At 39.3% G+C, this 256380-nt stretch overlaps 14 protein-coding genes, 1 long non-coding RNA gene and 1 other non-coding gene across 39 annotated transcripts in view; 7 read left to right on the top strand and 9 right to left on the bottom strand.

Moving 5' to 3' along the window:
* Nucleotides 1-1091: 1091 nt before the first annotated feature.
* On the bottom strand, nt 1092-11848 carry gata4 (GATA binding protein 4). Its single transcript, XM_074615499.1, has 6 exons — nt 11163-11848; nt 3759-3925; nt 3513-3638; nt 3088-3169; nt 2825-2961; nt 1092-1833 (listed from the first exon to the last, which is right to left on the bottom strand). The coding sequence occupies exons 1-6, from the start codon at nt 11701-11703 to the stop codon at nt 1723-1725; spliced, it is 1164 nt and encodes a 387-aa protein (XP_074471600.1). The 5' UTR covers nt 11704-11848; the 3' UTR covers nt 1092-1722.
* Nucleotides 11849-32129: 20281 nt separating this feature from the next.
* Nucleotides 32130-32201, bottom strand: trnae-cuc (transfer RNA glutamic acid (anticodon CUC)). Its single transcript has one exon. It is a non-coding gene; the product is annotated as a tRNA-Glu (tRNA).
* Nucleotides 32202-32360: 159 nt separating this feature from the next.
* Nucleotides 32361-51017, top strand: ncoa7b (nuclear receptor coactivator 7b). Of its 2 annotated transcripts, XM_074615199.1 has the most exons (17): nt 32361-32493; nt 33434-33613; nt 38912-39069; nt 41828-41898; nt 42861-42968; nt 43069-43170; nt 44306-44428; nt 44558-44742; nt 45193-45314; nt 46106-46693; nt 47463-47634; nt 47733-47880; nt 48075-48200; nt 48331-48483; nt 48879-48974; nt 49062-49135; nt 49278-51017. In XM_074615199.1, the coding sequence occupies exons 2-17, from the start codon at nt 33576-33578 to the stop codon at nt 49411-49413; spliced, it is 2400 nt and encodes a 799-aa protein (XP_074471300.1). In that variant the 5' UTR covers nt 32361-32493; nt 33434-33575; the 3' UTR covers nt 49414-51017. The 2 variants fall into 2 exon arrangements, with proteins under 2 accessions (XP_074471300.1, XP_074471299.1); XM_074615198.1 differs by lacking the exon at nt 32361-32493 and having other exon boundaries at nt 45160-45314.
* A 1873-nt stretch (nt 51018-52890) lies between these two features.
* Nucleotides 52891-58649, top strand: LOC141756266 (adenosine 5'-monophosphoramidase HINT3-like). Of its 3 annotated transcripts, XR_012591425.1 has the most exons (6): nt 52891-53049; nt 55204-55321; nt 56245-56314; nt 56584-56791; nt 57127-57253; nt 57420-58649. XR_012591425.1 is itself a non-coding variant. In XM_074615862.1 (5 exons), the coding sequence occupies exons 1-5, from the start codon at nt 52948-52950 to the stop codon at nt 57442-57444; spliced, it is 432 nt and encodes a 143-aa protein (XP_074471963.1). In that variant the 5' UTR covers nt 52891-52947; the 3' UTR covers nt 57445-58649. The 3 variants fall into 3 exon arrangements, 2 of the variants coding, with proteins under 2 accessions (XP_074471963.1, XP_074471962.1); XM_074615862.1 differs by lacking the exon at nt 56584-56791 and having other exon boundaries at nt 57127-57243; XM_074615861.1 differs by lacking the exon at nt 56584-56791.
* Nucleotides 58650-59000: 351 nt separating this feature from the next.
* On the top strand, nt 59001-62721 carry LOC141756268 (adenosine 5'-monophosphoramidase HINT3-like). Its single transcript, XM_074615863.1, has 5 exons — nt 59001-59197; nt 59320-59437; nt 60402-60471; nt 60607-60733; nt 62111-62721. Exons 1-5 carry the CDS (start codon nt 59111-59113, stop codon nt 62156-62158), a joined length of 450 nt encoding a protein of 149 aa, XP_074471964.1. The 5' UTR covers nt 59001-59110; the 3' UTR covers nt 62159-62721.
* Nucleotides 62722-64335: 1614 nt separating this feature from the next.
* ppp1r13bb (protein phosphatase 1, regulatory subunit 13Bb) lies at nt 64336-96494 on the top strand. 7 transcript variants are annotated; one of them, XM_074616204.1, is made up of 19 exons: nt 64336-64721; nt 64919-65079; nt 75389-75536; nt 77625-77744; nt 78525-78595; nt 84837-84938; nt 86584-86758; nt 87025-87224; nt 87356-87496; nt 87709-87901; nt 88394-88522; nt 91599-91732; nt 91923-92376; nt 92690-93453; nt 93547-93699; nt 93787-93920; nt 94024-94190; nt 94383-94582; nt 96075-96494. In XM_074616204.1, exons 2-19 carry the CDS (start codon nt 65071-65073, stop codon nt 96114-96116), a joined length of 3336 nt encoding a protein of 1111 aa, XP_074472305.1. In that variant the 5' UTR covers nt 64336-64721; nt 64919-65070; the 3' UTR covers nt 96117-96494. The 7 variants fall into 7 exon arrangements, with proteins under 7 accessions (XP_074472305.1, XP_074472302.1, XP_074472308.1 ...); XM_074616201.1 differs by having other exon boundaries at nt 64338-64721; nt 87356-87520; XM_074616207.1 differs by lacking the exon at nt 88394-88522 and having other exon boundaries at nt 64338-64721; nt 87356-87520; nt 93547-93684.
* Nucleotides 96495-101886: 5392 nt separating this feature from the next.
* On the top strand, nt 101887-153080 carry LOC141756471 (disheveled-associated activator of morphogenesis 1-like). Of its 7 annotated transcripts, none has more exons than XM_074616191.1 (26): nt 101887-102046; nt 130440-130729; nt 133377-133466; nt 137801-137872; nt 138345-138439; nt 138868-139201; nt 139327-139437; nt 139582-139685; nt 139950-140016; nt 140123-140240; nt 141622-141760; nt 141985-142043; nt 142142-142329; nt 143398-143706; nt 143807-143914; nt 144808-144837; nt 145184-145281; nt 146575-146659; nt 146915-147021; nt 147744-147832; nt 148037-148205; nt 148428-148535; nt 148621-148681; nt 148784-148915; nt 150405-150575; nt 151614-153080. In XM_074616191.1, exons 2-26 carry the CDS (start codon nt 130544-130546, stop codon nt 151824-151826), a joined length of 3243 nt encoding a protein of 1080 aa, XP_074472292.1. In that variant the 5' UTR covers nt 101887-102046; nt 130440-130543; the 3' UTR covers nt 151827-153080. The 7 variants fall into 7 exon arrangements, with proteins under 7 accessions (XP_074472292.1, XP_074472297.1, XP_074472294.1 ...); XM_074616193.1 differs by lacking the exon at nt 101887-102046 and adding an exon at nt 117713-117946; XM_074616192.1 differs by lacking the exon at nt 101887-102046 and adding an exon at nt 117713-118102.
* A 354-nt stretch (nt 153081-153434) lies between these two features.
* Nucleotides 153435-158938, bottom strand: l3hypdh (trans-L-3-hydroxyproline dehydratase). Of its 2 annotated transcripts, none has more exons than XM_074616199.1 (6): nt 158789-158938; nt 156967-157451; nt 156726-156895; nt 154541-154663; nt 154324-154461; nt 153435-153946 (listed from the first exon to the last, which is right to left on the bottom strand). In XM_074616199.1, the coding sequence occupies exons 2-6, from the start codon at nt 157442-157444 to the stop codon at nt 153821-153823; spliced, it is 1035 nt and encodes a 344-aa protein (XP_074472300.1). In that variant the 5' UTR covers nt 157445-157451; nt 158789-158938; the 3' UTR covers nt 153435-153820. The 2 variants fall into 2 exon arrangements, with proteins under 2 accessions (XP_074472300.1, XP_074472301.1); XM_074616200.1 differs by having other exon boundaries at nt 158801-158930.
* Nucleotides 158939-161390: 2452 nt separating this feature from the next.
* On the bottom strand, nt 161391-178536 carry LOC141756434 (voltage-gated delayed rectifier potassium channel KCNH5-like). The gene is made up of 12 exons (XM_074616127.1): nt 178424-178536; nt 176390-176513; nt 175318-175424; nt 175067-175195; nt 174149-174264; nt 173510-173902; nt 173322-173414; nt 172173-172602; nt 167171-167370; nt 165778-166030; nt 165042-165238; nt 161391-162899 (listed from the first exon to the last, which is right to left on the bottom strand). Exons 1-12 carry the CDS (start codon nt 178494-178496, stop codon nt 161733-161735), a joined length of 3282 nt encoding a protein of 1093 aa, XP_074472228.1. The 5' UTR covers nt 178497-178536; the 3' UTR covers nt 161391-161732.
* Nucleotides 178537-181006: 2470 nt separating this feature from the next.
* On the bottom strand, nt 181007-181775 carry LOC141756707 (uncharacterized). The gene is made up of 2 exons (XR_012591514.1): nt 181492-181775; nt 181007-181080 (listed from the first exon to the last, which is right to left on the bottom strand). It is a non-coding gene; the product is annotated as an uncharacterized LOC141756707 (long non-coding RNA).
* Nucleotides 181776-181802: 27 nt separating this feature from the next.
* LOC141756706 (sphingosine-1-phosphate phosphatase 1-like) lies at nt 181803-190614 on the top strand. Its single transcript, XM_074616705.1, has 3 exons — nt 181803-182837; nt 187460-187549; nt 188580-190614. Exons 1-3 carry the CDS (start codon nt 182154-182156, stop codon nt 189129-189131), a joined length of 1326 nt encoding a protein of 441 aa, XP_074472806.1. The 5' UTR covers nt 181803-182153; the 3' UTR covers nt 189132-190614.
* Nucleotides 190615-192715: 2101 nt separating this feature from the next.
* On the top strand, nt 192716-204537 carry abcd4 (ATP-binding cassette, sub-family D (ALD), member 4). Of its 2 annotated transcripts, XM_074615235.1 has the most exons (20): nt 192716-192769; nt 192967-193043; nt 193734-193852; nt 195047-195174; nt 196400-196539; nt 196733-196849; nt 198428-198553; nt 198942-198992; nt 199269-199363; nt 199458-199579; nt 199959-200050; nt 200169-200258; nt 201315-201520; nt 201646-201737; nt 201864-201900; nt 202220-202269; nt 202413-202465; nt 202569-202645; nt 202877-202992; nt 203622-204537. In XM_074615235.1, exons 2-20 carry the CDS (start codon nt 193003-193005, stop codon nt 203709-203711), a joined length of 1842 nt encoding a protein of 613 aa, XP_074471336.1. In that variant the 5' UTR covers nt 192716-192769; nt 192967-193002; the 3' UTR covers nt 203712-204537. The 2 variants fall into 2 exon arrangements, with proteins under 2 accessions (XP_074471336.1, XP_074471335.1); XM_074615234.1 differs by having other exon boundaries at nt 192727-193043.
* Nucleotides 204056-245271, bottom strand: LOC141755907 (acetyl-coenzyme A synthetase 2-like, mitochondrial). 7 transcript variants are annotated; one of them, XM_074615228.1, is made up of 17 exons: nt 244879-245271; nt 244569-244725; nt 239054-239224; nt 215322-215539; nt 214773-214869; nt 214486-214685; nt 213330-213505; nt 212917-213069; nt 212274-212421; nt 211512-211649; nt 209838-209930; nt 206758-206870; nt 206053-206179; nt 205810-205937; nt 205178-205241; nt 204916-205037; nt 204056-204832 (listed from the first exon to the last, which is right to left on the bottom strand). In XM_074615228.1, the coding sequence occupies exons 4-17, from the start codon at nt 215518-215520 to the stop codon at nt 204659-204661; spliced, it is 1932 nt and encodes a 643-aa protein (XP_074471329.1). In that variant the 5' UTR covers nt 215521-215539; nt 239054-239224; nt 244569-244725; nt 244879-245271; the 3' UTR covers nt 204056-204658. The 7 variants fall into 7 exon arrangements, with proteins under 7 accessions (XP_074471329.1, XP_074471332.1, XP_074471334.1 ...); XM_074615231.1 differs by lacking the exon at nt 215322-215539 and having other exon boundaries at nt 239058-239224; nt 244879-245269; XM_074615233.1 differs by lacking the exon at nt 215322-215539 and having other exon boundaries at nt 244879-245267.
* LOC141755909 (visual system homeobox 2-like) lies at nt 216021-225661 on the bottom strand. Its single transcript, XM_074615236.1, has 6 exons — nt 225608-225661; nt 224240-224739; nt 222176-222266; nt 221395-221518; nt 219216-219396; nt 216021-217774 (listed from the first exon to the last, which is right to left on the bottom strand). The coding sequence occupies exons 2-6, from the start codon at nt 224727-224729 to the stop codon at nt 217428-217430; spliced, it is 1233 nt and encodes a 410-aa protein (XP_074471337.1). The 5' UTR covers nt 224730-224739; nt 225608-225661; the 3' UTR covers nt 216021-217427.
* A 1762-nt stretch (nt 245272-247033) lies between the features above and the next one.
* On the bottom strand, nt 247034-252040 carry eif2b2 (eukaryotic translation initiation factor 2B, subunit 2 beta). Its single transcript, XM_074615894.1, has 8 exons — nt 251773-252040; nt 250498-250618; nt 249152-249303; nt 248848-249011; nt 248192-248287; nt 247508-247645; nt 247360-247426; nt 247034-247231 (listed from the first exon to the last, which is right to left on the bottom strand). Exons 1-8 carry the CDS (start codon nt 251942-251944, stop codon nt 247074-247076), a joined length of 1068 nt encoding a protein of 355 aa, XP_074471995.1. The 5' UTR covers nt 251945-252040; the 3' UTR covers nt 247034-247073.
* Nucleotides 252041-255479: 3439 nt separating this feature from the next.
* The window catches only part of tmed10 (transmembrane p24 trafficking protein 10), a 6781-nt gene continuing 5880 nt past the window's right edge, over nt 255480-256380 (bottom strand). The window contains exon 5 of the mRNA XM_074616431.1: nt 255480-256380. This exon is cut by the window's right edge and continues 522 nt beyond it. The gene's annotated coding sequence lies outside the window, so the exon portion shown is untranslated.

The following is a 256380-nucleotide window of genomic DNA, read 5'->3' as shown; positions in this document are numbered from 1 at the left end:
TGGGGCAATCCGGCGTGACTCGCTGCTTCTAGAAACTCCCGAGAAACTTTTAAAGGGACCATTGTCGATCTAAAATAAATACCAATTCAGCAACTGCCTGCCTTATTTCTCGCATAAAATGTTTTCAGAAACACATTTCGGTGAACTGTTAAAGTCATATAAGAGAAAAAGGATTCTAAGCGGGCGCCATGTTGGTTCTGGTTTGAAAGCTGCAGCAGCCCACGAGGGAAAGCGTTCGTCCAATCAGATGCCTAATGCCTAGTGACAGCCCATCAAGTGATCCCTTGCATCAAAAAACACCCCTATAGACACCTGTCATAACTCCGTTTGGCGTGGACTTTGTAACTTCGCAGACTTTTTACATGCACAAAAAAAACACACACTTAAGGAAAGGGAAAAAGTACAAAAGCATAATAGGTCCTCTTTAAGCTTTCTTATGGATGCACATCTGCACTTGTATCAGCAGAGGGAGCTATGTGCCATTACTTCCATCCACATTCATCACGAGCAATTTACTTGCTGCATAGGTAGTTTATCATGTATTTTTCTCATAGAGGTGTCAATACTGACATGTATTTCTTTTACAATTTAAATCAAAAGGCCACCAGGGAGCTGTTCCTATTGCACTGAGTGGGAGGTCATGTTTACTGAAGGTCACATCTCTAGCGTTGAGGAGTGATGGATGTCTTGAGCAATTGTCTCTTAGTTATAGTAAATTTATAAGAAACGATCATTGGTATCACATCTATCAGTGAGTGTCAATTTTGGGAAATGTTTAAAGGGTTAGTTCACCCGAATCATAAATCACATACAGATTCTTTTCCATTTACCCCTACTGGTGTTTTCCTTTGCAGATAGTTTTAATTGCCTAAGTTTTGAGATCTTGCTGCTGAGACTGAGCCACCCTGTTACAGTTCCTTTAAAAAACTTAATAGCAAAGTGCTTTACCAGATACTCTGGGGATCATCCACAGACTCCACCGCCTTTGAACACTTTGAATCATCTACCAAACATACAAAATACTGAAAACTACTGAAGTCTGTAGATTATCAAGTAACCGGCACATGGTTTGTTGTGTAAAGAGACATAGCTTTTGAATTTTATATATAATTTTAATTCAACTCCATTACACCTTGATGTCATATCTGCAAGTGTGAAAATATATAGTTGTTGTTTTTATATTAATGTGAACTGACAACTCCTCCATGATGCTACTTTTGACATGTGCTTTTGTGATTCTTAACATGTTTTGTGTGTCCATCATTTTATGACAAATTGTCCATAATAACGTGAAAATTTAAAAAAATAACTTTAGGAGATAAAGTCTGACCGTTACTGTTATTTGTTACTGGTTTATGTTACAGTATCTGTCACTTAATGCCTCTGCACTGGCATGGTAGAGTGACAAAAGACTTGTTGCAGTTTTTCATATCAAGAGTTGTTGTTGTGTGTATCTGATCACAGTGCTGCTCTTTAACAAACTCCATTCAGTCCACCGATTGCTGTGATTGAACGCACATATATCACAGTTCTGTTTAAGATCTCCATTTCTTTTGTGGCGCCCACATATTTGTCCCAGAGCGTCGCACTGAAGGCACTGTACAGTGTGTAAAGCTGCAGGAACATCTGCATCCAGAGCGGCAGTCTGCTTTCTGCAGACGCTTGTCTCTCAGGAGAGTTTCATCGCAATAGATAGGTTTGAAATGCTGGGTCGTAGGTCTTCTAGGCCAGGATTAGGTTGTTCCAGGGTTCGGCTTTGGAGCCAGAAGACCCGCCGTGGCCCCCAGGGGACATCTTGAGAGGAGCTGCCATGTAGGCTGGCAGGGCTGAAATCTAGAGGGACATAGAAGGAAATGGTGAGAACGCCAGTACAGGAATTTGTTATTTATAGATAGAGACTTTGAGCTTTTCCTTTCCTTCTCCTATCATTTAGCATGTGGGAGGAATATCAATATAATAAGTGCAAAATAAGACTCCATATTGTAGAATCGGGGTTATAATAATTATGCCTAAACCGCTGGTTCACAACCTGGGGGTCCCGACCCCCACTAGGGGGGGTCGTCAGGCCTTCTCGATTATAAGGAGAGTACGATAACTTTTTAAAAATATATACAGTTGGCCTATATCTCAGCATTTCATTTATTTCTGTGAAGAAGAATAAATGAAATTGTTATTTTTAAGTTTGGATTTTTATTCAAGATATAAAGTTAAAAATTAGGAAAGTATGCAGTTAAAATCAAGCTAATTGAACAATGGCCAACGTCAGGGAGAAGAAAACATTAAATTAGTATAAAAAAAAGGAAGCCTGTTAATATAATTGTTAAAAAATTATAATAATTTAAAAAACATAAAACAGACAAAAATTGTATTAAAAGTTCCTAAAAATAACAGGAAAACTCATCTCTAATGCAATATTTCAGGAAATAATCTGCTCAAAATTCATCAAAATTGCTTGTTTTACACAAACTTCCTGCAGTTAATGTGTTCACTATCTAGGTTAATTATCTGTTATTCTGTACTGTTATTGTTATGCATTGAATATGATATGAAATATCCATAAAATATGTCACTTAGTCAGGGGTTATCAGTTTACTCAATGATAGAAAAGGGCTCCCTAAAGGAAAAAGGTTGGGAACCACTGGTCTAATCAATAGTTTTAATGTTGTTCCTTGTCTTAAAGGCCATGATTAGGCCTCACTAGACTGTTCTAGCTGAATGTAATGTGTAAAGAGTGCTTCTAAATTTTTTATAATCATACCCACCAACTCTAAAACTAATTTTGGATGTAAATATTCTTGGAAATTCAACTAAAAAGGTGTCCAACCTGTGCGTGTGCGCTGTGGTGTGTGTACAAGCTGTGAGTGTCCGGCTCCGTCTTTATCTGGCGAGGCTCCTCTGTGGTGGTGGAGGCCCGGGGAGTGCTGCTCGGCGTGATAGGAATCCCCTCACTGCCTGGGGTCCCTGCATGTGGAGCACCAGAACTGAGGTCATTACAGACAGCATGCACATGTGAATGGGCCTATAGTTAGTTGCTTCTATATCTACATATCTACACAAACATAAGCACATGCAGGTTTTGAAGCTCACCAGATTGGGGCTTGTTGAGGTTCTTGGGTTTGCGTTTGCGGGTCTGGATGCCCTCTTTCTTCATAGCCAGGGGTCGTGGTACCTGTCAAGACACAGAGACAAAGGAATAGTCAACAACAACAGACTGAAGTAAGATTAGTCTAGCAAAGACATCATTAATAAGATGAGGCCAAGATTCAGAGGTGCAAAGGACAAAAGGATACGGCCAAAAAAATGTTTCTTGACCTCAAAACTTGACCTTTTTTTCCTACTAATTTCTAAAGATACTTTTTCAAAAACTCTGGGAATGATCACCCTTTTTTATCACCTTTATGACTGATTTCATATTCATTTAAAAATGCCAGTTTTAAGTTCAAGACAATGTGTTTAAACTACAAGATTTCATCAGTATCAGAGATGCTCTTCTCCTCCCTCCTCTCTCTCACCCCATGGAGTTTCATGTAGAGGCCACAGGCGTTGCAGACCGGCTCTCCCTCTGCGTTTCGTCGCCACAGGGTGGTTGTGGTGGTGTGACAGTTGGTGCAGGACAGGCCCACCCTCCTCGAGGCAGACTGCAGCATATAAAATATACAAAAAAACATACATTAATTTTCCCTGAGTTATACTGCAGGTGAATTTAACACACCGTGTTACTTCACTGTATGGTACAAAAGTGCCCTAGTGTCACCCACCAGCCGTCTTTGAGGTTTGATAAGAGGTCTGTTGATGCCGTTCATCTTGTGGTACAGTCCGCAGGCGTTGCACAGGTAGTGTCCGGTACCATCCCGCCTCCACAGTGGGGTCGACATCGCCCCGCAGTTCACACACTCTCGCCCCTCAGCAAAGTCATCAAATAGGTCTGATTGAGGACGACAAGAAACAGATATGATAAGCCAAAAACATCAGTTTCGCTTTTCCCTTTAAGCCTGATCTGGATTAAACAGTAATCTGCTTCTGTCATGTAAAAACTGTGGGTTCTTTTTTTTTTCTACATCAGTTCAAGGATCATACATTTCTATATTTATTTATTCACCCAGAATCCCCATTAGTTACTAACATGGTAGAAACTACTCTTCCTGGGTAAACATCACAATGTAAAAACAAAAATGTAATTAAAATCCAAAGCAAAAAAAAGGAACAAAACAAAAACTTCAACCAAAAAAAACAATAAATCAAAAAAAAAAAAAAACTACTAATAACAATAATAACAACAAATGACAACAAGCCAAAACATTTAACAAAAATAAATAAATGAAAAAACAAGCAAACTCCAAAAAAACATACTAAAATCGACAACAATTAAACTACTAATGAGAATAATAACAAAATGACCACAAGTCAAAAATGGATCAAAAAACAAATGCAACAACAAGCAAACTACGAGAAACAATAAATAAACAACAATAAAACTGCTAATGACAATAATCACAACAAATGACAACAAGTCAAAAGTTAACATAAAACAAAAGAAAAACAAGCAAACAACAAAAAAGCTATAAATGAACAGGTGATGTTTTCCTAATAGTGTTTTGGTTATAAATTTGTAAAGCTGATGATGACAATTCAGTGTGTCCATTGTCATCCGAAATTAAATCGCATTTACATAATTCCCACATGTTACTTAGCACTAGGGTTGAAACTAACAATTATTTTCATTGTCGATTAATCGATTAGTTGTTTGGTTTATAAAATGATATAAAATGGTGAAAAATGTCGATCAGTGTTTCCCAAAGCCCAAAACGACATCCTCAAATGTCTTGTTTTGTCCACAACTCAAAGATATTCAATTTACTGTCATAGAGGAGTAAAGAAACCAGAAGCTGTTCACATTTAAGAAGTTGCAATCAGAGAATTTAGACTTTTTTTTCTTAAAAAAAATACTCAAACCGATTAATCGATTACCAAAATAGTTGTCGATTAATATAATAGTCGACAACTAATCGATTAATTGATTAATTGTTGCAGCTCCACTTAGCACATGTCCAGTTCATATTCAATCAAGCTCATTTCTGTGAGTTTATGCCACACAAATCCTTTCCACCCACTTTCCTGCACTGTCAAACCCTGATTATGAAATGCAGTGGCATCTCTACACCAGCAGGAGGTGCAGACTGCAGTCCTACTACAGGCCCACACAACAGCAGCCTGGAATCTCTCCTTATCTCACAGCTCCTCCTGAGATAAAGACTCGGCTGGAAATAGAGACCGAATAGAGCCCCATCATATTCAAATAGAGACTCTGTGTCTATAACATCTCTCTCTTTCAGTTAGCCTGACATCTCATGAATGTAATCTGTCGCACAAAGAGCGTCTCTAAAGAACCACTTAGCCATTCAGAGGAAGGAAACATCAATCTGTGCTGTGATAGTGACAGCAGCTTACAATATTCATCAGCTATATGAGGTTATGCTGAGAATAGATTGAGGAAGTGTTCAAAACACCAACATATAAACCGTAAAAGCCTCACTTAAATCAGATCATACTGTTGTTTTTAACCGTGCATCATTATTTTAGTGTAAATCTGGCCTCCATCTGCTACATATTCGGGCCTTCGTCAAGGCCGAGAGCACAACAGAGACAGCAGGGCAGGCTAACCTTGAGCCAGGCAGCACTTGTAGCCAACACAACGCAGCAACACAAGACAATACACACAACAGAAACACAAACGCAGCCTCGGCTTCTATCTAAATGGAGGTTTATTTTTTCCGCTGTGTTAATGTCAGTGCGTTTCTTTATCAGGGGGCATTGACGCTTGAAGAGGACAAAGGTGAAAACAACTGTGACACATGAGGAGACTAACTGTCTTTTTAAATTGTGTTTTTCATTTGTCACAGTGGTAGTTAATGAGGGAATACAGTGGCAACATTTAAAGATCACAAAGTTTATTTACTCAGCTTTATCTAGCCGGATATAGGCTACTGTACAATCCTAGGTCTGCAACTAACGATTGTTTTCATTGTCGATTAATCTGGTGATTATTTTCTCGATTAATCGATTAGTTGTTTGGTTTATTAAATGTCAGAAAATGGTGGAAAATGATTATCAGTATTTCCAAAAGCCCAAGATGACATCCTAAAATGTTTTGTTTTGTCCACAACTCAAAGATATTCAGTTTACTGTCATAGAGGAGTAAAGAAACCAGAAAATATTCACATAACAGAAGCTGCAATCAGAGATTTTCTTTTTCTTTTTCTTTAAAAAATTACTCAAACCAATTAATTGATTATCAAAATTGGCGATTAATTTAATAATTAATTTGAATAATCAATTTAATCGTTGAAGCTCTAACAATCTGTGGTACTTTCACTTTCCATGATTATTTCCCTTTTCTGAGACATTACACGTATATGGACCTTTTTGCTGTTGTCACTTACATACATATGATAAATGAAGACTTTGCATGCAAAACATATAATTAAAATATTTTTAAAAAGTGAAACATTAATATGCAGTATATAATATTAATAGAGGGGCCTTTTTCAATACTGGAAAAGTAATTAAGAACATTTATTGAAGTACTGTACTTAAGTACAAATTTAAGGAACTTGTATTTAATTTGAGTATTTCCATTTCCTGCAACTTTATACTTAGAGAAATATTGCACTTTTTACTGCACTACATTTATTTGACAGCTGTAGTTACAAATTGTGTTTTACAAAAATAACATTTATGAGTCTATAAAATATGATGCATTGCTGTAAATTATACTACCAAACAATTAATGAAATAGTTCAAATTAGCTCCATCTGAGATTAAATTCTGCTTACACATTAATGTTGCAGTAATAATATTCTAATTATAATAAATATGTAACACGTACAGGGGGTATTTTTTATGTGAGTACTTTTGAGTACAATTTAATAAATACTTTTATATGAACAACATTTTCAGTACAGGAGTTTTACTTGTAATGGAGTATTTGTTACAGTGTGTTACTTGTACTTAATCTTACTATTGTTATTATATTTTATGCATTTTACGTGAACATAAAATAATGTTCCAGTTTAAGATCGGGTTTAAGAAGGAATGATCATATCAAGGCAGAAAGTGATAAACATCTGATCTAAGGCTGTAACTATCATTTTCATTGTCGATTAATCTGACGATTATTTTCTTGATTAGATATTTAGTTTACTGTCATAGAGAAGTAAAAAAAACAGACATTATTCACATTTAGGAAGCTGGAATCAGAGAATTTTCTCTTTTTTTCCTTCAAAAATGACTCAAACCGATTAATCGATTATCAAAATAGTTGCCGATTAATTTAATAGTTGATAATTAATCAATTAATTGATTAATTGTTGCAGCTCTAACCTGATCCATAACTTATTTTTTATTTAAATAGTTTTAACAAAAATGTTTACACGCCATCTATAATGGCAAAGTAATTGTGATGTTTCTTTGAGAAAATAAGTCATAAAATAAAAACTTAACTTCATCAACTTTTAAATGATTAAAAAAATATTTTCACAAATCTTTCTAAAGAATTTAAGTTTAGGCATTATGCTAATTATCACTTACAATGATCATTAAAATAATTCTCATAGTGATTTATTTCTTTTTTTCATTGACTGAGAATAAAAAATCACTTCACAGCTGAGGTAGTTTCCCTTCTCAACAGAACAAAAGAGACTTTCACTGCACGGCTGAATAACACCTCATCAAACATTGAGATCTGATTTAATTTAATGTGATTGTAAAACAATGAGGTGAAGCCCGTTACTGAAACATCTGTACAGAGAAGCAGTGGTAAACAGGCTCCATTATACTGTGAGTGGGATTGTGATTAGATGAAGAGTTCAGAGTGGATCAATGCTGTTATCTGTCACACTGTCCTCATCAAACAGTTAACAGAGATGAACCATTTTAAAGTGCAGTCAGACAGACAGACAGAAAGAGTTGCTGATATTTATAAATGAGGAAGTAATCAGCTGTTAATCTACTGTTAATATGATAAAACTACTACTAATAAGTGATAATAACTCTAATAATGAGCCGGCCCATCAGATTAGGGTGTGAATTACATGATAATGAAATGGGAACCCTGCAGAAAATGTAGATAATGGAGGAAACACGGGTGAAATAAACACAACGCTGATTATTAATATAGAAAAACTGACAATCTAAGCAGAATCAGTGTGTTACGATATGGTCCAGAGTTCACTGCAATCTGCAGCTATAGTCCAAATTCACATCCAGCACAGGGACACTAAACTACAGCAGGTTATACATGAAAAATGATTCAACCTCACTAAAAGAATCGACTCTTCAGTTGAGTCCTGCTGACCAGGATCTCATTCACACACACTTCAAATCAAATCTGACCTCATCCACCAGTCAAGCACAACTCATAAACTATAATCCCTATTAACTCTGTCATCAATTCAGTTTGTTGTCAATTAATCTGTTGATTATTTTCTCGATTAATCGATTAGTTGTTTGGTCTATAAAATGTTAGAAAATGGTGAAAAATGTCGATCAGTGTTTCCCAAAGCCCAAGATGACAAATGTTTTATTTTGTCCACAACTCAAAGATATTCAGTTTACTGTCATAGAGGAGTAAAGGAACCAGAAAATATTCACATTAAAGAACCTGGAATCAGAGAATTTTGACTTTTTTCTCTTAAAAATGTACTCAAACCGATTAATCAAATTTGACTTTGGGGGATTGTGTGGCTATTAAAAACAGCCTAAAATGAACCACAACGTTAATTAAATGTCATTAATACTCTATCTGGCCTGTTGTTTTATTTTGTTCATAAAGGAAATCATAACATTTTGGTTAAAAAGACTCCTAATATAATAATAATTAAAAAAGTATAATATAGAACCCTTGTCTTTTTTTAAATTAAGTCAAAATGAATGAACGCATTTCACTCAGTGTAATTTTAACGTGTAAAATGTCACTTTTTGGAATAAGTAATGTGTATTTAATAAAAAAAAATAACTAAACAGTGCGATAATTACAAATATAATGCAGTGACTCTCAACTATGATCAAATGATCCTTTCACTCTAAGCAGGTTAAACTAACTGCTATTTTAGGAATAAAAGTAGCAAAACATAACATAATTATTAATTTTAAAAAAAATGTATTTCTATATCATATTAACTGTCGTGAAAATGAATGGCTGAGTTATAAATCATGAAAGAAATAACCAGATATTTTCAGAGGTGACAATGAGTCTTTGACTCGCTGTGTCTGCGTTGAATTTATGATCTTATTATTATGATTATTATTATTATTATCACTGTATAATGATTGATCTCATGTGGCAGCCTGTAACTTTCTAAAATATGTTAATATTTTATATTAGTTGCTGTGTTGTTTAATCCAATATAATGAATAAAAACAAAACATGTACGCTTCATTTAAATTAGAAATTTTGCAGAAAACAACTCATTGTCAAATTAATTCAAGGACGTCTAATTTATTTACTTTTAGTTTGTGTTGTGGTTGTTTGACATATAATCTTGTTATGTTGTATTATTATAATATTGATTTATTTGTAATTGTCAAATCATATTTCAGATAAATGCAATCTGGTGTGTTTAGTGTATCAACTGCCTTTATCTCGATGGGATTAAAATTAAGAGATTATTTCTAATATACATGCAGACGAAACTGTGTTTTAAAGATCTGACTTGTGTATATATATTTTTTTTTCTTTTTCAAGAGAATCCTGTTCTGAAAATAAAAGAAAAAAGAAAACCATTGATTTTTCAGTCAGGCCTTGCAACCTTTCATCTCGTTCATGTTTTTTTATGGCCATAAACTGCAGGCTAAAAATATAAATAAATATTTTTTTCTCAGCCCTTTTTCTCCACGTGGTGACAATGAAGCTGACAGTTTTACATTTATACCTTTCTGACACATTTTATTGGAAATGAATGGAAATATTTTAAATGCTAAAAATAAATGATTTTCCTGTTTGCTCAGCTATGTTTGGATGCCTTGTTGTGCCATGATGATGAAATCATATTTCAGATATGTGTTATCTGGTGTGTTTAGTATATCAACTGCCTTAATCTCGATGGGATTACAATTAAGAGATTTTTTCTAATATACATGCAGACCAAACTGTGTTTTAAAGATCTGACTTGTGTATATATATATATTTCTTTTTCAAGAGAATCCTGTTCTGTAAAAAAAGAAAAGAAAAAAGAAAACCATTGATTTTTCAATCAGGCCTTGCAACCTTTCACCTCGTTCATGGTTTTTTTTATGGCCATAAACTGCAGGCTAAAAATATAAAATAAATACATTTTATCTCAGCACTTTCTCTCCATGTGGTGACAATGAAGCTGACAGACCTTCAAAATAAAGTTACATTATTCTGGTATGTTTTTAAAATGATAAACACGTGGTGGTCGTTTAATGTCAGATCAATTAACTGTGCACACTCTAATCACTATGGAGGACCACAAGAGTCACAAATAGTAATAGAACATTTAATTAAATAATTAATAAATAATTGTACAATAAAAAATAGGCATAAATAAATGTGTTTACAAATTAATTTATTAATCTATGAATAAATGGACAAAATATTTCATTATTTGACATTTTTAAGGGCAATAAAAAAAAGAGTTTATGAAAAGAATTTAAAAATGAAATAATAATCCATCAATAAATAGTTCAAATTAAAAAGGGGATTTACAAAAACACAATAAAACAGATAATAAGTACATAATTTAAAAATCCAGTAATTAATTAATAAATTAATAATGGAATTTAATCTTTATTGTACAATTAGTAATTAATCAATTAAATGCTCTATTGCTATTTAGGTGCTGTAGATAAATAAGTACCTTGTTAACTCGTTATGTCTTGATTTGTTTAAATTAGTCATCACTGGACTGGTTGACTTTCATTGTGCTGAACTGGTATCTACATACATGTCCAAATACGCATCTTTTTTTTTTTCTCTTCATGACACAAATGAAAAATAGTGCTGGATTTTATCAGCACTTTTTCTCCACGTGGTGACAATAAAGCTGACAGTTTTTACATGTATACCTTTCTGACACATTTTATTGGAAATTAATGGCAAAATATTTAAATGAAAAATAAATGATTTTCCTTTTTTTGCTCACCTATGTTTGGATGCCTTGTTGTGCCATGATGATGATGATGATGATGCGCGCCTGTTTGCAGACCGTGGAGAACCGGGCTATCGAAGGGCGACGCCGGCCACGTTCCACCCACGTTCGGGCTCATGTAGGCCGGGTACGGGCTGTGATACGACCCGCTGAGGCTCCGGGCGCCGTAGTGTTCCCTCACGCCGTTGGCAGCGATGTTTAACGGGCTGCTGTAAGAAGAAGCCGTCTCCCGGACCACCGTGGAGGACAGAGGCGGACTTGTGGAGGTGGAGAAGGCGAAACGTGGAGACACCGAGGAGGAGTGGTGGTTGTACGAGTCAGCGACGCACGACGGCTGCTGCGCCCAGGCAGAGTGGCTCGAAACCGGGCTGCTCTGCTGCGACGCACCGGCACCGGGCGGCGTCTGGAGGTAAGGCAGCGCCGGCATCATGGGGGTGACGACCCGGGTGGTGGGCACGTACACCGGAGAGGTGCCCGCAAATCCGGCCTCATAGGAGGGGGGTCCGTGGTTGGTTGTCATTATGCCCTGATACATCTCCTCTCCTTGGAGCTGCACATCCGTGATAATGATGATAGTGTGAATGCAGTTAAGAACAGGACTGATGGGTGTTAATGCAAAAAAATAGATGTTTAGTCTAAGTAGAATCCGTTAAAGCTCTCTCCTTAATGTCCTTGATAAAATCAGATCTGCTGCTAAGAAGAGAAGCAAAGCACCAGCAGCATTCACAAAATTAACAATAAAGTGAGAGAGAATTGAGAGAGAGAAGAGGAGGAGTGAGATACTGTTATCATCTCTCTCTCTCTCTCTCTCTCTCTCTCTCTCTCTCTCTCTCTCTCTCTCTCTCTCTCTCTCTCTCTCTCTCCAAGCCAAAAAAATGTGTTGTGTGAGTTTAAAAAAAATCGACCAACCAAATTATATTTTATTCTAAATGGCTGAAGTTCCTTGGAATTATAATCTTAACTAGAAATTTTTATCCCACTATGTCCTTCCTGTTAAATTCGATAAAAACTATTTTTTGTTGTTGTTTGTGGATTGTGGTGTTCATTTTAATGTTTTAATGTTTAATGAAACTTAATGAGTTTTAAAAAAATCCACCAACCAAATTATATTTTATTCTAAATGGCTTTCTAAAAATTTTTAAAAATATCTTTTTTTTTATCCCATTATGTCCTTCTGTTAAATTCGATAAAAGCGATTTGTTTGTTGTTGTACGTGTTTTTTTTCATGTTTGTGGATTGTGGTGATGATTTAAATAAAAAAAAAAAAACGTTTTTATTTTCATTTGCCAATTGAATGAATGCATAAGAACACTGTAATATATTTCAAACAATGTGTGCTTCTTACTGTATATTTAAAAAGTAAAGAATGAATGGGTTCAACAACATGCAAAAAGACATATTTAGTAACTATGATCTGACATTTGTCACACATTGATAATAATGATCTCTCTGTCTGCACCGCAGATGGCTAACATTAGTATTGGTAGCCTCTACGATGAAACTAGTTGTACTGATCTGCCTCTATGTAATATAATCTTATCACACTAGATTTTTCATTTTTTTTTATTGGCCTCTTCCCTGTTACATACAGATCAGTTTATATTTATGTCATTAATAAGAAACATTTTGAACAGTAAAGCAACTTTTATTAAGTCCTCGAGTTGCTTCCATACAATTCACAGACTAAAGCCTCCATTCGCTTAATACCAACTCTCTTTAACATTTGTCAGGATATGTTTTCTATAATATGCTTTTCGTTAATCTAAAATGATTATTTTGCCCATAATGGTCTTTAATCAGTCTCTCACTAAATGGTGATGGGTGGGTTGTTAATTTCTGAGTAATCTTTTCGAGAAAATCACCTCTGTGGTGCTTATATTTTGTTTTTTTCCCAGCGGTATGCCTATCTAAAGTTATAATATAGTTACACAAATCATAATCATATGCGTATTATTTTTCTGCAAACGTGTAAATGTATAAATATTTCTCCTACGTCGTTGAATCAAAATAAAGCCACAAACGGTGGTGCTATTTGGTATATATATGTTTGCAGCAGTGTCCTGCTACAAGCTCAAAATAAAGTTTGATTATTCTGGTATGTTTTTTGAAATGATAAACACGTTGTGGTCGTTTAACGTCCGATCAATAAACTATGCACACTCTCATCACTATGGAGGACCACGAGAGTAACAAATAGTAATAGAGCATTTAATTAAATAATTAATAACTAATTGTACAATAAAAAAATAGGCATTAATACATGTGTTTAAAAATGTATTTATTAATCTATGAATAAATGGACAAATTATTTCATTATTTTACATTTTAATGGGCAATAAAAACAGAGTTACTCAAAGAATTTACAAATTAAATATTAATCCATCAATAAATAGTTCAAATTAAAAAAGGGAATTTAGAAAAACACAATAAAACAGTCAATAAGTACATCATTTAAAAATCCATTCATTAAATCATAAATGAATAATGGAATTTAATGCCTATCTTTATTGTACAATTAGCTATTAAATCAATAAAAATGCTCTATTACTATTTAGGTGCTATAGATAAATAAGTACCTCGTTAACTCCTTATGTCTTGATTTGTTTCAATTAGTCATCACAGGACTGGTTGACTTCCATTGTGCTGAATCTACATGTCCAATACGCATCTTTTTTTTTATTCTCTTCATGACACAAGTGAAAAATAGTGCTGGATGCTTGACGCGCCTGTAGTCGGAAGTGTCGGCGGCTGTTGTCCTCATGAGGACAGATTTATACCTGTCATCAACACCAGTGGACGTAAACACAGGAGGCCATTTCATTGTGCTGCCACTTCCCACAACAAGACAGCCTCCTGCTCATTGAGTTATGTGGCTCTGCACAGGCTGCCAACACACTCCAGTGTGTGTGTGTGTGTGTGTGTGTGTGTGTGTGTGTGTGTGTGTGTGTGTGTGTGTGTGTGTGTGTGTGTGAGAGAGAGAGAGAGAGAGATAGTGGGTGAGTTCAACTTTATAATTCATAAAAGAAAATTGCATTATCTGATGAGAAGGCAATCAGATGGTGATTATATGACCAGGCCTAAACTTTCAAATTGTCAAAATAACAGCATAACATTCATTCTGACTCCATTTAAAGCTGCAGTTGGCAGAATGTTTTTGTCATCATTGGGCAAAAAGTCCATAACAACCTTTCAGTATATTGTAATTCAAGTGTCAAAACTAGACTTCTGCACCTCCTCATGGCTCTGTTTTCAGGCTTTAGAAAATCTAGCCAGTGATGGGAGACTTTGACCAATCACAGGTCATTTTATTGAGCAAGCGTTCTAGTTGGCTGTGCTCCGGTCATTTGACCGGGACTTGGCGTTCCTTCGCCAGATTTAACAATGGCGGCGGTGTCACAAACTTTCTCATTTTGCAGCTAAACCGTGCACTACAAGATTATTATGAAAACATCTGAGGAGAGAAATAGGCATTAACGTAACATAATATTCATTCATATTTGATCAGTGCTGCCTAGTTTCACTGTTTGGTCAGAGTTCGCAAGTGATTGACAGCAGGCTCTCATAGACAGGAGATGGACAGCAGACCTCAGATCAGCTCTTACTGCTTGTTTTCCTCCGGTAAGTGAAATCTTGCAGATGCCGTTAGGATCACCGGAGGACACAGAGGCACATGATTTTTGTCAGGTTACGTGTTTCATGTACTACTGTCCCGATATAGCGACCGTTTTATACAAATATTTTTTTAATCATATTTGCTCCAATCTCGCCTACTTCAGCTTTTAGTACCTCAGTGAGCCACGATGCAGGTTAACAGGTCCCAAAACTGCCACGCCTAAATGAAGTGCAGCCATCATTAATGTAGCCTCGTTTATTACACCTGTGGTTTTCCTGCTATTACAAATTAAACATCTCTGAAAGAGGCCAAATCGAATGAAAGACTTTAGGAAATGCATCCTTTGTTGAGTTCAGAAAATGTATTAAAAAAAAGTTAAAAGTATGCAGCACTGGATGTAATAATCAATAATAATAATCTTCACAACAGTGCTCTAATCTTGGCTCATTGACTTGCCAAGGGACTGCATTTAAATTTACTTTTGTGAAATACATTAAATGACTTAATTAATTTTTTACACAGTCCCTTATATTACAAATAGATCATTTAAAATTTAAAATGATAAAAGATTCATGTGGATGTATTGTCCCGTTGTAACAGGTGCATAAAACATGTTAATCAAGTAGAGAGGAGCTCTAATCAGGCAACATGCTTGAAATCACCCGTGTGGGTGTGTCATGCACTTCTACAACATTGTTGGACTCAAAAGTGATGCAGAAGAACTTTTTTATTCCACGTTTTCTTCGTTATTGTCAAAATCTGGTGCCTTCAGGTTTCTGACGATTTGGTCAGAGATTTGGGTGTGTTATGCTAGTAGCTAGCAGCCCCCACTACTCTCAAACATACCGGTATATGATGAGGAGCGGTGTTATTGGAGTTCTTTTAACCTAAATCACAATCTTTTCCTAAACCTAACTAAGTTTTTTTTTTCACATAACTTCCGTACAGATTTCCCACAGCTCAAAAGAAAACCAGAACAGAAACTAAAACTTTTCACATATTCACTCCCCAAGACCTGTAAACAGACTTTGACGTGTATAGTTGGTGAAGTTCCCCTTTAATGGGCCAAAGCATCCACTATCTATCCATCTCTTTATCTGTACATGAACCTTATATAATAACCTATAACCATATAAACAGCAGTATTGATTCACTGCACCCACCCTCTCCTGTAGAAGTCAAGGCAAATAGAGCAATATTGCCTCAATGGAAATGGGGAACTGTCATCAATGTGTAACTGCAGGCTGATAACAGAACCACCAATTGGTGGCTAATAATATCAAGGCGTGGGTCCCTGTTGGCCTGCGAAGGTCTTAAAGTAGCACCAGAGTCAGAAATGATTCATGCGTTTATGGTTCCAGTTAATGTATAGAAGTTGAGCCTGTTGGTTTTGCATGTTGTACAAGAAGTTTGTTGGGCCAGATAAGTCCCCATTCAGCAGCAAGGCTTCCTCTATAGTAGCACTAAACCCTACCGCACTGTCTAATCAGACCAAGTACAAGGGTGACAAGTTTACAAAAATACCAAAAAGAAATCAGTTCATCCTCTTTTCTGTTATTGTACAGTACAGTGAGTGTTTTGATTTGTGTGTTTGCACATGCCAGGCTGTATCACTGACAGTGACAGAGGCCAGAGCCCATGAAAACTGTGTGTGTGTGTTTATAACCACCATTCTGTGTGTGTTTTCAGTGTGTATGAATGAGGAGGTGTTGGGTGAGGTACTAGATAGAGATGCTGGTATGTGGTGGTGGACAGCGGCAGACTGTTGCTGAGGAAAGTGTGTGTGCATGTGAGTGTGTGTGTCCAAACCAGGCACCAGGAAAACTGTCCCCGTCTTGGCTGGGGCAGAGATTCAATCAGTTGGGAGTCGGTGACTTACTTTGGCCCTTCGGCCCTTCTTCCTTGCACACACAAATACGCAGAGAGACACACACACACACACACACACACACACACACACACACACACACACACACACACACACACACACACCGAGGCTAGTAGACTCCTGGCTCCAGGAAGAGGACTTCAAATGGAGAAGCAGGAAAACCCAGGATGCAGAATAGCCTGTCGATATGGGAAACACACACACACACATCTCAGTCGTACTCCTCGGTCTTCTTCATCAGCTGTTTTGCAAAGTAAGCAGAAAGTTAGTATTATATTGTCTGCATCTGTTCCTGCTGACGTCACCATGTTTTATCTGATCAGATTGATCAACATGGATCCACTCATGTGGCACTGATAATGATGAAACAGTTCTAATCAATGTTAACTCACTGTCTGTCTAACGGGCTCCTTAAAGACCTCTGATCACGTCTGATAAGTATCAAAGTCCTTTCTGTGTTGTTTATCCATTACATTTTCTTGTTTGACACCTATTTGATAAACCTCAGCTGCCTTTTCTGACTGATGAGCCACACAAGTTTGCAGTAAGCAAAACAGCATGTGCACCAAAAAAGATTTATTCCATCAACTATTTAAATCAAATATAATTTGGGCTTATCAGTTGTGAACGGGACATCCCCTGGCATCTGGCTTCTCTCTGCCTCTCAACATGGTTTTGTTTATTGCTATTTTTATTCATTGCTGTGCTTTTTTTGTATTTACAGTATTATTCGTTTGACTGCTGTATGTAAACCTAATTGTCCCACGGGGAAAAACAAAGCTCTGCTCTCAACTCACGCCACAAAACAGTTTCAGCTGCGTTCATTCTAATGTTGAAATGTCAAAACTTTGAATTTATTCTCTCTGTGGGACTGTGGTCATTTTTTCTATCCACTAACTTCAGTTTATATCATATATCCTACATAAGCAAAACATATTTTGTCTCACATTGTGTCCTATGACAGTGCAAGCACTAGTTTGTTAAGCGTTGGTTCACTTTGGGAGGTTTAAGCTTTAATAATAATATTTTGGTTAAAGGTGCTATATATAATATTGATTACATTCAGCAACTAGATGTCTCACTCTCCCCCCTGCGTTCCATTGCATTCACTTCACAACAAGTGGATGCCGTTCGTTGAAAAACCTGCATATTTTATGGTTGTTGGTTTTGTTTAAATATTCCAAATTGTAATTTTATGGGTTATTGTTGTTCGGACGATTAAGCTAAGACAGCTAATATGTGCTAATGTCAGTTGTCACTTGTTGCCATGGTAAATATTCAGGTATTCTGCAGCCTGATGGAGACACCAGTGTCAGTGCGGCCAGGCAGAGGCAGCCTCCTTTTATCGCTGAGCACTTGGGATTGGAACCGGATTGAAGCCGGACGCTTACCGTCAAACACACTACACTACCACACTAACTTGCAACTTGATCACTGATGACATAAAGACACCACATGATACCAACGTTGTTACACTATTGTCTCACAAGCCTTGTTAGAAGTGGGAACCAAACATCAGATATCTTCCACAGAGATAAACAAGACATTCATTTTGGACCCGCCAACATTTTTAAATGATTACGTCACAATCATAATTTAATTTAATTTTTTCAGTTAAAGCCATGCTTTTATTCGGCACTTTTCTAGAATCTCCGTGGATGTATTATTTTTTTAAACATTATTTGTCTACGTGAAAATATTATCAACAAGATCTTTAAGTTTGAGTAAGTCATTTTAGTTCAATTAAGGATTTTATCATGCGATCTCTGTTGTATCTGTACATTTTCTGCGCATTAAGAATGTATTTTTCTATAAATAGGTACAATATTCTTGTGGGATCATGCTCCTGTGTGTGTGTGTGTGATCGTGTGTCTATGTATGTGAGTGTGTGGATTTGTGTGTTATTCTAAGGTATCTGTATGTTATGCTTGCAGATTAAGTGTGTTGTGTGTTTGACCAGGTAAGGTCAGGGAGTCACACTGGGGAGACACAAGTCTGCTCAGCAAGACACCTGGGCTTCAGCAACACACATCATCTCTCTCTCTTTATTACTAACACACACACACACACACACACACACACACACACACACACACACGCTCACACACACACACACACTATTAACCAGGAGTGTGTTTTTTTTGTTTCTGAATAAATTATTAACTCCTCAGTTGCAGGTTCTCATAAGTGACGGGCTCAAGTGCTGAATTGGACTCTTGGTTCACACTGTTTAAAGAGCAGCGCAAACACATCACACAACACTCAATTACAGATGATAAGAATCCAATTATCAAAACCTCTTTTGTCTATGCTGTTTGTAAAGCTACTCGCACAAACGTTTGAATATTTCTTTGACGCTTGTATGCTAATATTTGAAATTCCACTCCTGGGTGTTGCTTGCTCAAAATGCCGGCTATAAAATTGAGAAAAATCCAAGGGGAGTTCTGTGAGTGACTCGTTTTAATCAGGGCCCCATGTGCAAAATCCACCACTGACCAATCATATTGACTTTATATCTGACTGACAGCCTCATAGCGGGGTGCCCCATGATACCCAGAGTGTGTGCGCATGTTTGTGTGTGTATGTGAGCAGTGTATTTTTAGCAGCAAAGACTCAGGGATCCCAGGCAGGACCTCTCCCTGTGATAAGCAGTGGCCAAAGTCCGCAGGCTATAGCGAAGGCCTGGAGAGCAAATAGGGAGCACACACACACACACACACACACACACACACACAAATGCAAAGACAGTGTTTAATATGCTGATACGTGGGGCTCAGTTGCAAAGAGAAAGCAGCTTGTTTGTACGTGGAGGGGCAAGTTAGGGGTAAGAATCAGGTTAGGTAAAGGTGAGGTGACATCATCAAAACAATGGTGTCTTTGAAGGGTTCATGCAGAGTTCATGCAGAGACAATTAAAGGGATAGTTCAGGGGATTTGAAGTGGGGTTGTATGAGGTACTTATCCATAGTCAGTGTGTTACCTACACTGCAAAAACTTATTTTAGCCACCTAAAAGAAAGGTCCTTTCCGACAGGGAGCTGAAGCCGTTTCCATTTGTGCTCTCACCAAAGCCACCAGACTCCATTGAAAAAAACTGTAATTTTACCTCGCAGAACACAGGAGTTGCTGGTCTACCTCTGCCTCGATCGAACTGTTATCAGGCTATTAAATGGCCGTTATCAGTCGCTATAAGCACCATAGATGTCAGTCATTAGGGGCCTACTACGCCCACTATGTTTAGGGAAAACCATTTTGTTTGGTTTAAATAACTATACATTGTTGGTTTCACACAGGAATGCGAACTCCGGCTTCCTGGGTGAAAACCCTGTGTTTTGTGTCCCATCCCCGACCTCCACCCCTTAAGGAGTTTCATACTGTCTATACTACAGCGCCTGACTTCCACTTCTGCTCCTGTCATAATTACTACGGTCACTAGAGGCCGCTGTTGTGTTCTTTTATACTTTCATTTGGTGATCTACCATGTGAATAGATGATAAAACCTACTAGTTGGTGTAGTAGGCCTCTATTGACCCACATCTATGGGGCTTATAGCGACTGATAACGCCTATTTAATAACCTGACAACTGCGTTTTCTGCGAGGTAAATTAGGTACTGTTTCAGTGGAGTCTGGTTGCTTTGGCGAGAGCATAGATGACGGCTTCAGTTCTCCGTTTGAAACATAGACTGTATAGCTGTGTGACGACAAGGTAAAGTGGTTAAAATAGTCTAAATATAGTGTACACTTAAACTGATATTGATTTTTTTTTAGGTGGGCCTTTCTTTTAGGTGGCTAAAATATGTTTTGCTGCCGGATCCATCCACAACAGTACATTGCTTTGGTTTCATGCGGTAACTCCTATCTGCTTCTCGAAACTGCAGGCGTGCCGACCGTCATCTACTGTAGTTAATACGCTGACCTCATACAACCCAACATCAAAACACCCAAACTCTCCCTTTAAAGTGTGGTCGGTGATGGTGTAAGAAGAGTGTGATGGAGAAAGAATGAAGGAGAAGGATGGAGGATTTGGAAACAAGTGTGAGAACTTTTCATTAGTGTCAAAAACTTTCTTCTGCTGTCAGTCAAAGACAGGCTGCTATCAAAACACTGCAAGAGAAAACAAAAACACAATGAGGAAGCGAGAGGAGAAAAGGTGCCCCAATCCAGGGGCGGTCGTAGCGCACAAGCCCGATAACAACGTGAATATTTCTGTTTGGACAAAGGAGAGGAGGGGTGGTGGAGGAGAAAAGTTTAACAAATTGGTTACGTTAAGTTGAAAGTGGACAGAAAAAGAGGGAATGTCAGAGAGGAGGAGGAGGAGAAGGGAGAAGCCACCAGACAGGAGGAGCAGTGGAAAACAAAAGAGGCTCCACACTCTGCTCTGTCTTATCTGTCTGAGGGTCTTATCCACCACTGGCTCTGTTAGTGTAACCCCATTTGCTCCCTCCCTCCCTGCCGGCCGCTCTCCTTCCACCTCATCCCTCCATCTCCATCCACCCCCCCTCCCGCCCCTCCACTGCTCGCTGCGGACCCCGTTATCAGGCCATGGCTGACGTCAGGGGGCCCGCTGGTGCTGGGGGGCCGGAGACGGAGGCTGATAGCGCAGCAGAGGCTGCCTCCACACAGGCTGTGGGAACTACGGACCCAGCCCACCTCGACCCAGTGGCCCCGCACGTCCACCACGAAAACACACACACAGAGGTGAGGATGTACGGTTGCGTCATGAATGCGCACGTGCTTTTTGCGAATTTGGGGAGAGTTTCTACAATTAGAAACTTACACATGGGTGTTTTTAAGCTGAGGCCAGAATTTTTATACTCAATTAACACTCAAATTGTTACATTTTACTACATTTAGGCAAATAAAAATAATGAATAGATATTAAATAAATCAAGGTTTCAGCATTTTCTCATTCAGAATTTAATTTCTGCTGGTGTGGAGAAAGCTATGAAACATGATTTAGTAAAAAGTACAAAAATCATAAATGAACAGTTCACCGAATAAATGTATGGGGTGATTCATGACCTGAGTATTTCTAAAATCCTGGCTATGGCCCTGGCACTGATCTAGTAGTGTATAGGCCTATACTGTATCTACAGCCACCTGAAGTGCCTTAAACTTGCATTCTTTCTAATAGCCAGCAGGGGGCGACTCCTCTGGTTGCATAAAAGAAGTCTGATTGTATAGATGTCTATGAGAAAATGAGCCTACTTCTCACTTGATTTATTACCTCAGTAAACATTGTAAACATGAGTTTATGGTCTCAATCTCTAGTTTCAAGTCTTCTTCAATACAGCATGATGTTCATTTAGTAGATTATGGTCCCATTTAGAGTCAAATAGACCATAAAGCAGGGTGTGCTTTAGGGCGTGGCTACCTTGTGATCAACAGGTCGCTACCACAGCGTTGTCCAGTCTGGAAGTTGTTTTCGTCATACAATTTAAACTCTTTCAAAGTGTGTTTTCAGTTCATGAAAGTTAATTGTAGCATTTTGGTCGCCCTAAAAATGTCTTGCTCAGCGTTCAGTTGTACTTAACGTCAGTCCACAAACCATCGGGTGACGTCACAGTGACTGCATCCTCTTCTTATTTGCACAGCTGGTAAATCTTGTCCATCTATAAAAAACATACATACCCAAATGCATACAAAACTGCATGCTTGTGTGCATCACATCTTGCTATTATAAGAATCTTCCACTTTCATAGACTCTGCAATCTCTTTGAGCCTAAAATAAACACAACATATCTCATCCACAGCAGACATAAATTGTGCAGTTAATGAGCTGCTTCTTATCAAAACTGCTGAACATCTCCATAGGAGGATCTTCTCATCCACTTCTATAAAAATAGCATGTCTTTTTGTATCTAATATGTCCCAAGGTAGCAATACTTTGTTATCTAACATAATGTATGTTGCATTATCTCAGCAGTGATTGACTTCCACTTAACAAAAATAAAAAGTGCACTACTTCAGGGAATCACAGATTACACCTTTTTCAACCTCACTCCTTAGAAATCAATCCCCCCGGCACACTCTCTGCCTGATAAAACTGTATATGACAGATATTATGTCATTTAGGTTGAAGATAAAGCTGAGGTTACGTTCTTTTTGACATTCGTCAGCCCGTATCTCCATAAAAGAGAGATTATATGATGTCAGGGTTGGTATTAGTCCATGAGACGTGAATTCACTGGAGGGAAAATCAGGGAATTAATTGCCTGAGACTAGGTTAAGGAGGCACTTAGCCCTGAGTGGTGGAATGGCTATTGTCACGCCAAAAAAATCATCTGTAAAAGGTGTATGTGTGTTTGTCAGTGTGTGTGTGTGTGTGTGTGTGATGGTATGGGTCAACAGGTGCAAGTCTGATCTGAGGGGAGTGAGTGGAGCGTGGAGGCCTGCAGCAGATGATTTTGGCAAGTTTCACATCATTAGTTGCAGGTGCAGCACTCCCAACATGTGCAAACACACACACACTCTCTCACACACACAGCTCATGTCATCTAAACCTTGTTAATTATCACCCCCCAACATCAGAGTACCCACCGAAACCACCCAACTCATCTCTATTCAACTCTGGTTTGACTCATTTTACAGTAATGGGAGTGAATTGAAGCATCAATCTGCCAGTTACACAGAAATATATTTTCCACACAGTCCTACGTGTGTCTCAGATGTTTTCGGAGATGGATCTGTCGGATGGGGAGTGGAGACACACTTATCAGTGTGTTGTCCTCGATAAGGCGGAGATGATTTGTAACGGTTGCAGTGTGTGTGTGTGTGTTGCTCTCTCACTTACGCTGACCTCTTCTCGGCCGAGCAAGTAGGAGGAAGAAAAGAGTGGCCTTGACAGAGCGAGAGGAGGGGTGAGATGTAAAATAAGAATCGGCGAAAGAAGGAGGCCGTTGTTTCTCAGTTGCTTATTTCTTCTCCTCCACCTCGCTTGCTGTCATTTTCTCCCACTCTCTTTGTCAGACACGCACTCCCTAAATTTCACCGGTGGCTGCAGTGTCCTTGGGTTTAAATAACTATAAAATAGAAGAGGGGAAAACAAAATGTGAACTTAAGGTGCACTCTAAAAAGATTTGAATGCATGGGAACAAGAATAACATAACTTCATACTGCTACAGATGACTCTGTGGCCACAGTTTACAGCTTGGACTGTGGATGCTATATGAATTTAACAAAGAAACTATTGGTAATAGTGGCATTGTCAACAAGTGCACTGAAAAATATATACAGGACATTTTGATCAAATTGTTTTGGTTGGATCAGAACATTGAAGTCAATGCAGTGACTAAAGATGTAGTGGTTGGTGTAGGACCTGTCAACAAAAAACAAAACAAATCCCAGATTTCTTAAAGGAACAGTGTGTAACTGTTTGGGGGATCTATTAGCAGAAATGGAATATAATATTCATAACTATGTTTTCATTAGTGTATAATTACCTGAAACTAAGAATCGTTATGTTTTTGTTAGCTAAGAATGACCCTTTCATATCTACATAGGGAGCAGGTCCTCTTCACAGAGACCGCCATGTTGCTCCGCCATGTTTCTACAGTAGAACAGACAAACCAAACACTGGCTCTAGAGAGAGCCGTTCACGTTTTTTCGTTACCTCAAGGCCACCATAGTTATCCAACACGTTGTGAAACTGCGGTAAGGTGAGCTGCAGAATGCAAAACCGTGGTACCGCCAGCCGCCGTCTGACTTCCATTGCTCCTAAAGTAGCGTTATTATGGTAATGATGGCCTCTGAGCGAGGCGAACGGCGATACCACGATTTTGCACTCGACGGCTCACGTTATCACAGTCTTGGAAAGGGAGGAGTTAGCGGAGGGGTACTCGGTTGGTTGCAATCTGCAACCACACCACTAGATGCTGCCAAATCCTACACACTGTCCCTTTAAAGAAGAGCTTGACTGACAAATCTCACTCAGCACTCAGACACGATGGTTTTCGTTTTGCTTGCCCCAAACCAGATTCACCCAGACTCCACTGTGTATCCCAAATTTGCATTTTCCATCTAAAGAGAAGTGGCAAAATAGCAGAGGACTGTAAGCCAAATATTTGTTCTTTATACAACAGTCAATGTTTTTATGCATGCTGTATGTGTGTGTGCTTATCGGGAAGTGTGTGTTAGAAGATTGAGTCACTATGAAATGTTTTTTTAAACTTTGCATTTGATTATTAAGTCATCAATCAGAGACAGTAAGCGTCATGTGATCAGCTTCCAACCAACGGTGCATTATCTCCTCCGCTCTCCTCGTAGTCTGCCACGCTGCCCGCCTGTCTCGGTGCCCCCCTCTCTGCCCTCTGGGTGACATGATAAGCGCTGGGCCTCATTAGTCTTTTTAATTGGTCCAGAACAGTTGTAGTGAGCCAGTCTGAGGTCTGGCCACATGCCAGGCTAAAGTAAACCGACCCAATGGAAACACTGCACAGGCCGAGCAACAGATCACAGAGTGCAACATGGAGCAAAGACAGCTTTTGATTTAAACCAAAAACAAACAGGGAATTCATAGTAAATATTGGACGTTTTTATCTTTAACTTCTGAGTTCAACACTAGTTAGTCCAAAGAATAGAAACATTTGAGCTAATAAAATGTTTCTCATGGACCTGTTTTGTTAACACATCTACTCCCCTTACTTGACAGCTTGTTGGCTTTCTCTTGTGCCCATAACACTTTGACCGGTCTCCATAGTGCCAAATCATTTAAAAACACTTTTTCTTCATCAGTTGTTCAAAAGATATTTTTCTTCCCAAGATGAGTGCAAAACAGAACCACTTCTAAATGTGTGACCTTTGGCTTTCCGAGGCATTTGTTTCATCCGTTCATACGTGTGTGTCCTTTGTTAAATATATATAGTAGAATGCATTTTAATTAGCTATATTGCTAATATTTGTTAATTTATCTTTTCTGCATGTGTGACAGTGTGCATGTGAGCGTGTGTGTGTGCGCACCGTGGCGTCTATAGCTTGCGGGGAATCCATCAAAGCTTATCATTATAAGTAAACATGACAGAGTGGACAAAATGTCTTGTGCGCCGCCAGACCTGCTATCTAACCACAAGCCATATCTGTGATGATGGACTGATGTGGCGCTGGCTTGGACTAACCAGAGTCTGAGAGTGGGAGTGTATGTATGAGCACACACACACACAAGAAACACACACATCAAACGGCGTACACATGTAAACACTCAGTAAGCACACACTCAAGTTACCTTTAACATGGCCCTTATAGGAACACAACCTATACCGTACATGAAAAGTTGACTTATCGCACGATCATAAATGAACAGGCGCAGTCATCGTTCATATGGGAATTTATAGCTGTTATTTATTGGCCAGTGTTTTTGCTGGGGCTCGTAGTTTCATCTATGAGTTGAGCTTTTTCTTCTGAAAAGAGATGGTTACCGTACAGGACAAGCCTCTTTTCTTTTATGGCAGATGAGATCAGAGGAGAGTTCAGGAGATTTATTAGTAATGTTAGCTAATAGGTCATGATCTGTACTCATTATTAGGGCTCAACCAAGTGTTAGAATATAAACCTCTGTTAGCATGAACTGTGGTACGTCAGGTAAAGTTATAAAAATGAACATACGTCTCTACACTGGTTTTTGGAGCTTTTTTCTTGCATGTGTGTGCGTCGAGGTCAGCCTGTGTGTTCCTCTACTTGTTACAACACCACTGATAAGCAGGGTAAACAACCATGCACTGTTTGCTCCCCTACTGTGGTCATGTGATCAAAAACACTGATGAGAGAGAGTGTGTGTTTGAGAGGGTGATATATAGTGCTTAATGTCCATCTCTCCGTCAGGTTCACTATACCGTCTGCTCCTTCCTCGAGGTGTGGCTCCTGCACCGTCTGGATGTTTAGCTTTAAGAACAAAAACCACACAAATTGATAACCTTTTACCCCCCCCTGCCGTTCAGTTCCTGGGTCAAAGGTCATGGCTGCAGTGCCTCAGCTGACTTGGCAGATTGACAGTGGGTGTAGTGGCGTTGGATGGTATACAGTATGGAGCCACGTCTCCATCCCTTTCATTCGCCTCTCTGTCTTTGTTAACTGACTGGTGCAAGTGGCCAGTGTGTGTGTATGCCAAGAGTGTGTGTGTGTGTGTGTGTGTGTGTGTGTGTGTGTGTGTGTGTGTGTGTGTAGGGGGGTCATTAACCTCATGGTAACCTAGAAGGTGGTCTTTCACTCACTCTGGACTCTCAAAGACCACCAAGGGAGTGATAAATGTCTCTCCATTGCATCTAAACTGTTCCAGCGTGTGATGCGTCATATTTAAAAGTATTTAAAAATCTGAGTTCTTAGTAACTGCTGCCTAGTTTCAGTCACTTTCTTGCCAAGAGTTAGATGAGAGTACCATTATCATGTCTGTATGGTAGATATGAAGCTGCAATCAGCAGCCAGTTAGCTTAGCTTAGCACAAAGTCTGGAAACAAGGGGGAAACGCTAGCCCGGCTCTGTGAAATGTTAAATAAATATGTCATATACATTGCCTACCAGCACCTACAGTATAACTCACACCAATTTACATGTTATTTCTCGTTTATTCAACAAGACAATGTGTAAAAACTACAATTGTGGTTTGGGTTTTATTTTTACACTGCAGTTTAGTTAGCTGTTCCCCTGTCTTTATGATAAGCTATCCGGTTTCATATTTACCATATTTACAAATATGACAGGTGTATCGTTCTTTTCATCTCGACAAAAAAGTGAAGAAGCGTAGGGGAGACCGGGGTTGGTCTCAGCTATGAATAAATATGTTTTAATTTACACAAATGTTTTCTAAAATTAGGTGATTCGAGATTAAACCAGCCCTGAATTGGTTGGCACACGTTATGGGGTTGGTTGGCACAATGTTAAAATGCCATAGTTACAAAAAAATGAAGCAACCAATAGAAATAATTCAAACATTTAAATCAAACAAGAACCAGAAAACATGAACATTTAATAGAATATCTGCCCATTTATGAAACCGAACAACATTTTTAAGCAATTCATCAGTAGGAATGTCTGGTTACTTTTGCCATTGACCATTCAAAATAATAATAATAAGAATTAACTAACAACATAAACATTATTTTTAATCTTTCAAAATAGTTTTTAATCTCTTAAAATACTCCCAACCAACCCAAAAATTAGTGTGCCAACCAACCCCGCTCACATTTGACCCAACTTTGTGATGAAATGATGTGAACCAGCAACCATCACTCATCACAGACTTTCACATCTTATATCAAAATATAGCTGATTCCTGAGTCCATTAACTAGAAGTAACACCATTATTCTAATATTGTAATATAATCCCAATATCTCTGGCTAACACAGTTTAATAATACATTTAGTCCACAGACCACGTTTTTTGCTTCCAGTAGCCTAAAACTGAAATGTTACCCTCACCTAAAACATTAATGACTTTCAGATGTTTTAACATAGTAGATGTCAAGAAAGCAGACATTTTATACCAACCAACCCTGGTCTCCCCTATTTCCCAAAAGGTCAAACTATAGGGATATAGGTATTAGCTAGTTAATACTTCAGTAGCCCAAAATCAGTTGCTAGAAAACATCTGTTAGCAACTCTGCTATTTGGTCATTCAGTTATTAGAATAAGGTTTTGTAATGTATATTGTGTTGTTTTTATGAAATGTAAATTGAAAATAGTTGTTATTAAACACTCACTTTAATCAAGTATCATGTCAGCTGTGTCAACCGCATCCCATTACCTCTTATACTCCTAAACGGGTAATATATTAGCAAGCTAACTTTGTCAGTTGATTCACTTAGTCGAGTACCTGTCACAGTTGTTGGCTGTTCTTAAGTAGGAACTCTCAATCCTGATGGGAAATAACAACTCTCTCTCAAAGATTTCTCATCCTAATTGGTTTATTGCACAACAACCTGTCAGCGTTCTTAAATCTTCCCATAAACACACAGATAAAAACGCTGCCTGCATGATGGAAGATTTTTCCAAAATATATCTGCATTTTTCTTCACAGGTTTGGTTCATTATAATGAATTACGACCCCCATAAGTCCTATCAATTATCATTTGTGTGACATATCCTTTTTCAGTGTTTAGGTTATGCGGCTTCCTGCTGCCACAGTGTACTTGAAGTTATCAGCGGTTAGTCTAAGCTAGAAGTGTATGACGTCTGAATAAAATGATTTTAAATCTCTCCAAGGCCTGTGCTGGGTCAGACCTTTGTGACCATAACAGTTTAAAAAGATATAAAGCAAGATATTTGCTTTGTTTTGCTAAGTCAGTGCAAATAAAGATGATAAAGGATCTGCTATTCCAACACCAGACACAATTAAAATGTGATAATATGAAGTTAATTTACACTAAATGTGTACTGAAGGTACTATTAGTATAACACACATGCATTCTCAGTGGCACACATATACAAACATGAAGATATACATCCTGAAAATGTGCTTTATCTTTTCTTTTGTTCCTTTCCCCCCCTGTGTAGCAGTAATATTAGTTCTATTATATTAGTTTGTGGGCCCTAACGGGACAGTACCGTAAAAACTGTAATATCAGTGGCTGACATGAGACTACCTGCATACTGTCCAACATCTTATATGACAGAGAAACCAGGGAAGCTATAAGTTTGATGGACTTAGACTATTATTATTATAGCCCTGTCTGAGAGCCACATCTTGAAAACATTACACAGTAAAGAGTCAAAAGTTTACCGGAGCTCATCCTTGGCTTCTTTTAGTGCCTAAAATTCTGTGAAACTGTGCTCTTCTGCCTTAACGTGATTTCCTTTTTTTTATCTTTCGAAGCCATGTGTGTGTTTTCAGGAAGGAAAAGCAGAAAATCACAGAAACCTTTTGTAATACAAATTTGAAGAAAAGAAATGTTAGAAACAAAGAGCAAGAGAGAACATTTAATAGGAGGCGGACGGCGACATTTGGGAGGTGTTCATAGCTTGTCTTGCTGCTTAGTCACATTTTGATGGTCTTGAAGGGTGACGATGATACCCAGAGCTCCGGGGTCCCTGCCAACACAAATCCTGCTCTCAACCAAACAGTCCCCCACAATGCTTTGCTCCAAGCAGGGTAGGGAGAGGAGGGGGTTGGAGAGGGGTTGATGAGAGTCTGAACAGGACGGAGGAGGGACACACCGGCGCCATGGCGATCCCTAAGACAACTTATCTCCTCTCTCACAACGATAGCGCCTGTCAAAATAACTGCCAAGATACATAGCCGGCCAGGAACTGGTTAACTTGTTGCCTCGTCCAATCAGAGGGCCTGCAGCAGCTTTCCCCACCTTAGAGGGCTCTCTGGGACCCAAGCTCCACAAACACACATTATCTCTGCCTCATTGCTCTCAAACAGGTTAAATTCAACTAAGGTTTATCGGAAGGTGTGACAGGAAATCGTCACATTTACATCTAGATTACATTTGAGTTACAAATTTTGTAGTGAATATTGGACTTGAAGTTGTATCTACGTGCAAATTATACAAAACAAATGTTAAAAACACTTAATAGTCTCTCATTCCACTTCCACTGAGTCTTCTCAGTGTGAAATTCTGCAGTGAAAAGGACGCCTTACTCTTTACTCATATACAGCTGAGACAGTTTTTATAGTAGATGCTGTTTTCATATGCAATATATATTATGTAGGCTATGGACTCTTCTACCTATTACAACAGGCTCTCTTTTACATTTTGCAGACCTGTGTTTCTAGTACAGGCTAACATTTGTCGCCACCAAGAGGTAGAAATGATGAATAGCTCAGGATGTGGTCAGGAGGTGGCAAAGTCAAGTGAATGTCTCATACTTGGGGAGTCAAAGAGGTCTCGTGATAATTCTGAGTGGTCTCGAGATGGTTATATATATATATTATATATATATATATAATGTTAACGCATTAACAATATTTTGGAGGTTGAAGCTAGTAGAACTGTTAAAGCTATCAGTATTGATACTGACATTCATTCTGTACATGATACTGACAAGATACTGGCATCATGTGACACTAGAAAACCTCAGGAATCCATTGGTACCAACCATGTCATACTAGCTTGTCATGAAGGAGGTTAAATAACGCTCTAAATTTGTGCTAAATGTTGGCGAGGAAAAACTGTCAGTTCAAAGGGGTCCCTTGACCTCTGACCTCAAGATATGTGAATGAAAATGGGTTCTATGGGTACCCACGAGTCTCCCCTTCACAGACATGCCCACTTTATGATAATAACATGCAGTTTTGGGGCAAGTCATAGTCAAGTCAGCACACTGACACACTGACAGCTGTTGTTGCCTGTTGGGCTGCAGTTTGCCATGTTATGATTTGAGCATATTTTTATGCTAAATGCAGTACCTGTGAGGGTTTCTGGACAATATTTGTCATTGTTTGTGTTGTTATGTAATAATGCACACAGTGCACTTTCATAGACTAAGCTACTGGAGTTACCCTGCACTATACTCACTTTTAACAGTCTCTTCTGCACTATATTCACTTTTTTAATAGTCGTGTATCACAGCTGTTACCCTGCACTATATTCCTTGTATTTTTATATCTGGTATATTTTTTTGTACTTTGTACTTTGTACTTTGCACTACTAACTTTTTTACTGCCTTTTTACTAACATGTTTTGCACTATGAAACTGTGATGCTGGAAACTTTAATTTCCCTCGGGATCAATAAAGTTATTATCTATCTATCTATCTATCTATCTATCGATCTATCTATCTATCTATCTATCTATCTACAGTATATATACACACACATACACATTGCTTCCCACTCCCACACAGAGACAGGTCCAGCCTTCTTCCCACCTCTAGAGGTAAAGTTACAGAAAAAATAACATAAAAATATTTTTTTAAATAATTTAATTAGATAGATAGAATTCAAAGTAATAAGTACCACAATAATATAATTCATGCTAGTAAGATAGAAACCTCGAATAAATTAATTAATACATTAATTAAATAATTGTAGAAAAAAAAGAAGAAAAGAAAACAGCACATAGAAAATAATAATGAAGTAAATACCATAGAAAGGTTCTATATAAATAGAATTGACTTAACTCGAGTATGACTCTTCTGCACTATATTCACTTTTTTAATAGTCGTGTATCACAGCTGTTATTCTGCACTATATTCAGTTTTAACAGTTTTCTTCTTCATCTTGTATTTTTATATCTGGTATATATTATTATTATTATTTTTGTACTTTGTACTTTGCACTACTAACTTTTTTTACTGCCTTTTTATTAACATGTTTTGCACTATGGAACTGTGATGTTGGAAACTTGAGTTTCCCTCGGGATCAATAAAGTTACTATCTATCTATCTATCTATTATTAGCTTTGAGTGGCACGTGTGTGCGCGTATGTTGGTCAAACCATGGCGTATTAATATTTAACCCATTTGTTGTTCGGTCCGTATCAAGGAAGGTGAAGTGATTTCAGTTTGAGGGAAGAAAACAGTAGTTCCCTGACCGGGAATCGAACCCGGGCCGCGGCGGTGAGAGCGCCGAATCCTAACCACTAGACCACCAGGGACTATGTCGAAGCGAGGAATCCAATCTTATTTGAACTTTATGACATATGTTCCATATCTTTATTTTATACATGGTATTGTTTATGGTCGGTTATCAAACACGGTGCAGTGTAATATCAGCCAACAATCCAACCTTCAACCTGAGCTAGCCTTAACCGGAAATTACCTATAGCTATTTAGCCAAAGCTAGTATAGTGGTGAGCTCATGTTTTTACAGTGCACATGACACCAGAGGGCGTCGTGAAGAAGGGAGGCTTCATTTTGATAAAAGCTCTGTTGGAGGATGCACGCAAGGTATGTGGGCAATTTTTAGCCACCTATTTTTCCTGCTTATTTAGCGTCATTATGCATCAGAGTTAGGCCACATTGCATGAACAGGAATAGCTTATTATAAGAAGAATGGACCGAATATAATCTCCTTATACCATCTCCACCAGGTTGCTATTGTCCTGTAAACAAAAGTGGCTAAGCTAGCACAGTTAGCAGCTGCAAATATGGACCTTGTTCACTGTGCATGTGTCTGCTTTGACCAGTCGCATATATTGTTTTAATATTAGCAGAATCCACAGCTTGTAAAATCTAGTCTTTTGTTACTGCTGCACCTTTAGAAAAAAGCTGAAATCTCCTCACAGAGGAGTTCCCATTGATAAACTGAAGAATGTAGCTAGGTGGGGTAATGTTGCTCCACATTTAGCCTTTCCCCTGGTTGCTTAGCCTGTTATATAACACTTTCACATGCATGCACTGCGGTTGATTTATGCTCTTTGGGGTGTGTGATTGTTTGGTTTATTGTCACAGCTAGCTTGCTTTAGTGCAGCCATGATCTGCATGTTTACATTAACTGGATTCTGGATGCTAATAATCGACACACTGTTGTGATTAATGTTTACTGTTGCAGCAATAACTAGTAGCAGATGTGTGTGTGTGTGTGTGTGTGTGTGTGTGTGTGTGTGTGTGTGTGTGTGTGTGTGTGTGTGTGTGTGTGTGTGTGTGTGTCCTCCACAGTAGAGCAGAGTGATGCATTTTTCCATCCTGTTGTTGGTCAGCCATTGTAGAGGCTCTCTGAGTGGCCTGACATTGCATATTATTATAGGATGCTTTCATCACCCTCCACTTTAAAAGCTGATGCACTGTCAGTTATTGTTGTTTTTTTTGGCATTGTAGTGTTGAGTGTTGTGGAGTGAGGAGGCACCCTGTGAGCCTGCTAATCCCCATCACTTTATTTCCTCTGCAGGACAAGTGTGAGAGCTCAGTGTGAGAGGTGATCTTCCTCCAAGTCAGCTGGCTTGGAAAACACTGAGTGGGTGAGGTGTGTGTGAGGGTGGATGTTTGTATGGATGCTGCTTGACTGCATGCAGATTTAGGACCCTGGCCTGATGGAAAAGAGAGACAGGAAGCCGGGATATTTTGCCAGGTAAGGGACTCTATGTGTGTGTGTCATTTGCATTTAAATATTTTTCATGCAGCAAAACTGATGTCAAGATAGGGCTGCATGATTATAGGCAAAATGATAATCACGATTATTTATTGAGATCACGATTATTTATCACGATTATTCATTGATTTTTAGCAACATGTTTTTTTTTTTTTACTGCACTTTCACATTAGAATAAACAGAGCACTGCTTTCACTTCCATGCTTTGCCACATTCCTGCTAATGTACAAACTAGGGCTGCATGTTGTTGGAAAAAAAATGCAATATTTCTTTTTCTGCAATATGAAAAAATACAGGAATATTCACCCTACTGTTTGCTAGCTACATTTTAAAGTTAAATGCATCGATCTGGTGCACTTTGAGAGCAAAATTAGCAACATTAAGAGGCAAGATAAACAATTTTATGCTCTCATTTTAATCATAAACACATTTGTTTGTAAAGATAATATCTATCCCCAAAAGTGAAGCCAGAACATCTCGATCGCCAGCTGGTGGCTGGCTGTCAGTTTAGGGAGCGTTTGATTTGATACTGCAGAGTTTTCTATAAGCAGAACACGCATTTTAAACATCAATATCGCAGGCAATCATGTTCATTTAAATGTGGGAAGCCAAAATTGTGATTAATATTTGATTAATTGTGCAGCCCTATGTCAAGCACCGACATTTATTATGGGGGCACATTGCATGGGTGGAATATGATCTCAAAAAAGTACAAAATGCAACTCTCATCAGGGACCCTGCCTTGGATTATTTTAGTAATCCAGTTAAATCAATGTTGTTTTAAGAATCACAAATTTGCCTCAGAGGGCTTTACAATCTGCATAGCATGTATCCTTAGACCCCTTGATGAGAATAAAAGAAAAATTACCAACAAAATAAACTTTAACAGGAGAAAAAATGTCAATCTGGAGAAACAGAATGATATAATATGATATAAGAATGATATAAATATATATTTGTTATTCTATCTATGTCACTCAGCCCAGGTATCACCTGCTGGAGAGTAAAGTCCAAAGTATTTTCTTTTATAAACAACAAGTTCTACTTAGTACATTGCTTGTTGGAAGTGACATTATGGCTTTTCCATTGTGCTGCACGGTCGTTTGTACCTTGACAATCTGCTGTAAAGGCACATTAACTTATTCATTCTCACCTTTCTCTAAATCATGGATCGGCACCGCTAAGTCACCTGTCTCTGAGCTGCACCCGGCCTCATATAATCCGAGTCATGCGTCAGAGTCTCTTCACCCACAGAGAGGATGTCGACTGTAAAATTGGATTTTAGCAGCATTGTGAAACATGATAGCGGGAAATGTGCAGAGAGAGGTTTGTCACAGTTACGGTGCATAGACGGACAAGGAATCGGCGGGTTATGAACAAAGATCGGCCCTTTCTTTCTGACGTCAACACAGATGATGAGAGACGTAACATAAGAACTGCATGATCGACTGGCAGGTGTTTATTTTAGAGAGCTGAGTGAATAATATAAGTAGTGTGCTACTGTGTAATATGGCTTGAATGTGTCTAAATCAGAATATAGTTCTTGTTGTGCTTGATTTATCCCATCCCTCCTGGTCGGCTCTACATGATCAGTATATCGTAGCGTGGGAAACTAACTTGTTTTTCTTGTTTTATGGCTAAAATGGACAAACAATTGCTCCTATGTAAATTAAGGTCAACATTAGCCGCAAACTGAATAAACAAGTAGATTTATGGATAAGCACAAGTCGTCTGGTTAGTGTGCTGTTGATATCAGAGTTTGTGGGCTTGGGTGAGGTAATGCGGTGTTATTCTTTCTTATTATGTCTCAGCTTACTAGTTCAGGCGATGCTGACCACCTGGTACAAACCTGCAATTTGTCTTGTGTTTTATTGATTCGATTGGCTTAAAGTTGGAAATATTACATTATTATTTTGTGATGGCATCACACTTCAGTTGATCTCTAATTATTAGATAAGCAGTGCATTAAATCTTAATGGGATAGCAGGCTTTGAGCTGAGTCAGTTTCCTGCAGTGTGGGTACCTGTGGGAGGGACAGAGCAGCAAAACAACAGTGGAAAGGTGCAAGCTGATGCAGACCTCTACTACTGTAAAGACTGATAGCCATATTGTGCCTGTGTGGACAGAAAGTGAACATGTCAGGAAGGAAAATCAGCCCGATCTCACCAACACAGCTCCTGCTATAACATGTAGCTTTCCTGCTAGTTGCACCATATGCTGCCTCACTTCCTGACGAATGGAGGAAAGGTCATTGTGGAGCATACACATGATGTCAATAACAAGTACTAACCCGTCGTAGACTTTTTTGTGTTTTATTATTTTACAAAAGTACATGTGATCAGATTTGTTTTGACATTGAACAACAGAAAAAAATACTCTTATGTTAAAGGTAGGGTTGGTAATGCTGAGAAACTAGCAAGAGTACACTAGATTTTAAAAATTATCCAACCAAAAAAGACAGCACAGTGTTTTCAACTCTTTACCAACGAATGTAGCTCGCAGCACTAGATCCAAAAGTCACTAGATCTAGTGCGAAAGTCGCAAAGTCGGCAACACTGACAGTACGTCGCTTCAGGCCTCCCTCCAAAGTCACTCCCCCCACTATTATCATTATGAACATAAACATATCATAATGAACGTGAACAACGAACATGGCTATTGTTTGCACGGCTGTCGAAGTAGCAGCTTGTGGAAGACTCCGGTGATGCACAATGAGTGCACGGGCAGAGTGCACACAGGTAGACAGACAGGCAGACAGATAACCCGTCCAATCATTACGTTTGGACCTCATTAAATGATTGGACGGGGTTATTCCAGTCCTGCGACAGCCACAGAAACTGGATTTTTTTCTTTTTTTGTGAGCACATTTGATTTATTGATTGCTGTCGGGATGTAATGAGAATTTCAACAAATATAACAAAAATGTTTTTGAACAGCACCACCAACCCTACCTTTTAATAAGTGAAAAATCTATCAACCAACTGATTTAAATCAAGTAGGAATACGAAACACAACATAAATGCATGCAAGTATTCACTCCCTTAACATGACATGTGACGATATGTCATATGATATGATATTCCAAACAAATCTGAGTTTACTGAAGAATTAAAGGCACTGAATATACAGTAAAGTACAATAAGCTGTACGTTTTCTGAGAGCAAACTGTGCACACACACTAGTGATTGAGGCTCATGGCAACTCTAAAGGAGCTAAAGTCTAAGATAGAGAGACACCGCACATGAAGTAACGATTATCTTGGTGATTTTACCGGTCACAGCTTAATGACTGTTGAGAAAACTCACAAGACAGATATGTGGGACACTGTGAATTAAAGAGGAAAAAGGCTCTATTGTTTAATGAGACCGTCGTACTAAACTATATTTTTGATGTACACTGCACATACACTTTCCCTCATGAAGCCTGGAGGTGGTAGCGTCATGCTTCGGGGAAGCCTCTTTGCTGCAAGACAGTTGTGGTCAAATGATGCTGCAATATGGAAACATCCTGAAGGCAACTAGTGTCTGCTAGAGCAGTGATTCCCAAACGTTTCCTTGTCAAGGACCCCTTTAGACCAAGGACCCCCACTTGATAAGATTCTGTGCCAATGTCCCCAATCAGATTGGATTTTTGCTTTTAGATGTTTATTACATAAAGTGTATTAAACCCATGACCAAAATAGTCATAGATTCTGTCATTGTGTTACTTATGGATGGAATTGTAGTGAATATAAATTGCTGGGGACCCACTGGAACCCGATAAAGGACCCCTGGGGGTCCCTGGACCCCACTTTGGAAACCAGACCCACCTGCTAGAGAACTGCGATTTATTTTCCAGCAAACATAACGTCAAAGAAACAGGAATTTGCCTAAAAACAAATGAACAGAACAGACAGTGAAGTTACAACATCAAAATTGCATCCAGTAATAAGATTATATATCAAATCTACACATATACAAACAATACAAACAATCTATTGACAGGTACCTTATGTGCCTATTGTCTTGAGGTGTGTGTGATTATCTATGTAATTAGTTATTTTGTATTTTCATTTTCACTTGTTACCTCCAGTGTTGCGCTTTCTCTGTCATTATGGATGCACTGGTTACAAACTGAAGGTTAGAGAGGAGAGAAGAAGGGGGAAATCTTAAAATGAAGGCTTGAGAGATGCCCCAGAGTGAAACCGACTGCAGATTCTTGAGTTCATCACTACCAGATGTGTGCTGCTTGCTCCAGTTAAAGTGGGAGAGAGACCTGAGGCTATGGGAGAGGCCTGAACTGTGTCTGTCTGCAGCTTTATCGACCCACTCTTGCCTTTCCATTAGGGCACTTGAACACTTAAAACGCCTCTCTTTTCTTTTTTTTCTTTTATTATTCTTTTACCCGGGGCTTTGCAGGGCAACCCTACCCCTATCACTCAGAGCTTCTGATAAATCAATTTGTTCTTATCTTTTCTTAACATACTCATAAGCACACTTACGTTTTCAGTGGGGCTCATAGAGCGTGCACTATCCTTAAGTGCACCACTAACCCAGTGTTTCGACTGCACTGCAGTTCCCCTTAATGAACCCCAACAGGGTCTGGAGATGCCATTACATCACTGCCTCACCTATCAATGATTTAACAAAGGGGTAAAGGACAGTCTGAGAGGAAAATACAGCTGACGCAGTAAAGTAAAGAGAGAGAAAAGTTCAATCCAATAACTGAGTAACAATAGCAGCACCTGGACAGAAGGTCTGATCATTAGACAACAAACAATGTGCTGTTTCTGGGAGTCGTTGATGTTTTACAATGAAAAGGTCATCAACTATAGAGTGCTGCAGGGATGACGTATTTTTGTAGGCCAACCAGGAAGTTAGCATCGCCCTGGTTCCCTCGTCAAAAAGCCAATGGGATTTTTCCATTGGGTTTTGGATTGTTGCAGAAAATAAACTCTGTGGCAAACAAACGTTTATGATACTTACACGTTGTGTTCTCTTTAATCTTGTGTTAACCACAGACCTTATTTCAGCCCAAAAACCTGATGAAACTGACTTCCATACAAGGGACCCGGAAGTGCAGAAATGCTCATTTCCGTGTTTTAGGACTCATTCCTGCAGCGCTCTATAATCTTAAAATGGTTCGGTGCCTGTGCACATGTTCATACATACTATATATTCATCTCAACATGAAAAAGTTGTCATGGAATAAGTTATAACAAATGTGATCATCTACGCTCCTGTGCTTTTTTAAATTTACTTCTAATAAATATATCTATGTCCTCTGGCGTCCCATCAGGCTGAAGAGGCGGCGACAGCTCAAGCAGAGCCAATCAGAGAAGAATGTGACTGAGCAGAGTCCGGCGATCATTTCCTGTCCAGACATCCCAAATGACAGCGACCCCAACAAGAAGACTGACCTACAGAGAATAACAGCAAAGCCACCTGCAGGCTCAGGTAAGACATGCATAACAATACACGGACACCTCGAGAACTGGGGACGCTCTGCTTGGGCGCCCAATTCAACTGTTATCAGTTGCTATAAGCACCATAGATGTGGGTCATTAGGGAACTATTACACCTACTGCGTTGTAAAAGTGAAAGCCAAACGTTACGTTTTGAACACAAACAAAGAGGCTTCTTTAGTCTTCATGTTTTGGCTTAAAATAACTACATTTCAAAAGTCATGCGAACACCAGTCTCCTGGGTGAAAGTCCTGTGTTTTGTGTCCCATCCATTGCCCCCGACCTCCACCCCTTATGACGTTTCTCACTACCGCTTCTGCTCCTGTCATAATTACTACAGTGGCTAGAGGTCACTGTCGTCTTCTTTTAGACCTTCTTTCAGTGATCTACCATATGAATAGATGGTAAAACTTACCAGTGGGTGTAGTAGGCCCCTATTGACCCACATCTATGGTGCTTATAGTGACCGATAACGCCTATTTATGGCCTGATAACAATCTAATCGGCTGGCTTGGGGCAGGCTACTTCTGGTACTATCTGTTAGTGGCTTATCTTGCCCTTCTCAGTGTGACAGATTAGCTCGTCATCATCCAGCTAAGCCTTTTACAGAGCAAAACCCTCTGTTCACCACCATTCTTACAACCCTGTAAACTAACTAACTAATCTCCCATCAGTCACTGGGTAAAGACCATGAGAATTATAATTTAGTCACAAATATTCTAGTCATAGTCCTCCATTATGGCAGTTAATTAACCTCGGTGTATTGGCTCCATTCAAAGCAGGTTTACTACCCAATCAGAAAGAAATCTTACTCCCGGCAGACCAAAACTAAATATCGGCTCTTGTTTCTTAGTAAAACTGGGTTTTTTTTGCCCTCTGTAAATACCCATTTTCAGACAAGCAAGATATCAACTAGTGGTATTCCCCTGCTCTGTTATTTGACTGATATGCAATCCTCTGTGTTGGGAGCGACCTCAGCAGTTTTAAACCGGAAGTTGCATAATCTTTTATCCTGTAGTGTTTTACAGTTGGTGATGACATTCACAACGGTTGTGAGTACTGAGAGTGCAAGTATTGCAATATATTGAAACCTAACTCCCGTATAATGATACGTGTCGTATCGCCAGATTCTTGCTAATCCACAGCCCTTATAAATATGACTCTTAAATGTGAAAGAAAATTATTTTTGAGGGTTTTCTTTCAACCATAGGAGAAAATTGCTGAAATAGACCAATCTACTACATTGCATCATTAAGCTATTGAACTCAGTGTGAACACTGGAAATGACAAAAAAGAAATGATTTGTGATGAACCAATGTCAGTGCAAGCTAATTGTCAGAAAACATATCTATCGCTTCATATTTTTCCGACGATAAACCTAATCGAACCTGCATATTTTGTCGTCTAATGCTACATCATGCTATCATGAGCTGCTGAGTTTGTTTGCAGCATAAATCATCACCGTCTCCTTCATGTTGACAGTGATAATGGACTCTAGTCGTGCGTGCAGCGGGTCAGCCAGCTGTGTAAACTCTGCGTTAGGTGTTTTAATAAAACCACATCATTGTTACCTGCAGCCCATCAAATCTAATATGATGCTCTGCAGTGTAACAGACAAACAAAGCTTAACTCTTTATGCGCTTTCAGCTAAAAGTCCATAGCCTGCAGTGCTTCATAGCACATTACCAGTCATAGTATAAATTCAATGAATAAGCGACAGTGTTCACAGACGTGACAGCGGTCTTGTGTTTGATGCTCGGTACAGTAAAGAGAAGCTGGAGTCTGGCTGTCTAATGCTTAGTCATGCCCTCTGTTTCCATGGAGGAGGCAGCAGTGTAATTTAGCATTCAGGGAGTGGTACACTAATAGCTTCTGTGTTCTTGGCAAGAAGAAAATGCTGACTGTGGAGCTTGTCTACTACAAGGGTCAGATTATGTGTGTGTGTGTGTGTTTATGATAACTGCTTCAGCATGTGTAGGGCAGTGTTTTAAGGCTGGATAATGATAGCACTGCTACTGACTCAAAAGGCAATTAAGCACAGGATACTTCGAAGTCATCTCTTCTGGGGTATTTCTTTGCACCGCCCTCATTGGATGGCGTTTTCATTTTTACAGTTTATTTACGGGTTTAAACAGTGTAACATTTCGGGGATCTATTAACAGAAAAGGAATATAAAATTCAACTAACTATGTTTTCATTTGTGTATAACCACCTGAAACTAAGAAACTTTTGTTTTCGTTAGCTTAGAATGAGCCGCTCATGTCTACATAGGGAGCGGGTCCTCTTCACAAAGTGCACCATGTTGCTCCGCCATGTTTCTACTGTAGCCCAGAACGGACAAACGAAACACTGGCTCTAGAGAGAACCTTTCACATTTTAACGTTACCTGAAGGCCACCGTAGTTCTCCGACACGCTTGTGAAACCGCGGTAACGTAAGCCCCAGAGTGCAAAACTGTGGTACCGCCACCCTAAAGTAGTGTTATTATGGTAAGGATGGCCTCTGAGCGAGGCGAACGGCGTTACCACGGTTTTGCGCTCGGTGAGCGGAGAGGTACTCAGTTGGTTGCAATCTGCAACCACATCACTAGATGCCACCAAATCCTACACACTGCACCTTTAAATAGATCTCTTATCAACCCAGAAAGTTTGAGTTGGACAGAATGAGACCATATATTAATCTCTTACAAGATTATTGACTAATTGTCCTCTGTCTACAAAATCCTTTCCTCATTTTCTGTTTACCTTCTAGAAGATGGCTGTAAAAGTAACAATCAGGCAAAGAGGGAGAAGAAGAGGCCACCAGGAACAGTGGACTTCGTTGTGAGTAAAACTATGGTGGAAACACATTCAAATAACATGCTGATATATTCGTAGAAAAGTTTGCATCATGTAGTATTTTGTGGGGGTGTAAGAAAATATAAAAAATATTGAATATCGCGATATTATGTTTTGTGATACTGTATCAATTCTCAAAAACACTATTGATTTTTAATTACATACTATGATTTCACAATATATATCGCCTTGTCTACAGTATTGCAATATATTGAATCGTAACCCCTGCATCACGATACGAATCATATCGCCAGATGTTTGCCAGTACACCAGGGCTGCACGGTTATGGCCAAAATGATAATCACGATTATTTTTGATCAATATTGAGATCATGATTATTTATCATGATTATCCATTGATTTTAGGGACAACAGATATGTTTTACTGCACTTTAACATTTCAATGAACAGACTGCTTTCACTTCCATGTTGTGTTACATTCCTTCTAATGAACAAATCTTTGCATCAGAATAAGACTGATCCTTATTCACAGTGCATCTCCTAGAATCAAAATAAAATTGTACCAAAAACTTTTTATTCAAAATGAAATAAACCGAGCACTGCTTTCCCTTTCACGTTTTGCAAATCTTTGCATCAAAATAAGACTTAAAAATAAGATTCCTCACCTGAGTTTAGTGCATTTTTGTTTAAAACGAGTAATATGCAGTACATTACTCTTCTACTCTGGACTGCAGCCGCAACATTTAGTAAAATCTTTCACTGGATGTAGCTGTAAGGTGCACGCGCCAGCTGGCTGTTAGTGTAGGAATGGTTTATTATGCAGTGGAGCATTTAAAACGTCAATATCACAGTCCATCATGTTCATTTAATTGTTGGAAGCCAAAATTCTGGTTTAATATTTGATTAATTGTGCAGCCATTTAATACGCAGCTCTAGTATTTTGACCTGTGTGCCTTTTTATTAAAATGAGTTCATCTCTTGTTACAGGTGGGACCTGACGATTCCCTCAACAGCATCGCACTCACGTTCAACGTCACCCCAAACAAACTGGTCCAGCTGAACAAGCTTTTCTCTCGCAGCATCTACCCCGGCCAGGTGAGAACCTCGGCAGTAACACAAACCGCTGCTTCATTATTCCTCCAACTGGCTGACCGTCAGCTGTCCATCATTATTATTATTATTATTATTATTACAGAAGCTGTTCGTCCCCGATGTGAGCCTGTCAGAAACTGACCTCAAGTCCCCGAGTTCTTCTGATCCCTCCTTCACAAATGGCTCATCAGAGAAAGCATCACATGTAAGTAAAGAGTCATTCATCATGTTGCTTAGAGTGCATGGCGTTATGCAGTAGTTTACAGCAGCCATTTAGGGACAAATCTTGACTACGAAGCTTTCCAAAAAAGGCAGAAATGCCACAAAAAAAATCATAAATAACATATAAATCCACCTTTGATCTTTATTTGGTGTAATTGTATTGATTATACTTTACTTCAGGGTTTGTTAAAAACAGCAGGTACTGGTAAAGTCATTCACTGATTATCTTGGGAGTTGCAAAATTAGATAATATAACAAGAGTCTTTTTTGTGTCTTTTCAAGCTTTGTCTAAAATTGTCTGTCTACACTGGCTCCCTAACGGTGAGGCAATTATTTTTAAGTGAAATTATGGCTCTGATGCTACACAACTTTGTATTTTTCTCTCGTAATTCAAATTCTGATACCCTCCATGATGGATTACAAATTGAATCCATGGTATGAGTGATCAGTTTTTAATGATAAGTGCATAAACAATGTAGACTGATTATTTTGCAATTACACATACAGGCTACCCAAGCGCCTGTCTAAACAGGTGAGTCTTTAACTGACCTTTAAAAGAATCTGCTGAGTCAGCAGACCCTAAGGGTGCGGGTAGAGCATTCCGTAGTTTAGGTGCTACGGCCTCGAAAGGACGATCACCACGAGTCTTAAGGCGAGTGCTTGGGACAGACTACAGGGTTTTGGCTGTTTGACCTCAGAGAGCGAGCTGATGAGTAAGGGCAAAGTTGTTCAGCCACATACGCAGGAGTCTGACCGTGTAGTGCTCTGTAGGTGAGAGTGAGAATTGTAATGTGGATCCTATATAGGCTGCCAGGAGCCAATTAAATGGAGAGATCTGAGTATCGTGGTGATGTGAGACTGTTTATTTGACCGTGTGAGTAGTCTAGCGGCAGCATTCTGAATTGACTGCAGACGATCAAGAGCAGACATACTGAGTGAGAAGAAGAGTGCATTACAAGAAGAAGAAACCTCAGTAGGTCATGCAGGACTTCTACTTGTAACAAGTATTTTTACACTGTGCCATTACTACTTTCACTTAAAAATATCTGAGTTCTTCTACCACCATTGCACAAGCATAACATTCAGGTGTCTGATCTGTCCTTTTCGCTTCCCTTCAGGACGGCATTGCTAGCATGTCGGCAAAGTCTCTCCGGCGTGAGCTCTCCCCAAACTCGGAGGACGATAGCCCGACAACGGTTAAATTCATCAAGATGAGCTGCAAATATTTCACTGATGGCATGGTAAGAAGCTTGGAAAATTCATGCTGAAACTGAAATTACTGAGATTGGATTTTCTAGTTATTTTATATACTAAACAAGTATGCCCTCCTCAGCACCGCTGTCTCTCTGTGTGTTGTGTCATTGTTGTAGGGGGTGGTAGGAGGCGTGCTGATCGTGACACCCAACAACATCATGTTTGACCCCCACAAGTCCGACCCGCTGGTGATCGAGCACGGCTGCGAGGAGTACGGCCTGATCTGCCCCATGGAGGAGGTCGTCTCCGTGGCGCTCTATGACGACGTGTCACGCATGAAGCTCAAAGACGCTCTGCCATCGTAAGAGCTCCCAACAGTCTATCTTTCTTCATTTCCCCTCTTTTGTAACGGTTCTTCTTCCAGTCCTCAGCTCTGATTCCTCCTTTCTTGTTCCTCCTTCCAGTTTCATTTTGTCTTGTTCATGATTAAAACTGTACAGAGCCCTTTCGGTTCACAAGGGTTTTCATGTTTCCCTCTTTACCACATCCCTTTTTTTAGGAAGTACCTTTGTTTTTGCTGGATCTTGTCTAGTTCTGAGTTTAAGACATGTCATTTTTCATTAAATATTTTGTTTCATTAAATGTTTTACATCACATGTGTTATTTTGTTTTGTATCATTCTGGTCATTTATAATTTCTGTTTGGACCTTTTTTTTGTTTTTTCCCTTTTCATTTCCATCCCGGTTTCCGGTATGTGTGATGCCCCGTGACCCCACAGAGACCTACCCCAGGATTTGTGTCCTGTGTACAGGCCCGGCGAGTGGGAGCAACTGCCGTCAGAGCGAGATCTAAACCCCTTCAGCCGCTATGAAGCCCTCGATCCGAAGCGACCGATCGTCTTGGACGACATCGAATCAACCCTCTCAGAAACGGGTAACATCCTGTCATCCAATGTTGACTGTATTTGGGTGTAGTGAGTCCACGCTCCAAAGTGATCCTCATCTTAATCTTATTAATGAAATCACTCCAAAGTGGTGGTATCTCTGGGTTATGACTTTTTACATTTATCTGTTTTACTCCACAACCAACAACTATTTTGGGGTGTGTTTTATATTTTTTATGAATGAAAGTGGCTTTTGAATTTTCAATATATCAGCTCAGTGACCAAATTTTTGTAAATTTATTTCTGCATGTCGACTCCTGAGCATCCAAATTTGCAATTGGCATATTGCAGGGTGCCGGGGGGTAATATTCTGAGAAAAAACTCTGAATTTATATGAAAAAACTTGAATATTCTCTGAGATTAAAGTCACAAATTTACGAGATAAAAACGTTAATATTCTCTGCGATTAAAGACACAAATTTAAGAGAAAGAAAATTAAATATTCTCAGAGATTAAAGTCACAAAATTACAAGAAAAAACTTGAATATTCTCTGAGATTAAAGTCACAAATTTACGAGAAAATAAATATATTTATATATATTTTTTTACCTACAATGGCCCTATTACGCCGTCATAGGTTCCAGCTTCTCAGATGTGAATATATTTTAATCTTCTTAGTCTTCTATGATAGTAAATTGATTAACTTTGGTAGGGTAATTGTTTTTCACTATTTTCTGCCATTCAAACCAAATTAATCAAAAAAACATCTGCTGATTGATTGTTAATGAAAATGTCTTGATAAACTGTTTTGACAAAAAGTGTATTATCTTCTCAATACCAGCGAGCACAGAGGGCGAGCAGACAGAGAAGTCTCCGTCAGACGAAGGCTTCACAGAGTTGGAGCCAACAGTTAACGGGAGCACTGAGGAGGCAGAGGGAACGTCCTCCAAAACACCCAGCGTTGTCAGCAGGGACCAACAGGAACTAGGACCAAGCTGCCCAGGCCGGGGAGACATTCAGGACAAGTCGATTCTTGGTAAAACTAAAGGGAAGCAGGATGATGAAGAGGATGAGGGCGTAGCTCAGAACAGCTCCATTGAGGATGTAGAGTCAATAAAATCCTCTTCAGAGACTGATAAACAGGGTGATAAACCTACAAACCCAGAGGAAACCAAAGATATAAAACCTAAAGGGACCGAAGAGCTGCTAAATGGTGCACATGATGAAATAATCAGCGCACCAGTGGACCAAAGCAGGGAACTGAGTCTGAAGGAGGCTTCAGAGGTTCGTGGGGAGTCGAGTCAGAAGAGACAAAGCCCAGACGGACCAGCAGGAGGGGCTGAACTCAGTGAGGAGGAGAGACGGAAGAAAAGCTACGAGGCAGAAGTGAAGTCATGGCTGCTGGAGAGGATGCAGGCTCCAATAGAAGGTAGGAATTATCTGTTTGGGTTTAAGGGGTGGGACTAAATCGAAAATATTGTCTCCTGAATAGTTTTGTTGCAACCATTATTTAATTCTTATTTTTTTTGTACTTTATCTAATTTTATCTGTATTACTTATTTATTTTTATATTCTGCCATTTATTTCCTGTACGGGTGATTTAACGTGGTGGCAGGACCACAGGGATATAAGTAGGTGTTGGGAATCTGGTGAATTTATTTATTTTTATTTAGCTATATATTATTTATTTGAATAATAATAATAATTAATAAAAAATGATTTTATGCATTATAATTTTTAATTTATTTTTTGTCATTTTTATTTCTTTATTATTTTATTTCATTTATTTATATTTAATTTGTTATATTTCTTTATTATTTATTTAAATAATAGTAATAATAATTAAAAAATATGTTTATGTATTATAATTTTTACCTTTTTTTTCCTTTTATCATTTTTATTTTTTATTATTATTAACTTTTTTTTCCTCCCTTGATTTTGAATATTTCATTTTACAATTTACAGTTACTGTCTGTTAATATATGTACATATTATTTTATTTGTAATGGTTTAGGTTGTAGTAATTTTTTCTAAGGAAACAATAAAAAGCATGACTAAAAAAAAAGAAAAGAAAGAAAAGATCAGACTTTGGCGACTCCGTGTGGGCGCAAATGGAAGCTACAATAAAATGAAGGAGTATAGCATTAAACTAATCAAACTCTCTTATCTCTATATTTCAATATTCCCGTTCTCTATAGACATGCTTTTCTCATCCGAGGAGAAGAGTAAAATCCCGCCTATGTTCCTGTGCTTCAAAGTGGGAAAGCCAATGAGGAAGTCCTTTGCCACCGGGATGACCTCTAGTCCCGCCCACTCATGTGGGGCCCGGGGTAAACAGCCAGAGTACTGGTTTGCTGTGCCACAAGAAAGGTGAGACGGTGACAGATGATACTCGACCCTATTCTTAAACTACAATTACCAACCAATCAATCCAATATACTGAGTGTTTGTGTGTGTGTGTGTTCCAGGGTGGACCATCTGTATGCGTTTTTCGTCCAGTGGTCTCCAGATGTGTACGGGAAGGAGGCTCGAGAGCAGGGCTTTGTTCTGGTGGAGAAAGACGAGCTGGACATGATAGACAACTTCTTCAGTGACCCCGCGTCTTGCAGCTGGGAGGTAAGCTCAGTGGAGAAGTACGCAGCTAACAGAATAAAGACTATGGTGTGTTCGCCGACATTTCTTAATGCCATGTTTTTGCACTTTGGCTTGAGACCTTCAACGTTTTGAAATGTGCTTCATTTATTACATGTTATGTCTTTGTGTCATTGATTTCTCTTTAATGCTGCTTATATGCTTGTTTCGCTCCCAAGATCATCACCATCGACGAGGCGAAGCGCAGGCAGAGTTTCGGCAGCTGTGACGGTGAATTGTCGTTGGATGCGCTGCCCGCACTCAGTGATACCAGTGATCTGCTTCAGGACACGCACATTGAGAAGGTTATTTTCTAATTCAAACCAGTTATTTGCAGCTGGCTGCGAAACCACATAAAACAATCCAGTTATAGGAAGAAATATGCAACACACTGATCAGTACGCTTCATAATCTGATGATGTGTTGGCCCTCCAGCTTGCCTGTCGCTTGCCAGCCCGTGTGCAGATTTACCCCTGGAGACTGGCCTACAGCACTGTGAAACACGGGACCAGCCTGAAGACTCTGTACAGGAGCCTGGCAGACGTGGACAGTCCTGTGCTGTTGGTCATCAAAGACATGGATAACCAGGTACAGCGGATAACTGTCCAAAGGAAAGTGCTGTATGTAAATGAATGGACCCCATTCATTCGTATGTCGAGTCATGTTTTTTGAACGCTGTCAATGCAGCATTATCATTGCACATCCTCACCACCGTCATGACTGAGCAACACATGGGGTTTTTAGGTTTGGAGTGTTTAACATTTTATGGCCCTGTGCGCATGATTTTTTATTTTTTTAACTTCGGACTTTGACGTCTCCTACACTGCAGTAAAAACGTATACTATCAGGTTGATTTCAAATTTCCTATAATTAAAAACTTCACGAGGGTTTTAAGTCCTAATTGAAACAGTTCAAGCCCGTTTATGATTATTTGTTCCACGTCTTTTCATCCTTAAACTGAATCCGACTGTCGTCACACACAGATATTCGGGGCTTTCTCGACTCATCCCTTCAGAGTGAGCGAACACTGCTACGGCACAGGAGAGACATTCCTCTACAGCTTCTGTCCTGAGGTCAAGGTTCGTATTGAGTTAGTTTAAGAACTCAGTTTGGGTATTTATTTTAAAAAATGGCAATATTGGACATTGTTTGCTCTCGATTTTCAGGTGTACCGCTGGACGGGGGAGAATTCTTACTTTGTGAAGGGCAATACTGATTCTCTGCAGATGGGAGGAGGAGGGTAAGTAGATCTACCAGCTACACGGCAAATTCACCCCTCGCTAAGCCTATGTGTTTTTTGGGACCAAGCACGCGTGTATATCAGCAATCTACACCCTTCTTTGCCATCAAATAACGTCCACCTGTTTTCTAACTCCCTGCAGCGGTCAGCTGGGTCTGTGGTTGGACGCCGAACTGTTCCGAGGCACCACCACCAAATGCGCCACCTTCAACAACCAGCCACTCTCCGTCCAGCAGGACTTCAACATCCACAGCGTGGAGGTCTGGACCTTCGAGTAGCCTCGCCTGCTCCCAGCTGCTCCTACATTCACTCTCCGCTCCAACACCCCCCAAGTCTATTACGCACCGCTTGGAGGCGAACCTAGCTACCCCACAATGACACTAAATGTTCTGTGAGAGAGAAGCCTGTGCCGTTGTTACGTTGACTGGAAACAGAGCGGTCTTCCGTAGCCTGTTTTTGAGGTGACCTGCAGGTAAGTTGGGCCAGTTCACGTCTGGTTCCTCCTTCCTTCATATAGGTGGAAGTGTGAGAAAATGTCGTTGCTCTCAGTTCATTGGCTGCCTTAGACATGTGTCAACGCCTCCAGCTTTCCCAGCATGCAGCCTGCCTGACCACCATGAGCTCATGAGGAGAGGGAAGAGAGGAAGGCTGCTGATGTTACTGTTAAAGTTATCCCGAAAAGATTTTATGTGTGTATGAAAGAACAAGGTATCCCATAATGCTGTAGGTTAATGTGTGCAGAAATAATGATGAATTAGCATATTTGGGAATGTACAGGATTTTTTGTCAATTTAAAGGAAGTGGAAATTACCAGGGAGATTTTTTTTTTTTTAATCCTCCCATCATTAAATGAATTTTCAGAGCGGGAAACGTTGTAAATGTTTACAATGGAAGTGTTACACTTCCTCCGAAGGCTGTCTTGTTCTTGAGTTTTTAGATGAACTGAATGTTCCATTGCATTTCCTCACAACTACGTATAATGTTTTAATTCCTCCGTACAATCCAAAACAAGCGGTAAAAGCCAGGTTTGCAATGACCAAATATGTTTTATTTTAATTTCACATTTTGTTGTGAGCTCATCATATTTTATAAAATATTTTAGATTTTTTTATTTTTTAGATTTTATTTTTATTACATTCTGTTTTTACAAAGAATGCTCCGTTGTGTTTTTTTTTTTTTTAAATGGTTGTACTTTTTATAGAAATGTTGTGTTAAATTCTGATTGGACCCAACAAGCACTAGAAGTGACTGTTTGTCAGTATTGAATTCATATCTCACGTTGACTGATTTTATCTCTATTATTTTCATTTGTGGTCGTCATCGTCGTTCAGAGAGCCGGTAGACGTTTAACATGATGTCACTTTGCACTACAGGATTAATCGATGCTGTGTTGTGGCCCCGTGTAATTAAGCATTGCTTCAATGTAAAAATGTTACTGAATGCTATTTGATCACCACTACAGGAGGGACGCCTCCTGTCCAAACCACAGGGTCAGCCTGTGCTTTACTTAAAAATAGGTGGAAAAGGGACAGTTTGTTTTTTTGCACTCTGGTATGCCACTAACTAAAAATTCAGATCTACTAACACGGAAAAGAAACGTTCATTTATACCCTGTGTATCCGAAACACAGGCTTGTAGTGCATGAACATGCGATACTGCAAATGTCTGACACCACTGTTATGATACCTGCCATACTATCCACTACCGCCAGTGATCGCTTCATGTGAAAATGAGCTTTGTTGTCTTGTGTCGTGACTGTGAATGCTCCCTGAGTATTATTTCTCGTGAATCCAAAACTGCTGTGATATCACTAAGGATCTATTTATTGTGTTGTTATATCAAACACATTTAAACCTAAATAAATGTTAAATATATACATATATACGATAATGGGTTGTGTTGTTTATGTCAAATTTATATCTCCATGTGTTTGCTCTTCTGTGGGATTTAATGTCCAGAACATATTAATATAATTTGATTTTATAGAACATTACCGGTGACCTAATGGTATCTTGTTTTTCTTGTTAGGACTAGAGGAAGAAGATTTTAATTTACTGTAATCAGTTTACAGTAAGAAACCGTCTTAGGTCTTAGAGGTCTCACTCCACTTCTGTTTTCAGGCACCACAGTTTAATTTGTGAGACCTTAAAGTTCAAGTTTATTGGGGTCTCAAGTTCTCTTCAATAATGCTCATTAAATATGTATATTAAAAAGGAAAATCGCAAGTAAAAGCAAAATGACAACCTAAGACATAAAATAGTTAAAATATAGGGCTTAAATATAAACAAATACTAAAAAAAAAGTAATGTAAATTTGTGGTGGACAGTATTTCAAATATATGTGACATACATTATATGTATATCCATATTGTACTTTTTTGGCTGATTATATGTTATCCACATTCCAATCATACATTTATATATCTTTATAGAACATATATAAAACGGTGTACAGTGTATTGTTTATGTCGTACACTTGGAAGGCAATGGTTGGGCTCAAATTACAACAAAACAAAACAGTTTTTCCTCAAAATCTCGCTACATAACATTGAAACTATCTGTATAGCGAGAACTGCTGAGAACGAGGGAAATGTGTGTGAACCGACTCTGAACTGACCCTTTTAAGCCATTTTTAGTTTTTTTTTGAAGGCATGCTGTTATCGCCCTACAGGTCAATATATATCTTGTCTGCTTGCTGTAACAGTTAAGACCACAAATAGATCCCCGGAGGGAAATTGAGGTGTTACAGCAGCAATTGACATAAATCCCCAAAAACGTGCGTCACTCACACAAAAGACACGAGGTGGGTACGAAAAACACTGTATTTACAAATCTCTTAATAAATGTACATACCTATTACTTTACACTAGATCAGGGGTCAGCAACCTGCGGCTCTGGCGCCACATGGGGCTCTTTAGCCCCTCTCCAGTGGCTCCCTGTGGATTTTTAAAAATGGAAATGAATAACTGTTTTTTGTTTATATTTTCATTTTTATTTATCATTGTTGTAGGTCTATGGTACGATGGTACGACAGAGTATTAGGGCCACATTGAGGAAAAAAATTAATCTGAGATTTCGAGAATAAAGTCAAAATATTACGAGAATAGAGTCAGAAGTTTAAGAGAAAAAAAAGTCTTAACATTATGAGAACAAAGTAGTAGTAATTTTACGTGTTATTTTCTTTTTTTCTCATAAAGTTATGACTTTATTCTCGTAATATTACGACTTTTTTTCTCGTAAACCTAGGACTTTATTCTCGTAATATTACGACCTTCTTTTCTCATAAAATTATGACTTTATTCTGGAAATCTCCAATTTTTTTCCCCTCAATGTGGCCCTAATACTCCATAGTACATTTGCTCTTTGCCCTCACTGCATTAGACGTATATACTATATACTCAAACTATAAGCTGTTTTTTTTTGTTGCCTAAAATGGCTCTCTTGATAGTAAAGGTTACTGACCCCTGCACTAGATAGAAGAAATAAAACAAAATACAATAAAATAGAGTTAAAGATATGTCTCTGCAGTGGAAACTGAAGTAGAAATTATTATAAAAGGTAACTAAATGGGTTACATTTCTTCCTCTATAACACCACCAATGTTTTTTAAAACAATGTTTATTTCTGTTTGAAGAGCCAGTAAAAAGATTCCAAAAGTGTTTGGTGTGTTCGGGAAAATAAATTGAGTGATCTCTCTTCGCAAACATAGACGATCTTCGGCACGTTGCAGCCTATGATAAAAGTGTTTACCGGCAGGAGGAGGAGGAAGAGTAGAAGAGGAAACTACAGACATTTCAAGAACATATCGGAAATATGGCGGAAAACAAAACACAATCTAGTACAAGAATTGACAAAAATTGTATTTTCTGTTTGATAGCCAACGATCAAGACAAAGAAACAGAAGTCATCATAAAGGTAAGATCTGTTTAGTAGCTACAGTTGCCCAGATGCAGGTAGAGTTCCAGCTCACCTATAACTTATTCAGCAGGCTATAACACTTTTATATCATCCCTAATGTGGCTTAAATAAGTTTTAATTAGGAAGTCTTGTTTGACTTCTTCTTAAATGCTATCAAACAATAAAATATGAACGTATAATACAGCAGGAACAGCATTCAATAGTGATGGCGAGATGAAGCCTCATGAAGCTTTGAAGCTTTCCAGCAAATTGGTTCGGAAAAGGGTTCATTGCTCGAGGCTTCATGTGCTCACGAAACCACCTGGTGGTCAAAGAGTGTAAAACAGACAAATATGATCTTAACCATGTGATAAGATAAGATATTCCTTTATTAGTCCCGCAGTGGGGACATTTGCAGTGTACAGCAGCAAAGGGGATAGTGCAAGAAACAAGATGCATCAGCTAACACAGTAAAAAAGAGCTAAACAAAGTGTAACAAAATATGAACCAAGTATAAAGATTGGAAGTATAAAAATAGGAGTCTATACAGTATTGGCAATAAACAGACTATTAACAAATTTGCACAAGTGGAAAATGATATTGCACAGTGAGAATTAAATGAAAATCCACCTGAAAATATCAGGTTATTGTCAGTTTGTCAGTTTTTGGTGTGTAAGTGTAAGTGCTCTACTGGGATCAGTGCTGGTTGTGGTCTACTGGGAACACAGATCTGTGATATACTGTATTTTGCGCCAGTAAAGGCTGTTGGGAATGACTATAAACAATGAAAAAAAATCTATTACCATGTAATCAATTTATATATATATATATATATATCATATTTAATAAAATGTCTATTTAGTAAGTATATTATGAGTATATAAGATACATGTATAATAAACTGTAATTGTTTTGTGAGTAATTCATCTTATGTGTGCAAACCAATCCTAAGTTAATAATTGTATTGTAGTGGAGTGTAATATAATATAATAATTGCAGGAGGGTTAATATTAGTGTTCTGTGTCACTTCTGGAAAGCGGCATTGGTTGAACCAGTGAAGATCTGAAACACTTCATGAACCAGTGGGCGGTACGGCCGGGCAGCGAGGCTTCGGATGTCATCAATGACGTCATTGGTCTAAAACGAAACAAGCCTCGATACACGCATCGCGGAAAACTTCCTGGATTACTCGACACACGCTCCGAAGCCTCGGCACAGCACGTAACATCACTAGCATTCAAGTTTGACAAAAAAAAAAATGCTCATCATAGGTGCATTTACTTGATGTTACTGTAGCTTTCAGCCACACTTTGTGACTTTCATTATAGTGGATGCAGCTCAGGTGTTGGATTTTTCTAAAACCTTTGAGCTGCAAAGATAAAATAAGATATTCCTTTATTAGTCCCGCAGTGGGGAAATGTGCAGTGTACAGCAGCAAACGGGATAGTGCAAAAAACAAGATGCATCAGCTAACACAGTAAAAAAGAGCTAAACAAAGTATAACAAAATATGAAACATTCAAATAGAAGGAAGTATAAAAATAGGAGCAGTATATACAGTATTGACAATAAACAGACTATTAACAAAATTGCACAAGTGGAAAATGATATTGCACAGTGAGAATGAATGAATGAATGGATATCAGGTTATTGTCAGGTACAGGCAAAGCCTTTGATATTATTATTAATACGCTACAGAGCTGTTGAAGTCTGATGTAGACACAAAATAATGATGATGGGTCTGCAGAGGGGATGCGTTTAGTAGCAGGTTGAAAATGCAGTCTTGCAGAATGTGTATCATTTTTGCTAGGATAATAAAAAACTACTCCTTATTCACCAAGGTTATCAGGCATGATCTGAAGTATATATAAAATAAATAACTTGATGGTGTGTGCGTTAAAGAGGGAGTCACATATTTTGGCAGACATTATAGCCTAAATGCATTATTATCATGATGATTATTATGAATATTATTATTTGATAATAATTGGATGATAATTGGTGTGGCACACCTTTCACCAGGTGTGCCACACAGTGAAAGAGGAAGTGCCTCTTGACTCTGCTACACACACCTGTTAACAGGTTGAATACATATGAGTTGCAACAAATGCTGCATTCACTGGCCTGTATTATTAACACTTGTGTTTCATCTCTGTATTTCTATCCTCAACAGAACAACGAGCTGGTGTGTTTTAGAGACATCGTCCCTGCTGCTCCTCACCATTACCTGGTTGTACCCATACAGCACATACACAGCTGCTTCTCACTGAACATGGAACACATCGGCCTCGGTCTGTCATAGTGGATCACTACCAACTAGTATAAGTACTGCAAATAACCACTATTTCTACTGAGCTGCTACGGCTATACTGTTGCTACTAACAATATACGGCTTCTAATAACACTTATCGAGCGTAGCGGTAGATCAGGCAGGCCACGGAGTCAATCTCTGCTCATATCACAGCCCTATATCAGCTGATAGCAGCAGATTTTAAGCCAGCCCAATCAGCTGATGGATCAGCTGATTCCCCTCTATGCATTTATTGGCAAATTTCATACAGGGCGTCTTATTTAAGCAGCTTCAACCTGCCTACCTTTGCTGCTTCCTCTACAAGCCGCTCGCAACCCACTTCCACCCCATCACCTTCTTTTAATGATGATGCCAGCTCTGTTTTGCACCCAGGGGGGTCTTTGCTGCTGCTCTCCCTGCTCTGGCTTTCCATGTATGCACATGGAAGGACAAGGAGGTCGGCTCTCCTTGTCTTATGCTTCCATGTATGCACATGGAAGGACAAGGAGGTCGGCTCTCCTTGTCTTATGCTTCCATGTATGCACATGGAAAGGCAAGGAGATTGCCTCTCTCTCTCTCTGTCCCAGAACAGAGCCATACCGCCAAATATATATATTACTGCGAATGGAAATACAGTTTTTCTTTGACTAAAGTGGTCCTGACTGAACTACAGTTTCTACTAACACTCTATTTACTACTTTTATAACTACTTAGGATACTACTAGAACTAGAACTCTGCTGCTGAAACTACTTCTACAACTACTACAACAATGCCGCTGCTGCTTCCACATTTACTAGTACACATCTACATTCACAACTCCTATTTGTTCACTTTAATAAAGGTGATGTTTGAGCTACCTCTGTGAGTTTTATCTTAGTCAGGTCTTTACCAAGAAATAATTGAGTCTGTCTTGTATCCAACAGTTGAAAGGATGGCTGAAATGGGGAAAGCTGTTCTACACGACCAAGGGATCACTGACATGAGGAACATAAGGTAGATGAAGACAGGTACTGTGTGTGTGTGTGTGTGGGGGGGGGGGGGGGGTGTTTAAACTTTAATGAACAAAATGTTTAAAGGAATAGTTAGACATTTTTGGATATTATTGGAAAGTTAAGTGAGAAGATCGATACCACTCTCAAACATGAGAGTGGCATCAATCTTCTCATCTCTGCCAGAAAGCAAGTGTGTGTATTATCTAAAATGTCAAACTTTTGTGTTAAAGAGGACCTATTATGCTTTTGTGCTTTTTCCCTTTCCTTTAGTGTGTTAAATAATTATTGTTGTGCATGTAAAAGGTCTGCAGAGTTACAAAGCCTAAAGTCCACACCAAAGGGAGTTACTCCCCCACAGAAACACTGCTCCTGAACTGCCTGAAACACCTTGTTGAAGTCCTGCCTTTTCTTCCGTAACGTGGTGATGTCACCAAGTAACACATGGTGAAAGGTGAAAAGAGGTGCCGCAGCACAGCCGGTATGAGAAAACATTTGAACATCAAAGCATGTAAACATGTTCAAGTAGAAACCCAAAACACAAGTATGCACCTGAAAATGAGCATAATAGGTCCTCTTTAAGTAGCCTAATGAAAGAAAGTATAGGCCTAATTGAAATGTGCGCTGCACCTTTAAGCTCAAAACTAAAGTAAACTACACAGTTGTAGTTTAAATGGAATGAAAGGTGGGAATACACTGTCAAAAGTCAAAGTTGTAATTTGCTGAAGTGTCATTCCTCTATTGAAATGTCTCAAACTGTACTTTGACTTGCTTGTCAGCGTGCTGATTGTTACATTGATGTGTTTTCCTCCACAGCCTGGGCTTCCACCAACCTCCCTTCATTTCAGTTGATCACCTCCACCTCCATGTGCTCGCCCCCAGCAGCCAAATCTACAGCTACTGGAACTATAAGTTCATTCCAAGCACCGACAGGTTTGTTACTGTGAGTGTCGAGGACTACTGCCACTTTCCTTACTCCTTATTGTATTCATTATCTTATAATATTACAGTCATTGCAGTGTTATCTATGTATGCAATGGCTGTGAAATTACTGTTTATCATGGTGATCTAGAAATGTGCACTTATTTTACTTGTTCTTTTGTTTACAGGAAGAACGTCTCCGGAGGTATCTAAAGGATAAAGCTCCATCAGTCCATGGTGATTTGTGTTGTCCATGTTGAGACACTACAGCGATGGCAACATTATAAACTGTCGTCTGGAAAGAACATTATCTGGAAACTGAGTCAGTAAATGAGATAATGAAGCGGATAAATCAATTAGTTTTGAAAGGAAAGCCGTAGCATTGAGATGTCACTGTAGAGAAACGACTACACACGCTGGACGTCTGTATGTGCAGCAGACAGTATGCTATGCATATACAGTATAATCAGTTGTATTGTACTGTTTGTTGTCGGCTTTGTCTGTATGAATGTATGTAAATTACCAAAGTGTGAAATTATATTTATTATATTTTATGGTCCGTGATAAAAGAAAACAATGGATTGACTCCATTGAACACCATTCTGTGTATATGGGTTTCTTGAGATATCTTAAAATTAAATTATTTTGCATAACTACAGTGTTTTTGGGGGATGGAAGAGAGTTTATTTATTGCTACATCCTGGAAAGTACTCAAACACATTTTCCACCAAGTTTCTTAAATGAGAGACAGTCATGTGCTCCTATGGCCCCTAAAGCGAATACGCTGTTTCCCAAATCGTTTCATTATATTAATTTAATTAACAATTTTAGGTTTTTATATGTACCCTACACAATAGATGGGTTCCCTGATGTAATGTCTGACGAGTCATATTTAGGATTTAAAGGTCCCATATTATAAAAAAGTGAGATTTTCATGTTTTTTTTATTTTAAAGCAGGCATAAGTCCTATATAAATACTGTGAAAGTATCGAAACACTCAATCCACAGGGAAATACACACAGCCTGTATTCAGAAACTCTGCATTTGAAACAAGCTGTCAGGATTTCTGCCTATTTGTGATGTCACAAATATACACTATTTAGACCCTTTTTATACTCACAATTTTAAACGTAAACATTCTGAATGTGTCCCAGTTAACGCATTCTGTCGCAATTGGGGCGGCAGTAGCTCAGTCCATAGGGACTTGGCTTGAGAACCGGAGGGTCACAGGTTCAAGTCCCCGCAGGAACCGAGTGTGAACTGGTCACTGGAGAGATTCCAGGTCAGGGGCAGCCCCCTCGCTCTCGGGGCTAGAAATCCTGACAGCTTGTTTCTGAATACGGGCTGTGTGTATTTACCTGTGGATTGAGTGTTTCGATACTTTCACAGTATAAAGCCTGCTTTATAATAAAAAAACATGAAATCTCACTTTTTTATAATATGGGACCTTTAAATTCTAAATATGACTTGTTAATGCATGTATAGGTCCTGTTTGTGCATGTGTGAATGAAGAAAAAAAAAGAATTTCAATTTTAAAAAAAGTGCCTTTTTCTTCTTCTAAAACGCGCTAAAACAGAGCGTTTCAGACAGAGGGTATATACAGGCTGACAGTATGAGGAAAATAAAGTGTTTTTTTAACATTACAGCATGTAAACATGTTCTAGTAGAAACACAAAATACAAGTATGAACCTGGAAATGAGCATAATATGGGACCTTTAAAGGGAATTTACGCGGTTCCTTGAACGCAGCATGCTCGATTAGCTCTGTCAGCGGCTGGTTGTCCTTACTCCATTTGTCCACAGACACGCCCAGACTTTACTTGTATTCAGAATCAACCCCAATGATGAGTTGTTATTAGACACAACTTTAGAAAACACAATGGAGACTCAGGACGCTTCTGGGAGCGAAGACTGTCCTTTCTGCCAAATAGTGACCAACCAGGCTGACACGGAAATACTACTGAGCGTGAGTACCGACAGTTCATTCATGCTTTTACTGTCAAAAGTTACACAGCTGACTCTTCCTCTGTTTCTCTCTCTCTCTCTCTCTCTGTGTGTCTCTCTGTGTCTCTGTCTCTGTGTGTACAGGACGATGAGCTGCTCTGTTTTCGTGACACGAAGCCTGCAGCCACACATCACTACCTTGTTGTTCCCAGGACGCATATCGACAACTGCAAATGTCTCCAGGGGGAGGACATACCTCTAGGTGAGGGACAGACATTTGTCACAGTTATCAGTGGTAGTTCAATAGAGACAGATGTGAGTCAGCAGCCTTTGATTGATTGATTGATTGATTAGAGGAAAAATGTCGCCCACTCTGAGAGGTCACTTTGTTTGAAATTTTTTTTTCTTTTTTTTTTTCCCAATACTTTATTTACAAAGTTCAATACAGCAGTTACATAAAGTACCTGTTCAGATTTTTCATTACAAAAATTTAAGTAAATAGATTTAACAGTATACAAATAATATAAAAATAAAATCGATTATATAAGAAATAAAATGTAAGGAAAAGAAAATATAAAGAAAAATCAGTCGGGGTCTGTTAAACAATTGGAATAGATCATAAATACGTTTTTTTTTTTTAGTTTTAGGTTTTCAATAGCAAGGCAAGGCATAAGGCAGCTTTATTTGTTTAGCACATTTCAGTAACAGGGGCAATTCAAAGTGATTTTACATAAACATTCAAGAACATTGCGACAAAGTGCAAAAGAACATTAAGACATAATAAAAACATTAAAGATTAGAAAATAAAAACAAGCTAAAAATAAAAGCTAGGATAGAAGCTAAAATAGAGTATAACACACAAGAGTAAAAGCTCTAGTGCAGTATAAGATCATTATCTGGTTTAATAAAAGGCAGCAGCAAACAGGAAAGTTTTAAGCTCTGATTTAAAAGAACTAAGATTTAGAGCGGTCCTGATAGCAGATACTATATCATATGTGACATCAGAAAGCATCCTCTCTGATTTCAGGCGAACAGAAATTACCTGATCTTATGTCTCTTTAATCACAGATATAAACTTTATAAAAACACTGAAACTGTGAATGGGAATATCCACTTATTATTTCATTATTTTACTCCATATTATATAATGCTTATTAGAAAACCAAAGGTGTACCTGAGACACTGTCCCTTATGGACTTAACATGAACTCTATTTGTTGTTGATAGTGGAGCGGATGGTAGAAATGGGAAGGAGTATTCTGGAGAAAAATAAAATCAGCAACCTGGATGACATCAGGTAAGTCAATCTCCTGAGAGTTGTGTCTTGTGATCATAATGTTCTGTGTTGCTTTGATTCACAGTGATGATTTAGTTTTAAATAATTTAATTTGTATTTATGGCCTGTTTTTAAACCCACATTGACTCTGTGCAGGTTGGGATTTCATGTGCCTCCATTCTCATCTGTTCCCCACCTCCACCTGCACATTCTTGCTCCAGCCAGTCAGATGGACTTCAAGTCGCAGCTTCGCTACGGGCCGCAATCTCACTGGTTCATCACAGTGAGTGATATATCTTGGATGGCTGCATTTATCTGTGGAGACTTGAGTGTGCCAACCAGTGATGGAAGAAGTATTAAGACCTTTTACTTAAGTAAAAGTAGCAATACTACAGTGTAAAAATACTTTGTTACAAGTAAAAGTCCAGCATTCAAATTATTGCTTAAGTAAAAGTACCAAAGTATTAGCATCAAAATATACTTAAATCATCAAAATTATAAGTACTCATTAAGCAGAATGGCTCATTTTGGCCTAACATATATTATATTATTGGATTATAATTAGTGATGCATGTGTTCATCACTTTAATGTTGCAGCTGGTAAAGGTGAAGCTAAGTTTAAGCACTTTATATACTGCCGGGTAACTTAACCTGTGATAATATATCATAATGTGTAAGTAGATTATTTTTTTCTTCTATTAATAAGCTGAATATGCAAAGTAACTAGTTACTAAAGTTGTCTAATAAATGGAGAGGAGTAAAAGTATAAGGTGACATAAAATGTAAATACTAAGGTAAAGTATTTTTTTTTAATTTTGCAATTCCAAAAAGCTTTAGTAAAAATACTAAAACTTTGTTGTCTTTAAATTATGAATATATTTAAACTTTTGAATTAAATTTTTAAATGGACATGTTGAATGATTTACTATTCCTTACATTAATTTAAAGTTGCCTTTTTTTTTTAATTAAAAACATGGCCATAGAAATATTTAATTAGCAGCTTTTTATTTTGTCTTAATCAATTAATCAAAGTTGTTATTATCCATTAATTAAAGGTGTTATTGATAACATTGATAACATTCAGCCACTAGATGTCACATTCTCCCTCCCCCGTTCCATTGTATTTACTTCACAACAATTCGTTGCCAGGCACTTACTGTCAATTTCAGCCATTTATCTGTTTTTTCCACACTAACTGACAACCCAGAGATACCACGTGACACCAACGTTGTCTTACTATTGGCTCACAAGCCTTGTTAGAAGTGGGAACCAAACATCAGATATGTTCCACAAAGATAAACAAAACATTCATTTTGAACCCGCCAACATTTTTTAAATGATTAATTCACAACAAAAAAAAATTCAGGAAATGCCATACTTTTATTCAGCTGCTTTCTAAAGGCTCTGTAGATGTTTGTTTTTTTATATTCGTCTACATACAAATTGTATCAATAAGACCTTTATGTGATATTGACCCATGAAAAAATTGAGTAATTATTTTGGTAGCACACTCCAGCCTCCCTATAGCGATGGCTGTCAAAATCAGAAATGAGCCACATTTTCTCTTCTGCGTTAACATCTTGTACGTCTTTTGATCGCTTTTACACTGAATTACAATATTATGAATGCTGTGTAAGTTCCTTGTTCTGTTCTGTTGCAGGTCGACAAAGTGCTTTCTCAGTTGAGGACTCGCGGCAAGGTCAAATGAAGAGATACAACGAGTCTGAAGGTGCAACAGTCTTCTTTTATGTTGACGGGTTATTTATTGTAATCCTGCTTCACTGAGTGCAATTTTAAATCAGTTTTATATCTGACTTTACATTTTTTTTTATTAATGAGTTACAGTATAATGGTGTATATTCCTCCATGCTGCTTGATGATTCAGTTGTGAACAAAAGAGGAAAAAGAGATTGACCAAGATTTTTTTAATAATGCATTCTATCAAATGTCATGTTGGGCAATGAGGAGAGAATTACAGCATTTAGGATATATATTATTTATTTAAATTCAAACTTTGAAGACTAACTTGAAAATGGATAACGCATATCTTGTGACAGTTTTAAAATCACATATAACAAATCATTTAATTGTATTTTTTTTTACCATTAATAATTTTTGGTTTGTATGTTTACTTGTCTGTTTGTGTTTTTGAAGTGGATCAATTGAAACAGCTGCTTATACCTTTGGTATCTTGTGTCATAACTTATCTGATGCACTGGGGTACAATCTGTCTTTTAATATTAATATAATATATATAATTTTAATAAACAATCTCGTCAGTTCTTTCTTTGAGCCACTTGATGTCACTAGTGAACTTGTTTTATGGAGAGGCAGGATAGAGGGGCACCAATGGGTTTCATAAACTAACTCAATCTTATTATTACTTATTTAAAAATGATGAAGCAGGAAACATGAAATATGATCATCTCTTTTTAATTTCTGGCTGACATCATCCTGCTGTTATACTGCACTTCTCCGTATTCATACCGTAGTACACACAGATACATCTGCATTGTCCCTAAAAGGTTCTCTAGAATATCATTTATCATATTATTATGTTGTAATGTGTCAGTAGTGAGATTGAAAAATAACTGATATTCAAAGCCTTGTGTCATCAGGAATTTGCTAAAATGATGAAGAAGGTGCCCAAAACTATAACATCTGTCAACAACAGCACATGTCAAATTCGGGAAGAAGCTGTCACACAGCATTCAGAGCGCATTACATGATCACTCAGACCAAGTGCTTTTCTGTCTTACTTACTTACTCTAAATCTACAACAGCACAACTTGTTGGCATGTTATTATCACCCTTGGGCATGTTAACATCCTGCAAGCTCTGCAGTGACTTCTTCCATAGACTATTAACAGGTGAGCTGACTAGATAAAGATAAGAGGCATATTTTTATTTTCTTCCAGCAAAATTGAGCTCATTTAAAGCCCCTATATATAAATCAGATCTCAGCCAAACTTCCTGCACTTTATTTCTTGGGTGCTGGCTATAATATGTATAAGCTTTGTCACAAGAAGTCTGAGAAAAAATATTGAATTTACAGGTTGATTATTAAATGTCCCACCAACCATTGTTGACAAAAAGAAAAAAACACACACACACATATATATATATATATATATATATATATATATATATATATATATATATATAGAACTGTGTTATTTATAAAGTCGTTTGATTTTGGAGACTGAAACATCCCACCAGCCTAGGGGTCAGCAACCTGCGGCTCCGGAGCCACATGCGGCTCTTTAGCTCCTCTCCAGTGGCTCCCTGTGGATTTATAAAAATGGAAATGAATAACTGTTTTTTGTTACATTTTCATTTTTATTTATCATTGTTGTAGGTCTAATGTATGATGGTACGAGAGAGTAATACGGCCACATTGAGGAAAAATAATAAATCCGAGATTTCGAGAATAAAGTCATAATATTACGAGAAAAGAAGTCGTAATATGAGACTAAAGTCATAATATTATAAAGTAGTAATTTTACGTGTTATTTTCTTTTTTCTTGTAAAGTTATGACTTTATTCTGTAAATCTACGATTTTTTCCCCTCAATGTGGCCCTAATACTCCGTCGCACAATTGCACTTTGGCCCTCACTGCATTAGACTTATATACTATATACTTCGACTATAAACTCTGTTACCTTCATCACAATGCTCAAATGTTTTTGTATTATTATTTTTTAAAATGTCTCTTTTGATAGTAAAGGTAGCTGACCCCTGGACTAGACTAACTAGAATAAATCACAAACATCCCAGCAGCCAGTTGAACTAGTATCCTCTGGCTGGTGACGTTCGACGTTCGACATTCGACTCTTGACGCTCTACGTCGTTTGACGTGACGTGACGTGACGCTCCTCGCTGCTGCGGTGTAGCCCCGCCCCTCGCGCCGTCAACAACTGGATCTCAGCTATTTGTATTTCTCGTCAACTAGCACTGCTGCTGCTAGCCTGCTAAGCTAACGACGAATCATTGCACCCGCAGTTAGCCAACCTGGATGGACATTTATTCACCGTCGTTTTGCTTGAAACACGCTCCATCGATAGCTGGTACCGATGTGCAGTGAATGCGAGCTAAAGGACCGACGAGAGGAGAGACATCACCGTCCTTTAGCCGCCTCTGCTAACAGCTAATACCGTAGTAGAGAGCTCCATAGCTGGCTGGCTGACAGCTGGCTCGGTTAGCTCCGTGCCTTTACACTGTAACGTAGCTAAGATTTACTCCCTGAAACAATGACTTGTCTCTGACATTGGTGAGTATAAATAATGTGTTATGACTTAGTAATATGTCTGGTTAACCAACAGCTTGTTTGCAGCAGCAGCAGCTACACAGAGCCACGCCTGGGCCATTTAAATTGAACGTGTGTGGCTGATGATAACATGAGCTCTGTGTTATTTTACCTTTTACAATGTTCAGCATCATGCTCATCAATTTTCTTGTTGTTTACAGAGAGGACTGAGGCCCAGGTTGGTTGTCACATTGGAGTAACCAGAGCCCAGGACTAGTAAAAGGTGGTCGGTGGTGTCATTGAAACTAAGTGGGTGAGCACCACAGTCAACTTGCAGATGCACACCTGGATTTGACCTGCCAGAGCTGCCAATATGATGCCGGTAAGTGCAGAAACCCCCCCTGCTCTTCTGGCATACAAACATGTGATTTATTCCCATTTATTCTTCCAAGATCGATGCCTTGACAAAATCAGACCTGTGTGGAAATTAAGATAGGATATACTTTTATTGTCCCCGTGGGGAAATTGTTCCTGGACTCTGTCCAACTGAAGTTACAAACACTAAATGAAAACAGCATCAACAACAATAATAAACGATTCCACACAAGACAGGGACACAGTTCCACAGAAACAGATGTTTCAACACATACACAGTCCACGTACATAATGGCACATACTAACACACACACCATGGCAGGTATTGCACCCAGGTAGTGCACTGCACCGTCCACCGTCTTGCCCATATTGCACAGACAATAGCCCAATATTACACAGATTCAACATATTGCACTGTCCCAATTTAACATATTGCACTGTCTAACCATATTGCACTGTCTAACCATATTGCACTGTCCTTATGATAGCTTTATGTAACGAGTTGTTGAGAAGTTTAATAGACATCGGCAAGAATTAATGTTTGTAACGGTTCAACCTGCTCCGTAGGTCTCTATATCTCCTGCCGGAAGGTAAAAGTTGGTACTCCTGGTATAAGATGTGAGTTGGGTCTGACACATTTTTCTGTGCCTGTCTGATGACAGACTGCTCATAAAGCATCTGGAGGGTAGGGTGGTTTTTGACCCCCATAATCTTCATGGTGTCAGGTGTCATGCTCTCTACACGTAGAGTAGTTTTTCATCTTGCTCTGTGGCATTTGGGCCATCTTCATTCACAATGTGATGGTCATGTGGCTAAAAATATATAAAAGGAACCGATTAAGATGAAGAACACAGTTTGACTCTCTTCCATAGCTGCAGGATGTACATTTTCCATGTTGATTGTTGCAATGACATTAGGAAGGGGAAATGTATAACAGGGCTTGTCATAACTTGAAGGACAGGGATTATGGTGTATCTGAAGTCTGTTTGCTTTACGAAGAATAGAATATATTTTCTTGCAAAATTGTGCAGTATTGAAGTATTACTCCTGTATACTAGGGGTGTAACGATACATCAATATGAATTGATGTATCGATACAGCTATCAACGATCCAATATCATCGATTGTAAAAAGGAAAACATCAATACATATCTTCATCTTTAAGATACGCCTTTATTTTGAAATTCCCATGGTACATTGGTGTCACCATTTCCGTCCAAGCACACCTCCTTCCTAAACATTCAAACAGCGCTTAAACATGAGAAATGTGGCACTTTATAGTAAACAACAGTCTATTTTTATTCTTTTTATTATAAACGAATAGATAGTTTTTTTTATTTAAATGTCTGGAAGAGTCCAATAATGAAATTGGCAAATCATATTTTTGTTGCTTTTTGGGAGTTGATATAAATGTAACTGATTATGTTAAATGGGCATACGATATTGTCTCATATTGATCGCAGGCCCCTAAATTGATCGAATCAAAATCGTATCATGGCAGACTTTGTCATATCAGCAAATATCGTATTATTGTCCAAAGAATCGATATAATCACAAGTTTCATCACGATACGATTTTGAATCTTGAATATCGTATCGTGATGAAACTTGTGATTTACACCCCTACTGTATATCAAAATAGGACTGGTTAACTTCACACACTGTACTGTCGTTATAATAATAATAATAATTAATTTGCTTTGAATAAAACAAAATTTGGGCTATATTTAAAACAGTCGATACAGTAGGCTTTGAATCAAACCATGTTCATGCTGTTGTTTTCCCTGGTGTTATTGTTCAAGACGCTCTGTGATGCGAAGAATAGGATACCTGAACGGCAACACTATAGGAGCCATGCTTTTGTTGGGACCTCTTTTGTTATCTATTGTGCTGAGAATGCAGTGATGGATTGTGGGAAAAGTGTGAGCAGCCCTTTTGGCCTTCAGGGATTGGAACATGAACTCAGATGCGGGATAAGTTTACAGTAGGTTCAGTAAGGTGTCGTCATGAATGGAGGTGATTCTTGGCTGGTTATCTTTCTGCACGTTTGTTGAAAATACATTATCCGTAACATTTTCTTTATAGTCAGCACAACTTCAGAGAGCCTCGTGAGCTTTCAGGAGTACAGGAGAGGTAACTCCATATTCGCCGCTGTAGCCGTCATGTTCTCAGGAGTGACTGCGATGGCAGCCTCTATAGACGTTTGTACCCCGTGGCACCAACAGGCTATCAGAGTCAAAGAGCCAGTGGAGCAGAGAGGCAACCCTGCACTCGGTTCTCGCGTGACTCCGCCAGCCAATGAGACCTTGGCAGATCTAGGTCTGTGTGGCTGCGTCGACTAATGCTCTGTTGTTAAGGGGAACTTTTTGAGCGGAGTAGATTGTCGAGTGGCATTAATCTCACACGGTGGAGCTGGGCAGAGCGTGATTTACAGCAAAAGTAAACATTGTCGCTTTTACCATTTTTTTTTTTGGGAGGTATGCTGGTTTAAAATGAGCCAAGTCATCACATTTATATCATAAAATACTCGTTATAAGTTTAATATATGACTATTACTGTTAGACCTTTTTCTTCAAACTCACTGTGAGCAGATAAAAATAGTGAGATATTGGTTTATTTAGCAACTCCCACCTGTTTAAAACAGCTAGATCTCGTTTCTTATTGGTTGAAGAAGTATACATTATTAATTAGACGTTCTTCCTCTCATGCACATTAGTCAGCTTTCAATCAAAGGGACACATGCTTTTTTTATAATTTAGGTTATCCAGCTTAATAACAGAACATGTCCTTAGAACAGCTTTTTTTTAAAGTTTCATTTGGATCTAAAACATCTTGTGTGCACCGGTGTTCAAGCACCCAGCTAAAGGAAAGATGTTTGCATTTTTACATCTTGCTCATCTTACGCATGTATATTACATAACGGCATTATTCTTCAGTTTTCTGTCACCTTTGTTTCAGTATATTTCACATAAGGCTGGGCAATTTGGCCAAAATCTTCTTTCCCGATATAGATAATTTCATATCTCTATAATGATACATATCACGATATAGCATGTTTTCTGGTTAGTCAATTAATAAATAGTCTATATGAAATAACCACACGGTAAAGCCTATTTTTGTATACTTCTATGTAAATTAAATACTATATTTCTCATTTAATTAATAACAGTTTCAAGTGAAATTTATAGAGAAAAAAATATATATATATATCCATATATATATATACCGTCTGTCAATCGCATTAAGCTGAGTGGTAATGTAAAGTGTGATGTAAAAAGAAAACCACAATATTCAAATTATATTCCCTCAATATATGTTGCATCAGATTTTCTGAGAAATTTGAGTTAGTATGTGCCTGTTATTATCAATTCAGATGATATAAATGTGTATCTCGATATATGATTTCATCACGATAAATGAAACGAAAGACGATAAATTATCATATTGAATTATCGCGCAGCCCTAATCATTACCTCATCTTTCCTCCATATGTACCCCCTTCTCTACCAGCTCCACACAAGGGTATTTTTATTTACGAAAAAGCAACAGTACAAACAGTTTTCTGTCAGATGGATGATTATGACATAAATTAATGAGGGAAAAAAAGCTGTTAAAAACATGAATCCTGTTCAAGAAGTGGATTCTGGACAAAATGCAGTCAACATCACTCCTGCTGTGAACTCACCTGAACAATATTATTGTAACTAAAGTATTTGCTGAAAAATATATGTTTTCACATGGATAGATTATCAACTATGATCATTAGTCTCGCTTTAGCGTTTCCTGGCTGTACACACAGTTCGGAGCCGTTGCTGCAACTGGATTTTTGAATTTTTTAAATTGTCACTCCCTGTCATCGCACAGCCAGCTTGGTCCGCATCGCAGGTCATCCCAGGATGTTTTGTGCAGCAAATCAGTCGTTTCCCAATGAATGGGAGCGAATTTTGCCGCCAGTCTGGTCGCGTATAGTGGGGCTGCACCGTAATACTGATTATAGTGTGTTTACCTATTTATTCCGCACATTTGGGCTTGTGTTTGGTTAGAATTATTTTACTGTTTGTATGTTTTTGTCACAATGTGAGTAGATATATATTTGGGAATTGAATTTATCCTGTTTGTGGATGTTTTCAGTTAAAGTTTAGGAAGCGATATTCCGCTGGATATTTCTTCTTCAATGTGGGTACGTCTATGTGAAAAAATGAGTGACAGGATTTGTGAGAGGAAATGACTGTTTGTTTGAATCATCCTGCTGGAGATCAGGCCAGCCAAGCAGCATCCCTCTCTCTCTCTCCCTCTCAGGAGTTAAATGATAAATGCCCCAATCTCCAGATGATGCCCACTGTAGCATTATGCATCAGGCAAAGAGGGACACTGTGTGTTTTTAGTCATGTACAGGCAGCCAGCATACAGTATGAGGATGATCCCTTTCTTTGCCTCTACATAATAGCGCCCTGACCCTCATGCCAGTCACAGCTGGAGCCAAAATATTCTCATTAGCAGGGAGTCGTTGGTGTTGCAGCCACTGGCACAACCAGGGGACGATTTTCACATAGAAGGACTCGTCTGCACCCTCCTCCTCCTCCACCACTCTGTGACTCTCTCTGTCTCTCTCTCTCTCTCTCTTTCTCTTACTGTTTGTTTCTCTCTAGCTATCTCTCCCCCCCCTCCCTCCCTGAATTACACATACAGCAAGTGTTTTTTCCTCCCAAGTCTCCTCTGCAGCACTTTCCAAATGCACGCTCCGCTGTCGATTTCAGAGGTTCGGCTCGGGATGGCATAACAATTAAGTGTCATGCCTGCGAGAGCGGCAGCGCTATGATGAAGAGGTTTGTGACTATAGTGTTACGCGGCCTTGTTAGCCTCTCCAAGGAGAACCCCATTTGGGCAAAGGAGCACCACCGGCCACCAAAGAAGGAGATCAGGAGGAAACGGAGGGCAGCCAAAAGAGCCAAGACCATGGGCAGACGCAACTTAGTGAGGGCGGTTGGTATTTCTCCCGTGGTCGGTCAGCTGGATCACTGGAGTTTCTGTTTTCTACCTGTATTCACATGATTTGGTAGTCTATTTATTTTGAAGGTACATTTTAGAATATTCTGTGGGGTGTTTTTTTGTGACCGATTCAAATCAGGCCCAAATTAGCACCTTAGTTATGCTGTCTGATTGGTTAAATGTGCGTTCTGATTAATTGAAGGTTTGTTTTGACATGCTCTGAAGGATAAAAGTCTGTGTCGTCATATTTAAAAAAAAAAAAAAAAAAAAAAAATAAGTATTTGGTTATCGGAGTGCAGATTAGGATGGTATATTTTCATTTACTTTTTATTTTATTACTACAATATTTCATTGAATTTACCTACTGTATTTCTTACATTGATCTTGGTGCAGCCCTAGATCATTAGGAAATCAAATCTAATTATTAATTATATTAATAATAATAAATCTAAATTGTGTTTTTCATTTGTCACAGTGGCAGAGTTAATGAGGAAATACAGTGGCAACATTTAAAGGAAACAACGTTTATTTACTAAGCTTTATCCAGCCTAAGTACTGTCCAATCCTAGGGCTGCAACTAATGATTATTTACATCCTAGATTAATCTGTTAATCATTTTCTCGTTTTATCGGTTACTTGTTTGGTCTATAAAATATCAGAAAATGGTGAAAAATGTGGATCAGTGTTTCCCAAAGCCCACGATGACGTCCTTAAATGTCTTGTTTTGTCCACAACGCAAATATATTCAGTTTACTGTCATAGAGGAGTAAAGAAACCAGAAAATATTCACATTTAAGAAGCTGGAATCAGAGAATTTTGACTATTTTTCTTAAAAAATAACACTGATTAATCGATTATCAAAATAATTGCCGATTAATTTAATAGTTGACAACTTATAGATTAATCGTTGCAGCTCTACATTGAACACTATTGTAAAACATAAATGTAAATAAGGATGGACACCACCAAAACTAATTAAAATAACTGCATCAGTCTTATCTGTATTCAAACTGATGTTGTTGCTGGCCTCGCTGGGCTGTTTTGTGTTCATTATGTTTCGTCCTGTACTACGTTGTGTCTTATTATGCAGCTGGTAGCACTCCAATATCCCTGGGGGATTAGCAAAGTAATTATCTATCAGTAAAATGTAGACATAACTAGTCTCCAGCTTACTTCCAACCCTTTTTCTCAGTTTCTCCCCCATTTCTTTTTTTTTTTTTTTTCTGTTCATGCTCTTGCAGATCAGGTCCCGAAAAATGACATCCATCACTATTCTGTCTGGACATTGGTCCTAATAACACTCTTAAGAAGCATCATGGAATCGCAGATAGATGGGTGGTATGGATGGACAGCATAATGGCTCCACTTCCGTTTCATCATCCATAGTTTCTGAATTTTGCCAAAATCGGAGCTTTTGGGCTCATAATGAGCCGAGCGAAGTCGCAGAGGCTCCCGAGCACAAGTGATTATATTGCTTCAGTCAGGCTGCTGCAGAAAATGTCAATGAATCACACAGCTGCATTATTAAAGGGTGAGTCACTTTATCTCGGAGAAGCTCCCGGAGTAATAGTCTATAGGTGGCTTACTTAACTTAGATATTATATGATGTACGCTGACAGTTATTGTAGCACTACAAACGCACCCTGAGGCCAAACCGTTACGCATCAATGGAACTTAATTGCACGTTACATCGGAGCACCTACTAAAAGATGCATGTGTAAAATATTACTCACTAAACAAAGTAAACTGCATAGTGGGTGGGATGCGAGGTTATAATAGTTTTGAATTTTCAGTTTTTTATTTTATTTTAGTTTAGTTTTCATAGTCTTCTGTTTTTCCGAAAGGTTTATTTTTTATTTTTTATATATTTAGTTTTATTTATTATTTTTTTTAGGGCCAGCTATAATGTCTCAGAAGTATGTAACTACATATACATACAAAATACGTGATTGGAGAACTGTGTAAGAATGGCCATAATGTTTAATGTTTAATATTTGCGCTACTTTAGTGTCTCGTGAAGCAATTGTGTCACAGCATCATCTCCTGGAATTTAAAGTCCATTCAGTTTCTGAAAAACTGAAATGAATTTACGTTCATTTTTATTTTATATAGTTTCAGTTTAGTTTTTCTTAAAGGATATAGTTTTTATTTCGTTTCAGTTTATTAAAAATATTTGTCACTGCTTATTTTTGTTTAGGTTTACTATAATAACTCTGATGTGATGTAGTCCTAGTTGGAGGTGTCGGTCCGTTGATTTGGTGTGACTTTGTAGACTATGGTTTGACATTGTGAGCCATATGTAAACTAAGATAACGGAGCCCTTTGATAGTAATGTTTCATTCTAAGTCTTGACTTCCTCTGCATTATACTTAAACTGTTCCTTGGCTCAACTCCTCCATGTTAGGTTCAACCAGTGAAGCAAAAACTGTGAAAGGTTGAAGGTTAAGCAAAATGCGGGGAATCTGGATTCTAGCTGAACTCGCATAACTTGCACAAAGGCCACGATAAACACTCTTTTCAAACACAGCCAACATTTTTATTTCATTTTGAACATCCCTCCAAACTCTTGGCTTTGTTATAGATATATTCTATATGTTGGCTTCTCTCTGCACTTTATGTTGTGATCTCTTCACAGTCCTGTTTATCTGTAGTGAGTGACACAAAAAGTGAGGGCCTGTCACATGAAACAGGAAGGCACACCTCGAACCCCTAGAGCGCTTTGTGCCACGGAAAACAATGAAAATCTGGCGGAAAGAAAAACACATCATAGATGTGCTGTAACACTGGATATAGAGGAGTTCATATTCATCTTTTATCTTCCAAAAAACAAATTACAATAGCAAAGAAGTCATTAATATGGGCTGGTCTAAACAGGACACACGGGGAACATCATCACATTAATTAAACTGACTATCCTTCAACATAACATTTGGAGTTTGATGGCATAGCTTTCTCTCTTTTTTTGTGCATAGAGCACTCTAGAGGACATCATCCACTGCTCCTCTCATCCTGTATTTTGGCTTTATTCAACCAAGACGTGGATTAATCTCATCATAGGATCCACATACTAGTTGTTTACCCAGAAAATAGATGAAAATATTTATTTACTCCACATTTTACATTCTAAATTCAAAGTGGATAAGTGTTTTCTTTTATGCCCTGCAGACATATTTAACCCAGGGAGTCAATACTTTGCAAACACTGAATCTTCTTAGATATGTTTTTATCAGCTTGGACCATCTGGATTTGGGGATTTTTTTTTGTTTTTGCTTTCTTCCTTTAGGGGTAACATTAGACATGCATTGGAACTAGTGTGTGTGTGTGTTAGTTTAAGATTTAAGGGTCTGTCTGCTGATTAGTGTAAAAGGAAAATCTTATTACATCCAATATGCCTCAATGTTGTATAACAGTGAAACATGAAAAAGTCCAAGGAGATTGTCATATTACCATAAATGGTCGACGTTTCAGATAGAGAATATGAACATAGAGCAAATATGCTAATGGAGGTAAAATTACATGAGATAAATGACATATTTATTCTATTATTAAGTCTATAAAATGCAAAAGAATGCCGTTACAAGTTACCCAAGAGACATATTGATGTTGCAATATTGCTTATTTTGAACATACAAACATTAAATATTTCAGTTTACAATAGTATCACACTAGTTGGTCAAACTGGGTCTGAAAAGTGAAGCCAATGCGGAAGTGCCTTTAACTTGCATTCTTTCTAACAGCCAGCAGGGGGCGACTCCTCTGGTTGCAAAAAGAAGTCTGATTGTATAGAAGTCTATGAGAAAATGAGCCTACTCCTCACTTGATTTATTACCTCAGTAAACATTGTAAACATGAGTTTATGGTCTCAATCGCTAGTTTCAAGTCTTCTTCAATGCAGCATGATGTTCATTTAGTAAATTATGGTCCCATTTAGAGTCAAATAGACCATAAAGGAGGGGATACTTTAGAGCGTAGCTACCTTGTGATTGACAGGTCGCCTCTACGGCGTTGTCCGTGTTTTCGTCTTAGAACTTTAACCCTTTCACAGTGTGTTTTCAGTTCATGAAAGTTAATTATAACGTTTTTGGTCATCTAAAAATGTCGTTAAGTTGTATTTACCCTCTTGTGTCACATCTAGTTGCAAAAAAAACAACATGGCGATGGCCAAAATTCTGACCTCAAGGCTTCGAAACGGCAGTCCACAAACCAATGGGTGACATCACACTTCTATACAGTCTATGGTCAAACTACTATAAGAAACTGACTGACTGTTTTCTGCTTAATAAGATTTCAACACTGTTTATGCTGGCCAAAAGGTGTTCTAGAAAGAAACACCACCAATCTGTATCATTTCAATGTTTGTGACTATTTGTACAAAAAAATCATGTTCAACACTGTGTGGACCACCAACTATGCCTGAAGTTAATTTATAGAACATTGTAGTTTAAATCAAAATCCTCCAAAAAATCATAAATGGACATTTCCCCAAATCGTTCAGCCCGAGCTGTTTGTTGATTTTCAGCTGGTTGGTTAATCACCCAATCATTTTAGCCTTTGTATTCCAGCTGAAGACACACACTATGCAGGCAGTGCCATATGGATTAGTCCAAAGGCCATGTATACACTGCCATTACCTTGTCACCCTGCGAGTCAGCTGAGGTTTGGACAGGTAGTGTTGTAGTCTGATAGCTGCAGATACAAAGGAGCACTTTGAACACTCAGGTGATTGCTTGAAGATGCTGCATTTGGGATGAAGTTCACTTAAGTCCTTATCATCATCTTCTGTCTTCTGCCTCCATGCAGCCTATAACATTTTAGCCATTTAGTAGCTCACATTTAGGAGGGTATATTTAGGACAGATCTGCAGTTTCCTCAGTCATCCATTGACTCCGTGTGTCCTGAAAGTTAGTTGTTTAGAACTTAGAAAGCAATGTGTGATCTCTGCTTTGACCTCTTTTACTGTTATGTGATTACAGACAGAAGCATGTGCGGGCTTGTATTGCTATGTATGTCTTGCCTCCCAGGCTGAACAGCAGTGTATGTTCAACGCTATGGCAGGCCCTAATCATAGTAAACAGAAATGTGGCAGGCACAGGCATGAGTCCACCAGCCGCTCAAACTAACAGTTGGCGCTGCTGGTGGATGGCAAAATGTCGCATCAGCAGACTGGGCTTTGTACAACGCAAGAGTGGGTTAAGCTTCGTCCTTAAACCACAGCATCAGATAATTACATATTCTCTCATTTCTTGTACCATCTTTAAGTATATTTCTGTCAGTATTATCTGTGTTTTTCTTTCATGATTTTTGTGTTTTTTTTTATTCCTCTTTCAGATGATATTGACGGTGTACCTCAGCGATGGGGAACAGGCTGCCACTGAGGTGCCCATCACCCCCGAGACGACGTGCCGCGACGTCGTCGAGTTCTGCAAAGAGCCCGGCGAGAGCGGCTGCCACCTGGCCGAGGTCTGGAGAGGCAACGGTAAGAGCTGGTTTAAAAGAGTGCTGCTTGTTACGGAGGCGCTTCTTTTCTTGTGGTGAAAGCAGCGCTCAGTGCTCCGCCCCGTTAAAGAAGGTGTCACCAGTAATGCATGAATCTGAAAGTCCATTATCTCTGAGCGTGACACTTCACTTACGAGCACAGGAATGTAATTATATAAAGCAGTAGCCTTTAGCCTTCCTCATTAATGTAAAAACAAGCACTTCATTAAAAGAAAGTTCAGCTGCCAAGCAGGGCCATGCATGACTGCCTGAGTGGAGGATGGAGAAGCCACAGATAAGGCAAAAGTTTCACACCCTCAAATAGAAGAGAAGAATAGATCAGCTATTAATACTATAATATACTTAAAGTACAAACTTGTATGTCAGAACAGGGTTACGTGCTGGTGCAGTCCACAGCACTGTCACAACAGATTCCACTCGGCCCGAACACTTTGCTCCCATCTCCACAGTCGTGCTGACACACCCGGTGTTATCAGCGTTTTTTGCTGAGGGGCCACTCCCCTGTTGAAAACAACATCCCCAGCCGAGGGCTTTATTAACCCACGTTATGCAATCGTGTTCGGCTGGTGCCTCACAATGCAGCCGTCTGCCCCCGAAACCTCCTAAAACCTCTCTGTCTTTGTCTCTGCCTCTTTGTCTCTCTTAGTTTTGCCCACAGAGCGCTCATCCTCTTGAAATGTGAAAAAAAAAAGTTTTAGCAGGCGTACTTATCCATCAATCTCAGCGGTCATAGTTTTTATAGGGATGTCATCACTTGATTTAATTCTGATAAAACACGCACACTGCCAAGACATAGACAGATGTCAGCATAAAGTAATAATAATACATTTTATTTAATGGGCGCCTTTCATGGCACTCAAGGTCACCTTACATCACATAAAATCAGTAATAAAACCTTCAATAAACAACAAGCACCGGTAATAAAACATAAATAAAATCAACAATAACACATACAATAGTTAAAGTGAATACGCTAGTTCAAAATGATGGGTTTTAAAAGCAGTTTTGAATCTGTAATTGAGTCCAGTATGCGGACGTGAGAGGGATAGTGGGTTTCCAAAGTTTGGGTGCAGTATAGGACAATGTCCTGGCACCCATTGTGCTGAGGTTGATGGCTGGTAGTGCCAGTAGACCTGCTGATGAAGACCGCAGGGAAAGATAAAGTTGCTTAGATCATAAGTGTGTCTGTTGTTCTTTGATGATCTTTACTTTATTAGTTCATTTTTTTAATCATCGTAGTTATCAGAACATTAAAGAGGATCTATTATGCTCATTTCTAGGTTCATACATGCATTTTGGGTTTCTACGAGGTTTATTTCACAACAATGACCCGCTACTTAGCTGTACATTATCCCGCTTATTACACGGCTACTTACTTAAGAAGTCAATAATTTGACACAAAAACGGTCCGCCAGAGTCCCAATCAGAACTGCGCACATAGCAACGGTCTGTTATACATAGCAACGGTCTGCTATAAAGAAATAACAGACCGTTGAATGCTGTGATTGACCAATCAGAATCGAGTATTCAACAAAGCTATGTAATAAGCAAATGTGTTACTTGGTGACATCACCACGTTACAAAAAAAAAAGGCGGGACTTCAAACAAGGCTTTTCAGGCAGTTAAGGAGCAGTGTTTCTGTGGGGGAGAGTAACTCCTTTTTGGCGTGGACTTTGGACTTTGTAACTTTGCAGACCTTTTACATGCACAAAGAACGATATAACACAATAAAGGAAAGGGAAAAAGCAGAAAAGCATAATAGGTCCTCTTTAACACGCACACAGTTTCCCCCTCCACTCCCAAGCCAAGTTTGCATTGGCCTGCCCTACGACACCTCTGTTGTGGGTTAGTCATTTCAGATTTATCAGAGACATGAGAGTAATGTTTTCAATCTAACTCTCAGCAAGAAAGCATATTTACCAAAAATATCAAACGTTTTCTTTAAACTGTGCTTTTAACTGGCACACATAATTTTGCATATGACTCATTGGACATGTACTAGAAAACTGAATTAGATCAGCGGTTTCCATGTTTAGTTTAACTAATCTTAACTTTTCTGTCTGTGTAGAGCGAGCGATCCCCTTCGAACACATGATGTATGAACATCTGCAGAAATGGGGGCCTCGGAAACAAGAAGTCAAGTTCTTCCTCCGGCATGAAGATTCACCGACTGAGAGCAGTGATCAAGGTGCGTATTGTCTCCTCTGTCTGGAGGTGTTTCTGCTCTGTGTAGTCTCTCTACCTGGAGGGTGGAGGGTGGGGTCGAGGGTTGTCGGGGAATTCCTGACACCTGTTCTGGCTGAGTGCTCATCTATGGACGCTGTTATCTAGTTTGTCTTCACGGAAGTTTAATTGATGCTTGATGGTGCATGTCAAAGGATGAATCATGCATTGACAGGAATCTTTTTTTGCATTTGTGTTTGGGTGGAGTATAGCCACATAGAAAGCTAGGTGTAAAACAAATTCCTGTGTTGGAATTGAATCAAAGTCAGGTTACATTGTGTAGACCACTAAAGGAAGCACACACAAAGTTAACAGGCGGCAGAGAAACAAACTCATTCTGACGTGATCCTGATCTGATTCATATTTGATATAAGAAAGTGTATTTTTGCAGCAAAGGTACCATCAAGATATCCGGTGATTTTTTTTAGAAGTACAGTACAGCAGAAGTGGCCCTTTTTTTTGTATCTCTTCCTGTGACGTTTTAAATCATTTACTCACATCTTTCCATCAAGCCTTTCTTATCAAAAACAGTTTGAGTTAGGTGGCTTTAGTCAGCAGTGCTTGTCCCAGTTCTTAAATGCCTCTGTCACGAGCAATCAAGTCAATGAATTTTCAAACTATTCCTGACAATGGTTGTTGCCTCTGAATCTGCACTTGTGTGCGACTGTGCACGCCCCGTCTGTGCACGCTGGTGTGTCTCTGCCCTGCCCGTGTTTGTGATGGCGACTGTTTTCTTTTTTTGCAGGGAGTCAGCAGTCTCAGGATCAGACGAGTCGCAGAAGTGGAAACGCTGGAGAGAAGCACAATGAGAATGGGGTGAGTCTTAATTAGCATTGTCTAAAATAAAAGGATGCTAAAATAGAAATGTACTTTTACAGAACAAACCAGGTCTATAGGCAGTTATGAAATCCTTCAGTGCAGTTACACAGGCAGATACGAAGAGACAAAAAAAGACTCTGAAAGTGGAAGCAGGGCTAACTAACTTTCACCTCGTTAGTCTAGCTTGTTAACAGCAGCACTGATTCCTACACGACGTTAATGTTATTTTAACATCTGCTGAGTGCCATTGTCGAAGTCCTGCACACTGTGTTGTTTTCGTCACACATTATAGAAAGGAGGGGGGGTGTTGCTAGCATTTGCTGTCTCTTTTTCATGGGTCCAGTTGTGGCCAGACTGTCAGAACTCTCAGCAATGGGTTGACCCGTCATCACAGATGTTGTACAAAGCAAATGAATCAGATCCGTACACAATCTAGTGTAGTGTACACAAGGGGTGGGAATCACCAGAGGCCCCACGATACGATATTATCACGACTCTTAAGTCACGATATGATGTTATTGTGATATTAAACATTTTGCGATATGCTGAGTATCGCGATAAGATAAGATAGAAAAGAATATATTGCGATTTCTTACCTTTTTTCAACTGCAAAATATGCAGTTTGTCAACATCTGCGTTATCTAATAAGATAAGAGTTTTCACTCCTCATCAGCATCATCTCAGTTTTCATTCACATATCTTGAGGTCAGAGGTCATGGGACCCCTTTTGTAAATGGCCACGCCAGTTTTTCCTCGCCAAAATTTAGAGTAACTTTGGAGCGGTATTTAGCGTTCTTCCCGACAAGCTAACATGACATGATACTAGTATCTTCACTCTAGCTTTAAGACTGAGCCCGCTACAACCTCTGAAAGACAGAATAGCGTCTTGTTAAGAGGTTAATAGTTATAAAATAAAAGATTGATACTTGACGTCTGTGTATCGATACAATAATGCCACGCAAAATATTGCAAAGAGTATACAGTATATACTGATTTCTTGGCAAAAAATAGTCTTAATTTCAGTTTGACTTTAGTGATACACATTGCAAAGTGGAAAAATGCTTTAAATCATAGTGGCTTTCTAATACAAAGACAAAGGCATTTGTTACACTCTATATTAAAGACTGCAAAGCAAATATTGGCAAGGGAGGAGTCATTGTTCTTCAGTGAGTTTAGCTGACATGATTTCTTTACATCGACTCTAAACTGGTCAAGCAGCATTTCTGTGTTATCATAGTACAGCACAATAATGTCACAACTCCAGTCTCTGGTATATGAGGTAAAAGTATCAGTATCTGTGGATACATGATTCTGATATGAAGCCAGTGTTTGAGAGTAACATCCCAGACCCTGCTCTGTTTCCACACAGTGTTTCCCTGTCAGGTGCGCCCGTTGTTGTGCATGTTGAGCTCTAGCTTTAGGATGTGTGTGCTAGGAGATGTGAATGACTCTGATAAGAGCAGCCTCTGGCGTGGCATCCTTTCTCTCTCCGACCATCTGTCCCAGATTTCACAAAAGTAAAGTGTTGCGGTCAAGGAATCGTAACTAATCCAACCTTAAGGGTCCAGTGCAGCAGGAAATGGAATGGTTGTTGTTTTTGTTTTAAAAGAAAAAAAGATTGTAGCACAAGAGCACCCAGAAGCCATTCCTTTCATTATCATCCTGAAAACCATCAACTTCTGACCCTGTTTGTGTTGAGGAAGTATCATGAGGTAATATATATTTTTACGGATCTAGAAATCGATCAACTCCCCAGGCGACCGTCTCTATTTAATCACCTCCAGTATGGTACTACTAACCTATAAAACCATAGCATGGCAACATCTATTTTATCACCACTGCTTGTTCAACATTATCAGTTGCACGGCCGGCTCTGCTTTAACCTCCCGAGTGCCGAGGCTCAGTCAGCTGTGTCCGAGTTTCTTTCCTAATATCTGATTTAGAGGATTATATCAGTCAGCCTGCTGGATGATATAACGGGCCCTAAGAGGATCATTGCGTTGGCTTTTCCACGGGCTGCTGCCCAAACCCCAGGGGCTTTCTCTCCGCCATGCAGAGCTGATCATCCTCTGAGAGGGACGCTGCCTCGTAAAAGAGCAGAGGTGCCTCAAGGGAACGCTACGACGACGATCGCACGCATTTTCAATGTTTTTTAATGTCACAATTTTAGTTTCCGTAATTGATGGTGACATCTTATTGGCAGTGCTGAGACATCGCATTTCATTTACCAAGAGCTGACATGATTTGTTGAAAAAAAAAAATTATCTTTAATCAATCACATCGTTTCAGTGATTTTTCATACGATTCTCTGGCTTCTCAAATGTGAGGATTTTCTGCTTTTCCTTACCATTTTATGATGGTTGATTGAATGTCTTTGGGTATCGGACTTTTGGGCGAACAAAACAAGCACTTAGAAGACATCGCCATGGGCTCAGAAATGTCTTTCTTTTTTTATTCCGACCTACATCAATTGATTAGTCGAGAAAATAATTAAAATCAGTAATGAAGATAATCATAGTCACAGCTCTATATTTGGCCATGTCAATAAGCATTTTCTCTTAATCTGTAGTTTATTTTCTTAATTGATGAATCTTTTGGTCTATCGAACGTCAGAGAATAGTTAAATGTGGATCACAATTTCCTTAAACACAAGATAGCATTTTCAAAATGCTTGTTTTATCCAACCATCAGTCCAAAACCCCAAAGACTTTCAGTTAACTATCTGATAATAAATAGATTAATCTTGTAATTAATTTCTCAAAGTAGTTGCTGATTTTTTTTTTTCTGTTGATCAATTAATCAAATAAACGTTTTAGTTCTTACAAAGTTCTTTGCTCTTCAGAACATTATTACATGAGTAATAGTCATGAATAACTGGGTTCTTTTATTCTGAAACATTATTGATGAATATTTTATTAAGGGGTGACTCTACAGGTGAATAGGGTAAAAAAAACAAAAACTAATAGATGTCATCATGAGACTTCCCCAGTTGATTACTTGCATTAAGACAATTGTTTTTTGTGTTAAGAGTTTTCTGAAATGTTATGTTTAAATATGCAAATGAGGCATTATAAAAAGCTAACTTAGGGTGAATTTAGGAGAAATCTACACACGCAAATAGACAAAATGTAGTAAAATAAACACATAAATGTGTATTTTGGATGTTTTATTTCCACTAGTCTGAAAGAAAACATGTTATGGAAGCAAAATAGCCCAAAATCAAAAAATTGACCAGGGCATGAAAAACGATATTTTAGCCTGGGATGTCGCTCTCTGCTTCAGAAACAGATCTATACAGTTGTTGGAGCGGTTAACGTAGTCTCCCATCAATGAGGCTGTGGCTGCTCTCCTTCTCGTTCTGCTCAGTCGGGTGTTTCTCCGACTCCCTCTTCATCATTGTCTGAGGGCGAGTGTGTCTGTTTCTCCCTCGGGTGAATTGTCACTGATGCAGTGTTGCCTGAGTGCATTTGAGCGTGGCTGTGTGTGCGTGTGCCAGTGGCTTCCCCCGCTCTCCCCATCTCGACCTCGCTTGAGTCAGCTCGTCCCTCCCCCCCCACTCCGAGTCTTCCTAGACACTCTTATATCTAAATGCCTTAACAAATCCCAGGTAGGAAACCGCTGCTTGAGCCACACGGGCAAAGCTGCAAATGCAGTGTCCGTGTTGAGTGTCTTTTTAAGAGATGAGATGATGCATGACATCAAATTATTCCCAAAGAGAAGCATGTTTTATTCAGACAAGATGAGTCACAAAAGTGTCTGCCTCTTCTAATCGAGTAAGAGCAGCGCATGCATACAATATTTTTGTCTTTTGCGTGTCTTGTTTATTTCACCTGGACTTTATTATCTATTTTTCATGTCGTCATCCCTTCCATGCCTCTTACTAATCCCTTCATGTTTTAAAAAGAGAGCTCTTTCCGCACAAATATTCTACATTTCTCAGTCTGTTATTTGAAAAAAAAAATAAACACGGTGACATTTCCTGCATCGTCTCCTCCCTCTTTGAACACACTTCCTAAAGGCAAAGTCTAGGAGCACTTCAGCATTTCAGTACCGCTTGTAGTTTGGAGGACTGTAACTCGCTGCTCACTCAGTATGCTGTTTTATTGAAGAGTAGTGCGCCAGCGTGTTGACGGTAGCGGCTGCTTTTAGGATATTCAGAAGTCTGTAGAGTGATAGTTCGGGGAAAAACAGAATTGAATGTGATCGCCAGTCTTCCTTTATTCTCCCGAACAACACATGGGAGCTGATTTCTGGCTCGAGAGGAGGATTTCATTGAAAACGTTTACGGAGGTGATGAACCATTTTTTCATTTCTAGTAAAGCCAATTTTACTGTTACTTCTACTAGCTTGGTCTACATTATATAAACTCTGTACCCTTTTATAGTTTGTTAGTTGCATAGAGCGTTTTTTCTTGCTACAACTATAGCTGAAGTGATTAGTTGGTCAACAGAAAAGAAGAAAATGGCAATAAATTGTTTAAGTAATTTTGCCAAGTCAACTGCCAAATATTCCCTTGTGTATGGTTGTAAGACTTTGCGGCTTCTCTTTCTCTTTTGTTTTTGTAAACTGAATATCTTTAAAGGGTGATTCTACACATTATATGTGGCATTTTCATATGTGAAAAAGGTTGTATGAATCCTTTTGTTTGCTGCACGAAATGTGATAAATTGCCTCAGTTGTGGCCGATGACTACAAGTTTGAAAATGAAAAGAATCTGGAGGTGTGGAGTTAGAAAGAAGTGAGCTCACCAGTTCCTCATCTCTGCTTGAGGCTAGAAGCTTGATGCTACATTATCCGCTGCTAGCATAAAACACCAGAATCTTAGACCGAACTGTAATGCAGGTGTCAGAAGACAGAAGAAAGCTGTCCATCGTGAGTCTGACGATGTTATAGAGTGCTGCAGGGATGACGTATTTTTGTAGGCCAATCAGGAAGTTAGCATCGCCCTGGTTCCCTCGACAAAAAGCCAACGGGATTTTTCCATTGGGTTTTGGATTATTGTAGAAAATAAGCTCTGTGGCAAACAAACGTTTATGATACTTACACGTTGTGTTCAGCAAGATAATCTCCACAAATGAACACCACTTTTATGAAGAGTGAATGCAATCGCCAGATGTAAAAAGCTAACATTAGGCTATAAACAAACTCCACCGCGGTCACATGATCACATCCTGGGCTTTATAAAACTGCAATGGACATTTTTGTTTCTACTATTTTCTGTCATTTTTAGACCAAAACAGTCAATTGCTTGATTGAGAAAACAATCTGCAGATTAATTTGTAATGAAAATAATCATAAATTGAGGCCCCAAGTTATATCATATGAATCTGACCTCTAAGAAAAAAGTAAATCGTGGAGCTTCTATTGATAATGGCAGTTTTGTTTTTTTAACATCAATAAATTGTAATGCATATATAAACCATACAGGGATCCTCTCATTAAACCACTGCTCTACAGCACCAGTAGTGGCCAAAAACATCTCAGGTCATGTTTAGCCGTGAGTCTCCTGCTCGCTAACTGAGTCTCGTCACAAGTAATGTCCCATCGTAATGACATTTGGAGCCTTGCTGTGGAGAACGGAGAGCTCGACTCTCACTGCTGTTTGAGCCTCTGGCTGCTGAAATCAGACAGCTTTTAAAACCATTTCTGCAAATGGCTTTTTGTGTAACTTGTTTCTTTGCTCTTGTTATGTAACGTTTTTAGCTCATGTAACTTCTTTCTGCACTGATTGACTTGCATATTTGTCTTTTAAAGTGCTATTTTGTCAAACATTTACATTTAAAAGTATTGGCAACATACATGACATAAAGATACACAAAGATATATGACCCTGCATGGGATCTCACGGTTTAGTTCTCCAGATGTTTTACGTATTTCTGATACTGAAATTGGACTGTTCAACTTTTAACAGTTGTTTTGGCTAGAGGAAGAGTCGCGTATCCTCATTAGTGTGTCATCATACTCATAGCAGCTCCTACAGGGCAAAAAAACAAATATTGGGTCATGCCCTGGTTTGATCCAAACATGTGTTAGTTTGAGGAAGACGGGACCAGAATTGTTTTTTGGCTTATTGTACAAAATCGTAATTTAAATTAGTTTGAAATGTTTAAAAAGCCCTGTGTATCATCAGTATACATCAGTGGCTCTTATAACATTTTAGAGGTTGTCAACATCAGGACCACTCTGCTCAGATCTCACTGTGTTGTTGACCGATTCTCGTGTGTTTGTGTGTGTGTAGGTGGGGAATCAGCGTGTGGAGCTCACGCTGTCGGAGCTGCAGGAGATGGCCACACGGCAGCAGCAGCAAATCGAGGCTCAGCAGCAGATGCTCGTCGCAAAGGTAGCGTCTTGTCTTCATTCTTTTATCCTGCTATGGTCTTTCATTCAAAATATGCTTCTTACTGCTCCTACCGGGTAACACCAGAGGGTTCACAGGTCCACTACACAGGAGGCTCACCAAAAGCTGCAATATCTTCCTGCTTTTCTAGTTGAAATTGTTAAATCTGAAGCAGAAATTTGTGGTAATTATATCAGAAAATCAGCCAGTCCTTAAACCTAAATGTTATGTTCTCATGCTGGGATTAGATCATACAAAAATGTTGCCTGTTCAGATGGTTACTGTGTCAGACAAGGCAGTCTTTCTCGCTGTAACTTTGTGAGAGACATAGCAGAGTAGGGTTGGGCAATATGACAGTACACAGTATGCTGTGCGACGGTAGAAATCTGTCCACCTGTAGAGTTTTGGCAAAACCTGTGACACTTGAAATTCTTGTTCTCAGGAATCTTAAAGCTTAAAGAATTTGAGTGTTACTGTTTTGAGTCTTAAGTCTTGTCTTGTCCCAGTTGTTTTTGTTTGTTCCAAATTAAAGAAGAAAATAATCAAATGTGATGAAGAACGGTATGGTTATTTTAAACCATTTATTAATTGAATTAAGAGAACAATTACTGTATCATGATATAAAATTATACCGTGATTGAAGATTTTGGCCATATCGCCCACCCCTATGGCAGAGTATACGTTGAAGCCAGACCAATCATAACTTGCCATCTTTCGCATTTTACAGAGGTGATCAGAAAGGTTCGGGTCAGTTTGATGTTATGTCAGTTAGTCTGAGACTCCGACACAGACTAGGCATTAGTTCGAGGCCCAGCAAGATCAGTACGCAGCCTCGAACCTTCCTGTTGGAGAGGAAACAGACTCCTGTTGCACTACTCTCATCCAAAGAGTCCCATCATGACCTGAAACTGGGGCAAACAGTTGTGTAACAAATGAGATGGGAGGCAGTATGAGTCACTGTGCTGTAGGATTGTCCAGTTTGTCAGAATTCATAGTTCAGTCTTTTAAAGGAACTTGCATAACAGTGTTCACTCAAACATGTACATTATGCATGACTTTGAAGACTAAGGAAACTACCTTTCTCAGACCAATTAAATACAAATATTTCATCTTGTAATGGAAGGAATAAGAACCTCCATATAACCAGTCCACCAGGCTTCTCAGTGCACTAACTGAGTCTGACCTCCGTGCTTGTGGAGTGCTGATCGGTCGAGATCAGTCATGCGAGACGAAGCCCACTGTAGACCCCGCAGATAGACGTATTTTTTGCCTTTGTTTTGGCGTGTGAAAAGTAGGCCCACATGAAGCCCCGCGGTCATTTGGAAACCTGGGCCTGTCATTTCCTATTTTAGGACCTGAACTGGAGCAGTTCTCAGTTGGGTGGAGAGATGAAGTCATCTGACCCTTTCTTCAGCCTCCAGACTTCGGTCTTGACACAGCGCAGCATTTCATTCACGTAGTGCATACAGTAGAAAGAGTTAGCCTAGTTTCAGGGTATGTCTGTCTGCCACGGAGATATCTGTGTGGTGCCTCGCTGGTTTTAGTATTGAGACAGTCCGCACTGTTGGATGCTGTTTGACAGCATTTTTGTACCTTGTGTTTACCTGTTTGCCTATAAAACATCACTCTCTGTCTGGTCCTCCTGAAGGAGCAACGTTTGCGTTACCTGAAGCAGCAGGAGCGGCGTCAGCAGCAAACCGTCTCAGAGAGCGAGAAGCTGCAGAAGCTGAAGGATCGCGTGGAGAGCCAGGAGGCGAAGCTCAAGAAGATTCGGGCAATGAGAGGCCAGGTGGACTACAGCAAGGTCATCAATGGCAACCTGTGTAAGTATACTTTTAATATGTACATCATCTACTAACTCTGTTTTTAAACACTCATGCAGTTGTATATAGCTCCGTTTCCACCAAGAAGTTCCTGGTAATTTTAGTCCCAGGGCTACTCTTGAAGGAACTAAAAGGTTCCAGACAGGAAGGAGGCTACACAATACCACTTTGAGAAGAAAGCTACCTTGCTTATTTTAAAGAAGTCAGCCAACATGTACTGTAGGTTACGAATGAGCTGATGTTGTTTCTTCATGTCTCACATCCAGCGGCAGAGATCGAACAGGTCAGCGGCCTCTTCCAAGAGAAGCAGGCAGAGTTACAGTCTGCAGTGCTGAGGGTGGAGCAGCTGAGCCTGCAGCTGGAGGACCTGCGGAGGGGAAAGCTCAACGGCATACAGACGGCCCTGGGTGGACAAGTAACCGGCGCTGCAGCCCTGGAGCTCCGTAAGCTCTACCAGGAACTTCAGGTACTACCTTGTAGAAATAAGTGCAACATCTGGTGAATTTTTTTATGTTTACTTTCCCCCGGACTACAGTGAGTGACGTGCAGCATCTACCGTTCTAGTGAATCTGTACGTCCGCATTTAATCCCCCGCAGATCCGGAACAAGTTGAACCAGGAGCAAAACAGCAAGCTGAAGCAACAGAAAGATCTTCTCAACAAACGCAACATGGAGGTGACGCTCATGGACAAGCGCATCAGCGAGCTGCGGGAACGCCTTTACAAGAAAAAAGCTGAGGCACGTCAAAAAGAGAACCTTCCTGTAAGACTAAGAGCGCTCAACACATCTCCTCATTAAGACTCTGTTTTGTTGAAATGTCTCCTGTCCCAGTGAGAAGTCAGTCCGGACAGTCCAACTTGTGATATTGTATTATTATCATATCTCCTCTATATGTTGATTGTTTTCCCTGTCAACACTTGTAATATTTGAATCTTTTCTGACTCTTATAGCTGAACAGAGCCAACGGGCCTCCCTCTCCCCAGCCGGCTCCTGGTACTCTGGGCCGCGTCGCTGCCGTTGGGCCGTACATCCAGGTCCCTGTACCGGGCCGACAGGAAGGTGGCTACACAATACCACCTGATCCACTGAAGCCTCAGACTCTGGGCGTTAATAACCAAGCCAACCAAGGCCGCACCAAGTCAGGTTGGTTGAAACACATCAAAATTACAACTGCAGTGCAGATTTTTCCCCAAAAAATGATGCAAACAACAGTGATACACTATCTTTAGGCTGAGTTTTAATTGAAGATTTTAGTCTTTTTCTTTCCTCATTAAAGAAAGCAGGAACATTGTGATGGTCAGTTAGCTAAAGCAGATGAGAAGATAGTTCCTGGATTGGATATGTAGTCGTCTTACTATACATTTAACACATCTTCCATGACTGAAATTCCCTCCCGGGCCCCGACTGTTACTGTTTCCTTCCTACCTGACTTCTCAGTTAATTCTCCGCCTGGACTTGATTTCTGTGATTTTCCTTTTCCTTCCTCTCTAACATCCCTCTCTTCCTGTGTTGTGTATACTGTGATTCCCTTCCTTCTCTCTCCTCCTCCTCTCTCATGTGTCTGTCCTGTGCTGTCTTTTGTAATGTCTCCGTTTCACCGGGTGCGGGGTTGGGGGCAACTCTTCCTTTGGGCAGACGGTGTGCGAAAGCCTCCCGGCCCTTGGAAGGTGTCTGATTTAGACATCGTTGTGGACCCGGTACCCCCGCCCCTTCCAGAATCACACCCGGGCACCGGAGCCTCCACTGGCTCCGACGGCACATCCCGTGAGTGCACAGTGCTGCGTAAGCCGAGGGGTTGGCACCTCCTGAACCTTCTCTCTCTCGATTGTAGCACGGGATCCTCAGCATGCACCGGAGTTATTTCACTCCATACAACATCTTTTTTAAGGGTGTTTTCACATATAGTCCTTTTTAAACGAACCAAACTCAGTCCTAAAGCGGACCAACAGAAAAGGGACTCAGTTCTTTTTGCGTTTGCGTCAGTTCATTTGAAAGAGGACTCATTTCTCATTCTGATCCACTTCAGACCTCTTTCTGTTCACACTATAGTTTCTCTGGAGCTCAGACCCACATAGTTTTTTTTACTTGCCGTGCGGTCCTAATGGAATAAATTCATTAAGACCATAAACGTCTGTGTGGCATATGCGAAAAATGCAGCGCTGTTTTAGGATGTCCCGCCTGTGCAATTAATGCAGTTTTTAATGTGTTTTGTCATCAATTATTACAATCATAACGAGCATTTGGGGGCAAGCCTGATGGAGACAGAAAGGTACTTTCCCTATCCTCAAGCGGAGGCTGGTGGTCGCTAAATTGTACACGCATAGTGACTCTATTTTATATAGTAAAAACTGTAAAAACATCTCCTTCAAACAAATGTATTATTATTTTTATTAAGTTTCTCGCCAAAATCCAAACACATTTTCGTTTGTCCCCGGGACGCCATTAGTCTCGAGCCTCGACAGTACATACGGTACCTGCGGTACTGTAGAAAAACAAGTACCGTCTTCAGAATTTTTGCATCGACTTGGTACCGAAGTATCGGTTCTTTTGACATCCCTAAAGTGAACCTGGAGCAGTTTGTGTTCACAATGCACAGGTTAAGCGAACTGCAACGCGGACTTGAAGCGAACCGTACTCAGACCACATCCCGAGGTATGAGTTTGGTTCGTTTCAGAGGGGTCTGAGTTCTTTTGGAGTGTTCACATTATGCAAAAAAATTGCTGACTAATCTCTCTGAGTTCGTTTGGAGGGCTGAAAAGGACTTAGTGTGAAAACACCCTAAATATCATAGTCAGTTTGATGTTTGGCAAAGAATTTAAGATTATCAAAATTGCGTTCTGCCCCGAGCTGATGTTTTTATACTACTCTACAAAACAGATTCACTTAGACGTCATGATTTTGTCCACCAGACAAATGAAAGCGTACATGCACAGCTGGGGAATCTGAGGAGGAGATGAGCATCTGTGCCTGGTTAACATGAACAATGGCCGACTGATGGAAGCATCCTTGTTTGGCATCATTAAGCTCTCCTGCCAGTGCAGCACTGAGAGCCAGTTTTTCTGAGCACATGTTGACATTTAGTTTTGGAGTGTTTCCTCTGCGGATCGGCTAATGACGTCAAACTAGTGGGGGTGCCATCTTGAAACACTTTGCTGCCATCTGCAGAAATGTGACGCTCTTAATCGCAGTTGACATCATATGAAGAAAAGTGTCACAGACTAAGCACTGCTGATCCCCGTGTGTGATTGTGCACTTCTGAGAAGGTTCAATGAGTTCGAGTGCCTCGTAAATTCACACGCAAGATATTAGGGCTTTGTTCTAATTTCATAGCATCCCCCAGCCTGCCTCACATTAACCTTCACACCACTCTCACAGCAGCCAAACTGTGAGAATCACGTTTAGCTGTCAAACGCTTAACATGCACAAGGAAACTTGTACATGTTAAAATGTCATCGGATTCACTTAGTTTCTGTCACTACTGATCATCCAGATCAAGCTGTTCCCTTTTAGACTGGTTAGTGTTTGAACTGCTTTGTTATTACTGTAGTAAACTCTGGCAATGCAAACAGAGTTCCCAATCAACCACACTAACGTAGATCTACTGTATTGTTTGTTAATTTGAAGTTACCATAAGTACTAAATAGCATTGGAAATCTAGATAGCCATAATTGGATTTTTTGGGTCTCTAACGAGTCGGTTATTGTCATATTATACAACCTAATTCCTTTAACTATTGCTGTTGTTTTGTTGTCTTCCTTTTTTTCCATCCTCTTTCTTTTCAACCTATCCTTGCATCCTTTTTTTATCCCTCACATCTATTTTTTTCAAGCAATCACTTTAGTCTAGGAGACCAACAGTACTGACATACTAAATCACAATTTAGTTACCAAATGTAACTAAATGTAGCTAAATACAAAGTGCACAGTAGCGAAATACTAATGCAGATACATTCATTGCCATCATTGCTGTGAAGTGAAGGCTCAGGATTTTTGTCCTATTGATCAACAGCCCCTCGTGAAACATTTAGTGTGCAGTGTTTTTGATCAATTTTAATTTAAGTAAGAAAGTAAAACAACTTGTAAATTTTGTGATGTGGCAGATGTGTGAAATTTTGAGAAAGAGGAATAACTGACATAAATAGTTAAAGTGCCTTTCTGACAAGTCAGCTAATAGAAGATTTCTGTCTATGGGAATTTGACCTCTGACCTCAAGATATGTGAATGAAAGCTCTGAGATGAACAGAGTGAAAACTGTACCTTAATAGATAAAACAGATGTTGACAAACTGCATAATTTGCAGTTGAAAAAAGGTAATATATCGCAATATATCTTATCGCAATACTCATGCATAGCATATCGCAAAATGTTTAAAATGGCATTAAGATCGTATCGTGACTTAAGTATCGTGATGATGTCGTATCATGGAGCCTCTGGTGGTTCTTCCTTTTTGCAGGAATTTGTTATTTTTAGAGACCTTGTTTGATTTTCCCTTTTATCTTTGCTTATACATGTAAATGAGGTTGAATTGTCTCTTAATGGTGTCTGGTTAATAGGATAGGCTTCTCAAAATCCTGAACCCTTCATTCAACACCAATTCTAGGTCAAAATGGTACATTACGTGACTCATGTTCTTGAAATTCCATCGCTAATATTCCACTTTATATGGTTAATCACAAATATCAAAAACAAGAAAGCGTTACCATTTGGACCTAGCTCTGGTGGACATGCTTCGTCACTACCCTGAGTTGTAAAAGAGGCTTACGCTTCTCACACCACCTCAATCATTGGGTATCTTTTTTTCTCTTTTGCAACCCACTCACTGTGTCCTGTTTGTGCCCTAGCTAATGAAACTGGTTGGCCTACTTTAGGCAAGACCAGCACAACCCTAAAGCCTCCTGAGAGACGAGACTCAGGGGCTGATAACCCGGGCAAGAGCCCTCCCTCAGGCTCCCCCATCGCTTCAAGTGCAGAAAAGGTTCGTCCTCTTTCTTCTAATCCGTCCCATGGTTTACGTCACATGTATAAGAAAAATGTTTTTTGTTTGAGAGAAACTGTCATAGTGTTTTGATTTAATATAATTCAAGATTTAGGTCTAATTTTCTATTTATCTATCATCTATTCATCTATTTATGGATATTCGTGTGTGATTTCATGCTTCTACTCAGGTGCTAGACCCCAAAATGGTGGTGTCCTCCCCTGCCGTATCCAAGCCACAGCCACCTCCCTATGGCTCCCACCTCAGCTCAGCAAACTCAGCCAGCTCCTTGGAGCGGCGCAGGGACGCACCTCCTCCTCTTCGCCCGCTCCCAAACCCGCCAGCTCCCGCTTGGCCCCGCGTCCCCCCCGCCACGGGCTCGTCCTCCCAGCAGATCCAGCAGCGAATCTCGGTGCCGCCGAGTCCCACCTTCCAGCCCAACATACCGCTTTTCCCTCCCGGGCTGAGCGAGCGGCTGGATCCCCCGCCAGCTGTGGCAGTACGACCCTTCATCCCAGACAGAGGTTCACGGCCTCAATCGCCCCGAAAGGGTCCACCCACCATGAACTCCAGCTCCATCTATCACATGTACCTCCAGCAGGCAGGTTCAAAGAGCCAGCCACTCAAGCCTGCTCTCAAAGCAGGTAAGACCCGGGTTTGAGGAGATGGTCCAGTTTTTTTGGTTTTTTTTCTCATAATTTAGTAGTTTGATAGTTAAATCTTGAATCATTTGAATCTTGCCTTGTGTTCTGTAGTGTGATATAATGTCTCTCAGTATTGCTGCCAATTGTTAGATCCAATACACGCCCCTCAGCAATTTTTTATTTTATTTGGTCTGCTTTAATTTGTTCATTCCGATTCAGACAAATGGACTACGGCTTGTGAAAGCGCCCTTAGACTGCAAATGATGATGTCATTACCCACCAATATAACCCCACCCTCTCTGTTTGTCTCTAGTGTACGGGAAGCCTGTTCTCCCCCCGAGCTCGACACCCCCCTCGCCTCTGCCTTTCGTCCAGGCAGGAGGGGCCTTCCCATTGCTCCAAGGCCACCCCGGTGGCGAGGACACTTTGGACGGAGAGTTTGACGATCACGACTTCTTCCAGCACCCGGAGCCCTTAGCGCCTCCTCCCAGCGTGGAGAACATCCCACGACCACTCAGCCCCACTAAGCTAACGCCCATGGTACACTCCCCGCTGCGCTACCAAAGCGACGCCGATCTCGAGGTGCTCCGTAAAAAGCTCGCCAACGCTCCGAGACCGCTCAAGAAGCGCAGCTCCATCACGGAACCGGAAGGCCCCAGCGGACCCAACATCCAGAAACTGCTCTACCAGAGATTCAACACTCTAGCGGGAGGCATAGAGGGAAATGGAGTGAGTGGGTCAGGAGGTGGCAACGGTGCCGGTAACGGAACGCCGTTTTATCAGCCGGCTGATCCTCCTGCGTATATGGGAAGGGACTCTGTGGCCGACACAGACAACGGCAACCTCCCCTCTGAGACGGCGCTACTGCCGCCGCCAGGGGCGGAAGAGGCGGGCTCTGAGGCATCTACTGACGCTAACGACAACGAGCCCTCGTCACCAGAGCTGGATCCTGCTGAGGAAGAGGAAGCAGAGGACGACAACAATAACAACGTGGGAAGCTCGGAGGCGTTGCTGCCCAGCCCCGTGCTGGAGGTGACCACTCCAGAGGAGAGCGGCACAGGGGCCTCACAGGCCTTGGTGAGAGCGTACACATACTTATTATCGCATTTAAAGAGTTACATTTTCAATAAATAAAGCTGTAACTCGTGCCTCCTCTCTGCATCGTCACAGGAGAAGCGCACAAACCTGAAGAAGCCAAACTCCGAGCGCACCGGCCACGGCTTCAGGGTGAAGTTCAACCCTCTGGCTCTCCTGCTGGACGCCTCATTGGAGGGAGAGTTTGACCTCGTCCAGAGGATCATCTATGAGGTATGTCACGACTGTGTGAGTATACTTTTGATTTATCTGCATTTGCACACTTTCGCGGCTAAGCACTCATCTCTTCATCTGGGTCCTTCTCTGTTTTTCCAGGTGGAGAATCCCAGCACCGCCAACGACGAGGGCATCACACCGCTGCACAACGCGGTGTGTGCGGGACATCACCACATAGTCAAGTTCCTGCTGGATTTCGGTGTGAACGTCAATGCTGCGGACAGCGATGGATGGTGAGTGATGACACACACACACATTTTTGAAGAAATATAGTTCAGTTTTGATTTTCCTGTTTTTTAATACATTCTGTTTTTTTCCCCCGTTTGCTCGAAACAGGACTCCGCTTCACTGCGCCGCCTCCTGCAACAGCGTTCACCTCTGCAAGGTGTTGGTCGAGTCGGGGGCCGCCATCTTCGCCAGCACCATCAGTGACGTGGAGACGGCTGCAGATAAATGCGAGGAAATGGAGGAAGGCTTCATCCAGTGCTCTCAGTTTCTATACGGTGAGAAACAACCTACCAATCAGTCTAGCGTGCACAATTGTAATTCTAAAAGGACTTCATTGAGGTTTGTACAAAAACCAAACACGTATTGTAAGGCAGCGTGGTATAAGTTGGAAAAAGTCTTTGGTTTTTAATTTGTCTATAAAGACCTTGATGAAATACTGACAGTCTGTTTTGGACTCTCTTACGCAGGTGTTCAGGAGAAGTTGGGTGTGATGAACAAGGGGACCGTGTACGCTCTGTGGGATTACAAAGTTCAGAACCAGGACGAGCTGCCATTCGGCGAGGGGGACGCCATCACCATCCTGCGACGACAGGACGACAGCGAAACAGAGTGGTGGTGGGCGCGACTCGAGGACAACGAGGGCTACGTGCCCCGCAACCTGCTGGGGGTAATGACAAAATACATTATGTGTCACGTTTGTCCACTTTCCCTCAGCTCACCAGGAGAATTAACTTAAACTGTCGTGGGTAGACAAGTTATCAGTGCATGGCATTTCTTTTACCATGTTCTGATTAATTAATCCTTATTAAGGACTGTAGAGCTGGAATCATAATTGGATTAGTCCGAGTGGAGAAAGTTTTCCCTCTTAATCATAACACAGATTAAGCATAATGCTTACTACCATTTGTACCCTCAGACGCCATGGGAACTATTTGTATTCTAAAACTTTTCAAACTAAATACGTCAGACCTTTTTCATAGTGATAAACAGAAACACATTTCAAATTAAATCATGTTAATACCACTTATATACTTTTAAACAGAGGGTCATTTTATTAATTCAACATAAAGATAATGATCTTATTGCTGTGTGTCGTAATCATATCAGAGTTTCTGTTGGCCCAAAGCTAACGTGGGAGAGAGTAATGGACACAATCTGCTTGTTTTATGGCTGCAAATGGTCCCCATCTGTAGATATGCACTTTTCAATGATACAGCACAATTTTATAATTTATAGCAAATTATTTTGCGGATCCCCTGACAGAGTGCAACGGACCCCACTTTGAGAATCACTGGATTAGTCAATGGACAGAAAACTAATTGTTAACTATTTTGATATTTTGGATATACGGTAATTTGAGTCTCTTTTCAAGCAAGAATGCCAAACATTTGCTTGTACCAGCTTGTTAAAGAGTAACTTAACAGCCAGCTGAAAAGCAGCATTTCATTATTTGGTTAAAGGTTTCAAGCCTGTTTCACCTCTGTGACCTCTGAGGGAAAAAAAACCCTGTAGATAATTGATACTGAAACTAATCGTTGCAGCCCTAAATGACAGTAAGACCTCTTAAAGATATTTGATGTATTGACGGTACCCATGGGCTGGTTGGCTGGTTGAATTTCTGCTTAGATGTCATTGGTTGTTGTTGCTATTCTCTGTTAAATTTGTTAGGATTCTGACACATTATCAATTAATAATATATGAATAGATTTCGGCTGCAAAAAGATAGATAATATTAGTAAGTCAATGAATCCAGTTTACTGTCCAGATCGAGTCTTTGGATACACAGACAGGTCAGTGACAAAGTACATAATAACAAATGTGAACAAGTCAAATCAGTCATGTTAAGGGTCTTATTGATAACATTTTTATGTAGACGAATATTCAAAAAAAAAAAAATACATCCACAGAGCTTTTAGAAAAGTGCTAAATAAAAGTCACTTCTTCTAAAAAAGAATAATTATGATTGTGAATTAATCATTTTAAAAATGTTGTCGGGTCCAAAATGAATGTTTTGTTTATCTCTGTGGAAGATATCTGACGTTTGGTTCCCACTTCTAACAAGGCTTCAATCAAGGTGTGACATCTAGTGGCTGAATGTTATCAACGTTATCAATCGCACATTTAAACACGTCTCCTGTTTCTGTTTGTTTTCTTCGCAGCTCTATCCTAGGATCAAGCCTCGCCAGCGCTCCCTGGCGTAGTGTCTCACTCCACTGACCTCTGGCTTAACAGCTGGACTAGTGACAAAAACCAAGAGCAGAGAACAAAGGAGCCTGGTGCTCCGTCTTCTCCCCGTGGCCATAACCTCCCCGGCCTTGTGCTTCTCACAAAATCCTTTTTTTTCTGAAGCAGTGGGCACCGAACTCTGACACACATATTTACACACACACATAGACACACACACACACACACACACAAGCACTCCAAATGTGAAAATCTCTTAAACCACTCCATCCTGATCTCTCCCCCGCCACCTTTCAACCCATCGCTCTGTCAACTTGATTTTTACCCCGATTCAGTGTCAGCTCTGTACCACAGACATCAACTTGAAGAATAAAACACTAACCCATGTCTCAGTATTTCTTGCAGTGTTCACACTCCTTCAGCTGTGGTGGCACTGGTTTACATGACACTAAGTGGTGACTGGAAAATCATCTCTAATGGTGAGACGTTGCTGATTTTTGTTTGTGAAATGTACTTTGAGTTATAGGACATTTGTTATGCAAATAATTTGATCCCCTAAACACTAAATGTGTTTGATTTTGCTGTAGTCTAATCCACCAAAGATGAATATAGATTTAACAATTTTAATTCTATTACTCTCTAAGACCCTGCAGAGGTTGAGGAGTGAGATAATCAATTGATTTGCTGCTATCAGTAATGATTAATGGTTTAAAGCCCTTCTAAATACTCTCATGATTTAGAAGGGGAAAATAGAAAATGTTGTAAATCCTCAGTATTAACTAAACAGGCCAGGCAGAACAAATCCAGCGTATTACAGTAAAGATGAATATAGATTGTCATGAATCGCATTTCATTATTTTTTCATTCAGTGTCATCTGTTCAGAATCTGGATGCCAGAGGATCCACTTTTTCTGTAATATGAGATTTCAAGTATCAAGCTGGAAACACCGTTTCAATGAACAATCCAAATATATTAAGTTTGTATTTTTGGTGATCTGATGATCCCTGAAATGAACAGATTATATGCTGCAGTTTCCAAAAGATACTGTGATGAAAGTGGGTAACAAAACAGTATTTTGTTTTACCAAAAAAAGGTTGCCAAATTGAGAATCTGTGTCTGCACAACATCTGTAGAGTGTTTAAAAGTTACAAATGTAAAAGATCTGTTACTGAAGGTATTGCAGCAATTACGAATTGGAGTTTGTTTTATAGTTTTAAATTCCACAGTGGTGAAGCGGGCAAGAATCAGCCCCACGGAGACAGACAGATGCTAGTTCTTGATGGTGATATTGGGTTGTTGTTTTTTTACAATTTTCAAGTCATTTTCAGTATGTATAATGTTTTAAGGCATTTATAATGAGTTGGACTTCATTTCAGAGATTCATAGTTTTTGTTTTTGTCACGATTTAACTTGACAACGTAGCAAGAAGACATGCAAGCGTTATCTCTACATGAAAAGGAGACGTATAGAGTAATGAAATCCAGACGATGCACCTAAAAAAAACACTGAAATCATCACCCAAACCATAATACATATTGTTTTCCCCCACTAGACAAACTTAACACTCAATATTAATAACCTATTTATTTTTTTCTACTAGCTGCTGAGTAGGTCTCTGGTCATCTAACGTTTAACGCAGTTATTTTTCTGTGGCTGACAAAACCCCACTTGAAACACTTAATCTCAGGACCAACATGGTGCTGCTGACACTGTTCCACCACTAAACTAGTGATCATATTTCTATTTTCTATCTCAACAAAACATCACCTTCATTTGAGCAGCGAACAAAAACACAGTCCAAAAAAAAAAAAAAAAAACTATCAGCAATGGGCATAATTTATTGATGGATGAAGAGATGGTTTATTGTGTCTGAAATGTAAATGTTCAGATTCACACTTCAAAATTCGCTTCAGACAATCCTGAATTTGCCCAGTTCTCTTCCTCCAGCTGCCCCCTTTCAGGTATACACCATTCCAGCAACACTAATACATGTGTTATATGTCACATTATTGAACATCTAGAGTCCATCGACTTGTTCTGAACCTTGAGTGACTGAGTGTTATGCCAAGTGTGCTAGTGGCCCAGGCTTTATCATGGCTTAATCTGTACATAGTGTGAGGAGATGTGTTATATGTCTGTTTGCTGTATGGACAAGTTGGGCTTTCTGTATAAACACTGTACTCACACATTGAATTCTGTAAATGTGAATAATAAAACAAGCTCTGGCATGACTCATGTCTTCCGGTGTCATATCATCAATCATCATCAGTGTGTAGATATTGTGAATGTTTCTTTTTCTATAATAATATGGTCGTTAATGAATTCGTTATTTACAGAGGCAGTTGTATCTAAGAAATTTGACTTCCCTCAAAAAGTCAAAAGGGAATTCAAAGTTTTTGTTGCTTTTAAAACAGATGAGCTCAATTGAATATTAAGTGTATCATATAATTTATTTTTATTTTTTAAATATAATAAGCAAATGATTTGTTTTTGTAAATGTACATTTATGAATTGAGTGCTACAGGAATAAGTCCTAAAACCAGGAAATGAGTTAGCATTTTATCAGAGAGGGACTCTGATACAAAACGCTACAGTAGGTCTTGTTTTCAAGTCATTAAATGCTGGATGATTTTATGCCTCCACAAATGTAATTGTTGGGGACAATAAAAGATTCAGTAGGTGTTAGGGCTCGAACGATATACGCCTATCTCCCGATTCAACACTATCACGATACTTGGATGTCGGTTCGATAAGTATTGCGATTTTGATATTACGATTTATTGCAATTTTTGTTAACTTTTTTTAACACTAGACCATGGGAAAAAGTTAAATCATACACTTCTAGGGACTTTTAATTTGGAAAATATCTAAATTAATACAGTAAAAATGTTTGATTTTTAGCATGTATGTAGTCAAAGATATCCTGAAGTCAAATATATCAGTCAATGTCAGGAAACATTTATAAAAAACAATTCCCAGTAACTGAAAAATTCAAGAATAAAGCCATTTCCCTCACAAATTAGTGGTATTTATTTTTAATTTATAAAGGACATGTAATGCTTAATACTTCTGGTGAATTTAATCCAAACAATCTTATTTCCATATATGTATTTTTTATATACAGTTTCCCTTGTTAACACCTTATTTTGAAAAGAAAAGTGTCTTGTGAGAAAATAGCATTCAAATTAACAAAAGAAAAACCCACAAAAATGTCAATCATTAAGGAATCTATTTTCTGCTAATGAAACTGATGGAATTTATTGAGTTTTGGGAAGAGCAGCAGTTGGAGGTGAACATGGAGGAGGAGGAGGAGGAATAAGCATCTCTGATGCACAGCTGTTGTAGAATGAATTATCTGCACGGCACAAGTCACAAGTATAGTAAATGCAACAAACAGAACTGCATAATGTGAAATGCATTCAACAGTTTTCTGCAAAAATTCAACTTCCCTCTAGACAATGGCGTTACTGTCAGGGTGTGACCTACAGGGGAGTTTATTGGCTCCCGATTTGTGAAATTTCAGGGCGTCTCATGCATAAAATGATTCTATTATTGATGTATGATTCATGTGATTCATCACTAGTTAATAAAAATCCTTGCCATCACAATCCAAATGTGGGGGCACAATATAAAAAACTTCACTTATTTTAACTCAAAGATCAGAAAAAAAAAAACTTTCTCAGTCCATTATTATTATAAGTATTAATCCATTATTTCTATTATGCATTTCTCTGTTTTGTAGCATACAGATATGTCAAATGTTATGTTGTTCCCTAAAATGTTTCCATAAAACATTCAGATTAACCTTCCAGGGGGCCCAAGGACAAACATTTGCTGCTGGGCCTCTATTAACCTTCGTTCCTCACAGACTCACATACACTTTGTGCTGAAATATTACATAGCCTCCAGATTTAATAACCTTAATAAATCTTTTTAATTTAGGAATTTGCAAAATGACAGCACAAAAATTGAAATAATGAAGGTCTTTCTTTAACACAGCTGGGGCCTTCTTCAGGACAGGTCAGGTAATAAAGCAGGACCCACATTAATATAATGTCACACAACTGCTGGGAATTGCTAAATTCAGGTACTTCAGAGTTGTACTCATGGCTACACTTAAATACATGATAGCACTGTGTGTCCCAGATAATAATATGTGATATAAATTATTTTATTAGATATTTAAAAATATTATATTATTATTATCGGTAGGTTAAGGAAGCTATTTAGATTTTTTCATGTCCATTTTTGTCATTTTTTTAATTAACAGATGCATTAATCCGGTACAGGTTTCCCTACACTGTATTAATAGGCTATTAATATAATAATAATTTATTTCTGCGTTAGTATATTTTGTGTAGGCCTACTATGTGACAGTTGGCAGAGTCTGTTAACAATGTATGATGAGAGCTCTGAGAGCACATGGGAGAAGATTGTTTAAAGGGCTTTCTGCCAGAAATCTCCTTAAGTTTAGGCAACAAACCCAATTAGTTATGTTTTGGAAAAGATCATAGTTTGGATTAAAATGAACCCTTTGTGCCAGAAAGCCGTGAAAGCAAACTTCTCCTATATGAGCCTCGACGGTAAAAGACATAGAAAGTGTTCAAATCTCACATTTTCCATGATGGAAGTTACGTCTCACCTGTGTGATCTAAAGTTTTACAGTCACGTCTCACCTGTGTGATCTAAAGTTTCATCCAATCAGCTGCTATAAAGGCGATCAAGTCCAGATCTAACTACAGGATGAAAAATGTGCACATGATTGCTCTCCTCCTCTTCATTAGTAATTATTAGAGAAGTACTCATTAATCATTAATTATCAAGTCCTCCATGATTCGTTTGTACCTTATTGTAAAAGTGTTACCAATGTATGTAATGGCAAAGTGTCAACAACACATGAATCAATTTACGACTCAAATTATGCAGTTTACTGTTGTACCACCAGAGGGCACCAAATCATTATACATAGAGACTAATACCCTTATCCATTTGAAGTGATATTGTAGTGGTGCAGATAGTTGTGCTTTAAAGTTTACCAGGTATTTCAAGATTCAAGATTCAAGATGTTTTACAGGTACAATCGTGTGAAATTCTCTTTGCTGGGAAGCTCCATTAAAAATAATAAGTTATATTACAATTATAAAAGGAAATACTTTATACAAGGCATATTAAGAACATATACAGGTATATTAAGAACATATACATAACTGTTCTTTGTTTACATTTTCATTTTTATTTATTATTGTTGTAGGTCTCTGGTACGACGGAGTATTAGGGCCATATTGAGGAAAACAAATACATCTGAGATTTCAAGAATAAAGTCATATTACGAGAATAAAGTCGTAGGTTTACGAGAAAAAAGTCGTAATATTATGAGAATAATGTCATAAGTTTACTAGAATAAAGTCATAATATTATAAAGTAGTAATTTTACGTGCTACTTTCTTTTTTTCTCGTAAAGTTATGACTTTATTCTGGAAATCTCAGATTTGTTTTTCCCTCAATGTGGCCCTAATACTCTGTAGTACATTTACACATGGGCCCTCACTGCATTAGACTTATATACTATATACTTAGACTATAAATTGTGTTACCTTCATCACAATACTCAAATGTTTTGCGGCTCCAGACAGATATTTTATTTATTTTTTTGCCTAAAATGGCTCTTTTGATAGTAAAGGTTGCTGACCCCTGTGCTATACAAATAAAGCTGCCTTGCCTTGCCTATACTACAACTACAACACCCATGATGCACTTGGGCTAACAAAAGGATCACACATGCGCACACATTGACTGCTCAGAGTAAACCGATGACATCACGAGCTGCTCGGACCAACCAGTCTGTTGAATTATCTTCGTGCAGTCTGGACTTTTCTCTCTCTTGCTCCACTTTTTCTGCTTTACCTGATGAACTAGTGGGCCAAGAAAAATGTGCAACGTGACGAGGTAAGGACGACGTCGTTATAGGAGAAAACTCTCACTGTGGACGGATGAAACAATACCGGGTTGAAACAATGTAGCCACACCGGCCCGTTGTGTTGGTGGTGACCTCCGTACCGGTGTGGCCGGTCAATACAACAGCTATCATTGACTGTGTGCGACTTTAAGGAAGCTCTTTTGTTGCATTTCCTCGAGCTTCAGTGACCTAAACCTGGTCTAGGTACTGGGACATGTGAGGAGATGATCAACCCTGAATATATCAACAGAAACACAATTTTATTTGTGCACATTTGTTGTTATCTTGCTATCTTACTCACTGTGCAATATCATTTTCCACTTGTGCAGCTTGTTCCAAATATTTGGTGCATAAAAACTGTATAGTGTCAACAATGCTTTTCCTCATAGAAAATGATGCATCAACTAACACAGTAAAAAAAAAAGAGCTAAACAAACTGTAACAAAATATGAACCATTTAAATAGAAGGAAGTATAAAAATAGGAGCAGTATATACATTAATGACAATAAACAGACTATTAATAAAATTGCACAAGTGGAAAATTGTATTGCACAGTGAGAATGAAATGAAATCCCACCTGAAAATATCAGGTTATTTAATGTCATTATAGGATGTCAACAATGCTTTTCCTCATAGAAACCTCAGAAATACTATTTAAAATGCATAAAAGCTGACTTTAAATGCTTACCAGTTGTACATCTTTGAGTGGGGATGGTTTACCTGTGTGTATTTATTTTTCTTGTAGTTTTCCCAAAGTGCTTTGTAGTTCTAATCAACTTTAGTGGAGACTTTATATTATTGTCCTTCCTTCTTTCCTGCAGCTGTCAGACTCCACAACCAGCACTGCTCCCGCTTACACACCAAAAACTGACAACAACTGCACTTTACTTTACACTGACTGTGCAATATCATTACTACTCAGGTGTAATTCATATTGTGCAATATTTTTCAGGTGGAATTTCATTTCATTCTCATTGTGCAATATAATTTTTTCCACTTGTGCAATTTTGTTAGTAGTCTGTTTATTGTCAATACTGTATATACTGCTCCAATTTTTATACTTCCTTCTATGTAAATGGTTCATATTTTGTTACACTTTGTTTAGCTCTTTTTGTTTACTGTGTTAGCTGTTGCATCTTGTTTTTTTGCGCTATCATTTTCTAAACCCGGTCTAGACAGGAGTCAAACAGACAGGAGTCAGGTGACATTTGCATTTCTTTTGCAAATTGTTATTTGTTTCTGCTGTGGGTGTGTGGGGTGGGGGGTGGGGCTGACCTGTCCAACCGCTCTTCCAAAGGCTGCAGCTAAAACATGCACCCAATGACGCTATCAAGAGACGACCTGTCCATCCCTACTGAGGTCCGGGGACCCCCCCAGAGGGTCCTTGAGAGGGGGTCCTCTAGGGGTCTCCCAGCAAAGTGAGGGAAAGTTAAAAAGACATTACATTCACTAGACTAGATGTGTGTATGTATGGACCGCTGTGATCATTAACCTTTCATTGATTTATGTAACACAAAGTTAAGGAGGTCATATCTATCTATCTATCTATCTATCTATCTATCTATCTATCTATCTATCTACCTATCCATCTATCTACATACCCATCTATCTATATACCCATCTATCCATCTATCTATCCATCTATCTATATATTTTTTGTACCTTTTTTGGGATCTTAGTTCTTTATACTGATGCTTGAAGGTTGATGTAGCCTATATGGATGGATATGGGGTTGATGGTAGGGCTGGGCGATATAGCCAAACTATTCTATTCCAACATATTTCATATCTCGATAACGATATACATCACGATATAGCACGTTTTCTAGTTTTGTGTTCAATAAATAGTCTATATGAAATAACCACATGTTAAAGCCCATTTTTTTTTTTATACTTAAGTGTGAATTAAATACTTGACAAATGAAGAGTATTCTCTCATTTCAAGAACATGTGTGCAAATTGAACATAACGGTTCTAAGTGAAATTGTAGAGAACAACATAAATAAATACAGGCCTAGCCTATATCTGCCAGGGCCAATTTATCAGCGAGTCTGTAATCTGTAGGCACACAGGTCCACAAATGCTTGATAACCTCTAACTTGCCTTTACAGATTTTTGTGTGGATTAAGTTTAGATTTGAGCTGTGATAAGATAACAACAAATGTGCCCTTATCCTCAAACAAAACTGCGTTTATGTTGATATTCAGGGTTGATCTTCTCCTCACATGTCTCAGCACCGCTGTCATCCGTGACCGTGATTGATAAATTGAGTTCACAATTTGCTTGGCCCTCATAAAGGGCCCCAACAGCCACATTACCCTTGATGAAAGGACCGGCCTCTGGAGCTTTCAGACAGATGATACTTCACCTGTTCTGAGTTAATATTCACTTTTATCGCTTTGCTGAGAAGTGGAATGACTCGCTTGTGAAAGCCACAAAGTCAGCCAGAGAGCACAACACGGAGATTTTCTCAGCGTAACCATTCTAGTGGCTTATTCCCGGTTAGGCGCTTATCAGAAAAAGCTTGCATTCCCGAGAATTAAAACGCTCTAAATCATTGAGGGGGCCTGTACATGCTTGTAATGGGCCGCTGCCTTGTGAGAGGGCTTACTGCTGCGGTGTGATCTGCAGACATGTTTTCACTGTAAACATGGGAGAAGCCTTACGTGATGTACCATGCTGTTATTTTGTCCACAGTGTTAGTGCTCAGACAGGGAGTCGGCCGGTTACAGATCAGCGTCGACAAGCCCTGACATTTGAATCACGCGTCTTGTTTTTCTGAATAGGTGCACATTGCACATGATTTGTTGTAGCTGCATGTTTTCCCAAGTTGTGTGTGCTTTAAGCCTCTCTATTCGAGCCTGACAAATATTTATCCACAGGCCAGTATTATTGGCTGATATGACAGACTAATCACAGATAATAGGAGTTGGCAGATTCGCAATTGGTTGCCTGTATAGTCCGATTAAAGTATAACCCCGTTTGATGCTGCTCATAATACGCCTGTTCTGACACGTACCAGTATTCAAGCCAATATATTTTATACAGTCCAATATGTAAAATCTCTTCTTTGCCTCAAGGGGATTTACGCTGACATGACTTGTTTGTTGTGCATTAGGTTTTTAATGGTGAGCCGCTCCCATACAACTAAACTGCATAACTAAAAAACAATTTGACGGAAACATATTTTCTCCCAGATAACGGTTGTAGTATTAAACAGGTTTGAACATGTGATTAATGTTACTAATTGAAACAAAAGAAAACGAAAATTCAACAAAACTACTTAGTTAGGTTCAAGCAACAAAACAAAACAAATATGTTGTGTGACTGTTTCACACGAGACACGAACGTCGGTTTCCTGGGGAAACTGGTGTTTTGCATGTTCCTTCAGCTTATTAGTTGCTGTTAGGAGCTATGCCAGTCATCCATAACAATTATAGGCACATTAAGTGATGCCGTTGCTTCCTCTAGACCAACACAGCCTTCGGCTACAGCAACTGCCGCCTTGTTTTGTTGGCACCAGTCATTTATTGATGTTTCTGTCACGTCATCCTCCTGTTGTCACAGACGCCAATATTCACTGTGCTGCCGTTGGAAACGGAGTTTGACAAAAACTGTCCTTGGTGGAACTGAGTGCAGCATTGTGACTCAGTTTCAGTTGGCACCGGTGGAGAACCGGAGCTCACATTGGTCAATTGTTTCTGTTGTGATGTAAGCTGCTCTGTCCTTACATTTCCTCAGTTGGTGACCATTCTGCACTGAAAGCAGGCTGAGCTTTGATGATGTTTAAGAAAGCGAATAAAATCAGCCCAATCAGTCATTCTTGCACCATCCACTGACATCAGAATATGTCAGTGAATGGCAATCGAAAACTGATATAGCTAGAATTGATGGCATTGGCAGGTATTTGATGATAAATAAGATTGTAAGGAGATAGATTGGTCATCCCCATGAAGACTTAAGTTCAGTTCTCACTCCACACATCAAAGCACCAACACCAAAGCTGCCAGTCCATAAACTGTGGCAGTGTATTGTACCTGCTCTTCTGTCTGTCAGCACACACAAGCACTACTGAAGCTCTCTCGGGGAACTGGGTTAATGAACTGAGTGTTACGTTTCACAGGACTGGCAATGCAGCAGGGGGGACCAGCCCTCCCTGGTTGGCTCCCATTAAGCACTACAGAGTGAAAGAGTAAACGACAGCACCAACAACAGGGGGGGAGGTATAGACTAATTATTTTTTCAATGGTGGATGTCATTAAGGAGTGGCTGTAACACAGCTGAGCCCCTAAGACCACCATATGTCAGCATGGTTTCTGTATGTTGTGGTGGCATTAATGCCCAGAGGCAGGTGTTGAAGCACAGCCCGCCCGGTGATTACTGTTTTCAGCGAGGATAATGAAAATATACATCCTTATTTAAGATGTCAGTTGTTGGGTTCTTTTTTTTAGCATCCTGGGTCATATTAGGGATATAAATGATGTTGTCTTGATGTCTCAAGGTCGGCAAGTATGCTGATTCCACGTCAGTACCGTTCCCTTCTGGTGTCAGAGCTTCATGCTCTCAGATCCAGCTCTCTCTGTGGGATGTGTAGTGGATCCTGTGGGATAAACCGTGGACCTGCAGCGCTCTGCTGGTCCGCCACAACAATAGGCCTGTATGACTGTTTGAATGTGCCATTCTTTGCGCGGTGTGCTTCACTTGGGCCAGACAATAGCTTCATTTAGCATCCCTTCTCTATCGAGGCCTGCTGCGTCACCATGGCAGCCCTGCCATGCCACACCCTGCCCCCAGTCTGGCCCGGCTTTGCACTTGCCCTCGCTGTTGGGACAGCTGGGATTAGACAGCCGTTGTTGGCCACACCCAGGACCCAACCTCACATTTTGAGGATTGTTGCTTTGTGGCCCGAGCTGGACTACCTCTCAGCTTTACAATTTTTCATTTGTAAAAAGTTGATTATTATAAACCAAAGGCTCAACTAATCCCTAACATTGAGCTTAATGGAGACCCGCAAAGACAGAAAAGAGTCTGGGGTTTCCTACAGTGTTTTAAAGCAGAGATGGACCGCCTCCTCTCTTCTCTATCATCAAGAAATGAACACACTTTTTGTGAAATAAAACATAAACCTTTAGGGAGAAAGACCACAGTTGCTATTTCACAAAGGGAAAGCCATCATATTTCGTGTAGCTTTTGTTTAGGAAGTCATCTACCAACAAATTTGATCATGAGATGAGATACAATAGGATGTGGATGCCTTACCACCTCAGCTTCTGAGAGAAACCCTCAGTCATAGCTCTTGATGCAGGTTTTTAGCATGCAATAACAACGCCTTCCTTGCGTTCAACCAGGAGGCTGTTGTTAAAGAGCGGTGCTTTGTTTTGTAAGTTAGTGATGTTCGTCACATGTTTTTTAAGTGACGTTTGTGACATGTTTTCTGTAATTACGTTACGTTGTTTCCGTACGTATTTTACTTAGTTCACATACTTATTTTAAGCCCAACCATAACCTTAACCTAGCAAGTGGTTTTGTTGCCTCAACCTAACTGCGGACGTTAACGTAGTTTTTTTGCGTGGCGTACAAATGACACGCGAAAATCCTAAAATGCGTCCACATGAAACGCAGAATGTCCTTGAAATTCTGTGCTATTTATACGCCTTCCCGTGAGACCGGGTTGCTTGATGTGACAATTTTTCTGTTCAAAATTACAGCTTGGAAAGTTTGTTTTGGATTGAAACACAACCCTAACCCCTAATCCTTTGTTTACAGCCTTTAAAATGTTAATGCCAAGAGCTTGACTTTGAGTACATCTTTTACAGTCTGCCATTTGATTCAAATTTTTTTTGTGAGCAGCTTTTTATTAGTCCATGTTGACAGAAAAGAACATGTATACATATAGAGATATAGTTCTAAATCAATGAAATAATCTAGAAACATGCATCCATTTGATTACATTTTTGAAGCAAACAGAAAGAAGTATCTCCCCTTTTCAGTAAAACATACCCTTAACATTTACATTGGCAGTTGAGTTTAGATATCCACCCAACAATTGCACTCTGCTTGTCCCCTCCCAAGACCACTGACTCTTGACCTTCCTGATTGTTTGGAGGTGAAAGGGCAGCTCACCCCGTTTCCAGCTCAGCCACTCAGTGGTGGCAGATTTTTAATTAATGGGCTTGAGCCTGACAGCTCTCAGACCCTTTGGTGAGTAATTGATCCCTCATGGCAAGTCATTCACTATTTCACCAAATTTGCATTAGCAATAAAAAATGCATTTCAGCTACTCGATGATGTGAACTGGGTTTGATGGGAAAACACTCACTAACGTCACTGTTTGAGATAAGTGTGATTCCTTACGCGCTTGCAAAAGCTGGCACATTAGCCTCCATCCACTGAAACTAGTGTAATTATTAGGTGTGTTTTCAAAGTTCACAGTTGTTGCAGCACAGACTCATCTCTTCCGAGCAAGCTCCCTCCTGAGAAACAAGCCTTGATCTGCAGTCTCATGCTTCTATAACTAGAACTGGGTGACCTATGAAATTATATTTTAGGCCAATCTGAACTTGTTGCAGTTTTACCCTCGACAGCACGGTACAATCTGTGCTACTTTGGATGCCGGCAGAGATTTTTTTTAGACTGTTTAAAGAGGTAAAGCAGAGCTGTAATGGGTAAAATGCAGCACCTAGTCTTACAAGTTGATCAATAGGACAATTTTAAAGCATATTATGATATTTCTAATGCATAGTAGGTTACCTAACCCCAGAATTATTAAGATAATACTTTTAAATGTGAGGTTGTGTTTACATATATATTTCAAATTCTGCATTTTACCCTTAAAGTCACTCATCCACACTTCCAGGTTTTTTTTTTAGCTATGATATAAGCAGGATATCACCAGAGTTTTCTTTATTATTACTTATTTTATCCTATAGACAACAGTAAATCTATTCTATGAAAAATGGCTTCCCTTAGGAAATATATAGGCTATATATAAGACCACATTACAGTGATGTGTGATAAGTGAGATCTTTAAACATACATTAATAGAGGACACAGCAGTCGGTGGTTTTGCACATACTGAGCTGTAATTTTCACCCAAAGCTAAAAAGATGAAGTCCTCTAACTGCTCCCATCTCAACACAGTTATAAATGCCCTATACACTCTAATAAACATTTCAGTTTTTCCTGGTTGAATGCCTGTTATTTGGAGTGACATAATTGTCTCAGGCTGTTACAGTTTGTCACATGACAGAAAGGCTATATTTATACTCGCTTGCTTGGTTTTCTTCCCGACTGAACTCTTTTAATCGCTTAACCTTTTTCAGCTTGTGTCGTTTTTTAATTAATAGCCTCGCTTTGCTTTTCCTGCCCACGAGTTGTGTTCAGTTGTAAAGTTAGAAAGCGACTGATCTCTTGCCAGACCGAGAGGCAAAACCTCAGATTATCATGACAATGAGCATCCAAAATTAATCACTTTTGTGTGTCATAGCCACAAGATGTGGAAAGAGTGTAGCCATGCTGCGGTTCAAACAAAGGGAGCATGTGGGTCCTGCTGTACGTGTGTGGGGGAGTCCCGTAACCGAGATGTTGGTTTGGGAGGATGGGAGGGGGGTTTTACGGGCCAAGTGGGATTCATGTTTCAATCCTTGCTCGCCTCCATCCCCTTTGTCTAGGTCACATTATTAATGGTAATTCCCAAAGCAGAGGTGCTGGAAATTTTTTAATGAGTTTGCAGTTTTGGTGTGTCTGTGAGCTCTCTATCTTGTTTTTGCGTTGTTGTTGTTGTTTTTCCAGGAGAGGTTCCAGCTGGTTGCATGCCAGCGTTTTGTCTGACAGCAAATTTTGTGCAGGCATCAGTTCAGGCTGCTACTTGTAGTTATGGTAATAACAGCTCAATCACGGAAAGCTGACGTGTGTTCAACATATCAAAGCAAAACTTATCACGCTCACCAATACAGCTTCGTTACTTAACAGCATTTCAGCTGTTAAATACTAGAGGTCAGACGATTTCCTGTATCTCGTACCCAGTGTGAAGCTGTGGGGTCTGAGAAGTGAAGCCAATGTGGAAGTGCCTTAAACTTGTATTCTCTCTAACAGCCAGCAGGGTTGCGAAAGGAAGTCCGATTGTATAGAAGTCAGTGAGAAAATGAGCCTACTTCTCACTTGATTTATTAACTCAGTAAACATGAGTTTATGGTCTCAATCACTAGTTTCAAGTCTTCTTCAATACAGCATGCTGTTCATTTAGTAAATTATGGTCTCATTTAGGGTCAAATAGACCATAAAGCAGGGTATGCTTTAGGGCGTAGCTACCTTTCATACCTTTCATTACCTCTTTCATAGTGTGTTTACAGTTCATGAAAGTTAATTGTAACATTTTGATGGCCTAAAAAAAAACGCTCGGTTGTAGCGCCACCCTCTTATATCACTTCTGTTTCCAAAAAGCCAAGATGACGACAGCCAAAATGTTGAACCCGAGGCTTCAAAACGGCAGTCCACAAACTAATGGGTGACATCACGGTGATTACGTCAACTTTTTATATACAGCCTATGGTCGTATTTTATAGTACCTTATTGTATCTTATCTCAAAAGATGGTGACTGTGGTAGTATCCAGCAGGTGCAGGCTTCTTCATCTGATTTTGAGCTGTAACACGACCAAATAATAAATCTTGTTTTGAAGTCTATGCCAGACAAAGCTCAACTCCAACATGATGACCTCACATATCACAGTGATCTAATTTCATGCCTTAAGGCTACATGTTAATGTTTCAAAAATACTCATTGGACCATTTTAGAAATTACACGTGTGCTTGGATTGGCAGAATATGCAGTGCATCCTGTTTGATTCATTTCTTCGATTGTCAGATGGCATCATGTTTCTCCCTCGGACCAAAGCATGTCTAACAGGCCTTGAAACAGCAGACAGATTTCAGATTCAGCAGCAGACTGTGCCAGAGCACGGCATGCTTTATCCTGCTCTTAAAATGCCACCCCACCCTCTAGAAAGCACGCTCAAGTTCTGACAAGTTGTCAAGCTAAAAGAGCAAAAGCCCGAAAAATGTGTTTAGGCTTTATCTTTTTTTATCTTTCTTTCATTCATGAGTTGATGCAACTTTTATCAGTTCAAAAGTTCACAACAGCATCGAGGCAAGGATTAAGAGTTGGTTTTAATTCTTTGGACCTGATTGTGGATGGAGTTAACTCGCTCTGCAAAGTGGACTGCCTTGATTTGAGATAATCCTCTGCACAATATTTGGAAATAAATGCAGGCTTTGGTTTATTAGCTTATCTCTTTGTTTCTCTCTGTTGTTTGTATGCCTCCTAAGCTGAGATGCCATTGGTATTTTTACCATGGTAATGTAATTTCCCGTTAACTGGGTTGGCGTCTCTGGAGCCGGTAATGTCAGTCACGCACATTCTTATTGGATTTGTAGAATTTGTGATTGTTTAGAAAAGTACCTTTTGTTTCTTTATCGTTTTTTGTTGTGATGCACATTTGCGACTTCTTACAAATGACATTAATGAAAGTAATGCATCCCAGCCTGGTTATAAACTGAAACTTCTACCTCCATTCTTTCCTGATGCAGTATATCAACAGACAGGTAGGGAAAGTTTTCTGTTTATCTGAAAGATAAGCCACAGTAGCCTCCTTCTTCCCTCCAGGACCAGAATGTGTCCTAGTTTCTTTTAGGCCGCTGCTACGACGAGCAGGTTCCCACAGTATAGCGTATCTGTGAGATAACATTACTGTAGAAAAGCCGTCAAAACAGCCGCGCAGTCAGACGAAACCAGCTGCGTCAACAGCTAAATGTTCCTCAGGAGTGATTGTATTACAGCTTTTCGTGGCGACCATTGTCCACGTCCATATTTCTTTCTTTTCTCACAGTTATGTAACTTATTATACTTTTACCAGTGTTATGATCTAGAGGTGATCCATTAGAACAACTGGTCTTTAACCCTTAAAGTAAAGTATCATTTGGGGATTGTTTTACAATCTTTCAGTCTGTTACAGTGACATTGGCACTGAACACAGTGTTGTTTGTGTCCCAGCAGTTTGCATTGCGCAGTTGATAGCCGAGAGGCCGCAGGGCAGACAAGGCTGTCAGGTCGATCCTGTTAAACAGCAGGTGACCTTGTTAACGTCCCCAAACATCCTTTTTTTGTGTTTTGGTTTCATTTTTCATTGCACTACCGAGCTCTTGGTTTAGGGCTCCCAGCAGATTTTCCTAGCTTTTTAATATTTAGTTTTGGCTTGTCTGGTCTCAGGTTGTTTTTTCTCTGCTGAGATTATGACACACTCTGAGATAAGCAGCTTGTAGCTCAGCCATGCAGCCATGCAAGATGGCCGCGTACTGTCTGTATGGCTTGATTTCACCTTATACTTTGCCTCTGTGTCAGCCAGTCAGTCATGCGTCCGGCTGGATATAAGCCAGTCTTACATCCGTGTTGGCGGTCACAGACGAGGCCGAGACCTCGGACCCTTTTCACATGGATTTAGTCTGGTGAGCTAATTCTCAGAGCATCCATGTGTGACATTAGCTAATAGCCGTACAATGTTTTGAAGCTGTCTTCACCCTCAGAGCAGACTGGATACTGATTGGATTATGTTGGATTATCTCTATTTGATTTGTTTGTTTGTTTATATGATACCTCTACTGTAACACTTTATGCACTCTCCTCTTTCTTATCTCTCTGCTGAAGTTGTTAACCAGTGATTTCTCAGCGGAGCGAGCTTGGCCTACATCTGGAGGGATCAACGAGTTAAGCCACAGCCTTTTAACCCTCACATTCTGTCAATCCGTTACAAGCACGTTCACTGCAGCTGCAGCCATTCGCTTCATAATCTTTTCACAGCAGTCCCTTCCACTAAATCTGAGAAGATCTTTTGTCTTTGTATCCCTAAACTCTCCAGGTTGTCCTGTGAACTTAGAAGTCAATTTAATATTAGGGGGTCAAAGAGGTAATAGAAATTTGCAGCTTAGAAAGTTGATTACTAAAATGCTGAGTAATTTCTTCCCATGTCAATTACTCGTCGGTGCATAGACTGGCGTACTCGCCGACACCCAATCCCGAATTTTGGGCTGATACTGGTATCGGAACAACTCTAGTTTCCATGCTCTCTAAATGTGAGATTAGTGGCTGACAGTCCTCAGTTATATCCTTGTTTTTATTAGATAACAGAGCAAAGAAACTACTTAAAAATAAGTTTGGTAAAGCTCAAATATCTAAAGATAATCATAATATGAAAAATAAAATCTTCCTAGCTTTTTTTCCTCCAGTGCTTACATCAACTCCATCCACTGAGGGAGACCACGAGATGAAATGAAAAAGCTAGTTTGTAGACCTTGAGTTAAGATTTGTTTGTTAAGGACACTTTCACTCTCAATAATCAGACTTATAATATCTGTTTATGAACAGAAATGTGAAGGGAGGCCACTATAGATGTTAAACTTTAGAAAACTCACATGCTTAATGATGGTTTTATTGCTATTTATATGCTTTTATAAATAGAAGCTCACTCTTTGTGATTATGTGCGATAACATCATGTGGGTACTCCAGCCGTGACGTATATATTGAAAACGCCCATCCCTACCATTAGATTAATGTTATTATCTACACCACAAGCTACAGTTTGCCACGTCTATCCTCTTTGAAAAACACTTTCTTCTTTTGCTGTTTTCTTTCAGAAACACTGCTCCTTTTATCTCAATGTCTCTAAACTGTGGAAGTGTTGTGTTCTTACTTGGACAACCTTTTCATGTTTGCAGTTGCTGTTGGTTGCATTCTAGAGATTAGTGGATGCAGAAGGTTGCGTGGCCCCTCCTGGGATGGACCTTTCTATTCCAGGGGGGTAATTACAAGCTCTCCAGAGGGTGGGTAGAGACCAGTAGGACCTTTTTCAACCCTGGCATTTAATTTGTGAATGTTAGGGTCTCCTGCAAGGGAAGGGCTGCATGGGTGGAATTTATGGATATAGCCCCACCCTGGATGAAACATATGTACGGTGTAGCCCTGTTCCCCTCCACCACATGATACGAGCCATAATATAACGTTCCCCCTTCACACATTCCTTGGCAGCAGTCGGAGAAACTGTTTTTTTATTTAAGGTCTGTCAGTCAGTCATGATTCTGCTGAGAATATACGGTACTTATCATTAGCCTGCAGCAGAACTTTACTTTTCCACTATTTCTGTGGCTTCTGACGCCCATGTTTCACCTAAATTATCAGAGAAACTTGGTCAACAGGCTTGTAATCACAGCAAAAAAATTCAGGGTCATCTACAATCTGCTGCTAATTTGATTTCCGTGCTTCCTCGTTTCACTGTTGATGCTTTGCAAACTGATTTCCAAGCTTCAGCAGCTTTCAACTTTTAACTTCATTCTTATCTTGTCTGTCAAATGTGGTGCACCAAAGGCAAGCAATGTTTGGAGAGTATAGTTGCATCTATCATTGGGGTTGATGGCAAGTGATTTTGATTCTGTTTATTTTTTATGCGTTTTTGCTTTGTGCCTTATGAAACAAAATCATAAAAGGCCAAAGCAACAGAAAAATACTTTAGCCTGTTAAAAAAACAGAAAGAAAAGGGTAAAGATTGAGTTTTGTCTGCCCTGACATGCTTAATAATTAACAGAAAAGTGCAGTAAAGGGAGAAAAGGTTCACACAAACACCATTTTTTAGGCTTTAGTTTCTGTTTCAGTAGTTGCATGTTTTGCAGCTTCTTTTTACCTTAAAATGTGAAGATGTAAAAGCCTTAACGTAGCACTGGAATCAAGAGGTTATCATGCATTATATCACAAAACTTGATTGCTCCTGCTGTAAATGTATCCGTGAGTGTCAAATGGGGAACACATATTAAAAGTTTCAGTATTAAAGCCTGTTTTCCAGGGGTGGGAATCACCAGAGGCCCCACGATAAGATATTATCACGATACAATATAATCACGATACTTAAGTCACGATGTGATCATTTTGCGATATGCTAAGTATTGCGATAACATATATTGCGATTTATTATCTTTTTTCAACTGCAAATTATGCAGTTTGTAAACATCTGTTTTAACTAGTAAGATTTTCACTCCGTTCATCTCAGAGTTTTTATTGACATATCTTGAGGTCAGAGGTCAAGGGACCCCTTTGAAAATTGCCATGCCAGTTCCTCACCAAAATTTAGCGTAAGCTTGGAGCGTTATTTAGCGTTCTTTCTGAGGAGCTAAGCTATCGATTCCTTAGGTTTTCTAGTTTCGTATGATAGGATTGTTAAATAAAAGATTGCTAGGTGACGTCTGTGTATTGATACAATATTGCCACGCAAAATATCGCAACACTAAGCTGTATCGATTTTTTTCCCCCACCCCTACTATTTTCTTTTCCCGCTGGTGGTGACATTGTCCTCTTACCTTACAAATGCATCTTAAATTGGCAGATTGCAAACAGAAACAGGGAGGTTAGACATTACAGTATGAGACACAGTAGACAAAACATCTTACTGTAAATCCTCCAACACAACACAGAAAGGCACGACAATGCCACCGTCTGTGAAAATATCATCGTCCACAGTGTCCCATACATATCCTGTTGTATACCTGGTGCCCTTGAGTTCACCAAAACATCAGTCCTGGCTTTTATTGACACGGGTGATCCGTCCCACCAGAACAGAACAGAACAGAAGCCCTCCATGAGAATGGGACCTGTGTGTTATTCCAGCTGCATGACATTCTTTATAGAGGCAGCTACCCAGGACCGTACAGCTTCCACTGTTATCCACTCATGACTGCACCGGCGCGGCTCGCCACTGATGTCTGCAATACCAGAACACAGAGATAAACTGTTTCACACGAGCCCAGTTTCAAAGCAGAAAGTTGCAATGCTTTAGGAGATAGTATTATATCAGCTAGCAAGACATGTGACTTGGAAGTGGTCCAGAAATCTTAAAGCTGCAGGCAACTTTACACGTTGACAGCGAGAGGCAGCTGTTTGAAAACATTGAAGTTTTAATAACCCCAAAATCATGTAAAGTGGCCATAATGGTCCATAATCCTTAATGGAAAGTGGTTGGTTTGGGCTGTTTCATGGTTAAGGGATGAAGCGAGGAAGTATTTGTGACACTGAGGGTTGCTGAGTGCTCATTCACAGCTGTTAAGGAAAAGTTTGAATTCTGCTTTTAGGTTTGATTTGTGACTTCCTTTTGGCAGAGAAGTGCCCGAGTCCAGAATTTTCTCGGCGAGTAGCGTAAATCCAATAGTCTTAGTGACGGTCTCAGTTACAGAACATTTGATACTCGACTGTGTCTCTGCCACATTTCCTGATTATGCCGATTGGACAAAGCTGTGTTGTATAACAAAATACGCAACAAAAGCACTATGACGTCTCGTTACCGTGATACCCTTGACTCACTTCTAGAGAACAGGAAGTCAATGAGGTGACACATACTCTGTCAACACCTGCAGGGAAACCTGTAGGGTGTGAATCAGGTAAACAACTTCTGTTCTCTTATGAGAACATGTCTGATTCACACTTCTACGAAATGTTGATTAAATATGTATCTGACACATTGACATAACAGCTGCTGTAGCCTTCTAAATTCGACCTCATTTTTCACAAACTACTTGATCCAAATAGTACAGAAGATCCTGATTCAGAACTATAAAGTTGATAAGCTCGGATGAAAGTTATACTGGAAGAACGTGACTTCTGAAACTGGCGATTAGCTAGAGAGAAGTTACCACACTGTTAGAGTTGTGGGAACTATAAAAACACTGGTGGTTGTACAGTGGTGTTTCAGAGTGATGCTTCTTTTACCTCATAAACAATCTCTGGTTGAGTACGGAGTAGACACTGGCTTGCACACAAACCCATCAGCAACCAATTTTAATTTTGGCATGCCATCAACTCACAAAATGAAAGGTAAATTAGCGACAGCTGATTTGACATATGGCCAGCGACCTTTGTCATTTTTGAGTTTCACGACAAAATTTAAGAGTAAAGGAAGAATAGAAAAGTCTATTGATGTTGATGTACTTTTGTTTCAAGTGATGGACTAGCTCCACAGGAAATTCCATACACATCTTCATTATTATGTTGTGACATAGGGATGTTTATAGATGCTGGATGCTGTGAGTCGGTAATTAGCTGAGATGCAGGAGTGATGCCTGTGCTGTAAATCATGTGGGAGTGTCTGGCATTGTTTAGATTAAAACCCTCTGGATATTTTGTCAGTTGTCTCATCGTTGCCAGACTGTTTTGGATGGAGTATGTGCAGCGTTTTAAGTTGCTCGGGCTGAATGTGTTTTTATTATACACAGGGAGGTGTTTATGGTAGAGGATGGGAAGAAGCTGAGCTCTGTTTTTCTTTCGCAATTTATGTTTTTGACATTTCTTCAGTAGCCTTCCTTGTCACACTTTCACTGATCTCTCTCCCTCCCACACCCACACATGTTTTACACCTTTAGCTTTGTTTCCCTCCTGCAGCTCTCCAAACAATCCCTCTCCAAACAAACCCTAAACAAGTTGTCCAAAGCCGGTGTAGGGGGGTTTTGGGGGGAGGGTTGTGAGCTGGGCGGCGGCCACGGCTCGGCTGCATCCTATTAGGACTGGGAGTGTTGAAAAGGGGTGTGGCCTGGAGCCAGTAACATCTGTGCCTGTCCCCTCTGCCCCCATGGCATTCTGCAGAGAAAAGGCAGAGAGAAGGAGGTTAGAGAGGGAGTGGATACGCCGAGGAGAAGTTCTCGCCGGCCAGCTGTCTGTTTGCAAGATCTCAAACAGCAGCTCATGCTGTATGGCGAGTTCATCCCCTATTTGCCCCCCCCCCCTCGTGTGCCATCAGAGAAAAACTGCGTCCACCTAACTGGGATTTTCCTCTCGGCCGATTTTGACAGCCTCTGACATTCAAGGTGCTTATTACAGCGACAACTTTGAACCTGCGTGGATTACATACCTTGCGCAGAAAAAATGTGTGTGTTTTCTGTCGACAGTGCAGAAAGCTGGATACCGCAGTGAGTTGAGGATATAAAGGGAATGCAACAGAGGCGAGCTCACTCCTGGACAGGGTAAGACGAGCTCAACGAATCTGCCTATTCTACCCTGTAATCAAATGAGTGCAGGGGGAAAAGAAGAGCCGAAGCCGGCTGCTGATTGGAATGTGTGTGTGAATCGCATGTGACCGGTAGATAGTCCGAGGCTATCAGTGTGCGTATGTGGATGAGGGGAGTCAGGGCTGCTGGTTTGCTTTATCACTCCCCAGGATACAGGCTGGATTCCTCTCACCAAGACGTAGGTGATTGTCATGTCTGTCTTATTAGGGGGTGTTGGTGCGGAAAAACGGTGTTGCCTTAGTAACCGGGGGGGGAGGGGAGGATGACAGTGTGCTCCGATCGGGCCCCCGGGGCTGATTTCGTGGTGAGAGAGTTGTCCTGTGTATGCGGGGAATGCCCCATAATGACAAGGCTGGTCTGGAGACAGGGTGAGGTGGTGGTAGAAATATGTGTTCGTGCACAGAGAGGCTACAGGCTGCTACCTCCCAACAGCTTCCCACTGAGTGCAGCCCGTTATCACTGTCAAGTGAGTGTGAGAGAGGATGGCATACTTTTTTTTTTTTTCCATGATCGGGGGGCGGAGTGCAGATAATCAGGTCAATGAAAAGGAAAGTCACCTTGAGCAAAGAGGGGTCTCCTCGCTCATTTCCTGTCGCTGCCCATCCTTCTCAGGTTCCACTCGCACTTCCTCATCTCCTCCCGAGAGGGCATTGCATGTAAATACTATACAGACTGATGTATTACAAAGGACTAGTAGCTCTGCAGGGCTTTCATGGTGGCGCTGAGTGACTGCGAGCTAGATTTTACCCTGTAATCCTTAATGGTTTTGTTATTTGTTTTTTTGTCCGCTGAATTAGAGAGACAATCCTATTTTCCCCTCTATAAACATCCAGAGCAGATTAAAAAGGAGGGTAATGTGCGGTAGAAGGGGCTTACATTAAATCACCCACCCACCCAGCCTGCACCGGTCACCCACCGCTCCGGTTACCATAGCAACTGAGAGAGAGATTTTTAAAGGACAGGCTGCAGCTCAGGGTATCCTGAAAGAGATTACCACGCTCTCCACGCCCCATTATTGACAGTCTGAGAGGTTATCTGTTTTACTACTTAGAAATAGATTTGTGACTAATATTTGGACTGTGCCCAGCTGTGCTGCACACATCATAATGTTTACTGTGCCTCCTCACACAGACAGAAGGAGGATCATGTTGCTGCTTTATGATGTTTTCAGTCGTTCAAAGTCCACAGCTTATATCTGAACTCACCAAAGGTTTATCCTTTTCTGTTCTTTCTTCATATTCAGCAGTTTCTCTCATTCACTGCTAATTTACAGTGATGCTGATCTTCGAATAGTTGCATCTTTAATGTTGATAGAAGCGCAGACGTAACCAGATAACACTAATTCAGTGATACTGATTGTCTTCCCTGTCTGCTGATAGTCAGGGAGTTATTGATCCTCTGCTTCAGTGTTCTCCAACCTTTTTTGTTTGATGTTCCCCCCACAGTCCTATCAGATGAGCTAAAGCAGACACCACTCGTCATGCTTCAAATGTGTTCAATCTTTTTTAATACAAATTAACCAGCTGATTAGACTGTTTTCAGGCGCTATAGGCCCCATAGACGTGGGTCAATAGGGGCCTACTACACCGACTAGTAGGTTTTATCATCTATTCACATGGTAGATCACCGAAATAAGGTATAAGAGAATACGACAGCGACCTCGAGTGACCGTAGTAATTAAAACACAAGGTTCATTCAAAACGTGACGTTTCATTCAGTTTTACAACATGTTACAACGTGTTGCTTTTAAGTTTCACTTTCACTTTTACAACATAGTAGGCCCCTAATGACCCACATATATGGTGCTTATAGTGACTGATAACACCTATTTAATAGTCTGACAACAGTCGAACTGGGTGAATTAACTCTAGTCGGCCACTTCGAGTGGCAGAAGCTGGAAATTTCCACCATTTATCCAAGACTGGCTGTCTATTTTATTAAACTATTTTAACAGTTATTGCTAATACTAATACTTTTAGCTAATTATTTATACCGTTTATCCATTAGTTTTACTGTTCTCTGCTTGCTTGTAAACTACTTTTCATGTATTCTCAATCCCAACATATGGTGTTCAGGTGTTACCGCTCACTCAATATGTGGATAAAAAAATTCCACAATTAATTTGCAATATTTCTCCACAATATTTCACCTGGCAAGTGAAGAAATACCTTCTGGGTTATAAGTAAGCCTGGTTGAGAATCGCTGCTCTCGTTGAATCTGCATTAACTGCATATACATAAACACACTCAGTAAGACTTTCTCTTACGCTGTCGTGGTTATAACGTGACGGATGTAACGGGAATAACCTGACTGACAATATGGTTACCCTTCTCTCATAATAAATTTGAATAAAAGCTTCTTGATTCTCCAGTCCAAATGATAATACAAAGCATTTTCCAAACATCTGCTTGTTCGCTTTGGTTCATTAGATTCAAGACATTGCAGTACATTTGTTATGAACTGCACATTTTGGATACAAATCAGAATTGCAAATTAATATACCGGAGAAAAACAACCTCGTAATTTATAACCCAAACTTTAACCCGTATGACAAACACAGCTCGTAAAAGTTAAGCTGCTGTTGTGAAATAGGCAATGTCAACATCCATGTTATGTGTTAAACATCGCCTTGTGTGTTCACATTTTTCACAATTATGAAGCATGTTACGGGCTGCTCATGAGCTATTTTGTACACCAAACTGTTCCTTATTCACTGTTTTTGGATCATAGCCAACAAAGTGAACCCACATGACTGAGCTGAAACCCTGGCAAGGATATTGTCGCATGTTTGAGTAGTTTCCTTCTTTGCCCCGAGTCTAACCTCCACTTGAAGGATTGACCCGAGGAAGAATGCTAACACGTTAAGAGTGGGGGGTTGTAGAGTCTGTCTGCAGAACGAGTTTGACAACCTTGCCTGCGGAAAGAGCAGCAGCCTTTAACCTGCTTTTTAATCTCTGTCCTCCCTACATTTCAGCCGCACACTCCCCAATCCGAAATGTACATTTTTGTTGCTTTGTGTTATTATTCATGCATGTAAGAATTAACGGGGAGTATCACTGAATTACTATTTTAAGGCATGGAACAATTCAGTGTGTTTTAGACCACATTCAGTCTTATTTCTTACCAAAAAAGGGAGTTATTTTCCATCTAATTTGTCACCAAAGGCAATTAGATGATCATGAATTCTCCTCACAAATTAATTTTGGCCAAAAGTGCTGCTGTAATAAACCGCCCATTAAAGTGTATAAATTGTAGCGGTCGCTGGCGGTTGGCAGTCAGTCACAGTCTGACAAAATATAATTTTAAGTTTACAGCCAGCAAACCCACATACAAAGGAACCTATACAGGTGCCAACGCATCGATTTACCCGTACACACAAGCCAGTAGTACCACAAGATGCATTAGCAAGTAAGAACCACACAACACAGCAAAATTCACTGTTCCCCACAGCGTATTTTATAGTCCGTGACAGTGCAAAAATCCAACATACAGTGAAAATACAACTTGTACCCGTTCCATCCAACCCTGCAGTCAATAGCTCAGTGTTATTAGTCTGTGTCACGAAGTACAGAAGTTCAAAACAAACATACAGTATGGTGGGTCTGCCAGTAAATGGACCATCTCTGGGCTTTTAGATCATTAGGAAAAAACGAAAGGGTACCACAAATTAAATTCACCAGCGATTGAATCTCTCCCAGGCAACACAACAACTTAACGGACAAACATTTGTTCATCAGCACAGGGTTTGCACAACCCTTTGTTCATGAACTAATGCTGTGGCCTCACTATGAGGAATGAACACAGTAAGTTGGTCAGCTTGCACTGATCACAGCCTTTATCTCCCTTTTCCTGTTTGGTGATCGTTTTTGATCAGATCATTAACCTTGACTGTTGAAAACAGGCGTGTCTAGAGATACAGAGGCCGGTCTAATCTGATCCATTACAGACTGACAATGTCGCTGGATGAAACGTGCGAGGACCACAAGTTTATTTAATGAGGAAGGATGTGGAAAACAATGAGATTACCTCCATGTGACATGGCTAATAGAGTCCTCTGTTTTCAGTTACAACAGATACTGCAGTGTCTGCGTGTTGGTAACAGAGTACAGAATAGTATTTAGCTTTATTGTGAACTATTAAATGTTATGTTGAATATTACAGTTTTGATACTGGCCTTAAACAGTACACATACTTTTTTTAGATTTTAGGTGTTTGTTTTTAGCCACCAACACATATGTAGGGCTGTCCTAAATACCATTTTTTGGGCTTCGAAGCTTCGGTGAGGGCTGACATGTTGTTCTGTTTGTCTGTCTCCATCTCCCCCGTTTCAGTTCTGCTAACCACTACTGTACACGCACACACCTCTACACAACAAACAGCGATATCCGTCTGAGAATAACTAATAATAATTCATATTGAATATGAATAATGAATAATGTTGTGGGATTATTCCTTATTTCATGGGCAAATTTGGGATTTATACCTTATTATTACATACTTGTATATATACTGTATATATATTTATAAAATGTAAAATACAAAACATTCAAATAGTGATTTGTAGGTTGAATACCATGGCAACGGTCAAAGCTTTGAAGCTTCGAAGCATTCGGGTCAGCCCTACACATCTGAAACCCAACGGTATTCAATTTAAAATTATACAAAACAGACAAAATATGCAAATCTTTGAGAAGCTGGAACCAGAATGTTTTACTTTTTTTTTACTTAAAATAGTTGGTTCTGCACTAAAAAAAAGGCTATAAAGTAACTTCAGACTTGATAAAGAAGTTTAGGCAGTTCTCATTTAAGCTTTCTCTTATTATTTATTGTTTGTTTGATTCCACAGCCTATAATAATATTGGTTTAGGAAACATTCAGTAGTGCCCTGTTTTTTTGACACATATATCAATTTGCACACGCACTTATGTTGTCATAAAAACTGGAAAAACTACCACACATTCTGGCATGTTAATGTTTTTCACAGAAGCTCACAGTAACAATGTCACAATCCACTGTCGCTACTTCAAAGTCCTACAATATGTGAACTTTTTGAACTATGTAGACAAGAAATGTTTAGTGTAAAATGTATCAGTTTGTGGAAGAAATGCTTCCTTTGTCTGTCTCTGTGCTGTTTCTCTGCTCTCTCTCTCTGTATGTTAATCCTGTAATCTGAGAGCCACTTCAGCACTACTCCCTCAACCATGTGACATTAATGCTCCAGAGGCAATGCCTTTGTCACATCTAGGCAGTACACACGATCTTGTAAGGTAAATGCACATGAGCACACAGGCATCATTGGAGCTGAACTGCTCTGCTACTGTAACTCTGAGGACAGTTTTGACGGCTCTCTGGTGTCTAACTGATTGATTTTAATCTCCTCTTAACCTGCCAGTCAGCGTTTCCATCACGGCCCAGTTATTTTCTGATGTGTGTCCAAGTCTGTGCGTGTTTACTCATTTTGTACTTGGGGTGCCATTAAGTAATTGGCAGAACGAGCATTATGTATGCTATCCAGCTGTGCAAGACAATTGGGCACCACTTTGTCGTTTGTACCGTAGCTGCACCAGAGAAAATTAGACGATGTGAAACATCAACGTTCAACATGAAAGTAATTGCCAAATAGCTGCCGGTTTTCAGAAATAAAATGGGTCGGTTTACTTTCAGTGAGCAGGGAGATTTGAGTTTTTCTGTATTTGGTAAAAACCTAGCAGTGCATGTTCTGCAGCTGCATTGAGAAATGTAGATTGTTTTATTACTTTTGACTGTTACTATTGAGCATTTTGTGGTTAAGTCCACACAGTTTTGAGTTTCACACAGGTTAAGCAATCACTCTGTGTCCAAACACTGGGTTGCTGATTGATTTTCAGCAGAGCAGCTCCGAGCTGAAAGGACTACCGCTAGCCTTCGCTGTGTGACTCCCGAACCTTTTGTTTGCAGCGGTCCAAATTTGATCCAAAATAAATTACCAAACGTAGCGCACAACAGTCATAGGGGGTTTCCAAAAGTCCAGAAACCTATTGAGTGTTGCACACTGCATGAACTGTGTCTCCAGTGGCTCTTTCTTAATATAAGTACACAGTAGTGGAATAGTATTAAACGGCACTACCTACAATGTTGAGCTGCTTTGCATTGAAAATACTGCGGTGCATCAAATTGCGAGTCTGATCCATCCCAAATCCTAAATCGGAAAAGAAGATTAAACTTCTGTGCACCAAATGCCTTTCTGGCCCGCCTATAACACAGCTGCAGCTATACTCTGTGCAACACAAGCAGTCAGTTAACAGCGTTTACATATTGTTGATTCAAAACAACACATGGAGTTATTTGGGTTTTGTGTAGCTGTTAATGTTAAAAGCATGCATGATTGTGTGCTGTCTTGGGTTAGAGGAATGGCATAATGTAAGGATGACATTAACGGTAACATGACACTTAATTGATTCCATTATCCGTGACAAGTTTCACTTTAATTCGCTTGGTGCACAGAAAGGTCAGAGATCAGGGTCAGACTGAACATTTTGCCTGGAGCATGGAGGGAGTCTAGTGTCTCACTCAAGGACATTTCAAAAAAGTAGATTATTTCTAATTATAGCGCTTGAGCCCAAGAGAGACAGACTATGTCTCTTTTCAAAACAACTCAAGGTGAAGCAACCCTGCTGTATTGCTATTACAGCTCTAATACGCACATTCAAGGTTTCCTCCCTTACCTTTTGCGGTAGAGCTACTTTGCTCAATTAGAAACATGTTCTGCCGTGTCTTCTCGTCCTGACCAACATTAGTGCTGCTGGTGATTCAGGCAGTCATAGCAGCTGTAGATATCAAAAAATTAAAAGTGCCAGAAACTGCTGATTGATGCCAGCTGGTGCAGAAGAAGGTATTTCACACATCTGCTTTCAATACACTACTGTCCACTGTGTTCTCTCTCCAAGGTTGGATTCCTGCTCCCAAGTGAGGCACAGTTTTGCTTATTAGCATCAGCTTTAAGTTGACCTGTTAGTCTTTATAGATTATACACAAATCCAACCAATAATGACCGCAATTGTTTTGTGACAGACTACCTAATTGACAGACTATATATATTTTTTTGCTCAGATTTGGTTTGGTTTAAAAAACGATTTTTTTGTCTTAATGAGTAGTTTGATTGCACACTTTGGCAAATTTCCTTCATGTTTGGCAGTATTCATGTTTGCTGTTATTATCTGTTTCTAAGTCTTTGGATACCAACTATAGACTATATATAAGAAGTGGACATAGTCACCGTGATGCCACCCATTAGTTTGTGGACCGTCATTTTGAAGCCTTGAGTTTGGCCTTTTGGCGGTCGTCATCTGGGTTTTTCGCCGTCAACGTCTTGTTTTTTTGCAACCAGAAGTGATACAAGAGGGTGAAGCAGAGTATAACCGAATGCTGAATAAAACATTTTTAGGCGACCAAAATGTTACAATTATCTTTCATGAACTGAAAACACACTGTGAAAGTTGTAAGAAGAAAATGCGGACAACACCATGGTAGCGACCTGTCAAGCCATGCCCCTAAAGCATACCCTGCTTTATGGTTTATTTGACTCTAAATTAGACCATAATTTACTAAATAAACATCATACTGTATTGAAGAAGACTTGTCACTAGGGATTGAGACCATAAACTCATGTTTACAATGTTTACTGAGGTAATAAATCAAGTGAGAAGTAAGATAATTTTTCCATAGACTTCTATACAATCAGACTTCTTTTTGCAACCAGAGGAATCGCCCCCTGCTGGCTGTTAGAAATAATGCAAGTTTAAGGCACTTCAGCATTGGCTTCACTTTTCAGACCCGAAGGCTGCCCACGGATAACAACACCACAAATTTCACTCAGTAGGGCCACTGTGGCGGTCAATTTTTAGGCACTTAAGATTATTTACCTCATGGGAATACTGTGGTGACTGAAGCAGCACCAGAGCAATCTAACCCACATTATTTACAATGTAATTAATATTGATGACATTCAGCAAATAATATTGATCTTGAAGTAAGCTTGAACAGTGGAGGAGGCTGAAGAGATGAGTAAAATTGACAAAAGCACAAAATCAGAGAGAAGTCAAAGCTGGAAGAAGACAGCTGGATGAGAAGTGTCAGATCATCTCTGAATGTTCTTCATTCCCCTTCGCACATGTTCGGTAACGTGAGCGTCTCTCTGTGTTTAGCATCAGATGCTCCTCTCTGCTTCTGCCTTTTCTCCAGCGGACCTGACACTTCTGCAGGTTTTAGCAGAGAGGTCTTGGGCACATCGAGCACCATGCACGGGCTCACTCTCACTTTACAAACACTGGGGTTCTTTTTACAGTCTGGACTCGCGCCAGGTCACCCGCCAAACCACATGGTCACGAAAACAACAAGGCTATCCAAGGATAGAAATCTCCTATGGACAAAGAGAGAAGTGTTTCTGTGGGTATGGGTGGGCGGGGTTTAATTATTGGATGTGTATGAATGAAGGAGTACAAAACGAATCTGCCCACTTGTGCTGTGAGCAGCGGCCTACAAAAAGTCATGTTTCTCCAGTACAGTCCAAGAGTTGATTTATGTCAGCATAAACAGCATTCTTCTTGATTACATGGAAAGTGCAGCTGTTACATGGCATTATCATCAACTTGCAGACTGTTAACATTTCAAACATGCCTGCTCGAAGGATAATTCTTGAAAATAACCATTAATCGTGTTAGCTTTGACTGCTTGGACAGCTAAGGGTGAGTTTGACTGAGTGAGTTGCTTGTTTTGGGATTTGAAGTGTTTCGTCTCAGTTTGAGTAAGTGACAGTGGAAGGTGTTGTTGTGTGGGTGTTGTTCAGGGTCACAAAGCTCACCTGGCTATGACAGGAATGTCCTCTTGTTCTAACAGGCCTCTGTTATGTTGGGAACCTTGACCGTCTGACAGACAACCTCCGGGGGCTAATGTCAGAGCACTCAGGTCTCACAGGTTAACAATTACAGCCCAAACACACAGTCTTAGTAGTGTCACAGTCTGTTCAAACCTTCAGCACTCCCCCTCTTGCCTCTTTGTGCCCTCCACACATCCGCAGGTTCTAGTAGCTGGATGGGGACCAGCGCTGTCCCACTCTGGCTCACAAGTTTATACAAAGTTTACAGCTCGCTTTAGCTAATGGAAAAGATGGGCAGTTTTGTGGACTAATATGGTCAAAGAGGGCTTTGAATTGCTTCTTCCCTTCATGCTAGAATAGATGGCGAGCGTGAAGCCAGGCAGCTGCTGCCGAGGCCTCTGGTAGTCTATTTGGAAAAGTCAAGGATGTGTCAAAATAAATACACTATTCAATGTGTTAAGGGTGAGCTGCTGTGTACTTTATCCCACGTGTGGCCATTTGACCTCAGGCACCTTGTCTGTAGGACACTATAAGCTTTGTATGGGTATATATATATACTGTGTATTTGCTGTCTTTATTTAGAAAAGTGTGGATATCGTAGTCATGGAATACAGTTGGCTATTGTTAGTTTTGTTTGACGGTTTGCCCAGTTATTACTAGTTTGTTGGCCACCTAGAGACACAAGTGGTAATATGGACTAATGCATTGTGTGTCTGATTAAGTGGTCATTGCAACAAATCATTATCAACACAGTTTACATTGGAACAAAATTGTGAAATGGTATCTTATGTTTTGATTTCCTTTTCAGGGATTTGCTTGTTTTGTTTTTGTTGGAGTCAGCATATTAAAGGAGACATATTTAAAACAAAAAACATTTTTGGGTGAAATATCCGGTGGTTGGAAAAGTCTCCCGACAGCTTTAGCGGCTGTTCCGAATGTGAAAAGTACAGCTGGTGGATAGCAGATGCACCAAAAAAGTGACTAAAATGGGACAGTGATGGCATCAGGCTTTATTTAGGTAGACCACAAAATGGATTTTCTAGTGACTCTTACACAAAGTTGCCACAGGAAATGTCCTCACTTTCCCTTTTGGAAGAGATAACTTTAGCTGTTCTCTGTCCTCTGAGCATAACCCTCGATTACAGTGAAGTACGTGACCTGACCAGGTTAGATTTGGACTGCATCACACTGCATAATGATGCATTCAGTCTGGGCGAAAACTTTGGGAAAGGTCAAGTGAACTCGGTTATGTTCAGCGGGCCGCCGGTCACCAAGAAAAGACATCCAGAAATTCCTGCAAGTCAGCGCAGCCCTTGTGGTTTTGATACTTGGCCTCACACGGCTCGACACAGCAGGCAGAGAGACCGTAGAGCTGTTTTTGTGACATGCTGACGGCGGTGTCCTCGTGGATGTCTGGACACCACGTCTTTATTTGCCAGACAGCAGAGAGGTCTTGTGCACTTTATTCCCATTATTCCTGCTTGGAGTTGAGCCAGCGGGCCTGAGAGCACTCTCTTACCCTTACTGTGTGTTTGTGTGAATTAGTAGTTTGTAACAAATCAAACTTGTTTATGTTTTCAGTAGTGAGAATCGAGGTCTGTCTTGTCTCAAAATTCAGTTTTTAGCTTTAGCAGCAAAGTAAACTGTTATTCTTCATGTTTGAATAGCTGTAATACTTTAGCCCAGCGGTGCTTTGAGCTAAATCCTAAAGCTAGCATGACGACATGCTCACGGTGACAATGTTTACAATGTTCACCATCTTAATTTAGATGTGTTAGCACTAAACACAAGGTACAGCTGTGGCTGATAGGAATGTATTAGTATTGCGATGAGATATATTGCGATATATCACCTTTTTTCAACTGCAAATAATGCAGTTTGCCAACATCTGTTTATATCTAATAAGATACAGTTTTCACTCTGTTCATCTCAAGAGTTTTCATTCACATATCTTAAGGTCAGAGGTCAAGGGACCCCTTTGAAAATGGCTATGCCAGTTTTTCCCTCGCCAAAATTTAGCGTAACTTCGGAGCGTTATTGAGCTTTCTTCCCGACAAGCTAAGATGACATGGTTGGTACCAATGGATTCCTTAAGATTCCATATGATGCCAGTATCTTCAGTACATTTCACTCAAAACTACAAACTCATGGTGTAGCTAGATGGAAGTCATTAGGATCACCAAAGTTATTACGATCTAACCTCTGGGGAACATGAATGTCTGCACAAAATTGCATGGCAATCCATCTAGTCCTTAAGATATTTTAGACTGGACCAAAGTGGTGGAACGGCCGACACACCGACATCGCCATCGCTAGATTCCTGCTGGCTAAAACCAGCCCAAAAATACTCTTCACCTGGCAGGACAAAACTTTCTGTAATGTGCTCAACCCTCCTCATCAATGCTGTTCATTTATGACAGCTGATCACTATGTATTTTTATCTGTGATATATAGGCAGGGCAGATAAGGCAATAGTCCAACAGGATTGCACACATTACTGGTGAAAATGCAGCTGCTGGAGACCAAACCAAATGTGTAATCACGTCTACAAAGTCAGGGAGCCAGGAAGGGAAAGTCTGGTGTTGATGGTTATCAGGATGATCGAAGCAGTGTATGTTTGAGTTTGACGTAGACTCCACATGTTGCAAATCTCACCTGTCATTTGAACAACACGCCGGCCAACTTTACACACCCTGTGACTCGTCTCAGGGTTTACAGGAAGGCCTGTTTTTTGTGCTTTACCCGCGATGACCTAGCCAGTCTTCAAAACCACAAAAGGCCACACACACACCTTTCACCATGGTCATTGTAAAGTAAACACACCCCTCTAATCATTCCTCGTTAGGTCTTTAGAGGAAAGCCGATGCTGAATAGGAAGGAAGGGGAGATGAAAAGGCCTGAATACACTAATCCTGGCAAATTATGGTCTCCATTTCAAACGTCACACTCTCACGGCGCCCTATTGTGTAAACGATATAATGAAATCTTTCAGTGCTTGCCATCACTGATACAGCGCATTGTGCTTTTCCTTCAAAAATTATGACCCAGCATCATTAACTATTACCAGGTGCTGAGGGTTAGGTTGTAACTGTGGAAAACTCGTCATAGCCTTCATAGATTTTGTGTCATCCGGCTGCTAATAAGTAACAGTTCTACTAATGTCAGCATGTCCAAACCAGTTTTTACATTAGAGTTTTGCTGTGGAGCTTTGGATTTCATTTATTAGAACAGAAAGTGTCAATCTTTGTAACTAGTACCATCAAAATGGGTACATCTTAATATTTATGGGCTATATTATCTTCTATTGTTCATCTGTCTCTGAGAAAACTCTGCTTCTGTTATTGATTTTTGTGAATACCGGTTTAAAAAGACTTCCCTCCGCTATGTGAGACCAGATTTGTCTTGAAAACTCATCTTGTCCCTTCTCCCTGTCCACAGTACTCTCTGACGGAGGCCCAGCTCTGAGGTGGAGGAGGCCGTAAAGAGGCCCTGAAGGAGCCTCCCACCCTCCCTACCTGACCAGCCGGACGCAGCGGACAGCCATGGCTCCTCGGAAACGTGGTGGCCACGGCCGCGGTGGCCTTTCCTTCATCTTCTGCTGTTTTAACAGCAACGATCACCCGGAGATCACCTACAGGCTCAGGGAGGACTTTGCCCTGCAGGCCATGGAGCCGTCACTGCCGATGCCCACATACGATGAGCTGGATGGCATGTTCTCCGAGTTGGTGGTAAGACTTTATTCTGCTTTTTTCTTGTTGAAGAAATTCAGACCAAAGGAATTGTAAGACTTAAAAAGAAACATTTAATTAATGTTTTAGTAAAAGAAAAAAAAAATAATTTAATGGATAAGTCTGTTGTTATTATATATTTTTCTTAATATCAGCAAATCCCTTTTGTCTGTGTAGCTAAAGCCTGGTATAGCATATTCCTCTGTGCCTTAGTCCTCCATTGTTGTCCAAAAGCTATTAAAAACACATAAATGAGACACACCATTGCACTTTTTATTACCGTGAGCATGACCACTTTACTTTATTTTGAGTTAATCCCACATTTACTATTGCGCTGCTGTGAATACTCACTAGAGCACCAAATGTTTATTAATCCGCTGCTGAAAATAGTCCCCATCAAATTATGTTTACTCCTGTTTGGGTAACGTTTGCCAAAAACTACAGTGCCCATCTGTTAGGAAATTACTAAGCCTTTTTTTTTTTTTTTGTATATTTGAGACTCGTTTTAAAAGTTTTAGATTTCGATTTGGTTGGAGATAAGCAAGGGACAAAATAATTAAAATATGTGTTTATACAATGCATGTTCAACATCTAGCATAATAGACTCGTCAGCATTTTATTAAACTCTTTAAAAACTAATCTTACCTCATTGTTTACACTGTCAGCTATATTTGGAGACATTCCCAAACAAACGGTCACTTCCTCCCAGTTTACACTATCTAGTGAGTAACGGGGCCAGGCTGCTATTCTTCCTCTGTCTTATTGTCACTTCTAATTTGTCGTGCTCTCCTTTCTCTCTCCTGCCCCATTTTCCTCTCCCGTGGTTGCCACAGTAATCTAAGCATGACATTTTTGCACATCAATAGACCTCATTCAGGACCTCTTAATGTCTCGTCCTCCTCCATCTGCTAATTGCTTGTTTTTGTCTCCCACCCTTTATGAAGACATAATTGAGTAAGTTGAGTGTGACGACAAGGAGGCTTTCAGTTGCTCTGTTTACCAAAAGAAAACAGCCACGTGCTTTTCTCTCGGCCCAGTGTGAGCCACCATGTGCGTGTATAATCTGAACGGGCTTTGCTGGAAAAAAGACTCACGTTGTGGAATATAGTTGGAGCCATCTGCTCTGTTACGATCAATTAAACCCCGACCTTTGAACTTGAGATTCATTGAGAAAAAAGTTTTCCAAACACCTGTCAATAGAGGTGAAGCTTCTTTTTCCATCCTACACCAGAGAGATAATGCCATTCTCAATCAATTTAGGGCTAAACGATTTTGAAAAAAATATCTAATTGTGATTATTTTGACTGATATTGTAAGATATTATATGATATTAGAGGGAATGATTCAAATGGTATTTTGACACACATTTCACCTTCAACAAATACTGAACATCCTGCGATTTGAAAATTGCATTAGGCCATATTGCAATTTCAATAAAATTGATTAATTGTGCAGCCCTAACTCAAACAAAACATTAACAACAAATCTGTTGCAGCTTAAAAACACTTAGATGCAATAAAACATACATTTAAATTAATTACCTTTCCCCATTCAATGCTTGCTAGTATGTGTGCTAATTCTGGAGATCAATCAATAGTCCACACAACCAATTTGGGCACATATTGATTCACAGGGCTTGATGGTTTTAGCAAAGAACATCCCCAAAGACCCCGAAGAGCAGTCGCAATAAAACATTCAGCAATCAATCTGTTGGGTAAACTACATTAACTTAATCTCCATAGAGAATAAACCTGTGTTTAGGCTTGTGTTCACACTAGCCTGGAACTGAATTGCTTAAAAAACCTTCTCACAACCTTTTTCACATGAAGCTCATTAAAGCATAATTGCCCTAGGATTTGATTCATGTGGATTAACACATGAAACAGCGGAGAAAATAAATATCTTTCAGCACAAATCTGCCATTAATTGTGTCCCCATGCTGTGAAGTAAAATGCCAATATCCAAACCCCAACATAAATTTCAGTTTAATGCTCAAATTAAAACTTGCTGATATGTTTTAATTGCATTCTCAGAGTGTTCAAATGCTCTCTGGTATTTAGTCTTCCCAGCAGCACCCTTTGTGTTCCCCCTCTGTGAAATATCTGTTTCGCGTTGTGACGCATGTTGTCTCCAGATGTTTGTTACCACATGTTGAGCAGGCAGGCAGACCACGCCTTATCTTTTTTCCTCCCCATTACTCACACGTCTAAAAGCCTGCGAGACATCTGATTTGATTCAGTCGTATTGAGTCTGACGATGAGAGCACCCGGTGATATCCAAGTGATCATGAAGAGATTTAGCACGAACCCATATCAAACTGAGCCTCCAGGAAGAATAGCTGGGCTTCAGCCACAGCTAATGGAGATCAGAATACAAGATAAAAATAAAGCAGGGCTCTGGTGCAACTACTCCTGGCTGGCACATGTTTTTCTGTTTTGGGTGAAAACAGATTGATTTATGTGGATATTTTCTGTGAGCTACCTTTTGAGAATGATGCTCTTTTTCTAGTCATTGAATATTATCTTCTCCATACAGGCATCAATAAAGGATTGTGAATACATAATACCTCAAATCTGTCCTCTTCCTTTGATCCCTCCTCGCCAACATGTTTTGACCTTTTCTGCTTTTTTTTGTCCCCACTATGCAGGATGAGCTCGACCTTAGCGAGAAACACAGGGAAGCCATGTTCGCTCTGCCTGCGGAGAAGAAATGGCAAATCTACTGCAGCAAAAAGAAGGTAAAAGACTCTCGCTGTGCATCATCAAACTCCACATCGGCCTCCACAAGCTGGCTGCCAACCACTGAATTAATATCTGCAAATATCACTGCCAAGTTTGTGTAACCGCCACGCTCATTGATTTGTTGATATCTGAAGCTGTGAGTTTTCTAAAAACACAGACTACAAAACCTTGTATCGCTGTATTCCTCTGCTCAGCACAGGCTTGAATGTGTTGTCTGCACAGTGTTTAATATCAGGTGTATACAACTGCCTATATAAGAAGAAAATGCACACATTTAGTATAAAAACTGTCAAACTAAACTGCCTTTAATGTACTGTAATAGAAGACATGCTATTATTATACGCAGATAATTACATAAACATTTCAAACGCACCACTCCAGGACCACCAAGAGTACTTTCTAATAACATTATTCCCCAGTCTCTTATGTATCTCTTCAATTACAGTCCTCATAAGTCTGTACTGCCTCTTCAAAGCTCCACCATGAATAACTCACCCAAGTGGATGTTACACAAGGTGCATATAAAATAGGGATGTGTAGAGGGAGTAACACAAATGCTAAATCCAGCTTTTTCCATTAGATAATCGACGAACAGAGAAGGCAGTGTGTCAGGAATTATAAAGTACTGGAATATATTGCAAGTAGTATCTTGTTTCTAGTGTATTTTTCTCCCACACTATAAGGTCCGTTATGCCATTGTTCTCCCTGAGTCAAAGGGAGGATTTTTTAATCATGCGGTTTCTCCTTTTAGATAATACACCTGTCCCATCAAAGCATTCGTGTAGCCATAACATACTCTAGCACTCTGTGACAGTGTCATATTTCATTATGTCTCGTCTTCGTGATAAAAGGACTGTCAGCTGTTCCTCCTCTCCGTGTTTATGAATTCCCAGACGCCTGGTCTAGTTTAGATCACCCTGAATGCGCCTTGCCTTCACATTTTTACAGCAGTGTTCCTCAAGGCCGTAGGTTTGAGTGTGTAGGATATCCTGTCCTGACTAATATGCACGGGGCATACTTTTCCTACATCCGGTTACAAACTAGAGGTGAGGAGTGTTGGGATCTAAGTGTGATGGATGGATAGTTTGCATGCCAGCGTACAGTACAGGTCCTCAGAAAACACAGCTGCAGAAAGGCACACCTTAAGTTCAAACGTGTTGTTAAATTGAGCCCAGAGAGTTTAAATATGAATGAGGAAACCTCCTCCAATGCTGGACTGGTCATGATATATTATTTAATATATATTCTTACTAGGGCTGACCCGACTGCTTCGAAGCTTCGACCGTTGCCATGGTTATCAACCTCCAAATCAGTATTCAAATGCTTCATTATTTCATTTTTTTTAATATGTAATAATACAGCATAAATCCCCAAATGGTCCATGAAATAAGGAATAATCCCACAACTTTTTTCATTATTCATATTCAACATGATTATTAGTTATTCTCAGATGGATATCGCTGTTTGTTGTGTGCAGAGGTGCGTGTGTGTGCAGTAGAGCAAAAAATGGTATTCGGGACAGCCCTAATTTTTACTGATATTAACATTAGATGTAGAGCTGTAACAATGAATCGATTAGTTGTGTCAACTATTGAATTAATTGCCAACTATTTTGATAATCAATTAATCGCTTTGAGTAATTTTTAAAGAAAGATAAGTAAATTCTCTGATTCCAGCTTCTTAAATGTGAATATTTTCTGGTTTCTTTTCTCCTCTATGACAGTAAACTGAATATCTTTGAGTTGTGGATAAAACAAGACATTTGAGGATGTCATCTTGGGCTTTGGGAAACACTGATCGACATTTTTCACCATTTTCTGACATTTTATAGACCAAACAACTAATCGATTAATCAAGAAAATGAATGAAAATGAAAATAATCATTAGTTGCAATCCTAATTAGATGTCTTCAAATATTTTGGACCATCCAAAAAAATTAATGTAGAACATTTTGAGGTGTTGGTAGGTGTATTTGTTTTACTTTTTGAATGGAGCCAGGCTCGCTATTAACCCCTGCTTCCAATCTTTATGCTAAGCTAAGCAAACCGCTGTAGCTCCTTATTTATCATACAGACATAAGAGTGGTGTTGATGTCTTCCTCTAACTCTCAGGAAGAAACATTCCCCAAAATGTTAAACTGTTCCTTTAAACATCCATGTGTACATTGAGAACTCATTTTATTTTCAAGCAGAATTAGTAAGTTTTGAGTATTTTTTGAGTTTATGAATATGATCACAAGCCATGAAGAATTATTCATTTTCGTCTGAAAAATCGCTTTGTTTAATTCACTTGTGACTTAAGCTGCACACGGCGTCCACTAGCCAGCAGCAACAAGGCGAGAGGAGGTAGTGGAAATGGAAACAGCACGGTGTATGCTCCCGTTTCTACTGCGTCCCAATTAGTGGCCTCATTAGCAGTCGTCTCAGGGCCCAAAGTAGCCTCATAAGGCGTTTTCAAAATAACCCCAAAATGTTGCTCTGCCTCTGTTCAATTTCTAGAGATCATGCAGAGGTTGTTGCAGTGTTGGTGTGAAGGTGGAAACAAATCTTTATGTGCAGCATCGACCTGCAGAAAGAGGCGGGGGAGGAAGGAGTGACAGAAAGGCATCAATATTGCTGACTCGGCAGCAGGTTCTGGCCGCGACCCAGACAGATAAAAACTCATCTGAGCTCAGAGAGGAAGGGTAGGGTGTGTGTGGAGAAATGAGGCAAAGGAAGCGGTCGGGTATCCAAAGCAAACAGGAAGGCTTCACTTCCACAGGTGCAGCTTTTGTGTGTCTGGCAGGGGGGATGATGATGAGGAGGAAGGTGGGGTCATTACCAGGGCGCTCTGAGCCCGCGGGTGATAAGGGCGCTCTTTTTCGCCGGTGGTCTCTTGGCTTCATAAGTCGGGCCGGGTAGAGATAAGTCAAGTCAAAGCAGCAAAGCTTTAGCTGTTTGGTTTGGCCGGGCACCTGAGCCGATGAAATCACGCTGCAGAGAATCAATCTTCCTCCTCCTTCTTCGTCAGCTCTTTTCTAGGCTACATCATGTGCCAAGAGGCGGATTTACTGATCTGGTTGTTAGCAGAGATTTTGCAGTTAGGTCTCAAGCAAAAAACCCTTTCATATGTGAGAGGACAAAGCTGTAACTTAACTTCTCTTTCATGCAGACTCTAAATAACTGAGATTGATTCCTGTTTCCTTACGTGTCTTTGATCTTTCTTAAATGTGGAAAAAAATAAACTCCCCGAAATACACTCCCCACTTTCATCATGACCCTAAATAAACGAGACATGTCAGTGTTTGAAGATCGCTGACTTCCGAGTTGAAAGATGAACTCTTTAAGATGCGAAAGGAAGTGGTCCCACCTCTGCGTCTGCTCTGCTAATGGACTGAAGTTCTTCCAGCGCCCGGCTGGTCAAACTGGCACCGGACGTGAGTGGAACAGCAGGATCAGACCTTCCCGTCACTGCACGATCCCTGCAGACCGGCCAAGGCCCGCAGTTTCTGTCAGAGCTGCCAAGTCTCTGCAGGCCGCTTTATTAACTGACGCCCAATTAGTTTCTGATGGTCACAGCTCGCTTGTGCTTAATGGAGTAGGAGTCAAAATGAAAGCCGGGGGCCCTTTTATGTACAAGCCAAGTTCACGGTCAAGCCATTTTCTCCTCAGTGTTTTTCCTTTGAGTTAGAAAACTAAATCATCTCAGAAATGTCTCAAAGTTATTTTATTTTTTTTCCATTTGTAATACAAACGTGCCTGTCAGGAGATTAATCTCAGCATAAATCAGGCCATGTCCTTAATCCACAGTTTTAACATTCATTTGCTAATCTCAAGATGTTCTCAAGCAGCTGTGCTTTCTTTTTTCTGCACTTCTCACTCACCATCTCCTGAAACTCAGCGAAGCGCTGGATGATAAAATGGGCTGAATATCTGTGTCGCCCTACTTTGAGTTCCTGCTCCATTTTTGGCTTTCGGCTATTTATTCCCTGGACCTTCTGTTCCCCGCGTGTTTGTATGTCTCAAGACTTTCAAAGCCAATTGATCTGACAAATAACAAATATAAGTTCTCCATCTGGTTTGCGGTTCTTTGATGCATTCAAACATGTCACACAAACTAAATAACTTGTCCACTGATGAGACTTTTTGAAATATTTCCTTCAAAACCACGTTCTTATGTAACATTTTAAACTCCCAATCACTCCGTTAATATTCATAAACCAAACACATCTTTTTCTAATAATTATCTCATGTTTTCTTTCCCCATATCATTGTGTGACATTCCTTAAAAACGGTGCCTATGTGGATCACTGCACAGCATCATTCATTCTCTGTTATTCTCTGTTTTTCAGGAACAAGAAGAAACCAAAGGTGCAACTAGTTGGCCAGAATACTACATTGATCAGCTCAATTCAATGGCAGCTGTAAGTAATAACATGAACTCTATTTATTCTTTTTTTTTGGGATATAAAAATGGTCACAGAATAGTCCTGGAAGAAGGGCCCGTCCTCATTTTCTGAGGTTTCTTTATCGATTCAAGTTTCCGAGATTGTAAAAAACCCTCTGAGACAAATATGTGATTCTGGGCTATATAAATGAAACTTAAAGGGATAGTTCGGGTGTTTTGAAGTCGGGTTGTATGAGGTACATATCAATAAATAAACTGATTATGGCAAAGTTCCTCATATAACCCCACTTCAAAACACCCGAACTATCACTTTAACAACTTTCAACTAAATGAAGCTTGTAGTGAGCCAACAAAGGACATACTTTTTAATTGAAATATTAAAGGATTTTATTTTAAATTCGCTGGGAATACATTTTCCATGTGACCTGTACATCTCTGGAAATCAATAAGACTCAGATCTTCATGATGTTTAATCTTTTGTCGAACAGAGAACGACGCTCCTCGCTCTGGAGAAAGAAGACGAGGAAGAGCGGAACAAAACCATCGAGAGCTTGAAGACGGCTCTGAGGACACAACCTATGAGGTGGACAAATACTTCCTTTGTCTTTTTTTTTTATCTCCTCCTTGTCCTTTACACATAATGTCATCCATCATCACATCTCCTCTCATTCAACCTCCTCTCACCTTGTCTTTTCACTCTTTTCAGTTTCTCACGGCATTATGTAAATGAGTCCTTTAAGAAGTGAACACCCATAAAGGTCACTGCAGTGTTGGCTAAAGACTTTTCATTGACGTGGATGTGCATTAAAGCCTTTCCATTTCGGGAACCAGAGCTTTTCACTGCACTCTAAAAGCAAATGTTATGGGTTATTTATTACATTTACCGGAGATGATTCAGGTATAGCACAAGGAAACAGAGAGTGGAAGCACATATACAAACATACATTTAGCATTATAGTAATATTTCACATTAAAACTAAGTTGATTTCTCTGTTCCTGCTCTCCTCTCAGGTTCGTGACCCGTTTCATCGACCTGGACGGCCTCACGTGCATCCTGAACTTCCTGAAGAGCATGGACTACGAGACCACAGAATCGCAGATCCACACGTCTCTGATCGGCTGCATCAAAGCCCTGATGAACAACTCGCAGGGCCGCGCCCACGTCCTCTCTCACTCCGAGAGCATCAACATCATCGCTCAGAGCCTGGCCACGGAGAACATCAAGACCAAGGTGGCGGTGCTGGAGATCATGGGCGCCGTGTGCCTGGTGCCCGGCGGACACAAGAAAATCCTGGAGGCCATGCTGCACTACCAACGCTTCGCCTGCGAGAGGACGAGATTCCAGGTGGGTGGGAACAAAGTCAAGTGCACAGTTGTGGTTTTAAATCTTTCATTAGATAGATAAAGTCGTTTAAAAGCAATGTTGTGTGAAGATATTTATCAGACCTGTAATGACCTGTCATCCCGCAGACACTTATAAACGATCTGGACCGGAGTACGGGGCGATACAGAGATGAGGTCAACCTGAAAACAGCCATCATGTCCTTTATAAACGCTGTGCTGAGTCAAGGCGCCGGAGAGGTGAATTATACACATTAGACAGCTTCTATGCTTCCTTTCACACGAGAAGGTCATCATGTCCCCTCAGCCACTCGTTCAAGAGACTCTTTAAAACATTGTTTGCTTCCTTTGTTTTCTGCTGATTTGTAATGTTTTTCAATACAGACAAGTGTGGAATTCCGTATCCACCTACGATATGAGTTCCTCATGTTGGGGATCCAACCTGTGATCGATAAACTACGCTCTCACGAAAACGCCACATTAGACAGGTGAGTTAGAACATAAAAAAAAGGGTGCATGTGTCAAGCTTTGAAAGAACGCACCGGCTCCAGACTGGTGCCAATCAATGTCTATTGATCAGAAGCTGTGCAACATGAAATCAAATAAATAAAGGATTGATTTGGAAGAGTTAGATTAGAGTATTTAATCACTACTTTCCAGAGAGATCTTGCAAAGTAAAACTTTCCGTATATAAATGCATCACTTTTGCATGCTGCCTGTCTAATCAAGTCTTTCCCCACTCACACACTCAGGCATTTAGACTACTTTGAGATGCTGCGGAACGAGGATGAGCTGGCTTTGTCAAAACGTTTTGAGTCGGTAAGGAGACGATCATTTCCTGACATTATTCTCACATTATTTGTGACTGTGAAATATTTAGCAGGAGATATTCACAGGGCTGTTGCTTCACTTCTTCTCCCTCCAGGTACATATAGACACCAAAAGTGCCACCCAAGTTTTTGATCTCATCCGCAAGAAGATGAACCACACTGATGCACACCCGCACTTTATGTCTGTCCTGCATCACTGTCTCCTCATGCCTCGTGAGTGTCTCTTTCAATTATTTATTACCGGGCTGTAAAATGTGATTAAAAGCTGATGAGTTTATGATATCCTGAAATAGGATGAACAGGTGTGTCCAACTCAATTTTAACTAAGGGCCACAGTGGAAAATGAGAATCACATCAAGGGCCAGACATATATAGTTTATTGACATGCTTTTATTTAATTGAAAAAATATAAATACAATGTCTTTGATTATATCGTTGGATGTCCCATTTAGCCCGTAAAGCCCTAAAAAAGTCAACAAAACAGTTGCTTAGCATTTAGTCAAGCAAAATAATACATTCTTAATACATTTTTACAAGTAGGCTGCCATACAGCCTGTTTCACAAGCCTGAATATGACACCTCAATGGTTGTGTGGGACCATTAATAAAAAAATAAAAGTAAAAGATCTTTGATCATGTGGTTTACATGTCCCAAACCGCCTTGCCATCTGGCGTCAGCTGCACATAAACCCTAAAAATTGTGCCATCCTGTGTTAGCTAGCTTGCAGACAGAGGAGGCACGCCTGTGTGTTTGGTGTACGGGGCATGCGTTGCTGCATAGACAACAACTAGGCGGGCCAAAATGTAGTGAGAACCGAAATTGATATGGGAGCCGGATCAAAATTTGGCCCGCAGGTCTTGAGTTAGACACAATTGATAATGAGACTCCAAACAAAGAAGTAGTATCATTCCCACATAATACACAGTCCATCGGTACCTCCTGGTTTCTGGCCAGAACGATAAGGATGTTGACTTTGTGCAGATTAGTCAGCACCAGAAATTGGATAAGCACATTCCCAGCCAAACTGAATACTTACTCAAAGTCGGAGACTGTGTTTGGCTCATAATTAGGTTTTGATACCCTAAATCTGATTACAATTAACCAGCTTTTCCTCATCATTTGACTTCAACAAAGAGCCACCAAACTGTTGAAGTAACCTTTTTCTTTTAACGCTCACCTTCCCCTTTAAGTGGCTTTTTAATGAGACCCCCTCCTCAGTTACTTTCCTGAGCGTGTAATAAACACTTCAACCGCAAGTGTTGCGGTCATACACTAGAGTTAATAAAGTGCTTGTGATGGTACTTAAATAGAAAAGAGGAATTAGAATAATATCACTGAATATGATGTGATGCAGTGAACATTTTATCCTGGTAGAGAGTAATAACAGGATGCCTTCCAACAGTAATGTAGCTATGTGTGTGTGAGTTTAAAAGGTTAACTATAGTGCCTCCCTTTATCCCTTCAGTTATGAGCAGTTATAAACTAATTGTTTCATCATAATCAAACAGCAGCTGTGGATTCAACTGCTTCTGTACTTTCTGAGACACTAATGGAGACAATAATCCTAATCTCTCTTCCTTCCTCTCTTCCTCAGACAAGAGAAGTGGTAACACGGTGCAGTACTGGCTGCTGTTAGACCGTATCGTCCAGCAGATGGTCTTGCAGAACGACAAAGGCCACGACCCCGACGTCACACCACTGGAGAACTTTAACGTGAAGAACGTTGTCCGGATGTGAGTCCTCTGGTTTCCTCTGAAACAGACTGGATGAGTGCATGGAACAGATGACTCGGCTGCCAGAGTGAAGGATGTAGAACAATGTTGTGTTTGATGAGAAATGAAAAAGTCGCGTGCTCAACAGTGTTGGCTCAAAAATAGCTTCCCTTTTTAAGTTCAGAAAAACAATGACTGGAGTTGTTCACTGTAGTTGATTAATGTGTGCCATCCTCTCTCTGCAGGCTGGTAAATGAGAATGAGGTCAAACAGTGGAAAGAGCAGGCGGAGAAAATGAGAAAAGGTTTGTAAGACTATAAATGACTTACCCGAAATAGTTTGTTAATTAAAATCATGTTTTTAGTAATATGATGAATGTATCGCTGTGACTTCCCATCACAGAGCACCACGAGCTGCAGCAGAAGTTTGACAAGAAGGAGCGTGAATGTGATGCAAAGACTCAGGAGAAAGAGGACATGATGCAGACGCTCAACAAGATGAAAGAGAAGCTGGAGAAGGAGAGCACCGAGCACAAGAATGTCAAACAGCAGGCGGCCGAACTCGCTGTCCGACTGCACGAACTCAGCATCGTACGTTGTCCTTCATATTCACTGGGTCACTTCATAATAACCGTGAAATAATGTTGCATAATGACAACCAGTGATGGTCCAGAACAATCAGTGAGTTCACATAGACAGCTGTGTACATTCATCCCATACAATGCCCTAGATAAAAAGCAGAAAACTAAAAATAGAAACCGTTTAACTCTTCTATCTCAGTGCATATTGATTTGTTACTTTATGTTGTTGTTTGCATGAAATAGAAACACTTTTTTAGCTCTTATTATTATTATGTCGCCCGAGTACTAGTTACCAAGTCCCACCACTGAAATAGATAAATGCATCAACAAAACATGTTATACAAAAGGTCATTTAAGTACTCGACCCCCAAACACTGTTTTTTCTAGGACAATGCTTCCCACCTTTTTTGGTTTTTGACCACTCCTCAAAGGTTATGGCCTTTCACTTGAAGGATTTTTAGAAGCCTGAAGAGAGGAAAGTATGCAGCATTTTTATAAGAAAGAAAAAATCAGAAAAAAATCGTTCATATAGGGCCGTAAAATTCATCAAATTTCAATTACAATTTTGTCTTCCAATGATTATGAAAACAAGTTAATCAACATAAACTGATTGTGCTGCATTTCATTTCACAATGACGCTCTTGTTTTGTCTTGTGTTATAAATCCAGCGCACCCCTTTCCTGTACAGCGTTGCACTTTCGCTCGCTCGGCGGGTCAGGAACAGCCGCTCGGTTTGAGAGGATCCCACCCGGATTTAATTCTTTACAATAGAACAGGATCTAGCCTCTTAATTTTGCTCTCAAAGTGCACCAGATTGATGCATTTAACTTTAAAGTGTTAGCCACAAAATGTTCTTTCTAAATACTATTTGCTATAACCAAGCAGCCCTACGTTCATATCCCTTTAATCATCTTCTGACATTCCAGGACATAAAGCATCCTAAGGGATTTGTACAGAAACATGAACAATTTAATTATTTTAAATGATAAGCCTGGTGGTATTTTATATTTATGATCAGTATTCATTTGTCCAGTGTTATCTGTGATATTAGAAACATTGTGTGTTACTCTCCCTGCAGAGACAGGCAGCGGTTGTTCCTGGAGGTCCTCCCTTACCCCCCGGTCCCCCCGGTGGTCCCATGCCTCCTCCACCCCTACCAGCTTTTGCAGGCATGTGCCCACCTCCCCCGCCGCCTCCTGGGGGCATGATGCCTCCTCCACCTCCCCCACCACCTCCTCCTGGTGGACCCCCACCTCCTCCGGGACGCCCACCCATCGGAGGTATCCCTCCCCCGCCAGGAGCACCCATAGGACTATCCCTGAAGATGAAGAACATTCCCCAGCCATCGAATGCACTCAAATCCTTCAACTGGTCCAAGTTAGCTGAGGTGAGACCCCAAAAAGACCTGAATATATAATATATATAATATTATATTGATGCTTTGTGTTAGAATATGAGCTATAAATGTCTTATTGTCCTGTGCTCAGAATAAACTGGAGGGTACTGTGTGGATGGAGGTGGACGATGCCAAGGTTTTCAAAATCCTGGACCTGGAGGACATTGAAAAGACCTTCTCAGCCTATCAGAGACAGCAGGTACTGAGGTTGAAGCAGTTCATCTCTCCAGCTCACCAAATGTCGGCGTCTAGTGTCAGAGAGGGCCGGGGGGTGGAGTGGTTGGGTGGAAGCTTGCTCGCATTTTTGGGATTTTAAACTTGGCTTGTGTTGAGATTTTCAAAAATTTCTCGTGTTTTGCAACTTTTGATTTCTCAAGCAAAGTTGGAGATGAGGAGAGGTCAGATAATTGACCAAAAAAAACAAAAGTCAGCCTGAAGTAAAAAACAAATGTAAAAGGGAGAAATTGCCAGATACATTTCGGGGTTTATTAGATGCCAAACTTTCATGCTTGAATCATCTTAAAACGCCTTCTTACATCTGAACAGAATGCTGTTTTTTTTTTGCTATTTTTGTTTGTGGTTTTGATCATTTTGCCATATTTGTGATTGAAAATGCATGAGTGAGCTGCTCAGAATCGACTATTTTCTTCTTTGTGCTTTAGTTTCTAGCTTTTCATGATCAGTAGTGTCTTTATTAGTTGTGCAGAAGAGAATGAGCATGTCTTTCAAAGTTCAAGAAGCATGTCCAACACACATAATAAGATGGATTGAATATTAATGAATTGGAAGTGTCTCTGTTCACAAACACAAAGACAACCTTCGCTAAATTTAGATCCTCACTGTTGGCCTGATTAGTTTAAACAGAAACATGACCGATTGATTTCCTATGTGCACAGCATGTGAACTGTAAGCACGTATTGATCAACTCACTCACGTCTCACTGCTGCTCACTTCATTACTGACGGATCCGTCGTCGTCTGTCGAATGAGCTTTGATTCATGTGCCGTTTGTTTTTATGGGCTGCAATCACGTAACTGCTTTACTTATTCTAATGAGTGCTTACATCTTCCCTGCTTCTTGCCTGCATTTTAGGACTTCTTTATGATCAATAACAGCAAACAGGTGAGTGCTCTTACAGTACAGTACAATCTGGATTTTGTGTTGTTCCTCGTGGATTCAATCAGACTTTATTTGTATGTCATACGTCATGTGCCTGTTGTACTTTTTCTTCTTACTCAATGTGACACCAACAGAATATACGACCTGCAAGACTTTTGTTCAGTTGTTTGCATGTATTTAATGTGACGACCTCCCTGTGTGTTTCAAAGTCTTTGTGCTGTATCTTACGGTCTTGTGTGGGATTTGAGGGCATGTGTTGTCTCTGTTGTTGTGTGTCTGTGGGTGACTGTAACTAAATTCGTTAAAATAGCTTGTTACGCTCTTAACTTCTTCATCACTTTGCTCACAGAAAGAGGCAGAAGACGACACGCTGAGCTCTAAAAAATCTAAGGAGCTGTCAGTCATCGACGGCCGTCGCGCTCAAAACTGTAACATCCTCCTCTCGCGGTAAGTTTGTATCAGCATCATAACACTTATAAAACAGTACTGACACTGCACAGGTTGTAATGGATTTTTTATATTCTTTCTCATTGTGTCTAAAATGTATTTAATTTTTTTTTTCGAAAGTTAAATTTGAGGTTACACAATCTTGTTTTCAATGAGATCAATAAGAGTCAATAAAAAACAAATAATATATAATAACATAATAGCATAAAGACACACACGTAATAGAGTGACAGCAGACAGAAGCAAGCAGGGCTCTCCCACAACCCCAAACCTCCCCTACTACAGTAACGTTTTTTTTACAAGCATCATCTACAGGAAACTAAAAGGGAGAAAACATAATTAACAAATGCCAGACCAAAAAGTACTGAAGTACTAATAGTACGAAACTACACAAGGTCGAGAAAAACATACAGATAAGAACAAACCTAGTATTCAAAGATGATGATAAATACAGTCAAAGTTATTCCAGTCTGATGGGGCTTTTTATTTAACAACTCATCTCTCATTTTCTTTAGAATAATGTCTAGTATGTCTAAGTGAGTATGATTATTTAAATGTAACTAAAAGCTTTCTTATGGCGCTTTCACATGTCAACACTTTGTCCGTTTTAATTAGTACACTATTTAGTAGTGAACCAAAACACAGGCTGCCTGTGTGGGCATTTGTTGAGATGTACGCAGGTAGACGACAGGTTAACATGAGTGGGAGAGGACTGACCTGGACTTGTGCAGAAGTCCGAGGTTTGCTTGACATCTGGGTCGAAGAGAACATAACAGAATATGCTAAATAAAGTCCACAAAAATAGCAACGTTTGTAGACCTTTCCAAGCTTGACAACAGAGTCATACCAGATGGGCCTCTTTTGTATTTGCTGTTGCAATGTTTGTTCATGCAGTAGCTCACAGGAAGTAAACTTGGACCAAAGTTGTTGCCATAGCAACAGAATGACAATGAAAAGGTCTATAAAATCATTTGAGATAAACTGGAAGAGAAGGGATTCGTGCAGAGTTGATCAGTGCAGAGTCAAAAAAACTTCAACAGCAATACGTCAAAGTCTTCGGCAGCTCTCGGAAAAGATAAACTCGCTCTTTCGTACATGCCCCATAGCAAAAAAATATTTTTTTATTTGTTCCGCTTTAATTTGTGCACTGTGAAACCGAACCAAACTAAATGGAAAACGAACCAAAAGTATAAATTTCACTCTGATTCGGACTAGCCAAACAGACTATGACTTGTGAAAACACCCTTAAATATGAAGGATAGCTAAAGTAATGCATCTGTTTTTTTACTGCAGGCTGAAACTTTCTAATGAGGAGATGAAGAGAGCCATTCTGACCATGGACGAACAGGAGGACCTTCCCAAAGACATGCTGGAGCAGGTACGCCATCAGGTTTAGGATTAACAGATGAATCAAATGTGCTTTCGTTTAGTGACTGCACTTTGACCGCTTACTAAAAATAGCAGCAGAGTGAGTTGATGCCTGTCAGCACCACCTTCAGCTTTTAGCCATTAGCCGTTTTCAGAGCCAAACATCAGCCACTCTGATAACAGTATATTTTATTGATTTTCTTCATTTTGCAGTACAGGTGAATGTTTGAAATGTATATTAAAGAGTTTTTTCTTGTTCCATCAGCTGCTGAAGTTTGTTCCAGAGAAGAGTGACGTTGATCTTCTGGAGGAGCACAAACATGAGCTGGACCGAATGGCGAAACCCGACCGTTTCTTCTACGAGATGAGCAGGTACTTTACAGTTTTTCTTCCTCATGTGCTGCCTTTTTTATTTCTGTATTAAACAGAATCCAACCTCACACCTGACAGCATCAGATCAGTGCAGCACTCTGCAGATTAGATGACAAACAATAGCCATTGTTTCCTCTCAGTCGGGGCAGATAAGTGAAATGACACATGGGTTTTGTATTTACCAGGAACAATAGCTGAATGTGTGAATCACTCTTAATGTGTTGGTTAATAAATCAAGTCTGTAATATAATAACAGTTATGTAATAAGTCCTGTGAGATAAAAAGGAACAAAGGAAACGTGTCACGACTCGTCCACTAAGTGCATAAATACATTAAAACCAGAGAAACGTACGTGTCAGTTAAATGCAGAATTATACCGTTTGTTTTTTTGCTTTGTTTTTAATGATTTACTGTAGTTTGCCAGTTTTTTGTCATTGGAGTTTACTCGGAGTACAGAGTGGACTGGAGGACAGATGTCACTGTGGTATTCATTAGCTGCAGAGTCAGTGGTTTATAAGCTAAAATGCAAAAACACTGCCAAAAATAAGCTTCATTACCACAACTTTATATGTGAGCACACAGGCGGCTTGGTTTATTTTGCTCAAGCACAATGTCCATGTTTGTGGCTTTTGTCTAAATTGGTGGATTTCCCGTGTTTATAATTTATTATTTTTGACTTATTTCTGTTCTCCTCTGACACGCATTTTCCATCCCCTGTCCAGAATAAACCACTACCAGCAGAGGCTGCAGTCTTTATACTTCAAAAAGAAGTTTGCAGAGCGGATAGCTGAGATCAAACCCAAAGTTGAAGGTGGGGAAAGTGACATTAACTCAAACACGATTGTTTTTTGTATAAAGATGAAAATGATATTTGAATTCTATTTATTTTTACCATTGAAGCATCTCTGTTGTCATATTTTTCCCTTTGTATATTTGCCAAGCTACTTAAGTCTAAAAACACATCAGTTAGACACCTTTTAAAAACATGTATTTTCTTTATGTTTTCCTGTCTCAGCTCTGGCAAAGGCATCTAAGGAGATCTTACACAGCAGGAGCCTAAAGCAGCTGCTGGAGGTGGTGCTGGCCTTTGGAAACTTCATGAACAAGGGTCAGAGGGGGAACGCTTACGGCTTCAAGGTGTCTTCGCTCAACAAGATCGGCGATACCAAATCCAGTATCGACAAGTAAGAACCGTTTTTCAATTGTAACATCAAAACCTGCAGGCGGTAACTAAAAGAACGGCGTGCAATATATAAAAGTCACATCTGGAATACAGGGAATGTGATATAGATGAAAGTCCATCTGGTTATTCATATCTGACCGTACATAATAAAAGCGATATATTGCACGTTTGACACGTTCACTGCCTTGAAGGTCGGTCCGCCTCAGTGTGTCTCTATTTGCAGGAACATCACTCTCCTGCACTACCTGATCACCATCCTGGAGAAGAAATACCCCAAAGTGCTGACGTTCCAGGAGGACCTGCAGAGTCTCCCAGAGGCCGCTAAAGTCAAGTAAGTGGAGCTGTGGAGAACTTGACTTACTCTCTTGTTTGCTTTCCATTTTTGTATGACGCTTTCGTTTTTGTTTTTTTTGCAGCATGACTGAGCTGGAAAAAGATATCGGCAACATGCGCAGCGCCTTGAAAAGTGTGGAGAGCGTGAGTCACAATGAACTATGACATAACACTGCTGTTATACAATGTTTAGTTGCATTTTTATTTTTACTTCAATTTCCTCTCCTGGATAACTTTCACTCGTAGGAGCTGGAATACCAGAAGAAGCGACCGCAGGAGATGGGCGACAAGTTTGTGTCGGTGGTGAGTCAGTTCATCACCGTGGCCAGCTTCAGCTTCTCCGACGTGGAGGACTCTCTCACCGAGGCCAAGGAACTGGTACGCACCGCAGCACCACTGTCACTTGAAAGCATGCATCCCATTTCCTCTCGGCACAGCTGTTTCTACACGCCTCATCGACCTCATCAGTCACCTTTGTGGGGAAGCGAACAGCGGGAGTGAAGTGTGTCAGCTTCCTGCTGCAGCACCTCTGATGCTTTATTAGTCAGCCTGCTCGTCGCCATGTGTGCAGGTCAAGAGAGGAAACCAGGAACAGAGGCGGAGGATGTTATTTTACTCCATTGAGCACTTCGTCGTCTCTAAAGCAATCACAGCTAACCTGGATTTTGTTGAGGGAAATAGGCTTTTTTACTACCAGAAACCTGAGCATATTCACCTTTCTAGGGAGAGCTTGACACCCTGAAGTTAAATTTATGTGTCTGCCCACATTTATTGGTGCAGAGTTTTTTTTATCTCTGAGCATGTTTTTCTCCCTATAGTGTGGTGCTACAAGGGCTCAGCTGGTCACATGGCAACCATTAGTCTCTGTGAATCATTTACGGTGTCCAGCAGTTAAATATTTGTTTACAGTGGTCCTCTGTACTCATGACTGGGAACCAGAGAACATGCTGACCCTTTGAACAGAATCTGTACATCTGGTTTGTGTATCACACACAGTGCAATTAATAAAACTGTTTCAGAATACCAAGATGTAAAGAAAAAACAGGACATTTTAGGCACTTTTGTCACAGAAATGATGTCCCAAAACACATCTGAATGCACTGCACATTAGTGAACTATTAATTTGAGTGATTAAAAATAATTAGAGCTGCAGAATTAATCGATTAGTCATCAACTATTAAATTAATTGCCAACTATTTTGATAATCGATTAATCAATTTGAGTATTTTTTTAAGAAAAAAAAAGCCTAGATTCTCTGATTCTTAAAAGTGAATATTTTCTGGTTTCTTTACTCTTCTAGGACAGAAAACTGAATATATTTGAGTTGTGGACAAAACAAGACATTTGAGGATGCCATTTTGGGCTTTGAGAAACAGATCAACATTTTTCACCATTTTCTAGATCAAACAACTAATCAATTAATGGAGAAAAATAATCAACAGATTAATCAACAATGGAAATAATCATTAGTTGCTGCCCTACAAATAATTTGAGTAAGTTAAATGCATCTTTGCTCCAGCTGATAGAGTTTGCATGTCATGGACAGATCTCAGAAGGTGTATGTTCTCAGCATGATCTCACATCTGGATGTTCTCCTTTTTAACTTACTGCGAAAAGCACTCGACAAACACGTTGCCTTAATTTGGGCTCTGGCTCCAGTCTGTGTCCTGAGCTGTAATCAGTAGCCGGTCAGATCTGGGTTAGCATGGGCTTCAAAGCCCGACTACTGGTACCCTGCTCTTATTTCAAAGAGCTGAGACCTAACGAGTCTCCTGTAAAACAGTCAAAGTCGGAGTAAAACATGGTCCTACTGCGTCCTGCTGTAAATCTAATCCCATGTGTGCCCCCTTTCTCTTTGGTCCCACAGTTCCAGAGGGCAGTAAAGCACTTCGGTGAGGACGCCAGCCGGATGCAGCCAGATGAGTTCTTTGGCATCTTTGACCAGTTCCTGCAGTCGTTCTCTGAGGCTCAGCAGGAGAACGAGAACATGCGGAAACGCAAAGAGGAAGAGGAGCGCAGGGCCAAAATGGAAGCTCAGGTGTGTGATCGTTCCCCGTTTCCATATGAGAGTAGATAGAGCATAATCTGAAATATTCTATAAACTCAGAAATTCAGAGTTAAAGCGAGACTACGTAACTCTTAACAGAAGCTAAAATCACAATCTTCCTTTTACAACTCAAAAGTTGAATTTAGGTTTGTTGCTACAGCCTTTACAGTCTTGCTTTAAAGGAACAGTGTGTAATATTTCGGGGGATCTATTAGCAGAAATGGAATATAATATTCATAACAATGTTTTCCTCATCCTCATCCTCATCTGCAACCGCTTATCCCGTTAGGGGTCGCGGGGGGGCTGGAGCCGATCCCAGCCGACATTGGGCGAAGGCGGGGTACACCCTGGACAGGTCGCCAGTCCATCACAGGGCTGACACATAGAGACAGACAACCATTCACACTCACATTCACACCTACGGGCAATTTAGAGTCAACAATTAACCTAACCTGCATGTCTTTGGACTGTGGGAGGAAACCGGAGTACCCGGAGAAAACCCACGCTAACACGGGGAGAACATGCAAACTCCACACAGAAGGGTCCCAAGCCGGATTCGAACCTGCAACCCTCTAGCTGTGAGGCGCCAGTGCTAACCACTGCACCACCGTGCAGCCAACAATGTTTTCATTTGTGTATAATCATCTGAAACTAAGAATCATCATGTTTTCGTTAGCTTAGAATGAGCCCTCCGTAGTTCTTCGACATGCTTGTGAAACTGCGATAACGTGAGCCGCAAGAGCAAAACTGTGGTACCGCCAGCCGCCGTCTGACTTTAGTCGCTCCTAAAGAAGTGTTATTATGGTAAGGATGGCCTCTGAGCGAGGCGAACGGCGTTACCACGGTTTTGCATTCGGTGGCTCACGTTACCGTAATCTTAGAAAGGAAGGAGTGAGGGGAGGGGTACTCAGTTGGTTGCAATCTGCAACCACACCACTAGATGTTGCCAAATCCTACACACTGTACCTTTTGATAAATTCAAAGAGAATCATTTTAAAAATACAATCACTTTCATGTCTGCATCACCAGCTGAAGGAGCAGAGGGAGAAGGAGCGAAAGGCCCGGAAAGCGAAGGCAAACGGGGAGGACGACGGCGGCGAGTTTGACGACTTGGTGTCGGCGCTGCGATCGGGCGAGGTCTTCGACAAGGACTTGTCCAAGATGAAACGCAACCGCAAGCGCATCAACAGCCAGGCCACAGACGCGAGCAGAGAGCGACCGGTCACAAAGCTCAACTTCTAAGCGGAGTCGAGGTCATCGTCCTGGTTTCGCTCGCCCACACCCCCTGCTCATCATTAGTTTCCCTCTGGGGTCGAACTGACATTGCACATTCCTCTGCACCGTTCCCGCCCCTGGCTCGGCCTTGCATCATCGCCGCAGCGCCACACACAGCACAACCTTTCATCCTCTGAGATTTTTGATGTTAAACTTAGCAGAAGCCAAAAGTTGTTATTGACGACCAAATCAGATAATTCCTGGAGAAAGAGGATCGGTTTGGTCTAAAGAAATGTTTTAAGGAGAGCGGGACGTCTTCCCCGCCGGAGAAAAGTTTCCTTCCAGGTGTAAGAGATGCTCTCGCCTGTTTGATAGGAAAACGTTGTGCTGTTTTTGTACGTCTATGCACAGAGTGAAACGTGCAGCGAGCAGAACTCCTTAACTGCTCGATCCAAACAGGAAGATGATTCCATTGAAGACACAAGGGGCCCTTTTTGTACGGACTGATTTCATAGATTGAGCGGGGCTGCTTTTGAGTCGTCCAAGAGATCGTTATTTTGGAGAAAGACTGAATCTGAACTTCCTGTTGACGCTGCTGTCCTCCTGCAGTCGGAACCATCACAGGACTGAGACACCGCGGTGTTTGGACAGACATGGTTTCGACTGCAAGTGACGCAGCTGAGATGTTTCTTTTCTATTCATCATTATTGACGTGCAGCATTTATATATCTGATCACTGTCTTGTTTTATTTTTTTTTCCTGTTAAGAGCTGGCCTTAACTCTGTTGTTTTAATTGTTGAGTAGGTACTCTCAAAAAGGCCTGGGCCTCATCTGCAATTTCTCAACAAGTGTGGACACCCATAGATTACATATATCTATATATATATAAGGTTGCGTGCTTGTTACACATGCACATATAAATCCATAATTACTATGCTAAATGCCATTAAAACAATACCCAGTGATGCAATACACCTGTTTTCCCCCCTCTGAAGGGAGTGCCCTCCTTTATGTTTTTATTGAATATATGAAATATGTTTTCTCTACACTGGCTGGATTTACACTACAAAAAAAATATATTTTAAACTCTGTGAGATCCACATGTGATGTTTTTTCATTCTTGTAGAAAACATCACACGTGGACGTGAAACCTTTTTGATTTCAATTTGTCCCCTCGGCCGTGTGAATCCATCCAGTGTCAAACACCTCCATTGGTCTTTTATAATTTAAATATTGCCTTCCATTGTACAATGACCTGATGATAATAAATGGGAGAACATAGTAAGGAGTTTTTGTATTTAGCTATTAAGCACATGCACTTGAATTAATTCTTACGCAGCATTTACGTTGGGTCAGAAAGTAATTTATTACCGCTACGACTCTGAATAGGAATAAGTGAACAATATAATAGAAAAAAAGGATGGAAGGATCTTTATGTGTTTCTTTAAGTATTTATTGAACTTCAGAGACTCTGACAGCTGCCAGGCTCATTGCTCCATCTAGTGGTCAGTAAATGATACTGAACAGAATACCTGACCTCCATGGTGTCACACATTTAATACAAATCCCCCAAAAAATCTTTGTTAGTCTTCATGAATGGTGGATAGTTTCACCCAAAATGAAATCAAAACAAAATGGTACATATATCATTTATTAATGTATTACTCACGTGTTCTCATCAAAACTCGTCACATACTGACGCTTTGTCAGACCCCCCGGCATGTTTTTTTGGTCACAGTAAACACATGCTGAATGTTGCGAAGTTAACAAAACATGTGCTTAGGTTTTAGGAAAACTACTACTACTACGTTTTGCGATATCAAACGCCGATGGCCATGACAAAGCGTCGGTATTTGACGCCCTGGGAATGAGAACAGGCTGCTAACTCTTACATAGAAAACAGAAAATGTTGATACAATCTCTTTAACACAGTTTATTACAGATCCAATACTCTTCTTGGAGAGCTTTTCTGTTGGGTTTTAAGCTGTTTTTTTTTTAATAACACAACCTGTAATTGAGGCTCACTTCAGTAGAAAACCATGTGTCAGCTCGTCATCTGGCTCCTGCACAAAGCGCGAAACTCCAGTGTAAAAAGCTTTGCCGGCAACTTCCACCACTACGGCCTTGAAGTCTCCACACTTGGTCTCCTGAACAGAAAATCACAAACATAAATCCGTCAACAGAAGTTTGTACGTTGTATTTTTTAGAAATGGAAATGTTGCCATAATAGCAGAACCACAATAACGAAAGTCCTCAAAAAGGTTCTTGTAAGCCTGAACTCATCTTGTAACCAGAGTGACTTGTTGAGGTTTTCTGCTCGCCACATAAATCCAGTTTAAATACTATAAAAACCACCATGAAATTTACATTTCTACAATAGAAAACAAATATTCCGCAAGCCTACAGAGTCGATCCACTCATTTACTTAAGTCTTGATCTGATATTTTAGTTTCATTCTGTATCATAAAATCATTTTGACCATGACAGTCAAACCCAGAAACCTTTATGAAAGAAACCCTGGTACCTCGACAGCTTTCCCTGTGAACTGGGATCCAGTAGCTCCACTCTGAAACGTCCTGGTCTGGTTCAGCTGGATGAGGCCTTTGTGATACTGAAGAGCCACGCGGGCTGTAACACCAGAACCACAGGGGCTCCGATCCACCTGTTTCAAAGGTTTCAGATTAGCTCTCCTCAAAAGTGTCAAATGACAAGGTGGTATTTTCTCCGCACCAGTAAAGTACCTGAGCTTCAGCGAACACACACATGTTGGCGGTGGGATCAGAGGAATAATTATCTTTGCCGTCAGTGAGGATGGTGCCATAGAGGAAGGCCAAATCATCACTGGTTGGGTGGTGCAACTTCACCTAGGAGAGAATAACACAAATAGAAAAATCAACATACGCAATGTGGACAACCCCTTTGCATATACTTGTGTTCCTAATGCTTCTTGTCATGTTTTTTTCCCCAGTTTGATGTGTTGAGAGGTCCGCTCGGAGCCCCAACCTCAATCCCACTGAAAAAAGCTGTAACGCTGACTGCGACCCAGTCCTCATCACCCAACATCAGCGTCAAACCTCACTAGTGGCTGAATGGCAGCAAATCTCTTCAGCCCGGTTCTCAAATCTTGCAGAAATCCTCTCCCAAGAGGGTTGAGGCTATTATAGCAGCATATTGATGTCCAGGGGGTTCTCACGAGACATCAATAACTACATATAAGTGTAGGTTTTGGGTGTCATATTTTTGGCCATGTAGTGGATTTGGGTAACACCAAACTGTGAAGTCATGCGGTGCTCAAATTTACAACTAAAAACGTCTGGATCTACAAACTTGCGCCGTGCGTTACTGATATTACCAGGTTATTTTTTATTTAATGTATTTATTTCTTAAAAAAACAAACTTCAATATATACAGGAGCCTTCTAAATAAATTGTCTTGTATCTTATATTCATGATTAGTAATGACTAAGCCAAATGCAAATTTTATGAATGGGAAAAAGTGCACACTGCTGTCGAATTAAAGCTGCACTACACAAGATTTTCTGTTTCCCTACATTAGTCTAAATTGTAAAGACTAGTGCAGAGCCCGTTCGGAGCGGGCCGATTGCTTGGCTCTGGGTATTACTGGGTCATGTCTAGAAGGTAACCCCCAAGTTCTTGTGGCGTTGTCGGGGCGCTCAGATCATCAGCTCATTGCTTGTTGACTCCAGGGAGGTGAAGAAGAGTTTAGTTGTAACGTTAGTACATCCAGCATCCAGCAGTAAAGCTGAACGGCCCGCTGCAGACGACATGTTCGACTCTGAAGCCCCGCCCCCGCTGCTGCTCAGAGCGCAATCGCTTGTTTATTAAAAGTTTGTTAATATTTATCACGCTGCTTTATTGAATACTCGATTCTGATTGGTAAATTAAAGCATTCTACGGTCTGTTATTTCTTTACAGCAGACCGTTGCTATGTATAACAGACTGTTGCTATGGGTGCAGTACTGATGTTGGCCTCTGGCGGACCGTTTTTGTGTCAAATTATTGATTTTTTAAGTAAGTAGTGTGGTGACACAAACCAACGTAACAACTTGTCTTTCAGTGAATTTAATAAAAAGGCATACATTAATAACTAAAACATCTGCAGATGGACTCACGAGCACAGCCACCTGTTGTGGACTGTGGCAAGAGAGCCCCGAATACAAAGAGTAGTCAGTATTTATACATTTAAAGCATAACACGAAGATAAGTGCAAAGAAGAAAGGAAGAGAAGGATAGAAAGTGTATCAATGCGTCAGCACACAGCAGACAACAGAGCATCACAAGACATAACAAGTATTTCAGCAATCTGTTGTTTGCAGTTACAGAGAACTAAAATGTCAGGTCACTGTCCTATGGTGACGAAGTTGAACATGTGAGGCCCTGAGATTATCTAAAGGTACAGTGTTAAACTGCAGATATGAAAATTGCCATTACAGTAGCCATGTAATAAGCGGGATAATGTACAGCGAGCTGGTCATTGTTGGGAAATAAACCCCTTCAGGGCGATGCAAGACAAGTGCTGCATCGCACTGTTGGGGTTTATTTCACAATAATGACGGGCTCACTGTACATTATCCCTTACTGAACGCATCGCATGTCCGAATTGCACCAGATTCGACAAAGTACTCCATGGGGTCCTCAGCAATACCCCCGCCAAGTATGAAGTCGAATGGACAAACGGTTCTCGAGATACGCGAAGGACACACAGACAGACAGAGATTCCTTGCTTTATAGTTAGATAGGGGTGTCCAGCTCTAAATAAGGCTTTATAAGTAATAAATGAAATCAAAATTCTGAATGTTATTGTGTTTGTTAGATGCACATTAAGTGTCTGCATCTACGTCTACTGTGTAGTAATTTAACACAGGGTTTCTTATTTCCTGTCAGCTGTACAATATGAACTGATCACCTGAGATTTGACGGCGTTGGTCACCGCTGTGGCTGCGTCGACCAGATCTCGAGTGCTGGACTTGGTCACATCGAGGCCAAACCTCTGGGCGTCTACGAAAGCGTAGAAGGCTCCACCATAGCTGATGTCAACCATCACATCACCAAACTTTTCCACCGCCACCGTCACATCTAGTGAAAAGTAATTAAGTGAATCATGTAGAATATAAAAACACCTGAAAACAGTTTGGTGAGTGTCCTACCTGTAGCAAACGCAAACGCTGGCACGCTGAGAAACCTCACTCCTCCTGTTTTACCATCAGAGTACTCGACAAACGCCTTCACCAGACCACAGGGACAGTGTATGTTCACTTGAGTCTCTGGCGCCTGTGGTTCTTTCACCAGTTTGTAGTCCACGGCGAAGCGCGCCAGCGCGATGACGCCGTGCCCACACATGGTGCTGTACCCGTCGTTGTGCATGAACAGAACCCCGAGATCAGCCTCGGTCAGCTCGCTGTCCACGATCAGGGCGCCGTACATGTCGTAGTGTCCCCGCGGCTCGAACATCAGCACCCTCCTGAGGTGATCCAGGTGTTCCCGGACGTAACGGCGTTTGGACAGCACGCTGTCACCTTTGACCTCTGGGTAGCCGCTGCGGATGATCCGTAAAGGCTCTCCACCTGTGTGCATGTCGACCACTGACAGCTCGTCTCCCTCGTGAGGCGGAAGCTGCATCTCCATCTCGGTACTGATTAAAAAAATAATAATAATAATAACAATGCTTTATCAGAAAGCTCATTTTCTAACATCATTTTGGCTCATTATTGTAAATCATCTCTTCTTAGAGGTTTCCAGATTTAGGGACATACACTAAGTAACCAGTTTATTAGGTACACCTGGCTAATAAATCCTACTTTAATGAAGGTTATAAGTGTGATATTGTACTAAAAAAGAATAATAACTTCTCCATTTCAAAACAAAAAGTTTCTACTGTCCGACCCAGGATTTGTCCAGGGATTGAATTTTTTTTACAACTCTATTCAAAGAAACAAGTAATTAACAACGACATTAACCAGGGGAATGTCTTCTAAAGAAAAACATGAAAAATAAAGCAATCATTTTAACAAAGCTTCCCTATTATTTGAAGAGGATATTGTGTCACGGTTCGAAAATCCATTGCATTTGCATTTATCACAGTCCCTGTAACATCCAACATCACAGCACTACTTTGAGAGGGCACATCTCTTTGCAAATGAAATAGAGTATTGACTGAGTTAATCTCTGCATGTAAACTATTAATTCAAAATCAATAGTGTTTCTGAGAAAACATGATTTTCAATATATTTTATATTATCTTACACCCATAATTGAAAATAGAGTTAGTAATGTTAATAGTGTAGTTAAAAGTGTTTAATAGTAAAAAGCCTTGCAAGGTTAAACCTCTGGTGTCCCTCCACCTCCCACAAGTCAACACTCTTCAGGTGGTCTGTTCTCCTCAGGTGTAAGGGGGCGTGGCTTGGGGAACAAACATGAAGTGAATTATTTGGGGAAGATATTTTGGTTTTATTAGTGAGGAGAGATGGAGGAGCTTTTGACTTCGGGTGAGTTTGACTCCTGTTTTTTGTTTTTTTTGCATTGCTTTTTTCCTGTTTTCTATTTTTAAATTTTGAAGGGAAGGTCATCTTAGCTTTTTCTGTTGGATTATTCTGTCTCATTAAGGACGTTTTGTGTTTTTGAGTTGGACAAATCTTCCAGTGGTCATTCCTCCAGTTACTGATCTTTCTTTATATCTTTAATAATGTTTCTTCGCAAAAAAAAGGATTTATAAAAACTTTGCAACACAATCTTTTGCCCAGTCTTTAGTTTTCCTGTCTATATATCTACTATATTGTGGTCACTAAAACCAACATGGATACATTACTGTAAGTCCTCAGAGCAGAGTTAACTGTGTTAGTGCAATGTCCTGTTGACAAAGCTGCAGGTTGAAGCTAAGAAAAACGAGAATGTGAACATACTCTCCAGTAAAATGCTGCAAAAGTCCAGCGATAATTAAACTAGTAAAACTCCAGAAATGATTATATTTACCTGCTTTCTTACTTTGGTCCCAAACTGCTGCAGCCCTCAAGCCTGGTTGTGTCTAGAAGGTAACCCACAATTTGGGAAACTCTCTCGTAATAGTTAAGTTAAGGGTAGGTTGTCAGGCTGCAAGTCTCGCGAGAGTTTTTGCACGTTTTCGCAATTTACGGGCTACCTTCTAGACACAACCCTCAAGCCGTTTTTGTTCTGTGCATGCGTGTTTCCGTTTGCAAAGACACAAATAAGACATTACTGCCACCCTGTGTTCTGATGGACTGCATAAACATTCAACATAGTCCTATACTGTATATGCATTAACTTGAGTGCAAGCCATTGTTTGCAGACTTTTGAGCTTGCTTTAGGAAAGTGAATTGTTTTTTTAATTATGTAGCCTATAAGCTACTATTTCCATATCAGCACTGAGAATAAGAAAGGATTTTTCTTTTTAATTTTGAAAATGTGAAGACGCCCGCTCTCGCCAATACCAAAAGTGACCAAGTTTGGCACCTCCGTTGTTCCCTTTGCCCTTTCCTCATGTTTCCTTTCTGTCTCTACTGTCAACTATTAAATAAAAATAATCCTAAAAAAGAAGAATTAACTAAATGATTAACCTGATTGCAGCAACTCTTCATGTTCACAACTAACTTTGACTCACTTGGATCAACAAAGACATGCAAATACTCTACATACAGTTACCAATGTTTGATTTGATTGATTTGCATAACGGACTTTTGTTGCATAACAGAGGAGAATAAACAACAGATGGTGAGCAGGCATCAGTTTTCATTATTCATTTCATAGTTGACAGGTTCCCAGGATGCATGCAACGTCATTTATACATGTGATATGAAATAGATGAATCAACTAACAGCCACATGCTTCCTCACAGTTCACACTGAGATGATTCACAGTCACACAAAAAAATTGTAAACATCTTGAACTAAAGCTGTAACCATGCTGTCTGTTCATGTACATCATTATCATTATTATCCAAACAGAATAAATAAATGTTTGCATCACCAGTTCAGTTAGATTTGCATAGCGGTGTGTAGTAACCCATCATTTTAAATCTTCTGCAGTCTAAAAAAACATGATTTTCATATCCATTTAATCTTAGAAGAAAGAAAAGATAAAACCATTCGTACTGAAATTCAACATTAGAGCAAATATACCTGAGCAAGTGGCATAGTTACATGAAGGAATATACAGTGAGTCTGCTGCAGTTGTTGAAATATTGTTGAAATATTCCCGTCTTGTTTCAGGAAAATACATCTTTCACCAAAAAATTGTGATAATTAACAATAAAAATCTATCATTAAATGCCATTATTGCATTCCTATTAATATTTCACATCATGCATGGGAATGAAGCTCAAACACAATTTAAATAGTTTTTAAACAGATCATAAAATGAATGCATAGAGAGAAAATCCTCCATTATCCTCTAAAAATGGGTAAAAAGCAAACAGGGTTAACATTTCTATTATAAAAGAAGAGTTGATTATGTCTCATCAAAACAACCCTGAATGAGGCTATAATATTGTAAGGCACATATTATTACCTGACAGTTAATAAAGGGAGACATTTATTTAACATACATGGTGCATGTGGAAACTTTTACTGAGCTCCAGTCTGTTCAGCCTGATAAAAGACATGAGCAAGTTAAAGTTGTTTAAAGAGCACCTATTATGCTCATTTTCATGGGGCATACATGTATTTTGGGTTTCTACTAGAACACGTTTACATGCTTTAATGTTCAACAAACACTTTATTTTTCTCATACCGGCTGTGCTGCAGCACCTCTTCCTTCGTTACTATCTGAAACGCTCTGTTTCAGCTCCTGTCGCCGCCCCGGTATGTTCTGATTGGTCAGCTGGCCCACTATTTTGTGATTGGTCAACCAAACCAAACTCTTTGGACTCTGCTCAAGCGCCGCACTAACTAGGTTTTTTTTAAGGGCGTGCCAACTGCTAGGCAGGTATTATGCAAATGTGTTACTTGGTGACATCACCACGTTACGGAAGAAAAGGCGGGACTTCAAGCAAGGCGTAAGAATAATAGGTCCCTGTATATGTAAGTTATGGCATGTGAACCTTCTTGCTTAACCCTTTGGTCAGGTGTTCTGCCAAAAACTGTAAATTAACATTCAGGAAAAATGTGACTTGACTTCAGCTCCTATCAGTCTCATATGTTTCAACAAAAGCCTTCATCAGTCTCATACATGACATACATAGCTCTACGTTGTTTCATAATGCCTCTAAAATGTACTCATTTCCTAGCAATAACTGTTTTGTTTTTTATTGTTTGTTCAATAATTGTTCCTGTTTCTTTTTGGCATTCTCAAATCTAATATTATATCAGCCCAGTTGCACAGCAGTTCGTGAAATAGTCCCGTTAAAGTTAATGTTTTGATTTGTGTACATAGACACGAATTTCACAAAGCCTAACCAAGTCGATCTTTTCCTAAACCTAAATAAGTAGTTTTGTTGCCTAAATCTAACCAAGTGGATATTTTCTTAAACCTAACTAAGTAGTTTTATTTTTAGAAGAATGGAGCGGAGATTGACACGTGCGTCATGTGTTGCTGGACATTTGTAGGAAAACTCACAAAAAATACGTTGTTGAAAGTCGTGCTGAGCATCACAAAAAAGGTAAATTTGTGTCTATGTACACAAATCAAATAGATAAAATTTCGTGACTATTTCACAAACTGCCGTGAGACTGTGTTGTGTACACAGGACCATAAAAGTGCCTCACAAGTCAAATAATATTAGAAAAGTCCCTGGGTTTTTGTAGTGCTATAAGCGAACATTAAAAAGGGATTTCTGCATGCAGTCTAGTGTTCAATGCAAGACATTTCTTTGGCAGGCCAGAGTCCAGCAGGTCATGCAAACTGGTGCTTATAGAAATCAGTTTTTTAGAGATCCAGGTTGTGGGTTTTAAAATCTGTCAATTCAAAAAGGCCCATCGTCTGGTTTCGGTGTGAGCTTAGAGGCAGCGACTGAGTCTGACTGATTTTTCACTCTGGCCCTTGTCGGTTGCAGTGAGAGTCTTCTTTTTATCGACAGCAGCCTGAGGATCTCGTTCACTTGAGACTCGAGGACCGACAGGCGGCCGCTCAGTTTCTGAATGTCTTCCTTCAGCTCCAGCTTGGCCTCATGCAGGGTGGCCTGAAGGAGCGCTTGTTCAGACACCGGCTGAACAAAAGAGGGTTTGAGAGAGTCGACCCCGAGACTGTGCTCGAACGGGTTTCTCTCCATCGGGCTCCTTTCCATCGGACTCCTTTCCATCGGACTTCTCTCAAAGGAGCTTCTTGAATCTCCGGCTCGGTCGATGCGTAGATCGCTCTTCGTGATGCCGCTGTCACAGGAGTCCGTTTTGTGCAGGGCGCTTATCTCTTCACCTGCTTCTCCAGCACCGTTGCCCCCCTCTGTGCTCCTCGTCTCTCCGCTTTCCTCCAAATCCTGGTTCTTGTTGGCGGCTGCTAACTGCTCTGAGGACTGGGACCCTTTCGTCCACTCTTCTGCTTTCTGCGGCTTCTTTTCTGGCTCGACAGCAGGAGGCGGTGGTGCAGCTGAAGCAGCGTTTTTGAACTTTGCCCAGCCTCGAGCACCTCTGCTGCTGGCGACACCACCTACAGCTCCCTCTCCACCAGCGCCACCGCTCCGTACAGGGCTGTTGACCCTCTGACAAAGCTGACTCGTTGCACCAGGCCTCGCTGTGGACTCCCCAGCCTCTTGTGTGCAGCTTTGCTCTGACGTCTCGGTGTGGACGAACGTTTGTGGAGGTGCGGCCACGCTGCACCCGTTGCTTGCGTTCCCTCCTCCCGTGCAGGGCGCATTGTTCTGCGCCGTGGAGCCGTACTCCGGCTGCTGAGAAGATGCAGACTGACACTGAGTGTAAGAGTTTGATTCGGAGTGATGGCGGTGCTGCGGCGGCTCCACCTGCAAACAGTTATGATCAAAGTAGGTGCGAGACTCTCCCGGCGGTTGAGCGTCTCTCTGCTGCCTGAACCTCTGGAACAGCTTGCGGACTGGGTGGTCGTCAGGAATGGAGAGAGTCACATCGTTCCTCTGGTGCTCCTGCTCCCTCTTCACATCAGCAATCTTTCTGAAGATGACCTGCAAGAGGGAGAATCTGTGCGTGAGGATGTGGGACGTTCACACCGAGGCCACATTTTAAATTACACTAGCAGAGCTTTACTCGGAGGAAGCAGACCGTACATATATAATGCAGCTTTAAAGCAAGGGTTAGACCTGTTGAAATATTAAAGAACTGAAAGCAGCAATGCACTAGGGGAACCGTTAATGGAGCAATAATGAAGTAATGGAGCGATATCTTTCTATCTAGGTCCTGAGAGTTTCTGAATTCCCTCAGAAGACAAAGAAGTGAAGTTGATACAACTTCTAACCTTAAATCTATCTTGTTGAAGAGACTGTGATGGTAACTATAAATGCAATAACCTCTGGTGTTCATGAAAATAATTCAAAATTCAAATCATTTTCAACTCCCCTGAATACAAAGCTCTTCTACAGTCCTTTTGGCAGTTATATTAATGATTCAATCCCCCATGTTGAATGTTTACAAGACTTTAGAAATTCAACATTTAACTCATCCGTGGGTTCATCTGAAACTACCAGTAACACTTCTTATAACTATCATTAATAAATGGTAAATTGATAGTTAATTAAGCTTTAGTTAATAGTAATTTTACAATTAACAAACAATAAAAATGATAATTAATAATGTTTACTAATTATTAGTAATGCTATAATTCATGTTATTGTAACAGTTTGTTGTTGCACACATTATAACATTTTATATATTATATTAAGTATTTGTTAATGATTACTAAATGATTTATAAACCTTTAAGAAATCATTTGCGAAATATCTATAAACATTACATAGACCAGATATTTGTAATGCTTTGTTAATGGTTAATAACTCGTTTGTAAACAGTCTATAAACATTATTTGGATGTCTATTAGAAAATTGCAACAGATGATTATAATATGTTGTTAAATGGTAAATAAATACTTAATAAAGCATGTATAAGCATTATTTAGTTAAAACTTTGCCAATGGTTAATAATTGGTTTCTGGTATATAATAATACCCAACTTAGATTTTATGTTTAAAGCCACGATGTGAGAGAAAACCTCCATTCCTGGAAGTTTCTCAGTCTAATCTTGATCCAATTGCCCAGTTCATCTCCAAGAGCTCTATTATGGTAAAAAAAGAAATGTTTAATCAAATCAGCTTCATAAAACGCAAAAGAAAAAGACACTGAAAACGACAGGAAAAGGTTAAAAATGTTGCTGTATAACACATAACTGATCAAAATAAAGCAAATACATTGATTGTGTGGACTGTAACACCTTTAGCTTGTGTCCGTGTGCAGTTTATATTAACATCAATGCAAGTTCACGGAGTACATGCCAGTAAAGAGGGCAGAGAGTAATTCTTAAACCTATGAAGGCACGAACTGTTTCTAAAGCTGCTCAAATGAATAATAGATGGCTTTGTTTTCACTGAATACATTTTAAGTACAGGACATAAATCTTTCAACATGTAGCCACAATTTGCCTTGAAAATGTTTAGATTTAGAGCTGCTTCACTGACTTTATGATTTCTGTATATATTATTACATAAGACCTCTTATAATGGAGCTTTAACACACTAGAAAAATCAAGAGGACATTTAAAGTATATAGTTACTTAAAACATTATAAAATCATTATAAACCTGCGTGTTTCTGTAAACATGCTGTTATGACTGTTTGCTTTGTTAACTTGAGGCACAATCCTGAACTTTTCTAGATACAGAGATTATATAATATAAGTATAAGTAAATGTGAGTCTGTTTAATTCCTTCATAAAAGTGCATGTTTTAATTTATAACATTAAGAATGAATGTGATGTTCTTCCCACTGGATAATATTACAGCGATATATGAGCAACTCACTTTCAAGACTGCAAAGAAATACATCTCAATGCCTTAATGGGATTAATATATGTGTATCCTAGCGAAGGTTTATCAAATATGAATTAGAGTCTTAGTTGGAACCCAGAGAATAACTTTTCCTTATTCTCACTACATTTTTGTGACTGTTCTTTTGCCAAATAACCTTCTGAAATGTTATCGTTGCATGTGCAGAGTTATTTAAAGGTTGGGGGTTTGCAATTTTCCCCAGAGAACACTTCCACTAAAGGAAATAAAGAATTTCAGTTGCAGGCACAAATGGGTTAGGAGTCATTTTTTACCCGTTTTCGTAGATTGCAGGTGAGAATGAGGTTGCGGGAGAACGTGTTGGCGAACGCCGTGTAGAACTCCAGCACCGTCATCAGAGCTTCTCTCCTGATGACCTGCAGGTCGCAGTAAGTCAAAGCTCGGACATTAGCACACGCCCGGGCCTGCGTGGTCTCTTTCCAGAACACGTCTCCAAACACATCACCTTTACCTGGATGGAGGTGGACATGATCACTGTGTTTATAACAGGCAGAAAGTGTTGAATTCTTTGACATGAACATCTCATGTGATGTTTTGTTTTTAAAGGAGAACACAGGGGCATAGTAGTAAACAGAAATTGTGGATCTATAGCATACAGAGAGCTTTCAGTGAAAGAGAAAACTTATAATAGGAATAAAAGTGTCTATATTCAGATAGCCTGTAAGTATAATGGGCTGAGGAAAAAGTTCAAATGCATCTTTGAACTGAGACAACCTTTGCTCTAGTTTTATCTATACCAATATGCACAGATAAAAGTTGACCCCGGTCTGTGTCATAGTATTGCGTTAGATTACCTAGTATTGCGATGACCTCATCATCCTGGATGACTTTTATACCGACAGGCACAGATAAAACCTGACCCGGTCTGTATCATAATATTGCGTTAGATTACCTAGTATTGCGATGACCTCATCATCCTGGATGACTTTTATACCGACAGGCACAGATAAAACCTGACTTGGTCTGTATCATAATATTGCGTTTGATTACCTAGTATTGTGATGACCTCATCATCCTGGATGACTTCCAGTGAGCCGGAGACTACAAAGCAGAGGGTGTCGACGCTCTCTCCGATATGGAAGATGAGGTCTCCAGGTGCACAGTGCGTGGTCTGAAACTCCACAGCTAGAGAGCGTAGACAGCCGTCGCTCGCCAGACGGAACGCTGGGTGGTCGTTGAACACCTGCCGGTTGAGGTGGACGCAGATGTCGGCCCGCATGTCTTTGGGACAAATTGAGAGAACCTGAGAGAGATGATGAGATATCAGAGCAGTTAATATGTCATCAAAGAAGAGCTATTATGCGCATTTCCAGTTGCATACGTGTATTTTGGGGTTCTACTAGAACATTTAACATGCTTTAATGTTCAAAAAACGCTTTATTTTTCTCGTACCGGCTGTGCTGCAGCACCTCTTTTCACCCTCTGAAACGCTCTGTTTGAGCCCCGCCCTTCCCAAAAAGCCCAGTCTGCTCTGATTGGTCAGCTGGCCCACTTTGTTATGATTGGTCAACCGAACCAAACTCTTTGGACTATGCTCCAGCTCCGCTCAAACTAACTTTGTTTGAGGGCATGCCAAACTAGCCGCCAGGCTAGTATTATGCAAATGTGTTACTTGGTGACATCAGCACGTTACGGGACTTCAAGCAAGGCGTTTCGGGCAGTTCAGGAGCAGTGTCTCTGTGGGAGAGAGTAACTCCCTTTGGCGTAGACTTTGGGCTTTGTAACTTTACAGACCTTTTACATGCACAAAAAACTATATAACACACTAAAGGAATAAGCACAAAAGCATAATAGGGTCCCTTTAAGGGAACATGCATTAGCTATGTATCATATATCATATATATATATACATGTATATGCAGTATATACTGTATACTGTATATATATACTGTATATATACCCATTTGTGGTACTGTAAGCATTTCCAAAGCAGTCCAGCTAAAAGTAATAAGTAAGTAATTTTAAAAAGGTAAAAATGTACCCTTATCCATGTGTAGGATGTGGCATAAAAAAACCAATTCTAGTCACTCAAGATTTGAGTTTCCAGTGGAGGATTATTATAAAAAATGACGTCAGTGTATTATAGAAAATACAGAGACACACTCTTGCCTTCCTCAGGGTGTTTTTCCTTTCCTTCATAAAATGAATTATAGTGATTATTAAACTATCAATCTGCTGTTACTTTGGCGGTAGCTCATCCAAAATATCACTTACTAACATGTTATGATTATGAATAATCTGGCATCCCTTTCCAAAGGTGCACAATATCCAGCAAAGTTTCAGTGAACCCTGAGTGTCAATGAGTGCACTCAGTGATCTGTTGTTACCTTTGTCCATCTGTCAACCCGTATGTTTTTTATGATACTAACAATGATAATTATACCTTATCTGTGTCGATGCCCTTAGACATGGCCCAGGTGGAGACGATGAAGTCCATGACCCTCTCACTCAGACCTCTGGGAACCTGATAAAGCTTCAGGAAGTCGCGCACGTTGTTGAGCATCTCATGGTAGCGGTTTGTGTTGGTGTACATCTGCTGGAAGATGGTGGTGACATTTCCAAAGATGGTTGCATACAGCAGCGCTATAACAAAAGATGAAGAGCAAAGTCAGGTACAAACAGACAACATGAGAAGCACGATATGTTTTATTCTAGGAAACCATTTGGGGTCATTAGGAGTTTGGTTCACATGAAGGTCTGAAATGTTTTTAAGTAATAACAACTATATTTATAGGATTTGTACTCCAAACATTCTTAAGGCATTTCACCTCAAATATGGGTTTCATTGTTGTGTAAATTAATTTTTTTATTACATATTTAAGTATTTTAATGGATTATAAGCATGTTTTAAAGAGGTTTAAGGGTGTAAAAAATGTAATTTACAAAAAAAAGAAAATACATGTACCCTTTAACTTGTATCTTAAAAGAACCATTATGTTTTAGGAGTTCACAAGTTAAATTATTTTAACATATAGAGGTACTTTAATGGATTATATGCACGTTGTAAGGAAACATTACATGGAAGGAGATAGTTATCATGGATAAATAATGAGGGGTGATTTTCATGGTTTGGTCAATTTTAAGGATGTTTTACCCCTTAAAATATGAAAACCCATAAACCTATATGATAAGATTCATTTTCCCCCTTATTGACTATTCCATTACCTTAATACCGTAATATATAACCATTAATTTATCCATTCCTTTTCCCCTTAAGCTTTTCATTTCCTCCTTATTTGGTTACAATTACAATTTTAAGGTTGATACCCATACCACATACCCATATTATCTCTCAAAATACCATTTTATATTACAATCCATTATCTATTCATTTATCCCTCAAAATCCCTTTACAAATACCTTAATTAAAAATTGAATGTTAACCTTATAAAGCCTATCATGTGAAATAATCATCAGAAAATTATAATTTTTTCCAATTGAGTTGATACTAGAACATTTTAACAAAATAAAAGCATATTATGAAATTTTAATTTGCGTATATGATTTTCTGTTTGCGTCATTGAGCGGTGGATTGAGCGTTTATAATGTAATTCGTAATGCACATTTCCTAAGTGAGAGTTCTGTGCTGCAGTGACCTCAAAGAGTCAGTCAGTATCTTTTATCGTGAGGTTTTACCCACTCAAGAGGAAAGAGTCGTCTCCAGTCGCCACAGCAGGATCGCAGAGGTTAGGGTACATATCTAACGTGATGGCTCATTGTCCTTTTACTACACTCCAGCCTGCAGGCAAACTCTCCCTTTTCCTCTTATCCTCTCGCATAATTACTGTATCTGTAGCATGAGATTTATAGGCGGTAATTGAAGCCGACACTTCCGTGTGACTGAGTGATCTTCGTGATCGAAACACCACCAGAATAATGGGTGTTTAGTTTTGGAAGTACAGACCTTGAAGCGTAGCTGTCAGTTTGTGTTTCCCTCAATGTTTTTATTGCATCACTTTACATGCTGTTTTAGAGGAGAGGGTCAAAGGTCGGTGAAGGAAGGCGAGTCGTGACTGTAAGCAAAGGCTGACAGTGGACGCAGTGACGCTGAAAGTGGAGCTATTACTGTAACCGCAGTGGCTGATGGAAATAATACAGACACCTGCATAAAAATAGATTTCTATTTATATGAAGAAGTTCAAAGTAAATTAGGTTGGTTTGTCTTATTGTTTCAGATATAATAACTTCACACAAATCACAGTGACGCTGAAGGTGGAGCTATTACTGTAACTGCAGTGGCTGATGGAAATAATACAGACACCTGCATAAAAATAGATTTCTATTTATATGAAGAAGTTCAAAGTAAATGAGGTTGGTTTGTCTTATTGTTTCAGATATAATAACTTCCCACAAATCACTTTTTAAGGTGAAAAGACTCATTTTTGTGAATGAAACATTTGGGGTAGATGGGATTAGGTGAATTCAATATTCACCACTCCCTAAATTACAAGTAGTTTGAGTATAGGTTAGACACTGAAAGAGACTGATAATAAGCCAGTAGTGTTATACAACATGCTATGGTCTGTAGCAGCGCATCACTTGTGAGTCCCTCTTACACAAGACTCGACATAATAAGCTTGATCTGATTTACAGTCGTGTCCTATTCAAAACCGCTGCTCCACTGGATCTGAATCAAAATCAGAACATATACAGGATGTAAAAAATATAATGTATGTATTGTGCTTGTTGTAGATTTAAAAGGAAAATCTTTCAGATTGCTTTTACTGCAAGAAAATAGTTGTCCCTTGTATTTTTCATTAAGCATCAGCGACCAAGCAGCAAAAACAACAACAAATTAAAGCAGAGAAGGGGCCCAAAAAATGTCAATATGAGTGAATTAACACAAAGACAATAGTGATGACCAACCTTCAGACAGACTTACATAGAGCAGGCTGTCTGAACATGTCACTTTTTATTATCGACAAAGCCGAGTCCTCCCCAGTGCTTCAACCACAGAGGCTGCAGCTAAATGTGAATTACACGACCAGAGTCAAGAGAGCCTGTGAATTACTGAACACTGTTGAGTGTAAAGAATATACCAAATTATCTATTATTAAAATTAAAAATAAAAGATCAAAATAAGATTTAAAATGCCAGTGAAAATATCTGTGATTGCATGCAAACTACATCAAGTCAAGATAACATTATCTAAATGAGCATACAACAATGTTGATCTGTTGCTATACACCACATATTTATCAGTAAGAAGAAGCAGCTAAGAGTTGATGATACTGAGCTTGAATTTGACTTTGCATCTGTGCAGAAAGAAACCTGCACATCTACACCATATGTTGCTTTACTGGCAGCTGGCAGACAATCAGCCGTTTATCGTGATTAGCATGCAACCAGATTGTTTTGGCTCCTGCAAGGTTGTGCTGGCACATTATGAATGGATGAACGCATGAATGAAATGGAATCAAAAGATGTATGTGTCGTCTGCTGTAGAGTGATGGGGAGATCGAAAAGTGACAAATGCTGTACAGCTGTTGTTCTACCGAAATATCACTTCCCACCTGCAGCTGCTGACATAAACTGGTAGCTTGTTTCACTATAACAAGTGGCAGATAACCTCTCTTTATAGGCAGCTGTCACTGTCACACTAATCACTTTGTTCTAGCTGGGCTGGCTAAATATTAGCCCTGTATGACTTGGTTCACACAGAAAGTTTCAATGACAAAACCATAAAATTGTTAAATTCTACTCTAAGTTTATATTGAATTATTTTTCTAAAGTTGATGTTTGGCACTTTACAGATACCGTCTTAAATGTACAACCTTCTCACTGCCTTGAGCATCAACTTAACCAGACAAACTGGTGTATGTCGGTTGGATGTGGCATCTGCCAGTGAAACATGCCATTTTAGACAGTGAGTGGCATATGCCAGTAGAAATTGGTCTGTCACAAACGTAAACATTTTCTAGTGAAGAGAGTGTACACAATCATATTGCCTTCATGCCACTGAAACAACAGTGGAGCTGCTGTTCTTTTGTCCTCTGCTGTAGATTTATTTAGACTGTCAAGGTTGTACTGTACGTCCATTGAAGAAGAAAAACAGCGGCCACTTTGATTTAAGCTGTTCTGAAAAGCTTCACTTGAATTTCACTTGGCAAACTGTCCACCGGCCAATGATATGTTTAGGGTTTGTGCTATTTGTCAGAGGCTTGGAAGAACTGCAGGAACAATTGTAGGCCTTGTGCTGTTTAAATGTGTGTCTGTTCATGTGATAGAAAGAGCTTGAGTGTGTATCTGTACTAGACGGCTGTGTGACTCCATTTACTGCTTCATTAACCTCCTCATCCCACCAACCTATTTAACATACAAGGACTACCAACTGGGGGTCCCAAGAATAAACTACTGTAAGAAACAGTCATCATAGTAAAATGTTAACTTATTTCTTCCCCAACATTATTAGTTATGTAATTTATGTCATCTGAAAAAACAAAACAAAACAGATTAATATTATTTTAGGAAAGTTACAGTTAATTTGCATATTGTGTAAAACGAAAATAGACAGAGCACATGAGTAAATTAGTGTCTGCTGTATCTGTGTCTGTCTCCTTCCCAATGATTGATAGTGTGTGATCAAATTAGGACCCATGGCAAATTAGGACCCATGGCAATCATTTTATCTATCTGTTCTATTTTATCTATTTAAACTGCATAAGCTGCAATTTCGTGCTTTTGACTGGGGTCCCCCGCTCTATCCAGTCGGTCGCTATACTCGACCCAGTCGGTCCTTATACTCGACCCAGTCGATCCTTATACTCGACCCAGTCGATCCTTATACTCGACCCAGTCGGTCTTTATTCTCGACCCAGTCAGTCGCTATACTCGACCCAGTCGGTCCTTATACTCGACCCAGTTGGTCGCTATACTCGACCCAGTCGGTCCTTATACTCGACCCAGTCGATCCTTATACTCGACCCAGTCGGTCCTTATACTCGACCCAGTCGATCCTTATACTCGACCCAGTCGGTCCTTATACTCGACCCAGTCGATCCTTATACTCGACCCAGTCGGTCTTTATTCTCGACCCAGTCAGTCGCTATACTCGACCCAGTCGGTCCTTATACTCGACCCAGTTGGTCGCTATACTCGACCCAGTTGGTCGCTATACTCGACCCAGTCGGTCCTTATACTCGACCCAGTCGGTCCTTATACTCGACCCAGTTGGGTCATATGCCTGAATACAAAAAGCACCATCACCTGTCAAAATGCCACGTTTAACCACCATTCATACCAATAACAGTAATGATAGAATGATATTATTTGTTATGTATTATTAAACTTGTTGTTTTCTAACGTGATTTAGAAAAAAAATCACAATTTCACAATATTTCTTTTGATTTTTATAAAATGTTTGAAACACATAATTGAATACTTACAGCCCACCATCATCATAGCCACTGAGAAAATCTTCTCTCCATCTGTAGCTGGAGCAATGTTGCCAAATCCGATGGTGGTGAGACTCGTCATGGTGAAGTAGAGAGAAGAAATGTACAGTGTGTCCTTGTTGGGACCCCCCTCCCACTGTCCTGTACCACTGGCGTTGTAGCGGTAAGGAGTCCCAATGCTCAGGGCCAACTGGTAGAGCCAGCTGTCTGTCTTAATGGTGTTGGTGGTCTCATCGATGACCTCGTAGTCCCCGATGCTGTACCAGATGCAGGCCAGCCAGTGGGCCACCAGACCGAAGACGCACACTAGCAGAACCAGGACGGCTGCTCCGTACTCCAGGTAGTGGTCTAACTTCCGGGCCACCCGGCCCAACCGGAGCAGGCGGACCACCTTCAGGGAGCTGAACAAACTGCTGAGACCCTACGAGAGACGGGAGGAAGATGTGAGTCAAATGAATCAGCAAATATTTTGATGATCAAATAATTAAAGCCACAAAAATTAACTTTAATTATTTACCTATTACACCTATTTTCTGGGTTTTGTAGTCTTCTATGATTATAAACTGAATATCTTTAGGTTTTAGACTGTTGGCTGGACAAAACAAGCAATTTGTTTATGTCAACTTAGGTTTGGGGAAATTGTGATGTGAAGTTTTACACTGTTTACTGACATTTAATCGAGCAAATGATTAATTAAAGCAACAGTATGTAAAATTTTGGAGGATCTATCAGCCGAAAAGGAATATAATATTGATAACTATGTTTTTATTAGTGTATAATCACCTGAAACTAAGAATCGTTGTGTTTTCCTTATCTTGGATTGGATTGGATTAATTGATGATGAAAATTACTACAAGTTGTAGCCCTGCGGCATTACATTTTATGGTTTAAAAGGTTTCCCTTGGATTCAATAAGTGCTGATATTGTTGTATTAACATGGTTGTACAAAGCCATTTCTCCACTCTTACAGTTAAATTAAAACACTAGTCTCTATACCTGAACAGGACAGGTGATAATTCTTTGCGGATTTGTCACTATAAGTGACTCCTTTAACATTACATGCAGTCATTTGATCCATTATCAATATAAAAAATATGAATCATTGCAGCTTTAAAAAGAAAAAAACATGTATTTCCTTACTGGGAGTAGAGAGTCTTCTGCTCGTGTGGTATTCCTGTGGAAAATTGAAGACTCGCGGAGATGACTTGCTCGAGAAGAAGATGTGATGACCTCCTTCATAGTAATCAGAAATGTTTTGATTTTCATATGCAGTGTTAAGTATCAACGCATGAGACATTTTAGCAATAAAATAAAAAAATTTCACTCACGTCATTTACATGTTCAAAGGCGTTGATGATGTCGTAGGGCAGACAGGACAGCAGGTCGATGACGAACCACGTCTTCAGGTAATTCATCCGTATGAGCTTCGCGTCTGAAATGACCTCCCCGGCAGGACCCACAAAGGTGGTGTGGAAGTTGAGCACAATGTCAATCAGGAAGATGACGTCCACGACGCTGTCCAGCGCCAGCCAAACCAAGTTGTTTTGCTTCGTCTTAAAGGAGACGTTGTAGGGCACCATGATGGCGGTGTAGAAGGTGAAGATGAGGATGACCCAGTCCCAGGTGGTCTTGAAGGTGCAGTAGTGGAGGATGATGTGTGGGGGGGTCATAGGGGCCTCCTGTTTGTACTGAGGGAGGATGTCTGACCCCAGCTGGAGAGCCTTTCAGTGAGAGGGAATATTTAACATTGTGAGTACATCAAGGAACTGTAGTTAAGCACCTTAATCTTTAAAAATGTCTGTGAAATGCTGAACAATTTTGGGGTGGATTTTTCCTTTATGTTGGTAAGTATATTCATTTTAGACTCTTCTGTCTTTAAGGCACTTTCTTGATTTAGCCTGAGGTATTTTAAGTAGATACATAGCATTTGAAACCAAACTCTTCTTTTAGACCTGGACGCTGCTCACCTCAGCCAGTCTGGAGGGCTTGTGGCTGACCTCCGTCGTGCTCAGCGGTGCTAACTGCTGCACCAGGTTGCGATTGTTGGTCAGCGCCCGCGTCAGTCTGGCAAACTTCGTCCATCCTGCTCAGACACAAAAAGACAGACAATTTTATGCAGGCACGCAGCACAAAATATGGATTTTCATACAAAATTTCCCACATTTAAAATTTAAAAACTTTTTTAATATCACCCATAACAATAGTGACTGCATTACTGAAATTGAAATAAAGTGTTTCCCACTTGTTTGAAAATGATTTATTTTCTCCAGCATCAACAACCATACAGGCAGGTTTAAAAGATACCTACAGTTTAGAAAGTCATTTTTCCAGGACTGTTCTTGGAAGAAACTGCATTTCTAGGACTTGATGGTGTTAAAATCTTCACTGTAAAACCAGTCAAATTTTGTCAGCTGGCTGGCGACTGATATTCTTTTATTATCTCTGCGTATAATCAGTGTTTTCATACATTTGCCATCCCCATGTGGCCTGAGTGTCCTTTGTTTCTGCTTGATGTACGTAAAAGTCTTAGTGGCACACTTAATCCCCTGGGACATGGCACCCTCAGAGACCAGTGTTCACTGACCCGCGCACGTAACACCTGGACAGTTGTATGTTACAAACCAGGAAACAAACGTCTGTTAAGTCACAACCACTCATGTGTGCTTGAGACTTTTTCGGCTACACTGCACCCTCCATGGTGTTGTTGAGCTTTGGCTGGACCTTAATGAGACATTTACTTGGATGTAAATGTGTGTTCTAGTGTGTGGAATAAGACATTAAAATGCCAGGATGACCTCAAACAGTTTATCATGATTCCACTGAAATGCTGAATGCAGTCTGGTTGAAACCATGTGGTCTAGATAGAAAAATCTGATCTGTCTCACCTTTAGTTGCTTCATCTTCTATTGGCTGTTTGAAAAGCGTAATGTCCCTGAAGGTACAGAGGAAAAGCACCACCTTGTTGTTCTCATTTCTGATTGGAGCGACCTGCATGTAGAGCCATATCGGTGTTCCTTTAGGAAGCAATTAAAATGAGAGTTTAGAGAAAGCAAACAAACGGGACAAATAGGAGTAAATGTCATCATGCATGTGATGATTTTAGTGAAAACATATATGGCTCAATAGTGATACTTACTATTCTTTGTATAGAGCAGCACCTCATAGAAATGGGACTCATAGTTATCAAAGGCCTGTCTGATGTTGTCTATAGTCTTCTTATCAGTCAGGTCACCATACATGAAACTGCAAAATAAGAGAGGAAGAATACCAAGAGGCAAAAGGGAGCGTGTTGTTTTTAGCTGGTAACCAGGAAAGAAAGGCAAAAGATAAAAGAGGACCCATCATTCTTATTTTCAGGTGCATACTTGTATTTTGAGTTTCTACTAGAACATGTTTACATGCTTTAATGTAAAAAAAAAAAAAAAAAAAAAACGCTTTATTTTTCTCATACCGGCTGTGCTGCAGCACTGCTTTTCACCCCCTGAAACGCTCTGTTTGCGCCCCGCCCTTCCCAAATAGCCCAGTCTGCTCTGATTGGTCAGCTGGCCCACTCTGTTGTGATTGATCAACTGAACCAAACTCTTCAGACTCTGCTCCAGCTCCGCTCTAACTAGCTTTGTTTGAGGGCGTGCCAAACTAGCCACTAGGCAGGTATTATGAAAATGTGTTACTTGATGACATCACCATGTTACAGAAGAAAGGGCGGGACTTCAAGCAAGACGTTTCAGACAGTTCAGCAGCAGTGTTTCTGTGGGGGAGAGTAACTCCCTTTAGCGTGGACTTTGGGCTTTGTAACTTTGCGGACCTTTTACATGGACAAAAAAACTATATAACACACTAAATGAAAGGGGAAAAGCATAATAGATCCCCTTTAAAGACAAACATTACTACTTTTTCTAAATTTCTTTAAATCTGTATTGGAGTTGCTGCAAATCAGTGGTCACACTTTCCAGAGATAACAATAGCAAGATCAAGGATTTTTGGAGGTGCTGGAGCTGTGTTTAAATATAAAAAAGAAAAAGCATCTGCACACTCTGATCTGTGAAATATATTACTTATAGATGCAAGCTTTCAGAGACCTTCTTTATGCATCAACATTAACAAAAACAGTATTAGTCACTTAATGATTCCTGGACCTGCACCACTATGAAGCCAATCAACATATACTGTATGTCATTCAGGCCATTATACAACAAAAACTATCTTACTTGCATGCACTACTTCTGTGCATGACTTCAGCTCTGTGGTATCCAGACAGCTTGCAGAATCCATCGTTGCTGTAAACGACCGGCCACTCCACGATCTGTGCGTTTCCCAACAGGAAACTGGTTTCTGCAACAAAATACAGTAAAGCTAGTCACGACTAATAACACACCTGCAGGCTAAAGTGCACCTGTTGATCAACATTTTGGGGGTTTGTCAGTGAAAGCCGGAGCATCCTTATGATCATCACAACTGGAGTTATGCAACTGCAACCTCATTGAAACTCCACTGATTTGTGCTGTGTTGCCATTGATTGATATTTTTGCCAATTATTTTGTAAATTTCAATAAGAAAATAGTTGGTTGAATCTGATATGTTGATATTTGTTTTACAATTTACAATCTCCCATAAATCCTGCTGACCAGTGTCATGCAATATACAGTACGTAAATCTGTACCTGAAATATTGCAATTATCACTATACAGCAAACTCTCCCACTACTAACATTATTTTAATAATCATATATAATTGAAACAATATCATTCATATAGAAAGCAGCAGTAAACAGTGCTAATCAGACGAGCCACTGTGCAGGAAGAGTTGTTGATAAAATGTTTATCTTCCACCCTTAATGTTAATTAAATATTGATGAGGAGCTGCAAAGTTCTGCAGCTTCACAGCAGTTCGGACAGAGCTGCTGTCTCCTGAGAAAAGACTGAGGACATATTGTCCAATTTATACAGTCAGCAATGAAGCTGTCAAACTCAAAGCATCAACTGCAGGCTTATCTTGAACTTGAGGCTTGGGTTTATGTTGTAATCAATGCTCTGCAGCTGTATGCAGTTTTTCAGCGTCTGTGAGATTCAGACAATATTGACTGAATTTCAGATTATTGTCACAGACTAAATCTTTCTGAAATATACAACAGTAATTTAACTGATGTTGCATTGTCTTTATTCAACTGTTTGTCTGACATTTTGCACACACACTCAGCCTCACTCTCATGGGGAAGCTATTACCTGCCACGCAGACTGGCAATCCAAATATTACATTTTTAATACAAGTATTACCTTTCTGAAATATAAAACAACAAATACTACTGCACAATGATACACTAGTTAATGGAACACTGCAAGAGATAAAATAGCATATACCATAAAGTGCAACTGAGTCACCATAAACACAAATCACATTATACATCTCCTAAAAGAAAATTAAAAAGGAGTTTGTAAGAATCCAGAAGAACTCATCAGAAATAAAGGAGATTTTTATTAGAAAGGTTAGCCATCATAAAATAAGCAATAAAACATAAAATGGACTTCGACAGAGCAGTAAATCGTCCTGTTTCTTAATGATTATAATCATTAAGAAATCATACAATCATAATTTATGATATATTATGGTTAAGTAATATATCATAATTTATGATATATTAATGTGAAAACATGGGTCCCTGAAGTAATACTTCATAAATGCACAAGAAGGCTGAATAAGCATTACTTAACCTTAATTAATAATGTATATGTTAATACCTTAGTTAACATGAACACCGTTTGTAAATGCTTATTAGACACTTTAGTTACTGTTAATAAACTGTTAATTTAGGCTTATTAGTGCATTAACTAATGTTAATTAATGTACCCACTTTAGTTACTGTTAATTAACTGTTAATTATGGCTTATTAGTGCATTAACTAATGTTAATTAATGTACCCTTATTGTAAAGTTTTACCGATATAAGTATAACAGTATATGTCTTTAGGGGTATCTTAAGAATAATCTATTATATTGACTTTAGTTTATTAATCCAGGGAATTTGGACATATTGCAGAACTCATCAGTTTGCATATATTTCATTGTTAGGTAAAACAATTTAGAAATTACAATAAAGTCTTGCTGCTTTCCATTAAAAAAACATGTGAATAACATTAAATGTTTACTTTAGCATCCCGTTGAGGCAGCCCCTGTGTGGTACCTTGATTGACATGCCAAATCAACATTCATTCATTCTTGTTTTCCCTTTTTAGAGTAAAAACTCACCGCTGGAGCGCCGGACAATGTTTTCCAGAAAAGTGTTCTGCGGAGCCACCAGTCCTCTCTTGCCCCCATGCATTATGAGGGATCCGGACAGAGACTCGGAGCTGCTCGGTGGTCGTGCTGATGTTAAATATAATATAATATAATACCCCCCTCAGCTCAGCTGTCTGCAAGACCAGAGCGTGGACCACAAGAGTCAAGTTAACCAGACTTATGACGTACTTCCGGACTGAGGTTCTACAAATAAAAGTCTGTGCCCATGTAAATTATATTACTATATATTTTCTATTAACTTATTTGTTGATTTAATTTATTATTACTCTCGTATATTTGTACTGTTATTTTATTAATTTTTTTGTTATGTGTATTTATTTATTTTTAACTCTATTCTTTCTTTTTATCATTATTATTATTATTGTTTATTTTATTAAAGGGACTGTTTGTAACTTTTTATACGTATAAATCTACTGGGTCGGTGTCCCATGCGCGCTAGCATGTGGCTACGCTGTTCAGACTCAGACTCCAACACAAACTACACGGAAGCACCAAAACCGCAGTTATATCTAGTGAAGCCCGCGTCTCCCCTGTTCCCTCCGACCGCGGTCGGGAGGCTGAAGCAGGAAAAGAAAACACTAGGATCAGCAGTGATTCATGGAGAGACCTTCGTCTGGTCAGCTAACATTCCTGCCAAGCAGGTGAAATATAGAGTGATATTGTGGATTTAGCTGACGTGTGTCGCCTCACTGTTGTGATCGATGCTCGTTCATGTCTATGTAGAGCGAGCACAAGCGCGAACCCGATGCTGACTTTCGTTGACTTAATGGCCACAGGTGTCGCTGTTAACAAGCATTTCTGAAAGTTACAAACAGTCCCTTTAATTTTATTTAAATTTTTAATGTTGAAGTTGTTTTCTCTAGTGGCCTTAATGAGTGTGTCTATAAGCACATCTACTTAAAAATTGGTTTATAAACTATTGTAATTACGAACTGTAAATTGCATGTCTGAAAACAACCTTGAAAAAAAGGGAAAAAATAAAGTATAAAAAAAATAAAAGTAAAAGTCTCACTGCCGAATGTGGCATTTTTCAGTGTAAATACAATTATTTAATGTGGAATCTGACCTAAATGGTACTTGTAACACATGTAAGGCTAGAGCCATGCTGGACTACACGTCAGGTGGATCTTAACCTGTTAAATGTAGATCGGTCTTCAGATACATCATGTTCAAGTATTACATAATAGTCACATAAAAAAACACATTAAATTGGATGCTTTTATTTTGAAAGAAAACCTGCTGATTTCCGGTGTTATTCTGGTCGTATTGTCTCTGGCTTCTCAGAGCTGTATGCACTGACCTGGAAATTAATTTCTATTTTTGTATGAACTTCAATTTTGTTTTTGCTTTTGATATGGATATCGATTCTGAGATTTATTTATTTATTTGACAGTAACAAAATATAGGATTTCTATCAGACCATGTCACTGGATAGGCTTGTATTTGATGTGGGCTTACAGTTCCTGTGTTCACCACTCATAACTAATAATATGTGGCAAAAGGTTTTTAAAAATGTTACTGGAAAATATTTGTAATTATGTCAAGAAATATGTGTTTATTAATATAGCTTCAATCTATGGTATCTGGAATTTCTAAAATATAATTGGACTACTTCAGAAAATGACTAAGAACATTTCCAAGTAGGCCTACTGTACTTAAGGCTACAATTTTGAGGTGTTGGTACTTAACATGATTATTTCCATTTTATGCAACTTTATACTTAGTTACTCCTCTACATTTCAAAATATAAATATTGTACATTTTTATTCCATTACTTTTATGTGACACCTATAGTTACTAGTTACTTTGTGGATTAAGATGTTAACGTACATTCAAAACATGATCAGTTTATAAAATGTAATGCATTGTTATACCCTATGTTCATACGAATCCAATACAATAATACATTTTGAATGCAGGACTTTTTTTTATACTTTATTTTTATTGTTTTTCCATCACAGAAAGACAAATTACACATAGAACATTAAAACAAAACAAAAAAACATGAAAGGATATAGATTGCCCTGTCTCTACAAAGTTTTCTTATTGCTATGACATATTCAATGGTTCATTCCCTCATCTTCAAGATCCGTGGATGACAAGATGCATCTGATTTTTGCAATGTTTCTTAACTGGAGAAAGCAGGTCTGGACAAGTTTAGTAAAAGTCATATTCTGGTCAAAGATGATACCAAGATTTTTAGCTGTAGGACTGATATTGGATTGAAGTGGGCCAATAAACTGATGAACTGCTATAGCAAAATTGTCTGGTCCTATTAAAAGAATGTCTGTTTTATCAGGGTTGAAGTGGAGAAAGTTGAAGAAGAAGAAGAAGAAGAAGATATAAACAACACAATGGAGGTTGTAAAATAGGCGTTGGTGTAATGGATACCAAACTTGTGACCTTAGTGATGCTGAGTGAATGAACCCTTAGATGATGGTTCTATGAATGTCATTTACAATCTCCACAGGTTGTCCGGTAAGAACATGAATATGATGACGATGTATCAATTAGTCCAGGTCACACACACTCTCTTTGAGATACCACTCATTTATTGATTGAAGATGGTTTTTAAATCCTTTTGTGAATAGTGTGGATAGTGGTTACTAAATACAGAAAATAAAATAGAAAACATGAGCAGGTATTAGTAACATGAAGTAATAATAAACAAACAGTATTGTATGAAATACAATGCAAGCTAAACAGTTTAAACAGGAGTAAAAGGAGGAGAACACAGCCTTCTCAACTATAAGGGAGCGTCAACAAATAACAGACTCAGGCTCTCATGCAGTTCAATGAGCAGAGTGCACACAGAGGGTGATATGATGAATTGTGCGACGGTCCCTTAATGACGGCCGCATATGCCCGTTCACTGCATGTTGACACAGAAACACACAACTTATCATTCAAACTCTTATAGACAAACGAGTATGAGTATTATGACATGATACAGGTGACTTTAGAATTATTATAACGATGCAGTTACTAATCAATAGACAACTATAACAAATACTCACTTTCTCATGGACGCACAGGAAAGACCATATCAATAATAAATAGAAAAGAGTCCAGAAAGGAGCAACACTGATACTGAGCTGAGTTGGAGGACAAATGAGGCTTGCGATCTGCGCAGAAGGTGATTTGAATAACAGCACTCTCTGATCATGTGAAGACCATGCGCCAAGCCACAGGCTATTGGTCCGTGCATGTGATCAATGCATGGGCTGGTGAGGGGATGCTTTTGGGTTAAACTGCTGCACCTTCTGAACAGAGGTCTATAGATGACCTGTGGAGGGCAGCAGCGCGCAGTTGTGGCGTTAGTCTGCCGCTAATTCAACTGCTGAAGAAGAGGCAGAAGAAGAAGAAGAAGAAGGAGGAGAGTGAACAGTGACTAACGGCCTGACGCAGTTAGTTGAATTATAGGAAACACCTCGACGTTAGTAATGGTTAACTGTTACGGACTTTGGATGCTGCCGTCCACGCCGGAGGTCTGTGTTTTGAAATCCGATACCAGGTAGTAGTAGTAACGCGGTAACTGCTCCGTTAGCTGCTCAAATCACTGTTGTTTTTATGTGTTATTAAGAGGAATGAGACCACTTCTCCTTTAAAGCTCACTCGATGAACATGAACTCCATGTTTTGAGCGTTTTTAAACAACACACACAGTTATTTTTAAAGTCATGGCGACCGACTTTGTAAAGACTTTTGTCCAGATGTGTAAATATCTGCAGGATCCGCGCCATGTCGCGAGGTTTCAAAACGCATGCGGCGTTAAAGGGACATTTCCGGTTAGGCCGACGACGAAGCCGGAGAAGAGCGGAGGAGAGCCGGAGCCGGAGTATCCCGGACTGAGGAAGAGGGTGCAGCCGAGCTCGGATGTTAGTGTTGGTAATGGAGCAGCCGGGGATGGGAGCGCATCGCAGGTTAACGGGATGCAGGATGACATCGCCGGTGCAGCAGCAGCAGCTGATGTCGCCGCCGACACCGCTAGAGCAAAACCCCTCCGGAGAAACTCCCTGACCGGAGACGTGGGTCAAGAGTTCCTGATCCACAACAAGTTCCTCTTCTACCTGTTCACGTTTGGCACCGAGCTGGGCAACGAGATGTTCTTCATCGTCTTCTTCCCGTTCCTCTTCTGGAACATCGACGCCCTGGTCAGCCGGAGACTCATCGTGGTCTGGGCCTGGAACCTCTTCGTGGGACAGTCCACCAAGGACATGGTCCGCTGGTCCCGGCCAGCCTCCCCTCCCGTGGTGAAGGTGGAGGTCTTCTACAACTCCGAGTACAGCATGCCGTCCACGCACGCCATGACGGGGACAGCCATACCCTTCTGTCTCTTCATGCTGACTTATGGACGGTGGCAGGTGAGCACATTTGTATAAACACAGAGCCCCTGAAAGGCAAGGCAGCTTTATTTGTACAGCACATTTCAGCAACAGGGCAGTTCAAAGTGCTTTACATAAACATTCAAGAACATTGCGACAAAGTGCAAAAGAACATTAAGACATAATTAAAACAGTTATAAAAACATTAAAGATTAGAAATTAAAAACAAGCTAAAAATAAAAGCTAGGATAGAAGCTAAAATAGAAATATAACACACAAGAGTAAAAGCTGTAGTGCAGTATAAGATCATCTGGTTTAATAAAAGGCAGCAGCAAACAGGAAAGCTTTAAGCTTTGATTTAAAATAACTCAGAGTTGGAGCGGTCCTGCATGTTTAGTTCTGACTCTGGGGACACTAAGCAGACCTGATCCAGATGACCTGAGAGGTCTGGATGGTTCATAACATAGCAGAAGATCAGACATGTATTTTGGCCCTAAACCATTTAGTGCTTTGTAAACCAGTAGGAGTATTTTGAAATCAATTCTCTGAGAGACAGGGAGTCAGTGTAGAGACCTCAGAACTGGACTGATATGATCCACTTTCTTGGTCTTAGTGAGGACTCTAGCAGCAGCAGGTTCTGAATCAGCTGCAGCTGTCTGATCCATTTTTTTAGGAAGACCAGTAAAGACGCTGTTACAGTAGTCAAGTCGGCTGAAGATAAATGCATGGACTAGTTTTTCCAAATCCTGCTGAGACATCAGTCCTCTAATTCTTGCTATATTCTTCAGGTGATAGTAGGCTGTCTTTGTAATTGTCAAATACAGATGAAAACAACGCGTTTCAATGCAGTTGCTGCAACCAGAGGCTGTGCAGTGTATAAGTACAACCTCACAGAGCTGATTAGGGCTGCGACTAATGATTATTTTCATTGTCAATTAACCTGTTGATCTTTTTTTCGATTAATCAATCAGTTGTTTGGTCTTTAAAATGTCAGAAAATGTCGATCAGTGTTTCTCAAAGCCCAAGATGACGTCCTCAAATGCCTTATTTTGTCCACAACTCAAAGATATTCAGTTTACTGTGATAGAGGAGTAAAGAAATCAGAAAATGTTCACATTTAAGAAGCTGGAGTCAGAGAATTTTTTCTTTTTTTCTTAAAACATTACTCAAACCTATTAATTGATTATCAAAATAGTTGGCGATTAATTTAATAGTTGAAAACTAATTGATTAATCGATTAATCGTTGCAGCTTTAGAGCCGATAGCATGCAAACAAAGTGTTTCAATGCAGTTGCTGCAACCAGAGGCTGTGCAGTGTGTACGTGGAAATGTGCAGCCTGTGTGCAGAAGTAGTCATGCCCAAGGCTGGTTTGCCAACAAGGGCAAAGGGGACAACTACCTCAGGGGCCCCTAAAGGCAACATGTTCATAGTTTGGCACGTAGTTTGTTATAATTTGATAAATTGTAAAGTGGTTTGCTTTAGAGCTGAAATTATTTAGTTGATTAATTGATTAGTTGATTTACAGAAACTGTTTCTGAATTACAAATTTTTTAATCAAAAACACGCAAGACGCATTGGTTTCTGCTTTTCTTTGTCTACTGTGATATGATACTAAATCAATATCTTTTGGATTTGGACTCCTGCTTGGACAAAACAACAATCCATTTGAATATGTCAACTTGGGATTTGAGAAATTGTGTTGTTGGAAAAATAATCTTATGTTGCTCGGAGTACCGAAACACAACATAAACAACAGGATGTCCTTCAGGAAATTGTTCAGCCGAGTTGGTAAGCCACCCAGACCCTTGTTCATTTCCTATCCTATCAAATTAGACCGCCTAAACAATAATCACACTCGTAAAATACATGGATAGCACCGCTGCTCCTCTTCTCTGAAGATTAGTGTTTTATTTCCTAAAATATTTTATATGTTAGCGCCACCTTGGAAACCATTAGCTGAAATGGTGAGGTGTCTCCTCCATTATTAACCATTATGTCCTGTCTTGTATGGCCTTTTCAGTTTTTATTATGCTTACATGGCGCTTATTCATGTTTAATTACACACAGTAACCAAGACACTGCACACCAGGGGAGTATTCCAGCTCATCTAATGGGTACATTATGTTAAATGCAACAGGATATATACACAATGCACAGACAGTGAGAGGAAATGGGGGGTTGAATAGGGCCCATAACTCATTTGTAGCCCCGCTACAGTGTTAACCCAGCTCTGAGGTAATACACAGTGTGGAACTGGTGTTATTATTACAGACAAGACAACTAGGCTGCAAACTTATTCATCTAAATGAACAAATATCTCAATGCTACACCAGTGTTATTCTCCTTCTTCACGTTACATTAGAATTCAGTGTTCTAGCCCTGATCCACAGGATATGATTATGTTTTGATAACCCGCAGGGATGTTAGGGAAGTCCCAAACATTCAGTGAGCCATAGTTTCAAATGTTGAGAACTTTGCAATCTCTTTTCACATCATACTTCTTTCAGTGTATGTGTTTGTTTCAGGTCAAATCTAAATTAAAGGACCAGAGTTTAAGAAACGCACACGGCACCTGACTTAATAACTTATTAAAAGCTCCACATGACATTTTTCTCCACGGCCCCCCCACTGCAAAGCAGGGCCAGTGGGTCATTCTGGCCAAAAGAACAAACTGCCTTTTAAATAGCTGTTAATCCTTGTTGCACAGACCACAAACATTCCTCTGTTTAAACAGGCGGTTAACAAATGACAGGGCGTGTCACAGGTGTGCCGGTGAGGAGTCAAAAGGTATCTTTTTAGATAAACAAAGACTCGCTGTTCTACATTGTGAGACACTCAGAGAGAGAGAGAAGGAACTGGTGAATGTGATTCAAGGGAAGTGAAAGTATCAAATTTAAGTTTCAATAAACCTTTTGATCTAATGGACAGCAGTGCAAATGAACAGAGTAAGACAGTCAAGGTTGAGAGAACACGTGTCCCTGTGAGAGTCTTTTCTGGTTAAGATGAAGGACAGAGAATTGGGATTGGAGAGGGTTACTTTACTGCTGGGATGTTAAGAGAGAGATTAGATCAGCCGGATCAGAGAGGTCAAAGCAATAGAACTTTTCCACCTAATGATAGGGCTGTTAATTCCATGAGTAAAGCCAAAGAAAAACTTGGCTGATGTTGGGTTTGTGTGCCCTCTGCACTCTCTGCTCTAAGATCATTTGTGAGGCAAGAACCTCCACTCCAGTCTTTTGAGTTGCTGTCATTAATAACCTTAGTTTCTTCAAAAGTTGAACACTAAACCTAAAATGATTCAGTCAGGGATTTGAATTGGATAAAATTCTATCAAATCCCAACCTTAAAATCCCACCAAGAGTTCAGGCAGTTTGCCAAACTGCCTGAACTCTTGGTGTCGTCAAGTTCACTGACAGTTCAGGTTACAAAAGGTTACAAAAGATAAGATGCAGTCCATAAACCGCTTCCAGGGAATGGAGGAAGATTCAACGTGTTAGGTTAGCCCCTTTACTTTCACCTCTAGCGTCACCATGAAGTTGACATTTGTGGTTTTGTAAAAATGTCTCAACAACTATTGGATGGATTGCCATTTAATTTGCTACAGATGTGCATGCCCCCTCAGGATGAACTCATGAACTGTAATCGCCTTGGTGATCCCTTACCGTTTTATCTGGAGCCATCATCAGGTCAAACTTTTGAATTGGTCCAATAAATACTTTGGTTAACTAATAACATTCCCATCAGCTTCAGCTGCACTTTGTGTTTAGTGCTAATTAACAAATGTCAGCATGCTAACATGCTACATTTAGATGGTGCACATGGTAATCATTATACCAGCTTAACAGCAGCATGTTAACATTGTCATTGGGAGCATTTTAGCATGCTGACATTAGCATTTATCTCAAAGCACAACAAGTACAACCTCACAGAGCTGATTAGTGCTGCAACTAATTATTTTCATTGTCAATTAACCTGAAAATTAAAAGATTAATCGATCAGTTGTTTGGTCTGTAGAATGTCAGAAAATGTCGATCAGTGATTCTCAAAGCCCAAGATGACGTCCTCAAATGTCTTGATTTGTCCACAACTCAAAGATATTCAGTTTACTGTCATAGAGGAGTAAAGAAACCAGAAAATATTCACATTTAAGGAGCTGGAATCAGGAAATTTTTACTTTTTTTCTTAAAGAATTACTCAAACCGATTAATTGATTATCAAAATAGTTGGCGATTAATTTAATAGTTGAAAACTAATTGATTAATCGATTAATCGTTGCAGCTTTAGAGCCAATAGCATGGCTTTAGATTCTTGTTTTCCCACCGTGAACTTTTCATAAATTCTTTCATATATATTATCTAAATGGTCTATGCACTGCGGTTTTTGAAAGACTGAAGTCTCCAGGAGTCGTCATGTAAATTGAGCATTTTGCCATTAATACCCTTCTAGGGACAAGGCCAGGTTACTGTAACTTCTTCTAGTGTATATTCTGGTTATCGTCAACAATATTTTGAGAAAAAAGCAGTCCAGCTAACTGGGTCCGTGAGCCCACTGAAGAAGCTCTTTAAACTGTGATCTGTATTTTTTGAAGGTTCATCTTCAGCCACCTTTCTAATATTAATGTTGTTTTTTTTATTCCATGTTTTTATGCTCTCTCTCCTAGTACCCCTTCCTCTTTGGCTTTTCTGTGGCTCTCAGCTGGAGTGTCCTGGTCTGTGTAAGCAGAGTCTACATGGGAATGCATTCTGTTCTGGTAAGTATATTTAATAAATAATATGAAATAAATAATCCCTCACTGAAATATGAATTAACTAGAGAATATAAAGTGATGCTGCTCCACCTGGACACTTTGCCTCCACTGACACCTATAGTCCAGAATGGTAACTCAATGAGGTCGTACTCAGCTTGGTCAAAAATGTTCTCTTTACAAATAACCTGTGCATATTTTACATTTCTGTAGGTGGACAGGTTATTTCTTTTTTTTAATACATATTCTAAAATAAATGCATGCGATGTCTCAGGGACACCTTGAGGGAATTTCTTTAAATTTGGCACAAACGTCCACTTGGACTCAAGGATAAACTGATTAGATTTTGGTGGTCGAAGGTCACTATGACCTCACGTCCGTCCCATTCTTGTGAACACGATATCTCAGGAACACCTGGAGGGAATTGTATTACATCTGGCACACGTCCACTTGGACTCAAGGATGAACTGATTAGAAATTGGTGTTAAAAGTTCAAGGTCACTGTGGCCTCACAAAACATGTTTTTGGCCATACCTCAAGAATTCATATGCTGATTATGACAGTTTCACACAAATGTCTAATAGGATTAAATGATGAAGTGATGAAATTTTTGGAGAGACATGGATGTAAACTGCAACTTGACTAGTTGGCAGAGGCATACAACCAAACGGAAACATTAAGCAGAGCCAATAAACAAATCAAAGCCAGTAGATAAGGTTAGATTAGATTTGGTGGCCGGGTAGATATTGTTTATGTCTGCTGTACAACAGTAACCCCTGTTTATAAGTCAGCAGCTCACCTGATTTCCTTTGTTTATTTGATGATAAATAAACTGATGCTAAAAGAGCTCGGACTCTTTGTGCATTACTGATGTAAAGAATGTCCAAATATATTTAGATTGTAACTTCTCATCTTAAGTCTGCCAATCATAAATGGGCTTTATAAGTATTTTTGTAGAGTGCAAATATGAGTAAAACATATTGGCTTTCATAGGGAATACGCATGGCTTACAATGATTTATGCCCCTGTGTTGCAGGAGGTAATCACTGGCTTCCTGTACACCCTGCTTATTTTAGCCTGTTTCCAGCCAATTTTGGACAAGATCGACAGCTTCTACATGATGGACCGCTTCGCTCCACTCGTGATTATCGTGTCACATGTGAGCCTAGGACTTGTGGCTTTCTCTCTGGATTCCTGGAGCACCTCTCGGGGCGATACAGCTCAGGCTCTGGGCACCGGGGCGGGAGCCGCCATCGCTACCCATGTGAACTATCAGCTGGGGCTGATGCTGGATCCACCACTGTCCTCACTTCCTCTAACTTTACCACCGATCAGCACTAGTTTGGTGGTTCTCTCTCTGCTGCGCTTCGTCATCGGAGTCGGCGTCATCCTCGTCACGAGAATGGTTATGAAAGCAGTGACTATTCCGTTCTTGTGTCGACTGTTCGGGCTGCCGTCAGATGATGTAAGACAGGCGAGGCAGCACATGAAAGTAGAGCTGCCGTACCGTTACATCGTCTACAGCGTCGTTGGTTTTAGTTGTGTCTGTGTGTCGCCTCTCCTCTTTAGGATCTTAAACCTTGCCTGAGTGTTGTGTTTAAACCGTCATTTACTGCTGACATGTTCACCTACACGGTGAAGGCAAAGAGCACTTGGAAACACGCTGCTAAGGCTCTGTTTCTGCACCACAGAAACTGCTTTAAAGAATAAATATGGTGATATTCTGTATTTTTCGTATTGTCGGTATTCCTCTGTGCCATAGAGCTCCATCGTTGTCTAAAAAAATATTACAAACACATCAATGAGCCACACTGTTGCACTGTGTGATATGTTCCTTCATGATGAACATGGGCACTGTAGTTTATACTGAGTTGATCCCACACACACCATTCTCACACTGTAAATACACCAAAAGTGTATCAATCCGCAGCTGAAAATAGTCCACAACAAATACAGTATTTAATCCTGTTTGACTGTCAATTATCTGGGAAATAATTTAGCCTTTAAAAAAAAAGATAGTATTTATTTGTGACCCATTTTAAAAGATTTACATCGTCAGGAGGAACCAACGGGCTTCGGGGCCCAGAGCCACAGACTGGAGGAAGTTGGAAAGTATTAAGAGACGAACCAAAGCAGTGTTGGTTTTGGCCTTTTTTCTTGGGATTTGTTGACAATGACAACAATATAGAACATCACCAGCCTTATTCTTTTAAGATCCACTTGTATCAGATGTACTGTAATGATGCTTGCATTCAATAATGAATAATGGAATCTGTTTTACATTTACATCATTGATCAAAATAAATAATAACATGTTATTGGAGAATCCCATGCTCTTAAGAATAAACCAAACCATGAATCCGTAACGTGTGAAGTCACTTCACTTCTCATTAGTTGCTGTGCTTACATCAAATCAGCCTGGAAGCAGCAAAATACTAGAAGTATTTAAGCTCACAAGGTGTCTGGTTAGTTACACAATATCCATTTAAATCTGAAAGACTGGAAGAGCAGGTCTGTTGTATCAAGAGTTTTCTACATTTATCATAGTCAGCATTATCTCATCTCCTCCTTTTTGTACATGTCTGTGCTTGTTTCAAAAACATTTGTAATTTTGGTCCAAGTGTGAGTTAAGTGCTCTGAATAATCATTTGAAAACATCTAAATAAAATAACAGATATTTTTGATAAAGTATTTTGCCATCGTAACTAACTTGAGCTTAATTGTTGCTCTAGAAAAAAATGAATCAATATAATGTATATTTAATCATACTTGATTTCTAAGAATATATATTTAGGCGACATTTCAAACTACGGTATATAAAAACACTGATCCTAGCACTTGTCTGAATGTTTTAATTGTTTATTTGCTGTTGTAATGTCCCAGTAATGATTTGCTCTAATATTCATGCCTGAGCATTTATACCTTTTAAGTACTCGTGAAATATGTATAGGCCTATTATTAACATCCATTCCCACATCTTTTTTTTCTGTTATGCAAGGACTGTATCCTTTGGAGAAAAAAAATATGGAAACAACAAGGAGAATAAAATATTCCAAAAAAGAAAAGAAAAACATTTTGAATGCATTTTATTTTCAGAATTGCTCCAAATGAATCTTTCTTGCAAGGAACAATCACTCAATCAGTGCATGTGAGATTTTAGACTAGTGTGTATTCTGCTTTTGAGTACTGTGAATATGGATGTTATATATACAGATAATGTCAGTTTCATTAACAGCGGTCAGTTTGCTGACATGAGATTTTCTGTAAAACAACATCAGATCTGAAGAAATCAATAATAACAAAATAAATGTAACAGGAACTTTGAAAGTAGGCATATTAACAAGATGATAATAGAAAATGTCAAGTACTGGTTATGTCATATTTGATAAACATTTGTTCCAACGAGGCAATTCAACACAAAGAACACAAATCCAGAATAACTGCATTTTTGTTTTGTCAGCAGTGAGGGAAGGCATGCAGTGTAAGCAGTGTAGTGTCATGTGTTTAACTTCCTTGAAATAGCTCAGTGGGTTCATGCTTAACCTTTGACCAACATAGATAAAGTATTAGGTCTTTATCTGGTTTGTAACCAAAGCGTACATCCAGCCCAATCAGTGGTCTCCTTTGTGCTGTTCTCATATCATCTCGAACTTTGGGTGATGGCTGTTTTTAGCATCTAAATCAAAAGAATGCAGAGGTCAGCACGTGGCCTCACTCTTGTGCAAGCTTTCATCATTATGCATTTAGCAGCTAATGAAAGACTTAAGCTGTTGATGTCAGTATTTCAAATAATACTCAACAAAAATTTAAGTAAGCATAACTGAAAAACTTTTTCCATAATGGAATTTTTTTACATAGTTGTTTTTAATGAGGTATTATTCAAACTCTATTTTAAAGCCTTTCAAGTATCTTCAAGCTCTCTGGGCTACACCCAGGTACCCACAACCATTAATAGCCTCTTTTTATAGGCCCATGCCCACTTTTTGTTGGTTTTTAACACAGTGGTTGTCCAGATGTGGCTCCTATTACCTTAGAAATAATAGCCACAGGACACAGTAACAGACTAAACATACTTTATTATAATTCCTTAATATCTGGTAACAGTGATTTGGGGGTTTTACAGGAAACAGCATATTATTTGCAGGTTTTCAGGCATATATCTACTGTATGTCACTAATGGTTTTGTAATAAGTTTGTAAAAGTTTTTTTTTTTCGCTATGTAGGGAGTATATGGAGTGTATGAGCAAAAGTGCTATTTTTGTATTCGACCCTTTTATAAAATCAAGTGCAAAGGAAGATTTCTTTTTTATTAGCAAATGGCTTATTTTACAATTCAATTCCAACGTGTATCAACATTTCTTTTGTTATTAAAACAAATATTGAAACCAGAAAAAAATAAATTAAAATAAAATAATTAATAATTAAAGAAAAACATGTGGTAATGATATATTATTGATAATGAACCTATCCTTGTATAAAATATACTTTAACATTATTATTATGAGTAAGTGAAAATATAAAAATATAAGGTATATTCAAAATAATGACTGAAATAATAAAGGAAATGATTAGAAAATAAAAAAAACCATTAAGAAAACATGTATAAAAAAAATACATATTGAATAAAATTCATATAAATAATAAACACAAATGGATTTGATGAATCAGATAAAAATTAAAATAAATAAATACATATAAGTAATACATAATACAAAATAAATAATACATATTGAATAAAATTCATATAAATAATAAACACAAATAGATTTGATGAATCAGATGAATTATTATAATTATAATTATTATAATTATTATTATTATTATTATAATGAGTAAGTGAAAATATAAAAATATAAGATACATTCAAAATAATGATTGAAATAATAAAGAAAATGATTAGAAAATAAAAAAACATTAAGGAAACATGTAAAATAAATAATAATACATATTGAATAAAATTCAATAAAATATATATATAATTAAAAAAAATATTGAATAAATAATAATCACGCATATCAAGTGCATATGTACGTTTATAACTGTGAAAGCGTCAGTGGCGATCATGGTTTGAATGAATAATAATAGTAGAAAACAAAACCTTTTACCTTTTATTTTGAAAAGAAAATCAGAGCCTTTTACACCGGAAGTCTGGACTTTTATTTTGTACCTACCAAAACCCAAACATCCTCCTCTCTTCAGCAGAACTCAGTGAAGTAGCAGCAAGCAACTAGCAGGTAAACTTAAAGATCCATTAGACGATGCTAAAGTTAGAGACATCAAAGCTATTTATTGCAGCCGTGATAAGTAATAAAGCTGGCAACTGTTAGTTAGTTGTTTGTAGGAGTTTGTTATTGTTATTCCCCTCGATAGTTAACAAGCTAACAAAGTGTAGCTTGAACACATGTGAAGTTTTATCTCTCTCAGGTAAACATTAGTTAGTCTCCTGCCTCCCAGTGCAGATGCCTCGTTTGGAAAAGACAAATGGCAGAGGGACAAAAAGGTAAGGTACTCTTCCAAAGCTGTAGGATTTGACATTTGAGACAGGAAATTGAATAGTGAAAAATACATCACTGTATTGTGCAGGCTGGTTTAAATGTTGGTGTAAGGAGAAAATGGTTTTGTTTTTAAGATTTATTTTTTATTAGCAAAAGGCTTATTTTACAATTCAATTCCAACATGTTTCAACATTTCTTTTGTTATTAAAACAAATATTGAAACCAGGAAAATAAATTAAAATAATGTAAGTAATGAATAATTATAGGAAAACATGTGGTAATGATATATTATTGATAATGAACCTATCCTTGTATAAAATATACTTTAACTGCATAACAATAATAATAATTATTGTTATTATTATTATAATGAGTAAGTGAAAATATAAAAATGTAAGATACATTCAAAAATAATGATTGAAATAATAAAGAAAATGATTAGAAAATTATAAAAAATTAAGAAAACATGTCAAAATAAAGAAATAATACATATTGAATAAAATTCAATACAATTCATGAATTATTATTATTATTATTATTTTTATTATTATTATGAGTAATTGAAAATATAAAAATATAAGAAAACATGTCAAAAAAACATTTCATGCATGTGACCACAGGATGCAAGTTCATGACATTCAAGTGTTGCAGTTTTCTAATATGATTTTATTTATCTCTTGCTGTGCATAATTCAGACTGAAATTAGACTGGAAGTTTGTCCAGAGGCTCTGCGGCATCCAGAAGGTCCTGTTCCCATCATGGACCAGTCAAAGTGCTCTGCTGTTTGGGACGCTGCTGGCTGTCACTCTGACAGGTAACTGCTTGACTCACAACATTTTATTTTATTTTTTTCAACACTGTTTTTATTGTGCTTTTAACAATTGAAACTTGCAAAACACAACTCTCCACATGAGAGGTCATACAAAGTATAAGAATAATAATTATACAATTGGTAATAAACAATCTGTTATATAATACAAATGTACAGTTCACAGAAGAGTGTATTGCCTTACCAACAGTCTTACCAACAGAAAAAAAGAAAGTAATAATTAAATGAAATAAATAATCATATTAAAATGATTAAATACGAAAATAAAATAAATAGAAATAAATAATAATATTAAAAATATTAAATACGAAAATAAAATAAATGAAAATAAATAATCATATTAAAAATATTAGATAAGAAAATGGAAACAAAATAAATAAAATAAAAGAAGTGGGGTGAATGCGTATTACTCTTGTCAGCGAACCAATTGGTGTATCTGCAAATTCTGTTTCTACAATCAAGTGTGACTAAAGAGTAAGTGGGGAAACTCATAATGAAGATGGTGGTATTCATATTTGTTAATGTTTCAGTTTCTGATCTGCCTAAAGTAATTTATAAAAGGCGGACCATTTTTTGGAGAACTTACCCTCCTGTCTTTTTAATGAGAATTTTATTTTCTCTAAATCTAAATGCGTCATCCCTTCTTCTCTCATCCAGTTTGCATGAGTAGGGGCTGCTGTTCAAGTAGTATTAATCTGCATGCCAGCAGACTAACAAATGTTATCATATATCATATAATATTGGACTAGTTTTCCAAACTTTAGGATCTATAACACCAAAAACATCCGTTGGAGGGTCCAAATCAACACTTCTATTCAATACCTTAGACAAAGATTGAAAAATACTTCTCCAATAGTTCAACAAACTATGACAAATGTTATTTATTCAAGTGTGATAACCAAAAGGGGAAAAAAATAGTCACAATCAGATCAAGCTATCTATAAACTGTAAATGAAATGTCTCTCACATGAAGCCTCATCATGAGACTTACTCACTGCCTGTTGGACAATGCTTTTTGTGGCGTTGTAAACACACACTTCAGATAACACTAGACTGCATACTATGTTTTTTTCCTGCTGACCTTTTTGCTCAAAGGTTGCCTAATTCCCCTACGTTGTTTTACGAGTCTCTGTTGTCCCAACAATGCGCTAACACATCTTTTTTTTTTTCTGCCATCAGAGCAGCTGATCATTTACCAAGTGGGTGTCCTCCCCAGCCACTTCTACAATGTGCTGGCAGACAAAGATTACTCAGGCTTCAAGAGTCTGGTGGGCACAGCTCTGGTGCTCATCTTGATCAACTCCACAGTAAGTTGAAGGAGCTGTGTGGGATGGCACAAGTTGACCTTCCTACTGATAATAGTTGCCTAAAAGTACATAAAGAGTTGCAATTTTGCTGTGTGGAATTTGGACTTTTGACAGTTTTCTTCATGGCAATGTGTTTTGTTTTATTTGTGTTACATGCAATATGCCTCCAAGCACTAGGTGCTGTTTGGTTCAGGGCCAAAGGAAAATTGAGCAACATGCCAGTTATTGCAGGTGTAACTGATTGGGAAAGAAGCAAGCAGTTTTTGACTGTGTTTTGACTAACATCGTGTGCTGTATTTGTTTAATTTGGAGCTCAAACTTATTGGAAGTGATGGAAACGGATTATGGACACTGTTGGTAAAATAAACGTCATGATAAATTATAAAATATTCGTAACTATGTATATTGTTTTTCTGAGCACACAGCAGCCCGTAGTGGCTTAAGTATAGGACTTATAGTCACTACAGTGTGTTATAATTTTCCTTTGTGCCCAGCTCTGCTTCTGATTGGTCTGCAAACTTAAGGGGTTGTTAAAAGTGTCAGTACTTTTTTTAAAACAACAGTTAATCCATCATCACAGATTTCTACTCCACTCCACATAGTTTATTGATATAAAGTTTTATTCTTTATCAAGCCATCTTCTTGAAAATTCTCAATTTACTGTAGGCACTTGTTTGTGTGTGAACTGTATATTACGAACAGTAACTTATTTCTTAAATATGAGCATGGATTTATTTATCGACGGAATATCACACCACATCCAGGAAGTTAATTTGTCATTGTTACCGTGGCACTGCTATGCACAGTCAGGCAAAGGATTTATTGTTTGTGATTAGAGTACAACATTACTATTTTCATAATTGGGACAAATCCTATGTTCCCAATGGTGTGCATTATCTGCATGGATACACATTTAGATGTGTGCTGAAACTAAATAATCGGGTACATTATTTGTTATTGTATGACATCATGTTTGATTTTGGATTGCTGTTATAATAGACAACTTTACAAGGTCAGGACAGCCTGACATGTTTATTTTACGTCATGATGGATTTTGAACCTGAGAAATTGCAAGCGGTAGCAGGCCTTTTCCTAAATATGAGGAATCATATGACATTTAGTCTCATAGAGATCGTCATATAGTTCCCGTTTATTGTCTCTGTGTTACTTTACTCTCTAACAGACAGTTTCTTTCTCTCTCTGTGTTCCTCTCTCCCTCTCCCAGTTGAAAAGTATCGACCAGTACATTTGCAATCAGATGTACGTTAGCTGGAGGAGGACGCTAACTGAGAGCCTCCATACGTCCTACTTCCAGGGCCGAGTCTATTATACACTCAATGTACTCCGAGAGGATATAGACAACCCGTAAGCTTTAATGGTTTTCCTCTTTGTCGTCTTATCTATTTTTTAAGACTATAGACATAAATGCAATTCAATTCATCAACATTCATCAACAAACAAATCATCTGAATGTTTTTATGTATGAGATCACGTGGCTGTTAGGAAAAGAGGAATCATTTAATTGGTTTGTTTTTGTATCTTTCTGTGTAACTTGCAGAGACCAGCGAATCAGTCAGGATGCAGAGAGGTTGTGCAAGCAGATGAGCACCATGGCTAGTCGTTTGATTGTATCACCGTTCACACTGGCTTACTACACCTACCACTGCTTTTATAGGTGAGTTTGTAGAGCACCGTGGCAACTGTAATACATCACACTCTTTAACACATTTAACTCTTACTCTGAAGTTCCAGTATCATCAGAGACATACATTGTGGCCGGAGCCTCGTCTCCGCTGCCTGCTCTCCTTCACTCAGAGAGCACGCGCGTCCTCGCTGTCTCGCTGTCTCGCTCCACCTCTAGACGTGAATGCGCGCTCACTCCACACTGCAGAATAGTTAGTTTAGCTCTGAGAATATCTAGTGAATGTACAGTGGACCTTTGTGCAGAAATAACTGCTGCAGCTCCTCCAGACCAACAGAGGTTTTCCATGTCTTGTGAAGTGACGGGGCTCCTCAACGAGTTACGTTGTTGTCTCGTTACCGACCGCGTGCCAGTGTCTTCGGCTGCCGGCTGCGGTCGGGAGGCGATAACGTAACTCGTTGAGGAGCCCCGCTGCTGAAGCCTGCGCTGAGCAGGAAAAGCCAACACTAGGATCAGCATTGATTCATGGAGAGACCTTCGTATAGAGTGATATTGTGGTTTTAGCTGACGTCTGTCACCTCACTGTTTTGAGCGATGCTCGTTTATGTCTATGTAGAGCGAGCAAGCGCGAGCTCGACGCTGACTTTCGTTGATTTCAAGGCCACAGGTGTCGCTGTTAAGCAGCATTTCTGAATCTTACAAATAGTCTCTTTAAGAGACGAGAAAGTCCACCTGTTGTCAGTGACTCTTAACAGACGACAGACACAATTCCTATGTGTCTGTTCCAGCTCTAAAGGTCTACTGCAACTCTAAACTTATTTAAATGGAGCCTAAAAAAAGTTTTCTTTTTGTTAAATGTGAGGCTCTATTTTTACTGCCCCTGAAATAAAAGACACTATAACTTTTATTTCTTTGAGTATTATTTTTTGTATGCTTTGAGTGTTTTAATTTTATTTAAATTGGTGTATTTTCCATCTCATTGTCTTTGCCACATTGTTTTAAAGGACCAGTGTGTATCATTTCGGGGGATCTGTTAGCAGAAATGGAATATAATATTCATGACTGTGTTTTCATTAGTGTATAATCACCTGAAACTAAGAATCGTTGTGTTTTTGTTAGCATAGAATGAGCCCTTCATATCTACATAGGGAGCAGGTCCTCTTCACGGAGTCCGCCATGTTTCTACAGTAGCCCAGAACAAACAAACCAAACACAGACTCCAGAGAGAGTCTTTCATGTTTTTACGTTACCTAAAGACCACCGTAGTTCCCCGACACGCTTGTGAAACTGCGGTAAAATGAGCCGCAAAACCGCGGTACCGCCATCCGCCGTCTGACTTCTGTTGCTCCTAAGGTAGTGTTATTATGGTAAGGATGGCCTCTGAGGGAGACGAACGGCATCACCACGGTTTTGCACTCGCCGGCTCACGTTACCGCAGTCTTGGAAAGTGAAGACTCAGCGGAGGGGTACCCAGTAGGTTACAATCTGCAACCACACCCCTAGATGCCACCAAATCCTACACACTGTCCCTTTAATGCCTTATGTTAAGCACTCTGAATTACCTTTGTGTATGGAAAAGAGGTATATAAATAAAGTTGCTTTGCTTTGCAGCACCGGCTGGATCGGTCCCGTGAGCATCTTCGGCTACTTTGTGATTGGGACCATTGCCAATAAAATACTCATGGGGCCGATTGTGTCGACTCTGTATGAGCAAGAAAAACTGGAGGGGGACTTCAGGTAAGTTCAGCGTTATGTCGGTCATGGTGTATCAAGTGACAAACACACAAGTGTCTGTGCCAATATGAATGTGTTTCTGACAGTCAAACAGAGCAGGATTGACCTAAAAGTGGTTGGGTATTTTTGCCAGTGCTTTCAGTGTCCATTTCTATGGTCCTTTGTTAAGAGGAAGTGTCTGTGGACTTTGGCCCAGTGCCTTTTGCCTTTTAGGAAATAACACCGGATAGGCGTCAGCTATGAAAGAGGAATTGTAATTTAATCTGTCACAAGTTAAAACGATGTGATTTTGTGCTCACAGGGTGACAGTTGAATGAAAATTGTGTTATATCTTAACGTTTGTTGAAAGTGAAAACAATTTTTTTTCAGAAATATCTTTTTGTATCTTCAGATTCAAGCACATGCAGATCCGTGTCAATGCAGAGTCTGCTGCTTTTTACAGGTGAGGCACAAACACACGATTTATTTAACAGGGCCAACCTTTTCTCATTTATTTTACGGTGCCTTGTGCATGTGTCATACCTGAAAGAGATTGCTGAAATGGAAATAAAGATGTCACATTTACCGAAAGTACTGACAAACTTACATAGAAAGTATGGCGTACATTTTCTATAATAAAAAAACATTCAGTATCTGACACTATCTGAATTGCTCTGACACACCAAATCACACCGATCGCAGAGATAAAGCAGGTCGCTGCTGTCTGTGTGTTTTTTAGAGCTGGTAAAGTTGAGCACACGAGGACCGACCGCAGATTGCAGGCTCTGTTACAAACTCAGAAGAGTCTAATAAACAAAGAGCTCTGGCTTTATAGTAAGAACACCCTACACACTTCCCACTCACCGACTCATATCTTTCATCGATTGCTTTGATTAAACCCGTTAACCTCTGACCTCTCCTCTCTCAGTCGGGGTAAACACCTTTGACTACCTCGGAGGTTTCCTCAGCTACATTATAATCGCCATTCCCATCTTCACTGGTATCTATGACGGTCTCACTCCCGGCGAGCTCAGTGGACTCATCAGTAAGGTAAGCATGTTTTATGTTAGAGGGTTTGAAAGGTTTGCCATCACACAACAGCTGACTGAATGGGAATGTGTTGCTAATTTAACCACTAGGTGGCAGCAAAGGCTTTCTCCTGATAAAACGTTCATGCTGAGCTTGAATGCCTGTTGCTAGACAGAGTTCTCACATCTAAATACCTAAAGGAGTATTATTGTAGCTTCATAACTGTCTCAACCACATGTAGACAAGCACATTTAGGTATAACCACCAGCCAGTATTGAATTCCTCTTTTCATGCCGTCGTCCAATGGGCCTCGTCGTTACTGCCTTTTGTTCCTCTTTTAATAATCTCGTCTCTTATTTACTCTCTGCTCTGGTTTCTCCCTCTCCTTGTTCATATTCAGAACGCCTTTGTGTGCATCTACTTGATAAATGGCTTCACGCAGCTAATAGACCTGTCAACCACTCTGTCAGACGTGGCTGGATACACCCACAGGTATCACACTGCATACTTACATTCACTTCCTGGAGGACAGATGATGACAGCAGTGTTTGTGCATGCCATCCACCTTCCTATCACTGTATCTGTGTGTGTGTGTGTGTGTTGTGGTCAGGATTGGGGAGCTGAGGGAGGTGATGGATGACATCCTACGCAAGCAGTGCGACTATGACCCTGCGTCAGGGGAAAGCTATGACTTTGACAGGTTTGTGTGAGCACTTTTTACATTAATCTCTGCTGTAATGTAGTAAAGTTAAAGATTTAAGCAACAGACTGCATGTTAAAGGGTTTGAGGGTAAACTAAACTTTGATATTTTTCAACCTATTTTCCCAAGTTTTTGTGTCTTAGTGACTAATGGGGACAACAAGTTTTGAAATTGGTCCAGTATTGTGGGAAAGTTCTGTAACCGGCAGCTACTACATGAGCTGCGAGGGCAAGTTTGCAGCGTCAGTGTTACTTAACATCCACTAAAAGTGCTTGTTTTTTACCACTGACAGGCTCAGATTGTTATTATAAGTGTGGAACACCATTATGGAAAGGACCTTGCAGAGAAATAAAACATTTTTCTAACCTTTCGCTTGATCTGGTTTGTTTCTTATTGTATTCAAGTAACGCTCAGGGACGAGTCTCGTTGTGAAACCTGAATATCCGTATACTGTGGCTCAGATAAATACGGGCAGCCATCGAATTCAAAGACCTCATCCACATTGTCAAAATTATCTAAATACTCAGCCATGACATTGAGCTACACTTTCTGTACTCCAACACAACAAACTCTGCCCGGCTGGCACTCACGTTTCCACCATGGATGTATTCCACTATTCCACCGTTGTCTTCCGGCAACACGTCACCTCGAGAGATTTCAGAACGAGACTTCTCCTTGAGCGAGACTCTTTCCATGATGTCAGACACTTATAATAACAATCAGAGCCTGTCATGGCAAAAACAAGCACTTTTAGGTGACGTAAATGACGGTCTTCCCTGATAGCACCATATTGCAGCCCGTGAAGCTGCCGTCTACAGCGCTCTCCCTCAATACTGGACCAATTTCACAAATTGTTGTCCCTAAAAACATGGGAAAATAGAATTAAAAAAAATACCGGTTACCCTTTAAGAGAGTGCACACGTGGTTAAATTAGATTAAATTAAAAGACAAGTCAAAGAGCAAAGAAGTTGGCAAAAAATGAATTTAAAGTGCTCATAACAAAGGCTTTCATTCTCCATATGTTCTTTGTTTTTTTATTTGATTTCTCCACACAGTGACTTCAACGTCCACGCGGGGCCTGCTGACACTGCCTTCATCCTGGACCATCTTTCATACAAATCCCCATACTCAGACAAGCTGCTGGTGGAGGATCTGAATCTGAAAATCAGCCAGGGAACACATCTACTGGTGGTGGGGAACACAGGCACCGGCAAGACGTCACTACTGAGGGTCCTCAACCGACTCTGGGAGGCGGACAGCGGTGAGAGAGCAGTGAGACTGTGGCTGTTGACTGGAAATATTGCACGAGTCAAAAGGGTTGCAAAAAAGCGTTGTGATATCTGCACACATTAGTAGTGTCATGACAACTGTCTCCCGTCTCCTCAGGTTTTGTCCAGATGACCACGTGTTTCGGGCCCAGAGGAACCCTCTTCCTGCCACAGAAACCTTACCTGACTGATGGCACACTGCGTGAACAGGTCGCTGTCTCGTCTTTTATGTTGTTTCTCTATAGAGCCTCTGTTTTGTTAAAAAATAGATGTGTAGATGCGTGTTTTAGGTTTACCAAAAATAACTAACTTAACTGGAACTCGCTTCTCCAACAGGTGATCTACCCATTGAAGGATATTTACCCTGCATCAGGTATGAAGATGTCACTCTGACTGAACTGTATATTAATCAGTGCAACATTCAACATCAACATTAAATAAATGCACATAAGTAAACGTGTGTCATTTTGACATTTTAATACATTAAAAGTCAAGGAAACGGCTCATTTAATACTACAATAATAATACCATTAAATCCATAGATCAGTGTTGTACAAAGATGTATGTGTGTATGTAAATTTTTATCAATCTGAACTTGGTTTTATTTATTACTTTGTGTTGATGTTGCTTCCTGGAAGGACTGAAATAATTGGTCATCTGAGTTTGTGATATTCATATCGTTATTTTTTCAGGGTCAGTGGACGATGACAGAATTATACAATTCCTGGAACTAGCTGGAGTGGTGAGTGACTTTATCCCACAGTATATTCCTTTTAAAATAAAATCTTTAATTTGTTTTGCTAAATTGCTTATTCATCTTGAATATTTCAATAAATGAGTTTTAACATGCACTGATCCTGAATCAAACTTCTATCTGTGCTCCAGTCCAGTCTCCTGAAGCGTACAGGTGGGCTGGATGAAAAGGTGGACTGGAACTGGTAAGAGAGATACAAGAGGAAAAAACACAATGACAAATGTGTTTATAACTTCTTCAAATGTGCCACAAAATGATGTAGACTCTGAACTAGTTTTTCTCTGCAGGTATGATGTTCTGTCTCCAGGTGAAATGCAGCGTCTCTGCTTTGCTCGTCTCTTCTACCTTCAGCCCAAATATGCAGGTGGGTTGTTCTGGATTTCTGAAATGTATTCATTAAAGCATCCGAGGAATCAAGACTTTTAGTGATTCTGACAGAGCAGTTTCAGGGGAGCCTCGCCCACTGTCTTTGATTTGACACCTACATTTCAGATTTAGCATATGCATGTTTTCATCCTGTCCTCTGTGTTAGAGGTGACCAGAGCTTTCTTAAACTACAGTTTGTTTGTTTTTTTTACATTTCTTTTCTTTGCAGTGTTGGATGAGGCTACCAGTGCTCTGACGGAGGAGGCAGAAGCACAGCTGTACCGAACCTGTAAACAGCTCGGCATGACTTTGGTCAGTCTGGGACACCGCAGCAGCCTGGAGAAGGTAAACTAAACACACATGTATCCTGTGCTACGAAGCAGGATTTGGGGTTAGCGAGGTACCTTCAGGTTTAACCCTGGGTTTTCAGTCCTACAGCGGTGGTTCACTTCTAACACTGGCTCTAGAGAGAGCCTTTTGCGTTTTTACGCCACCTGAAGGCCACCGTAGTTCTCCGACACGCTGATGAAACTGCGGTAACACGAGCCTCAGAGTGCAAAACCATGGTACTGCCAGCCGCCATCTGACTTCCTTTGTTCCTAAAGTAGTTTTATGGTAAGGATGGCCTCTGAACAAGGAGAACAGCTTTACTTACCACGGTTTTGCACTCGGCGGCTCACGTTACCACAGTCTTGGACAGGGAGGAGTGAGCGGAGGGGTACTCAGTTAGTTGCAATCTGAAACCTCACCAGTAGATGCCGCCAAATCATACACACTGTACTTTTATCAATTAGATCATACATTACTCAGTCCTCCTCTAAAATGTTTAAAGTTGGGTTTTTTTTGTCAGTCCATGATTAGATTGGTTTCAATATGTCAATTTTCTTACATTTTAGCACTTACCTCATCTTGCTTTTTCTCAAATCTGTCTAAATGTACGAAGGATATTAACTCCGACTTTCTGTTTGTCATAGTACCATGATGTCCAGTTGAAACTGTGTGGAGGAGGCCTGTGGGAGTTAACCAAGTTAAAAGGAGGCAGCCTCACAGAAGACGACCCGTGACTGCAGGGTCATCTGTTAGAAATCCTGGACATGCAGGAAGCTCCGGTGTGGGAGGCGAGGACAGAAAACCCTCCTGAATTCCTCAGTGAGAAACACTCCAGTGCTCTTAAAATCCCAGTTCCTCCAGTTGAGGTGGACAACTGCACTCATCCAGTTTGTATGTCTTCATGCAACATTGAGGCAGAGCTCAACCAAAATGTTCTGGACCCAAAGACTTTGCCAAGCGAATAGTTTGGATGGCTCTGCAATTGTTAGAGTAAATTCACCTGTCATGACAACAAATCAGGAAAGAAAAGGGACCCTTTTGACCTTTTTTTTTATTCTTGTGTGCCTTTACATTTGTGTATTATGTTTACAATCACTCCATTCATTCTTATTTTGTAACAAACACTATTTTCTCAGGTCTCTGTAAGTCCTATGAAGAGAAAGTACATCTGTAGATTATACATAGGTTTTGGGGCTTTTCACATGACGCGTCTAAAACGCCAGCCGTGCCGCTTTCGTCCTTTTATCCAAGGTGCACGTATACATGTAAAAACGTAGTCACTTTAACTTCTCCTCCATATATTAACTGTAGACCGAGATTTCTGGAAAAGGAGATATCTGCCGGCTGTGTGATTGGTTGTTCCTCGTCACATGACGTGCTGTGTTCCAAAAGTTTAACGATTTTTTATCTCGGACAGGTCGCTCTCGAGCTCACCTTTTGTACGTCTACATTGACAATGAATTTGATGGCGCAAAAAACGCAGCATGTGAACTGCCCCTTAAAGAGTTGTTTACCTGATTTCATAAAAATGTCAATATGTACAATAAAAAAATAAATAAATTGGCCTTTATAATTATTTTTGATACAATTGGACCAGTCTGGTTGAGTGAAATAGAGAGTAACGTGCAAGCATCACTTTTATATTCCTCTTTAGATGAGAATGTTTTCAGAAAACACATCGTCAAGGTTGTTGTTTACTACAGAGCTCACGGTGACCTTGGATGATCTCTTGAACTGCTGCAGGATCATCCAGCGTGCTGAGGTCACCCAACCCGTTCAAGTCTCGCTCCACCACTTTCCGCAGCACCCGCCGCATTATCTTACCTGAGCGCGTCTTTGGCAGCCGCTGGACGAACTGTGAAAATGACATGAAGTGATTAAGTACAAGTTAATCTTAAATGTCTGTTTGTAAATTTAAAGTCAGTGAGACAGAATTACCTGGATGAAGTCTGGACAGGCGTACTTGGCGATCTTTTTAGATACCATGTCGTTTAGCTGCCGAGACAGGTCCGCCTCTTGAACGTCCACATCCTTTTTTAGCACCACAAAGGCATAAACACCTGACAACAAAGAAACGTCTTTACTATGATGGACATTCTTACTGTAGTTAACATTGCTATACATTTTGTAAATCTAGTTTTATATAATGTGGGAAACACATTTTTGACTGAATAACACTGACAAAAGATGTCTTGCTCACCTTGTCCTTTGATGTTATGCGAGTATCCTATGACAGCAGACTCAGCCACTGCAGAGCATTGATTCTGTTACAGAAATCACAATCAGGATCGTCTGTACACTTAATGGGAAAAGATTTAACTGCTAAAATACAACTGTATCTTTAATTGAACATTGAAGAAAGTATTTTAAATCAAACTGAAACTACTTTAACCCTGCTCAAAGATGTCAACCTTTTTCCTTATTACTTTTTAATATAATTTTAATCTCAATTTTATTGCTTTCATATCCAACTTTGGACATATTTGTCATTTTGAGAATTTCAACTTTTGTTCTTTTTTCAGCCACGCTAAAAACATGGTTTTAGGTATGAAAATGTTGGTCATGAATAAAATATCTTGATAAATACTGGATCGATTGTCTTGACCTTTCATGTCGAGCCACCCAAAAAATCAAAATTTCCACTTGTCCAACACTTTGAAGTGAGGACACATGTAGAACTACTGTAAGAATGAGTAAAAGTCAGAAATGAATGCTTCCATAGCATGCTAGTGAGCTAAAGTTAGTATGGTCTTCCAGACAAACATTAGCAGGTTACCATTATATGAATGTAGCAAGCAAAACAATAATTAGTTAATCATTGATTAACCTTACCACCACATCCTCTATCTCTGCCGTCCCAATCCTGTGGCCACTCACATTGATGACATCATCGAGGCGGCCCGTGATTTGGTAATACCCCTCCTTAGAGCGATAGGCGCCATCACCAGTAAAGAAGTAACCTATTGGCACAAAGAGAGACATGTAGAGACTGAGTTTTCACCAAAAAAATCGAAGGAATTGAGAAACATTATAAAAATACAGACAGTTTTTTATCTTGAAAACATCGTACTGTACCTGGATGAGGCTGACAGTAGGTCTCAATGAATCTCTGGTGGTTGTTATGAATGGTTCGGGCCATACCAGGCCACGGCTGAGCTATACACAGAGCTCCAGATGTGTGGTTGGAAGTCAGCACTTTTCCCTGAAGAAAATAATAATAATAAACAGCGCTAAATGTAAACGCAAGAAACAATAACAGAGTTATAAATCAATTTCATAAATGCAAATAAGGATTTTGGTAAACGCACAACACAACGGAAACAAAACCTACAGTTATTCCTCTAAAAATTGCAGAAAACGAACACAATTAGAGTGCCACATTAAACCCTGTGAGAATTGAAGCTCTCAAAATGCTGTGTTTTTGTTGAGGGAGCGGAAGAGAGATGAGCTCAGAGACACCACTCCCAACTGTCTGCACAATCTGTGCATTTCAAAAGCAACTGCATTAGCCACAAAGTAGTACGACAGATTTCTATTAGGGAGTTTGGCATGCACAGACGGGGAATGACGGGTGGGAGCAGGGTGGGTATCAAAAGTGACACAGCTGGTGACTATTTTATAATCCTAATCTGACCCTCCATCCAGGCCGTTCCCAGCTATTCAGGGACAGCACGCTACATACACACGCACACACACACACAGGGATGAGACACACACACACACACACACACACACACACACACACACACACACACACGCACACAGGGATGAGTCCCACACCTCAGTGTCCATGAGCGTGGGCTTAATGCCAAAGAAAGGTCTCATAGCCATTCCTGGGACAATCTCTGCGTCTGGGTCTGATGGCCTTGGGGTAATGCAGATGCCACCTGTCTCTGTGAACACAGAGCAAAACAAGGCAGATTATAAAGATGCTGTTATTCTATATATTTTTTACTGTTAACATATCCTATAAAAAAGACCAAAACCGACAATTTGTCAGGTTGACAGCAAATAATTTTTTTAAAAGAACTGAAGATATGCCGAAGCAAACTGGGAAAAAAGTCAAGTGAAAGGGACAGGAGGGGAATATAAATGACAGAGCCAACTAACAGTTTGTAAATCTAGCATAAACCCTTCTCATTGCTACAGATGTAGATTGTTGAATTATAGCCATACTAAGTAAATTAAATTAAATTAGGTTTGCATGGACCTCAGGGACCCTGGTAATCCGCCTAGTGGTGTTGGTGGCAACAGTGCCGGAAACAGCAGAGGGGACCCGTAATAAAGTAGGACACAACAGATGATCCCACAATAGCATTAGCAACTGGCATCCTGTTCACATCAACTGAAACTGTGAGACTTCTGGACTAAAATCCCCCCCAAAGATCATCAACCCTTTTCAGTTGAATCCCTTCCAAGAGAGCGGTCTTAAACATTTTAAAAATGGTAAAGGAATAGTTCACCATTTGGGAAATACATTTATTCACTCTCTTGCAGAAAGTTAGATGAGGAGATTGATACCACTCTCCAGACATGCCCACTTTATGATAATCACATGCAGTTTGAGGCAAGTCAACACACTGACCGCGATTTAAATATTTGAATCAATTGACAGCCCTAGTTTTTTTTAACTATATTGACTTTTTTATGACAATTTCTTGACACCTTAAATATGTGCTCATGAGACACCCTCAGCATGGTTCATTAGACATGACTTTTTCAACATACTATGGGAAGACTTTTTATAATGTTAACACACTAATTTTTCAACATGCTATACTATGACTTTATGACTTTAACATACAATACTATGACTTTTTTTTTTACATACTATACTGTGACTTTTTTGACGTAGTATACTATTCCTTTTTTCGACATACTATACTATGACTCTTTCAATTTTTTCGACAAACTATACTTTGACTTTTTTTGTGTTTTTCGACATACTATACAATGACTTTTTTCAACGTACTATACGATGACTTTTTTCATGCTATTTTTCCGTGGCTTTTTGACATACTAAACTATGTCTTTTTTCGACATACTATACTATGACTTTTTTCCTGACTTTTTTCGACTGACATTCTATGACTTTTTTCGACATACTATACTATGACTTCTTTTGTGACTTTTTCCGACATACTATACTATGACTTTTTTCGACATCATATACTATGACTTTTTTTGACATGCTTTTCTATAACTTTTTAATGACTTTTTTCAACATGATACTATGATTTTTTTCGTGACTTTTTTGGACATACTATACTATGACTTTTTTCGTGACTTTTTTCGACATGCTATACTATGACTTTTTATCGTGACTTTTTTCGGCATGAAAAAGGTCATAGTATAGGATGTCGAGAAAAGTCAAGAAAAAGGTCATAATATGTCGAAAAAAGTGATAGTATAGTTTGTTGAAAAAAGTCATGAAAAAAGTCATGGTATGTTATTTCAAAAAAGTCACAGTAGGGTATGTTGAAAAAAGTCGCTACAAAGCTTTTCATCTCCCATCCTCCTGCATACTCTCACCTCTCTAGTCCTGTATGATCCAACATGGAGGCCGTATGCCAACAGCGGATCAAAATCAAATTTTTTCTCTAAACAGGCTACTTGCTCCTGGATCAACCAGATGGCATTTATGAATAATGCCACTTAGTCCTAATTGGAAACACTGGTCCAGGAAAATAATACATAACATAATATAATCTTTTTTTTACTGAAGTAGGGTATTTGGGTCATATCTGTGTCTGTAATTCTCAAGCTCATGATGCTCTGATGTTTAATTATCTTCCATTAATTATAGATTTTTTGCCATTTGTATGGTAATTAACGCAGCTTTGCTCCATTTGGTCATTACTCAATCTAATTTATTGGGACTGAGGATGAAACACAGTGTCCGTCGGGCCCTGTGTTCATCTGCAAAAATGATTTTATTAGCGAAATCAGCGGATTTCAAACATGTTGTCATTATATCCCATCATAAGCTACTTTAGTAGGGGAATAGTAGTTATTTTGCAGTGACATCAGAGGTTATCTATAGATGAAGGACAGGGTACTAACTGCACTATAGAGACCCATCTGATTGAGGGAAGTAGATAGATGTGCCTCTTTTGCAGCTAAGGTCATAACCTCTGCATTCCGCATGTATTCATACTTCATCCGGCTTATGTGACCGTTTTGACAAACAAAAAGCAGGGATGAAATTATTGCCAACTGCAATTTCTCTCCACGGTGTTAATGTTGACTGTTATTAATATTAAATTTTAAGAAAAAACAGGTTGAAGTTGAGATTTATTTCATGCCTCTGCTTCCCGAAAACAGATGTTCTACTCTGAGAAGAAAACATCTGGTTTGACTCTTGGGAGCCCAGTGGGAATGGAAACGTTTATGCATGTGTGTGTTAAAGAGTGTGTGCTGTATCTGTTCACACCAACGTACTGCAACATTGTGTATATATAACGCACACACTACCACAGGCATGTTACTGTTGGAGAGACAGAGCAGACTGCTCTCCCCTTTAAGACTGACTGAAGGGCCGTTTTATCGCCCGCAGATGTGGATGTGCTCGAGGAAGACTTTGTGAACTTAACTGACCTAACCAAGCGACGAAATGCTGCTATAAGACTCACAGGATGAGACAAAACGAAGTTCAATGTAAGATTTGAATTGTTGGAATTAATCACTCACAATATTCCGGTTAAAGGGATTTGTACTTGATTTGTTCTTGTTCATCTTTTGATCAATAAACTGACTAATTCTGTCGATGCTGTGACTGTTAAACCAAGACGACTATGTGGTTTAAATATGTTGACAAGCAATAGCTAATAAATCCCACACTTCAGTGTATTCCCACTTACCTGTTTGCCACCAGGTGTCCACCACAGGGCAGCGTCCATCCCCAACCACTCTGTGGTACCACTCCCACGCTTCAGTGTTGATGGGCTCACCCACTGCAGACACACAAGGACAACTTCAATTACATAATGTAGTCATGTATTCTTTTTTTTATTGTTTTTTCTGTTTATATGCATATTCTTTTATATGTTTTGCAAAAAAAAATGAGAATTGATGCAGGCAAACCCGGGGTCTAACAGAAAAAAGTGTAAAAAAAGATGTTTGTGTGTGTTGGTTGGTTAGGAGGAGGATTTACATTCTTTATGTTAAGCTTTGTGTTTTAACCCATAAACTCCATAATTCAAGGGAACAGGTGTGTGTGTGTGTGTGTGTGTGGCATGCAGGGCTTTGCTGTGGCATGTTGACATACCAGCCGACTTGACTTTCAATATACTTTACCAGGAGTAAAAACTCATTGAGATTAAAAATCTCTTTTCCAAGAGTATCCTGGCCAAGATAGGCAGCAGCACAGTTACACGGTTGCAGACATAAAACAACATAACAATTGAAAACGAAGACAAAGAGCAAATTACAGAAACATAAGGTATCAAAAAACATTCATCAGCATTCAAAACAAGATGTGCTTCCTTCCAAATCTTTTAGAAGCACTTTAAAGACATTCAGTGAGACCAGCTCTCTCGAGGTTTCAGGTCATTTTGTTAGCTGATTCCAAGAAGAGGGAGCAGCATACTTGAATGCCCTTTTCCCATTTCAGTACGGGCTTTGGGGACAGTTAGTAGGATTAAGTCTTGTGAGCGAAGACAGTAACTTGTACGTGTTACATACTTTCATGCTTTCAGTATGTAACACGTGTGTGTGTGCTTTTAGGAAAGGAATTTGTATAGTAACTCTGCAGTACACGACACAAACACAGTCAGCCATCAGAGTGAAGCTTTACATGCGACTTTACAGTTGGTGTATGTGTGTGTACATACTGTATCTGATGTGGACGAGGTTTACATGAAAGGTTGACTTGGATAAATTACGTCAATGCATGCTAACTCATCAAAGTAAAAAGGAACATTGTATGCTTAATAAATTCCGTCACTAGGAAGTCAGACTGCAGCTGTGATAGTGAGCGTGACGTAATTACATCACAGCGTTACATTTGTCAACCATCAGCTCTCGAAAACAATACAGTGCACTGTGAGGGATGCTGCACTGCACAGTATGTAAAATCAGCTCTGAATCATTAACACATGCATAGAAACATCCATAAAACTTCAAAAAAATCTCCTTTTTTTTACACTCTGGGTTCTATTTGTGGCCATAATTATGCTTATTGTAACATTTCGCTCATCAATATCCACCCAGTTAGGTAAACCAAATTGATTTTGGTACCAGATGTGTCCATTTTAACTGGGAAGTAGTTCTATACATTATATGTTGTTGTAGATGTTTACAATGGACAGTTTGGGAAATCATTTTAAAATTCACTTTTGTTTTCACACACAAATAAGTGCAGATTATCTGGTTAAATTGTCTAATTGCCTGCTTGTATTACTTGTTGGACTTTCTCTTGACGTTGCCATAAAATGTTAACATAACTAAGAAGAAGAGACGGCCATCACTACGTAAATGAGAACCAAAAAAAAATGTGCCCAAAATAGTATTTCAAAGTGTCGTGTTTGGCATACCAGAGCCGAGAGTTTTGAGGGTTGAACGGTCGTATTTCTGCACCCACTGGTCTCCGTACTTGAGCAGCAGGCGGATCGCTGTGGGAGCCCCGTAAAACTGGTTTATCTTAAGTCTCTGAACCATCTCCCAGTACCTTCCTGTGAACAACAAAACATGTCTCAGTTAGCCATGGTCCACAGAGATATTCTACAGTGTGTTGAGAAGATACTGAACTAAAGACTTTTTAGTTCCTTGGTGTTTTTCCTTGACAATACCATGATGACTGTGTCCTCACTCTTGTCCTAATTTTAGAGTGGAAGGTTTCAAGTTTCAAGTTCAAGTTTAACTGTAAACAGTTATTCATAGACAAAGACATGAGAGTGCAGAGCTCTTGGCAAAGGCAGGAAAACTTAGAGGATGTCTTCCAACACACTTTACACAAACACATAAAATTGTATATTATTATCATAAAAATTTCATTATGACGCCATTAGAGCTAATAAAAATGTCCTTATGGCATGTCTGTAAAGGGGAGACTTGTGGGTACCCATAGAACCCATTTTCATTCACATATCTTGAGGTCAGATGTCAAGGGACCCGTTTGAAAATGGCCATGCCAGTTTTTCTTCGCCAAAATTTAGGGTAAGTTCGGAGCGTTATTTAACCTCCTTCACGACAAGCTAGTATGACATGGTTGGTACCAATGGATTCTTTCAGTTTTCTATATGCATGGCATATGGTAAACATATAGCCCTAATTTATACATTTGCTTACGTTCATACCTGGGTCGGGGTAAATGGGAGTGCTCTCAAACAGGACAGTGGTTCCCCCGTTGGCCAGAGGCCCGTAGACACAGTAACTGTGTCCTGTTATCCAACCAATATCTGCCACACAGCCGAACACATCTCCATCATGGTAGCTGAAGACATACTGGTGATGAGAGGGAAGATTGATGGGATGATTGGATAAAAAAGAGAAGGAAGATACAGTGTTTAGATTCCTTTTATATTCTTAAATCACCCATTTAAGCCGTAAGTGTTATTAATATATCTTCAACATCCCCAAAATCCTACACACTAGTCCTTTAAGTGTATGCTAGCTAGATGATATGGTTGTTGTACAGTATTCCTGCTTTGGTTAATTTGCAGACATGGTTATTTATCGTTTTCATTTCACATCTCTACATTTTATTGTTTTTATTGCTGTTGTTATTGTATATCCTTCTAGCCCGTAGGAATGTGGTTTCAGGGAATTGCTGTAAAACAGCTTCATCAGACAATTTTCCCTGAATAAACAATGGTTGATGATGAGATTTACTCTACAAATGGTCACTGGGTTATGGATCACGTTCCAAGGCCATGATAGTAAAATAATTCTCGCTCTACACGAGTGATAAAGCAGATGCAGGTCGTGGTTGATGTTTACCCTGTGTGTGAGTGCAGCATACAGCAGGTATCCAGCCTGAGTGTGGACGAGTCCTTTGGGCTTCCCTGTGCTGCCTGATGTATAAAGCAGGAACAAGACGTCCTCGCTGTCCATGGCCGCTGGCTCACACACCGAATCCTCCTTTAGCATCTCCTGCATGACATAATGACTCACACTTAGTAACCACAGCAGAGTAATAGAGCATAGATAAAAACATTATATATGTTGAAACATAGTGCAACACATGCAATCTAACGTTTTATGATGCTAGAATAAAGAATAAAATGTATTTTTGCTTTATAAACATTTTTTAAATCTCTATTTATGCACAGGAAAGTGACACAGCAGCTGCAGTCCTCTGCTGTTGGCATTAATATCTTAATCAAGTTCTGATTGGCTTTCTGCTCTCTCACCTCCTCCATGGCAACGTCCCTGGCTGTCATGGCGACCGGATTCTCTGTTCTCATGGCAACAAACACCTGCTGTACCGTCGGGCAGCTCTGAACTGCCGTATCTACCGTCTTCTTCAGTTCGGTGACCTTTCCCCCTCTGACGCCTTGGTTCACCGTGATGACGGTGCTGGACTGGGCTGAAAATGTGATGGATATAAAAATCAAACTGCGGACTTCCATTTTTTTTTATTATTTTACTAATTTAACAAACTCTTTCTGACTATTTCTGACAGATAAAAACTTAACCTTATTGTGTTGGATTATATCATAAAACCACCAAACAAAAAAGCTTTACACATTCAGCCTCTTCAGAAAAGTATATGGCTGTTTAGCAGCTCAATGCTTCGTTATGTTCACCAGCTATAATCGTTAACTTTGCTCGTCTGTTATTTGGTGCTGGGCAGGTAGAGTACAGCGGGTTTATCAGGGCTTTTTCACTAAAAACAGCTGCTGCTGAAAACAGAGGTAACAATGAGACTGAACTAAATGAGTAAAATTGCAGGCTTTAAAACCAAAACATGAGCTGAAAGGTGCTAAAATGCCCAGCAAAGCTGAGAATAACTGCGTCGTGTGATTATTCTCTGTGGGTTCCTCACTACAAGCGACCACTCTCACGTTGTCTTTTGATCCATTGTTTAAAATTTGTCACTTAAAGGTCCAGTGTGTAGGATCTGGCGGTATCTAGCGGTGAGATGAGGAGATTACAACCAACTAAAGCCTCTAAAGCCAAGCGTGTTGGAGAGCTATGGTAGCCGACGCGAAAAAACACGAATGTCCCTCTCTAGAGAAATTTGGAGCAGAGCCAGCGTGTAGAGTGTGTGTACGTGGGAAGTGAGTGGTGAAGCAAGAGAGAGAGAGAGAGAGCGTTATCGACTCCGGCCCAAGCCGGAAAAGTGAACAGATTTTGGTTTGTTCGTTACTGTTGAAACATGGGGGTGCAACATGGCGTACTCCATGGAGAGGGTACCTGCTCCTTATGTAGATATAAACGTCTCATTCTAAGGTAACAAAATCCCAATAAAACATTATTATTAATATTATATTCCATTTCTGCTAATAGATCCCCCTAATTGTTACACACTGGTCTTTTAAGCATCATCAGGCAGGTCAGTCTCACCGTCTCTGATTCGCTCTGCGAGGGCCTCGGCGCTGAACCCGGCAAACACCACGTTGTGAGCCGCACCGATGCGGGCGCAGGCCAACATGGACGCCACAGCCAGAGGGCAAGGAGGCATGTAGATGGTGACACAGTCCCTTCTCTTCACGCCACGCCGCTTTAACAGGTTGCCCAGGCGACATGTCATCTCCAGTAACTGCCTGTAAAAAGAGATATCGATGAACGACGACACCACATTAGGCGAAAAGAAGGAAGAAACACTTTAATCCAACCTGCTGCTGACTGACCTGTAGGTGACCTTGACCTCTGACCCCGGTTCATCTCTCTCCCAGATCAGGGCCACCCTCTCCGGACAGGTGTGCACGTGGCGGTCCAGGCAGTTCACTGCACATGTCCATAAAGAAACCAGATATACACACACACACACACACAATAGACAACATATCGTATAAATTAAGCAATGTGAAAAAAATGTAAATATTAAACACTGAATTTCAGGACTTGTGTTACAAACTTATTTTGTACAGCACATTTGCATTTTGATTAGACCAACAGGTTAATATGGGATACATTTCAGTCTAGACTAATTAGAATGAGCTCTTAGTGAGTTTTCGGGACATAAAATAACACACACAGAGATAGAAAACACATTATCTGCCACGTTAGTGTGGTGCGTTCAAGGTATTCTTATGCTAATAAGACTGGTTTGGACAATGATGCCTTCACTGTCTCTGATTATGACTTGACCGCATCGATCAGTTTATTCTAACGACCAAATCTATTTCTAATGATCTAATTAGGCTACTGGCCGTATATTCTAATTAAATGAATCTTACCAGACACATTCAACTGTCCTCCCTCAAACCACTTGATCTTCCCCATGCTCAGGTCACAATCCTGGACGGTGTGGAAAGGACTGATCCAGCTGAGTCTGTGACGCGCTGCAGCGGCCCAGAAGCTGTCTCCGTTGGAGACGGAGAACTCCTGCAGAGCTGCCCGGTCCAACACGCCCTCAAAGCCGGCAGCCTCCGGCATGAAGGCCGCTACGTTACATCTCCATCGACCCAACACATGGAAGTAAGAGTTAAAGACCCGACGAGTGCAAAGCATAACCGTCTCAGATGACAGAGTTTACACACTTCAACTTGAAGTGGGAAAACTGGGAAACTCCGGAAAGGACGCGCTGGAGGAGTGATGCGTTAAAGGGCAGTATGTATAAAACCAATGTGCCGACACTTGGAGAGTATAGTAGGCTGCAGCAGCTGGATTTCAGCATCAGTTGCAAAAGAAAAAAAATGTTTTGTGCAACATGCAGGATTTTGTTGTTTAAAGATCCCTTCCAGTTTTTGATGCATTAAAAAAATACAATTTTGATTAATAATTTACTTTTCTTTTTTTCTTGGAGAGTATATCCTCATGGGAACAGAGTTAAAAAAAAGTGTCTTCCAATTACTTTTGTGATTTACTTCCTATTTAGGGTTAAAAAGAAAATCTTAACAATTTAGGCTTGTTACTCTTTATTTTTTATTGTCCACTGTATAGTGGACTACAGGACTATTTCAGTGTGAAAACACTAAAAAAAAACGAATAGCTGGCTGTAGAGTGATATTAAACCAAAAATACATTAAAATTGATTAAAAAAAAAACACACACATGCCATATCACTGGAAAGCCTAGTATGTCCTCTTTACAATACACCAGGGGTTGATAGAGTAGGTCAAAAGAGTAAGAGGATATGCATGTGGACAAAATGTCCACTACAGAGGACACATGTCAATGGGCTGGGTCTCAGGAGGATATAGTAGCCTGCAGCAGCTGGATTTCAGTTACAAAAGAAAACATTTGTTTTTTATGCAACATGCAGGATTTTGTTATTTAAAGACCCTTCCAGTTTTTGATGCATTAAAAAAATAAAATTTTGAGTAATAATTTGTGTTTTTTCCCTACAAAAGAGTTTGATTACCCTTTAAAAAATGGGAGTATGCCTACAACTACTTCTTGTACCTCATTTAAAAATCCAGAATTCATGAATATGCAAATATTTTTTTCATTTTAAAAGTTTAAGTTTAAGTTTGTGATGTCACAAAATCATGCTTATAAGTCTTAAACTTGAGATTTACGGCAACCAGAGAATCTTTCCCCCCTTCAGCAGATGAATGTGAAAACCGCTTTCTAGTGTCAAACTCAACACAAACATCTGCACAGTGATGCTTAACCATAAACAAAAACACATTTCTGAGCACTTTAAATATCAGTGACTTTTTAATTAGGCTACAGTTACATTTATACAGAGACAAACACAGATAATTGATGTTAACTGTACATAACAGTACAGTGTTAACTATTGGACAATATTTTCAGTATGTACATCACAAATGTTACAACAGCCGCCAACACCTAACTGAAATCACAGGGAGGTCAGAGGTCACGTTCATCATCAGCACCTCTGGAGCAGGTCTAGTTGATTTCTTGCTGCTTGTTGAAAGGAGACTTGCTTCCAAAAATCATCACTGTTGCATAAAAGTAGCTGCCATGTCACAGAACTGCAAAGTTAATCTATTTTTAAAGAAAATAAATATATATTTTTAACGCAGCTCCATATCAGAACATCTGGAATAAACGTAGGGAAACATTTCCGTTCTCAACAGAAGGCGACATGAAAATATGTTTGGTTGAGTTTGCTGTACAAATATTTCTAAGAGCAGTGAAGAAATAATGTCAAACCTCAATTCTTGGAGCCAAAGAACCCTTTTTTCAGAGGACAAGTAAGCTCAAATCATTTCTCATTTATCTCTGATTGTAATATTTGATGTGCAGGTTTTTAAGTCCAGCTTATAGGCGACGAGGTTCAACTCAACCGATGAAACTTCTGCCTCTGAAATGTTTGCAAACTCCTCTCTGTAGGTATTTTCACCATCAGTCTGTATCCTGCAGCTTTTGTTTCAGTCACACTTCAACACCTCTGCCGTTTCCTGCTCCGTCCCCTTGTCCTCAGCTTCCTCTTTATGCGTCACGAGACCGTTTGTTCTGTCGGTAACCGTCCCGAGCACCTTGGCGCTGTGCTCCTGTGCCTTCGCTCGCAACGCTGCAATACTGTTCTCCCTCAGTTCCTCTTTAGAAATTGGTGTATTAGTAGTGTCTTTCATCTGTTTCTCCGTCACATCCTCCATCACTTGGTCCACTGGTTTCTCCTGTGGTGGTGGAGGTGGAGGTGGTGGTGGTGGTGGTGACAGGCTGCAGGGTTTTCCAGGAGAGGTGTGCGTGGTTTCAACTGACTTCTTGTGCATACCTGAAGGGAGAGAACAATCATTTCAGTAAGAGTTTGATGACGTAAGTATTCTTGTCTTAAATCTCACTAGTAAATTGCACCATTTTTTTCCTCACAAGCAGCAGAGGTGTTTGAAATAAAATTGAAATAAGGTGTGAAAGAGAATGGGGATAGATTAGTGGATAAAACCTCTTATTCAATTAGAGAGTCACCTAATTGATTTAAACTAATCAATTGACACGAGGCGAGAGAGGACATTTGGTCTAATCCGTCCTGATTAAGTGGGATTATCACTGTATCGACCTTTTATTGACATGCTGACACTTTTATTGGCTCCTGACATAAACCGGGTTTAGCTCCCACTTCCTGTTAGGATACATCTTAATCCCCGCTTTCAAACACAATGACGCAAACTAATATAGCAGGTTCTCTTTGGACCCTACAGTACAAGCTCTCATTTTGCAACTAAAATATGGGCTGAAGGTAAGTATGTACACAAGAACGAAGAGGACAAAAACACATTTATGTGTATCAGATAGAAGACAGTCTGGATGAGGCAGCTTTTAAAAGTAGGCTACTCCACCCCATGTGTGCTTTGTTAGCCAAAGAGACTTTGCAAAGTTTATTTTCACATAATGAGCCTCAATATTGATATTAAAGGTGGAATATGTATGACTCAAGTTTAGGGGTGTGAAAAAAAAAAAAAAAAAAAAAAATCAATACAGCATAGTATTGCGATATTTTGCGTAGCAATATTGTATTGATACACGGATGTCAAGTATTGATCTTTTATTATGTAAACTATTAATCTTTTAACAATCCGACAGGCTCAGTCTTAAAGCTAGAGTGAAGATAGCGGGATAATATTAAACTAGAATACCAGAGGAATCCATTGGTACCAACCATGTCATGTGAGCTTGCTGGAAAAACGCTAAATAACGCTCCAAAGTTGCGTTACAGTTTGGTGAGGAAAAACTGACATGATGAACTGGTCCCTTGACCTCTGACCTCAAGGTATGTGAATGAAAACTCTGAGCTTAACAGAGTGAAAACTGTATCTCATTAGATAAAACAGATGTTGACTAATTTGCAGTTGAAAAAAAAAGTAATAAATCACAATATATCTTATCGCAATACTCAGCATATCGTAAAAAAGCTTAAATCGTAATATGATTGTATCGTGGGGCCTCTGGTGATTCCCACACCCCTACTCAAGAATGATAAAAGGACATTTTTCAGAGCAGATATTTAGACTTGTCACAGTAGGAAGACGTGTTACAATGTCCTACTTGAGTGTCCCAGTAACTTATGACATTGTGCCAGCATGCACATTACCAGGACCCTGAAACTGAACTAACTGGAATTCATCCATCATTAATTTCATTATTTACACCTGTACCTTTCCAAATGCGAAACGTTAAAATGTCTTCTGTAAAGAAAAAGAAAAAGGCTGGCTATTTACCTAATAACCACGGAGCGTAGGACTCTGTGACGCCCTCCTTGGCTGACTTGAGGATGGACTCGGGCAGTGGGATGGAGTGACGGACCATGGCTCCGTACAGGCCGTACTCTGCCATCACACTGCTGCGACCCCAACACTTCTCCCTTTTCCTCCACTTGGCCCTGCGGTTCTGAAACCACACCTGAAGAGATGAAGGCCAGAAAAAAAGGATTAGATGAAGTTTACTTGAGCTTTGTATAACTGTAATGCATGCCATTTTATTCTCTGCAGTCTGGGCCAATAATCCATCAACATGTATAATTGTGACTGGACCAAAACATGAAAGTCCCCCCTCTGCTCAATAATCGGTTTTGTTTATTGTTACTTCTCTTGGATGTTTGAGCTTCACTGTGCAGAATGATGTTCGTGCAGAGTTCATCTGCTGAAGGGAGAATATTTTTCTGCGCTCACCTTAAATCTCAGTTTACAATGTGTTTGTACCAGGATGAAAAGATTTTCAGTAAAGTAGGAGTGTATCTAAGCAGTTTTTTTTTTAAAAAGGTAGTTGAACTTTTTTTGTGGAAAACTACATCGGACAATTATTTAAAGCAGATTATTTCATGAAGCTGGAACCAGAGAATTTAGACTGTTTTTTCTTAAAAAATTACTCAAACCAATAAATCGATTATCAAAATAGTTGGCGATTAATTAAATAGTTGATAACGAATCGATTAATCGTTGCAGCTCCACTTAAAACATGTCTGTTTTTTTTTTTTTATATAGTTTAAAACCACTACGATGGATCGACTTCTCATTTTGTAATCGATTACAGCTTCCTTAACTGAGCAGGAATCTTTTATTTTACGTCCCAGGAGATCAATATCAGTGGAACGATGACATCTGCTGGAGGGTTAAACAAAAAATTATTTTTTTTAATAAAGAAAACTGACTAAGAGCTGAATTTTAATTAGTCTAGACTGAAATGTATCCCATATTAACCTGTAGGTCTAATCAAAATGCAAATGTGCTGTACAAAATAAGTTTGTAACACAAGTCCTGAAATTCAGTCTTTAATATTTAAACGTTTTTTCTCATTGCTTCATTTATACGACATGTTGTCTATTGTGTGTGTGTGGGTGTGTGTGTGTCTGTGCTTTATTCTCCTTCTTGCTCCTCAAGTGCCTAAATTGATTTCCACCAAGCTAGACCTCGCAATAGCCTCAGCAAGCTTGTGAATATGGATGAGGCAAACAGGAAAAGAAATGAGTATCCTAAAATGGCCGAGGAGGCAGGATGAGATTGTAGGGAATGGTGTGTGTGTGTGTGTGTGTGTGTGTGCGTGTGTGTGTGTGTGTGTGTGTGTGCGTGTGTGTGTGTCTGTGTGTGTGTGTGGCAGACCTGGAATTAAAAACGATCAAAGCCGAGCCTGGAAAGCTATTCAGGTAGATCTGATGATAACCTCCATCTCATAAAAAGATGGGCCTCAGATGAGCAATCATGCTTTCTGACAGCAACAGTGTGAGTGTGCATGGCAGTGCAAGTGTGTGTGTGTCTTCACATGTGTGTGTGTGTGTGTGAAGTGCTTCCTGAGAGAGGTGACCCCTGGGGCAAAGAGGCTGATTGAAAAATAAGTTAATTTCCAGGGCCGATCGATGGGAGACAGGCGCTCAAATATCACGGGAAATTAAAATGCTCATAGCAGCCAGGCAGAGCCCTCTGCTCAGCCGCTGACCCGTGCTAATTAATTTCTATGTAGTTATCATTTCATCTCAGGGCTGCGGCCCGTCTCTCGCAGGGAAAGAGGTGATAAGTTCTCCTCAATTAACTAATTATTACACTGAGAGGGTGAATTGGCTGCTAATGTGAAAGCAGAAGGCATTGTGAGGATGATGATGGAGCAGCTGACTGGTGGCTCTACCTGAATATTACCTTTTTTTCATCACTTTGTAACCGGAATTTGTGGCTGAAAGTAATTTTAACATTGAGATAATGTTAAAGAATTATTATTGAAGGGAAATATTTGAATTATTTGACTAAATACACTTTATTTTTTTTAAAAGTTGTTTTTTTTTGTCTCATTGCCTCCCTTCTTAAAGCAAGATGATTAAAGCATCTTCAAGATTTGAAATGTAAGAGGATAACAGAGCATCCAGTATACTGCACAGACATTACTGTTTACTGCACAGACATTAATACACACCTGTATTCTGTCCTCTGGTAGCTCAGTCTTCATGGAGAGCATTTCTCTGGCGTACACGTCTGGGTAGTGGGCTTCATTAAAAGCTTTCTCCAGCTCCTCCAGCTGATAGGAAGTGAAAATGGTTCTGCAGACAAAACAAGAGAACATATAAATAAGAACCCCACTGTAATTTGGATTTATTCATATTTTCACAATTTAAAATCAGTCTGCAACTGAAAAAGAAAACCAAACAAATATATATTTCTTAATATTCTTGCACTGAATTTTAAATCAAATCAAGACGGTGTCAAATAAAGAAATACAAGCAGATTTGTATTTTATGGAACAATTTTAGAACTAGCAATGCAGAAGTAAGAAACAGTGATGATAGAAGACAATTACTGTTCTTTCTTCTTTCTTTATCAAAGGCATAGAGAAAAGAAAAATAAATATGCCATGTGATTTTCTTTACCATCACACTTATTATTCCTAATGAAAAATCTGGCAACCATATATTTAAAAAAAAAAGACAAGACAGAGGAAATAAAGATGATCTTATGTAGGCTTTCACTGAGAGGAATTTTAGGTTAATACCATATTAAATATATTAACGTCACACACACATTTAATTCAATAATTAAATAGGTGTTTTGTTTGTTTGGAGTTGTATAAAATGTCATCAAACTAAATATAGCTTCAATTATTTCACTAAATAAAACCCTAATCCAATTTGTTAATAAAAAAAATACAATATTTAACTAAACATCGTTCGATTATCTTGTTTTCCATTTTTTTGTCTTACCTGTGTCGTCTTTTCTTCCGTTTCTTGCTTTGACTCATTGAAGATTTAGAGAACTTCTGATCACTGGAGGAGAGACTCATGTCATCAGAATCTGTGAGGAATAAACACACCAGTTATCAACTCAAAAAACAACAAAAGCAATTATTATTGTTATTATTATTAATAATAATAATTATATATAGTTATTATCATTAATAATAATAATAAAAACAATAACAATAATAAAAACCTACATTGTATAATACATACATAAAGGATGTAGAAAAAATAGGAAAAAAAGTAAAATTGTTATTTCAGCATATTGAGTCCCCCTCCCTAACTAATATAATCAAATAGAAATGTCCTTCTAAAATGGACAAGATTTATTAAGGAAAAATATTTTAAGATAAGATTTTCCTTTATTAGTCCCACAGTGGGGAAATTTGCAGTGTACAGCAGCAAAGGGGATAGAGCAAAAACCAAGATGCATCAGCTAACACAGTAAAAAAGAGCTTAACAAAGTGTAACAAAATATGAACCATTTAAATAGAATGAAGTATAAAAATAGGAGCAGTATATACAGTATTGACTAACAGACTATTAACAAAATTGCACAAGTGGAAAAATTATATTGCACAGTGAGAATGAAATGAAATTCCACCTGAAAATATCAGGTTATTTCAAGCAATATAATAATATTTATTTTCTATCCTCTCCCCATTTTGAAAACAAAAGTTTTTATAAAGTTGCATTTGTAAAGAAAAAAAATTATTCTAACATCGTTTTTTCAGAGTGAAATTAACTTTCGGTCTCTACAGTCATTATCAATTGATCACAGGCCTTTGACGATTGGACTCTTTTATGCAAGAAATGCCTGTTATTCACTTATTCTAGCTCATTCACAATAAACACATGATGGGCTATATATATATTATAGCCTATAATTTGAAATGTTAATCTCTGCATCAGAACCATACAGTGTTTTACAGAGTTAACCTTCAGTATAGTTGATGTAAAATTATTATTAGTATTCTTTTATTTGTATTAATAATAATAACAATAATAATAATTATTGTTATTATAATAATAAAGTATTATTAATAATAATTATTATTATAATAATAAAATCCTACATTGTGTAATAGCTACATAAAGGATGTAAAAAATAGAATGCTAATGGTCTTTTAAAAAAAAGGATAAAAGGAAAATTGTTATTTTTGCATATTGAGTCTTCAGCACTGATCCCCTCCCTAACTAATAGAATCAATAGAAATGTACTTCTAAAATGGACAAAATTTTGTAAGAAAAAATATTTTAAGCAATATAATAATATCATTTATTTTCTATCCTCTCCCCATTTTGAAAACAAGTATTTATAAAGTTGCATTTGTAAAAAATATTCTGTAAAAATATTCTAATTTCAGAGAGAAATTAACTTTCATTATCACTTGATCACAGGCCGCGGAGGCTTTGACGGTTGCACTCTTTTATGCAAAGAAATGTCTGTTATTCACTTATTCTAGCTCATTCACAGCAATAAACACATGATGGGCTATTTATTATAGCCTATAATTAAAAATGTTAATCTCTGCATCAGTGTTTTACAGAATTAACCTTCAGTAGCTAATGGTCTTTAAAAAAAAGAAAAAAACTAAAATTATTTCTGCATATTGAGTCTTCAGCGCTGACCCCCTTAATTAATATAATCGAATAGAAATGTACTTCTAAAATGGACAAAATTTAGTAAGAAAAAATATTTTAAGCAATATAATAATATTTCTCTCCTCTCCCGATTTTGAAAACAAAAGTTTTGAAAATGCAAATTTGCAAAATTTACAAATGCAAATAAAGTTTCATTTGTAAAGAAAAAAAATATTCTAACATCGTTTTTTCAGAGTGAAATTAACTCTCGGTCTCTACAGTCATTATCACTTCATCACAGGCCTGTTATTCACTTATTCTAGCTCATTCACAATAAACACATGATAGGCTATATATATTATAGCCTATAATTTGAAATGTTACTCAAAACCACACAGTGTTTTACAGAGTTAACCTACAGTATAGTTGATGTGAAACACTCACCAGAGCTGTTGGAGTGCTTCTCATCCATCTCCATCTGTGCGTCCATGTGCGCTGCAGCAGCTGCAGCTCTGTGCAGCGGCTGCAGGTGATGCACATTCTGCGCCTCTGCGAGCACCTCCAGAAAGGCCGGCTGGCTGTAAAACGAGTGTATTCCTTCTGGTCCCAGAAAACCCATCCCGACCCCGAGACCTCCGAGACCCCCCCCGTGTCCGAGCGCCGACCTGGCCGCCAGGAGGTGCGCGCTGTGCGGCAGAGCCTCCAGAGGCCTCCTCGGTGCCACCACCGGAGGCTCCTTGTTGAGGCCGAGCAGCTCCTGGATGCCAAAGCCGGTGCGTCGGTGCACCGTGGGGGCCATCATCTTCCACACTGTTGGAGGAGGCTGCTGATGATGATGATGCTGATGGGATCCCAAATGGTTCACACCGGTTTGTGAGGATGATTTCTGTTTATTCTCAGAGTCTGAGAGCACAACTCCCTCCTTGCCTGTCATTTTGAACTCCCTCCAAAAAAAAAAGTCCCTGATGCACTCAGCAGAGAGATGCTCCTCTTTATCTCTCAGCTCTCCTCTCTGCTGAGCCTTTTTATCCAACAGGCAACAGGCTGCAGCCAATCACAAGAGAGGGTTGGAGACTCTCCACTCAAGTTTTGCATGAAGCCCCATGAAGCTTTATTATAGTAGATTATACTATTTCTTTGCAACAAATATACATTTTGTTGCATAATATATCATATGCAACAAAATAACTGTCATATTTGTTGTTGTTTTTTTGTGCCAAGACATTACTGAGGATGTGGATGGACTGTTTGACAAATAATATCATCTTTTTCCAGCTGGTGATAATTGAACAATTAGGCCCATTTAAAAAAAACAAAAAAAAACATGATTTAGTTGTCTACAGAAGAAGTTTAATCTAAAGTTTCACACCATAAATTCGTATTTATGTTAGAAACACTAAGAGTTTTATGCTATTTTCATTTATCCTGAAAGATGCACCAACAGTGGCCACTTTTAAATCTAGACTCGAGACCAAACTGTTCTCAGACGCTTTTCTTAATTGATCAAATGCTGCACTTTTACTGTCTTTTGATTGTTTTTATCATCCTTTTCATTTTGTTCTTTTAACTTATACTTTTATATTCTTTTTTATTTGTTTTTATCTTCTGCACTTTGTGCTCTTTTATCTTGCTTTTTTATATGTAAAGCACTTTGAATTGCCTTTGTGTATGAAATGTGCTATACAAATAAACTTGCCTTGCCTTGAATTGGATATTTTTTGGGTACCAACTCGAACAAAAAAAGAGAGATGAGGTGAAAGTGTTTTAAGTTCTGTCTTGTGAAAGTTATAAAACAAAACTAAATGTTCTTACTTTCACTGTAAATCTTCATGTTTCTGTGGCTGATCATGGAGTCACCAGCTCGTCAAACTGATCCACACACACAGCCGGATAAATCAGCTTAATTTGCAGCACGTTTGTCCTCATTCAAACATTCAAACATGACGTCACTGTTGAAATTTAGCAGTGAGGATGAACCATTTTGGACCAAAGATGAATGTTGAAATAAATATGTTTAACGTAAAGCTATATTTTAGTCAAGATAAGATTGAAAATAACATGCTGTATATATCATACAATTATTAATTATTGTTTTTGGAAAATGTCATTCATAAGAAAAAATGGTCAGGAACCAAGCCAAGCCTTTTAAATTATTGAATGAATATAATATGTATATAACATAAACTCTGGCATTGTGATTATTTTTATTTTGTCTTCTTTTTGTCTTGTTTTTTTGTATCTGTTTCTGTTAATGAGCATGTGTTCAATAAAGAAATCATTAAAAAAAAAGAAGCTTTTTGGACCAAAAATACTGAAAATCTAAAATACATAGCCTACATCTGCTGCTTTGCTAAAATTAAAACACATTATAAGCTTAATCCTATAAAGCTTCATATTTTATTTCAGCCTATAATTACAATGAAGTTGTCTATTTTGATGTTATATATATATAACAATAATAAAAAAGTAGTCTCATTTATAATATCTTCCCTTAAAAATAACGTTTGATACCATTCACCAAAATGAATTATGAAACACATAAGCTATGCAATTTAAAAATATCTTAGTTCAGTAACTGTACAATTGATCTTCATAACCCAGCTTTCTATTTACATTTTTTTTCCCAATAAATAGCCAATAATGAAGCTAATCCATTAAAAAAAAAATGCTCATTAATTAACCAGAGGTCACATTGGATGAGGAGCAAAAATTAGAAAAAGATTTTCAGTGGTCAAATTAAAAGAAACACTCATAAACTCTCATCAGCCAATTTCTCTATCAGTTAATTAATCAATTCAGCTTGTTATTAAGAGGACGACACACTGATTGATCCGTTACCAGACTCTCCTCCTCTAACGTCCCATATAACCCACACTGTCATTTGCATATTCTAATTAGGTTTGTGCACTAAAACGTTTTGTCTTTGGTGGCAGTCTGGGCATCTGTTGATAGATTATTAAACGTTTTTTATTCTCTGACGGGTCACATGATGAAGAAAACAATATCCCCCAGTTCAGGGGTATTTAGGGCACAACAGGGTGGCAATTAAACATGAGACAAATATGCCACACTGTAAACAATTGCTATTAATTTACAGCAGGATTTCAACAGTATTGAGCTGTTATTGCTAAAAACAGTGCTTTACTGTTAATACAAAAGAAAACCTGTTAAATTACGCTCATAAGCCGTTTTTTAACTGAACTGTAATACATTCTTAAAAAGCAGCACTTTACTGCTGATCAACTGTCTAAAGTATCATCAGTAACAGTTTCATGCAGTATTCTTTAATTCTGGGACCTGATCTGCACATGTGAGGCTTGTACATTGTACATGATTGTAAAATCAGTGAATTAGCTTTATTGTTCTTCACTCACATGTTGTTCTGGTTTGCATTCTGTACTTGTAGCCAGCTATAGACACACATTTTGGGAAAAGTGTCAACAAGTCTATTATAGCCTTTTTCCTAACAAGTGCCTTTAATTGTATTTAGTGTGACTATTCCTATGTCTGTAACCTGCTAAGTCTATTCATCTAGGCAAAAAATAATGTTTATTAAAATGTATGTAAAAAATAAATAGTGCATTAAAACAAATCAGTAAGATAATGTAAAAGAAAGGTGAAAAACAGCTATATAATGTATTTTTAAACAGTAAATTAACTGTAAAATACTGTGAAATTAATAAAGTTCAATCTGTATTTTTCTTTAACAGTACAAAGCTGTAAATTTCAGAGACAGTATAATAATGTTAATTTTACAGAAACATAAAGGCAACCCTGCTGCCAGTTCTTTACTGTTATTTTACCGGGAAATTCTTAACAGTGCAGACAACAGATTTATTTACCTCCTGATTTTTTTCTGTTTGAGGTCTGATATCAAACACAAAAAAAGTTACGCAACGTTTCAGCTTATAAATCTGAGCGAAAGTAAGAGCAAAGATGTTTCATATGTCAGGGGAAATCATCTCTTCACACTCATTCATCACAGTATTTAAACCCTCAGCTCAAAATTCAAACCCACTGAAATGTGAAATGAAGTGAAAAATACTCTCATTTTCTCTTCCACACAAACCTAATCCTCTCCTAATCAGCTGTTATTCAATTATCGCAGAGTTTCAATCGTTTGGAGATAATGTGCGGCACACTTTGGACATCTGGACACATAATTACGCGCAGAGGAGAGTTTATGGAGATGAGTGGGACGCGCGCGATGGAAGCGCAGATATACAGTCCTCCCATCAATGGGACATGTGGTGATGAATAAATAAATAAATAGGTGGTTCCGAAGGGACTGTTTGGGCAGCCGTGCGTCAGGCTGTCTGTCAGTGGCGGTCAAACAACCCAACAGCAGATTTAGTGCTGATGGTTTGTAATCTGAGATGTGATCAAGAGATGCAGGATTCACCCGGTCAAGTCAATTATGAGGCTCCATGTTGCTTTTGTGTGTCACACTGCGCTGCATCTCCCTGCAGGAAGAAGAGGCCTAAATATATAAGGGGGGATCAAATGCTGTATTATAATACCAAAAGACTATTGCTGTTATAGGCTATTTAGTTTAAGACTAAGATAAATAATTTAGCTTTTATTTGCCTGCAGTCAGTGTGAAATTGTAGATTAAAATGTTCACTGTGATGGAAAATAAAATAAAAAAGTGTCCAAAGATAAATAAAAAAATACAAATAAAATATTCCAGATGTCAAAGAACTTGAGTGAAAGGGAGAGGAGTAAAGGGACTTAAATTGCAGGTATATATGTATGTTTGTATATATATGTATATATTTAACTTATTTATATATTTTTTATTCCCATTATTTAGACATTGTGCGCAGCTAAACGCGATAACCTGATTTGATTGATTTTTTTAAATTTTAAAAAAATTTTATTCTCCTTTCCCTCTCTTCTACTGTAGGTGTGTACCCAACGAATAGGCGGGCGGGCAAAATGTTTATTGTATATGTACACTTAAAAAAAGAAAAAAATGGAAACACTCTTTTAAGTACATGCTGCTCATTACATCATGCTACAAACATGTATATTCCTTGTTCATGTAAAGTGTCAACGTCTCCAAATAAAAATTAATTAAAAAAATGTTGTTTTTTTAAATGCTGTATTATAATACCAAGAGACTATTGCTGTTATAGGCTATTTAGTTTAAGACTAAAATAAATAATTTAGCTTTTATTTGCCTGAGTCAGTGTGAAATTGTAGATTAAAACATTCACTGTGATGGAAAATAAAATAAAAAAGTGTCAAAAGATAAATAAAAAAATACAAATAAAATGTCCCAGATGTTGTAAAGAACTCAAGAGTGAAAGGGAGAGGAGTAAAGGGACTTAAATTACCTCCCGGCATCTCATGAGAAGCTATTAGAGAGACATTTCATTAGAGGTGAATGAAGAGATCAATGCCATACCAACAGCTATGCTAATGAGGTTTCTACATCACACACACACACACACACACAAATACACACACACACACACACGGGTGACATGCATGAATCACATCCTTCCACTTAGATCAGGATGCAGCCAGAAACACTTCTTAGCATCCTACTGAGCAACATCACATCTCACTGCTTCTGAACAACAACAACCGCATCTTCTTAAAACCACCTCAGCAGGTTCATCTCCATCTTAAAACTTTACAAACATCTGTGTTAAGAAAAATGCAAAATCAAAACTTGGCACTTGACACAAAGAGAGAGAGGAAGCACAAATGAAACGATCCTCAGATTCAGAAACTTGAATATCATTCGAGAGTTTGGTATAGAGGCAACCTGATTACTGTAAACCTTTTTTACTGCAAGGGATTAACTATGAACATTTAACATGAATTATTGAATAGCTTTTTTTATCCCCCTTTTACATTTCAGAACTATAAAATGTGTGAAAAATACATTTAACCTGTTTGGGCATTCAAACTATTAGTTTGCACATTAATAAATTACTTAAAATTTGTTATCTATATATTTTATTTACGTTGCTGTTTAAAATAGTATCAGTCTGTCTATGACGTTGCCTAACTCTAGGGCTGAACGATTTTGAAAAACTATCTTATTGCGATTATTTTGACTGACATTGCGATATGGTTTGCGATATTAGAGGGAATGATAATTTTTACATAATAAATCTTATTTTCATTGAAAAACATATTAAAATGATTATGGTGTGATTTCAGCGGGATCTGTACCAAACAAATATGTTTTCTTAAGTCTGTAAAATATGATATGTAGGCCAGGACATCTCGCTGCCACAAAAAATATCTAATTTAAAAACGGTATTTTGACACACATTTCACCTTTAACAAATATTGCCCCTTCTGGGATTTGAACATTGCAGTAGGTCATGTTGTGATTTCGATAACATTTCGATTTATTGTGCAGCCCTACCTGACACAAACGCATCGCATGCACCAGCAACTGTAATTTGGGTTGAAATGAATGATGCCGATTTAAGAACCAGTAATGACACAGTGTCATGTGGAGGGCATGACAGTGAGCAACTGCATCATCCTTTGCTATATTTAATATGTGTAGCATGATTTAATCAATCCACTCATTTGGTGTTCTTTTCAATCACTCTATGTAGCATAAATAAACCACTTGGTTCTATAAAGCACTAAAAGCTACCTTATCTACTGGGTTAGTTTTAGAGACATTGATTAAATCTGTAGTGAATATTTCCATAAAATAAAATAGTTGAATCAAGTTTAAAACAGACAATATTGTGAACTACAATGAGATGTGAAAAGCTTAAAAATCAATAGACATGATGGCAATCCCTGCATCTTCATTTTCACTATCCTCAATTTTAACAAGCTGTTCTCGGATACCGTTTGCAGCTTTACCTACGAAAAGTAATTCACTGTATATCCCACGAAATCAATTCATATGTAAATCATATAATTGTGAACCAGCAAGAATAAAGAGCAACAAACACTGCATAGGGAGGAGGTCGGGGTGGACGGGTGAGTTAAAAAAACACCAGACTTTTGCCAAGGAGACCGGTGTTTTTCACCCTGTGTGAAACCAGAAGTCAACGTTAATTTATTTCTCACGTATCTTCCGTACTTAAGTTACACCACTTCTGGTGTTATTTGAACCCAAACCACGATATTTTCCTAAACCTAACTAAGTAGTTTTGTTGCCTAAACTTAACGAAGTTGTTTCTGTGAAGATGGAAGTTTATTTTGAAAATACTGGAGTGGAAATGACACACTTCGTCATGTGTGTGGCTGGTAGGGCTTTCAACGTTAACACGATATAAAGTGTTCAAATTGGTTTTAACGCCACTAATATCTTTAACGCAATCAATCTTTTGGAGGTTATAGTGGACAAGCGTGAATCCAGTGTTAAAGAGTGGAGATACTAGCATCATGCAAAACAACAAAACCTAAGGAATCCATTTGAACCAACCTAGCTTGTCGCAAAGGAGGTTAAATAACGTTACGAAGTTATGCTAAATTGTGGCGAGGAAAAACTGTCATGGCCATTTTAGAAGGGGTCCCTTGACCTCTGACCTCAAGATATGTGAATGAAAATGGGTTCTATGGGTACCCACGAGTCTCCTCTTTACAGACATGCCCACTTTAGTCAAGTCAGCACAATGACACACTGACAGCTGTTGTTGCCTGTAGGGCTTTTTTTAAGTTGATCATATTTTTTTGCTAAATGCAGTACCTGTGAGGGTTTCTAGACAATATTTCTCATTGTTTTGAGTTGCCAACTGTTTTCCAATAACAAATATATACATACATTTGCAAGCATATTTGCCCCACTCCCATATTGATAAGAGTATAGACAAATCTCTCTTTAAGGTACATTTTGAACAGATAACAAATGTGCGATTAATTTGCGATTAACTATATTACTCCATTGATAGCCTCAGTTGCTGGACATTCGTAGGAAAAAGCACGAATAATTAGGAATAACTTTGTGAGATATCATACGAACCTTTGAATGAGGATACGTTGATTTTAAACAATTTTTCCCATTACAATTCATTCACTACAGCTCTTCAATAAAAACATATTTGAGGCTATAACAGTCTGGGTCAGTGATGAGTTTCTGAACCAGCTCTTTTCTGTCTGATCCATCTTTGTCTTTGTTTGAGGCTCCAGAAATGGCTCTTCTAATCTAGCTAATTGCCGTTTCCCAGAGCTCGGCATTTAAGAAGAAGAGCTGGGTCACCAAACAGCCGTTGATCAAAACATCCTATTAAGGTGAAGAAACAAAAGGCTCTCACAATCCTAACAATGTGCCACTTGTGATTCAACAGTTTGCTCTGTGGGCACAAAGCATTAATTAGGGCAATAACTTCATGCTATTGCCATTCTATAGTCTCCATTTCTGTATGAGTGCATCTATTTATGCTCTGAAGTTTGTCGGGGACTCTGACTTGCCGAGTGTGCCGCATTCCCCCGTCCCATGTGCAGATGTGTTATTGGCGTAATGAGGAAAATACTTTGGGAAACGTGGGAGAGAGGCCCCCCAAACCCCGAAAAACTTTCCTGACAAAATAATATTCCTCATTGTGGTCACTCGTAACGAGAATTGACATAATTACTTGGACCCATTTCTTGTCTAATTAGCACACTTCCACAGTGGACAGGGACTAGCAGTTAGGCAGGAGAAGGGAATCGGACAGGCATGGCAGTGGCAACACAAAAAAGGGGCCTCTGGTTTCAGCGTAATTAGGTGAGACAATGCCCCTGACTGTTTTGAGCTATGGCAGCGGCTCAGAGCCGGGGCCGAGCAGGCGAGCGGACGCCCCGTGAGCTACGTCTATCCGAGACCCTAATAAGCCCCTAATTGTCTTTTTTTGATTCACACAGGCAGCGCCGGCAGACATGAAGACAGCCTATTCTTGGTCTCCTGCAGAGAGCGTTTCCCTCGTCCCGCAGGACGAGAGAGATTTGAGTTGACTCACTCAGGACCTTCACTGTTGGCCCTGAGACTCTGGACAACTTGGGTTAACGTCCTGTGACAGCGTCCCAAACCTGGAGAGCTGCCAACATGTTGAAGACAGAGATGCAGGAGCCGCTATGTGTGTTTCTTTACAGACAGCCAAGAGGTGCATCAGAAAGTACTTCATACTATTTTCTGAAAATAATCTTACAATCTTGGATTACCCTTGATATCTTTGGGTACACAATCAGCTGAATATAGTAAATCTTGAATACACAAGGCAAGAGTTGATCATGCTCAAGCCTGGCAGTCCTTCTCTCTATACATCATAAGCTTTATATTTAAGAAGAACTGAAAGCAAATACTATTGTCAAAGATAATACTGTACCTCTTCATCTTTGTCATATGTCTTTTTATGTTAATAACATTTCAATAACTGACTTAATATTAAGGCCTGTTTAGGTTGGTTTAGTTATGACAGCAAATGTAGTTAGTTAACATAATGTTAAACTGCCACAGATTACATGAACAGTATTCATTTGAAGACCTGATAATATTCACTCTCCTTTTCAACGTATGGTCATTTAACGGTTCATATGATATCTTACGAAAAGTTATTCCTCATTCTTTATTTGTTTTCCTACGAATGTCAAGCAACGTGTGTCAATGTCCGCTTGTTGCACAAATACAGTCTTTTCAAAATAAACTTCCGTCTTAAAAGGAAACAACTTGGGTTGGTTTAGGCAACAAAACTACTTAGTTAGGTTTAGGAAAAGATTTTAGGAGAAGATCGTTTACGTCATTACGTGACAAATCAACGTTGACTTCTGGTTTTACATGGGTTACGAACACTGGTCTCCTGGTTTTTTTACCCACCCATCCACCCCTCCCTACATGGCGTTTATCGTTCTTTCATGAGATATATACGAATCACAGTACATTGCTTTTCGCTGGTTTAGCTACGAACGGTGTATGAGAACAACTTATCCTTTTAGCTCTGTTTTGGTCTCCACCAACTCCTGATGGAAATATCAGCTACTTTAGCTGTTAAACGCTCCGCTGTGTTCACCAGCTACACGCTAGTCTGCTGTTTGGTGCTGGGCAGGAAGCGAACAGTGGGTTTATTAGGGCTTTTTCTTGCTGAAAACAGCTGATGATGCTGATGAGAGAGTCGGGTGATAATCACCTGTGGGTTTGTCACGACGAACAACCCCCGTACCCGTTACATCTGATCCATTCATATAAACAAATACTAGGGCTGTCAATCAATTAAAATATGCAATTGTGATTAATATGACTTGACTATGACTTACACAAAACCGCATGTGATTATCATAAAGTGGGCATGTCTGTAAAGGGGAGACTCGTGGGTACCCATAGAACCCATTTTCATTCACATATCTGGAGGTCAGAGGTCAAGGGACCCCTTTCAAAATGGCCATGCCAGTTTTTCCTCGCCAAAATTAAGTGTAGGTTTGGAGCGTTATTGAGCGACAAGCTAGTATGACATGGCTGGTACTAATGGATTCCTTAGGTTTTCATATTTCATATGGTGCCAGTGTCTTCACTTTAGCTTTAGAACTCAGCCCGTTACAACCTCCGAAAGATCGAATAGCGGCCGAGGTTAATTAAAAAACGCGAGTTGCCTTAATGCGTTAAAGAAATTTGAAATTATTATTTATTATTTATATATAAAATAATTATCATTCACAGCAGTGAAACAACTTCACAAACATGACACTGGTCGTCACCTTTTCTGTTCAGTTCGTTTAAAAAAATTACAAAATGCAGCTTCCACTGTGATGAAATCAACATTCAGCTTGCTAACTCACGTCAAATAATTTGTCTGAATATATTATTATTATCAGATTCACTTTCTTTTTCTTGCAGCTTAAGGAAACTATGAACCACAAGCAGCTGGACTCTACAGGCTGCATTTCAACACTGAGCCTGTTTAACCAAACACACACAGACTGGTCCATATGTTTGAGGCCACGTCTGATGGCAGGTGGTACCCAGAAGACTCACTATATTTCATAACTCCCTCTCTCTGACATCCCTTGCGGTCATGGCCTCTCCGCTCAGAGGAACGTCAATCCGATGTGCCCTCACTCCTTTAATTAGCTGTCAATTAGTGCAAATGAATCAACTCTTCGCCTAATTAAGCAATGCCACCAGGCAGCTCCCATGTACGGGCCATTGTGTGGGCAGCATGAGAAAACCACAGCTAGCAAACTCGCTTTGGATCACGGGTGCAACTTAACGATCACACTGACACACTGTGTTCAGGGAGCCTTGTGTGTGTGTGTGTGTGTGTGTGTGTGTGTGTGTGTGTGTAAGGGAGGGTGAAGTTACACACTTTACGATACAGTGATCAGGCAATGCTAAATGATTTTTCCTGAATCATATTCTGTTATTTTATGTATCTTGTGCACCACGATAGCTTCAGTCCACTTGCGTAATTTCCTATTTTTGACCCGCTGTCACATTTACAAAAACACGCTCTCACACGAGCACTTAACTCTCCATTTAGGCCTTTAAATGTTTCTAATCTTCTAATCCCCCAATGCCCGATTCAGATCGCTGCACTGTGGATTTAACACCAGCTTGTCTTTTACTGAGAAGACTTACTTTCACCAAACATGTCACTGATGCCATGCTGGATGACTTAAACCTGGGGGCCGTTTTTAAACGGCCCAAGGTGAATTTTTTTTAATAAACTCGAATATGGCTTGAGCATATTTCTAATAAATTGCACTGTACGTACATTGCACATCCTAGTTTGAACGCTACAGTTGATGTCGAGTAAATTTAGTGGAATTATCTCCGTCTTAACCTCTTGGAAAAATGTGGTGTTTGGTTTGTTCAAAAACCCCAAAACAATATTTTCTTATAATAAATTTGATACATTTTCTTTTAATCTTTTATTCATAAATATAACATTTAACAATAAATACCTTATTTTGTTGTTTTCTTGAAGGATGTTGAGCAATATGTGAACCCACTTTCTACTTCGACTAAGAAAAAGGCTATTAAGACACTCAATATATGTAGTTTTTAATATTTTTGTTTGGTGTGAAATACCCCTGGCTCTTTTGTTATTGTTATACTGAATGTGAATTATGTTCTTTTGTTTAATAAAGAAAGAAAATAGAGATAAGTAGACACCTAGTGTAAAATAACATGACGCCGTGGGTTGGTTTTCCTCCCGTCCTACCCAATTTTTTTAGTCACCAGCCGCAACTGATCTTAATATTAGACTTACAGATTTACATCTTACATTTACATTGTACTCTTTTAAGTGGGCGATTAGGCCGGGAACAGAAACCAATATTTGACAATTTCTGCCTGTTTTAACTTCACCTATTTACAGATTTAAACACATAAAGTAAAAATATTTTAAGTGGACACTTTAGCAGCAGATGCAAAAATACTTTATATAATATGTGGGGACACCAATAAACTACTGTAATGTCAAACGTTAAACTGTTTAGTAGTGTTGCGTTATTTTGATAGAAAGTTAATTTTCTGTGGCACATGGGGTTTTGTGGTCTAGAAACACTGATTTTCTTTTGGTGAAACTGGTTGAAAACTACGCATTTACTATTGTTTGGCCCGTGACTCCTTATATTTTTCTGGATATGGCCCACAATCAAAAAAGTTTGGCCAATCCCTGATTTAATCTGTCATTGTATTTGTCGATGCATTTTAAAAATGTGAGAGCGTGTGAACTCTTTTCTGTTTGATTTCCAGGTAACTCTTTTTTTCTCAATTCAAGTGACATTTTCTAGAATATTTGAATAATCAAGTCTTAAACTGTGACCTTCCTCCGGTTAGCCAACTTTTTTGATCCACATGAAACGGTTATTTTTGACAATGAACAGAGTTTTGATTCCATTTTTCCAAAATGTTTATGATTTCCCTGGGATTAATACCCCGTGTTTTCCTCCCACTTGCAACCTCAGACTCCAGAAAATGATGTTGTCATGCAGTCCACATACTTAATTTACAGTCGGAGTGGAAATGTAATCTCTTCAAAACATCTGTTCACTTCTGACTCACAAGACAAGAGCCTGATTTTTTTATTCTTAAGAGTGATATTGTTTTCAGTCGACTGAATAAAACATTGGCATCACCTTTGATATAAGTCTACAGTTACACAGTGATTTTTCAAGGTTGCTTCATAACAGAGAAAGAACTTATAACCACAAACTAAAATCTAATTTTCACTCAAAGGGGACGGGCTATTTTACACTCACATAACACACACGAGAGGATGAATACTGAGGAATGAATCTGGTAAGGTGTTGCAAAAGGTCAAGTGGGCGACTAATTAAACAATCTGCACCTCATTGATTGAATGAGCTGCATAGATGACCTGAACAGTTATTGCAGTGATAAATCAATTAGTAAAACATTACAAGTAAAAATATATCAGATGTTTATCTTGGAATGGCTACAGAGCCGTAGCCAGGATTTTATAAATACTGAGGTCATGAGGGAAGTCCACCCAAGACACCAAAAAATTGTTCAGAAATGTTTGAATTATTTAGATTTTTCATTTATTGAGTTAGTTGTTTAATTATATTTTTGTACGTTTTATTGAAATTTGGCAGGACATCAACTTCAACATCAACGGTCTGGGGCTGTCACGATAATGAGTTCATCACGATATCTATAGAAAATTTGAAAGACAAAAATATGAATAATGCTATCAGTCGAATTTATCTTTAACTTTGTTTATTGTGTGCTTTGTCTCTTTTTTGGTGAATGCACTACACTCAAAATACGAGTGTAGGGAGGTGGAGAGAGAGTTTGTAACCATAACTGCGCAAAAAGCGAGAACGGAAATGATTTTAGAGGCGCTGGATTATTATGTGTATTATTAACATGATATCAATACTTGATTTTTTTAAAATATCACAGTTATCATCAATACCGGGATATCACAACACCCCTAAGCTCAATTAATTAACTCAATATAACTGCCTGTATTTTCCTTTAATTGAATTCATTTCCAGGAAACTTCCTAGGAGACCCATAAAGACCCATAAAATAAAACGTTTTGTTTACCTGCATAGAGGTCTACAAGCTGGTTAAATATTAGTGAAGGTCACTGCCTGTTAAACTTTTTTAGTAATTTAGTAAAAAGTGTGTTGAGTGATTATATTTTTTTTTACATAATTTCTAAGCTTTTCACATGTATTGAAATGTAATTTATGAATTTTGTTTATAAGTGCATCACTGAAACACGGGCATTGTTTTCTTGTATTTAGTGCTTAGGCAGGCTCCTGAGCTGACGTCCACTTGGAGTATCTGTTTGTTTGTGTGTCAGTGTTACCACCGCTGCAGTATGTCTTTCATAAGGCTGCAACTAACGATTATTTTCATTATCGATTAATCTGCTGATTATTTTCCAGATAAATCGATTAATCTTCGGTCTGTAAAATGTCACAAAATAGTGAAAAATGTCCATCCCAGTTTCTCAAAGTCCAAGTTGATGTCTTTAAATGTCTTGTTTTGTCCAAAACCCAAAGATATTCAGTTTAATATGATATTAAACAGAGAACAACTGGAAATCTCCATATCTGAGAGGCTGATAACATTTTCTGAAATTTTTGCATGAAAAATTACTTTAACGATTAATCATTTATCAAAATATTTTTCTGTCGATAAGTCGACTAATCGTTGCAGCTCTAGTCTTTCATATGTTGTCTGAGGTTACCCGTCTGACTTGTGTCTCTTGTGTTATTTGTCATTGAGCATGGGTGACCAAACTAGTTTCCCCTTTGGGAATTAATAAAGTGGTCTTACCTACTCTATTTGAAAAGCAGTTTCAAAGCACTCTCCGCACTGCCAGGAATAACATTATTGTGAAGAAATACTGTATCCTTTATTTATTGTAGTCCAATTCAAATATGTTGAGTCTAAAAATACTGGAATCAGCCTAAAAATGATCTACCATGTGTACGTTTTTTACTACATACGTGAATTCCCTCAAGGTTACTAAAACCCCGAAATTTGCTCCCAAAATAAAACGCTTCATTAAGTCTGTATGTGCATGCTGCTTCACTCAAACACAGTGATGTAAGGATGCTTTGTGTCATGAAGAAGCAAACTCATTTTCAGGCACGTGAGCAGTTCAGCCATGTTGCCTCCCTCCCTGCAGCAGCCACTCTGGACCATTACAGGCTGTAATTGTTATTTAATGGATTAAACATTCATCCTTCCTGTGCGAACCCCCCGAGGGCCGGATGACAGCCTCGCCATGTTCACACCGCTAAACATCCCCCCATCACACACACCCGGCGACGCTCATTTGACGGCAGTGTTTGTGCTTAAAATTCAATTACCCACTTATTGATGGCTCTCTGGGGTGCTAAAGAAGTGGACACGGTGCTGGTGGAGGTGTGGATGATTTCCCAGGAGGCCTCAGTCTCCTCCGCACATCTCCAGCTGGATCTATTTCATGGCTTTACTCATCAGCGGCAGACGCAGATGGAGCAGAAGCAGCCGTCATACACCTGCACACACCAGCGCACGCAGACACAGACACACACACACAAAACACAAGTAATTTATTATTGTGCGCTGACAGTATAAGAGTAACAAGACATTCTGTGAGCTTTATCTGGTGGTCAGGAAAATTGCATTTAAAATAAAATAAAATAAAATAAAATAATTAAACCAAACTAAAATTAAATGAACTTAAACTAAACTAAACTAAATAAAACTAAAATTGAATTAAATTCAACTAAATTCAATTCAATTTAAAAAAAAATTAATTTAAATAAAACTAAACTAAACGAATAAACTAATAAAATTAAATAAAAAAATTAAATAAAAATAAAACAAAACATAACAAAACAAAACAAAACAAAACAAAACAAAACAAAACAAAACAAAATAAAATAAAATAAAATAAAATAAAATAAAATAAAATAAAATAAAATAAAATAAAATAAAATAAAATATCCCCACAACAAGTGACCAAAATTAAACCATTTTTATGATGACAGGGCATACCTACACTTCACATTTTAGGGCTTCAACTGAGAATTACTTTCAATATCGATTAATCTATCAATTATTCAATTGATCGATTTAGTCCATAACATGTCAGAAACTAATGAAAAAGTGCCCAACACAATTTCCCAGAGCTCAAATCGACATTTTCACTGTAAATTTGTTATTTTTTCTGACTGACAGTCCAAAAAGAAAAGATATTTTATTTTAAAATGGCACGAAACTGAGAAAAAGGGTGCCCCACTCAGGCACATATGTTGACAGCCTTGACATAAATTCTGAATTAATTCTTATTGGTTATTATCATACGAAATTGATAATTATTGACAAAAGCAAAAAACATTCACCTCTATACTGTCTCCAAACATTTATAAGGGGTTTCATTGCTTTAGATGCAACAAATAAGCACTTGACGCTGCACCAAAAGCCACAGGTAGCCCCACAGGTTAGCCACGCGTCTTAAAGTCCCCTGAGGCCTCCGGGGGCCCCACAGGAACACTCGGCTTGCCGCTGGCCTCGTTCCCCCGCTAATTACAGCACTCATCTCTGCTCTCCCACGAGACGCCACCACTCTGATGACAAGACGCTGCACAGTTTGGAGCTCTGCATCGCCAGGCAACAGCTGGGGCTGCCGGCTGCACGTCAATACCCAGTGGGGTGGTAAGGGGAATAATGATGCTGTGTGTGTGTGTGTGTGTGTATATGTTGGGGGAAGCACGATGCATTCATTCACACCATGCAGGGAGGATTTTGTTGCTATTTTGCAGATGACTCCCAAAATCTGATGTAGTCTTGTTGAATTTCTGCTTTGAAACTTAAACCATCACACAATAAGATGCAGTCTGAGGTCAGATATCCAACATCATATAATCTACCATGATTAGAAAATAAAGATGAATCTTGTTGTCCTTCCGTGTGACAGGGTCAGACTACAGCTTACACGTCCCTAAGGATGACACTGGATCGATGAGCTCTGTACATACTGTACTCCTCTCAGTGTGATTGCACTGACTGTTCATTAGCAGGACGCTGGGCTTTAATGGCCTGCACACTTCTGTCGGCCGTAAATCTCCAGACTCCACCCAGGTTTGCTCCCCTGTCTCATCAAAGGGTTGTGAAGAATGAAGTCAGTGTGATGAAAAAGAGAATGAGATTTATCTGCCTCTCTCCTCCTCCTCCTCCTCCTCCTCCTCCTCTTCAACGCACCAAGACGAGCTCATGAGCGCAGAAAAATGACAAGCGGGATCTCGCCAAGACACACCCATGAATGTGATGATGCCACTGGATGTGTTTGAGATGCTGATGATGAGCCTGCTGCTGGCCAAAGACAGGAACACCAGTGTGTCTTTCTGTCGGATCGAAATGTGGAGGGAGTACGGTGAGGACTCAAAAGCAGAGACTCAAAGGCAGAGTCAGACAGATAAAAGTGAGGTCTACTTTGTGTGTTGAGGCCAGAAGGAAGCGACAGACAGGCAGCTGGCGAAGGCAAAAAGCCCAAAAGGGACGAGGCAGGCAGGTAGATCAGGAACATATAGCTGGAGCACAAAGGCATGAAGCTAGACTGACAATCACGCAGCTAACTAGTGTTTGTGGGCAGTAATACAGTGGGTGTTTCTCAAAGTCAAGCAAGGATCCTTTAACGGCTGAATTTCAAGGATGCTACGGCATCGAATCCCGCCAAAGGACTGTTCCAATGTCAAGGATTCTTTGAATTTCTACCAAGGACTAAGAACTACATTCAGAGGATTTTCAAGGATGCATGTATGTGTCCTCCATGCTCCTAAAACCCCCACAAAGCTATGTGCACAAATGCATTTCTTGTCCCCTAATTTGGAAACAGGGGAAATATGCTAGTAGTTTCACCTCCAAAATATGTTTCTGAACAAATTTTAGGCGAGAAATTGCCAAACCAGTTGCTGAATCTCCACTCATAGTAGATCTATGCCTAATTTAAAGCTTCAGTAGGCAGAACGTTTTTGGCATCGTTGGGCAAAAATTCCATAGTAACCTTTCAGCATATTGTAATTCAAGTGTTCTGAGAAAAAAGTAGACTTCCGCACCTCCTCATGGCTCTGTTTTCAGGCTTTAAACAATCTAGCCCGTGACGGGAGACTTTGGCCAATCACAGGTCATTTCAGAGAGAGAGCGTTCCTATTGGCTGTTGTTCCAGCTGGTGACCGATGCTTGGTATTTCCTCAACTTATCTCAACATGGCTGCCGGGCCACAAATGTTATCATTTTACAGCTAAACAGTACACTACAAGATGTTTCTGTAAACATTTGAGGCGAGAAATAGACATTACAGTAACAGAATATTGATTCATATTTGATCAGCGCTGCCTAGTCTGACCGTTTGATCAGAGTTTGCGAGTGATTGACAGCTGCTCAGAGACGGCAAGGCTCCAGCTCGACTCTGATTGGTTGTTTTCCTCCGGTCTGTGAAATCTTGCTGATGCCATTAGGGGCACCGAAGAAGGCCACATGATTTTTTTCAGATTACCAGTCTCATGCACTACTGTCAGAATATAGTGACCGTTTTATAAAAAATTTTTTTCTAAATCATATTTACTCCATTTCTACCCACCGCAGCTTTATAGGTCTGTTCCGACCTTCGTTGCTTAGTGTCAGACTCGTTCAGCGAGCTATTAATAGCACAAAAGAGGCCGGCAAAGGCCGATACAGTGGGTTAGGTTATCTAACTCGGTGAATTAAGGCTTTATTTTCGACTGAACCAGATTTGGTGTTTGTTGGAAGAATCTATTTTGTAGGGCTGCCACCTTGTTTTGGTGTTTCTCAACTATTTCTTTAGTCCATTAGTAATTTTTTTTATGCTTTTTTCGAAGTGAATATCTTATTTCCTAGAAACTTATGAGCACATCGCTCATAAACACAAGATTTAAAGTGATGCTTTTGAAACTCAGTTTTACAGATTTGTCGATTAAATCAACTAGATCACATTCATTTTTTATTGAATTATCTGCAACATTTTGTTTTACTTTTCTTTTCAAATGTCGATAACCCACCCTCTGTTTTTTTTCCTTTATTAAGTGTATGTAGGTTATTTTCTAAATATTTTTTTGTCTTCATTTCATTTGTGAAAACTGGAAAATGAAAAGAGAAAATGTCATCATTGCTTTAAAGTTGCAGCCTAACCAGGAGACTATGAACCTTTTCTAGCTGTTAGAGGCAGAATCCTTAATAAATAACTCAACTTCATGTCTGATATGACATCAGGAAAATGAAAGTGTTGGATTCAGAGTCAGATTGACTCTCTCTTTGGATGTTTCACCATTAACTAGGCAGTCACAGCCACAATCTATTCAGCACAAGTCGGATGAATCATTATGATTATCTATTATAAACCGAGACCAGATATGTTACCCTGCTGGTTGCAGTTCTAGGTCTTAATCTTTCAGAGGGGCTAATTGTCAGAAAATGCTGTTTGACAGTTGGATGATGTCATGGTCTGACCAGCGAGTGTGGGGCAGTGGAGAGTAAAGACCTTTTTTTCCTGCAGTTCCAGGTCAATAAATTTAGGTCAGAGAACAATACACTCTCTCTGTTAGACCGTAGCGGGGTGCCTGAACCCCTCTCAGGCTCCCCTCTGACCCTCATCCCAAGCCTTCACATCCAACCACTCAACACGTTACACTTGGCAGACACAGTAAAGCTCCCTGTGGATTGAGCTGTTTCATCCCTTGGAATAAAGCAGGTTGGGGAGTCACCTTGTGGTTAGATATTACAATTACACTTCTTTCTTTCTATCTATGGACTCTGAGGTCATGTCCTTGTCCATATTTTGTTTGTGGGAATTTTGTTTAACGAGGAGTTACATTCCACGATTAAAAAAGACACAATGAATATATTAGACTGGTTCGGGTATTTCTAACTACTAATACTAGCTTGTCGCAAAGGAGGCTAAATAACGCTGCAAACTGGGCTGAGAATAACACTCCAAAGGAGGAAAAACTGGCATGGCCATTTTCAAGACCGGAGGAAAACAAGCAGTAAAGAACTGATCTGAGGTCTGCTGTCCAGCTGCTGTCTATGAGAGCCGGCTGTCAATCCCTCGTGGATTCTAACCAAATGGTCAAACTAGGCAGCGCTGATCAAATATGAATCAATATTATGTTACGTTAATGCCTATTTCTCGCCACAAATGTTTTCAGAATCATCTTGTAGTGCACGGTTTGCTGTAAAATGAGAAAGTTTGTGACGCCCAGAATCATCTTGTAGTGTACTGTTTGCTGTAAAATGAGAAAGTTTGTGACGCCCAGAATCATCTTGTAGTGCACGGTTTAGCTGTAAAATTAGAAAGTTTGTGATGCCATTGTTAAATCTGGCGAAGGAACGCCAAGTTCCGGTCACATGACCGGAGCACAGCCAATAGGAACGCTCTCTCAATAAAATGGCCTGTGATTGGTCAAAGTCTCCCGTCACGGGCTAGATTTTCTAAAGCCTGAAAACAGAGCCATGAGGAGGTGCAGAAGTCTAGTTTTCTCTCGGAACACTTTAATTACAATATGATGAAAGGTTATTATGGAATTTTTGCCCAATATGCCAAAAATATACTGCCTACTGCCACTTCAAATACTTTAAAAATCTCCCTTTAAGGTACATTTTGAACAGATAAAAAAATGTGCGATTAATCATGATTAATCATGGGCAATCATCCAATTAAATATTGCCCTTTACAACCACCTTCCTCTGTGTAGCTTCACTGGATTTAACCAGAAAAGAAAACACAACTCAAACAATTAAACAAAAGCAATTGACAATGAACAATAAAAACTCCACAGCAGCTGCAGCCACAATTAGTGTGTTGTTGTAGCCTATATTCACCTGTTATATGGATGGCATTTTGTGAGCTTTATGAACCGTGAAGTCCTCCTCAATCAGCTCAACTTCTCTGCACGTCCATCCTCAAAGCAGCCAGTCCTCTCAGCCTCTTTCTGTCACACTGCTCAAACTCTTTAAACGTTTTGAGTTGAATGAGGCTCTGCAGGCACAAACAGGGATTAAGGCATTAAACCAGTGATTAATAAATGTTAATAAAACCTTTATTGTTACCTGTGCCGAAGTATTCTATTGCTAACATTAAACATAGCCCATAATTACGTAATTCTTTATTTCATTGTGATGTTGAACTTACCTGCTGATAGCCCCGCAGGTGATGTGGTCCGGGTTGTACCTGCCCAACGAGATCTGCACACATCTCGCGAGAGTGCGCACTGCGAGATCAACCAGACGTCACGGTTGTAATATTCTACTGCAAAGTAATGTCAATATAGAGGCAAAAAGGCTATAAAACAGTGAGTTTGTGCTCACATTTGAATGTTTTTACTTAAAGGTCCCATATCGTGCTCATTTGCAGGTTCTTACTTGTATTTTGTGTTTCTACTAGAACATGTTTACATGCTGTAATGTTAAAAAAAACAATTTTATTTTCCTCGTACTGTCTGCCTGAATATACCTGTATTCACCTTCTGTCTGAAACGCTCCGTTTTAGTGCGTTTTAATGGAATTGCAACAGAATTGCAAAGGAATTGCATTGCTAGGAAACAGCTTGGGTCCATGCATGGACCCAAGCTGTTTACTTCCTGTCAGCTGATGTTATTCACATACACTGCAACAGGAAACAAACTGGGACACATTTAGAATGTTTATGTTTAAAACCGTGTAATGGTCTAAATATTGTATATTTGTGACATCACAAATGGACAGAAATCCTAACGGCTTGTTTCAAATGCACAATTTCTGAATATGGGCTGTGTGTATATTTCAGTAAGTTGAGCGTTTTGATAGTTTAACAGTATTTATAGAGCACATAAACCTGCTTTATAATATAAAAGATATGAATATCTCACTTTTTACAATATAGGACCTTTAAGTTACTATGATTTATTCATTTATTTATATTTATGATATAATATATATTATATTATATATATATAATATATATTATATATTTATATATATTATATTATATATTGCTATAGTTACTTTTCAGATTACAATTTGTTCATACACGTACTGTCCAGTGAAAACTATGCATCTCCAAATTTAATGATTTTGTTCAGATAAACTGAAGGATTAAGTGTTCTTTAATGGGTTGAGAAAATTCTCCTACTTCTTATATAGATAAACTATTAAAAAAAACTTGCATTAGCTAAATATAGTACTCTCTATAGAGGAAGAATACACATAAATATTGGTTGTGTATGGGAGATAACCCGCATATTGCAAAAACTTGCAAAAAGTCTCTCAAAACTCGCTGCCCGACGACCTATCCTAACCTTAATTATTCAAGGTCAATGCCTAACCATGACCATCTTCCTATTCTCATGATAAACCCTCACAAACCAGCTGCTCTACACCACCTCCACCTGGAGGACACCTGCTACTACACCAACAACACTGAATATTTTTGATAGGACACATTTCTCAGCCATGAAGCTCAATCGGGTATAATGGGGGTTTCATTCAGCCTGTTTGATCACTTTCAGTTTATTGTGGCATGTTGGCTTTTTAAATGATTTAGCCGCTACAATAAAGGCTTTTTAATATATTCTCTTCCTCGTTGCCACTTATTTGATATTTGGAGTGCCTGGATTGCCTTCCTGTTTATCCTGTACTTGTACTTTACTTGAGTATTTCCATTTTATGCAATTTTTTTATTCTTCTACTACACTACATCTCAGAGGCAAATGTACTTTTTACTCCACTACATTTTTTCCGATAGCTAAAGTTACTTTTCAGATTACAATTTTTCCATACATTTCCTGTCCAGTGAAAACTATGCATCTCCAAATTTGATGATTTTGTTCAGATAAACCGAAGGATTAAGTGTTTTTTAATGGGTTGAGAAAATTCTCCTACTTCTAAGGATAAATAAACAATTAAAAAAAAGTTTGGATTAGCTGGAAAATGCTAAATATAGTACTGTCTATAGAGGAAGAATACACAAATATTAGTCATGTATAGGAGGTAACCCGCAAATTGCAAAAACTTGCATAAACTCTTGCAAAACTTGCTGCCCGACGACCTATCGTAACCTTAATTATTCAAGGTCAATGCCTAACCATGACCATCTCGCAAGAGTTTCGCAATTTGCGTGTTACCTTTTAGCCACGACCATATATATTTGATTGTAAATTTACAGTAAATTACTGGCTGCTAGTTGCATTACTTTCACAGTAAGTTACTGTGACATATTTACAGTCAGTTATGCCATCATATTACTGATATATAGCAGTATATTTCTGAAGAACTCCTTACCGTACCTCATCAAAAGAAACACAAATGACTGCATCAATCATTATTTAATTTATTTGTTAATTCCGCTGGTTAAAGTTCGTGGTCTTCTGGGTGGTAAAGTTCGCTCATCAGTCGGTAGATGTACGACGGCGCATGTCCTCCGATGTTGGAGATGAACAGTGTGATGAGCTCCGGTGGGACGTAGTCAAACACCGGACAGTGCACGTTCACCTTTGAGAGAATCTCACCTGAAATACGAATTGTAAGCAGTGAAAATTTACTTTTGGATATTATTATACAAAAGAGGAACAATTATTTTAAAGGCTTAAAAACAGATGTTGAAAAGAAAGCATTTTGTGAGGAATGTCAGCGTTACCTTCAGTGAAAGGAAGCACCTCATGCGGAGAGACAAACTTGTGGAAGGTGTCTTCTTCATTTGGGAACTAAGGATGCAAAATAGTTTCTTTGTCATTTTGCTGTCAGCAGGAATGATAGAAATGTGGCAGATTGGAGTGTCTTCTTACCTGAGGCGAGAGCTTGAACATGGGAGCACAAACAATCAGCGGTGTTGAGTGGTGCTTGGCTGCGAGGGCCAGAGTGTGTGTCCCATTGACGGCCCGCAGACCTCCGTTCGCCAGGACTGTCTGTGTACCAATGATGACCTGAAAAGAGATCCCCAAAAGGGTTATTATAGTAAACTGAAACTGAAACTAAAACGAAAATAAGCAGTGAAAAATATTGTTAGTAAACTGAAACTAATACTAAAACTATATTCTTTAAATTGCCTGGTTAAAAACTAATAAAAACAAAATAAAAATGAACGTGAATTCGTTTCAGTTTTAGCTATAATTTATCACTACCGAAAAAAAGACAGCATGAATTTCCAACTCTCTCAACATTGAACCACAGAAATTGAAAGGACTTGACATTCTAGGAGATAGTGCTATGCTTCAATTGCTTCACATCGGCCTCTGGTGGTGCGAAGATTAAATATTAAACATTATGGCCATTCCTACACAGTTCACCAACCATGTATTTTGTATGCGAACAAGCTACTACTAAACTAAAACTAGCCAACGCACTGAAAACTAGCCAAAACTAAATTAAAATGAAATAAAAAAAGTCAAAACTATTATAACCTTGATCCCCACACAGGTTAACTAACCCACATGCTCTGACATGACTCTTTCTTCTGTGGTGTTACATACCTTATTAACACGAGACATGACTGCAAATATGGCAGCGTCTGGGATCACGGTTGTTTCGATGCCAGCTTTTGAGAGACTGGTTGCCATCTCGTGTCCCTGGTGAGAGGTGAACAAAGAAATACAAAATTACAACAATCTTTAATGTCAGTAACACCAGATTTTCTTGTTTTCGGCTGGACCGCAGAGGGCCAGCCCTACAAACGCAAAAGCCCGTCACTGAGTGACTGACTGATGAAGTTACACAATTGGTCGGCCGAGTGTTGGGAGTGTTGCGGCGAGTTGGAGAGCGTCTGGATTTGTTGAAAAAGTTGAAAAATCTCAACTTTATGCAAATGAGCCTGTCCAGCGTAATGCATCCAGCTCAGGAAACTTGGACCAAGCTGTAAAACTAGGTAACCTAGTTCTAAAATGAAACGAGATTCAGCTGTGGCATCGCCTATTTGTCGCTTAAAATTTTTTCAGAAGTAGATTTTGGTGGATTGTTTAGACGGAATAACAGAAAGTTTACGAGCAGGCCGCCAGTGGAGTGGAGCAGCGCTTCCCCTAGTGTACACGTGTACACGGTCCAGCCATACAGTATACTCGGTTTTGACCGAGTCTTGTTACTACATGAACACAATTTTGTGTATCTTGTGTCTTCGCTGTGTATTTCCTACCTGGCAGAAGGGGGCGCACTCTGCCACGATGACGTGGAACTTGCGTTTGCGTGCAGCATCTTTGAGGAAGGCCTCCACGGTGCGAGAGCGGCCAACAGTCATGATGACTTCATTAGAGTGAATGTGCTCCAGGGCCTGCATCGCAATGTTGTCGGTTGTTCCCTCTGAAAAGTGAAGTGGTAAAGGGAGAAACAGCAACACATTTTAACCTCAGAGAATAAATACACTTCAGTTTAATTAATGAATACCAGCTGATTGATAAATTACCTGATTGTTAAAAAGAAAGAAAAAAAAAAAAACGTACCCAGCTCCGTCAGCAGCTCATTGATGGCCTCGATGACGTTTGCTTTGAGGGCGGTGAAATGCTGTCTGAAGTTCTCCTCGCTGAGTCCTCCAGAGGTCAGCAGCTTGTGGAGAGATTCCTGCTGGTCCGTCTCTTCACTGCTGCCTCGAGATCTACAAGAAAACAACCAGTAAAACAAGCTCATAGAAAAGAGGAACTGTGCAAAGCTCAGACATTTTTTGCAGAAACGCACCATACAGCTGTATTCATGTGTGATAATGTTAGTCCTCATAGAAGTCATTTCATTTTAGTGAAACCATTTTTATTTTTTTTAAACTTGACTTCACTGTTTAAAATGACCTGTGGTGACCTCTAGGATAATCACAGCCTCATGAATCTTTACAACCACAAACTAAAGATCTAGAGCATTCAGAGGATGGATGGCTTTCCTAGGTAGAATGACAATAAGGGGGTTTCTGAGCAGTTTCCAGAACAGAAGTGCTCGCCATCCAATCGACGGAAAATGCAGTTCTTGCAGAAATCTCTAAATGTCAAAAGTTTTTTATAGCAAATCACAGCATGGCTTTTTCTATGGTGTTCCTCAAGGTTTTTGGCGTCTTAATGTGGTATTCTGGAGGGATTATTGATCATTTTCATCAACTCTTGAGTGGTAAAAAATGGTTAAATTTAGCACCAAATCTGTGTAACAAATGGTATGAACCCAAAAAATTTCTGCAGCAACTTATAAGACATAATGGAGCATGGGAATGATCATCATATACTTCTATCATAATGTTTTAAGCCCTTAAAACACTTTCACAATTTATTTTAATTAAATAATCAATTAATTTATGTTTATTTCTGGTTTATGACTAGAACAAATTGACACATAGTGCTGAGCTGCATCTCAAATTAATCTTCAGGTTCCCAGCTTTCAGATGATGTACACCACTTCTATGTGACATCTACTGTTGACCTGTTATATCCCCCTAAAGACTCCCTCTACCCCTCTACAAAAAGACATAAAACAAGTCTAAGTAGGTCTCTAAGGGTTAAAAATTGTTAAACCTGGGCTTCAAGTTGTTAAATGCTTAGACTGGTTGATGGCATACTCATGGAGACCAAATCAACACATGTTCAAAAGACAAATCAAAACCCAGAAAGGATGTAACCATAATAAAATGGACACTGCTTTGATTATATAACTTAACAGCATCTTCTCACAGGACTTTTCAGTATACGTGCCTCCTACTGTATGTGCAATTAATCCAGATCATAATATCCATGGGTCATGTGAGTGTGTATAATCAATGACCTTAATCTATAACCTTTTCCAGTGCAGTGACTGGTTTCTGTTAAATCCTCACCTGGCATATTCCTCTCTGATGATTTTCAACACCCGTCTGATCATGTTACCAACAGTTGTCTCTGACGGCTGGGCCGCAGTCATTCTCCTCCCCTCTTTACGGATTATTTCCATCAGATCGCCTGAAACAGAGTAGATGGAATAGGATATCTGTAAATACTTTTTTACAGATAATTAATGTGTGCTTTTCATTCATACTTTACATGGACGGAGAGTGTAACACATAGCAACACAGATGCACCTTTCTGTACAGTTTACTCATTGCTAAAGAAACATTTGACTCTTTATAATCTTTCACATGCATTGCTGTCAGTTAGCAGTTTCATTTGCACCTCCATGCACATAGATTTTACTCTACTGTATGCACATCTTGTTGAAATGAATAGAGTTCTTTGTATTCGTAACTTATTTGAGTGACCTGTCTCACAGGCACTGCATGACCTCATCCCCAGTTACATTGCTGATCTCCTTGTTCCATATTCGACCTGTCAAACACTTCGATCCTCTAATCTCAGCTTTTTATCCATCCCCCGCTCAAACTGCAAAACAAAAGGTGATCAGGCCTTTTCTGTCTTAGCCCCAACTCTCTTGAATCAATCTATTAGAGCTGCTGAATCTCTGGACTGTTTTAAGCGGCTTCTAAAAACCCATCTCTATAGGCAAGCCTTTCTATAGGCCTCATCCACATGTGTGTTTGTCTGTCTTTGTTTGATCTGTTTCTCACTGTTTCTGTGTGTCATATTGTAATTTTCATTACATCATTGCATCATTGCTTGATGTTTCTTCTTGTGTGTGAACCACTTTTTAACGGTGTGTTTTAAAAGGTGCTATATAAATAAAAGGTTTACTTGCTTACTTACTTATTCACATAGAAAACAAAAAACTATTTCTCCTCTGTAATTTAAACTGGTCACCACACACTGCTCTGTCAGCTCATTTTCCACAAATTATCTCGCATTGTTCACTCAAATGTCAAAACTATAGACTTTAAATAAAGGTATGGGGGTAAAACAAGCAACTATGTCTCTCTGCACAATCAGTGAACTTTATTAGAAACTCGTTCCCTTGAATAAAACCTTCTCCATCTGTGAACTTCATGAATAGAGAGACTATTACACTATTACCACACTGCTGACAGATGTTGCAGCAGTCACAACAGGTTTGACGCAACAGTCCTCACTGTTCAGCCACAATGACAGCTTTCACACTAGCTCCCTGCACTGTTGTGATGTTAACCTCTCTAAATGAACAGAGTGACGGTATCATATGTAGTAACCTGCGCTGCTCCATCGAGCCTGGGCTGTGATCCTCCGGAGCAGAGCGGTGGTCTCTCGGGCTGTCTCCGCAGAGCCCCGCAGAGGACCCGTCCCGCTGCCTCCTCGCTTCAGGTCCGACAGGAAGGCTTCAATCCTCTCCGTCAGGTCTGTTTCTCTGTCTGGACCCGGCATGTTTGTTTTTATAAGCGACTTGCTGTCAGGTGTTACTCACTACCATGCAGCTGTGTTGACCAAGAAGACAGGCGGAAGTACTTCAGGAGTACTTCTGGGTGACTGTGACTGCGCTTACATCTGATTGGTGGAGCCGCGTCACGTGATAGTGCTTCAATTCTGCACTGCGTTATAGCAACATGGATGTATTTTTATTTATTATTTTTTTTTTTTATTGAAGAAAATTAATTTACAAACATTAAGGCATTGTAATCTAAACTCAATTCTTCTAACATACGAGGCACAATTGGATAGGAAAGATAACTTAAATTATAAAAAAAATAATATAATAACAAAAATAAAAGAGGGAGTAGAAAATAATTCAAGGAACAAATAAAGAAATGCATAAATAAATAAATAAATAAATAAATAAATAAAAAATAATAAGACTGCACTCTTCCATAGTAGCTCTAGGGGTCATCATCATATATGTGCAGTTCTTCATAAGCTCTGAGGAGAGACTTTGCATGTTGTCCATGGATGTATTAGGAGGGTTAGCAAACAAGCAACTGGGAACTTCTAGATCAGGGGTCAGCAACCTTTACTATCAAAAGAGACATTTTAGGCAAAAAAAAAAAAAAAAAAAGGAACATTTGAGCATTGTGATGAAGGTAAAACAGTTTATAGTCTAAGTATATAGTATATAAGTCTAATGCAGTGAGGGCCAAAGTGCAAATGTACTACGGAGTATTAGGGCCACATTGAGGGGAAAAGAATCGGAGATTTACAGAATAAAGTCAGAATATTACGAGAATAAAGTCACAACTTAACGAGAAAAAAAGTCGGAATATTACGAGATTAAAGTCATAACTTTACGAGAAAAAATAACACGTAAAATTACTACTTTATAATATTATGACTTTATTCTCATAATACTACGACCTTTTTTTCTCTTAAACTTATGACTTTATTCTTGTAATATTATGGCTTTATTCTCGAAATCTCAGATTTATTTATTTTTCCTCAATGTGGCCCTAATACTCCGTCGTACCGTCGTACTGTCGGTACGACGTACCATAGACCTACAACAATGATAAATAAAAATGAAAATGTAAACAAAAAACAGTTATTCATTTCCATTTTTAAAAATCCACAGGGAGCCACTGGAGAGGAGCTGAAGAGCCCCATGTGGCTCGGGAGCTGCAGGTTGCTGACCGCTGTTCTAGATGTTTTTGGTCTTCCTTATTTGATGATGTACAGTGGGAGAAAGCTTGTGAAAAATTGTGACAAATACTGTATCAATAATAAACTTAAAGAAGTGTCTTTCAAGATATTACATAGAATCTACAAGGTAAAACTTGTGTTAGAAAGATTCAAGCTGGATATTGATTATAAGTGTGATACCTGTGGAATTGAAAAATTTAGCTTCCACTGTATGAAAACAAGAATGTCCTGGATTGATGTAGCCAACTTCCTACAAAAGAAACTGAAGATGAATGTTGAAATAAATATGTTAGATGTAATGCTATGTTTTAGTCAAGGTAAGATTGAAAATAACATGCTGTATATGATAAAATGATTTAGTATTTTTTGGAAAATGTCATATTCATAAGAAAAAAAATGGTCAGGAACCAAGCCAACTTTCCTGCATTTTATTAATGAATTCAAACAATATAGAACCATCTTACCCAATGTTAATAACAAAAAAAGGCATTAAGATTTTTAAATTATTAAATGAATAAAATATGATGTATATAACATAAACTCTGGCATTATGAAATGTATATGTAATTATTTCTGTTTTGTCTTCTTTTTTTAAATTGTGTATGTATCTGTTTGTACTTCTGTTAATGAGCAGGTGTTCAATAAAGAAAGCATTCTAAAAAAAAAAAAGCAACTGTGAACTTGTCAGTTTCTAAGTGTTTTACGAGCGCTTTAGATCACCTAAGCTTCTGTTAAACACCGTAAAGTATGGCGTTGGTGTGACATTTTAGAAAAATGTCTAATGCAGCCTGGCCATTCGGAACAAGACACCGGTCAAGACACCGGTGTAATGGGTGTAATGCTCAAGACGGTAACCCCTTTAGAATCTATTCCCTTTCATTTAGTTAGATGCCCGGAAATCCCTTTCAGTAATAGACCATTTAGCCCTCATCCTCTCAACCACATAGAAACATGTTGACTTGTTTCTTCTCAAAATATTATTAGTTAATTAATATGGTAAAGTTAATTAATAAGGTAATTAATGTCATCTGAAGAAAGTTAGGAAAGTTATAGATCATTTGCATATTGTGTAAAACAAAAATAGTCAGTGCACATGAGGAAATCTGTGTCTGCTGCATTCGTGTCTATCTTCTTCATATTCTAGTTGTTGTGTATGTAAAAGTCTTCTTGACCTTTGCCCTTCATGAGAAGTTTTTCTTATTGTGTAAAACAATTCTTAAGTTCCTCTTGGTGACGTTTAGCACCGAGGCATTGTGGATGACTCTTCTGAGATTTCAGGGATGGGTTGGATTTATTTGCTATCTTAGTGGACGACCAGTTTTTGTTTTGGCATCATCATATGGAGGCTCTTAGTCTGAGATGATAAGGTGAGCTCATCATAGGATTTATTGATTAAGTAGTCTCATGTAGTGGTGTTGTAACAGGTTAGGTGACAGGAGTCTCTTCGGTCATCATGATTTGCCTCAAATCAAATCATTTTATGGTCCGTCAAATCCCAAAATTTGTTGGTGAATTGAGAAGGTTAGTGGACAGTTTCTTCGGAATAGTCCAGGTCTGATTGTCAGTCATGTATGATGGATTTTAATTTCAGCCTGTATCCTCCAAGATGAGGGCTCATTTTGATCAGGATGTACAAAACCTGCCTTAAATCTAAATTAATGATGGGAAATCATACATAGCACTGGTGACTAACAAATATACCATGAGCCTTTGTTTTGTCCTACTAGTTACAATTGTGACCAACAAGCAACTTGTTATTTCTAAAGAATATATATAAAACAACACTCTTTGAAGTAATAACACAGCTCACTCAACCTCTGTTGTTGAGCTTTGAAAATGCTTTTAGTCGTTTGTTTGGGAAGGATGTGCTCAATTTCTCTGTTGTTGTTTTAGAGTTTGAATGCACTTCTCGGAAGTTGTTTTGAGATAATGTTGTTTTGGATAAAAGCGAGTTCCAAATGAATGTAATGACTCCATCCTCTACTCAAAGTGCTCCAAGGACGTAAACAGCTGTGGTCCTGTGACCTTTGAAACCAGCTAAAACTGCTCAAATCGGATTCGTTGATCACAAATAACATATGAACATTGTAGGGCTGCCCCCTCTTAGCCGACAAACTGGTTTTGGTCTTAGTTAACTAAGATTTCTTTAGTCCACTAGTCGTTTTTTTATGCTTGCTTCGAAGCCCAAAAATTTTTTTTATTCAGGAGAGCCCTAGATATTACAGCCTACGTCTGTGGGAACATAAAATGCTTCCTAAAGTCCAAAACCACCTTGCAGACCCAGTATATTACCATCACCAAGTGTGAAATACATGTTAGATTACACCATAACTAATGTAAATCCATCCAATATTTTATTGAATAAAAGCCCAACACAAATTTACAAAATTTATCAGTCAACATAAAAATCATTGATTGCGCACAACGCGCATGTTCATTGTTAAAAATGTACCCATGACAGATGCCTCATTAATTAATCCCTGTCGAAAAACGGAATCGGAATATTTGCAACCACCCACATTCGCATGTAACCCAACCTCAAAAGTATTCCTAAAGAAAAGACGCACGCTGGATGGATCGGCACTGTAATTGGGAAGTGATATTTTGTAAATTGCGAAAGGATAATTCAATTTACCAGTGTGTGAATAAAGGGGGCGCATGACTGAAAGGAAAATTTCCGAATGTGTTTGGATTGCCAACTTTACATTTCCTGTCAACACCTCCACCCGCTGCACTCTGACTTACATATGTATTTATGAATTGTATCACAGAAGTCAGGTGGTTAAATTACTCATAGCCATATACATACAATGTAATGTTGCAAACTCCTTCCTAAGGACGAGGCTTTTGGTTTCTGGCTACTTTTGATTTATGACAAATTAATGTTCAGGTGTTTCAAAAACAAAACTAGAACGTGCAAGAGCTCATAGAAGTGACCTAATTTATAAATGTATAAGTGAATATTACTCTGACAGCTCACAACCCCCCAAAAATATACCTGTAGAAGCAACTAAGTAGCATTTACAATATGAAAACAAACTAAAGACACGGTTAAATTTAGCTACCAAACATGTATGCAAATTAAGTGACATAACACAGAAGTTCAGTGGTTGCCAATTTTCTTGTCAAAGTAACAACAAACCACTTTTTCAAATAGCCTTCACTTGATAAAAGGGCACCAAGGATCTAGTTTGCTTGGCATGGCAAAGAATGTGTACATCAACAGAAGGGCA

The sequence above is a fragment of the Sebastes fasciatus genome, chromosome 18 (genome assembly GCF_043250625.1).
Source record: "Sebastes fasciatus isolate fSebFas1 chromosome 18, fSebFas1.pri, whole genome shotgun sequence".
Taxonomy (NCBI): domain Eukaryota; kingdom Metazoa; phylum Chordata; class Actinopteri; order Perciformes; family Sebastidae; genus Sebastes; species Sebastes fasciatus.
This window is presented reverse-complemented; position numbering and strand designations above follow the sequence as displayed.

What these genes read in the sequence shown, in the direction of transcription:
- gata4 (XM_074615499.1), bottom strand. Translation starts at nt 11,703, where the DNA reads ATGTATCAGGGCATAATGACAACCAACCACGGACCCCCCTCCTATGAG. An exon ending in TCTACATGAAACTCCATGGG is followed by an intron (nt 3,170 to 3,512) that starts GTGAGAGAGAGG and finishes GTGTCTTGACAG; the next exon opens with GTACCACGACCCCTGGCTAT. An exon ending in ACCACAGCGCACACGCACAG is followed by an intron (nt 1,834 to 2,824) that starts GTTGGACACCTT and finishes ATGTCCCTCTAG; the next exon opens with ATTTCAGCCCTGCCAGCCTA.
- ncoa7b (XM_074615198.1), top strand. Translation starts at nt 33,576, where the DNA reads ATGGAAAAGAGAGACAGGAAGCCGGGATATTTTGCCAG. An exon ending in GCAGCATCTACCCCGGCCAG is followed by an intron (nt 42,969 to 43,068) that starts GTGAGAACCTCG and finishes TTATTATTACAG; the next exon opens with AAGCTGTTCGTCCCCGATGT. An exon ending in CATCAGAGAAAGCATCACAT is followed by an intron (nt 43,171 to 44,305) that starts GTAAGTAAAGAG and finishes GCTTCCCTTCAG; the next exon opens with GACGGCATTGCTAGCATGTC.
- LOC141756266 (XM_074615861.1), top strand. Translation starts at nt 52,948, where the DNA reads ATGGCGGAAAACAAAACACAATCTAGTACAAGAATTGACAAAAATTGT. An exon ending in CATGGAACACATCGGCCTCG is followed by an intron (nt 55,322 to 56,244) that starts GTCTGTCATAGT and finishes TGTATCCAACAG; the next exon opens with TTGAAAGGATGGCTGAAATG. An exon ending in GCACCGACAGGTTTGTTACT is followed by an intron (nt 57,254 to 57,419) that starts GTGAGTGTCGAG and finishes TTTTGTTTACAG; the next exon opens with GAAGAACGTCTCCGGAGGTA.
- LOC141756268 (XM_074615863.1), top strand. Translation starts at nt 59,111, where the DNA reads ATGGAGACTCAGGACGCTTCTGGGAGCGAAGACTGTCCTTTCTGCCAA. An exon ending in GGGGGAGGACATACCTCTAG is followed by an intron (nt 59,438 to 60,401) that starts GTGAGGGACAGA and finishes TGTTGTTGATAG; the next exon opens with TGGAGCGGATGGTAGAAATG. An exon ending in AGCAACCTGGATGACATCAG is followed by an intron (nt 60,472 to 60,606) that starts GTAAGTCAATCT and finishes GACTCTGTGCAG; the next exon opens with GTTGGGATTTCATGTGCCTC.
- ppp1r13bb (XM_074616201.1), top strand. An exon ending in TCGCTTCAAGTGCAGAAAAG is followed by an intron (nt 91,733 to 91,922) that starts GTTCGTCCTCTT and finishes GCTTCTACTCAG; the next exon opens with GTGCTAGACCCCAAAATGGT. An exon ending in ATGAGGTATGTCACGACTGT is followed by an intron (nt 93,700 to 93,786) that starts GTGAGTATACTT and finishes CTGTTTTTCCAG; the next exon opens with GTGGAGAATCCCAGCACCGC.
- LOC141756471 (XM_074616191.1), top strand. Translation starts at nt 130,544, where the DNA reads ATGGCTCCTCGGAAACGTGGTGGCCACGGCCGCGGTGGCCTTTCCTTC. An exon ending in TGTAACATCCTCCTCTCGCG is followed by an intron (nt 145,282 to 146,574) that starts GTAAGTTTGTAT and finishes TTTTTACTGCAG; the next exon opens with GCTGAAACTTTCTAATGAGG. An exon ending in TTCTTCTACGAGATGAGCAG is followed by an intron (nt 147,022 to 147,743) that starts GTACTTTACAGT and finishes TCCCCTGTCCAG; the next exon opens with AATAAACCACTACCAGCAGA.
- l3hypdh (XM_074616199.1), bottom strand. Translation starts at nt 157,444, where the DNA reads ATGGAGATGCAGCTTCCGCCTCACGAGGGAGACGAGCTGTCAGTGGTC. An exon ending in GTGTGTTCGCTGAAGCTCAG is followed by an intron (nt 154,462 to 154,540) that starts GTACTTTACTGG and finishes CCTTTGAAACAG; the next exon opens with GTGGATCGGAGCCCCTGTGG. An exon ending in TCACAGGGAAAGCTGTCGAG is followed by an intron (nt 153,947 to 154,323) that starts GTACCAGGGTTT and finishes TTTTCTGTTCAG; the next exon opens with GAGACCAAGTGTGGAGACTT.
- LOC141756434 (XM_074616127.1), bottom strand. Translation starts at nt 178,496, where the DNA reads ATGCATGGGGGCAAGAGAGGACTGGTGGCTCCGCAGAACACTTTTCTG. An exon ending in GCTGCTCTATACAAAGAATA is followed by an intron (nt 175,196 to 175,317) that starts GTAAGTATCACT and finishes TGCTTCCTAAAG; the next exon opens with GAACACCGATATGGCTCTAC. An exon ending in AGAAGATGAAGCAACTAAAG is followed by an intron (nt 174,265 to 175,066) that starts GTGAGACAGATC and finishes GTGTCTGAGCAG; the next exon opens with GATGGACGAAGTTTGCCAGA.
- LOC141756706 (XM_074616705.1), top strand. Translation starts at nt 182,154, where the DNA reads ATGGCGACCGACTTTGTAAAGACTTTTGTCCAGATGTGTAAATATCTG. An exon ending in TGACTTATGGACGGTGGCAG is followed by an intron (nt 182,838 to 187,459) that starts GTGAGCACATTT and finishes TCTCTCTCCTAG; the next exon opens with TACCCCTTCCTCTTTGGCTT. An exon ending in TGGGAATGCATTCTGTTCTG is followed by an intron (nt 187,550 to 188,579) that starts GTAAGTATATTT and finishes CCTGTGTTGCAG; the next exon opens with GAGGTAATCACTGGCTTCCT.
- abcd4 (XM_074615235.1), top strand. Translation starts at nt 193,003, where the DNA reads ATGCCTCGTTTGGAAAAGACAAATGGCAGAGGGACAAAAAG. An exon ending in GAAAAGGTGGACTGGAACTG is followed by an intron (nt 202,466 to 202,568) that starts GTAAGAGAGATA and finishes TTTTCTCTGCAG; the next exon opens with GTATGATGTTCTGTCTCCAG. An exon ending in ACCGCAGCAGCCTGGAGAAG is followed by an intron (nt 202,993 to 203,621) that starts GTAAACTAAACA and finishes TGTTTGTCATAG; the next exon opens with TACCATGATGTCCAGTTGAA.
- LOC141755907 (XM_074615226.1), bottom strand. Translation starts at nt 215,595, where the DNA reads ATGCTTTGCACTCGTCGGGTCTTTAACTCTTACTTCCATGTGTTGGGT. An exon ending in GAGGTCAAGGTCACCTACAG is followed by an intron (nt 214,686 to 214,772) that starts GTCAGTCAGCAG and finishes CTCTTTTTACAG; the next exon opens with GCAGTTACTGGAGATGACAT. An exon ending in CCTGTCCAGACTTCATCCAG is followed by an intron (nt 204,833 to 204,915) that starts GTAATTCTGTCT and finishes TCATTTTCACAG; the next exon opens with TTCGTCCAGCGGCTGCCAAA.
- LOC141755909 (XM_074615236.1), bottom strand. Translation starts at nt 224,729, where the DNA reads ATGACAGGCAAGGAGGGAGTTGTGCTCTCAGACTCTGAGAATAAACAG. An exon ending in GAAGCACTCCAACAGCTCTG is followed by an intron (nt 222,267 to 224,239) that starts GTGAGTGTTTCA and finishes TATTCCTCACAG; the next exon opens with ATTCTGATGACATGAGTCTC. An exon ending in TACCAGAGGACAGAATACAG is followed by an intron (nt 219,397 to 221,394) that starts GTGTGTATTAAT and finishes TCATCTCTTCAG; the next exon opens with GTGTGGTTTCAGAACCGCAG.
- eif2b2 (XM_074615894.1), bottom strand. Translation starts at nt 251,944, where the DNA reads ATGCCGGGTCCAGACAGAGAAACAGACCTGACGGAGAGGATTGAAGCC. An exon ending in TGAGCTGCTGACGGAGCTGG is followed by an intron (nt 249,012 to 249,151) that starts GTACGTTTTTTT and finishes TTCACTTTTCAG; the next exon opens with AGGGAACAACCGACAACATT. An exon ending in GGTGCTTCCTTTCACTGAAG is followed by an intron (nt 247,232 to 247,359) that starts GTAACGCTGACA and finishes TTCGTATTTCAG; the next exon opens with GTGAGATTCTCTCAAAGGTG.